At 42.2% G+C, this 239699-nt stretch overlaps 4 protein-coding genes and 1 long non-coding RNA gene across 19 annotated transcripts; 2 read left to right on the plus strand and 3 right to left on the minus strand.

The window, feature by feature from the left end:
* Nucleotides 1-29144: 29144 nt before the first annotated feature.
* LEF1 (lymphoid enhancer binding factor 1) lies at nt 29145-127914 on the plus strand. Of its 7 annotated transcripts, XM_053403847.1 has the most exons (13): nt 29147-29806; nt 30548-30782; nt 34114-34177; nt 35932-36065; nt 89223-89355; nt 95988-96078; nt 100285-100368; nt 102596-102718; nt 104153-104315; nt 110435-110542; nt 112464-112512; nt 113551-113591; nt 126699-126871. In XM_053403847.1, the coding sequence occupies exons 2-12, from the start codon at nt 30567-30569 to the stop codon at nt 113583-113585; spliced, it is 1200 nt and encodes a 399-aa protein (XP_053259822.1). In that variant the 5' UTR covers nt 29147-29806; nt 30548-30566; the 3' UTR covers nt 113586-113591; nt 126699-126871. The 7 variants fall into 7 exon arrangements, with proteins under 7 accessions (XP_053259817.1, XP_053259818.1, XP_053259822.1 ...); XM_053403842.1 differs by lacking the exon at nt 113551-113591 and having other exon boundaries at nt 29145-29806; nt 126699-127914; XM_053403843.1 differs by lacking the exon at nt 113551-113591 and having other exon boundaries at nt 29145-29755; nt 126699-127914.
* Nucleotides 127915-132161: 4247 nt separating this feature from the next.
* On the minus strand, nt 132162-151623 carry HADH (hydroxyacyl-CoA dehydrogenase). The gene is made up of 8 exons (XM_053403855.1): nt 151338-151623; nt 147046-147174; nt 143987-144144; nt 139893-140019; nt 138133-138222; nt 136992-137064; nt 133987-134103; nt 132162-132616 (listed from the first exon to the last, which is right to left on the minus strand). The coding sequence occupies exons 1-8, from the start codon at nt 151455-151457 to the stop codon at nt 132498-132500; spliced, it is 933 nt and encodes a 310-aa protein (XP_053259830.1). The 5' UTR covers nt 151458-151623; the 3' UTR covers nt 132162-132497.
* A 3443-nt stretch (nt 151624-155066) lies between these two features.
* LOC128421279 (cytochrome P450 2U1) lies at nt 155067-170850 on the minus strand. Of its 2 annotated transcripts, XM_053403858.1 has the most exons (6): nt 170030-170850; nt 163355-163990; nt 159624-159785; nt 158378-158545; nt 157032-157239; nt 155067-156676 (listed from the first exon to the last, which is right to left on the minus strand). In XM_053403858.1, the coding sequence occupies exons 1-5, from the start codon at nt 170472-170474 to the stop codon at nt 157061-157063; spliced, it is 1590 nt and encodes a 529-aa protein (XP_053259833.1). In that variant the 5' UTR covers nt 170475-170850; the 3' UTR covers nt 155067-156676; nt 157032-157060. The 2 variants fall into 2 exon arrangements, with proteins under 2 accessions (XP_053259833.1, XP_053259832.1); XM_053403857.1 differs by having other exon boundaries at nt 155067-157239.
* Nucleotides 170851-180416: 9566 nt separating this feature from the next.
* Nucleotides 180417-210142, minus strand: SGMS2 (sphingomyelin synthase 2). 7 transcript variants are annotated; one of them, XM_053403861.1, is made up of 7 exons: nt 210040-210142; nt 209850-209950; nt 188204-188873; nt 186558-186675; nt 186274-186427; nt 183133-183299; nt 180417-182159 (listed from the first exon to the last, which is right to left on the minus strand). In XM_053403861.1, the coding sequence occupies exons 3-7, from the start codon at nt 188656-188658 to the stop codon at nt 181956-181958; spliced, it is 1098 nt and encodes a 365-aa protein (XP_053259836.1). In that variant the 5' UTR covers nt 188659-188873; nt 209850-209950; nt 210040-210142; the 3' UTR covers nt 180417-181955. The 7 variants fall into 7 exon arrangements, with proteins under 7 accessions (XP_053259836.1, XP_053259834.1, XP_053259835.1 ...); XM_053403859.1 differs by lacking the exons at nt 209850-209950; nt 210040-210142 and adding an exon at nt 207751-208148; XM_053403860.1 differs by lacking the exons at nt 209850-209950; nt 210040-210142 and adding an exon at nt 207745-208148.
* On the plus strand, nt 208710-221374 carry LOC128421281 (uncharacterized). 2 transcript variants are annotated; one of them, XR_008332278.1, is made up of 4 exons: nt 208710-209835; nt 212066-212153; nt 214096-214169; nt 219864-221374. It is a non-coding gene; the product is annotated as an uncharacterized LOC128421281 (long non-coding RNA). The 2 variants fall into 2 exon arrangements; XR_008332277.1 differs by lacking the exon at nt 208710-209835 and adding an exon at nt 210196-210931.
* The last annotated feature ends 18325 nt before the right edge of the window (nt 221375-239699 follow it).

Raw genomic sequence — 239699 nt, forward strand, 5'->3', positions numbered from 1 at the left:
TTTTAACATTAAGCAACATTTATATTGCATAGTCTGTTCAGGCTGCATAGGCCTGCGGCAGATCCATGTGTTTAAGACTCCCAGCCAGGCTAAGTTCCAGTATCAAAGCCCAGCTAATGGGGAAGTGATGTCAGGGAGTCAGTCTGCAGGGAAATAAGGCACAGGTGGGGGCAGGTTTAGTATCCCTATGTGTGTCCATTTTGCTCTTAATATGCCTCTGACCCCCCTGATTCATACAAGACTGGGATAAATTTAGGTCTAAAAATGTGGAGCTGCTGATAGCACGCATATTCTGAGTCTGTATCATGAACATGAAAAGTTCTGGCCAGAGTACCACCCAATACAGTGGTACCTCAGGTTAAGTACTTAATTTGTTCCAGAGGTCTGTACTTAACCTGAAACTGTTCTTAACCTGAAGCACCACTTTAGCTAATGGGGCCTCCCGCTGCCGCCGCGCTGCCGGAGCACGATTTCTGTTCTCAACCTGAAGCAAAGTTCTTAACCTGAAGCACTATTTCTGGGTTAGCAGAGTCTGTAACCTGAAGCGTATGTAACCTGAAGTGTATGTAACCCGAGGTACCACTGTAGATGTGATTCAATGACATGTCATCTTCTTGTAGAAGTACCAGTTTCTATTTTAAAACAATAACAACAACTTGGGAGAGCTTGAATCTCAGTTAGAAGTTGAATAGAAGGATCTGCAGAACAGAAAAGGAAAATGACCCCAAAATGCTACCTTATACTTAAAGCTCACCTATGCACGCCACTGACTGGGACAAAGCTTCTGTGGTAATCTCACCTTTGTTCCACAACCATTGAAATCAGTTACTCCAAAATATGTATCGGATGTCAGGTGCTTGTCCTCATTCATTGCCACGTTCTTCTGCAGTTTTTAAAAGTTACAGTGGTACCTTGGTTTCCTAATGGCTTAGTTGATGAACAAATCGGCTCCTGAATGCCACAAACCTGGAAGTAAGTGTTCTGGTTTGCAAACATTTCTCGGAAGCTGAACGTCCGTTTCAGCTGTTGGCATTGCTTCGAGGGCCAATCAGCCAATCAGAAGCCATGCCTTTGTTTTCGAACATTTTGAACGGATTGAGTTTGAGAACCAAGGTACTACTGTACTTCTGATTTATCAGCACTAACAGCTGTTACGAGTATTTATGTGGGGGTTAGGCCTGGGCCCCATTGTAATTCTTGGAATAGCCAAGCTAGCTTCCTGGTAAGGTGATAGCCTGGGTGATGAGCCATTAAGGAGAACAAAGGAAGGGGCTCTGTGAGAGACCTTCTCCTGACAGCAGAGGGACATGGCAAAGGGATGGTATCCACAATATTCAAAATACTGCCCCATAATCCCCCCCAAAACCCTTTGATGCAATCAAAGAACAATGGGAGCACAACATAAGCTATGAAATTAATCCCACCCAATGGGCTAGAATGTGGTCTGAACCTCCCTTTAAGTCCATATCATCCAAAAGAAGGGAACTAAACTCTAAAACTTGCCTTCGGGTGGTACTTAACACCATGGAAACTGGTGCCGATACGCCCAGGAACTTCACCAAGATGTTGGAGAGGCTGCATCTCCACAGGGGCATACCTCCACATGTGGTGAGAATGCCCTAAAATCGAACCATTCTGGACTGCAGTCCTACAAGAGATATGCAAAATAACTAAACAGGTATTAGAACTCACCCCAGAACTGGCCCTGCTGAACATCTTCCAAGATCATAATGACCACTCACATTACGCAGAGCTTATAATCCACCTACTCTCAGCAGCTAGAAGCCTCATAGCCACACACTGAGAAGACCTGTCAGGAGTAAACATAGACCAGGGGTCAGCAAACTTTTTCAGCAGGGGGCCGGTCCACTGTCCCTCAGACCTTGTGGGGGCCGGACTATATTTTGAAAAAAAAATGAACAAATTCCTATGCCCCACAAATGACCCAGAGATGCATTTTAAATAAAAGCACACGTTCTACTCATGTAAAAACACCAGGCAGGCCCCGCAAATAACCCAGAAATGCATTTTAAATAAAAGGACACATTCTACTCATGTAAAAACAGCATGCAGGCCCCGCAAATAACCCAGAGATGCATTTTAAATAAAAGCACACATTCTACTCATGTAAAAACATGCTGATTCCCGGATTGTCCGAGGACCAGATTTAGAAGGCGATTGGGCCAGATCTGGCCCCCAGGCCTTAGTTTGCCTACCGATGACATAGACCAATGGTATCAAATTGTATGGGAAATGGACTTACTAGAAAAGCTAACCAACAAACTGAAACTGACATGGGGACAATAGAAGAGGAAGCCTTCACCCCAGTATGGCTCCCCTTTATCACACACAGCCCAACAAGACAACAACAGGAATCCACCAACAGCAAACAAATCAGTCTGATTTACCTGACCCAAGAAGCCCTTCGCCGCAAATGCAAACAAACCCCACTGCAGACAACCACAGACAACCAATCACACCCTGCCCCCCAATACCTCTTACTACCAAGGGAATGTAATAAATGAATAGAAAGAGAACCTACCCAGTTGACACTGACACAAAACCCCACACATACAATATTCAAAATATAAGCCTCACCACACCACACCACACCACACCACCTCTCCCCGCCTCTTCTTCCTCAACCTTATACTGTACTCAACACTAATGTCTCACAACAAATGTAACTGATTTGTAAAAAAGAGTGTACAACCTGAAAAAAAGAGACAAGGCATATACTTTTATAAACCAAGAAAATCTTTAATATATAAAAATAAATAAATAACAAAGCCAAAAAAACCATAGAAGTTCTGAACCAGTGCCTAAAATCAGTAATGGGCTGGGTGTGAGCTTAATCCAAACAAGAGAGCATTGGTTCAAGTTTTCTGACAGTAGGGACAAGCAAGTTTTGGTGGGATTGTTAAAATGTACGATGACCATTCCAGGCTGAACATATACAGTAGCTGCTGAAAGATTGGCTTTTATTCAGTAAAAAAAAAAAATCTTCAAAAGATGTCTATTACCTGGTATGAAGTGTTATTCTACTCAGGCAGGAATTATCAGGTGGCCAGAGAAAACGACCAACCTTGATAATTCTATACAAATTTTATTCATGGCCCGTGGCTCTCTGAAGAATCAAGGTTCTAGCTTCCTGGTAGCAGGAGGAAGTTTACATCCTGTTTTTCAAAATTCCCTTTAAAAAGAAACTAGCAGCTTGGCTTTTTATACAGTAGGTTTTAGAGACAGAAAACCTTCCACCACCCCCATTCTCGAATGAGAGAGAGAAACATGTCACCCTCAAGCAGTTCCATCAAGGGATGAAATTTTAAATCACATCATGTCTCACACCCATTTCTTAGTGCAAAATAAATCATTCTAACAGAGTGCAAGCCAATTTTTACTTTAAAAAATGTTGTGTCCTAAGGCTGTCTTCTTGAACTTCAAAAGCACACTTCATAATTACTCTACCTATCAAAGGAAACTCAATATTTCACCTCCAACCTCATTCTACTTGTGTTATAATTTTTAATTGTTAATCAATTATATTAATTTTAAGCTGGTTATTTTCTCTTGAAATTACATGTTTTGTAGAAGCATACTCAAAACTTATTTTACATGATCATATATCCCTCAAAGTTATATTGTGGTGAGTTGTTTTATAATGATCTTCCCCAATTAACTCACGTATTAGGGTTTTAATCTCACATTTCCTTGTTCTAATTTGATTTGCATGATTTCTTCCCCCTCCCAATTTCTGAGCTATTTCTAATTAAGGTCTTCAGATTCCAGAAACTGCAGGATTTTGTACCTTTTATATTTATTTTACATAAACAGAGAAGATAGCTTAACTGAGGTGGGGTCTAGCAAAGGCACTATCAGTGGTCTATTTAAAAAATGGCAGTAAATTCTTCAAACTGCAAGTAGTATCCAGTTCAGATATTAGCTAGCAAACACTCTCATTCTGTGACATTGAGTTGAACTGGTTCAGACAATTGGTCTATAGCACCTTCCAAATGCAAAGCATCAATGACTACAACTGAGACCCTAACTGCACTATACATTTAAAGCAGTAGTATACTACTTTAAGCAGTCATGGACTCCCGGTAAGAATTCTGGGAAGTCTGATTTGTTAAGGGTCCGCATTTCCTAGAGTGCCCTGGAAAGTGGGATTGGTTGTTAAACCACTCTGGAAATTGTAGCTATGTGAGGGAAATAGGGGTTATGTAATTTATTCTGATATTGCCATATAGGATTTTGATAGATTTTTTTGGTACACACTTGAAAAGGGAAAGGTTTAGAAACTACAGTCGTACCTTGGAAGCTGAATGGAAGCCATTCTGGAAGTCCATTTGACTTCCAAAACATTCGGAAACCAAGGCACGGCTTTCAATTGACTGCTGGAAGCTCCTGCAGCCAATCAGAAGCTGCAGAAGCCACACCGGACGTTCAGCTTCCAAAGAACGTTCGCTTCCAAACTGGAACACTCACTTCTGGGTTTGCGGCGTTCGGGAGCCAAAACGTACGAGTGCCAAGGCGTTTGGCTTCCAAGGTATGACTGTAGAAGTGAAGTATGCTTTAGACGTAACACCCAGTGAATGGAAGCCATAGAAGGAGGACTCTGGAGATTCCATTTGGATGGCCTATACATTTAGAAGTTCTTAACAGTGCGGCTTTAAATCAAACCTTTATAGGTAACCAATGTAACAAGCAGAGAGGGATGCAGTCCTGACAGCTGCAACCGGCATGCAGTCAGAACTAATAGGCAGTTGGAAGCATTTTTTACAAAGTGCAGGTTTTAACTCTTCAAAGAGAAGACTCACTTCCTTTCTGCCTTTGGAGGCCATAGAGAAATGAAGTGGTAGCCTGTTAGTTCTCTGTTTATAAAATATATTCCAGTAGTTGTCCCACATAACAAGTGGTGTGAAACATTATTCCTGAATCTCTTTCTGCCGATGGCGCAAGCAACAGATGTGGCACACTGGAAATCCCAAAGATAAATACAACATCTGTTTGCTGTAGCTTTGTTGGACTCCCAAGGATGGAATGTGGGCGCCTTATGGGAAAATTACAGATACTTGTAATCCTAATTTATTCACTGCTGATTTATTTATGCATCTTTGTTAGAAAAAATCTGGATAGCACACACGGAGATTTAAGCATGAAGATATAGCGTTAGTTGCTGAAAAGTGAACATTTTGTCTGGATACCCCTGGTTCAAATCACAGTTACAAACTTATTGAACAAACTTATCCTAGCCATGTTCTTTTCTCTTTAACAAACTACACACACACAAAATAATTACATAAAACAGCAAAATACATACTTATAATCAATACATTATCATATTTATCATTTAACTACATAGAAAAATTATTGTATTCTCCTATGTTTATGCATAAATTCAGTAAGTGGGTTTGTTTTATTTATTTCATAAAATCTATACACTGCTTGAGTGTTAAAAAACAAACCACCCCAAAACTCTCAAAGCAATTTACAAAAAGATACTACAATTTGTTTTTAAAATCTTCCATTTATTTTTTTTGCCTTCCATTGCTCTAATCAATTCCATAGGCTTCTATATCGTTGCTACCTTCCAAATTTTCGTTAACCATTCTTTCACTGTTGATGGTGGCCTATTTTTCCATTTTTGTGCAACAGGCGTGTGAGCAGCTACTATTAAATGCCATATAAATGTTTTATGGTGTTTGTGTGGGTCTATATAGCCGAAAGTGTAAGATGTTATTAACAATATCATTACTACTGTCCCCAAAAGATTTAAATTACTCGACAGCAGAGGCATAGAAATAGGGGGAGCCATGGCCCTGGGCGCCCATTTTTGAGGGGGCGCAATCAGGAGTCCCCCACAACAGGCAGTGTGAATTTTACTCAATCTGTGGGCAGTCATACACCATTGAGCGGTTCGTAATGATTTCCTCACAATGAGACTGTGCTGGTTCCTGAGTAAAAAAAAACATTCCTTATTCTTGTTGAGAAATTGGTCTCCCTATTATTTTTATCCCTTTTCTCTTAGCACTGGTACACAAATGTGATTCCAAAGTACTCAGAAAGGATGTATGGTTGCACACCACCCCAATCTCCAAGCAGTGTTCTAGGTGCTTACCCCAGGTTCGGTTTCCTTGGAATGAGGGACAGTGGAGACTGCGGTGTCTTTACAATATATGGTTTATTATTAACACATATGCACAACCTGAGCCTACGATGGAGGGGCTCACAGCATTAACATCCCAGAAAGTCTTGCTTCTCCCGTAACCATAGCATTGGATTCATGCAGAAATCAAGGAAGGCTCTCACTCTCTAGTAGTTGCTGCCTGCTTCTAGCCCAGGTCTCTCACACACATCAACTCTGGCTTTTGTCCTCCTAACTACAAACAACTTAGTTGTCTGGCACAGAGCAGCTTCTTTTTTATATACTAAACAACCCATATTTAGGTCCACTGAAAAGCTGGCCTGGCTATTCCAACAATGGAATCCTTCCTTAGATTTTAACTTTTGCTAGATACAGGAAGCCCTCCACTCAAACACATGATAATACATTTTAGCCAGAACCTCCTTCATAATTTCTTTTTTATAAATTATTTCTTTGAAATTTAACAGTATTCCCATCATCTTGTTGCTTCTTAGTTGTCTGCACTGAAACCATTGTGGAGTTAGACACATTTGGGTTATTTCCACCATTGTTTTGCAGTAACCATTGTTAACTATTTCTTTTTATATGCAATTACATAATTATTTATCCAATTAGATGTTTGGCCTCAAATCTTAAAATATTTGTTAAACATAAAAGATGTAAGCAAGGATATATTAGATGTTAACATTATTTTCAAGCTATTCCAAACACCTAAGGCTGCTTCTGTACAAAGATTAAATTTTACCAAATATTTGTTGTCCTTCTCTCTCTACTGTACTATGGAAGGATTTTTACACAACTCTGCTCTTCTTTACAATGTGGTAGCCTTTGAAACATTGAAACATAATATAGCACATGGATCATTGTAGAGAGCTTTAACATAATCTTGAAATAGCTTGCCAATATGTCATTTCTCTGACAGAGAATGTAAGTACTTTCATTCTATACAATCAAATGCTTTTTTGAAAAACAAAGCTGTTTCAATTTTATTTTGGCATCTTTTGTTGATCAAATTCAACACTCTTTTTTGTACTAGTAGATAGTAAATGACTCATAATAAAACTTGTCTGGCGTGGGTGGATATTTATAGTTATAATTCAATTTAGCCTCCATGTATCTATTGTGTCAATGATTTTATAATTTTAATTTAATAAAGATACTGGTCCATAACATGCAGGTAACATTGCATCTTTTCCTTTCTTATAAATTAATACTATCTTTGCACTTTTCCAGGTTCTGGCATATACTTAGTTATTCTATATTCTCTAAATAAGTTATTTAATAATCTCATGAAGATATCTGAGAAAGTTGTATAAAATTCTGCAGGTAATCCATCCAGACCAGCTGTATTCTTATTTGTAATAGATCTTATAGTGTCATAAGTTTATTGAGTGCTGATATCTTCAGTCAATGTTGGAAATGAAGTTTTATTCCACCAGTTTTATATATATACCCCTCTGGTTGTGTTGATTGGTATAGTTTATTGAGGGAGGGGGATACTCTCTCTCAGTTAGTCTATTTTGTTCTAAAATAACATATGGAATCCATTTTTTATCTCGCCCCTTGCTAGTTTACATGTTAACGGCTTATCAGCTTTCTTTTCTTTTTCAAAATATTTATATTGAGTAAAATCATATATTTACTCATTATTTTATGTTGAGTAAAACTCAACATTCTGCTTTGTAAACATTTTGCAGGTCTAACAAATTTCTATAGTTCTCAAGTCTGCACATGTACTATCTCATATTATAACTTTATGCTATTCTAAATTCTTTATCTTCTTTAATTTAGAATGCTGATAATTTGACCTATTTATTTTTTAAAAACCTATTACAAAGCTTTTGCTGTATGCTGAATTATTTTCCAGTTTCTTCACTTGTGACATTAGGTTGGGAAAATTAGGGCAAATGATTCTGTATTTTCTGTACAGTCGTATGATTTTTGCTGGGGGCAGGGGGTTACAAGCGAAAGGGGAAATTGGCAAAAATTGTCCTTCCACTTCTGTTCATGAAAGAACCCTGCTGAATCCAAGTCATTGCTTCCAGTAACACATACACTGTATACCTCTTAAAATGTTTGTTAGGTGCTTTGGGGTTTTTTAAGTGGTCTAGAAATTTTCTAAAGAAGATAAGGAAATAAAATACATATGTTCACAGGGATTTAGATGTGTATATGTATAAACTCCTTATGCTCCATTTTTACTTTAACTGGACTCGAGCTAAAATCTGCTTTAAATGGTTCAAAAATCCTAAGAACAATATGATAAAAGGAGCAATGAGTGCTTATAATGTTACGAAAATGTGTTAATTACTTTCTTCTGCTTTGATCTGTAAGATTGGGCTGACTGACTGTTCTGAGAGCCTGCCCGATCAAGCAAAAATATCAAAGTTCATCCCAATGATATTTTTGAATAGTGCCTTAAAATCATGTTTTTCCTTGTAAAATATGTGGCATGTACAGACTCTGTGACACTGGGGATTGTACTGGCACTCATTTGGCAATGCTCCATAATTCAATCATGGCTTCACCACACCTGAATAATTCAGCCAGCTTAACCTCTTGCCAATAAAAACTTCTTAGCACACCAAAGTATCATTTATTTTGCATTACACCCTCAGGCACTATTCTGTAGTTTCAATTTGTAATTGCTCTTTTTTGTTTGAGTTCAAGTATTAAGTCAGCTTTTCAGTAAAATAATCAATCTTCCTCCCATTGAAGAGAGAAGGATTCTGACACATCTTTTAATAAAAGCATTGGTTGATCATCAATTATTAAAACAAAACATAAAATCCAAGCCATTTTGGTATCTAGTTTCTGTGGGATAACCAGCCTCATATAACCAGCATGCTTAACTCTAATAAATGCATGAAGGGGTTAAGACCATAGAGTAAGATGTCCTGCCAGGCTTAGCTAGGTCCCTGCCCCTCACCTTGGAAGGAACGGTTGCCAAGCTCTTCATTCTCCCAGACTACCATGTTAACTCCTATGAAGTGGCTTACGCAAGCCATCTTTGTGCTTCTATACAAATAATTTAGAAACAGCTTTGGAACCTAAGTTTTACTGCCTGACTTTGGAAGCAACTTAGAAGAAGGTATTTTAAAGCTCTAACAGCCTATATTTCCTATATTTTGTGATTCAGATTCAGAAATCAGTATATGCGGGCCAAATCTCCTCTGTTGGCTAGCAAGGCTGCTCTTATGCATTAATAACTGTTGATATGCAGTCGTACCTTGGTTTTCAAACAGCTTAGTTCTCGAACGTTTTGGCTCCCGAACACCGCAAACCCAGAGTGTTCTGATTTGAGAGCTGTTTTTGGAAGCTGAACATCTGACTGGGTTTCCGTGGCTTCTTTGGTTTCCAAACATTTTGGAAGTCGAAAGGACTTCCGGAACGGATTCTGTTTGACTTCCAAGATACGACTGTATACCATTGTTGTACTGTGAATTTTGAGTCTATGGACTGCAATAAAGCGCTGTGTGTGTGTGTGTGTGTGTGTGTGAGAGAGAGAGAGAGAGAGAGAGAGAGAGAGAGAGAGAGAGAGAGAGAGAGAGAGATTTTAAATCTCTGCTGGGATTCTCCCACCAAATAATACTTGCCCAAAAAAACCTGGATCTAGACATCCAGGAATTCTTTTATAAACTTATTTATCCTTTGACCAAAAATTCCAACACCAACAATTTTCTGGACCTAGTACTTCTAGGCTTGCCACATAGTTGCATAGCTTTGGTCCCTATGAACTTGGGTGGGGGGGAGGTGAGTGCCAATGGAATTAAGTCTTGTAAAAAATACAGCTTTTTTGTTGTGTGTTACACAGTCCAAGGAGCTCACGTGCACGAGGCAGAAGCTGCTGGGCATGCAGCAATGCATCAGGTCATGGTAGAGCAATGTCACAGCCAGCATTACTCACTGTAACCTGTAGCAGTGTAATGTCTGTCAGGAACACAAGTAAGCACAACATCAAGCTTCCTCCAAGATGGATGGGGGTAAGAAATGGGTTGGCATTCTCTCTTTTCTTCTCCCTGTCTCCTTTTTGGCTTGCCACTAAGGATGGAAGAATTTGTTAATTTTGGTTCTCTTGGTTTCTCATTTTTTCAGCCTGAAATTCAGTTCGCCACATTTCTGCAATAACTTTCCTAGTAGCATCTGGGGCAGTGTGAGGGTGTCCATATAACACATCGGTGCATTTTGTTTTTTTAAATCCTCATAAATTCTTCAATATTTTAGAACAAATTTCTCCTAATGAACAATTCTGTGTTCATATTTTTTACTAATGTACACATATTTGGAAGCAATTTGTCCTAATATATGATGCATTTTTGCATGTTACTTTCATTTTTATGCATCCCCACCCCCCGCAATTGGTGCATTGTTTACAAAACAATGAATTTTGAAAGATGGCTGTTCTAATGTTGCTTTCGAAAGTGCAAATATAATAGATTTGGCTTTAAAGGTGAACTGAATCAAATTTATCCCCCATTCCTACTTGCCATTGACATGATGGAAGCCTCTGAAGGATTGTTCTCACCACCCAGTTGGCATTAATAAAAAGAAGGCAAGGGAAGAAAAACAAAAAGAAAAGCAGAAATAAAAGCAGAAATTAAACCTTCCTCTTTCCCACCCCTTTTACTCACCCGTACATGTAACTTCCACATGCAGAAAAAAGCAGAATTGTGCTGGAAACCATTGGTCACACAGATGACTATGGCGATCAATATATAGGAATGTTATGCAGCAATCAGGCCCTTCTCTCCCATCAGTTTTCCATTGCTCACCTTTATCTCCACTGTTCACGCAAAGAATTGCAACTGGCGCCAATGTTACAATTCTTTTAGCACTGAGTTAAGGCTTTCTCTATTTGCTCAGGCATTTTAGATAGCATGGTTTGTTGGAATTGCTGTACTCTGGTCTCAAGTGCTATGTTTTTAGTTTGTCTCACATCTTATCATAAATATACACTTTATGTTTTAATTGTATTTATATCGTCTGTGAATAATTTTATTCACACTTTTGTACCCTGCCCTGAAACCTTCTGATGAAGGGTCATTAAGAAATATTGAAAAATATGAAAAAAGCAAACTTGTACAAAAAAACAACAACCAGATAAAGACTGCAATCCTCAACACACTTAATAGAGAGTAAGTCCCAATAGATATGAACGTGCCATCAATCTGAGTCTTTCCAAGTAGGGCTGGGAGTGGTTCCTGTCTGAAACCCTGGAGAGTTGCTTCCAATCAATGTAGACCAAAGGTTTTCAATCTTTTTGAGTCCATGACTCTCTTGATCAACTACACTCTTTTTGCAGCATCCCTCAGAAGCCCAGATATGTCACCCCTTGCCTGCAGAGCTGGCAGCCTCTCACCCTTTCTTGAACACCCTCCCTTGTGGAGTATTCCCTCAGCCTCCTCCCCCTAAGAGTCCTCCAGGCAGCTGCTGCTGCTGCCCCTGGTCTCTGAGCTGCCCACCTCTGCCCCAAAGAGAAATGTCTCCTCACACAGCCCCACAGGACCCTAGGAAGAGGATGCCCCCAGCCTTAGTGGTCCAACAGAGACTGGCCAAAGGTGAACATGAGGCCAGCATCTTATTTTGGGAGGCAGCAGTTGCAGCAGCGGGCGCTGCTGGGCCTACATGTCGAAAAGGTTCCACTTCAGCGCCGGGCACTCAGCTCCCAAGCAGGGAGCACACACAGCAAGCACAAGAAAGGCCAGCACACTGCCTGCCTGCCTGCTTGCTCGGCCTCCCACTTGTCTATCCATTCCCAACAGCAAGTGTTGGCGGACTGGCTGGCTGGGCTCCCTTGCCTACTTGCTTGCTTACTCCAAGGCCACTTCAGCTCCTGGCAACCAGCACCCCCTGGCCAACCCCAGAGGCACCATTCGCCTGTGGAGCTTGTAGCTTTGGCTGCTGCAACAAACAGCTGTGCAAGCCTTTGGGAGGCAGAGAGGCGAGGAGGGAAGGAGAGAGGGACAGAGGCCAATGTTGCCCGTGGTACCCCGACCAACATTCAAGGCACTCCAGGGTACCATGGATCACTGGGTGAAAACCACTGATGTAGGCGAGATGAACAATGGTCTAACTCTGTATAAGGCAGCTTCCTATGTTCCTATGAATTGCTGTATTTGGGGCTTCAGCTCAGGGCAGAGGAAACCAGCAGAATTTAGCAAGTGGTGTCTTTGCGTTAGTGAAGATGCTTTTTGCTCTTGTGGAGAGAGACCCAAGCTATGGTTGGTCAGTTTAAGGACGGTTGTTAAGCAGGGTTGGGGTGGGTCAGGCCCAGCCAGGTCAATCCATTTTGATACTCAAGCGTCTTGAGTCAAGAGTGAAATCTAAACAGCAATCCCAAGTGCCCTGAGGGCAGCTTCTGAAAGATTTTATCTGCTGCCAAATCTACCACTTCAGGCAACCAGCTCATCTTGTCTCATAGTAAAACTGCTTCTGAATACAATACTCCTCATTAGCCACATTTCAGTGGACATTCCTCTTGCTCACTCTACAGATATGCCAGAGGGAGTTGGGTTTGATACTGGAACTCACCCTCTGTGCATAACCTGACACTAACACAGCAGATATGACACTGATTATTGCCAGATCTTCAGCTCACACCATGTTTAACATTAAAAAGAAGTCAATGTAACATCCCCCCCAAAAATACAAAAGATCTAAAATATACCCTGCATAAATTCTGTCACTCTCCAAAGCATTTGGTTATCCAAGTGCACTGTGTGTCCACCATGTACGTCAGTTTCAATGTGTAACATTTATGAAAAGAAATCCTAGTAGACTTGCAATTTGTGGATTTCTTTTTATACATGTCCATAGAGTATTCCGTATTTATCCTCCCAAGTCACCAAGAGTTACACATCAAAGAGTGTGTTTGCATTTCTATAATAGATAACAGCACTGACTCAGGCTCCAGGGTTTGTACAAACTATAAACTGAATTAACAATCTCACATTTGTATACTATAAAGATTAGGCTAGGAGGGGAGAAGAAAACCTTGCTGCAGGTGAACTAAACCTTCCCAATGCCACATTCTTTACCATTACAATGGAAATCCAAGTGGGCAACATCTTACTTTAGTGTGCAACAATTTTCCAATATCCTTCAAGAGCTAAAGAGTCATCCTAGATCTTAGGATCCCATTATCTGAACTTCAAGTAGCCCATTATTCATTATTTCATTGGCTATCTCTGTTGCCGACTTCACTAAAGCTACGCACAGGAACTTCATTCAACATACTTGCCACAGGGCATATGAAAAAGGGCCTCAGAGGATGATCGCAGGGTCTGGGTAGGTTCATACGCAGAGAGATGGTCCTTGAGGTATTGCAGTCCTAATCTGTTTAAGGCTTTATAGGTCAAAACTAGCACTTTGAATTGGGCCTGAAAACTAATTGGCAGTCAGTGCAGTCTGGCCAGGATCGGTGTAACATGCTCTAACCATCTTTCCCCGCTGAGCAACTTGGTGACAGAATTCTGCAGTAGCTGAAGTTTCCAAACTGTCTTCAGAGGCAGTTAACACTTGAACCCATTAAAGTAATCTAACCTAGAGGTTACCAGAAGATAGACAACAGAAGTTAGACTGTCCCTATCCAGATAGGGATGTAGCAGGGCCATCAGCCAAAGCTGGTCACCTTGGTGGATGACTTACTCTGGAAACTGGACAGGGGAACTGTGTGCTTGTTGGTTCTGCTAGACCTCTTGGTGGCTTTCAATACCATCGATCATGGTATCCTTCTGGGTCACCTTGTTGGGATGGGACTTGGAGACACTGTTCCATCCTGGAGGGGCAAACCCAGAAGGTGGTGCAGGAAGACTTGTGTTTGATGTCTTGATCATTGGCCTCAGGTTCTTTTCTAACCCCCATGCTATTTACCATTTACATGAATCTGCTAGGAGACATTGCCTGGAGTTTGGGGGTTTGGTGTCACCAGCATGCTGATGACACCCATCTCTAGTTTTCTTTTCCACCTAAATCCAAGGAAGCTTTCTTGGTTCTAAACCAGTGTCTGTCATCAGTAATTGTCTGGATAAGGATGAGCAAACTGAAACTTAATCCAGACAAGACAGAGGTGTTTTTGGTCAGTCACAAGGGAGAACAGAGAATAGGGGTTTGGCCTGCGTTGGATGGGGTAACACTTCCCCTGAAGACACAGGTTCACAGTTTGGGTATACTCCTGGAGTAATAGATGTCCAGGTCTCTGGAGTGGCCAGGAGTGCATTTGCACAGTTAGAGTTACTGTGCCAGCTTCATGCATTCCTCGAGATGTCTGATTTAGCTACAGTGACACATGCCTTAGTCTCATCACTTTTGGATTGTGGTCTCTACATGGAACTGCCTTTGGAAAATGCTCAGAAATGTCAACTTGCTCTAAGAGCCACAGTCAGGTCATTGATTGGGGCTGCCAGAAGAGCTCCACTGGCTACCTGTCTGGTTCTGGGCACAATTCAAAGTGCTGGTTATAACCTGCAATGCCCTACACAACTTAGATCCCAGCTCTCTGAAAGACTCTATACCCTCATACAAACCTGCCTAGGTTTTCAGATCTTCAAGGGAGGACCTTGCTCTCAGTCCCACCCCCACCCCCTCACAGGCACACTTGGTGGGGACACGGGAGAGGACCTTCTTGGTGACTGCTCCCAGATTTTGGGATTCCCTCCCTAGAGAAGCCAGGCAGGCTCCCTCCTTGTTGTTCTTCTGCCATCAGCTGAATACTTTCTTGTTCCAACTGGCCTTTGGGAACTGACTACTTTTAATGAAAGGGCAGGTGCCATGCTGTTCTTTTTGCATGTTTTTAAAGCTCTCTCTCTCTCTCTCTCTCTCTCTCTCTCTGTGTGTGTGTGTGTGTGTGTGTGTGTGTCTCAATTTGATTTTATCAATGTTTAATTGTATTTTGATTTTTCTGTTGTTGTTTTCTGTTTTTAGCTATTATTGTTTCTATCTGTAAATTGCCTTGAGCCCTGTTAGGGGAAAAGGTGGGATATAACCTAAATAAACAACAGCAACAGCAACAGCAAAAACAGAAATCATGCTAAAAGTGCCATAGGAATGCCTGGTGAGAAAATACAAATAGAACCATTGTAGGTTTTAGTGAATCTAAACTACATTGCAATGCAACCTGAATTAAAGAATTCACCATTCATAGTTCCCAGTGGAGAGTCTAGCAGTTACTGTGTAGCTTAAATCACAATACTTGCAACAGTTAAAAGCTGTAGCACTTTAGCCTGCAGTTCCTTTGTTTTAATTGCTCTTCTCTCTAATGATAGAACTCTTCTGATGCAAAGCTACTGTATCTAAAGAAATGTGACATCTCTAGCTGGGTAAAAACAAGGGCTTGCAAGAGGAAACATTTTATTGGGGCCTGATGCTCTGAAGAGGAGCACCGGGCCAAGTGCTTCAACTATATGCCTTTTTTCTGTGGTAATGAAGGTTGTGATGGCTGCTTTACTCAGGGCTTCTCTGCTGAACACCACTGCCTACCCCTTCCTGGCCTGCTAAGCTTACAGCAGGGCAGGCAGTGGCATACAGTACAGGTGGCAGCACCCAGCAGAGAAGTGGCAGGTTAAGTAGCTGCAGCCACTGCCATTATCTTCATTTTTGGAATGGCCACCTGGGTGGCAGCTTGCCTAGGGCCCCTTGAACCTGGTGCCAGGCCTGCCCAAATTTGCTACTTGAGGCAGCTACCACATTTCACCTAATATTATGTGCCTAAATCCAAAAGAAGGCTGAATTCAACACAGACATCAATTTAGATATCCTCGCTCTTGCTGTTTGCTCTTTATGATCTCTGTTTTAGTCATCATTTAGCTGTCTGCTTCTTGAGTACTGCCAGACTCCACAAAGAAGGCATCATGGCCCAGAGATAAGACATCTTCTAAACAATACTACAAACCTCTATTCAAGACAACACATTTCTCCAGTTCTGGTTTCTACCCATATTTATAAGTTCCTATCATTTACAAACCTTTTGTACCTGTCTTGAGACATTAGTTTCAATTACTTCCAGTGGGAGGTTGAAAGGATTATTCCTCTCCAAAATAAAACAGTATTTTGATCTGTGTTTCATGATGACCAAGAAAAGTTTACTCCATACTCAATGCACAATTTTATTATTTCAAACCACTCACAAACTGGCTCTGCCAATGTGCAGTGGATCAGAAAAAAGGGTCAGAACACCACAAGAGAATGGGCAAAGACCATAAACCTAGAACAAACATGCAGATTCTGTCCTGTTGCATTGCATTAGTGACTTGCTTGATAACTGCAAGTCTTGCACTTTTTCGTGCCTGTGGAAAGTTATTCATTTGTCTCTTCCTCTTGCTGGGAATTGCCGTGTTACTTATGGTACAAAGCCATTCAGGAGAAGAGAACAGGCAGGCAGTATTTCACAGCTGTCCCACATCTGTGCAACTCAATCAGCCTGCTTCCTTCTCTTAAAAAGATTTACAGCACACACACAAAAGTAATAGAATTAGAGCATAATGTCACTACTCGTTTCTTATGCACACATCAGTACACAAGCACATATATACATTTGCACTGTACTTGACATCTTTACTGTGCTTTCTTCAATGCTTCCCCCAAAGCAGATTTCTATTCTCCATTTTAGGGACTGAGAACTGAGGCTACAATCCTATACACATGGTTAACCTGAGAGTAAATACCACTGAACTTAATGGGACTTATTTCTGAGTTAATTTGCATAAGATTGGACTATAAGAGGCTGGTGGGCTGATTAAAAAAAAATCCTAATCCACTGAACCACACTGATTTCACAATTAGGGCTTTGCTTGATACTTATGCCTGGGGGCAAGGCAGGAAAAAATAAGGTGACTTGTGCCACCAAGGACAGTGTATGTATTTTTCCCCCGGAACAGTTATTAATGAAACTTCTAAAGACATGCCCTATTGAAATGACTTCCCATCGCTGCATCATGTATTTTCAGATTATCAATCACCCAAATGGGGCAATGCCTTTCTTTGTGCTAAGTGACCCACTGATGAGCCTATGTGTTGAACCATCTTCCTCATTATCTGAGTTCAGACCAGTTTCTGGGAAAATCAAAGAGCTTCATGTTCGTCTGCTTCTTGTTTGAGATACTGCCTGTCACCTCTAGGTCACAGGTTTGAATCTGGCCCATGTCAGTGGTGACAGAAAGCTCTTACCATCTGCTGACAGCTCAGTGCCCTGTGTGAAATGAGCTGGAGGGTTGGGGGTTGTTTCTGTGAAAGAGGTGTTACAATCACACCCAGAAACACCAGCTGGTACTTTTTGATGCTAGGCTCACCTAAAGGGGCCAATTTTAACCTCTGGAGCTGACCTTTGCAAGATAATATTGAAAATTACCTATGAATGCAAGGCATTTGTATTGTCACTGCAAACTCTCTGCCGACATATGTAGTATTTAAATAGGGAGAAACAGCAGAAAAAGAGAGGAGATATTGCTCCTTGCCACTGATACAATCTCATGATGCAGCAGTCCCTAGGTCTTGGCCATTGTGAAATGGGAAGCAATTAACACAAGCATTCGATCAGATTTAAAAACCAAACCCAAACTTATAAAAAGAGATTATTGCAGTGGGCTTATATGATGTTACATAAAGCAATTGTTATACCATGCTTTCCAGTTATCTCATCACTTTCCTTACTGCAGAAAGTTATTTTTTTCTTTTTTTGGAAACAGGTTTGGTGTGCACTGTGCAAGAATGTCAAATCCACTAACTGAGCAACCTGAATTTGCTGGTATGCAGCTGAATCTCACTCACAAAGCACTGATAGCCTGGAAGCAGCTTGCATCGTGGTACTGATTCACATCATACAGTCTTCTACATAAGTGCACTCCTGAAATAATTGGAATGCACCTATGTAGAAAACAATATTGTGTGAAAGCGTCCACAGTGAGCAAACCCTCAAGGAACTAGCCCCAAGTTTGCAATCCTTGCCTATGTACTGAAGACTAAGCCCTAGAAAACTCAGGGGACACATAGGATTGGTCTGCAAGACATTTTTCAGTGCTCCTATGATAAGGCTGAGCAACATATCTGAATATTTTAGCTGTTCCTCTGGCGCAATGCTAGATGACCTACAACCAAATTTGTACAGTGCTTAAGTTGCCCATATTAATTAGGGCCTAGAGAATCCAAGTTCTTGCCACAAGCATTACTGATCTCTAAGCCCTTGCTTCTTGCACAGTACAATCCTATGCATGTTTATGGCAAGCAAACTTTCTCTAGTAAGTACAGGATTGCAGCTTTAATATCTAAAGGCACTGGGTAAAAGGCATGACCTTTTTATGCTTGAAGCTATTTCTCTCTCAATTATATTTTGCTGGAGAACGCTGGTACTGGAGAAACATTCCTGTTCTGGGAAAGTAGTTAAACTTTTAGCCCTTTCCACCCCTTTGGGTGCAATGCACAAACAGCTGCCCTTTGGTGACACTTGCCCCTTTCCAGCAGTACCATTGCAGGCAGCCAAGCCCTGACAAGTTCCAGACATATCTGGGTGGGGGTATACGATACGACACCACTGTTGCTATTTGTAACTGACCAGAGCAGTCACAACAACATCTTGGTCAAACGTTGCAGGCCCAGTATTCCTGGTTTCTCCTGGACCAGGCATCCTGCACACAAAACATCTGGCTGGAAGCTGTTAAGAGTGCTTTGTCTGGTTGCAGCAGCCTCAACGGAAGGTGAACAGCTGTTTAAACCATGCATTAAGCACTCTTATTGATTTAATCTTGTGATTCCCCCCCCCTCCAATAGCTTCACTGGTCCCCATGATATTAAGGTAAGTGTAGTCCCTGTGAGGATTTATATGATGTCCAATCTTGACTTAAACTGAACAGCGTGCAGTCTTCTCACACGTCACGAGACAATTCTTTGTAGCTATGTGCTCTTGGTAGAATGCAGAGAATCTCAGCCAACTTTTTAAGTGAGTTTCTAGCCCTGATGGTTGCAGAAATACCTGTGGAAATGTATACTGCTGCTTTCCAGGTGCTAGAAATTAACAAGGGCTGGATAGTGCTATTCAGCTTTGCTTTAAGTATATCGGTTGGCCGCTTTTGGCAGACAGAATTCTGAAGCAGTGATGAAAGTGGATTTCAGCTGCCATAGCATATCCTAGCTCTTTGAGCTCAAACATGGCCTACACAGCATGCTTATTCTTACATGAATACAATGGCTGTAACACCTTTTCTGTGCTTGCAAATCATGTGAATTGGCTTCTTCCTTCACCTACTGAAGACCACCAGATTTGATCCTCTTGTCTCAGATTTTGAGATGACAGCAGAGGACAAAAACATTAACTGTGCTTATACCTTGTTTTAGGCTGCTTGCAGATTGGGGCAGTTATCATCCCAGAGGGGCCAAATGCTACATCATTAAGAATCGTGACTCAGCCTTATGCAGAGTAGCTGCCCACCCATGAGGCAAGGTGAGCTAACTGCCTCAGGTGGCAGGATCCACAGGGGGGGTGGCAGATCTGGAATGTATTGCCTGCTGCAGCAGTGGCAGTGGCAGCGGCCGTGTATTCCTTTGGAGGACAGATCTGCCACTTCCTTAGCAGTCTGTTCCCCATGCCACCTCCACCGTGGCCTCTCGACAAAGAGGAGGCACTGTTTCTCTCCTTCCGCACCCAGAGAGGAAATGGTGAGAGCCCATTGGGGTCTCCTGGACTCTGCACCTGACTAGCCTAATTCAGAATGGGCCCCTTCCCCTTCCCCGCCCCCTTGACAGCCTTTGTTTCCCACTTCAACCATCAGGTAAGGTTGATTTTATTCTGCCTATTGTTCCCAATGCACATTTTCACTCCCTTGTTCCTGATGTAACTCTTCACTCCCCACTTCTTCCCAGGCAGGTATGTGTGCCTGCCATTTTGTGGTTTGCTTCAGGTGCCAAAACATACTGGGCCGGCCCTTGTAGTGGCTTTCTTTTCCTTCTCATCTATCTGACGCTAGTCACTCTTTCAAGCATGAAGCACAACACATCCCAAAAAGCAAGAAAAATATACACTTGACAGGAAAGACATCCAAACAAGAAGTCTATTCGTATCTTATCACTAATCTCCTTTGAGATTTGCTGGGGGGTGGGGCAACTGAGCCACCACATAGCCCAGAATACACACTGCACCTAGTAAATGACTCACGTGAATAGTTTGCCAATAGCACAATGGAAGATTTTGCATACATCTACAAATGTGCTGAAATGATGTGTGGGGACTGGAGGGGAAGGAGCTACACACCTCTTTTATACCTCTGATTATTCCTCCAGAATATCTATATTTCTGGTTATTCTTATATTTATTGATTTTTTTAAAAAAAATAACCCACCATAAATGCTCTTGAAATACACTGCTTTGAATACACTGAACACAGGCCAGTAATTAATCTTCCCCTCTTTTGCTGCACCTGAAATCTCTTATTCCCAAAACCTGTAAAGACCACTCAGATAGTTGCAGGCAGATTTGTGGCTTGTGTTTATAGTGTGCCGTTCAGATTATCAGGCTACTATTACACAATGCAGCCTAGGCTAAAAATAAAGTGAACAATTATGTGAACAGGACTCAAGACAAATTGGGATCCTAAACCCCTATTAATGTTTACTCAGAAGTAAATAATCACCTGTAAAATGGACTTTCCCATTGTACATAGGATTCAAAACAATGGCAAGGGCAATTTAGTTTACAATCCTCTGCATACTTACTTGGGAGTAATTCCCATTGTTGTTGTTGTTGTTTAGTCGTTTAGTCGTGTCCGACTCTTCGTGACCCCATGGACCAGAGCACGCCAGGCACCTCTGTCCTCCACTACCTCCCGCAGTTTGGTCAAACTCATGCCGGTAACCATTGTACCTGGTGACAATTAGTTCCAATGAAACGTGTGCAATATCAGTAGGCTGATGTTCTACTCAACAGGTTCCTTAAGAGACAAGTTTACAGGAGAATCATGTCCTGTGCTTACTCCATTGCAGAGGCCTGCGGTCATGTAATGCAATCTTACCCATATTTACTTGGATGTAAGTACCACTGTATTCAATAGGTCTTGGCTATCTACCTGGTAAGTAGACAAATGAATGCAGCCTATCCATACTTCACTGGAAGCAAGATTCAGTTCAGCTGGACTCAATGTGTCTCATTTCCAAGTAGACAAGCATAGGTTTGTGCAGATAAGTCACTGTTCTATTCCATTTGCCTTTCATAATTTTAATTACCCACCTTCATGAATTATTTTAATTATTACAGGGAATTCTACCCTTCAAACAAATTTGCATTGTGGCTTACAAAAAATTACAGCATAGTCTTTATACCCCAATATTTCTAGTGGTGAGTTATAACAGCTTATAGTAGCTCTTAAGCTACTATATTTAGCTGAAAGCTATTTTGAGGATGTTTCGTTTAGTAAAAGGAGCTCCCTGCCTCCTATAACACTTACAAATAATTTGTTATTTGGGCAAAACTCTTAGCACACCTTGCCTGAGTCTGGGAGTATATTGAATTCATTTACAACAATGCAGTGTCTTTGATACAACTAATTTGTGCAGACTGCTTTGGATTACATCCTCACAGGGAATAGGGAAACATCACTCTGCACATAATTAGAGGCACTGACTTCTGAGAAGTTTGATCCTATGCAGATTTATTCCGTAATTAAGTCCCACTCATTGCAAATATGCTTACTCCCAAGCAAGTGTAGGACCGCCACCTCACTATTACTCCAGATGTTCCGCAGCTGACAATGGGTCAAAATCTCTGGTTTACATCAGCCTCTGCAAGGATGTTCAGTTTATCCAATGGAATCACTCAGATGACTGACAGGGGGAGGGGGGATATAGTTACAATTTTTGAAAACCATTTTAGTTTACGGTTCAGAAATAGCACCATCTACAAATTCTTGCAATGGCTCTAATACGATGCAGTTGCTATGTTAGCAATACCATAGCTAAGGCTAATTCCATAGGAAACGGCTCCATTTGAAGAGCCTATTATAATCAGCAACATTACACGCATTTGGTTCTAAATATATTTGCCCTGGCAAAATTGCTCTGTTTTTAAAGGGGCTGTCACTCGGTGGTATTCTCTGACTCCCCCACCCCCAATCGCTGCAGATCTGCCAGAGCTTACTGTGTCTGAAAGGAGGCTCCCTAATTAGGGATTAATCTGGGAGGCAGCGCTCTCTCCCTCTCTCTCCTCAGTGTAGCACTGTTATGATTAAGGTTTTTGCAGTGAGTCATAAGGGGGAGGGAGGGATAATAATAATAAAACCTTTCATCAGCACCTTTGTTCTGATTGTTTCAGCTGGAGGAGAGACGTGCGAGGCATATATTTGTTGCTGAAATAATATTGACAGTGGAAGACATCGAGCTGCACGGAGTGCAAATTGAGAACAAGCCATTTTTCTTCTCCCAAAATAATTGCCAAATTGCCAAACAGAAATCTGGAAAAGGAGGCGCGGGGAGGGGAATCTAACTAGTTTCCGCTGATTGCTTTTATTTTTACACCATGTGTTCCCTCTAGTCAGTCTGTTGAGGGGGCTGGAATGCGTCCAGGCTTAGCTGATCTTCTTTTCTTTTTTCTCCCTTTCCTTTTTATTATTTTCAATTCACATTTCAGATCCAACTCCCGAAACTCTTTGATCTTTCTTTCTGTCTCCTTACCCGGAAGAGAACCCTCGCCTGCTCAGCTGGGAGCTCTCAGCACACGTGGAAAACCTGGCGCGGCTCCATGTTCTTGCCAAATTTAGTCACACAAAGAGGCCAGAAAGGGGAAGAACAAGAGGATGAAAGAGGCAGCCGGCGGGACATCAAAGGGAGCCGCCGCCCCGCCCCCGCGGGCCCCGCTAACCCCGCCCTTTGCCTATATAAGGGCAGCCTCGCCGAGGTGGTCTTTTCTCACGCAACTACTGCGCTGCGCCTTACGCATTCCCTTGCGATTCCCTGCCTCGCTTTTCCCACTGAATTGCTACACTTTCCTCTTCCCCCGCAACTCAACAAAAAGATTAATTTATAAAAATCCTCGCTTTTTAAGGCAGCCGTCGTAGCTCTCTTGCCAGGAAGCAAATGTCCCTTTCCATCCTACACATACACACACATTATTCCTTCCACTTTTCATGCCGGTTTATTTCTTTTTGTTAAGGCAGTATCCGATCGTGGTTGGTGCAACCTTCTGCACGCTCCTCGCACGAGTAAGCTCCACTGGAAGACGAGAGAGGGAGTGGGAGTGTACGTTTGCTTAGTAGAGAGTAAATGGGACTTACTGCCGAGCAGACCAGACGAGGGTATTTAGATAGAAAGAGGTTTCAAAACAACAACAACAGCGCAGTACTTTTCTGTGTGCAATCCACACAACAGCGCTTCAAGCGCGGTCGGCCCCCAAAAACCTGTTTGCAACGATTCCTAGGTTCAGGGATAAGAGAAGGGCCGTTCTTATCTGGATGTGCGCTGAGTGGCTTCGCGCTCGGCGCTCTCCACAGATCTGAAAAGCCGGGGCTCCCAGACAACGTGGAGCCCCTTCATCTCTCAGTTCAGAAACTTCGCTCCTGAGCCTGCGCTAGGTCCTTTCTCGCTTTGCTTCTCCTCTTGTATGGCTGGCAGCCGTGCTGTCTGCATGCAACTTTTCTCTTTGATGATGCGAGTTTGCAGATGATTATTGCTTTTCAGCCGCCGTAGTCATATCCTGATTGTCTGTCTGTGACGCTTGGAAATCACATCCCTTCCACTCAATGACATTCAACTCCCAAGTTCAATTCATCCCCATCGATCCATCACGCACCTTCCCATCTATGCAATCCGACGCTGTTTATTCGGCTCGTTTATCGATTAGAGAATCTGCCCCCCACCCACCATTATTGGCCTTGCAGAGTCCCCCCCCCTCCGAAGTTTCACTCTCTGACAAGGGTTTCAAATCGACACCTTTCAACTAGACCTCGCCTGGTTTTGTCCCTTATTTAACCCTCTCGCGCCCATGAGAGTCCTAAACCTATTAAGTGGTTAATAATTACTTAGGCAGACGTGGCCTGAGAGCTTTGGATTCGCGTCATGATGAAGGGTATGTTTAGCGGGAAGCGAAGGGAGTGGAATTAGCAACAATGCCGCGAGTTTCCCTTGTTCCTTCGAGAGAGAGCGAAGCTGCTGAAAAACCCATTGTGTTCCTGCTTTGATGCCCCAAGCATCAGACGTAGCCAACGTGGTGGTGCGCTCCTCCCGACGACTTCCACCTGCCCCAGGCAGTAAGTATGGCCAATGGGGATGGGAGATGGTGTCCAAAAACATCTGCAATGCACAGTGCCGGATTTACGTATAAGCTAAACAAGCTATAACTTAGGGCCCCCAAAAAATTAAAGGAAAAAAACAGCTGGATGTACATTTCCAAAATATAAGATAAAAAACAAATCAAATAAAACCTACATACAGCAACAGTGTTTTGTGTTGTGTAGGCTCCTATGATGTAAGTAATGGGCCCCGCCTGCTATATAAAGGGCCCCATTACCTCCAGTAGTTTAGGGCCTCATCAAACCTAAATCCGGCCCTAGCAATGCACCACCAATGTTGTCTCTGGTTTGGACAGTGGTAGCTTGCTACCAGAACGTGCTTTCCCCATTCCAGTTAGGTCTCCTAACATGGTTTCTTTTCCCTCACCCAGTTTTTAACATCTCAGACAGACCATAAATCAAGAACTCTCTACCTCTGTCTCTCTCTTTAATGCGTCCAATCAAGCATCCGGTGCAATCCTATGTGCGCTTTCTCGGAGGTGAGGCCCACTGAGTTCATCCTATGCACACCTCAGTGCAATTGGACTTGTTTATGAGTTAGGGCGCGGTGTGTAGGATCGCAGTCTCAACCAGGGAGTCATTCCTATTGAACCCAGTACAGCTTACAGCAGAGAACTGCACTGTAAATCTGGCTCAGCCCGACCCTATGCGTTTTTATTTGGATGTTGACTAAATCCCAAATAGGATAGTGTGCTGTATATTGGATTATCACCTAAAGTAGCGATCCTAGGGGTGCTGAACCTGGAAGGGGAGAAATCTCAGTGAAACAGGACCCTGTTCCAAGGAAATATGCTTCCTTTGAGCTTTGTCTCTGGAGATGCCCAGGAACGTCGAGCCTCCTGGGCGCTATGCGCAGCCCGATCCTATAGACACTTAATCAGAAGAAAGTCCTACGCAGTTCAGTGATGCCAGACGTGTGGGCATTAGGGTGGCAGTCTTACGGATAGGCCCTATACGGGCTTAATCGGAGGTAGCTCCTGCTTACGCCAGATTAACCGCCTAAGTAAGAGTTACTTACTTCTAAGCAAGCCTGTATGCAGTTTAGCGCAGGGGTGCTTGAACGCCCCCTTCCCCTTTCTCGTAACTCTCCCACTTTCCTAACCTCGCAGTCTTTTCTTTTTTCTTTTCACCTCCACCCACTTCTGTACCACGAGGAATCTCTAGCCCTCCAACCAACCTATGAACTCGAGAAGATTCTCCTTGACAGCCTTGCGTTGTCTCCAGTCAAATCTGGCGTTGGAGTTGAGGTTTTCCTGAGTTTATCCCCTTGTCATAAATCATTAAGTTTCTAGCCCCCGCCATCCCAGCTTCCCCCTCTTCCTCTTTAAAAGGCTCCCTCCGAACAAAAAAACCCCCAAAAACTGGGATTGGGAAAACCTCCAGCCCACATGAAAGGCAAGAGGGGATCCTTTTTTGCTTCAATTAAAACAAAACAAAACAACCGCGCCTTTCCCTTTAATTAAACACACAGTTTATTTTGCAGGAGACCAATTTGGCGCAAGGCAGCGCTGCTGCTGTTCCGATTTTAGCCCCTCTGGCTACGCAGAAGAAGGGCATCGCTGCAACCCGGCGGAACTGCGCACAACATGCCTCTACTCCCCCCCCCCCCCGCTCCAGTAACTCAATTTTATTTTTTATTTTTTAAAAAATTAGCATCAAGAGCATGTCTTTTGCAAAGAGTGTGGCGGTGCTAGGAGGGAAAGCGTGTTTACCAGCCGATGGGGATGCAGGCTGATAGAGAAGGGAGGAGGGGGAATAATAGATTTAGGGCAAATTTCAGAAAGAGGCACAAATCCTTCCCTAATTGTTTTATTAGAGGGATCAGATTAATACTAAACCTCCGTGTGAACAGTACTCCCTGGAGAAAGCTCCTCTCCTCCCCCGCCACCCTCCTCCAGGGTCCAGGAACGGTAAACAGCACCGAAATTGACACAAATCTCGTTGGAAGTGGAAAGGATTTCAGCACCCTTCCTCGATTTTTTTTTAATGGCAATAACAATCGATTAGACACATGCTAATTGGAGACCCAAATGCCTAATCGTTATGACAGCTAATAGAGTTCTTTTCAAAACAATGCCTTTCCGAGGGTATTATATTTGCTGTTAGTTATGAGAAAGGTTTCTCTTCTTTTTTTATTAAAAAATGCTGTTAAAAATATAATTTATTTCAAGGTTCCCTACTAATATATATACGGGTTGTTGTTTTTTTAAAAAAAAAGGCAAACCCTCTCTGCCTTTTTAAAGGGGATCCCACGTAAATGGAGATATAAACAGCAAAACATTAAAATCACACATGCCTGTTAAAGAAAATCCTTAAGCTTATCGAAAGGGGCTTGGTTGGTTTTCCGAAGCAGAAGATCTCTGTGCTAAAATACATCAAGTGGATCCTTCCCTTTACGCACTGATCCTCAGCCCTCCTCCTCCCCATCTTCTCTCCCCCTCCCACCCCCAAATCTACTTAAGCAGTCCCCATTAGGTAGTTCAGACTACAATGATCTCGAGGGCAAAGGGAGGGATTCTGCAAATGAGTGTGGCAGTCACAACAATTAACATGAAGGAGGAAATAGGATTCGAATTAGGAGGAAGAAGATCAAAACTTCACAAATCGCCCCTTCAACTTCCTCCAGGTCCCAAGCAGCCGCCTCAGCAGAGAGGGGGCGTGTAGTTTTGTAACAAGCACACCTTTACGTAAAGGTAAACCCCACTCATTTCAATGTAAACTTGCCCTATCCCACTGATCTGAATAGAACCGATTCCAACTATAGTCCTTTAGGAATTTGAGAATAAAGCCCCATTTGAACAGAGTGGGGTTCTCTTCCGCATGCCCATGCAACACTATGCGTCCCATTGTGCCCCAATGGGACTTACTTCTGAGTAAACAGGCGTAGGGTCATGCCTCGGAATCCCTACATGTTTACTCGGGAGCAAGACCCATTGTGTTCAGTGGATAAGAATAGGATTGCAGACCTGGGATCTTAGAATCCAAGCAAGACCCCAGGTTTTTTATGAGAAAGAGGAGCTGCCTCCTTTTTCTATGTAATACACTTGCTTCTAGCTAGCACCGTAGGGTCTCGTTTCTCTCCCTCCTTCCCCTCGTACTTTTCTAGTGGATTTTGAACTTCAGGGGGGGTTTGATTACAGGTTGCAGGAAGGAAGTAGTGTCACGAAAATATGCCACATTTGCTTATTCCACCTCAATTTTTGAAGCAGTCTCGTCACCAGAAGCCGTTTATCCTTGCACGCATACCCCGCTGTCTTAGGAGGAGTTGAAAACGTTCTTGGGGAACGCGTGAAGGATAGGACTGCACTCATGGACTATGATATTCCTAATGCACCTTTGTCGCGTGCTTTTGGGGCGACTTAAAAACAACAGTAATTCTCGCACAACATAGAAAGGATGCGAAGAGCACAGTTATTGGAAAGACCTGTCTAACTTAACGGCAGTTGCTTCCGAGTAAAACATGCAAAGCATCACGCTAAGAGTTTGGATTTTCCTTTTGCACATCACTGATTTAAAAACATAATAGCATGCTCTTTATTTCACTTTATCATACTAGTAACTACACATTGTTACTGGTAAGGATGGTTTTAGTTATATGTACTGTACCCATAACGTGTGTTTTTTTTAATGCAGCCATAACCTACGCTTGTGTACTTGAAAGTAGGTACCATTCAGTTCAATTGAACTTACTTTTCAATAAATTTAATGCACTCAAGACAGCAACCTTAAAATGGTAGGTGATGGGTGGTTGTAAGCGTCCTCCTTTCCATTTTTGCTTCCTAATTCAAGATGCTAGAACTCATTACTATTCCGTCCTGAGAACCGGGAAACTAGGTAGCTTTGTTCATTTTGGATCCCTTTCTCTCTCTCTTCCCGCATTACCGATTTTAGCGACTGTGTGTGTCTGTGTCTAAAACTGTAAATAAACAAGCAAAAAACACACCCACACAAACAAGCTCCCCCTTTTCAGCCACAAAACAATTGTGTATGTATAAGCTTCCCCCTCCTCTCCAAAAAGGGGGAAGTCTTAACAAAGCAGCCCTAGAAAAACATCCTTGTTCCAGATTTGTCTGAAGATGTTCAGATAACTATTATTTGCCCTCTCTGGAGAGGCTTCCTTGGGGAGGGGGAGAGTGAATTAGAAACCTCCACCCCTTGGAATAGCAATTCCCTTTCCGCCCTCATCTCTTTTTTCTGTCTTTTTAAACTCAGCCTATCTCAGATAATAATAAATAAGAATAATAAGCGACGCCAGGAGAATTGGGGAAGAGGGCAGTTATCAGAGTTAAAGTGATTAAAGAGCAAACAATTAGGAAAGAGATAAGGGAGCCTTTCTTGGTCGAGGGGAGGGGGAGCCACATGCGCGCATTGCTACCTCTTCCCTTCCTTTTTCAGCTACACCTTGGCTTTATTCTCACGCAGGCACCTTTCCCTTGCGTGGAACTGGATGGCTGAAATTGTTTTAAACTTGGATTGCTGGGATGGCTTCGGGTGCATCTAATAAGGAGAGAGCTCCCATCCCACTCCCGTGCTTTCTAAGCTGGGTTTAGGTTGTTTTTCCTCCCCTCCTTCTCTGTATGGATACATTTCCTTTTTCCTCTCCCTCTCTCAAGAGCGTCTATCAATGCGCTGTCAATCAAAGCGGCGGCTTCTCTTTCATCTTCTTTCCTCCCGCCCCCACCCTTTCAACAGGGCGGGCGAGCGGGGGAGAGACAGAGAGAGGAGGTGGAGAAGAAGTGGGTGGAGGGGATGTTAAAGTTACATTACAGAGGGAGCCAGAGAGAGAGAGGGAGAGACACAACTGGCTTCCCACTTCACACGGCCCCGCGTCAGCCAGCTCATCCTAGCTGAGAGGCTCCAGAGCTGGCCGCGCGCGCTCGCACGACCGCGGGAACACGTGTCCGAGACGCCAGAGGAGCCCAGCAAGCGCCTCAGGCGAGAGAGAACCCGCTCACCTCTCCCGCGCAGGAGAGGGAGAGAGAGCGCGTTTGCGTGCGCGCGCGCGCACCTGGCTGGATTTCTTTGCGGCGCTAATTGGGCCGCGGCGGGGAAGCTGCGACACCTGGACGGAGAAGTCGACGGAGAGGAATCGCCCTTCTCCCCCTCAGACCTCGGCAGCCCGACCCCGCACACTCCGTTTGAGAAGCGGGGGGCCCTGGAGGAGCTCTCGGCGTTTCCATCTTCCTGAGGGAGCTGACTTTAAAAGTTTCATTCGAGGAGACACTCCCACCCCTTTCCTGTCACGCAAGAACTTCTTCACTCGAGGGATTTTTCCGGCACCACTTCTTCGAGAGAGAGAGAGAGGCGAGGACAGCGAGCAGCAAAAAGGAGAAAGAGGGGCGCGAAGGTGGGGGGGAACCCTCTTCCGTAGCCAAGGGACAAAGGCAGAGTCGTCCTGGTGTGTGTTTGTGTGTGTGCGCGCGCGCGCGCCTTTCCCTCCTTCCACCTCTCCCACCCCAAGCGGAGGTGTCTCTCTGGCATTTTCTTCCCCATCTCCAAGTTACCACAGAAAAGGGGGGTGGGGGTGGGGGAGCCTCTTTTAAGCCAGCCAAGCCCCCCCACCCACCTCTCTCTCTCAGCTTCCAAACATCCAACTAGTGCTGTTACTTTTTGGAGAAGGGAAAACCCGGACAGTTGTATTGATTTAGATCCAAGAACGTGGCGCAGGAATAACACCAGGGTCAACGAGAAGCCCACCGAGGTCTTCTCTCCTCTTGTTTATCAAAAGAGGGGAGGGGAGGGGGAGGCCAGAGGAGATAAACGCCTCTGCGGGAAGGGACGCGGTCTTGCCCAGACTTTCCTGTCCCTCTTGGCTGCAGACACAACAGAAACCGGGAGCGGAGGGGTGACGCCTCTTCTAAAGGCAGCCGGGCCCGGCCGCGCTCGATCCCTTTCCTCTTCTCCCCTCCCCCAGGTGTTTGGGTCTGGATGGCATGGAGGGGGGCGGGCGAGGAGGAGGAGGGAGCTGGGCTTAGGCGGCGAGGCGCGTGGGCTGCGCGGCTCGAGAGCCGTGAGAAAGTGATCGCCGAAGACTTTTAACTTCCCTCGTTCCTTCTGTTCTCCTCCTCCTCCTTTCCCTCTCTCCCTGCCCTCCCTTCTTCCCTTTCCTTCCTCTCCCTTGATTCCCGGGGTGGAGCAGCCTCTCCGGAGCAGCCACTATGCCTCAGCTCTCGGGAGCCGGCGGAGGCGGCGGCGGGGGGGACCCGGAGCTTTGTGCTACCGACGAGATGATCCCGTTCAAAGACGAAGGCGACCCCCAGAAGGAGAAGATCTTCGCCGAAATCAGCCACCCGGAGGAAGAGGGCGACTTGGCCGACATCAAGTCGTCGCTGGTGAACGAGTCGGAGACGATCCCAAACAGCAATGGGCATGAGGTGGGTACGGAGAGAGAGAGGGAGAGATGGGCACAAACGGTTGGGGGTCTGTGCGAAGGGCAAGGGGGACGCGCACAACAGCTGGCGGAATAGAGCAAACTTTCCGGGAAGGGCGACGGTCAAGTAGCAGCAGCATAATAAAAGTTGTGCACAGGGAACAATCCGGTTTCACTCTTTGGGTGGGCTTCGGGGTGGGTTGTGGGGGGAGGCTTCGTCTTGATCCTTTTGCACTCTTATCTCAAGCAGTAAATCAAGCAGTAAATCAGCCTGAGCTTGATAAAGTCGCTGGAATGCGTTTGAGTGGGTGGCTTTGCTATTCTGGGGCTAGAGGAAAGGATGGGGGGGTTGGGTTGGGGGGTGGAAGAGTAGGTTTCTGGCAAACTCAAGACTACCGCTCCTTTTCAGAGATTTTGGGGGCTGTTGTTTTTTCCAAGTGTAGAAGGGTTTTTCTTTCTTTCTTTCAGGCTAGTTAAGGAAAGGGCGTGTGTGCGCGCAGCGTGGAAAACGGGAAACTGTAAGCCGCCAAGTGGGATACTGTTTTGACCACGGCGCTTTGAAAACCGATACTCCACAGTTCCCCATGAATGAGTAGCGCTTGGCGCGGCGGAGGAGGGAGTGGAGTTGAAAGCTCCGCTTGCTGCAGTTCCCCCCGCCTTGGAATTGGGGGTGGGGGCAGGCAGAGCAGTTGAAGAGGAGCTGTTGTATTGCTGTGAAGCTACTCTTTAATTTTCCTGTTACTTTTCCCCTAGTTTAAACCCATTTTTTTGAGTGGTGGGGAGGCATGTATTGGGGTGCAAGTATGGCTAAACTGGCCTCCTTTGGTTTTGTTCCTTGTGCGTTTGCGGATGGCTATCGTGGCTCAAACGTAAACCTGGTCTGAGATTAAAACTTGAGTCGGTGCCGTATTCCTTACATTACCATGGTTACTCTTGGTGCCCTGCCTTGCTGTGGTGCACTACAGTAGCAAATAAGAGTACATAGAGACACGTGGGTGGTTAGGTGGCAGCTCCCTAACTCTGCAGAGATAAATTAATTTGGTATAGGCAGAGCAAGAAAAACACTAGAAAGTTAACTTCCTGTACATCTTTCAGTGAGAGATTTTTGGGAACAGTACGTCACAACAAAGTTCAGACTTTTTTCTAAAGGCAAACCACAGGTTTTAGGGCTGTGCTGCAGAAAACCAGCGAGGAGCCTTAAGTAGACAGACCTATGTATATTTGTTGCCAAAAGAAATATCTGCAGGCTGAACTGACTCATGCCTAGATCAGAAGTTTGCTTGCTGTGAAAAGACAGAAGAATCAGAGATTTTGAGCAATTTAAGTAAATGGTTTGGGGGGGGCAGGTTACCTAAAAGATTGACTCCACCCTTTCATACCTGCATATACTTTTAAGTTATTCATCAGAGGAAGGAGAGGGCCTTTTCTGTGCTGGTACCCTAGCTATGGAATGTCTTCTCAGGCTTTCCTGGTGCCTGCATTAAAGTATTTTCAGCACCAGGCAAATACTATTTTTCCTTCTCCCCAGCAATTTTAAATTATTTCTTACTGGGTCTTCTGTTTAAGAATGATGATAGAATGCTTGTGGAAATTTTTATTGCTCTTAGTATTTTATCTGATGGTTTTTTGTTTGTTTGTTTTTTGGTTATTGTTTTTGTGATCTGCCCAGATGACATGGTTAATGGCTGGTCCATCATTTTTTAAAAGAAACTTTCGTTTTGTAGCATCTGTGGCTTACAAATTGAAAGAGCTCCTTTCCATCATTACTTTTGGTGTTATTTTGCTATAGTGGTACCTTAGGAACCTAGCCAAGGTGCTGCACTCTACTACTAACAGTTGGGGAAATGGTCCCAAGTACACTTAAGTCAACTAAATTTCACTAATGATCAATACCACTTACAGTGAAGGGTTTTGTTTTCTGAATCCTTCAGAGTAAGGTGCATGGAAGTCAACAGAACTTGTTTCCAAGGAACAACTTTCTTCCAGCACACTGAGAAATGACTTGCAAACCTTCAATGTTGGGTTGTGCATTAAAGGTTTAGTTTGAATTTCAATGTTTCTGGATTGCCTTTTAAATTTGTAGGAGCTGGCATTGTTTCAAATGGAGTTGAGGTCTTTGAAATGTATTTACTTACTTAATGCGTACTGGTGTGTGTTATTTGCAGTCATTAACTATATATTCCTTATTGGGCAGAGGTGACTTGGCCATGGTATTCCCACATTAACTTTCCACATTGAGCTGTTGCAATGTGCTCTATGTAGGGCTGCTCTGGAAGACTTATCAAAAACTTCCAACTGGTTCAAAATGCTGGGTTGCTGCTAGAACTCCCATAACCTCTGTTCTAAAACAGCTGCATTAGTTTACCCATTTGCTTTCAGGTTCAACTTAAGATGCTCTTGGTTGGTAATATATGGGGGGCTCCTTCTGGTAGTTCTGCTGCCCTATAAAGTTCAGGGATGTGGTGGTCTAAAAGAGGGCATTATCTGTGGCACCCCCTAAGTTCTGGAGTTCGCTCAGCACAGAGGTGTGTCTGGCACCTTCGCTTTCAGTGAATGCACCTCTGCCCTGGCCTCGGCACCTGAGACATGTGTTTTCAGGACCCACTCTGTTCCTATGACTCTAATTTAAACTGCTTTTAATGCTGGATTTGAAATTGTTGTAACCTGCCTTGGAACCTGCTGGTGAAGGGTAGGTGATGAATTTAATGATAATGATTGTGAGTCCATATACCCCCCCCCAAAAAAAATGTAATTCATTATTTTCTATGAGTATGGAATGCAGTGTGAGTGCTTTCTTCCCTTAAATCAGTTTTCATGGCACAGGAAAAGGCAGGTTTGTATGAATCACAGGATCATATAATAGCATTAGGCCTTAAGAGTAGCCATGAAATTTCTCGGGTTAAAATCAGCAAGGTCAGAGCATTAGTCATAAACTCTTTAAAGGATTTGCATAAACTGTTGGGCAACTTACCAACACTGAAACAAAATAGGGATTTATTCTTTTTTATATATATAAAAAAACCAAGGATAGTTCAGAGACGCCCACAATATATTTTTCACTAAAATAAGGTTTGTGCAAATTAAGGATAGTGGAAGCTATTATTGCATCACTATAAAACTAAATACTAGCAAAGTGGTGCAAATTAAACAAAAACATAAAACATTTTGTTTTAAAGCACACTATCCTGTGGATAGAGAGAGGGGGAGACATAGAAGTGTTTATGTGGGATTTGGACATTATCATACATTTTTATTAAGAGAAGCTATAAGGAACAAAATAAGGTAAAAATGGATGGAAATGTAATAATGGCATGTGATATATGTTTTTTGTCCAGGTGTCCAGGCAAGGCCAGTCTCAGGAGTCTTACCACGAGAAAGGCAGAGAACACCCTGAAGAAGGTAAGACAGATCTTTCTTTACACAAGTTATAGATGTTGCTGCTATTTTGCCCCTATTCATGCTTTGCTTGCATGCAGGGCATTTTTGTATTGTCTGTGGGTTGTACTTTTAGCCCCACCCACAACTTCACGACTCCTTCCTGTAATTGCTGCCATTGCAAAAAGTGCAATCCTTCTCCGCAGTCCTTAAATAAATGCTTTGCACCCTCACATCAAGTAACAGTAGATCTGGATGTTGGTTATTGAGGCCAAGCTGCATGCAAGCATTCTGTTTCAAAAATTGCCTGCATGTGTGTGAGTGAGTCTGGTCTGTGAGTCTGGGACATGTGTGTGTGTGTTTGGGGGTAGCGGGCTTAACTTTTTGCCACCCACTATGAGTTTGGGTTCCTGGTGCCTGCAATTTGCATAGGGGCTGGAAGCACCCTTGGCTTCAGTAGCAGATTTTTTAGATGCAAGTTGCAATTGCAGGCAGCCTGACCTGGATCATAGTGGGCTGCATGCCCCCAACCCAACTGTGGGGGTCTCAACTGGAAACACCCACATTGGCATTCAAATATAAATTTTAAAAAAACCTACACTCAAAGGCAAGCGACTAAGTAAAGTCACATAAAGCCTGGCCCCAACTAATGTTAATCTTATGGTTTTTCCATGTGAGCCACTTTTTGTGTTGTGCCATTTTCCACAAATCAGTCCTGTGTACAAAACATTTTGATCAATTCCTATGGTATGTGCTTCTCTCCCACTGGCAACTATAGGTAATTGTATTTGCTGGCTTCTTTCAGGCTTTTAAAAAAAGTTTAGAAGGAGTTATTTTGGCAAGTACTTACTTGTTCTGTAACACGATGTAGGAAGCATAATTCAAGTAGCACAGTGGTTATCTGCTAATTAACCAAATATTTTGGATGCCCCCCAAGCCACTAGGTTAGATGAGGGTTTTGTTTTTTTCCAGTGAAGCTGATTAGATCAGCATGATTCTTACTGCAAATACGTATCAGTTTCAGTTAAATTCTCAATATAGAAATGTGTTTTGTTTGTTTGTTTGTTTTGTCACCAGGGAATGGTAGTGAAGGGTTGGGGGCAACTCTGTCAGTAGGACTTGTAACATGGAGTCTGTAAAATTCAGCATTTCATTTGATAGCAAAATAGCCATTATTATTTAAATTACGTATTAAGCAGATTAGAAATGGAACCCCCTGTGTTGAATAGGCTCACCATTAGCGGCAGGTGTTGTTGTACAGAAGGCCGAACTCTCTCCCTTATTAATTGCTTCTAATTGGCACGGTCAGAACAAACTTTTTCCGGCTGCTGGTATAGACTACCAGAAGGAAGCCTTAAAAAGAAAAAAGAAAAAAAACCCACCAAAAAACTAGTTATAATGTCCTAGTTCTTAACTGGAGAACAGAACACGCAGGACACTTTCCTCTAAAGATTAACCTGTTCTAAGATGTGGTTGTAAATGGACGTATTCAAAGTTTTAATATCTGTGATGCTTAGTGGGCTGAGCTTCCTCCTGCCTGGAAGTTTCATATCTTCAGATATAACAGAACCCATTAAAATGTGGTGGTCTAAGGTATACTTTAGTGCAGTCCTTTTACCAGGTCTAGGAACTTAAAGATGCAAACCTTGAGCAGAATGCAACCCCGCCCACCTTCCCAAAAAAATGTAGGACTGCTGGAAGAATGAGTGTCATCTTATATAGAGACACATTGGAAAATTAAGTGGCGGGGCTAAATCAATAACTCTTGCTTTTTACAGGGAAACACAATGATGGTGGCTTATATAGTAAAGGACCTTCTTACTCTGGTTATTCTGGGTATATCATGATGCCAAATATGAATAATGATCCATATATGTCTAATGGATCTCTTTCTCCACCAATCCCCAGAACGGTAAGTTTACTTTTTTTAAAAAATATATGTATGCATGCATATGTACACTCACAAATCATTCTTTGGAAGTACAAGCTTTGTTTACTGATTAGCAAGCCTCGGTTTTGGCAGCATTTGAGAGGAATGCATCTTACTGCTAATTAAGGTGCTGACAGTGCATACCTGATCCTTAGGCTCATTTCTAGCTCTGTATATGCTTTCTAGGAATCTTGAACAGTTTACGGTGGAGCATAAGAGGTGAATCATACAGAATGACATAGTGGTGTGAACCCATTGGCAAGTGGTGTATGTTTGTGGTACCCATTGTGAACTTGGCTTCCCTAGGAAGTTGCAGGTGGTTGCTAGAGGAGGTGGAGACTCCTCTTAGTGTTTGTCTTGGTTGGGCTGAAGAGGCTGAGTTACAATCTCAAGCCAGCCTATGTTGAACCATGCAATATGGCAGTAATCCTTTTGTATCAGAATTGGCGATCAATCTAATAAAATATACAGGGTCTTGCAAACTTTTTCCTGCTTTAACACCCTTTTTCTGAGATAATGCATTCTCAGTGCCCTTGTAGCCCTCCTAATGCCTCCTTCTAACTTTAATAATAATAATAATAATAATAATAATAATAATAATAATAAATAATTAATAATAATAATAATAATAATAATAATAATAATAATAATATCATCATCTGTATAAGGGATGTTATACCTCCTTGATGGTCTCAGCAACCTATCAATGATAGCTATAGTTTTCTAAAGTAAGTTAGGTTTTTCTTTTTCATTGAAAGTTATTTAAAATATGCTAACTTCTCAAAAGTCCTAAATTCTATCTTTTTTCCCTCTTTGTTGGACATTTTCTAGTATACCTGAACATGCTAGTTTGGGTTTACTTAATTATTATTATATATTAACAATAATTGTGTAAGAACAAATAAGCAATCTGATTTTAAGGGCTGTTGCATTAGACTGTATTTCTTATTGTAAGTTGTGAGTGGGTTAAGTGAACCAGCTACCTCCGAGTTCTTGGTGCACTGGAAGAGACCACAATTTGCATTCCTTTTTACCTCTGGTGCTGAAATTCAGTACATTTTTCATATAAACATGAAACTGTTAACTTTGGCATGTGATGAGTGTTTTCAGTGCATGTATTTACACAGACAGAACACTGGGATTGGCTGCATCTCTGTGACAAATATATGTTTGGTAGTGAACATGATTTATCACTTTGTGATTATTGAAGTGACCCTAAAGTTCCAATTCTGTGCTTACTTATTTTAGAGATGGTCCCACTGAAGTAAGTGGAGCTTCAGAGCAAGCGTAATGATTGCACTGTCTGTCTGAGGACTCTTGATGTAAATATCCCTCTCTTGTTAATTGAAAGGATGATGATGACTATAGGGTTTAGGATCTATAGGGACATATATTCTGTGCCACTGACCTTGAGTGAAATGGACAGATAAAACTGGTTATATATACTGCTTTTGCTTCTTCTTTTTATAAGTATGCATTACTTATGCTTCTGAACATGAAGGAAGTATGTTAATCTTTGCAAGTTCTGGAAACAAGCCAAATAGTTAAAGATTCAGTATGTGAAACAGCTGAGATCCAAAATTTTATTAAAGTTATTTCCTGGTTGAGTGCATCTAGTTCATGTTTGTGACTGGCGTACTCTAGAGGTTAATAATTGCTTTGGCTATCTGTATTTGGCACATGCACCTGAGAATACAAATAGTGTACTAGTAAGTTGTCATTGCATTTGTGTTTATTGCCTCGTAAACTTCCAAGATGGTTATGGAAGGAGATAATGTATACAAATAATCTAACACTAGATGTATATAAATCATCAAACACTGGCAGAATCCTGTTGGAGGAACCAATGCTTCCTGGATGTTCTAAGCACATAGAGCTGTGTTTAATACTAGAAAAGGGAAGAGAGAGTGTGTGTTAACAACATGCAAAATAACAATGTGTTTATAAACACAGAGATAGTTTTAATAGCAAACTCTAGGAGCTTACATAAAGCACTATTGTCAAAATAGAGGTACTATGATGGGAATATATTTTTGGCTTTCTGAAACAAAATCTTGCTACAGAGCTAAACAGTTACTTGAAACTGCTGTGCATTCTGCTTCATCATTACCGTGTCTTGAATAAAAAGGCAGGTGATTGACAAAATTGTGTGTTTGGGCATTAATTTTTTTTGAAGTGTATTGTGCATAAGAAGTGAGAGGAGAACTTATCAGAAGTGAAAACTAGGGACTGTTCTTGCATTTTAGCGCATTTTCTGCCCTGTTGACATCAGGTTGGTTTTGTCTTGCCACATTGTGCTTTAAGTTATATAAAGGTCTGTGCCTTTGTGTGTATGGTTATAATGGTATTCGGTGATAGAAATCATGACATTTTAAAACAGAATATTCTTGCACAACTTCCAAAACTTGTCTGATCTGATGCAACTAGAGTTCCCTTGAGGAAAATCCCCATCTGATTGGGACTAAGCTCGACAGAGGAAAAATTGCCTAGAGGAATATTTGGAGGGAAAACTGATGACCATGGGAGAAATTTGACATTCCTCTTCTTACTTGCTATTTTTCCGCTAGAAATCCCCCCTTCACCTTCATGTTGATGAACCTTGTCAAACATGTTTTCCAGGGTAATGCAGTTTTGCCATTAGCTATCCTACATTTTATCATGAATTCACCCTCTGGTTTCCTTGTCTATTATTCAACCAAGTTTTATTTAGGGTGGACCCACTAAAATAAATTAACATGACAAAGTAAAGTCCATTAATTTCAATAGGCATACTCTGAATCAAACTTAGTTGAACTCTTTCTCTCCAAGGTGAAGATGGTTCAGATAGATTTAAAAGATAGACTTTTCTTTTTAAAAAAAGTTGTGTTGGACTGACCATTTGTTTGTGGATTTGATTCCTGTGGAATTTTTCATTAGCATAACAAAGCATCTGCCAGCTACATCTGTTGCCCCAGAGGTGTTAGGTAGGATTTGAACCACCTTGGGGGCAGTGAATTTTTTCACACTATTCTGGACAGCCTGAAAATCTTAATGTGCAGGGAAACTGATGAATACCACTGCTTATTTAAATTGAGTGGCTTGGGAATCATGATTAGTCGAACGGCCTACTGATGATGAATATTCTGCTGCAAAAGTTTTTTGCAGTATGTAAATAAGATTTTTTTTATCAGATGCTAAAATTCATAGTGATTATTTCTCCTTAAGATGATGACCTAATTTTGCACCTCTGACTACTGCTGGTGGTGATGGGGAATTCCACAGACAGAAATATGCATGTAATGTTTCACAGAAATTCTAACATCTTTATATTAAGCTTATATAAGGCTACAATATCGACTTGTATACTATGCGAGTTTTTACCAATTTTTCGTTGAATAACAGTGTTTGCATGGGTTGAATAACAGTATTTGCATGGTTTTCAATGTGTGAAGGAAAGTATACTGCAGAAATAACGAGAGCCAGCCAGTTTGTAAAAACTGTTTCCCCTATGGTTTTATGTAAATGGCTTTTGAGTTGCACATCTATGTATATGATATGTTCAGTTATCTCTCAGGAAGATTCACGGAGGTGGCAGCCTTCTGAACATATGAGCAAATCCGGTTTGGGTATCAGTTTGGACATATTTCTGTGTCTTGGATTTCAGTGAATTTAACTCATAATATTAGGCTTTGAAATGTATCATTTTCTTGTGGCAGTGTGGCTCTCTTGCCATCTCATGTGTGGAACCCTTTTCTTAAGACTGTTCATGCAGAAATGAAGAAAAGCTTCACTTAGCAGATAATACTGGGAAAGATGAAACAATATGGGTCACTATAAGGCATTCTAAGACCCAAGGCTTTGGGGATCAACTCATGAGATGCTTGCAAATAGCACATCCTGAAGCACTGGCCTAAAAAGAAAAGGATTGTAATACAACTTTTTGTGAAAATCTTGCCACCAGACCTGTTGTTCAAAAAGTCACCAGCTCTGTTAAATTTTACCTAGCTTGTTTCTTATTCTGAACATCTCGGCTTTCAAGCTTCCGACTTACTGGGAGAAAAACTGCTATAACCATAGAAGAAAATGGTATGAACAGCTGGAGCAGCAAATGGCAGCAATGTTGTTCTTCATAAAGCAAGTGCTAATGCAGCACATATGCCAAGAGGGAGACTACAATACTTGTGAACATAGCCTTGTGTGCCTTTTGGTGGCTTCCATCCTAGCATAAGTGTGAAGTGTGTGTGTGAGAGAGAGAGGGGGGGGGGAGAGAGAATAAAGATTGGTTCCCTCTATATTATGGCACTTCAAGTGAGATTGGTTTTAGGTATCTGTCCTGGAGCGGGATCTATCCCGCATTTCTTGAGACTTCCTCTAATTATCTCACATTATTAGGCTATTTATATGTATCTCTTTCCAAAGCAATTAGATTAAGGCTTGAGTAAGATGTAGGGTGGCAAGTTTAAGTAATTCTATATTATGTGGCCTGTGTTCTTGGCAAGAAAAAGAAGGCTCCCTCTCTCCGCCACCCTTTGCATCTAAGCATCCTGGTTTTCATTCCCAGCTGGAATAATTAGACTGAACAATAGGCCTCTTGGCAGCAATGAAAGAGCCCCCATATGTTCTGGTATAGGCAGTGAACTAAATGCCAATTTTAACTTAAACTCTCACAATGCTATTGTTAGTATTTGAAGCTGGACTTCATCTTGTAGTTTTCACAGACCTCAGTCTTGGTGATATCCAGAGATTGTGGCTTATGGTTTTAGATTGCAGGAATTACATGCCGAGGGTTGTGTACAGTGGGGGTCACTCAACTGATGGTAAGGCTTCCATCAGTGGAACGGGGAAGGAAACAATTTTCAGTGATACCTCCTTATTCCTGCAGCAAGCTCCCATCTCTCTCTCCTCTCCTCACCCACCCACCCCTCAGATTTAGTGGGGAGGCAGAATCACTGAAAATTGCTTCCCTCCCTGTTCTGTTGAAAGAAGTCTCACAGTCAGCTGAGACCACGTTTGAAAACCAGGCTGCTACTAATGCTCGATGATATGGCAAGAGAGACCCAAATTAGCTTCAAATCATAATGCATTTATTTTATTTTGAAGTTCTCATGTGTAGCTCATGAAACATGTGCAGTCAGGGAAGGCAGCAAAACTATAAATGATGCGATTCCTCCATTGAAGGTACATACACATTATTACTGTATCCAAGGTATGGATCTAATATAGAAGTCAGAGACTCTTTTTTACACCAGAGTCCTCACTGATTACTACTAAGCTTGAGATAACACAGTCAGCTTGTATGCTTAGAAATATGGGTGTAACTGGAATATCTTCTTCATGTACACAGAACTTGACAAATGAAGTGTAGACATATTCACCCTGCATTTTTATTCTGCTCTTTTGGAGGCAGGAAATGTTTATACTTTTTAGGGGGTGGGGTCTGAAGCACAGAGTGATTACTGGCAAGGGGAGAGATGGTGCTGGAGGAGTGGTAGACAAGATCTTGTAAAAGGGCTGATAGCCACTGTAAGCCCTTTTCAGCCACTTCCCAGCTCTCTGAATTCGGGTGATCACATCAGTCCATTCCCTAGTCTGGTTGTGCTGTTGATGAATGCCAGGTTGGCCTGAATAAAACATCTGTGCTCCGTGATTCAATTATGAGATGAAGGCTGACCTGGTATGTGTCATGGAGAAGATCTTGGTGGGCAAGCTTGCCTCCCATGGTACCCAGTACAGCGCCAGCACAGATTGGAAGTTACTTTCATCCATTAGATTTCCACTGTGCTCACCAGGAAGCCGATCCATCCTGTCATTGAATTCAGTGGTCTGTTATTTGTGTTGGGCCTGAATAGGCAGAATAGGGATGCTGTTGGTGTACCACTCACCCCAGTGCCCAACAGCCTCCATGGGTGTGCGAGTGGCTTCAGATAATCTCTTCATAGTGGTGGTAGTTGGGACTTCAACATCCATGCTGAAGCCAACTCCACACAGTGGCAGAGGAAGGGGGGGCGGTGGTCCACCCTGGGTGCCATATATGAGGGGGATGACAAAGCAACCTATGGGGGGCTCACCCCGCTGTCCCTGGGCTGCCATTGCACCCTCCACTGCTCTCCGTACGCTGCTTGAGCAGCTCCATTGGCAAACTGCCAGGTGACGCATGCGTGACGGCGCTACATACGGTGCTGCATATGCGCCCTTCGTACGACACGCGCACATGCGTTGTACGTAGAGCACGTGCATGTGCCCTACATAGTGGTGCCACACATGCACCATACATACGGCTCACAGGCATGCGCCACCAAGTGGTTTGCCCCCCGCCCCCGCCCCACACTGGGTGCTGGTTCTCCTTCCTTCGCCCCTGACTCCACATTGCCTCCATGACAACTATGGGTCTAATATCCCCTTCCTAGGCAAGGTGCTGAAGAAGGTGGTACCAGAACAACTTCAGGCATGCTTGAATAAAACCAGTTATCAAGACCTATTTCAATCTGGCCTCAGGCCTGGTTTGGGGACTAAAACTGCCTTGCTCACCCTGGTCAATGGACTTTGTCAGGAGAAATATTATTCCAGAACTCGCAAGCTTATTTGATACCATGGTATCCTCCTGGACTGCCTTCAGGATTTAGAAGTTGGGAATAATGTTTTGCGGTGGTTTCATTCCATTCTCTGAGCAGGGTTTAAGAAAGTAGCATTGGGTGACTTCCACTTGGCCCTGTATGAGTGATCCTGTGAGGTTCCTTAGGAATCTGTCTTGTTGCCCATGATCTTTAATATCGATAAGAAACTGCTGGGAGCAGTCATCTGGAGATTTGGAGTAAAGTGTCATCAGTATGCTGATGGTACCCTGCTTGTTTTGTCTGTTGTGTCTGCATTGGGAAAGGTAGTGAAGGTCCTGAATTGGAGCCTGGAGGTTGGAAGGGGCTGGACCAATAAACTGCAGAAGAATCCTGGTGAGATGGAGGTTTTGTGGTTGGGTGGTTCCCAAGTCTGGAATTTGGCAGTGGTTCTGGGTGGGATTACTCTCTTGGAAGGTACAGTGGCACCTCGGGTTAAGTACTTAATTCGTTCCGGAGGTCCGTTCTTAACCTGAAACTGTTCTTAACCTGAAGCACCACTTTAACCAATGGGGCCTCCTGCTGCTGCTGCGCCGCCGGAGCACAATTTCTGTTCTCATCCTGAAGCAAAGTTCTTAACCTGAAGCATTATTTCTGGGTTAGTGGAGTCTGTAACCTGAAGCGTATGTAACCTGAGGTACCACTGTACAGGTTTGTAGATTTGATGTTCATAGAAATAGACAGTTGAGGCCCTGGTGATGTCAATGGCTAAGAGTGCATATACCTGGCTTCAGTTGGTGCTTCAATTCTGGCCATTTTGGTCTGGATATGGTTATCCGTTCTCTGGCAATATCTAGAATGGACTATGCATGCACTTTACATAGGACTACCCTTAAGGTTTATACAGAATTTGCAAGTTGTGAATAATGCACATAGCTGTCAACCTTCCCTTTTTTTGCGGGAAATTCCCTTATTCCAGCACCATTTCCCGCTGCTTCAAACTGCTATCCCGGATTGTTAGATATCCCGTAGACTGTCCCCGGGATAGGTGAGGCTGCTGATCCCTTATTTTCAAATCTGAAAGTTGACAGTAGGCAGAGTGTTGATAGCAGCAGCAGGCTAGTTGTATATGACTTCTATTCTCAAACAGCTGAACTGGTTCAAGGTCCAATTCTAGGTGCTTACTGTATTTTTCCATGTATAACATGCCCCCATGTATAAGACGACCCCTATTTTTTGGGACAGCAACAAAAAATTGGGGGGGGGGGCGAATTGGCCAAAATTGTTGAGTTTTTTGGTGGGGGGAGTTGCCCAGAGTTATTGAGCTTTGGGGGGGCACCGCCGCTAATCGCTCTACAGGCTGCCCACCACTGCACATCGTCTGCACACTCGCTGCCAAAAGCACACCTGCCCACTTGATGCAACAGCAACAGATTGCACACATGCCTCGCCGCTTCCATAGATCAATGTCCAGTTGCCGCAGCTGCAGCCAATCATCAGCAGGCCTTGCCGCAGCAACCAATCACATGCCCAATCGCCACTGCCAATCTCCTGCTGGCTACTGCCACCAATCGCCCGTCCCCCCTCTGCCTTCCTAGTGGTCCCTGCGTTAAATGAGGTGTGTAATGGAAAAGATTTTATGGTGGTAGCTCCACATTTGTGAATGACTTCCCCATTGAAGCGTGTCTTGCCTCTACTTTATATTCTTTAGTTTTTAGCCTAAATGCAAAAGTTTGAACACTATGTGGAAATAATAGGTCCTATGTTTTGTATCTAAATTCCACCACCACCACCCCCCAAAAAAGAAGTTGCAGTAAGTAAGGCACATTTCACTGGCATGCTGCTGCTTAGCTGGGCTGAGAAAAGGTAAGTCAGAAGGAGGTTACTTTTAAAAATGCAACACTTCCCCCTCACAAGAAGACAAAAAGGCAAGTGGCAGGAATACATTAAGATAACGTTGAACACATCTGTCTAGCTCATGCTTGCATTTCTGCATATAATAGGAAACCTGTGGATGTATCAGGAGAGCTTTTATAAAGTGGGGGGGGGGACCCTGTACAACAGAATCAATATTGAGGCTGGCATTCGTACAAAATTCAATACTTTCCTTGTTGGGTGTTATCCCTATATCAATTCTAAGTTGAATTGTGAGTTGCTGAACTCTTTATTCAGCAGACATTTAAAAATTGCCTAGTGTACTGAAATTTATCGGTATAATTGTTTTAAAAATAATTATAGTGAAATAGTAATTGTTGATGTGCTGAATAAAAGACGCATCTTCAGCACCATCAAAGTAAAATGCAAAACCTCCTGTAGGTAGAAGAATTTTCAATATTTATTTAGTCATCCTTTTGGGGGGGTGTCATTCAAGGATATCCAAATCATGATATTTTTTAAACGTGACGATACAATGCACAAACTCAGAGAGAGAGAGAGGGAGGGTGATGTATTATATATCCTATATATTTATTTAAAATTAGCTATGCAGTTGAAATGGTGCAAGAAGCAGAACTTCTCTGATTGCTGTGGTAAAAAAAGAACTCGTTTGTGGGGTATTGATTTGTTAAGGAATACATAGCATTTTGGGGGAGGGACAAAATGAACATACAAAACACTGTCTAGTTGTTGATGAATCCACTGCACACAACACCCCTTTTCAGCACTTGCTATTGAGTTGATGAAGAGCTTTTCTTTTCCACACTTGTTGAGTTTCTCACATTTTATTCTGTGTTTGTGTCTGTGTGTACCCTCCACCCCCACAACGGCTAAAGGAAGAATCTTACTGGTACCACAGATGTGCACTCCTCTGTAGTTAAATGCCACAAACGATGAAAGGTCACGTGGTATTTTAAAATAATTGCACTTTGTTAGCTTTCATAGGCTTAGGAGTGGAACCCCATGTCTACCTCCACTGTGTGAAATCAAAGCTCTGGTGTTGCTTTTGTAACCTGGCATGGAAAGCATGATTCCCAGTAGAGAAGCAGTGGATGGGAGGAGGGGGCTGGAAGAGAACCTGCTGTTCTTTTTCAACGTCTGCCCAGTAGGGCCCCGATTCTGCATTTCCATCACAACCGCAGGTCTAGAACATGGGCATGGGGAAAGTAGCTAATAAAAAGGAGAAGTTGGAAGGGTAAGGTGGTGGGACGTTGAAAGGTTAAGCACCCACCAACTCTTAAGTGGAAATCATGACCTTCTCAGCCTCTTCTCACAAAGTACTAGTTGCAGCTGGGCTTTGAATAAACGAGGCAGAGGCTCTCAGTTCTTGCAGTTCTGCCCTCAGAAATATCAATTAGCAAGGAGAGCCACAATGCCCCCGTGTGTATTTTATTAGCAAAGAGACATTGTGCAACTAGCTGCTTTTGCTGTGTATTGCAGTTTTGGCTTGGCTTGTTGTGCTTGGTTAGTAAAAGCATTGCTTGGATATAAATGTAGCTGATTATCTGGTTGTTAACATACTGGACTTGGCTGAAAATCTAAACATACCCTGAATTTCAAGTCCTGTTGAAATTGGTGATTTGTTTCCAAGTGAGCAGGTTTAAGATTAGGGTGAGTTTATGTAGCCTAACATTTTAGCTCAAAGTATTTTGAACTGCAGTATGTACTTGGTTATTCTATAATGTGAAATAAAAAAGGCTAGCTAACTCTCAGTTTATATAGCACTTGTAACTTATTAAGGTTTAAAATTAACGTTCTACATTAATGATGATGTTTGATGGCTCTGTTATCCAGAAAGTGAATTCCTACTGTAATCTGTCTATATCTTCCTCCTCCTTGCAGAAGATGAAATAAGCATTCCAGATTGTCTTCACATCCAATTAAGTGTTAGCCTCCTGAATGGATTGTGTGAATCAGCTCTGACTATCCAAAGAGTTTGTGTATGTTTGAGGTCGTCTGGCTCTTGTTTTTAATCTTTCATGAGAAAGAAACAGTAACAGCAAGGATGATACGGTTGCAGAGCCAGCCACTTGCTAGGGATAAGAAGTACAGTGGTACCTCAGGTTACAGGAGCTTCAGGTTACAGACTCTGCAAACCCAGAAATAGTACCTTGAGTTAAGAACCTTGCTTCAGGATGAGAACAGAAATCGTGCGGCAGCAGCGCAGTGGCAGCAGGAGGCCCCATTAGCTAAAGTAGTACCTCAGGTTAAGAACAGTTTCAGGTTAAGAACAGACCTCCAGAATGAATTAAGTTCTTAACTCGAGGTACCACTGTATTCAAGTAGCTTGATAGAGAAATATGGATCAAACTGCCCTCCTTATGTAAATATGCTTTGTGAGTTTTGGGTGGCAACCCTCCATCAAAATCATTTATATTCCAGGCTATATTGGAGACAACTACAGTGGTACCTCAGGTTAAGTACTTAATTCGTTCCAGAGGTCCGTTCTTAACCTGAAACTGTTCTTAACCTGAAGCACCACTTTAGCTAATGGGGCCTCCTGCTGCCACCGCGCCACCAAAGCATGATTTCTGTTCTCATCCTGAAGCAAAGTTCTTAACCTGAAGCACTATTTCTGGGTTAGTGGAGTCTGTAACCTGAAGCATATGTAACCCGAGGTACCACTGTATATGGTATTTATAGCATTTTATCTGTTCAAAAAGTATATAAAATTTAGGATTTCTAAAGGAATGGCTTATTGTTTTTCAAGCTATTCAACAAAAAAGAGGACAGTGCTTGTTGTGCACCTTTAGTAGTTGTGTTGAAGAGAAAATTAAAGGTCCATAAACCCTGTCCTTTTTCACAAAGCCACCATATTGAGTAAATAGAGCAGTAGGTCTCAAAGGATTCAGGGAAAGATAGATTTTAGCAGAATTCTAAGGTCTCACCACATGCAAAGGAGAATTGGGCTTTGTTGCTTGGGAACTGTGGTTTGTTAAGTATGCCAAAACTTGTTTAGATGACCCCTCACAGAGCTTTAATTCCCAGCACCATTAACAAACAACACTTCCCAGGATTCCTTGCAGGAAACAGTGACTGTTAAAGTGGTTTGAGAATGCTTTAAATGTATACTGCGGATGTAACCTTTAGGGTGGTAGAAAAGGGAAAATAATAATAGGTGCAGCCTGCTAAGAAAGAACACTCACTGGTTATCCCATTGAGATGGTTGCAGCTCAGTGACCCATGGGAGCCTGCCCATTTAAATTGACCAATTGTGGGTAGGCAGGGCGAGGGGGACAGCTTGGCTGGCAGACCTGGGGTGCTTAGGCTTCACTGAGGTCCATTAGCCACCCATATAACAGGACTGCGGCTGTTCTGAACAGCTCATTCTGAGCTGGATTCCCCACCCTCCTTCCCCGAATTTAGTGGCTGATAAGCAGTCAGTCCTTACTAAAGACTTTGCTATGGTTCTACTCAGTTGCCATATTTAGGGCCAGGGAGGAATTTTCCTGCAGACAAATTGGGCCTGTCTGGAAGTTTTGCTTGCCTCATAGCAATTGTCACAACTTTCATTGTTGGCGGATAAGGCATTGGGTTTGTAGTCTATGGTGGGGGGGGGGGCACACTCGATGCCCTTCAAACCATGGTCAACCCAGCTGGAATAATCAATGAGCAGCCAATGCCTTCTTACACCTGTAATATATAAAAGTTGTGGCCTAGTCTATTCAGCCCCAAGGTTGTTGTCCTGTGGCTTCATTTACTGGTTTTGATGAGGGCCTAGATTGCTGTGAGCACACTGCACCTGAGCCCACAAACGCAGAAGAAAAGAATTCACTTTTCAGGACTATTAGAAACATAGATGCCTACTTGCAAAGCTAGTAATTGAAAAGACCCATTGTTTGCAAGAACTGCAGTCCTGTCCTCCTTTGCTCCTGGCCGCCGTGTCTCTCAGGAAAACTACTGGAGAAGAATCTGCAACATGGATGCTAAATGCACTGAAATCAGAAGTCATATAAAAGAGAACCTATAATATTTTAAACACAGCTGGATTATCTGGGGACTCAATTATTTTGTTAGCATTAGGGTTGATGAGGGATAAGTTCACTCATGCCAGAAGACTGAAATGCAGCACAAATACTGACTTAAAAGATTTCCACTCTGTCTGAAACCCAAGAGAGATGTGCCCCAATCTTAGGAACATGCCTGGACTAAATGGACTTAAGCCTAGATCTTCTGGTTTAACAGGTTTAGATGAGAGCACTAGCAAATGTGTTGTTCTACAAGGACAAGTGGAAATTTGAGGCACCAACCTCTTAAAAATCTATTTATTTCAGACCTTCTCCTCTTAAATAATGTATTCCTAGTTAAATACTCTTGCCACATTGGCAGGAATTTTATATTGTTTCTACTTGTTTTAATTGTCCTGTGTTTTAAAATGAGGTTGCTGCTGTTATAGGTTTCTTTGTATGCTGTTTCTTTTTTAATGCTGTGCTACCTGCATTGAGTGGGCTAAAGGTAGACTTGTAAGTAAACAAATCCAGTCTTGGAGAAGGTAGACGCCGAATGCTTACAGGCTCAGTGGTCTGAGACTTTAACCTGGCTTCCTTAGGGTAGAGACCAGGCAGCAGGTGAGCTGAAACCAAAAGCTAACCAAGACAACTGCTGTTAGTTGTTACAGCACAGGGGTTCTTAAACTAGTGTACAAAATAGTACCAAGGTTTCTGTAGGAGGGTAGAAGCAGCTCCTAGCTCCTCCTCCTCCTCCTCCACCTCTGTTGAATTTATATGCCGCCCTATACCCAGAAGTCTGAGTGGTTCACAGAATAACCACTGTTCTAATGCAAAGTTAGACATAAGCTTTCTAAGCAGCCTGCAGCATGAAGCTCCAAAATATGTGGTGAAATTATTCTTTCTGACTTGCCACCTGAGGAGGAATTTGTATCTCTTATTGTGGTAATTCCCGCATCTGGGTAGCTTTACTTGTTGTATGTAGTGTACTACTGAAGGCATCACTTCATTATACTGTTTTATATACAAAATTCTCACATGCGAAAATGAGCATCTCTTGTTGTTTGTGACTAGTCATATGCATGATTTTTAGTAAGCTTCCAAGATACTTGCAAAATGTCTCAAGAGACATATCTGACACGTTGCACGTTACAAAGAAGTGAATATCCTGCCATTTTCCATGCACATTTTATTTGATTTATACCTCACATTTCTGCCATAACATTCAAGGTAGCGTACATTGGTTTCCTAGGTGGCCCTGACTGGACCCACATATACTTGGCTTTGGCAAGAGTCCTGACTGCATGCCTTTAAAACCCGCCCCAACAACCTCAACTTAAAGGTGCGCATAGGGAAAAATCAACATAAATAAAAGTCCCTAAGCCGCTTGGACGCTTGGGAGCAGGATCCCTGTGTAGCACAAATTGAGAACAAATAGATCACTGCATTGCACATATGGAGAACATTATTCTGTTGCTGCACTTGCAGAGGCCATTGGCATTGGAGCTGGTTTAAAGAGTTCTTAAGATGTGTTCTTCCTGCCTAAGCTGGAATACATTTCAAATGCTTTGGGCTCAAACCAAGTTGGCAGGTCCAACTCATACTGTGGAAAGTAGTACGGAAATGTTCAACCAAATAGTGGGTTTCCACATGACTCCGCAGGCTGCTTCTTACAAGACATTTTGTACTTTGTTCAGATACCCAAGTATAAAATGCATGTCTATCATGTCAGTTATAATGAATGGGGCACACATCTGTGTAGATTAACATTTTTATTCTTCAAAATGGCACATAAACCCTTTCCTAGTTGCCTTATGTTGAAGGGGGAAACCGTGATTCAAGCAAAGATTTGCCCTTCATACAGCTTGATTGGTGGGGAATTTATTGTTTTATATTTATTGTACTTTTGTTGTCTCTTTTGTAATAACATGCTGTTCACTGCTTTGGGGGCCTTTTGACCAAAATGAGCTATATAAATGAATTATAACATATAACATAACTGGTGTAATATGTATGTATTTTGTGCTTGATTAAAGAAGCTGCTATCACTATTGCCTTTTAAACAAAAGTTAAGTTGCTTGCATAAGAACCTACCCAGGAGAAGATGAAATAGCTGTTAGAGATTGGTGCAAGTATGGAGTTTTTGCATGCATCACTGAAATAGGTTTGTCATAGTCCAGTGCTTTCCCCCCCTGGGGGTACGCGGGGGTATGCATACCCCCTAAACATTTTGTGAATCTAAGTTTGGCCTCATTGAGGGGAAGTATTTCAATATCAGTAGGAAAATGAGAGTACCCCTAAACAATTTTATTTATTTTTTTAGGAAAAAAGCACTGGCTTAGTCTTTCAACCTTTTTTCAAAAAGCAAGATGTTTAGTACAGTGGTACCTCAGGTTACATACGCTTCTTGTTACAGACTCTGTTAACCCAGAAATATTGCTTCAGGTTAAGAACTTTGCTTCGGGATGAGAGCAGAAATTGTGCTCGGGCGGTGCGACAGCAGCAGGAGGCCCCCTTAGCTAAAGTGGTGCTTCAGGTTAAGAACAGTTTCAGGTTAAATGCGGACCTCTGGAACAAATTAAGTACTTAACCCGAGGTACCACTGTGACAGGGTGAGCTCCTGTTGCTCGGTCCCAGCTCCTGCCAACCTAGCAGTTCAAAAGCACGTCAAAGTGCAAGTAGATAAATAGGTACCACTCCGGCGGGAAGGTAAACGGCATTTCCGTGTACTGCTCTGGTTCGCCAGAAGCGGCTTAGTCATGCTGGCCACATGATCTGGAAGTTGTATGCCTGCTCCCTCAGCCCATAGAGCGAGATGAGCGCCGCAACCCCAGAGTCGGTCACGACTGGACCTAATGGTCAGGGGTACCTTTACCTTTACCACTGTATTGGCTTTTGCATAGTTCAGAGAGATTTGTGTTAAACAGTAAGAGGGTGGGAAACAAGCAGGTAGTGAAATAAGCTAGTGATCACTGCTATCTAGGAAAATGGACTTCCTGCATACTTCCCTCGCAGAGAAGACAAAGGGGTATCTAATTGGAGAGGCCAAATTAGTCCTTCCTTGGGTGGAAGTTTTGTTAAAGGACTGCTTACAGAGCAGTATGTGTAGAAGCTGACCAAGCTTGCCCCTGTTCGAAAGTAGACCAGTGGTCACCATAATTGATTTCTCAGTTACGTTTATTAGGTGTTGAGGGGTTGCAGGATGGAATGGAGAAAGACACAGCGACAATCTGACTAGGGATGGCTTCTTTAGCATTCAAATGCTATGCACGTGTTTAGCTGCTCGTTTCTTGTTCTCCACCTTAAGAGTCAATAGCTAATTACCGTATTTTTCGCTCTATAACACACACCAGACCATAACACGCATGTAGTTTTTAGAGGAGGAAAACAAGAAAAAAAATATTCTAAACGAAATAGTGGATATATGATTTTTGTGGTTCATGCTGTGGCCACAGACATGTGATCTGACTGTGAGTTTGGAGTAGCCCAATGCAAAAATCCTGAGGATCCATGTGGATCCATGCTTTGTAACCACGGAGGAGGGAAGGAAGGGGAACCATGGATCCTCTGCTCACGACTGCAGCAGATCCCCCCTGCCACCCGCAGGCATTCGCTCCATAACCCGCACAGACATTTCCCCTTACTTTCTAGGAGGAAAAAGGTGAGTGTTATGGTGCAAAAAATATGGTAACTCTGGTCTTACTGAATTTTGAGAAACTCTAGCTAAATGCATTAGTAATTTAATGTGTTTTCCCAACTGGATTAATCAGCCAGAAATTCTCAGGACAGAACTGAAAGTATGTATATGTAACTTAGATTGTGTAACTAGTGTATCTGAAGAAGTGTGCATGCACACGAAAGCTCATACCAAGAACTAACTTAGTTGGTCTTTAAGGTGCTACTGGAAAGAAATTTGTTTGTTTGTTTGTTTTGAGTATGGCAGACCAACACGGCTACCTTTCTGTAATTAGATTGTGTGTGAGAGAGAGAGAGAAGGGGGTAGGGAGGCTAAAAAATCTATATCAAAATGCTGGATCATGGAACAAGAATGCAGTGTTTGTCAAGATGAAAAGATGGCTACGTGTACTTTGGCTGAGATAGTGAGTGGATTGTCATCTTGATCAATCATGGCAAGGTTGCTTAGGAATGGCTGGTCCATGCCTACAGAGTGGGGGTTTTCGTTGCTAAGTTTCAGTGTGCATTCCGATAGCCCGATGGGCATCTCTAACTATTGAAAAGATATTGAAAACATACCATTAAATATAGATAGATGATAGATGATAGATAGATAGATAGATATAGATAGATAGATAGATAGATAGATAGATAGATAGATAGATGATAGATAGATTGCCGAACTGACTTGCTGACGAAGAGTTTATTCAAACTGGTATTTCTGTAAGCCAGAGGTTGCTAATCGAGCCCTTGCAGGTACCATGTTGCCTGTGCTCTAGGCAAGTGCCCTGGACTCTGAACTTTAATTTTGGGGTCCATTAATTTCACTGGGTCTAATCTAGGTAAAACGTAGTTGAATACCATTCCTTTTATTTTAACATACCTCATAAATGTTACTTATTTATTACACTTACCGTATTTTTCCGTGTATATCATGCCCCCGTGTACAAGATGCCCCCTATTTGGGGGGACTCAAAGTTAAGAAAATGGGTGGATATTTTTGGGGGAGGGTTGCCCAGAGTTGTTGAGCTTTCTTGGGGGGGGGGGGGAATTGCCGAGAATAACTCCCCTGACGAAACAATCTCCAGCTCCCGGCAGCAACCAATCCCCCGTGCACTACCCGTGTATAAGACTAGCCTAATACTTCAACACTACTTTAACATAAAAAATCCTCATCTTATACATGGAAAAGTATGGTATATTCTACCTTTCTTCCAAATGGGTGCTTACAACTTCTACATAATAGGTGTTCACCAGGCAGGCTTAACTTTGGGTAGACTGTTACATTAGGAGGTTCACTTAATTCCATTTCTGCTGGCTTTCTGTTACCTGGTTAAAACATTTCTGGCAGGTGTTTGTACTGTCAGGATAATGGAACTGCCCTGAACCAGCTGCCTTCTTGTTAAAAAAGAGTGTTTTTGTCTGCTGTGCCTGTCTCTGATTTGCTTTTCTTAATGATGTTTATCTTGCACTGTTTTAATACAATACTAATAGGAGCTTCCCTAGGAAATTGTTCCATAATGAAAGGGTGGTGTGCAAATAAACCATTTTAATTAATAAACAAATTCGTTGGTAACATTTCCCTCTTTCTGCGCTTCCCCAAAGGCTAAGCATCCTATTTCCCATCCCATAGACCACCTGAAAACTATTCACTGAAAGACGAAACTGTGGATTTGGCAATGCCACTATTAGGGAATAAGGACAGCTTTCATTGAACTGAAAGGATAATGGATGCAAGAATAAGTAATTGCCCACTCATTTGAGAATAAGAAGCATTGGGTTTCAAATTCTAGGTAGGTAAGATATAGGAGTCAAAATAGTAAGGGAAACTTGTAGAAGAACAAAGATGTCTAGGGAGTTGTGCAGCTGCTCTCCTTGGAGGGACATAAAAGAAATGGTTGTGCAGGTAAAGTAATAAATGGGAATACAGTGTTGCAGAAAAAGTAAATTAAATAGGAAAACGTTCCTGCTGTTGCTCTGGACTTTAACTTTTCATAATTTTGCCAAGAGTTTCCCTTACCTTATAGAAAATGTTATTTTCCTGGAAGGCAATTTAGTGAATTTCGGTTGAAGACCAACATAATATAAACAAGAACTTATATATTCTTCAGCACTATAAGCCTACAGTCATAACAGAATTATTAGACCATCCCATTATTGTTTACCCCCTCGCCATCTACTTTCTCCATTGCTTCTCCACAGCTGCCCCATTCCTCTTCCTCCAGAGCAGGAGAAAACAAGCTTGTTCGCTCTTCCATGTGATGGCCCTTGAGATAGATGAAGATGGCTATCACATCTTCTCTCAAGTCTTCTCTTTTCCTGTCTAAACATACCCAGCTGCTTCAACTGTTCCTCATAAGGCACGGTTTCCAGACCCTTGATCATCATTACGTATGTGCACATGGTGCAGTGGTTAGAGTATTTAGTTGTAACTTGCTCTCTTTGATACACAGGACGAGGTTTATGCTGCCCAGGCTTTAGACATCAGAGGTGCATGAGAGCTCTCCTAAACCTCAGGAAAAACATTCTGACAGTAAGAGCTGTTCCACAGTGGAACTGTCTCCCTCGGGAGGTTATGAACTCTCCTTTCTCAGAGGTTTTAAAGCAAGAGGTTTGATGGCCATCTGTCATGGATGCTTTAGCTAAGATTCTTGCATCGCAGGAGGTTGGACTAGATGACCATTGTGTTCCCTTCCGACTCTACAATTCTCTGACTCCATAATTCTATGAAAGGGTGAAGCCAAAATAAATTGAAGTCAAGCAGGACTGGCAAGGATCTGCCAAGCTCTTTTCTGCACTCTTAGGTGGTTGAAGAGGCCATCTGATCACTGGACAACCTCATACTGCTGGTGCTCATACATGATCTCACTGTTGCCTTTTTGTTATTTATCATTTACAAAGACTAGTCCTTGAATGCAGCACTATTCCAGTACCATACCCTCATTCTGGTTTATCTCACCCTTCCCAGACCAGATGTTTATTTGTTGTAGTGGAATATTTTTTTGCATAGTGTCTGTCTAGGTGAGTCCTAGTTTGGGTACAGCCCAGGATTAGGTGTGGGCTGTGTAAGCTGCATAGGAGCATTTATTGGCCTCTGTGTTTTAAATGCACTATTAAATTCAGCTGACATCCTTTGGCTTTAATATGTGTAACTGAGCACACACACACTGGAGAAGTATGTTTCATTAAATCAACAGAAGTTGCTTCAAAATGAATTTGTACTTTTCAGGTGGCATGTTGCCATCTATCCTGCACCAAAATGATTTTAAACAGGACTTCTTTGTGTAAAGGACTGAAGGCTTTCATGTCTTGGGCAAGGCACTTGCATCTTTCTTTTCTTTTTAAATTATTATTATGAGTGAAGTTTGAAATGGTATGTTTCACAACTTGATAAATCCATATACTGGATTTCTTTTTTCTTTCTTTTTTTAAAGTGGTAATTCACTGAAGCATTCATTACTAATTTAAGGGATTAAAAAGGAATTTGGTTTTGCATTTCTTAGTGAAAATTTTGTACTATGAGAATATTAAAAAGTTGATTGATTTCAGGGAATATATTACTACAAGGAAAGGTGTCCATATTGTTCTATCTTAGATAAGATGCTGCTGCTTTAGTGGCTAATTTTAAAGCACTATTTTTTCTAGTCTGCCTTTTTCTGTGAAGTCACTCTTTATTTTACTCTTCAAGCCTCAAAATGTGTGTGAATAATAAGCAGTTCGTTTTGTGTGGTCCAAGCTATAAAAATGCCCCTTGTGTTCTTTCCGAATGAAAAACATGGTTTTCATTTTGAGAAATTTTGCATAATTTTTTTCCCCTGTGTGTGCTCACACGCTTTTCTTTATTATTTTGGATTAAAAACAAATGCTTCCCTGCTTTAACTTTGCATGTTCCAATTACAGAGTTGTGAAAATAAGTCATCTTTCAGCTTTTTGTTTCTTTAAAACAGCTATCGGTGATGTCAGAGTCAATACTAAAAGCATTAAGAATGCTGGCAGAATGCAATGCAGCTGCAGTCCAACATGATGCTGGAAATGGGGTTGAGAACATAAAGGCTTTCCATATTCCCAGGGCGCACAACTGCTTGCGGCCTTGGCTTTGATCTCTTCAAAGGCTGCTGCCTCCTCCTAGATGGAGAGACTTGGCTGCCACTCGCTTGCATTGAAAAAAGGCAGAGGTCTCTATTCAGGCAGAAATCAATCACTGTGCAGAAACAATTATGTGTAATTCAACCATCATGAAAACAGGACGAGATTATGGGTTTGTTACCTGAGTGACTGCGTAGAGATGGGGGAACTCTGAACACAGGAGTCCTGCTGACATGCCACATCTTGATGACAATTATAGACATATGAATGATGTAGCAGGCAGGGGAGGCGTGATGACAAATGCCGGGCACACTGTCCAGCAGAGCAGAAAATGAGGTTACAATTGGGAGATAATGTTTGCATATGTAACCATATTTCATCAAGCTGGGCAACTTCAGGGAACAGGCTAGCTGGGCTGTGGCAAGGGGGGGGGAAAGGGTGTGTGGTGGGGTAGTCGTGGCACTTGATATAAATACGCAGATAAATTATATATTGGAGAATGTTGTCAAATGATTATGTCGACAAGTATCCCAGCAATGTTTGAAGATGTGAAGGTTAGGGGAATGGAGAGAATGGATCATGAAGACTTGGAAGGGACAGGGGAATCTTGGGTAATTCTGAAATAAGCTCTAAGGTTGCTTTCTAGTGCTAGTGGTGGTCTGATGAATTGCTGTTTGTTTGAATTGCAAGAATGAATGCTCCCCACTGCTTTCCCATCCAAGTCGGTGGCAAGTTCAGGTGGCTTCATAACCATATTTTTGTAGAGCTGTGCCTTTTTTTACGTGCAGAGATCTTAAAGCACCTATCAAAACATTTCAGCTGTAATACTCTATTTAATATGCAAGCAGACTACTTAAAAGGGTTTCCCCCCCTCCCCTCTCTCCTTTTTTTAAAGGAACAAGATGCATTTGGAATAGTGGGGTGACGGAACAACATACTAGATATTTTTTAAAAATAGAATTTTATATAGAGAGCATCATTCATAGGTGGGTGTTGTTGTTTTCCCCCAAAAAATGTCACTTCACCTTAAAATACACGCTCGCTTCCCCATCCCCAAGCAAAATAAAATGCAGAGAGATGGCTTATTATAAATGGCATCACTGCTCAGTTTGATACACAGGACTAGGTTTACCTTTTATGCTGCTCAGGCTTTAGACATCAGAGGCGTGAGAGCTGCTTTGAGTTACAGATCTTCAAACAATAAGTCAAAACAAAAAATCAATCCCTCCGGTCCCTGGCTGCAGTTATCTAGAGATAAAAGAGAAAAATAAAGTTATGCTAAAGCAGATAGAGGAAAGGAACAGATATGCCAAGGAAACACAGAGGACAAGTGCAGAGTTGAAGTGGGCCCAGTGTGAGCCAACATCAATGAATTTTTATCTTATCAAAAAGTTTTAGGGTTGCCAATTCTTTTCAGTCTGGACCCAGCCTGCTCCAGGGTAGCCTGAAGCACTGGCTTCAATAAAGTCACTTTCTTCCACTCTTAAATATAGCTACAGAGGAATTATAATACATTTCACTCACAAGTGTAAAACTTTGCCACATGCTTCAATAATAAATTAAAGACTAGAATAATCCTCCCTTTGCTAAATGGAATATAAATTGAGATCTCTTTAAAATGTTGAAAGGCATATACTAACAAGAAAAAGTGACAAATGCATATTGAGTTTCCCGTTTCTCATTTCCCGTTCTCAAAGTCACTGCAAAAGTTTTTTGTCTATTTGAGGCAAAAGTGTAACTTTCTGTAACCAAGGGAAAGGAATGGAAACTACATTGCAGGACTTGGACTTAGATGACCCTTGGGAATCCTTTCAACTCTGCAATTCTATGATTGTGTGTCATTAGGCAGAGCGAGGCAGGTGTCAGATGCCCGGGGTCTGAAACCTTGACCATTCACTTATATTGGAGATCAGAGCAGTATATATATATTACATAGCCTGTAATGCACCCTCTAAACTAACCTTTTGCGCTCAGGGTGTAGTAGAAGCTGACAATCTGTTGCCATTTATAAACTCACCTATCAGTCCAGTCAGCTTTGGTGCATAGCATGAGGGAAGTGTTACCTTGTCCTTTGACTTTGGGCAGCAAAATGGTTGTGGCCAGTGGTTACTTCCTGAGCCAGGAAGCTTGTTGAGTGCACATTCTGAATGATGTTGCACCTCTCCCAAGGGAGCAGATTAATAGTGTGAGGGTGCTCTGAGAGTTATCCTTATCCCTTGAGGGGGTTGCATAGCCTTAGGGGCAAAGAGGCTATTCCTAGCTACAGGTATTGCCTCTCTTGGGCCAAGACAGCCTAGCTGCATTGGTAAATGCTGTGGCAATCTCTTGACTAGACTGCTGCAATGCTCACTATGTGTGGCTGCCCTTGGAGTTGATCAAAAAGCGGCAGCTAGTTCAGAATGTGGTTGCCAGGATGCTGAGCAGCACCACAGCATGGGATTAAAAATTTATCAGGTTTTAAGAAACTGCATCTTTGCTACCTGGCTAAATTTAAGGTGCAGAATAATAGGAAGCCTTAAACAGCCTGAGACCCAAATATTTTGAAGGATATCTGCACTTATTGGCCACCCCATGTTTAATGATCTGCAGAGAGGCCCTGCTTGTGGTTGTGGCTCACTACACAGCAACGCAGAGCAAGGGCCTCTCTGTTACTGCACCTGAGATATGGTACGACACCCCCTCCCCAGAGATGCACTTAGCCCCTGCACTGATGGTGCTTCAGCAACATATTAAGTTTTATCTTTCAGCAGGCTTATGTGGGTGACTCAGTTAAAGAACTGTGCTCCTTGCTACTGACAACTGGGATAGCTCAGTTGGTAGAGCATGAGTCTCTTAATTGCAGGGTTATGGGTTCAAGATGATGGGTTATGGGCAAAGGATTCCTGCATCGTAGGGAGTTGTACTAGATGACCCTCATGGTCCCTCCCAACTCTGATTCTATGAATTGCTGTTTTTGCATTGTGGTTTTTATATTTGGCCATGTTATATTTTGCTTAACTGTTTTTATCATGCACATGTTCCAGTTTCATGAAATGCTGTGTGTTCCCCTGGGAATGTCTGGGTTGAAGGGTGGGCTGCAAGTTGAAAGAATATATATAGAGAGAAATGACCACCCTAAGTGATACAGAATGGAGAAAGTTCAGAAGAAAAGAGCCACAGATAGCACATCCCCTAGTGCCACTGTTCTGATCATATTTGGATTACATTTTTGCCTGTTACCATTTGGGGAATCTCAGATTTGGCCCAAATGTTTTGCCGTTTCATAAGAAATCTAGTTTTTGCCTAGCACAAATACAGCTGAAGACTTCAACTGCCCTACCTATTTGCAGAATAATAAATATTGAGCATCTATATCAGGCTCCCTCAAACTCAGCCCTCCAGATGTTTTTGGCCTAAAACTCCCATGATCCCTAGCTAGCAGGACCAGGTAGTCTCAAAACATCTGGAGGGCTGAGTTTGGGGAAGCCTGATCTATATGCTTGTTTTCAGGCAGGGCTGGCCCACTCATTAGGCAAGGTGAGGCTTCCGCCTCAGGTAGTAGGACCACAGGGGCAGCATACCCCAATGTAGATTTTTATTCCCCCATTGTTCCTAATGTAGATATTCACTCGCCGTTTCTTTCCTGGTGGGAGGGAGGCACCATTTTGTGCTTCGTCTCAGGGCCAAAAATGTCTTGGGCCAGCCCTGTATACAGTGCTTTAGAACCTGAAGCACTATGGAAAAAACCACAGTATTGTGTGCGTTGAATACTTTTTTGTGTTGTGTGGGCTAATACCTGAACATAGGCAAAAGGCCTCCACCTGTTTAATTGGATACTTTTTCATATACAGTATATGCCTTTTCATGCAAACTATTTCTTTAACTACCATAACATAACATCGCAAATAAGCTACAAATTAAAATTATCTGTTTTGTGTGTTTCATGCCAGAATCTTGGGAATTTATAAGTTTTGTATTCTATTCAAAATTGAATCTTGAATGTCCAGATGAATGTAAGGTAGCCCTCCTAATGTTTACTCAGGGATGGGGATAAAATGGAGATAACAGCCAAGTTTCTGCAACCTGCTATTACCAATAATGTAGTCACCAAACTGTAGTAGCAGCTGTCCTGAAGCTGGTTTTTGCAAGACACCAAATTCATGCAGAATACATTTTGTGGCATGGGACTTCCAATGTATGCGTTTAGCATGCTCCCTTTTAAAATCCTCACATTTTTGAGGCTCTCCTACTTGAGGATAACCATGCATGGCAATTAAAATCAGTGGACACCTTCCCGCTAATGTCAATTAAATCTGGATTAAAACTAGTGCTGTCATTTCGACTTATACAAGTGGATAAACCAAGATTTCTTACAGTTTTAATTGATTAAATCTGCGAAAATTTGTATATGAATAACACAATTTCGAAGGAGAGAAGGGATTAACTTGTTTTAGATAATGCCTGTCACTTTTGCAGCATGCATCTGACGAGAGGCTATACAATGTAATGGCTGTACTTGTATGTCATGCTAAACCAGAAGTTAGCATGGTATGCAAAAGCATGAATTATTGCAGCAAAGCTTTGGGCCATGCCCTCCCCTGAAATATCTTCCACTGGGGCTGGGAGGAGAGGTTCAGAAGCTTTTGCTTCCACTTTGAATTAACCACCTTTGGGACCCAGAACTGTGGTTATTAGTCTCCTTCTTGTGATTAATTTAACAAGCCAGCTTCCCTAGTTATGGTTTTAAGTATGATAGTTAATGCTAACCACAGTTTGTTGATCCACACAACATGAGAAACCATTGTCAAGCAAAAGCAGAAGCTTCTGAACAGCTCCTCCAGGAGAAGAAGCGTGGAAATTTTTCAGAATTTTAATGAGTTCCAAAATTCAGCTTTTTTGGAGCACAAGAGATTCCCTTACTACAGAATTTTATTTGAAGTACAGAGTACAAATTTATTAGAACCTGAGTAGCCGGTATCATGTTTGCATGTGCTGCTAGCCAGTCAGGGGCTATCTCCCTATGCTTTGTATGAGTGAATTTAAACCAAATATACTTTTTATTTGCCTTGCATTTAAAGTAAATGGTAACTACAGGTTATATTTCTACTACTGAAAACTTACAGGGCTGCTATCTAATTTCAGATTATATGTTGTTATTTGTTGCCTCATTCCATTGCCTTAGAAGGGGGGTGTTCTCTTTCACAATACTTGCATAATTGTTATACTATATTAAGTAAGAATAAAACTTCTTCTTCTTCTTTTTCTTCTTCTTATATTTATACCCCGCCCATCAGGCTGGGTTTCCCCAGCCACTCTGGGCGTCAAACATTAAAAACTTCCCTAAACAGTGCTTAAAAATGCTAGGAGTATTTTCCAGTATATTTCCTTGCCATAATATTGATTACTTAACAAGGCTGTTGTATTCGCTCCACATTCCATATTACTTCAGGGAGGGGAACATAATTATGGATGTCCTAAGTATGGTGTAGTGCAGGCACCCCCAAACTTGGCCCGCCAGCTATTTTGGGACTACAACTCCCATCGTCCCTAGCTAATAGGTCAGGGATGATAGGAATTGTAGTCCCAAAACAGCTGGAGGGCCGAGTTCGGGGGTGCCTGGTTAGAATGTCAGACTAGGATCTGGGAGATCAGTGTCAAAATATCCACTCAGCCATGTAACTTACTGGGTGTCCCTGGGCCAGTCACTGCATCTCAGCTTAACCTACCTCACAGGATTGTTGTGAAGATAAAATTGGGTGCCTGGAAGTTCTCAGAGAGGGGCATTTTTAGGTTATCTTTGCTTTTAAATACCATTGACTTCCATGGGATTGTAACGGTGTGCAGTGTTGCAGCTTAAGTTGGATGTAATGAACTACCTCTAAACAAAAACAAAACACCACCCCAAAGATAATTTTGAATCTACCAAGTCTCTCATTAGTCATATAATTCATGTCTTTGAAATGGGTACAAAAGTACAATCTCTTCAAAGGACACCATGGGAGAGTTTATCAATCTGCAAGGATGCATTAATCAAGTATTTTGGTATATACACCCTTTAAACATAAATTGTCCCCTTTAAAGCTTTCTTTCCCTTTCTGATTCTCCTTACAGCTTTCTAAGGTAATTTAATTACAGTGGTCCTTCTGCCAAAGAACAGATTTAATTTTTCCCTCTGCACAGTATGCAGCAAATCAGAGACAAACAACATGACTGAGCTGAAATTACACAACTCTTAAGTAGAATTGTTTAGACTAGCTATTTTCCTCCATTTGAAATTAACTCTGAATATGATATGAATATGTTTGGCATAATGTTTAGCTGCTGTTGTTGTCACTCTACCTGGTGTTCCGGAAACAGCAGAGTACTAGGATCATAATTGATATAATGGTGATTCTAGCAAGATTGACTGAGCTTGACCACTAACAAGATCATAGAATTTTAAAGTTGGAAGGGAGCCTGAAGGTCATCTAGTCCAACCCCCCTATAGTGCAGTAATAATATGCAGCTGTCCCATACAGGGATTGAACCTGCAACCTTAGCATGATCAGCATCATACAATCACCAGCTGAGCCATCCAGGCTGACCAAGTAATCTTATTAAAGCATAATGTAGAATGTCGCGTTATGATATCGGGTAACTCAACTGTGTAGATTCTTACTTGGGGGAAAAGAACCATTTAAAACAATTTACTGTACTGATTCTGATACATATACTCAATTGTAAAGTTAACATAGGCTTATGTTGTGTGGTGCATCCTAGTGTCTCCTTAGACACAATAGTTTATAAGAAGTTAAGGTAGTATATAGGTACCATTGTCACTTGCAGAGCATTTAAATTTGTCCTTTTGTTTTATTTTTTCACTCTCTGTGTTGTTACAGAAGTTGTCAGACTAGAGGTTATGACAGGCTGTGCACATCACAGACAAAATGTCTACACCACAAAACTTTCAACACTTTTGAGAAGGGAAAATTATTTGTGTCTCCATAAGCATTTTCAAATTTATGGTTTCAATTAAAGCCACAAGAAGGTAAAGCCCACTTAATTATCAAGATGTGCATTAGGTTGGGGTGGTGATGGTGGCAGTAGATGTGGCAAGATCAAGTGGAATAAGTTTCTATATGTCACATACAGCGATTTTAAGGCTTAGGCAGTGAGAGATTTTACTTTCTTGGGCTCCATGATCACTGTAGATGGTGACAGAAGTCACGAAATTAAAAGACGCCTGCTCCTTGGGAGAAAGGCGATGGCAAACCTAGACAGCATCTTAAAAAGCAGAGACATCACCTTACCAACAAAGGTCCGTATAGTTAAAGCCATGGTTTTCCCAGTAGTGATGTATGGAAGTGAGAGCTGGACTATAAAGAAGGCTGATCGCCAAAGAATTGATGCTTTTGAATTATGGTGCTGGAGGAGACTCTTGAGAGTCCCATGGACTGCAAGAAGATCAAACGTATCCATTCTGAAGGAAATCAGCCCTGAGTGCTCACTGGAAGGACAGATCCTGAAGCTGAGGCTCCAATACTTTGGCCACCTCATGAGAAGAGAAGACTCCCTGGAAATGACCCTGATGTTGGGAAAGATGGAGGGCACAAGGAGAAGGGGACGACAGAGGACGAGATGGTTGGACGGTGTTCTCAAAGCTACAAACATGAGTCTGACCAAACTGCGGGAGGCAGTGGAAGACAGGAGGGCCTGGCGTGCTCTGGTCCATGGGGTCATGAAGAGTCGGACACGACTAAACAACTAAACAACAACAAAATCAGTTTATTTTTATTTTTGATTGCAACACCTTCTGAACTTTTGCTATCAAATATTTATGCTACCAGGTTATTCAGCTGGGTGTGTGCATGTTTGTGTCTGCTCTTGCTTTTAAGTTCTGTGTAAAAGGACCCAGTAGTCCAGTTTGTTATCCAAAGAGGAAGCATTCTGACAGACAACCGAATCTGCTTTCTCATCTTAAAATAATTAGATTACAGTTAAGAAAGGTCTCAGAAACCTTTTATAATTTATAATAGCAGGTGGAAATGACACTGAATGGGTTCCAGAGTTTTTACTCGATGCAGTGACATGGTGATTGCTTTCATTTACAACTTCTTATGCTTACTATTTTAAAGCCAAAGTAAGCAAAGAACCTTCCCGAGCCCTACAGCTTCCTTTGTGAGAAGGACAGCTACAAGTGTAAAAGCAATTCTGCAGCCCAAGGTATAAAGACCGACTCCAGGTGGGACCACTTGAGATACACTTCTTTTTCTACATGGAGATAAAGCCAGCTGCTCTCTTGTGAATGGCTTTGTACATTGAATGGATGCTATAAGGCAATAATACGCTACAAATGCAATGCCTGTTGTTTTTGGTATGGCTGCTACACTTTCTAGCTTACCCGTCTTACAACAGGGACTGCAGGATTCAGAAATGGTTTCTGGTTACTTTACAAAATTATAATGGGGAACAGCATCTTAAAAGTGCTACAGTCAAAGCCATACACCAGAAAAGCAGCCATGCTCATACGTTATTAATAAACAGCATGTTTGACTTAGCTGATTCCAAAGCTTAGAGGAAAATACAGCTACAGCTAGTTAAGTAGATGTATTCATGAAATTTGAATTCTATTATCCATGGTCTTTCTTTCTTTCTTTCTTTCTTTCTCTCTCTCTCTCTCTCTCTCTCTCTCTCTCTCTCTCTCTCTTGCTGTAATCTGGCAAATCAACTATTTTATTTTATTCTTAATCAACATCTTGATTTCCTCCAGCTGGAATGCTTAACCCAACTTCATCCATTTAAAAGGACAGTGGGCAAAATATAATAACGATCCACAAAGCTTTATATGGTTCCTTTATCTCTAACATGTACTTGGGCTGCAATACTAAATATAGCTACTAGGGAATATTCCCCATTGGACTTACTTCTGAGTAAACATGCTTAACATTGCACTGCAGCGTGAGTTCATCATTATTCAGCATTGGACATTTGATTTAAAAATGACCAGAAACTATTTTGAATATCAGCAGTTGGATTTTCATTTCCATTTTCACCCTTTAATTCCAGTTCTCCCAATGGCACTCCACCCCTCAACATTCACATTCTGTAAAGAAGTTGCTACTTCTTTGCCTGTATATTACCTTTGTCCAGCTTTCTTTTGTGATAGTGTTTTGCCCATTTCTGTTTGCAATATATCTAACTCAATAATGGGTCCAGCTATCTTTTGGGGGCAGCTTGGCTGTTGATCTGGGTCAGATGAATTACAGTACAGTGGTACCTCGGGTTACAGACGCTTCAGGTTATAAACGCTTCAGGTTACAGACTCCACTAACCCAGAAATAGTGCCTTGGGCTAAGAACTTTACTTCAGGATGAGAACAGGGGCCTCCCACGCAGCAGCAGTGGGAGGCCCCATCAGCTAAAGTGGTGCTTCAGGTTAAGAACAGTTTCAGGTTAAGAACAGACCTCTGGAACGAATTAAGTTCTTAACCCAAGCTACCACTGTACTAGGTATGGGAAGCAAACTGTAGGCTGAGTCAGAAGCTATGTGAGGGGAATAGCTGGATGGCAACATTCTGTGAACTGGTTGCAGAAGGAGAAAGCCCAGGCAGACCAGCAGACTGTGAAGAGATACTGTACTGCAAGAAACATTGAGAGGAGGAAATGCACCAGTTACTTCGGCTTGAGGGCAGTATGCAAGAGCCTCATCCTGTGATTCCTATCCAGAACGGCTTCCCAAAGTGTGTTCAGAAGCTGTAATTTGTCTCATTACTATCATTTAAGCAAACCTGAACTGGGCAAGGGCGGAGGAAGAGGGGTGGACCGCCCCAGGTGTCTTCGCTGAAGGGGTGACATTTGGAGCGCTGCCTGCCCGTGACTCCCAGGCCTACCCCGAGCCGTCAGGGGAAGGGGGATGCTACGCCACCTTGCCAGCGGCATTCCCTCCTTCCCCCTTCAGTTCGACAGCTGGGAGACACTTGGGAGTCATGGGTGGGTGGTGCACTGAATGTCTACCATGAGTGGCTCGCTCTGCCCCCAGTTCGGTGCGCCCGAGCAGTGATCCCACACCTGGGAGGGCACACCCCACACCCCTCAGGAGCGCACTCGCCCTGGGCAGCGCAGGCATATGCTCTGCTGCTGGTACTGGGTTAGTTAAAGTAACATTTAAAGGTAAAGGGACCCCTGACCATTAGGTCCAGTCGTGGACGACTCTGGGGTTGCGGTGCTCATCTTGCTCTATAGGCCGAGGGAGCCGGCGTTTGTCTGCAGACAGCTTCCGGGTCGTGTGGCCAGCATGACTAAGCTGCTTCTGGAGAACCAGAGCAGCACACGGAAACACCGTTTATCTTCCCGCCGGAGTGGTACCTATTTATCTACCTTGACGTGCTTTTGAACTGCTAGGTTGGCAGGAGCTGGGACTGAGCAACGGGAGCTCACCCCGTCACGGGGATTCGAACCACCGACGTTCTGATTGGCAAGCCCTAGGCTCTGTGATTTAACCCAAAGCGTCACCCACATCCCGAAGTAACATTTAGAACAGGTTAAAAATGGTATTCCTAGGGTTGCATCCAATGAAGTAGTCCCATTTGCATGAGGCTTTCTGCCTGTGCCATGGGACTTCCCTTTCCTCCTCTATTCCTGCATGCCTCTGCACCCGCCCCCCACCTGCTCTTATTAGCTTTCTTCAGTGGTCTATGTTGTCAGAAGCGCCACCTTGGGCCAAATATTGGGGGGGGGGGCAGCAGCGCATTGCGTTCTTGTGATGTGACACACATGTCATCAGGAGGAGGAGGAGGAGGCAGACTCATTTTCATTTCTGTGGTTTCAGCTGGCTCCAAATAAATATTCAGGCATCACAATTCGGACAGTACATGGAAAATTGCATGGGCACCTGCTGAACTGAACTGCAGTGCAGTGTACACATGGACTTTTCCATACTGGCAGAAGTTCATTCCAACTATCCCCCCAAATAATAACTATATTATTATTATTATTATTATTATTATTATTATTATTATTATTAAGTTTTGTTCCTCCTGGACACAGTGTGTTGCTCTGTCAATATCTACTTCATGCCATGGTCCTACTAAACCACAAAATGTGCATGACTCGGCAAGTTTAAGAATTATGAAAGCTACTTTGTCTAGTAGAAGTCCAAAGAGATGCACCTTGTTTGTTACTGTGTTACGCATTTTTGTTTTTATGTTATAAACTGCCCTGTGATCCTTGGATGAAGGGTAGTGTAACAATAAAGCCTTTCCAAACCTGAAACAATTGCACAGAATATTTGTGCTATGCGAATCGCGTGGCTGTGCTTCTAAAAATGTCCATAGAATGATGTATCTATATGATTTGACTTTGCACTGTACAGTCTGAGGACAGACAGGACACCGAAGAGCATTTATTTGATATTCAGGCGCGTGCGCACACCCCAGTTAAATATAGGCCTATTCTTCGGGGGGGGGGAGAGCCAATTGTAGAGAAATATGTGAAAAGTGCTTTTCTTCTTCCCAAAAGCTCAGAGAAGAGACAGCAGCTTGCCTGGCTTTACTCAAAAGTCTAATCTGCAAGTTCACCTGGTAACCAGATAAAGCGCTTCCGTTAGGTGCTGGGCTGAAGCTTCTGCTGTGAGAAATGTAGGCTGGAAGAGTGCTTGCAGGCATCAGTCTCACTCCTAGTGGAATGTCTGACCTTTCCCAGGGCTTTGATCATGCAGGCTCACAGTTTGAGATAATGAGCCCTTTGCAGAATCTGGAAGGGTGTGTGGGGTGGGGGGTTTAGAGGCAGCTTTGATGGGTTTTTTATTTTTTAACCTCTTACCTGTGTTCCTGGTCTCTTGCCCATGTTCTCAGTTGTGTGTGTGTGTGCGTCCTAAATGTGTGTTCACTGATTTTGGAATATGATTACCTTTACTTTTTTAAAAAAGAACTTTTACACAGTAACCGATAACTGTGCGCCCAGTGAAAGCAGCCAAATCGGAAAAAATCACAGGATATCATGAAACTGTGGTTTCCATTCAATGTTGTGTTGAGACTGCGGTATCTGGGGCATATCCTACCACAGACTCAAACTGGCTTAGTAGTCATTCACTTCAAGGGGGTGTGGGAAGGGGCCAAAGCAACAACAGCAACAAAATTCTCAGCATGTCAACAAACTTCATATCCAAGTATAGATCGTCTGGATACAACTAAAAATGATCAAAGCAGCTAAAAGTGGTATAAAACCTATATACGATTGTTCTAATGTCTAGCACTCCATTGCATGTGGTGGTGCTTTGCTTCAGGTTTTGCAAGTAGCTTATGTATATTAGCTTCCATTGTACAACTTCGAGATAGGATAAAAAAAAATCCTTCCACTGACTGTATGCATCTGACTGTCTGCATCCTTGTATAAAATACTGCTGCTTCAGCCCATCTGAATTAGTCCCACAGCTGCTTGCCTAAATATAAATAGGATGCTAAGCATTTCACATCTGGAGGTTTGGGCAGGAATGTGCTAATTAGATAAATCTTGATTCATTTTCTTTAAGCTATAACTAAAGCCACATAAGCACCCAGCCTGTTTTTATGTATGCTGAAAATAGGCTTGCTTTAACAATTTTGCCTGTCTAATTCTTTGGGGAGAACACTGAAAAATGGCTTTGTGTTTGTGTTACAAGTGTTTGATGCACGATCTAGCTCTTGGTACACAGCTCTGTTCTGTAAACAGACAAACATTAAACTAATATATATCCTTTAGTTTTATCCACCTTAAGTTACTGAAGTTTGTCATTATGCATATAGTTGCTGCTATCAGTCTAACATTGCAAATACACATATTAAACTACGGTACCTGCTTTCTCTGTTGTGGTGCATTACATCTCTGTTGGTTAGCATTACATCAAAACTTCAAAAATTAAGGTCCTTGTGAACTAGATTTGAGACACACTCTGAAATTGTTTTGAGTTCGCACATGATGCTAAGCCAACCCATGACTTCACATGGACACACAGGCTTCCTCTGGTCCTGCTGCACTACAGTGAGCGACGTCATGGTTTGGCTTAGCATGTTGTCTGAACTAGGGCTCATGGTTTATCTTGCACCAGAAAAACCATAAGCTGTAAGCTCAAGAACAAGCCTTGGTTACAGCTTGTAGCTTCTCTAGAGCAAGACAGACCAGAAGCTTGGGTTCAGTTGACATGGTTAGCTAAACCATGACTTAGGTCACAGCAGTGCAGCAGCAGGACTGAAGCTGTCCTATCTGGGAGCCTATGCATTTGCACCAAACCATGGTTGGATTAGACCAATTTATGCAAATGTGTCTGTCTGTATGCGTGCATGTGCTCACACCCACCCACATGATATGAATGTAGTATTGAACTAAAGTCTTATTGGTGTCTGCTGGTTATTGCTGCTGGTTGTGTTTCTTACAATACCTTTTAATTGCCTTTTCAATTCATGAAATTTAATTTAATCTGGCAGATATTGGGGTATGTAAATACTTTAAAAGGATGTTAGCTGTAGTCCTACCCCTAGTGTTGACCACAAGGATTTCTGATGGTTTTCACTATATGGCAAGATTGATGGCATAAATTATTTCTCTTATCTCATGGATATTTTATGTACATAAATATTCTTTCTAACGGGGTCAGGAATATTTATATATATATTTAATGAAACAAGAGAATTTCTAGCTTGCCCTTTAAATTCTTTTCTTTTTGTAAACTGCTTTGAGGTGGTTGTTTTTACAATCAAGCAGTATATAAATTTTATGAAATAAAACAAACGACAAGTTACAAGGCAGCAACACTACAATAAAACCAATTCAGCATTGGTTATAACAGCTAATAAAAACACAGCATCCTAAAGCACACAGGGAGCTACAAATAATGAATATCCTTCCGACTGCTTCTTAATGTGAACTCCCTGCATATTGCTTTAATTCCAGTGGGACACCACCACTCTGGGAGAACCACTTGGTTTACACTGAGGGCCACGCTAAAATATATAATCAGCTGGAGAACTAGTTGACATAAGCAGCGTATTTGGCATTTTGTTTTCAAGAACTTGCTCATTACTTTGTGTACTGTAATTTTTTCATCATTAATTGCTGGCTTCACATGTGAAAAACGGAGGTAGACATTTGGGAGCAGTGGAATTGGTAGAGGAATAGTTATTAAAAATGCAGGGTAATAGGTAATTAAGGAGAAGAAATAGGGTCCAGCAGGACTGGCAATTAGACCTCCTGTATAGTTTCCTTTCTGAGTCATGTATGGTGTGCAGACCTTCACTTGCTACCCCACTTGCTCTTCCACATCACTAATCCCACTTCCCCTTAAAGCAGACATAGGCAAACTCAGCCCTCCAGATGTTTTTGGACTACAACTCCCATCGTCCCTAACCACTGGCCCTGTTAGCTAGGGATGATGGGAGTTGTAGTCCCAAAATATCTGGAAGGCCAAGTTTGCCTATGCCTGCCTTAAAGCTTGCCATACCTACTCAGCTGTCTCCTTTGCACTTGCCAAACCACTTCTCTCCTCTTGGAGCTGTTCCTCCATGGTCCTCCCTCCCCACATTGCCTTTTCCTTGCCCTCCAATGCTGCTGCAATGGCCCAGCAACTCAGAAGGCTGTTGTCACTTGTCAGCACCTCCTGTTGGCAGCCAAGCAAACCGCTGTGTGATGACAGCTTTACCTTTATATACATACATACAGCATTTTTACTGCCCGCAGTCTAGAAGCAGAGTTCCAGTTTAAAACAAAACAGCAAAAAACTGTATGCTGCTAAATTACCCACATCAGGAAGCCACTGATCTTTTACTACTCGGGGTTTTCTTGGCCCTGAAAACTCTAATGGAAATTGTGGAGTAACCAGCCTCTTAACACCAACATGCTTAAGTCTAATTAATGCATGAAGGAGTTAAAACCATTGAGTAAGCTGTCCTGGCAGGCTTAGCTCAACTTGGGAGGGACTAGGTAGTCAAGACTTTGCTTCCCTAGTCTACTTGAGAAGCTCAACCACATGGCTCTCAATAATTTAGGAACTTTCAACACTGTAACTAAGCCAGGTTTCACTGCCTGTGCAACTTTTTCTGAATACTGCATGGAAAAGCACATGAATCTGACCTTTGGAGAGTTTTTAGGGAAACTTTTTTTTTTACTTGTGTTATCTTTTTCTATGTGAGGGGAAGAGGAAAACTTTGGAAGGAACTCACAAGGGCATATTTTAAAGGTCTGAAAACCTATATTTCCACTTTACTTTGCTGCATATTTTGTGATTTTAAATCTCTGCTGGGGTTTCCTCACCCAAGAGTACTTGCCCCAAACTTGGTTTTTTACACCCAGGAATTCTCCTTTTATACCTATTTTTTTCACAGAAATTTCACAGCTTAGTGGCTTTTCTATCTTTTTCCAGTCACTCAATAATTCTTACTCTGTTTCCTACCTCCTCTTCCTTTTCTCTATTAAATCCCACCCTACATGGATATAGAAAACCAAAGAACTATCCAATACTTAAAAACATCCCATTTGTATACAGCACTGAGGCTTGTGAGAAAAAAAATTGTTACGTTTCTTAGCTTGAGCCTTGGTGAAGACTCTTGTGGTTGCTGGTTACCTCCCCCACCCCACCACCACCATCAGTATATGTAATATACCCAGATTTTCCAGGCCTTGCTTGGGAAGTCCTACTTAGAGGACTCCAGCATTTGCTGAAATAGGCATTCATAATTTAAAAAAACAAAAACAACCCATTGCCACTAAAATTGCAACTAGTTCTTTGAAATTGCATTAATGAATAGGAACTTCCTGTTGCAATGATTTAGAGCAGGAATGGGGAACATATGGCCCTCCAGATGTTGTCCCGATTTTCCAGTGACAGTCCCGATTTTAAAGCAGCTGTCCTGGTTTCTGATTTGATCCTGGAATGTCCTGTTTTTCCTTAGGATTTTCACTGCATAAATGTTGGAGGGTATGGAGCTATCTGACCCCTGAGCCATCTGAAGGCAGCCCTGTATAGGGAAGTTTTTTAAAAAAAAATAAATTTAATGTTTTATTATGCTTTTATATATGTTGGAATCCACCCAGAGTGGCTGGGGCAACCCAGTCAGATGGGTACCATATAAATAGTAAAATTATTATTGTGGAATAGGATGTCCCTATTTTCATCAGTATGCTCCTGTCCTGCCCAGCACTGTAATACAGTGGTACCTCGGGTTACATATGCTTCAGGTTACATACGCTTCAGGTTAAGAACTTTGCTTCAGGATAAGAACAGAAATTGTGCTCCGGCTGTGCGGCGGCAGCAGGAGGCCCCATTAGCTAAAGTGGTGCTTCAGGTTAAGAACAGTTTCAGGTTAAGAACAGACCTCCGGAACGAATTAAGTACTTAAGCCAAGGTACCACTGTATATATGCACTATCAACTGAATATCTGGCATGTGCCCACCCCCCTTAAGAGAAACAGCTATGACTCCATCCCCCTTCCCTAAAGCTGAGCACTGTAGCTGTTATTTCTACAGTCATATACAGCACTGATTGTAATCTATGGCACAGGACAGTACCTGGAGTAACTTAAAAGCTAACAGTTCCTTTTCTTGGGCAGAAGCCATTGACAAATGGCAAGATGTTTATCAAACAAACGAAAAGGGCCAGGTGGCAATCCTATTCTTCATTTCTCTTTTAATTAACTCATATTAATAGAAGCACACTAATTACATGGAGGCGTCCTCCCTTCACAGGGACTGTAGAAGTGAAGTGAAGGTTGCAGACAGTGATATGGTTTTCTGGCAGGTGAGCATGGTTCTGTAGTCATAGACAACAAACCAGCACGTCCTGTGCTTTCTAAAACCTTTTCTCTTTGCATGCCAGCTGCCTTAATTATTGTGTGACTCTGTCCTAAAATAAACTCTTTAAGTAGTCCTGATTTTCATAGTAGTCCTGCATTAAACTTGTGTTCATCTTTAGCAAGCACTCCTGGGCAAACCTTTTGTGTACCAGTATATCCTAAGAGCAGTGCAGTACTAATTTGGAGAAATTGCCTTCTTTTATCCTTTCACACGCCGTTTGTGTTAGTAAAGGTAAAGGGACCCCTGACCATTAGGTCCAGTCGTGACCGACTCTGAGATTGTGGCGCTCATCTCGCTTTACTGGCCGAGGGAGCCGGCATACAGCTTCCAGGTCGTGTGGCCAGCATGACTAAGCCGCTTCTGGTGAACCAGAGCAGTGCACGGAAACGCCATTTACCTTCCCACCGGAGTGGTACCTATTTATCTACTTTCACTTTGATGTGCTTTTGAACTGCTAGGTTGGCAGGAGCAGGGACTGAGCAATGGGAGCTCACCCTGTCACAGGGATTCAAACCACCAACCTTCTGATTGGCAAGTCCTAGGCTCTGTGGTTTAACCCACAGCGCCACCCACATCCTGTTTGTGTTAGTAGTTCAGTGTAAAAAAATATGAGATGCCATAGCTGTCAACTTTTCTCTTTTCTTGCAAGGAATCCTATTCGGAATACGGGAATTTCCCTTAAAAAAGGGGAAACGTTGACAGCTATGTGAGATGAGCCTGTATCAGGGAAGGTTTCTCACACAGTGGTAGAATGAATGCAGAGTTTAATGTCCCAGTAAACTGAAGCTCATTCCTGGCAATATGGGTGAATGGTTCTAACTCGAGGAGGATTACATTCAACCAGTTATGGATGAGGTTGCACATGTCTTGAAAGAGAAGGGGTTGTATCCAATGAAACCAACTCAACCTGCACAATGGTATTTACTCCCCATTTCCTCTCCCCATAGGCTCCCTGCCTCCCCACCTCCAGTTTGCTCTGGAGGATTTGGGGGGTGGGGAGGCTGTCCACAGTTAGTTCTCAGGTGATGCATGACTTTTTCCTAATGTCTGATCTGGCATGGGTCTCAAAGATATTCTTTATCTAAAAAAAGAGAGCATAATATATTGAGTGACTGTGTGTAGATCAGATAGTCAGCTGATGCTGTGTAGTTAGATTTTGACAATCTGAATTCCATACTACCGAATTTGGAACACCTGTTCTGTAGCTTTCTTTAAAAGAAAAAAAATCCTAATCAAACTTTTTTTTAAATAGGCCATTTTTTAGCACAAGGCTATACTATTCATACAGATGTTTTCTAAGATGTGATGCACTAAATCCTAGATAATTAACATACTTGGGTTTGAAGTTCAAATGATATAATCAGTAATATCAGGAAATGAACTCATTGCACTCATTATCTTGTTGCACATTGAGCCTAACTAAACAATCACTCAAGATATGAATTCGTTTTGCTTTAAGAAGAATTAAAACAAATGGGGATAAGTGGGTTTGATGGGTACAAATATATCCCTGCTACATTTGAGTGGTAAATACTCTATGTAGTATTCTGTTTGGAGGTATAGAAAAACCCCTGTGTATCACTTTTGGCTTCTACCCTAACCCTCAAAGAAGTCCTCCAGTTAGCACTGCAGTGAGAATCAGTTTGGGGTCAACCACAATTGTCTTCTAAGGCTACCCTGGCACTGATGTGGGATAAGAAAGAGCAGAGCAGCATGACTGACTGATTAGGTCAGCTTTATTCCAATCTGCTATTGTTTTTAAATGATGTGTTCCAAGTGTTGCCAGTTTTCCATACGAATGAAATGCACACAGTCCTGCTTTGCTGGAATATAGATTGGCAGATCATAGTCTTGGAAATGCTTGCCAGCATTCTTAATTGTTCAGGCAACTCACAGTATTTGTTTTATGGCACATACACATTCTATGTGTCTGAATATTTCAAAGAAAGGCCACGTTTCTAGATGGATAGATATATTCCCTTTCGGTTTGAAAATTGCCCCAGAGGTCCAGTTCTCTCTCTCACACACCACTCCCCCAAGACAGCTAAGGCTGTACATAGAAACTCATAAGCAATTGAAGCCACTACACTTTGGAAATGATACTTGATACTTCAGAAATGTGTTCCCCTCCGGAACTGATTGGGGGGGGGCAGGTCAACAAGCTCTGTATGTTTTGTAAAAGTGGTATGCACAGCACCAAGAGGTTAGTGGGTAGTTGTGCACAGCAATGATTGTCTAGATCAGGGTGGTTCAAATTTTTATACCAAGTGGACCACAAGAGTATTTGGACAAGGAGCCTGCGTGCCACATACAGCCTTGTTGAGCTGGGGAGGGGGAGGGAATGAGCCCAAAATTTTATGCCCTTGTACTACCTTGGCTAAGCAAGTGCTTTGGGAAGGAGGCAGAAGGCGTTGACAGGGTCCTAGAGCCCTCCCATTTCCTTCCCAAAGCTAGGAAGGCACTAACTAGGCTTTGGGAAGGAGGAAGGAGGACTCTGGGACCCTCTCAGAGTCCTTACACCTCCTTCCCAAAGGCTGGCACCTCCCTTATTTAGCTTTGGGAAAGTAGTGCAAGGGAGTGGCTGAAACATTGCTGAGGGCCACCAGAAAAGGCATTGAGGGCCACATGAGGCCCTTGGGCCGTGTGTTGGACCACCCTGGTCTAGATGCCGTAGTCACCCTTCCCTTCTCCCTCTGAATCAGTTTTACAATGGTATATAAATGGGTTGTGCTTTTAAAAAATAAAAATGTGCCAATTGGAACTTTCCCCTTAAGGCACACCAATGGGGGTGTGTGTGTGCGTGGAGGGGGTTATCATGGCAAGGGAAGAAAATTATAATTCATCTCATGCTGTGCTCCCAATAACCCCCCCTTCCTTTACACACAGCTGTAATTAATTACAGAAAATGAGGAGGCATAACTGCATGCTATTCATTAACCATAACATGTAGTGTGAACCTAAGATTCTGCTGGAATAATACAGTCAGAGCTGGGAATGATCAAAAGGCATCGGCATGGCACAACTGAGTTGCAGATTAAGCCCACAGTATGTACTGAGTTGGGAACTGAATCTTATGACTTGCCTAATATGTATTAAATTTTAAGAATTTCTAATCTTGTAGAATTCTGGGAGCAAAACATTTCACAACAAAAAAAGTACACATTTCCAAAATACAGTATGAAAAACATGCAATCTGAGTAACTGGGAGATCTAATGTTTGTGTACTGTAGGTTTCAAATCCATTAAAAGAAAGGATTCTGCCTGTTTTCCTTTGACAAATTTGAAATGTGTGCTTCAGCTGCTACAGGAATAAGCAGGCAGTTTTAAGTCAAACATACGAAACTTGGCTAATAGCAACGCTCCAGCTTGGGATATGGACAGAAATAATCTCATCTCTCTCTCTGGCCTCAGTGCCGATGAGAGGTCCCTGGCAAAATATTTCAGATGAGCAACAGCTAAAGCTGTCAGGCAGAACAGTCCAAACGGAGAATCTGTTGCGCTGGAGGGCTTTGGATGAAGCAGAGATGTTTTGCTAGCCTCTGTATAATTGCAGGAGGGAAGCCCGCTGGCGAGCACCTCAGTGTACTCACCCAAATAGCTAGTGAGTGAAAGCTGCCACTAGTAGTATCCCTGCTGGCAATAGCCAGCAGAGAACCCCAAAATGGGTGTTTCAGGGTGGGAAGCAGGGCTGGCACAATATCTATGAGAACCCTACTGTTGTCATGTGACAGCATAGAGTCCAATTTGGTCCTCCTTACTATGCCAGCCTGCAACTTGGCTCAGTAGAGGGGCATTTTTTCCCCTTTCCATTCCCTTCTCCACCTCCCATCCTGGCTGGCATGACCGCTGGGACTGTGAATGTGACACTGCCTGCAGCGCTCCATTAAGCTCTGCTGCTGCTGCTGCTGCTGCTAGAGGTGTGGGATTAACTGTCCTCCTGTGATACTGTGGGTCTTTAAGAGGTGAGTTTGGGAATGTTTTTCTTGCAGGATTGGAAAATATTCCGGCCCTGGCCAGCAAATAGCTCTTCCCCTGTCCCCCATTTATACAATATTCACTCTTTATGGATAGATTCTATAATCGAAAGTCATTTGGACAGAAATTTAGAGGCCATCAACTTCACCAGCCCGTGTATAGTTATCCTACAGAATCCAGAGCTGCAGATGAACCACACAATCTTTTTAGTTCCTGATAGATGCTGGAATTTCCCCCCGGGGTGGTGGGGGTGTCATCCAATGCTGACTTCCTCTGCATTTTCATATCAGTCTCCAAAAGGTCACATCGGCCAAGGTGCTGGATATACTCTGAGATCAGTCAATCACAATTGCCAGATTGGCGACAAGTTTTCCATTGATGGAGCATTCTTTTTATCTTGGCATGTCTAACAGCAATTTTCTCTGGTCCATGCATGTATCTGTCCCCAGCCCTTGCAGGGTAATCTTCCCCCCTTTCCTCGCAACCTGAATTAAACAGAACTAGGTAAAGAAAAACCAGATTCTGCCACTAAAGCTAACCATGCCCAGCTGCAGAGGAAAATCTTAAAATGCTGGTGCTGAATAGAATTCAATGCTAGCTCCAGGTGGGCCTGGCTTGAGAAAGCCCATGGGTGGATGGAACAACCAAAAAGGCCCTTTCCCTAATCCTAAACCTACACATTTCTTCCAGAGGGAGCACACTAAAGATGACTTCAGTTAACATGTGTAGAGTCTGGATATCTTCTTGTTGGGAAAGGCAGTCAGTAAGGTACTGTGATCCATTCTTGACACAGTGCATAAACTATGGCTGAAGTAGCCCGTGAGGTACCCTTAAGCTTCTGTTAGCATGACCAGTGGAAAGGGATGATGGAAGTTGTACTCCAACATCTGGAGTGCACCACATTGGCTAACCAGAAGCTGCAGTAGGCTGCCAACCTAGCTTACTTTAGAAAGGGATTAGACAAATTCATGGAGGATAAGGCTGTCAACAGCTAGTCATGATGGCTGTGTGTGTAATACTTCAAATATGGCAGTTGTTGGGCACATGAGTGGGAGAGTGGCTGTTGTACTCATGTCATGTGTGCAGGCATCTCATAAGCATCTAGTTGGCCACTGTGAGAGCAGGATGCTGGACCAGATAGGCCTTTGGTCTGATCCAGCAAAGTTCAGCTTAGGTTTTTATGACCTGCTTATGTGTAATACATTTCACTTGGCAGCTTTCATAGTTCCTGTGTTTAATTGAAATACTGTACTCATGTTTGAGTTTTTGCTGATGTCCCTCTTTTACATAGTAATTTTCATGTACATATTATTCAGAAACCAATCCAAGGCTCAAACTGCCGGTGCACACGCAACATTTTTTACTTCCTTCCTTAGCACTTGCGTTGCACTGCTTCTGTATGGCAACCTTTACTTGAATGCTATTTTAATACTTTTTTCTTGAGAGCCATGCCACTTTTTGTAGAACACCATATACATATAAGGGAAGACAGTGACATGTTTGTTTGTTCTAGAGGTATTTCTTTAGTTCAGCTACCATGTTCTGCTGTGAAAAAAGGCATGTGGTCTTTGGAATTGAGAAGTCGCAATGGCCAACCAGATGCCCATAAGAAGCCAGAAAAGGAGGAGATGATTCTAGCCTTGTCCTCCAAGAATTGGTCCAACCCTCTTTTAAAGCCATCCAAGCTGATGGCCATCACTGCCTCCTGTGGGAAGGAATTCCATAGTTTAACTATGTGATAGGTATGTGACAATAGTAGGTGTGGCGTTTGCCCTCCTATGTGTGTGACATCATACTGGGTTCATAGGGAAAGGGTTAACTAATTGCAAAATGACTAACCAATGGGAACCCAGGGGGCAGAGTTAACTGTGTATAAGGTTTAGGGAGTTAGAGTTGTTGAGAAGACAGTCTGGAGTTCGGAGAGACAGAGAAGATAAGTCTGTGGGTTGAGCTAGTCTGGTGTGAGAGAGTGAGAGAATTTGTTAAGAGGAGTCAGTCAAACAGTTGAGATAATCAGCCAGAAGGTATTAGGAAGGTATAGGCTGGTAAGGAAACTAAAGTTAAGATACTGACAGGAATATTATCTGAGAAACCATAAACTTGTTAATTTTTGTAAAACAAACTTGGTTTTTTTGGTTCACTTTTAACAACTGACTGGACTCAGTGTTTTACCAGAGAGTAACTGGTTGGTGGCAGCGGGGAAGCGAGCACAGTGGTGGCACAGGGATCAATAGATCGTTAAACGTCCGGGGACCCTGTGTGATCGCCACAGTAGGCTTTTCTGCTTGAACAGGGAAGTCATTCAATCTGTTCATGGCCCCACAAGCTTCCCATAGGCATTTGTCAGCCTGTGTAGGGAACAGGATTCTAGACTAGAGACACCTGTGGTCTGATCCAGCAGTGCTCTTACTGTGTTGTTATGGATCCCTTTAAACGTTCAGGGTAATAAGCTTTTTTGGGCAGCATCCTTGTTGTGCAGCTTCATCACCTAGTGTCTATATTCTATAAGAGGGGAATGGTTCTGAATAGGCAAATGCCAGGAAGGAAATTCTCCCCCCTCCCCTTTTCTGCATTTCTAATTGTGGACTCCAGCTGCTACAGTTCATTTTTTTAAAAAAAAAAGTTGGGGGAAAGTTGCAGGATGAGAGAGAGTGACACAAGCAAAGGCATTCCAAAGCTTTGTAGTGCTGTGGGAAATAATAATGAACTGCCTCATAGAGTCGTCATAGAATTGTAGAGTTGGAAGTAACCATGAGGGTCATCTAGTCCAACCCCCTGGAATGCAGGAATCCTTTGGCCCAACGTGGGGCTCAAATCCACAACCTTGAGAACATGCTCTACTGACTGTGCCTCAGGCAAATAAATTGCCAACTGGAAAGTAAAGCAGTTCACCCCTCCACTCAGAATTCAAAATATTCCTTAAAGCTTGCAGCGTAAAGACCACATTCAAATTGCCACTAAAGTCAGATGAAAAAGTGTTATTTTATTTGTTTAAAAATGTGCAAATGTGCTTGAATACTTTTTTAAGTTCTAAAAGATAATAATTTTGGCTTTGTTTATTGGGTGAACACAATCACCTGGCTATGGTTTATTTTTTGTTTGTTTTTAGTATCTAATATTGCAAAAGAGCTGGAGCCTAGTATTGTATGTAACTTCTTTAAAAGGTGCTGTGAAACTCTATAGCTCTATTTGTAAAATACCCCCGCCCTTTTCAAACTGGTCAGTGGGGGCATTATAGGCACACTATCAGGTTAACAGGCTTGAGTGTTCCTTTGCCGTTACTCTTTCATGTTCATAATACATTATGGCATCCGTGTGACAAGGTGCTTTTAAGCATGACACTGGGCTATTTAGTTTTACAGACCTGTGAAGTTCTGCATTTTTCTGATACTTTTGCTTTGCTCATCCAGTCATCAGTGTGTGGTGCAACCTGCAGCCTAGACACTTAGATGCTAAGTGAAAGAGCTTTTGTTCAGCTACATCTGCATCTGAAAAGTGATGCTTCGTTGCAGACCTTTGACTTTTCCAGGTATAAGACCTTTATTAACTATCAGAACATAGGAAACTGCCTAATTCTGATTCAGACTGTTGGTCCATCTTGCACAACATTGTCTATAATGACTGACAGTAGCTCTCTAGGGTTTCAGGTAGGAAACATTCCCAGACCTTCTAAGAGATACTAGCAGTTGAACCTGAATGTAAGGCAGATGATCTACCACTGACCTATGTCATTTCCCCCAATGAGTAACTACTTAGAGGCAATGTAGGTACTCAACCTTTCACCTTTTTGTGACTGTTATCATCACCATTCCACAATGGAAATTGTTTATTTCTCTTTTACATATCCATACTCATTAGTCATCTCATCCAACAATGAGTTGGCCAGCCAGGGCCCTGTTGCTTAAGAGACAAAGAAACGGAACTCTGTGTAACATTACTGCTGAGTGGCTCACTTTGTTTACTCTACTTAGTATATACAGGTGTTGGTTTCTGAGACTGAAAGTGCATATGGAAGGGAAGATACTTCATGTTGACCTTGGAGAGGGTATGCACCTGTTTTGAGTATGGTTAGCTGGTCTAAGGGAAAGATACGAAGCTTATGTTCTATTTATGGGTGGAGATGTTGCTGGGCTAAACTCTCATCATTCCTGACCACTGACCATGTTGACTGGGGCTGATGGTAATTGGTGTCCAACAATATTTGGAAGTCTACAGGTTCCGCACACCCATCTAATTGGCTATAAAGTAAGAAGTTTGCCCCAATTTGCACCCCCCCCATTAGATTAAGTTGCGATGTGATTCTGTGATTATTTAATGGGTCCAATATGCGATGAATCACACCAAATCTGTTTGCTGAATATATTTCTTTAAATATCTGCTCAAAGGATCGTCTTTGTTTTTCTTCTCCCTCTGGGTGTAATACTGTGTTCAGAGGAATGTTTGCTTTGAATGGTAGCCCTTCTGGGAAGAAAAACAAAATCTTGTATAACTTTTTCAAGCATGAGATTAGTCAGAGATAATCAGAAAGCAACTTGTTTAAGGGAGCTTCCAGACTGTCAGTGCTATGCAGGAGTGATTCAAGTGCATACTGACCTGGAGTGTTACCATAGTTTTTTCTCGTTTGAAGCGGGATAAAGTGCTCTGTTGCCCTAGTGCAATAAATTCACTTTAAAAAAATGACCTTTTTTGGTTAAGAAAGTGACAAGAAAATGCACTGAAAATTGTGAGATGGACAAATGGCTGACGTGTAATCACACCACAAGCAAATCAGGATGAATGTAGGTTGAACATTCATTGTCATATAGCCACCCCATAAAAATTTAAGAACGAATGCTCAATAAACATTGGACATAGTCTAACCACCACGTAAACTATGTGTAAGCAAATTAGGATGAATACTGAATAAACAGGTTGCGTGGAAGGAGCCCTAAGCAAAACCAGGTTAGCAGCAACATTGTTTAGAAAGAAGATATAAGTAACTTGTGCAGTTATTTAGCTGAGAAGGAATCAATGAGTTGTTGGTCAAAGTAAGTCCAGGTCCAGCCTCTCTCCTTAGATCAGCTGTCCCAAAGCTATGCTTTAGTTTAGAAGAGACGGGACCAAAGGATTGCTAAGCAGCTCTGCTTGCAATCATTTGGAGCTGCTTCCAGGCAAAGACAAAACTAATTGATCTATGCATAACTGTGAAATTCATTGGAGGCTTCTGAATTGGCTCCTAAGGGGACATCTCTGCAATCAGGTTCCTGCTTCAGCTATGTTGGAACAATGGTTTAGAAGATGGCTCCTGATTAAAGATTAGCAACACCATGCTGGCTTACTCTGAGCCAGCTTCTCCCTACTGGTTGCAAATACAACTTTGCAGGTTGGATACATATCCGGTTGTATTAATCCCTGCAAGTTCACTTATTTTTCCTGGTTAGTTTATGGACAATTCTGTGTTGTCTTTGTATCTCAGGTTGCAACACAGGAGCCAACTCCTAGGGGGCCAAGGTAGCTTCACACACCCCCTAAAATATTTGAGGAGGGCACCGCATACAAAGTTAATAGGCATCGCCATTCAAACGGTATGCATGTGATAGATTATTCAGGGTGGGGCTTACCTGCCCTCCACCATATTTTATTCAAGTTGGCACCCCTGGGTTGCTACATTCTTTGCATTTTAATCCATGGTCCATTGCCTACCATGTAGTCATAATGGTGTTTCGTTTTGTGTAATTGAATTTTCTCCAGACTCTGACAAATTTGAAGAATCTTGACATTCCACAGCAGCTGTGGTGCAAGGTGGATATGTATGTCACAGGGACAGGGAATCCTTTTAAGCCTGAGGGCTATCATTTCCTAGTGGATAACCTTCTGGAGGCCAGCGGAAAAAATGAGCAGAGCAACCTATGTGATACTTACCTTTGTATGGTAGGGTACAATCTATACAAGCAAAAGTCAGAATTTCCACAGGGAGGCAAAGAGGCATTATGACAGTTCAATGACACATTCTAGTCAGTCAAATGCACTCAAGAAAGTTGTGAAGCAGGGCAAGTGAGGGATATGATGACCTGGCAAGGCAGCATGGCCGGCGGAGAGTCCTGAGGGCCGTATAAAGAGGTCTGGAGAGCCTGAGGTTCCCCACACCTGATAAGTCAGCTCAGTTGAATTTAGTACTGCGTGATTGTTTCTGTTCCTATTCAATTCTGAATTAGGGGGAGTTGTGCTTGTCATTTGCAGTGAATTCCAAAGTACTGTCTATTCGAGAGTTGGAGTTAGGCGCCTTGATGTTATTTTTAGATTTTTTTCTTTTTTGTTCTTGCCTACACCCACCTTCCAACTAACTTAAATTGCATCCTGCCTGCAACATATATAAACATTTTATTGGGGGAGGGTGGAAAGTGGAGTGATGTAACATCAAGAAAACAAGTAAAAAAAGAGAGAGGGAAATCTGCTATTGATTTTTTGCATGAGATGGAGATGGGAGTCTTTATATGTGAAAGTGCCTTCCATATATGGTATTCCTGTACCATAAGAGAAAAACTGTGAGAATACTTTTGGACTGGACAGCTAGGCACTCCCTTCACCATCTTCACCTCACCTTTTAGGTGATGAGCTCTGACATCAGAAGGTCCCAGGCTCAGTCTCTGGCTTCTCCAGTTGAAGGGATCTCTAGCAGCTGGGGCTGAGAGAGACCTCTGCCTAAGACCCTGAAGAGCCACTAGTCTTAGGTGAACTAATGGTCTGAACTGGTAGGAGGCTGGGGTGTGTGTGTGTGTGGCAGTGGAACACAAGATTCTACTGCTGCTTCTTTTTTAACCCTTGAGATCAGTGGTTCCCAAACCATTTTTTCCCATGGACATTTTGAAATATAGCTTTCTAGAGCAAAAATAGTCAAGTGTTGTCCATTGAATCTCTGAGATAATGGCAGCATGTTGTACCTGGGCAAGGTTCTCTTTTACAGGAGCGGTATAGGGTTTTGTGCATGAGTTAGGTTGCCACCATGTCTGCTGGGACAGAAGAAGAATTGTTTTAAAAACATCAGCTCATAAAGAAAGGTGCAGACAGGCCTGCAAAGTTTCAAAATACTAGCAGGAAGATTTTCAGGTTACCCTGTCCTAGAGAATCCTAGACCTTTATTTGTTTTAAATATCCAACCCCGCCCTGTATATTTAACAAACAGCAAACCACTTTGTAAAAATATTTAGAAATGCAAAAGGCCTAATAGTGCTTGTTTCTTGTTGCAGTATAATTATTGGGTCAGATAATATAAGTATTAGAATAATACAGATCATGTTCTTAAAAGTGCTTGAAAGTTCATTTTGTTTCCATATTGCCAATATTAGATCTAAAATGCCACTGTCTTAATTCGCTTTGCAAACCTTGGCACGCTTATGCTGGCTATTGCAAGAAGCACTTCTGTGTTTATCAACTCAGTTTTGACTTGTTTTTGTTGAGTTTTGATTGCTATCCACTATTTAGGAAACATAGTGTCAGAAATAAATTCTTTGTAACACCCAGTATGCCATAATGGTTCTTAACTGTGGTATGATGTGTGTCTACCTTGGCAAGTATTAGAAGAGGCTATATTTTTTGAACTAAGGACTGAAGAATCAGCACCATTTTTCATAGGGGAAAAGAGGCACTGGCTTGCGAGGGTGATATGTGGGGGGGGGGATGTCTTTTGTGTGATGTCGCAACGTCTAATATGTGAGCATTTCTCCTTCTTTCCAAAGCCGGGCAGAAGCTTTCCAGCCCTGCCGTCTCTTTCCCAAAGCTGGGTGGGCTTTGGGAAGGTGGCATAAAGGCTCTTGAACCCTTTAAGGAACCTAACCCCCCTATTCCACTGACCACACACCACTGTTGGCTACACTCCTGTATGACACAAATCTTTGCTGTTCCCTGTTATGCACATCAGCAGTGGTTTTCCACAGTGCCCTCAACTTTTTATACACCTCAGTGATGTCTGAACTAAGGCAGCCAGCCAAAGTGCACAAATAGAAAACGTTGTTGTTTTTAAAGGGGGCAGAAGGGGAAAGAGCTCTTTCTGTATGTCTTATGCAGAAGAAAGCAGCTTTTGTGCTATATTGGGAGCCTTTTGTTAAATTGGAAGAGGGGAAATTCAGAGGCTGAAATGAGCCCAGAGACCCCCAGTCGGCTATTCATTTTTTAAATACACTTTTATAATCTTTTTAAAAAATTTGTAATATAAACCACTCATTCATTTAAACATGAATTCTCCCAAAACATCAATGTAGTATTTTTAAAGAAAAAAACAATAAAAATCAAAAATCAATATAATATCTGAGAGGTAATACATCAAAACTATTCAATCAGCTAAAACAATACAGTAAATAGCTTGGGCAATTAATTGGGTACCAAAAAGAAACACTGAGACTACTTGTCTTACCTCCTTCAGGAGGGTATTCCAAAGTCAATCGCCAAAAGGCCCTGTCCTTCCTAACACACCTTTCCTAGAGATAGAACTTGGAAAAGGGCCTAATCTAAGGTCTTCATGTGAGGGGCAGGTAGATATGGGGTGGGGGAAGGTGTTCAAGTGATTTAGCCCTTCAAAGGTACTTAAAGTACTTGGAACTGGGCTTGAGAACAAAACGACATCCAATGTACTATAATTCCCTCAGTATATATGCTGCATAGCTTCCATCTAGACCAAGATGGTCAAACTTTTCATACCAAGGGGGCTGCAAGATTACTTTGACACAGAACCTGTGGGCTGCATACTGCCTTGTCATGTGTGCACGCATAGTGGTGGTGGTGGGAGAGCGAGCCCTACATCCTAGTCCTTGTGCTGTATTCCCAAAGCTGGCTGAGTGAGGCACTGGGCTTTGGGAAGGAGGTGTGAGGCTCTGGCAGGGTCCTAGAACCCTCCCATCACCTTCCTAAAGCTAGGAACTCTGGCAGCAGAATTCCACACTAATTGCACTTCTTAACTAAGGTCTCTAGTGGCAATACTTGATCAATAAGCATCCCTAAGCTGCATTTCTGCTCCTTCAAGAGGGAGCACAAGCTCGTTCAGCACATGCACAGCCCATTTCTGATCCCAGGAACCATCAATTCACAGTGCATTCATCTTATCAGGATTCATCTTTAGTTACTGGCCAGTTGTTGTTGTTTAGTCGTGTCCGACTCTTCGTGACCCCATGGACCAGAGCACGCCAGGCACTCCTGTCTTCCACTTCCTCCCACAGTTTGGTCAAACTCACGTTAGTAGCTTCGAGAACACTGTCCAACCATCTCGTCCTCTGTTGTCCCCTTCTCCTTGTGCCCTCCATTTCCCCCAACATCAGGGTCTTTTCCAGGGAGTCTTCTCTTCTCATGAGGTGGCCACAGTATTGGAGCCTCACCTTCAGGATCTGTCCTTCCAGTGAGCACTCAGGGCTGATTTCCTTCAGAATGGAGAGGTTTGATCTTCTTGCAGTCCATGGGACTCTCAAGAGTCTCCTCCAGCACCATAATTCAAAAGCATCAATTCTTCGGCAATCAGCCTTCTTGATGGTCCAGCTCTCACTTCCATACTGGCCAGTTACTGAGCCCAAACAGCAGTTCAGCACCTCCTAATGCATGGTGGTGATAAAAGTTCCCATAAATGCTCATCTTTGAAAATGTTGCTTGCTCAGTACTGTTTTCCGACTTCCCTCCCTTTGTTTCTAAAATATTTGTAAGTAACAGTAAAACTAATATGTTTTTCTTCCCAGAAAACAGAGGCATGTAGCTATACATAATCTGAATCTGGGTATCCAATTTGCGTCTTTTGAAAAAGGAGAGATGATGGCCGTTTGAGCTATCACCCTTGGAAGCCAGCTCCTATACCTTAATGAGAATCCATACAGCTTTTATTACTTGGCCACAAATAATGGGCCTAATGCTTGTTGGCTTTAAAACACCTATGAGTAGCACTGTTTTCTCTCTCCTGCCTGTGCACTGTCTCCCTCTTGCAAAATATAAGACAAGGCCAAAGCTTAAATTAAAATCCTCAGGTTCTTATCTCCTTCCCACAGGAAAGCAAATCTGTGTTGAAAACCGTAAAATTAAGAGGAGAGCAAGGATAGCATAATTTAGCAAAAATTCATGGCAGAAGATTCTGAGCCTATATGACTGGAGGGATAGGTCAGACATTAAGATGATACCACTTGCTAAAGCAGGCTCCTTAAGGTGGTGCTCTGAAAACAAGGGAAAGTATGCGGGGGGGGGAGGAAACACACAAAGAAAAAAAAATATGACTCTGGCTTTGTGTTCGTTCGTTCTAAACTAGAAAGGCTTATTATACAGAGACACTTCTCCTGCCCTGTATTTTTAAATATGGGCCAACAAATTCTGATCATATTAGCATTTGACTAAATCTGGATAGGTTTCCTCTTTCCTTAGCTCCCAATATTTTACATTATTTGAAGTTCTTTTTAAGCCGTATCTGCATTTTGATCTGAACCCTCCCTTCCCTGTACAACCCTCCGTCGTGATCTTAAATTTATGAGCAAAAAAATATTGCTTAAGGGGGATCCAGTAGGAGTCTCGTAAAAATACGCTAAGGTTTCTTTCTTGATAGCATAGCGCCCATCTACAGAAAAAGAGAAAATTAAACTACAGAACATGGTGTAATAATGCAAATGAGTCTCAAACATTTTCTGTGTTTTGCATAGACTTAGCCTGTGGGGAGAAAATTAGGAATTATTCTGGTAACTCCAGCATTTTTTTCAGCTTGAGGGGATTTCTGCATGTAGTAGTGGGATATCTTGATTTTTTTTTATTTAAAAAATGCTTTGCTAATTTCTAGCAAATACTGGATACAGTTTTGTTATATGAGCTTTGTTTTACCTTAATATCCAGGGTAGCACTACTCTGATAGAAATGACTATGATTCAGTAAGGTGGTGGTGGTAGTGGTGGTTTTTTAGCACACTTCCATTATTATTCCTTTTGTTTGATATGAAATAGACTCCCCCTCCCCCCACAGCATTGTAGTATCACTTTCAGAGAAACCTAACTTTGGGGTTACTTGCAATTTGGGAGTGGGATGGTCTAAATGAAAATGAAGCAGTATTGAGTATCTTCATATCTACCATCAGAATACACTGATGAAATTGTACTGCATGACTTGATAAAATATGATGTCTTGGGAAGAAGATGCACTCAGTGAGATTGCAGTGAGAAGGGGACTTGCCTTGGAGAGTAGGTCTAGTGGTGGTCAGATTAAATGTAGAGAGGCAGTAGAGAATATTACTTTACCAGTGCTATAGAAGTCTGCCTTTCATAGTATGTTATCAAAATAACAATAATATACATGTCTTTAACAATTTTTTAAAAAAGCTTGGTACAGATTATCCTTAGGCACTGGAAACATAAAATAAGGTGATGACAGACACCAGCACTGCATCTGTATCAAGGGTGGGATATATGTGACCACCCAGAAATTTCTGTACTCTCAATTCCCATCCGCCCCAGCTAACATGACCATTAGTCAGGGATGGTGGGAGTTGTAGTCCTGACAACATTTGATGGACTACAGGCTCCCCACCCCTGATCTCTATGAATGACTCCAATGAGACTTAAGCATCCCCATGTTTAATGCTGAAAATGTCATGGCAGAGCCCAGATGGAAAATAATGGGTGTGCTAACCTGACAGTCACACTATTTACACCAGTTGTTGTTTACTGCTAGATCCCTGGCTGCATCTCTGCCATTTTTACATAATACATCAATTAATACATATTCCCAAAGAGGTGGACAGCTCCTCGTACCTGCGCTTTTGAACTGTAGTGGATAATGTGCCCATCCTGCTGTTTGGTGGCTTCCCACCTCCCCACCCGGCGATGAGAATATTGCTGTGTGTGAAGCAGGCCTGTATGACTTCTGACCAATCTCAACGAATGCTGCCCCAGCAGCCATTAGTTATAGCTAGAACATTGCGTTTTCAGTCCCAGGTAGATTGCAAAACCAGAAGGCAAGTCACATTAAAAGGCTAGTGGAGTAAATGGTGTGCGGATCCGGGTGGAGTAAAGAGATTGTGGAAAACTTGCCTAGTCCGGTAACCTGAAGGTGTGCTCTGTGTGGGTGTGTGGGTGGGTGTTGTTTAAACTGTCACCTTTATGTACATTTAACTGCTTGGTTATTTAAAAGCTAGGCAGATAAAAAAAAACCTCACAAAAACATGACAAGCCCTATTTAAAATAAAATAAAAAAATCACTACCAATGCTTTTTTGTTTTTTGTTTGCAGTCCAACAAAGTACCGGTGGTGCAGCCTTCCCATGCGGTCCACCCTCTCACCCCACTTATCACCTACAGTGATGAGCACTTTTCTCCAGGGACGCATCCATCACACCTCCCCTCAGACGTCAACTCAAAACAAGGTGAGAGGCCTTAATTTATTTGCAGCCGTTCGGCAGAATAGCCAACCACGTTTTGCCCTTATCGCAGGGATGCTAAAGGCAACAATTATTCCGTCCTAAAATATATCTTCATCAAGGAGCCAAATGCCTAGGTTTTCCTGGTTCACTTTTGTGGAAATAACCACAACTGAAGTCCTTGGCGCCCCCTGCCATTTTGCCAGTGTAGTACATAAGTTCTAAATTACCAGTGCATTAGGAGGTACTTTCCCCCAAATTGGCTTCTGATAGGTGAAAGGCGGATGCTATGAACCTTTCTTAATGACTAACCAAATTCTGTTTTAAAGTTTAGATTAGGCTTTCTTTAGAGGAAACCAAGAGGCTATTCAACCTGAAGCTTTCCCTTTCATCCAGGTTTTCACCTGCGTTTGAATAAATAATAGCCATTTCTTACTTGGTTGGTTGGTTGGTTGGTTTTCTGAAAGTTTAGCTTGGACACTAATCTTAATTTAAAATATTACCACAGAATCTTAAATGCTGTTTATGGTGTGCTTTCAGAATATGAAACTGATCTTGCATTATTATGTGTGTGTTTGCTTTCGGATACCTGAATTTTTAACTTTGCTTCGTAATAAAAATTTCATGTGTGTGTGTGTGTGGTTTTTTTCCTTTAAAGAAGAAGTCCCCAAGTTTTTCTTACAGTAATATATGAAGTTTCTAATGGATAAAAATGTAGAGGTTGTATGTGCCTAGTTGAGTGGTAGAGCATTTGCTTTGTGTCCAGAAGGTCTCATTTTCAATCTTCAGCATCTCCAGGTGGGGCCAGAAGGGTCCTCTGTCTGAAACACTGAGCAGTCACAGCCAGCCACTGTAGACAGACTTGAGCTGGACAGACTCAGTATAAGGCAGCTTCTGTTGTTCCTGTATTTTATTGCCTAGACTGCTGGAGCGTAGTTGTTGTTCCTTTGAATTTTGCAGTGCAAGAGACAGCTTAGCTGGCTTTGGGAGTGGCCACTGCATTGATAAGCGACTCTGCAATCATTGCTGCTGATATCTACTGTTGCAATTGCTTAAAATCCAGTAGAATATACATGTAGAGTGGTTGTGACAGTTTAGGCTTGGTAGACATGCTATGTTCGGCAGTGCCATTTCTGAAAACAACTGGAAAGTCTATGGTGAGAGGGAAGGAGGACTTAGAAATAAGATGCTGTTGGCTCTTTCGTGTCTCCTAGGCAATGTTGTGTCCCATGATGTGGTCCTGTCCAAACATCCCATTTTGGAAAGAAGTGACAAGCCACATAAATGTGGTTTTCTTTTTTTTTCTTCTTTTTTTTAAATTTTTATTGGTTTTTCCACACATAATAAATGTGGTTTTCACATATCCCTGATCTTCTCAGATGTCGTCATGTTGCTGAATTATATACCAACCCATTGGAATTTAACCAAAGGGCAATGAGATTGGCTGTTGCGTGCACTCTGTGGCTAAATGTTTAACTGGAAGGAAACTTCTTCTCTCCCTCCTCTCCATCATACGATGGACAGAAAATATGATCCAACTGGCCGTTTATCAGAAAGAGCCTCCAGGAAGCAGGAAAATGATAGGAAATAGGAAATACTCAGATATATGGACCCTCTACACAGACTTGCTTGCATAAACAATGGATGCTGGGCAAGTTTGGGATGATAATCTAATTCTCTCTCCCTTCTCTTCACATCAGTACATAATGATTGCTCATTGTAAACTTCTTTAATTATAAATGTTCCTTGTATTTGTGAAATTTGTATTTGTCCCCATTCTGTATATAAAATATTCACACACATAAAAGAAGAAAAGGTAAGGTCCGTTAGGTCCAGTCACAGACGACTCTGGGGTTGCGGCGCTCATCTCACTCTATAGGCCAAGGGAGCCAGCGTTTGTACACAGACAGCTTCCAGGTCATGTGGTCAGCATGACTAAGCCGCTTCTGGTGAACCAGAGCAGCACACGGAAACGCCGTTTACCTTCCCGCCAGAGTGGTACCTATTTATCTACTTGCATTTTGATGTGCTTGACATTGTCTTGTGTCTCTGGGCAATGCTCCATAGTCTAGCACGCAGTTTAGCAACATGTATGGTGAGGGAAGAATGGTGTGGCAAGACCGACCCCATCTCCTTGGCCTAGACATTGTCACCAGTTCTGTTTCTGAATCTGGGGAAACAGAGGAGCGCTTCCCTTTATCAAGGGTAAAAGAGTCAGAACAGCCACTGTTTTTCTCATGTCTCGTGTCTTTTTAGATTTTGAGCTTGAGAGTAGGGACCATCTTAGAACTGATTCTTGAAAGCTGCTCTGAGAGCTTTTCTTGTTATTAATTGATTGATTAATATAGCACCCTTCATCCAAAGATCTCAGGACAGTTCCCAAGATAAAAAATACAGGATAAAAACACAAAATAAATAGTTAAAACAAAAAACAAAACAATAACAGATAAGGACAATAATGGAAGTGTAGGAACGGGGACTTTAAGCTTTGTCCCCCTAGTGATTGTAGCCTGAACCGGGGGCCCCACACCACCTATTTGCCACATACACTTTTCTGCCATTATGGCTTTCCTTCAACCACCCCCAAATGTTGAAACCTGTTTTGATTATATTGAATTTTGATGTAGTCAGATTCCCGCCCCCCTCAAAATGGCAGGGTCACTTATACCTCCTCTCACTTAGAATAGAAGACTTTACATATGAAAAGAGACTGTGATTTTTGCATTGGTTCTTTAATGCACTAAATAAATCAATGGTTTAATGGTCTCTGTGACCATAATTCTATGTGCCTCCTTGGGGCATGAGATTTAGGTAGAGCATGAAAACCATAGGGCTCATCTGGGACTAGGATTAGCTTTAATCCTTGAGGTGGTTTTTTTTTTTTTTTTGAGTTTGTAGCATTTCTACGTTCTTGAGAATGTGAGTTGATGGATCATTTCCAGTGGGACTTCCTTATGCCATTGCAAAAATACTAACCAATACAAAAGATTGACCTTGGCGCCCACAAGAGTCAGAGACAAGGAGCTTAGCTGAAGCTGGAGTGACAATCAGGAGCCAAATGAATCATATCAAGTGTGACCATTACACGCCTGAAAATGATTCTTAATTAACCACCGATCCTCTGTGGTAGCAAGTTTCCAAAATCTGTGAATCACAAGGGAACCACAGAAAATGTACAAGCAGCAATTTACCTAATCTAATAAGTCTGGTCTGCTGCCTGTTTGGAGCTGCTGTTTTTCTGCTCTCTCAGCCCCTCTGAAAATGTTTCATTCTGATTTGTTTTACAAGACTTCTTTCCTTTAAGAGAGAGAGATCAGATAAGCTTCGCCATATACTTTTATTTTATCACTTTTCGCAGGGTGGGGAATCTGTGGTCTTCTAGAAGTTGTTGGACCCCAAAAAATCTCCCTCAGAGAGCATAGCCCAATGGTCGGGGATTAAGGGAGTTATTGTCCAATAACATCCAGCAGGCCAGAGGTACTCCACCCTTGACTTATAGGCTGTAACCTTCTTCCTCTCTTTCTTTTTAAATCAGAGTGAAAATTAACCATGCTATATAAAAACTACTGGTCTTGTGGCCTAAACTTTTGTGACCCAGATCCTCCTCCATCAGAAAGATGAAGCAGTCACCTAAGTGGGTAGGTATATATATGTATATCCTAGTATAGAGAGAAGGAATCTTTTAAAAATTACGTATCACGTATAAATACTGAAGACAAAAGGTCAGTCAGTGCAAGGCAGGACAGCTGGTGCATCACAGTATCAACCAGAGCACAAATGAAAACTGAATACAATCTGGTAAGCAGTCTAGGGAAGGGTCTCTGTAGCTCAGTGGAAAGGCATCTGCCTTGCATGCAGAAGGCCACAGGTTCAATCCCCATCATTTCCAGGTCGGGCTGGGAATGATTCCTGTTTGAAATTGTGGGGAGCTGCTGCCAATCAGTGTTGACAGTACTGGCCTAGGTGGACAAATGGTGTGACTTGATATAAGGCTGCTGTGCAGTGGGGCAAGCAGGTGAGCATGAAGAATGATGAACTCTCAAGAACAGAGCCTTACATAGACCCAACCTTCTCCACAAGTTTGCACTTCGCAGTATGTTCCCAAAACAAGGCAATCCATCTATATTTTCCAGCGTTATTTTCTATGCGAAACTCCTTCATGTTGCAGGGCCCACAAGAGTGGTGCCCTTAACTCACCTGGCAAAATTGTTATCCTGCTCAGCCTCATGCTGACTTAGGCAGAAGAGCCACATCTTGTCTTGGAAACTCTTTCGGCTCAGTGACATCTGCATATATGTTGCAGAGGTTTACAGTGATGGAAGTTTATTTCCACCATCCCCAATTCAAGGAATACTTCAGTCCCATCACTCAGCAGTGCACTGGAGACAGCAACTTATCCTCTCAACACTGGAAAAGGGTTAATCTGTGGACCTCTCCTGGTGGTTTCAATATAGATTGGACTTTTACATGGAACGTTTATATCTTCATGCAGCTTGCCAGGGTCAGAGCTGCAGGGGGAACCTTCCTACAGAATTTCAGGAACAAATCTATGCAGACACACCCAATATTATCCTAGCTGCTATCCCGAATGCAGAAACTAGATAATCCTGTTTCAGATTTTGGCATTCTCACAGGACAGGTGCCTTACTAAGAAGAGTTTATTCTTAGGTTCAAAATCACCTGCAGTCATACTTATCTTCCGGGCATCACAGTCTTCCTGGAAACTACAATTTGCTGACATACTTACCGTATATGCTTCAAGCTGCCATCCAGGTCATACCACAGAATACATTGTCTATTGGATGATGTAACTGCATTTATCCATTCCTTTGGTTAGAGACTACCACCTTCAAGTTTTACATAATGCATTCTTAAAACAGGAGCACTCACTTGGGAAGAGGGAAAACCAGATCAACTAAGTCAAGGCAGGTACAGAGTTGCTGTCAGTAGATTGGACCCAGCAAAAGGCTAACTGAATGTCATTTACTGTCTACAGCTCATCCTGGAAGATGATAATTCCACCTCACAACACCTTCTTAACAGATAGCACTTCTTAACTGAAGCAACTGCTAACCAGCAGCAATAGGTCACTTAATGGAGTTTAAAAATATATAAACTGGTGCCATTTTGCTACCCTAGCTTTTCTGGCAACACTGTCATGGGACCAAACTACAATGGCCATAAAATCAAAGTCTTGTTCATCTAGCCATCCTCTAACATGGTATGACTGAGCAGTGATGTCCTTCTCCCATTGCCTTAAATCAAATAAGTTTATTTCTCATGCAAGAAGATAAATGGGGACAAATTGGTGATATTTGAATACCAGCAGGGGAGCATTTCAATTCCCATGGCATTTTGTGGTCCCAGGAGATCACAGGATCACGGTATTCCTATGGAAGTTTCAAATGTGATGAGTATGACTCTCTTAGCAAATTTGATGCTCTGATGTTTCATCTGAGCAAATCCTAGGAATTGCTAGATCACTGCAGAAAGCAATTGTTAGGTGTGTGTTTAAGCTATTGATCTTGCAATGCCTGTTCATTATCAGCATCCACTAGTCAGTGGGTTACATCCGTTCCGATTGGATCTTGAAGTCATTTGTGTTCTGCATAGCACTGTGATTCACTTACTGCTATGTCCTGTATTGCTTGACCTTTTGACTTTGCTTTAGAAACACAATCAATCACTCTTCCTTCTCTTTGTACTCGGGGTGTATATACTTACCCACTGAGTAGAGTATATATCTGACAAAGTGGGCTCTGGTGCATGAAAGCTTATGCCACAATCAATTTATTAGCACTTAAGATGCTGTAAGATTTTGTTGTTGTTGCAACAGATAGATAGCTATAACTATCCCCCTGGAACATGAAATGCGTTCTAAGAGCCAGTGTCTAGATTTTACTGTAGCTATTCACACCAGATCCAAGGCTTGGATTAACAGGTTCTTACAAACATCTGTGGGCCTTGGGTAGATATCCAAATTTTCTAAATGCTGACACCAGCCATTCTTACAAAGTGGCTATATGGCATGTAAAATCACTAATTTGATTGCTCCTTCTAACTCTATGATAGAATCTGTGACTGTTTCGTTGAATGACATAGTGGTTTTTAATTTTGTTACCATAAATGATGTGGATAAGTAAGTAACAACTTAAGACCCTTAATTTAAATGGGGCCTAAGCATGTATCTGGCTCCAACCCTTAATATCTTGGGGTCAGTAGCTCTGTTGCACAAAGCAGCTGTAGCAAGCACATTTCTGACCCAGATCATATCCCAGCTGTAGCATCTAAGAATTAGTTTCGGCAGAGAACATGCCAGCTTTTAATCTTTCCTCTGTGTGTCTTTGGTTTGGTTGACAGTTCAGTCCTAGTTGCCCTGTTGCTATCAAGTAGGTAGGGAAAACTCTTAGACCAAAAAAAATATTGAAATTTAAGCATTCATAATCTGGGCTGATGAAATGAGTCGTGTGGGTGTTTGTTTTGAAAGTGAATCTAAATACTAAATGCACTATGGGCTTAGAGGTTTTGTTCCATTTTCTTCTTTTAATTTACGGACGAGTTGCTTCTATTTCTTTTTAACACAGCATTTCATAATTTGATGACCAAAATGACAACTTGCGCTCTATACTTTTCAACAGGCATGTCCAGACATCCTCCAGGTCCTGATATGCCCACTTTCTATCCCTTGTCTCCCGGTGGTGTTGGGCAGATTACCCCACCTCTTGGCTGGTAAGAACCTCCTGGTGCTTCCGAACTAAGTTTGTGTGTGCTTGCATAGTTGTGTATGTGTGTGTTTGTTTTTGTTTTAAAATAATAATAATTGCTGCCTTTATGGGCTTCAGAAGTATCTCCTACCTGTTTACATTTTTTAAAAAGTAGAAATCCGTGGAAATGCCAATGAGTAAATATCGAAGTAGCAATTGATTGTAGTAGCAATTGATTGTAACTAGCAATTGTTTCATAAACTGTAGGTTTGTATTTACAGTCATACCTTGGGTTACGAACGCTGCGGGTTGCGTGTTTTCAGGTTGCAGACGGCGCCAAACCCAGAAGTACCAGAACAAGTTACTTCTGGGTTTCGGTGCGCGCACATGCGCAGAAGCGCAAAATGACATCACGCGCGTGCGCAGAAGTGTTGGATCGCTTCACGCGCGTGCGCAGACGTGGTGCTGCACTGCGGGTTGCAAACGTGCCTCCCGCACAGATCACGTTCGCAACCCGAGATATGACTGTACTGAACTCTAGTATATATTGTACCTTCAACATGGTTCATTTGGCCCAGTGCTCACAAGGCCTTTCCTCTAAATGTTTGCAGGGTTCAGGACTGGAGCACGCACATGAATGCCACTGAGCATGTGCGCTGCTTTTTTGCCACTGAATAATTGCAGTTGATTTGCTCACTGCACTGTCCATGTGGCAGATGGATCATCTTCATAGAGTCCTAGAATTGTAGAGATGGAAGGGACCCCTAAGAGTCCAGCCACCTTGCAATGCAGGAATCCTGTCCACAGCTATCCCCGAGTAGGCTTGAGACACCATCCTTCTGGTTACCAGACAGACACACTGACCCATTGCGCCACCATTGGGCACAGAGTGAAAACACAATTATTTGAGCGCTTCATGGTGTAATCGCATCTAAAGAAGAGCCATTGCAGAGTGACTGTGTATACCTGTGTATACCTTCAGTAAACCTTCCCCTAGTCATGTTAATAAATTGCACTGCCATCCAGCAAGAGAGTGATTCAGACATGGACAACAAAAGAATGACATCTGCAGTGTAGTGAGCTAAAATGATATATTCTTTAGAGTTCTATAGTTGGCAATTTCTGCACCTCTTTGGATTTGTTATACTGGGAGTGTGCATTTTGGCATTTTGCCACACACATCTGACATGAAAATTCCACAGCTGTAGGCTCTCTACACCTTGTTAGATTGGGCCCAAATCTTTGAGTAATCTTCCCTCGATATTTTGGAAAATAACAGCAAAATGGCTGTCAGCACCATGAGTAAAAAAATGGCTGCAACTTTTCAAAATGACCTTGTAATTAGAAGAGAATTTGAAAGAGCAGGATGTGTGGTGCCTGTTCTCTTTTGTACAGCTGTTTTTGCACTATGGAAGCCTTTCTCGTGGTTTTGATTCCAGCTTTTAAGTTTTGGCATTTCCTCGAAATGCTTTCTCAATGCAGATGTTTTTGCAAAGGGTGAATCTGGAGGAAAATGCTGATAACACAAATGATGAAGTCTAGCACAGATTACTCTTACGCTCTGCTTACTGTAGCTGAAAATGTGCTATATTTGGATTTCTTTTTCTTTCCCCCCAACCCTTTGGTGCACTGGCCCTCCCTACTGCACACACGCAGAGCTCTGTTTAAGTGTGAAGACCGTCATGGTGAGCAAAAGAAAGGGCCAATAGCTTTGGAAATGCCAATTCTTTAAAACATTAAATCTGTCAATCGATAGCTCTGCTTAAATAGAATTGAGCGAAGTCTTTCAAGAGTAGATCAATTATTCTCTCTGAACTTTGCTACTTAAGTGTGTTGAATCCTGCTCAGAAGTTGCATCAATGCAAGCTGGAGGAAAAGACAATGTAAACTAAGCAGAAAAAGTTCAAAGTATTTGAAGCAATCAATTTGTGCTAGTGAGATATGGCATTCTGAAGAAGACTGGAACTTCAAACCAAGAGTTCATTGGTTTGTTTTCTGTGTGCACTACTTTCTCTCGCCGTCTCTTAAGATTCATATTTTGCACTCAAGTTGCTTACATACACATCTTTCGGTAAAAATACATGCTTAGTTTTCACTACCGAATAAAGAGAACTGTTTGCATCTTTTCAAACTATACTAGGTAACTTCAGTAGGTCATGGAAAAGTGATGCTGTCAACAAGACAATAAGCTGCCTCAACACCTTGCCTAGAAAAGACTAGGCAAAAACAAAATCTTATGAAGCTGCAGAGGTTCTTCTTATGCTTGTCTGTATGGTGCACACAAACTACCGCATTTCAGGAATCTGAATCCACTATGCCCCCTTTATATAGAAATCATAAATATTTAAAAATGCAATTAGTTTGCAAATATACACAATCTTTCCCCAAATATATTGATCCAATAAGATTTAGCAGGACTGTTAAAATAATTAACTCTGTACCCTATAATCAATATAGTTGCCAGAAAGGAATTATATTAATTATACTAAAGAACTAGGTTTGATGTTATCTTTAACCTGTATATATTATGTATCATCTTATTTTTTCCATAAATTTATTGTGTGTTCACCCTCTTGGCCTTTTTTGTAATAGCTAACTTTAGTAAAGAGTGCTGCTTATCAAAACCTACTATCCACTCACTGAAAGAAGGATTTTAAAGATTTTTAGTTACTACTGATCTAGCAATCCAGCAATAGGTAAATAGTAGTCATTAATCCAAATCCTCTCCATTTAAGATCTCATTTAAATATGCAGAGAGAATCAGTTTAGGTGTTTTAGGAATGTTGCAGCCAGTTATATTATTACCAGCACTTTTTGCCAGAAAATAGATAAATAAGGAAAAGTCCAAAACATATCCAGTAACATCAGCTTCCAAAATTTAACATTTCCAATATACCGTATTTTTTGCACCATAACACTCACTTTTTTCCTCCTAGAAAGTAAGGGGAAATGTCTGTGCGTGTTATGGAGCGAATGCCTGCGGGTGGCGGGGGGGATCTGCTGCAGTCATGAGCAGAGGATCCATGGTTCCCCTCCTCCGTGGTTACAAAGCATGGATCCACATGGATCCTCAGGATTTTTGCATTGGGCTACTCCAAACTCACTGTCAGATCACATGTCTGTGGCCACAGCATGAACCACAAAAATCATATATCCACTATTTCGTTTAGAATATTTTTTTTCTTGTTTTCATCCTCTAAAAACTACGTGCGTGTTATGGTCTGGTGCGTGTTATAGAGCGAAAAATACGGTATGTCCTCTTCACCTCATTCTGATAGAAGAAAATATATAAATTTGAAGTACCACTGAAATTGAAATTTATATTTAATGGTTATTTGAGTAACATTTTATTATTTATTTATTTTGCATGACAAAGACTTATCCTTTACTCCTAAATCCTGTTAATTTAAGGATATGCTTGGTAAAGCTAGCAGTTCTTAGGATCTAGGTCTCATTTATGCTCTTTTTGCTAGATGTGGAGGTTTATCTTCCCAGATAATCATCATAATGATACCTTGCAACACCCTGAAGTGACTTTACTGACAAATTAATGTTCTTTGGGAGTTACTGATGCTACTAACACTTTTCAGAAATATAATTAGTCCCATGGTAAAAACTTTCCCACTTTCAATGTGCTGTATTGGCAGACTGACGTCTTGGTTGCAGTGGACATATGAGTATAAGTTTTGTCTCACTTTGACTGCCAGTGAGCCCCCCTCAAAGAATCATGGGAACTGCAGTTTACAGAGGATTCTCAATAGACACCCACCCTCTTTTCATACAACTATAGTTTCTAGGGTTTCATTGGCAAGTCAATACTGCACCCCTTATCACAAAGCAAATTCTAGTTTATTCGAATCCATTTTATAGAAAGTGTTAAAGGTTAAAGATAGCGTTGAAAGTTATCCAGTTCAAATTAATGTTCCCAAAATCCGTGGTGGTGGTCTTTCTCAGCAGGGAATCTGTAGAACAGGCTTCCTCAACCTCGGCCTTCCACATGTTTTGAGACTACAATTCCCGTCATCCTTGACCACTGGTCCTGCTAGCTAGGGATCATGGGAGTTGTAGGCCAAAAACATCTGGAGGGCCGAGGTTGAGGAAGCCTAAATCAGAATGCAGTGCAGTATGCTTTCGTTGATACCTCGCATCTCAACTCATTGGTGTTTGGTAAAAAGGCAAGCTCACTTCTGTTACAGTATTATTGATGGGTTCCTTTCTTCTGTGACCTCAGGCAAGGTCAGCCTGTATATCCCATCTCAAGTGGATTCAGGCAGCCCTACCCACCCTCACTTTCAGTCGACACTTCCATGTCAAGGTAGGTCTAGGTGCGGAATGAGTGGCTGAGGTGTAACTGCTGGAATTAGAGGGGCAGTTTGCTCCCCTGCTTGCATCCTGGTGTATGCCTCTGCTTGCTATCCCCTTCCCCCAGTCAGCTAAAATGCATTTATACCTATAAACTATACTGTGTTTATACAGCTTACCTAAATCTCATTTTAATGACCTTCAGCATATAGTCAGGGCTGGAATCTGAAACAACCTACCCCAAACCTGGTGCCCTCTGGATATTTTGGACTACAACTCCCATCAGTCCCAGCCAACATGGCCCAGTAGTCAGGAGGGATGGGCGCTATAGTCCAAAACATCTGGAGAGCACCAGGTTGGGGAATGTTGGTCGAAAGGCACATGTTACCGCAGCCTTGCTGAAGCTAAACAGGTCTGGGTTTGATCAGTGCCTGAATAGAAGACTTCTTGGAAACCCTAATTAATACTATGGGTAATGCAAAGAATGGTGGAATATAAATGTAAAATAATAATAATGATAATAAAAGACCAGATAGTCATTCAAACTGCACTGGTGTTTGTCGTTTTGCACCATATGAATATAACCACTAAATATAAAATGGTCACTCCTTTGATCAGAGTCACTTTGGCTTCACTCCCTGCTCCCGTGCTTTACTCTTTTCATGTAGATTGCAGCACCTCAAAGAAATTTCCAAGCCCAAATCTGTTTTAAAATAAAGGCAAAGAAGCTGTGTACACATGGTTATATCTGTAATAGTGGCGTGTGAATGGGTGGCAGTGTTAGTGCAAGCAAGCAGCACTAACTGGGACTTGGCAAGGACAACACTTTCGCGTCACACTTTACATTTCTGCACTATGGGAAGGTGGCCTCTATATCCTGTGCTTGGTGTACCCAAAGGTTTCAGTGAACCTCTGCTTATTTTACACATATTTAAAACACACAACTGTTGATTAACACAGGCATTCACATTTGCTATTTAGGTGTGGGTTCTATCACATTTCTTTACATGTGCTTTTATCACGTAGGGACCAATCCTATGCACAAGAAGCCGGCGTAAAGCACACTGGTGTAAGTTAAACTTACATAAAGTTACACCAGATCCAAACCCCATTCAGCGGTAGGACTGCTGCTGTGCCTAAACCTGGTATTTAAACTAGTGTTCTATGCCAGGTTGCCAAGTCACGTGATCAAGTTGGGCTTAGGATCCAGCCTAAGTCCTCCCCTCTGATCATGCCCCTGCCACATCCCTTTCTGCTGATTTACGCCAGCCTTAGTTAAGGCAGGCTGAGCAAATTACACCAGCATATATTCAGCTGAGCCAGGGTTGGGACTTAATACTGGCTAAAACAGGAATCAGCTGGCTGAGCCATAGATCTGCTGCATCCTAAACTGCTCATCCTGGTGGATTTTGTCATAGGATTGCCCCTTTAATTACTGTTTTTATGCATCTTTAGGAATAAGATGTCTTGCAAATTCCTAGTTGAGCAAGCCACCATTAAAAACATTTTGGTGTGCTCTTTAAGAGCGCATGCTAATTTCCCTGCCCTGTGAGTTTCTTGATGGAATATGCAAGAAGTTTACCTTACCAACACATTTCAGGCAGAGAGAAAACCAAAGAAGCCTCAGAGGGGAAGTAGCAAACTAGTTCAGTAATGCTATTTTAAGTATTTATTTCAATTTATCTGTAGTATGAGCCATCCCAATAGAAGCACACTTGATTTGGATCTGTGCCTAAGGCAAAACACTAGCCCATATTCTTTCCCCCACACGCTTGGGGACTTAAAAGTTTGATATGTGATCAAGTAAGGTTGATGAAATGTAAGACAGGTTTTAATGTCCTTTTATAAAGATACGCAAGTTACCTTTGTTAGAGGTTTTTTTAATTTTCTGCATGATAATTACTACCTTTCGTTGGCTGGTGGTGGATAACTTAATATCTTTTGTACTTGTGTGGAAACAGTTTTTTTGGTTAAGGGCTTTATTCTTTTGAAATTATTGGCCATGTTAAATTCACTTGTGTCTAATTCCAGATTCCCAAAGCCACAGATAACAGGAGACTAAAAACCCTATTTGTAACACACGTTTTAGCCAAATAATTGTTTCCCACATTGGTGTATCATGGTCTCTTAAGTGGTATGAATGAACTGCCTCCTAGGCCTGTCTTGAGTGATTTGTAGGTATCCTATACTGTGTTTGAGTTCCCATTATGAAGAAGACTGTACTTTTTTCTTTTTTGTAGGTTTTCACATCATATGATCCCTGGTCCTCCAGGACCCCACACAACTGGAATCCCTCACCCAGCTATTGTAACACCTCAAGTCAAACAAGAACATCCACACACAGACAGTGACTTAATGCACGTGTGAGTTTTCCTCTGGTCTTTAATTGCAGTCTCTGGTCTTTCATCTGCAATGCCTTAAAAGTTGAGTAAGCATGGCAAATAAGTAGTCTCAGTCTCTCCCTTTTTCACTTCCCATGGGAAATCACTGAATCTGTGTCTAAATATCATGCCAATGTTTGGTATTCTTCAACAAAGAAATAGTGATTGCATTAGTATTTAAATATATATATATATAAATTAAAAGGGGGGTGGAAAGGGGGCAGGGTTCTGGGGGAAATGACTTTGGCAATCCTGCCCCCCATTGTACCCAATGGGTTTTGACTTTACGTAATTTTGGCTTTAGGTGCAATCCCCGGAACGTAACTCCCATGTTAGTTGCATGCTTACAAAATCCTCACCTCTCAGAGTAATGAGCATATCGGGATGCAGCTGTCCACTGGACTTAAGGCTTTTCCAACGTTTTCAGAGTTTTAAGAGGAGAATACACATGAAAGTACATATTAAAATATTAAATGTGTATTTAAATATTATTATTTAAAATGCAAGTTAATGCAATGATAGAATGGAATTAGCCAAAATAATTATGCAAAACGTGGAATTTTGCAAAAGTGACAAGGGTCTAGAATAGTTGCCTCCATCCCTAGGACCAGTGGCATTCTTCAGTGATAAAATTCCCAAGCTTGACGAAATGGGTCTTTTGGGAACTGAACCCTAGAATGAAATTCCATAGCTCAGCTTTCCTCAAGTACAGATATTTGTTCTGGAGATGATGTGATGTCCTCATGATTTTAGGCAGAATTTGCTGATCCAAATGTTCTTAAGTGGAAAAGACTTTCTTTCTTTCTTTCTTTCTTTCTTTCTTTCTTTCTTTCTTTCTCTGCTTCACATCCCCACCTGTCTCTCAAAAGATTTTTACCCATATCCTGTAAGCTATTTTCATGCTCTTCTTTGTACTCAACTTGTACCCACCACCACCCTCCTGCAAAAGCACAACACAACACATTGCCACTTTATTTCCTCCCTCCCTCCCTCCTGGTTCTTTTATATTCCCTTCTCCGTCCTACAACATTTCCCCTCTTCTAGCCCCTTCCTTCATGCCTTTCCCCACCCCTGCCCCACTCCTGGAACTTCTCTGGCCCCTGACCATCTTGACTCAGCATGCAAGGGGTTGCTGGTGCTAGCACTCATCTAACTAGAAGCCTGGGGTTATATCTGGGGTTGGTGGGGCAAGCCAGTTAGGAGGCACTGTGGCACTGAGGACTACCTGAAAGTGGGTCCCTTCCCACTGGTGGAGGAACATTGTGATGGAACATATAGCGTGTTTCCTCTTCTCTCCAAAAATGTGATAACCAATCAAGCATGGCTGCTCAGAATAATAGTTGGTCATCTGAAATAAAGTGTTAAAAATGGTAACAGTTGCTTTTTCTGTATTTCCTTTCCTCCTGCTACCTTTAGGAAGCCTCAGCATGAACAGAGGAAAGAACAGGAGCCCAAAAGACCTCACATTAAGAAGCCTCTGAATGCTTTCATGTTATACATGAAAGAGATGAGAGCGAATGTCGTAGCAGAGTGTACTCTGAAAGAAAGTGCAGCTATCAATCAGATTCTTGGCAGAAGGGTATGACACAACCGTATTTGTGTATGTGCATGTTCTGTGTTCAGTATGTGCTGTCCAACAAACCCTTGCCCCGGTACCCACCTCGACAACGTAGTCACTGGCTACTGGGAGCTATGTGATGCAGTTTAAAATGAAAGCAAGTAGTCTTGTTGTGTCATAAAGCAGGGGCCCATCAGGTAAAGCATGTGTTTTGCATGCATAAAGGGTCAAATTTAAGTCCACAGACCTCCATTTACAAGGCTCTCAGGTAGGAGAACCAAAAAGACTCCTGACTGTGACCTGCTTCTCAGAGAAGTCAACACTAGGCTAGACCAGAAGTGGGGAATCTCTGATTCACATAGCTGTCACCTTTTCCCTTTTCTTGCGAGGAATCCTATTCAGAATAAGGGAATTTCCCTTTAAAAAGGGGGAACGTTGACAGCTATGGATTCATGAGACTTCCCAGGCTGGTGGCCACACTCACCAGCCACACCCACCAGCCCCACACCTGCAGTCATATATGACACCAGGTGTGTGGCAGGTAAAGGCAGGTGTTGGCCAAAAGGGGCTTTGCAGGCTCTACCAATTGGCAGTGCTCGCAAAGCTCTGTTGCACAGTGCTTCCAAAGAGCCCAACAAGCAGCACAAAAGACCTTTACAAGTGTCAATCATTGGCATCATTAGGATGTCAGATGGGCTAGTAGGCTGTCCTATATACCTATCAAAGTTCGTTCGTGGAGATGGAGGGGAGATAAGATTCTGACCTGCCACATGAAAGCAGTCCTCCACCCTAGACGCACCAGTAGTAAAAGGCAGCTTCATATTTCATGCAGATGTGCTAGCCATGGTCATAAGACTGTCAGTGGCAGTGGAACATGAGTGGGGGAAATCCTGTTGCACTTATGTCCTGTTTGCGAGCTTCCCATACACATCTAGCTGTCCACTGTAGTAAGAGAATGCTACACTAGATTGGCCTTTGTTAGCCACTTGTTTTCATGCTTTGATTTGAACAAATGTATACAAATAGCCATGGTAAAATATGCAGAAGTTGTGCTGGAAGAAAGAAGTACATTTTGCAGTACATGTTTCCTTTTCTTCTGCAATATTTTCATGTGATACCTTCCTTAAACTATTAGCCAGTACTTTTTTTCTAAAAAAAAGTTTAGGGGTACTCTCATTTTCCTACTCATATTGAAATACTGCCCCTCAATGAGGCCAAACTTAGATTCACAAAATGTTTAGGGGTATGCATATCCCTGCGTCCCGCAGAAAAAACCCACTGGTATTAGCAATATGACTACTATTTTGTTGAATTTGCAAGTTGAGACTTTCATTTTAAGTCTGAATTTTAATTCTCTTCTGATATTTCTTTAGCTTTCACTATGCTTGCCAGTTACTTAAACCCTTGGCTTTTAAAATGAGACTTGGCGTCAGAGTGATTAGGGCTCTATTTGCAAAGAATACTATAATGTTTATTGCTTGGGTTCTATCAAAGCACGTTCTCTGTGTTTTATTATTATGCTGTGTAAATATACCATAGGACAGAATATACCTTCTTTGGTTTTCACAAACACTGAATTAGCTTAAGCTCTTGTCTATATTTTGACAGCTTTCTGCAAGATTTACAAGTCCAATTACCTCTCGTCTCCCAAGGTAGCTCCTATGTCCTTTATTCCATGATTGGTCTCAGTGTTTGATAATGGCTTACAAAGGATAGCACCTAGGCAGGAATCCAAGTGCTGCCTTTCTGGGTAGACAGCTGTAGCTGTACTCTAGAAAGTACACTCAAATTTAGTTCCATGGAAGTACCTCTTCAAAACCTTTAAAAAACTTTTCATGCCAAATATTTTGGTATTTAAAGGACAAAAGAGTGTGAATGTACTGTCTTGCTACACTTGTGTTGTGAAACAAACCACTTTTGGAGTGTAGATGTTTGAAGATTATTGGGCAGGTTGAAAGAAACTTCCACACCACATTCAATAATATGCATACATTTCAGAACCCATGGCATGGGTCAAAACAATTGATAGTCCTCCTAGATCAGGGCAGTCCAACATTTCATACAAAGTGGACTGCAAGAGTACTTTGACACGGAACCCAAAGGCTAAAATTTGACACTCTCCAAGCCCTCACACTGTCTTCTGGAAGCTAAGTGAGGTGCCATGCTTTGGGAAGAAGTCACGAGGTTCTGGTAGGATCCTGGAGCCCTCCTTCCTCCTTCCCAAAGTTGGGAAAGCACTAACTAGGACCCTGTCAGAGCCCTCGTGCTTCCTTCCCAAAGCCCAGTGTCTCACTTACCAAGCTTTGGGAAGGCACCCCGAGGGCTGGGGGCGGGCATCAAATGTTGTCAAGGGCCACCAAAAAAGGTATTTCAGGCTGCACGTGGCCCTTGAGCAGTATTCTGGACCACTCTGTCCTAGATGAAGGCAGATGTAACATTGTTAAAATAGTGTTGATAATTTGGAAGCATTGTAGGTGTATTCAGTCCAAATTTCTCATCGCGCTCTAGCTTTGAGTTCTGGAGGATGGATGAAAATTTGCTACATAAGCTGGTTGTTCACTGTACTGGCTGGCTATTGCCTACTACAAGGTTCCCCAGTCCCAGAACATTCCTTAAGGAAAAGGTTTCCTTCTAAAAGTTAATGAGAAGGTGATGGATTATTTATTTTCAAATGTATATCATGATTATTATTCTTTGTGCTTCAGCAGGTTCAAGGTTGTATGCAAAGTTAAAATACATAATTAGCTAATAAACAATTTAGGGTGGTAGTCAACTAAGTTTTACTCAGAGTAGACCCGTTGATATTAATGAACATGACTGAGTTAGGTCCATCAATTTTGATGGATCTATGTAGTTGAATTACCATGCCAGTCTAAACCACAACAGCAATAAAACATTTTTACTTAAGAGCACTGAGTGAAGGATGGGGAGAAAAAAATGCATGTATGCTGCTTTAAGAAATAAAAATATAAGAAAATAATAATATGTATATCCCACCCATATGACTGGGTTGCCCCAGCCATTCTGGGCAGCTTCCAACATATTAAAAACACAGCAAACATCAAACATTAAAAACTTCCCAATACAGGGCTACCTTCAGATGTCTTCAGAAAATTGTTTATCTGTTTGACATCTGATGGGCGGGTGTTCCCTTTGCCTTTGCCTTGTTCCCTGTAAGACAAGCCTGCAGGATCAGGCCAAGGGAACATCTAGTTAAGCATCCTGTTCTCACAGTGGCCAACCAGATGCCTATGGAAGCCTGTAGGCAGACCATGAGCGCAACAGCACTCTCTGCCCATCTGCAATTCCTAGTAACTAGTATTCAGAGGACAACTTGCCTTAAGTAAGGGTGTAGAGTGTGTCTGACGGCCAAGTGAGTATTCATTTTGTTGAAGTGCATGTCTGTAGCTTCCATGCCTGGAGGAAGCCCTTTGCAGGGCTCAGCCAAGGGACCTGCTCATTTTGTATTTTCTCATTCTCCGCTCTTACTTTAGGCTGCATTTCTGTGCAGCGTTGCACATATTGTAAAGTTACCAGCCCTTCCCCCCGCCCCGAGTTGTAAATCCTACATTCTCTACAGCTAACCACGCTTGACAAAGAAGAACAGAGAATGGTTATTCCAACATTTTAGCTAGCGATAGAGGGGGCATTATGTTTGCCCACCACTTTATGCACCGTTTTTGGGTTTTCCCAGCCACCGAATGTTTAATTTGCTTGCTAAACACACGCTGTTCAAGGATGAGGGAAGCACACTGACTTCTCACTGAGGCCCGTCCTACGTAGGCAGAACTTATGGGGTAATAAATGGACTGTTTGCTCATGCTGCCTCCGAAGGACATATTTGAAGGAAAAGTCTTTCCTGTGTCTGTACACAAGTCGCTTTAGCCTGAGGTCAGCTGGCTCTGTGCATCTGCCAACACACAAGAGGATTTGACTATTGGCACATTACATCAAATATCACTTTTGTAGTATTTGCGATGGCATGCTAAAAACCAAACTTTGAACACAGTGGCAGATGGCGCACAACTGAAATCACCTTGTAGCTGGGGGTTGGAAGGAGGAGAGAACGGTGTTGTGGGAATCTTTCCAGACTTCTGTTGAGACTTCTTTCCAAAGCAACTTCAGTACACAAACTAAGAGAGAGAGTTCTGTTTAAAAGCGTTGAAATGTTGCTGCCGCAAAACCTTTCCCAACCCCACTTACCAAATAAATTAATACAGTGTTTTAAGCACTGTTTGTACATTTGTATAGAAGTATGGGATAACTGTGCTACATGTTTCCACAGCTCTCGGGTTGCTATTGCTCCTAAACCCTAACCGATCCCATCAGTTAATTAAATTAAATTAAATTAAAACTGACCACATGTGTAATTGCCCACCAACAGCAAACAATAAACAAGCAAAGGAGAGAGAGAAAATGAGGAGATGCTAAAATGTTGGGTAACAACCATGTCTTGCATAATGATGGCAAATTATTCGGAATATTACATTTGGGTGATAAAACATAGATGCAGAGATGATGATCTAACCTTTGTCATTCCCTCTGGAGGACCCCAAACCTTTTTATTAGAAAACTATCAGCCCCTTGGGAAGAAAGCAGCATACCTTCTGTGCTTCTGCTCTGTCCCCTGCTGGCTCCCTCCCCTGTTCCCTGCTGTTTGTCTCTTGGAAGCCCTAAGCTTCTACCCTCACTTCCTGCTGTGAAACAGCTGACAGGCAGCTGCGGGGGCTGGAACTGGCTGCTTCTTGAGAGCAAAAGCTGCTGTGGCTTGGAGAAGGTGTGTGTATGTGGGGAGAGAGAAAGTGCTGTTCACTTGTTCTAAAGATTGCCTTGCGCTGGAACAGCTGAAGTCCAGTCCTGAAATTAATCAGAATGGGTTTTGAAACATTAAACTCAAAAGTTCGCTGAAGACTATAGTAGTAACCGCAGCAATAAAAAATGTTGTTCCAGTCTCAGTCTGTGATGGAAATCAGGAAATATAAATGCTCCCAAAGGAAATGAATGACTGGAAGTGTGACAGCTCCCACTAAAGAATGAACATACCTGCTACCCTTTTGAGAGATGGAAAAACATGATATTCTATTGCCCCATCACTGGTGCTCAGATTAGAGCCAGTGATGCTTCTGACCATGCAAGGACATGAATGTACACAATGAGTAAGAGTAGCTGACTTTAAAAAGATTGTTATTTTTTTATAACTAGGGTGACTTCTTACTCCAAGCCCCTATCTCCTGCTTTTGTGTCCCACCTGTCAACTGCTACCATTAATCTCACTTGCAGAAAGCAACTAGCAAGATAGACTGCTTTTACCTGTCTGTCTGTTCAGATGGTACCCACTTCATGGTCTCAAAACTTTGCAATGGCTTTTGAGTCTCTTACGTACCAAAACTAAATATATTCTAGGTTTCAGGCCATTTTTCGTTCTAATAGTAACTTCAGAGCCTGTTGTCCAGATTTCTTTTTCTTTCCAAGTATCAGTTCAACATCTTTAGCAGTATGATGAAAAGAGAATTTTCCAAGTTGAATTGCCACGCCAGCATCATGGAAGTCAGTCCCCGAGCGGCGAGGCCTCCGCACCACGCTGGTTTAGCACAGGGATTGACCAAGTGGACGGCAGGGCTTGCAAGGTCCGTGGGCTGGATTAACGAGCCCGGTGGGCCATATCCAGCCCCTGGGCCTTAGTTTGCCGACCCCTGCCTAAGAACATTAGAAGAGCCCTGCTGGCTGAAAACGTCATCTTCTGCCAGTGGCCAACCAGATCTCTATGGGAAGCTCTCAGACAGGAGAAACGCACAACAGCACTCTCTCTCCCCATGTGATTCTCAGCATCTAGTATTGAGAGGTATACTGCCTCTGACTTTGGAGGCAGAGCATAGGAATTGTGGTTGATAGTCTTCCATGGAGGTTGAGTCTATCTTGAAACACTATCACCGTGGGTATGCCAACAAAGTGGGTTAGAATTCATATGGATCTTACTACTTAAATCATCCTCTGTGTATAATATGGAGCTTCTCTTACCTTATCATTGAGCACTCTGTGTTTTCCCATGAACCAGAGAAATTAGAACAAATGCTGTCCTTTATTTTTAGCATGTTCTTGTACAAAAACGTAACATTCATTCTTTCTCTCCTTATTTGCAGTGGCACGCATTGTCCCGTGAAGAACAAGCTAAATATTATGAACTAGCTCGGAAAGAAAGGCAGCTACACATGCAGCTCTACCCAGGCTGGTCTGCAAGGGACAACTACGTAAGCCGATTATTTACACTTTCTTCAGCTAGCATTTGCAGTAGTTAAAAGTCTAGGTGAGGGTAGCAGCTGGGCCATGAGATGCACCGTCGGCCTTGTGTTCACTTTGAATTAAGTGCCATTTATTCTCTTGCCTTTCTTTAGATTGCTTCTGCATATCCCAAACTAATCTGGAATTGGCCATGGGTGTGTTCCTGGTCCAGCTTTATACCATGTGACAAATAACATCAAAACAGCAATTAAAGGATAGATAGCTTTGCAAACATTTGGAGCACTGTCCCCCACCTGATAACTCTTTTGACGCATGCTTATCACATGGTTAATAAAAACACAGACAATGAATCTCTTCTGAAGGTGGCTTGTTGGATTTTCCTGGAACTAATCTGAGCTGTATGTTTGTGCTTTGTGTTTAAGGCTTGTTTGTGTATGGATTTTATTTTATTAAGTAGGTAGAATGGATGTAAACTAAATTTCACACCTTGATTTGAAAAGAACAGTCATCTTCAGCTGCAGACGTATTATAAATTAATTATAAAAAAACTGTTTAGTCAGTGCTGCTTTAAAAAAATTATACATATTTAATTATGAAAAAAATTAACAAGCTAGACTGCTCATACCAAAACCCAGTGATGATACTGTTAATGTTGAACGTTTTGCCATTTACTCATTAAAACTTATCTGTCTGCATTTAAAAAAAATTCCATACCCATGATAGCCTAGAAACTATTTGTCTGGGAATTAGCTAAGATTGCGCCTTGATCACTCCTAAATAAAGAATTCAAAGAGAAGCCTAATCCCAGACCTAGTTCTTACTTTGAAAATGCAGTGTGTCACACATTCATAAAAAACCCTCAATCCTTTGTTTGCTACAGCCATAATCCAGTATGCCCAGTTAATGATAGGTAAATAGACTTGCCCCTGAGTAAAACTCCATAAAAGAGCCACTGAGCTTCAGAGCACAGAGAATCTCTTTTGCCCAGAACCTACATTCACTTAATAAAACCTTTTGTCTGCTCTTAATTTAAATCTCTTTTGAAAGACTTGTTTTATCATAATGAATTGTGTTAAAATGGGAGAGAGGAGGGTAGTACTGTAACCATGCAGCTACTAGGAGCTAAACCCATGTGCTGCAGAGTATAGACTGGTTCTATTGAGAGTTTATGCTGAAAACATGTGATAGCCAGTCCAACCTTTAAAACTGCGATCTCTTTCCAGTTGGAAAATGCTTTGCTTTCTGTCAAACACCCTGACCGAAATGTTTTGAGGCAGTCATGAGTATTTGCAAGAGCACAGATTTATATGTTACTCTTTGTTGCAGAAATGCATCATTTTGCAGCATTTCACATTACCACTCCTTATTACAGTTATATAGAGCTTTTGGCTTACAAATACAGGCCTACAATTTGAATCATGGCTTCAAATGTTGTTTTAGTCTATTACTCATTATAATATATGTAACTGGGGTCCGGTAGCATTTTTCTGAAACAAGTTTCAATGTGTCTGCTTCCTGCAAGTATAGTTATCTAGGATATTTTCTTCCTTGAAATGACTTCTACTAAAAGAAGTACTCTTCACACTTAAACAACTGAGTAAGGTTTAAGGCACTTTGCAGAGCCTAGAGCTCAGTTTTGAGGAGGGTCTTTTTACACTACACTGAAACTCCTAAGTTTTTTGTACCTGAATATAGGCAAAATTGTTAGAAGAATAATCCTTGAGGGATCACATAAATATGGAGATATTGAATTTGCTTTGGCTGGAAAACCCCAAATGAATATAATAGTTAAAAATAACATGGAGATAATCAGAAATGGCTTTTGATGTGCTATCACCCTTTCAGAAATGTTAAGCATTTTGAAGGAAGGTGATTTATATGATTGTAAAAAGTGTCTGCCCCCCTCCCCACTTTTCTTGCCTAATATAGGGAAAGAAAAAGAAGAGGAAGAGAGAAAAGCTACAAGAGTCTACTGCAGGTATGCTTTATGAGTAGAGCTTCATGTTAAATATGTGTGCTATTTGAAAAATTCAGCACTTCCTTTAATGCTTATTTCTGGTTCTATATATAGAATTCTTTGCACAAACACTTCTCTATTGAATAGTACATATTCTAATGGATACTACTGCTGTCTTTATTGCCTTTTCGGTCTACACTCAGTGGGGTGTCAAACTGTAGACTTGCTCTCATTTTGAGGGAATGTATGGAATCCAGCTCTGTACTGTTTGGAAGGGAATTGTGGCCTTCCCTTTTCTTGGAGGTCAGTACAGGCAGAAAGCTTGGAGATCACTGATAACACCTGCAAGCGCAGTTTAGAATACGTTCCAAGTGCTCTTCGCCAGAGGTCTGCACAGAAAGAAGAAGCACCATTTGTAGGACATCCAGCCTTTGCTGCTTCTTTGTACAAGCTCATGCTCTAATGGCAATGGCAGCTGAAGATTGTTTGCAGTAGCTGCAGAATTGCCACCATTAGCCCTACACATACAGGCATGGATGTTTTAAAAAGGAAGCAGTGGAGGGCTGTTTCCTTTGATTCCAATCTGCATCCTGGTCTAGCTTCAACAAGTAGTAGCTGGGAGCCACTACTGGTTGAATCATAGTCCCTACTGACTCTACTGACCTCCAGAAGTAGGGCGAGAGAGGGAGGGAACAGGAAGCAACAGGTATTCGGGTCTACACTTTCCCTCACTGTGAAGATAACTGGTTGACTGATTTGGTATGGGGATGCTGCACTGTTTCATATATTCTCCTATAGTTCTCAAATGTAATTAAACATTTTTAAAAAGACAGGAGGAGCTGGTCTTTACAGCTGCCTGGTAGGTTGGCTCAAAGCATCAGTGAGGTCCTTTCACTTTTTTGTATATTAAATAAAACAAAATGGCTGGTATAAGAACCATGAAAGGCAGAGGAAATCAATCGGCAATCAATATTCTAGTAAAATACCTTTTATTTGGAGTGTGCAAAAAATAAATAAATTCTTCAATGGAAATTTGTTAAAAGCAACAATCTTCTACAGGTGCAGCCCCACGAATGACAGCTGCCTACATCTGAAGCATGGTAAGAATATTTCTAAAGCCTTTCTGCTAAATTTATTATTATTATTTTTTTAAAAATTGTCTCTCTCACTTTGACTCTTGAACTATATAGCACATGGCTTTTTAAAGTGCTTTCTCCTCAAATGAATGCTCTCACAATTGATGGTTTTTATACCGGCTGTGTATTTTAGCCCCAACTCTTTTTGTTATTTAACTTGCATGAACCAAACTGATCATACCTCACTGACTAGCTGCAAGTCTGCCTGTAGGGCACAAAAATGATTTCACAAAGTCAGGGATGGGGAGCTTCTGGCCCTCTGGATGTTGTTGGACTCTGACTCCCATCAGCCCCAGCTAGTGGGGTCATGGGAGTTGGAGTCTAGCATCTTCTGGGGACCCACAGATTCCCTATCCCTGCATTAAGTAGTTGAACCATTTTGGCTGGCAGTGTACTGCACAAATCCTCATTAGAAGCAAGTTAGAATGGTTTCTAAGCACCCAAATTAATTCTCCATAATCGGTTAGAAGTATATTGCAGGCTGGGCAGCAGAAGGGAGCACTGGTTTGACATTCTGATGTTCTGTTTTGTTTGAATGTCATAGTTATGAATGCTATAAGGAAGTGGATCTTTATTTAATCTCTTTTGACTCCTATCTCCTATAAATACATGTGTTAAATGTTGGGTGTGGTAAATACCACAGTACTAAAAGGTAAAGGGACCCCTGACCATTAGGTCCAATTGTGACCGATTCTGGGGTTGCGGCGCTCATCTCGCTTTACTGGCCGAGGGAGCCAGCGTACAGCTTCCGGGTCATGTGGCCAGCATGACCAAGCTGCTTCTGGCAAACCAGAGCAGCACACGGAAACACCATTCACCTTCCTGCTGGAGCGGTCCCTATTTATCTACTTGCACTTTGACGTGCTTTCGAACTGCTAGGTTGGCAGGAGACCACAGTACTTACAAAGGGATTAAAGTTGTGGAGGTTAAGGTAGATATTGAAATAAATGCCAGTAATGGCTACGTGAAGACAGGAGTGCCTGGCGTGCTCTGGTCCATGGGGTCACGAAGAGTCGGACACGACTAAACGACTAAACAAACAAGCAATGGTTATGTAACTAAATGTCTGCTAAAAGTGCAAAGGTTAAGTTTCACATTGCCATGATTTTAAACCTGAATGATAGACTTTTCTACTGCTTAGTTTACTATCAAATGAGCTAATGTGTTGCATGGTGTGTTTGCAGAAATCTAGATATAAATTAGTTTTGATGCTATTGAATTTGGGATATGGTGTTAAGGGTTCAATAACATCACACAGATTTTGTTTCTTTGCCTACCTCTAGAAAGCCCTCTGCTGGCTCATTTGCAAATGGATGCTTTATATTTGCTGCTCAGACTGATTTTATGAAAGGAAATGTAATGATGACAGAAACTGCAGCCTATCCTTAAGCAGTTTTGGAGGTTTTGTTTTGTTTCATTTTTTTTTAAAATCCAAGTGATCCTTTCTCTACTTTTTTCTGTGGTGGATTTGGAACTTAATGATCCTACAGCAGTTCATCTCACATTTTTCACTGAAAGTTTGGATACTATAGAACAGGCTTCCTCAAACTCAGCCCTCCAGATGTTTTGAGAGTACAATTCCCATCATCCCTGACCACTGGTCCTGCTAGCTAGGGATCATGGGAATTGGAGGGCCGAGTTTGAGGAAGCCTGATATAGAACACAGTCACACCAATTCCATGCATAGAAATCGCAAAACATGAGGTTGGAGTGAGTGACGGAATGAACGAATGAATAAAAATCTTGTGTCTCTTTCAAGTTAAAGGCATGTCATCTGGATCAGTTATCTTGAATACCGGGAACATCACATTTCCCCACCAAGCTATTGCTTTTGGGAAAATTAGATATCCTTAAATAGACAGGTTTCTCTGAGGATTCAATACAACAGATGACCGAACCACTGCTCATTTTTTGTGTGCTATAAATTGATCATCTAAGAAGCCTTGTGAGTTTAGGAAACAAATGAGACTCTAGCCGAAAGCATCCAGCGCTCAGGAAGAAAGGCATTAAAAATCCTGGATAGCTCCTATGAGCTCCTTTCACTTGTCTTCCTGACCTCGTTGGGCTGCCAACACAACTCTCCTTACCCTTTCCTTCATTTCCTAGTGCTTGTCCCTCTTCTTAATCCACACTCCTCTAAATCCCCAAATCTCTTGTGCAAAAAAGTAGATATATGCAAATTGGCTTAATTTTCATAATCCTGTTGATAGAATTTGGGGGGGGGGGTTGGCACTGTGTACACACATCTGCTACTATAGCTTGCCCTAAGCAGAGAGCAGGACCAAGAAGTACCCATCATAGGAAATGGGCTTCCAGCAAAACAAATGCAGATGATAAAAGCATCCAACACACACGGCTGAATGTGACCTATTATGGGGGAAAGCCTCTAACATGGCCATTACTTAATAATTTCTCAGGGTGGTTTCACACTTGCCCCCCAAGTCCAGCTGTTGCATAATGTCATTGGAGTTTAGTCATTGGAGTTTTATTAAACTGTTTGTGGTGTGGGTGGGTGGGTGGGTGGGTGGGTGTTTGTTTGTTTGTTTGCTTGCTTGCTTGCTTGCTGTTTTATGACCTTTAGTTACTAATATGTCTTTAAATTATTAGTTACAAATATAAATAACTATTAGGAGGGAAAATGAAAATAAAACTGCCAGTATTTTATTTTCATTTATTTTAAAACATTTGCATTGTGAAAACAAGAGAAATGCAGTGCCCACAGAATCCAAGAGAATCTAGTCAGTTGGTGTAAACCACCCAGGAACACTTGGGTAAACAAAAAGGTTTACAGCATGTGCCAAAAACACAAAATAGTTTCTGCATACCTTAATTTCTGGAGGCTGTTTAACATGATAGGTGCTAGTAAAGGCCCTACTCTGATTGGCTGCTAAGTGGACATGTGACACCACGGGGAGGGGGCAGGGCTTACCTAATGACCTTAGTGACTGAGGAAATCCCTATTGTAGAGTTGGGAATGGTGAAGAAAAAGTCAACCAAAAGTATTTGGCACCTCTTAAACTGATGACTTCAACTGAGACTAGCAGCACAATCCTATGCATCTTTACTCAGAAGTAAATCTCACCATGTCCTATAGGGCTTATTTGCACCAAGTATGTATAGGACTGCAGCCTGCTGAGGAGAGCATGATAGAGGCTGATATCATAAAACACCTGGATTTTTAGACAATACTTTCAATGAGTGCAGTAATCATGGTGCCCTCTGGCTGCTTCAAGCATCTTGAAAATGACAGCACATTTTAGACAGCCCTTGGCCACTTTGTAAAAATATGCCCTTCCATCAGATGTTGTAGTAGTATGCCATGATTGAACTATGCCATGGATTATTATTTTTTAAATAAATGGAATCCAATCTGCATTTCCATGTTCTGATTTGAACACGGGCACAGGAGTTGTGAAGCAAGGAGGTTTGCTTCAAACTGTGGAATGAACCAAATTTATTCCATATCCCTAGTTCTTTAGAGGAAAAACTTAACTGCTAAGCAAAATTTCTCTAGCTGATATGAGACTATATACTAAGTTATCCAGAAGTAGTAGAGAAATTATGTGGTTTATGTATTTGCCTGCTAATAACTATTGCTTTGAAATGTCTAAGGATATATAATAGAAAATGAAAAAGCCGATGTGCTAAATGGTGGGAATATTTAAACATGTCTGGCTAGCCATACCTTCAGTTGTGCATCTCATAATGTCTTGCCACAACACACATAGCTTCCCTAAACATTGAAGTGTGTGTGTGTTGCTTTTACAATGGTACCTCGGGTTAAGAACTTAATTCATTCTGGAGGTCTGTTCTTAACCTGAAAGTGTTCTTAACCTGGGGTGCACTTTAGCTAATGGGGCCTCCTGCTGCTGCCACGCCACCACCATGCAATTTCTGTTCTCATCCTGAAGCAAAGTTCTTAATCCGAGGTACTATTTCTGGGTTAGCGGAGTCTGTAAACTGAAGCGTCTGTAACCGGAGGTACCCCTGTATTGAAATAAACAGAATTAAGTAGCCCAATAGGTAAAAATTGGATGATTATATTAATCTTGCATTCCCCTTTTAGAGTATGCCTTTTTTGTCCTGTTTGCATTTCCTAATACTTATCAGCAGTAGCTCTCATTGTAAGCATGGATTTCAGCTATGTGTAGGGGGGGGGAATCAGTCCTGACAAGTTCTCTAGAAAGCTATTGTATTTCTCCTGAACTGGGTGTGCTGCATCCTTACCTAGAAAACATGGCTCTTACCAGCTAGTATATATCCTAATTCCACTTCGTACTTGTGCAGGTGCCTTGATGGCCACCTATTGGCTGTTGTCTGTGATGTCGCCTCCCTTTCCTATCTCTTTCCACATGTGAAGTCACAGCAGAATTAACACTTCAGCTACACTTGAAGAAGTGTGCACGCACCCAAAAGCTCATACCAATAACAAACTTAGTTGGTCTCTAAGGTGCTACTGGAAGGAATTTTTTTATTTTGTTTTGACTACGCCAGACCAGCATGGCTACCTACCTGTAACTTCATTAATGATTATATATATGTTCTCATCCCCATGTACAATGCCCTCAGTGACAATGGCTATTATTACTGTTCTGGTAAAGTAAGGCAAACAGAAAAAAATTCAAGCCAAAATAGTGCAGTAATCTTTATCTATGTAAAGACCTATAAGGCAGGTTCATATAATACTCTCTTAACAAAGAAAGGCAAGCACTCTGCTCTATTTCCTTTATGTTTTCCCAGTGGCCACACACCCCTCTTCCTCTTTGACCCGCTACTTGCTAGCTGCTCTTAGCAGAAACTGCTGTCTTTATTGGCTGAAAGTGTCTCCCTGCCCCTGCTGTGCGGCTGTGATTTTTCCTAAGCCGTTTCAAAGAGGAGACCAAGCCCATTTGTCTAATTAGGGAAAATTAGTCTGCCAGAGAGAACAAGACAGCCAGCCAGCTAAGAGTACAGTACTGAGCAAAGCCTCCCATCAAGACCATTTTGAAGATAACACCATGTTGTACTTTGATTTAGGCCCAGATTGCATATTACTTTTTCTCACACAAAGTGAAATTTAAGCACATTGTGGCTGTCCTTCTATGGCAAATACATTTGATTGAAAAGCACTCTCTAGTGGCAAGAAGCTGGAATCATCAGCCCCATTATGATAAATTTGAGGATGCATTTAAATGAGGGAACAGTTGTGCAAAACCAATACATCAAAATTTCACTGCATGGCAAACTTCTTTAAAGTGCTAACATGTGAAGAGTCAGAAAGGGATCTTGCTCTGAGTCTTCTAAGAAATTGGCTGCCCCAGACTAGTTGTATATCTACAGAACAAGCCTTGAAAATCAGCCATGATGTGACAGGGGAAGTGATGGGGAAGATTACGTCTCTAACTGTTGGAAGGAAAAAAATATTTGTGATTTTCAGTTAATTGTATGAAATCCAGGTTTAGACTTGTAGCTGATCTCCAATCGTGGTAAGATTGATTGATTGAGGTTTAGTGACACCTAAAGCTAGTAAATTAAAATTCTGCAGCTGTTATCTCAACTGTTGGGCATGAATGAGAGTGCAAGTCTATTTGTTGATAACTGTTTAGTGTATAATATGATGACATCGCCAACTCAGTAAGATGTAGCAGCAAATGCATTCTATGAAACTCCCATTGGGTAGAGCAAAGGCACACCAGACGTACAGTCCAGCCTTCACTATCAAATTGTTAAGACTGCAGAGAGGTAACAACTTCAGTCTTCTTGTTTTGTGTATAACAGGGTGACACCTGGTGGGAGAGAGGGAGAATGAAAGGCTTAATTGGACTTGCTTCTTTCCCAGTTAAGTGTTGCTGTTGCAAACACGTGTATTTCATGCTGTCATCCTAGAACAGCGTCACTTGGCCAAGTAAAAGGCTAATCTAGTCAGTCGTGTGTGCCCTATCGAATGCATCTGGGAGGCTCACAAGGATGCCATAAGGCAGGGGTGAATGAAGAAACGGTGGCTCTCCAATTGTTGTTCTCCAGCCCTCATCAACCTCAGACAGCATAGCTAACAGTGAGGGATTGTGGGAGCTGTAATCCAACAACATCTGGAAGACAAGTTCCTGATTCCTTGCATAAGGCAACAACCCTCTATTATTGTTGAACTCTTGAGTCTGGTACCTGGTAACAAAAACTATTGTGTTAGCTTTTCCCAGTCTGGGGCTAGCAAAAATTGTTAAGACTACAACTCCCCTCCCACCATCCCTGAACCACAGGCCATGCCGGCTAGGAAAGGGGCTGGCTAGGAATAGGAACTGGAATGGAAAACATTTGAAGGACATCAGATTGGGAAATGCAGTACTAGGAACATGAAAGCTTCCTTTTGCTGTTAAGGCTTATAGTTGACTGTGATTTTGTCTAACCCATCTTGTAGCACAAATGTCCAGAAAAAACAAGGGAATTATAGTATCCACGGTTAGTGCTGAATCTGGATTTTACTCTTTGACAGTACAGATTGATGAAGAATTGATGGGTCTCAGATAAAAAATGGCTTTTGCAGCACCTGCTATTACTATGAGAGCTGTATGAACCCAGTTGCTTTCCAGTTGTCCAGACCTCAGTTTAACAGGACAGATGAACTCTAGGCTATTTCTGGTTCAGCCGCCTATAATGTCATCATGATCACATTACTTTTATCTCCGACCCGGAAATAACTGTGGTCAGAGCCCATGTAAATAGACCCGTTCAAACTGACTTCCATGGGAATATCATGTTTCACCGCCCCTTCAAAGACTGTCTGTTGGAAATTACATTTAACCTAAATTTCCAGATCTTAGGCAGTATCTTTCCACCTCTCCCCGGTCTCTGACTGCCTTGCAGATTTAGGGCCAAATATGTATACTTTTTAAGTAATTGCATAAATCTAAAACTCCATTTACAATGGCTTCATATGAATAGAGGTGGGGATGGAATTTGGGGGAGTCATGTTTTACAGTGTGGTTCTAATCCTTCCTAGAGGGTAGATTTGATTATCAGTTTTCAAAAAAAATTCTTTACCACTTAATATATTTGAAGTATCTATAAGTGGTGTACAAAAAAGGAGCAACAACAAACAACTTGAACAAAATGTTACAAAAGTAGAGTTACATATAAAAATGTTACACTAAAACAAAGTTACTAATATGTGTGCCCGCGCGCGCACACAACATCAATTCGTTTTCCTTCTGACACTCCCTCCCTCCCTCCAGGTTCACACCCAGGCTCCAAACAAACACCTAGCTCACCCACAAAAGTCACACAACAAGAAGAATTCCTGGAAACAGCAGGCATCACCCTAGTCTCTCAATCTAGACTTGCTTTTTATGGGCAGGGCCAAGGTGGATGGTACTTTCTCATGCTTCCCATGGCTGTGTCCCTTTCAGCTGCACTCTCCACACCCAGTGCCAGGTGCAGCAGGCTTGCTGAGTTTTCCAAGGGGCCCAAAGGATGGGGAAATGCCCCCCTCTCCACTCAAAGCTCTTTCTTTATTTTCTGTCCTGGCCTCCTCCTCTTTCAGCTTCTAGGTATTAGAAGGTTGTGCTGGTGGAATTATGCTTTTGACAACCAGGACTTTAGCTTGTGTGTCCTGCAAGGTTCTCTCTCTCTCTCTCTCCTCTGCCCCTCCAAACCATTTAAAATTTGCACAAAGCCACTGGACATGTTCATCTGGCAATTTGGGATATGGTGCCATCGGTATGCTGACACCAATACTCTCCATCATGTCTGCGAAGGTAATGATTGGGTATTTGAAGTCAGTGAAGGATTGGATGTGGGCTAAGAAACTGAAACTTAACCTAGACGAGAAATACATGGTGTAGCGACATAGGTTCAACCCGATTTGATGACGTTGCACTACCCTTAAAAGAACCAGTTGTTCAGTTTCGGAGTGCTTCTAGTTCTCATTTTGCTCCTGGTTTTTCAGGCGCTTACTTTGACCCGGGGTGCTTTCGTACGGCTTTGGCTGGTGTACTACCTACACCTGTTCCTGGATAAGGCAGACCAGGCCACAGTTGTGCATGATTTGATTACATCCAGTTTAGACTATTGTAGGGCTCTCTGTGTAAAGTTGCCTTTAAAAAGTATTTGGAAACTACAGCTGGTGCAAAATGGTGCAGCCAGTTGTGTGACCAGAGTCCTTTCTTTAGAGCATAAGACTCCATTGTTGTGCCAGATTCACTAACTTCTAGTCTGTTTTCAGCTAAATTCAAAATATTGGCAATTACCTTTAAACCCTAAACTGCTTGGATCCAGGTTACCTGAAAGGCTGCCTCCTCCAATGTGGCCTTGCTTTCTCAGCTCAACAATGGAAACTCGCCATTACATCCTGCTGCCATCAGAGTTGCAGCTGATTAGGACACCCAAGAGGATGTCGAACTGCCTGCCCCAAGATATCCACTGCCTACCCTCTTGGCAATGGTGTTCAGGCACCATTTATAATCACCTTAACTTAATCAGGCTGATTTTGTGTTATTTCCCTTATTAGATTGCTCTTTATATGGTACAATGACTATAGTTTAGCTGGTTTAACATTTTTCATATGATAGTTTTTAGATGTGAGCTGCCCTGAGTACTCTAGAAATATAGTGGAAAGTGGTATTTGAAGGAGAGTCATGCATAAGGTAAAACCTTAAAGTGAAACTTTTCCCTTTTTCAAAGTCTAATTAATTTTTGAACCGGTTTATTTGCAGTCATTTGTTGAAATTGATTGAAGCCCATGTTTCTCACGGGCGATGGGGTTGCACTGTTTGAGATATTGCTTCTCTCTAAAATCTGCCATGAGAAGTTAAAGCATTGCAAGTGTCACTATTGCCTCTCCCCCAATTACTGATCATTATTGGTAAAAGAATCCTGATGCACAAATCACTGATCATAATGTCAACTGGATTGTATGAAATCAGATGGGGCAAGGAAGGTAAATGCCATTTCCTGCTGATGATAACCTAGGATTGCCAACAATGGATGAATCCTTTGCCTTTTAAATTAACTAAGTAAACTGCATATGAATAGATATTTATCTAATTAAAATAATTCTGGTACACTATTATAAAGAAAATATTAGAAGATTAGCACCTGTATTGAGGTTATATTAATATACAGTTTAATTAATTAATAAATAATCAAATTTAATTGGTTGGCTGCCCTAGATTACAATCAGCAGGAAATCGCATCTGCCTGCCTTAGATTTATAGTCTTCCCCCATCCTGAAGCCTTGATTTGATACGACCAGTGTGTCCTTAAATTGCACCCCAGACTGATTAATATCAAATAGCCAGAAGTTTAGTTGGTTCATCTACTGATTTATAAAACTTGCAGCCCTGACAGAATGACACAAGGGAGTTAGTGATTCCTTGACATTGCACCCTATTAAATTAGTGAGCTTGGGTTTAGATCATCAGGGTTTAAGAACTGTGGGATGGAACTGATCACTGAACTCAGAGGGGTGCAATAAAAATGATTATGACTTAGGAATGCATGACAAATGAGGAAATGTTGGAAGGCGATGGTCAGATGTTGCTTAGATTGGGGGGGAGGCGGAGATTATGGAATGTAGCTTTTCTCAGATATTTTAAAGCGTGGGCACTGATCACTGGACCAGTTAATGAAATGCCAATGGGAAGTTTGTTTAGGATGCAACCAAGTACACTATAGAGCTTAACTATAAGGTGTTGTAGAAAGGAACAAAATGCCTGGGGGAATGGAAGGGCACCCTCTAAGAAGCTCTGGAGTAAAAGGGCTGTCATTTCTCTGTGGTTTTAATCATGAGGTTGCTGTCATGGCAGAACTTGGGTTTGATTCACTTTCCTGTCCCTTTTAAGCTCCGACTCACCCATAAACGTTAGCCTGAAAACACATTTATTCATGAGCAAATCCAACTGAAATAACGAAAAAATGTACTCCTATGTAAATGTCTCTCCGCTCGCTCACACACCCCTTTTAAAAATGCAGTGCAAAAAAGGCAAGACCTTGTTGGGTACTTTTTGTGGGGGGAGAGAATTAAATTTCAGCCTCTGATCTCTGCATGTCGCAGGTCTCAAATTATGCACCCTTTCTGGCTGCCAAAATTTCAGCGTTATCTTTTAACAGTGGACCGTTTTCTTCCCCCTTTCTGCCCAACTTTTATTTCTGAGGAACGGCTTCCTTCATTTCTCTGCAGTCTCTGCACTACACCATAACCCAGCATACTGGGATCTCGTCGTGGCTCGGGCTCAAGGCTTCACATATGCTAAAATGTGACTCGCAGCGCTTTGCTTTGAAGCCTAACCACAGCCAGGGAGCTGTAATTGCCGTCTTTGATTGCGCCGACTTCACTTGCGGCTTGGACTTTGCTTGGGCATGCCTGGCTTGGCGAGACTTCAGCTGCAGCCCTCCAGTGAAGCCTTAGATGTGGGAAGTCTTCAGTCTCTGTAGCACATACCTGTGGTTTCTTGAAAAGAATCCTGGCTTGACCTGTTTTATATCTGTAAGGCAACACCATAGCTGTTCCTTTAAGGCTCCAATCAACTTATTGGCAGGGAATGGAAGCCGCTTCCCCTTTGTAGCTCATGCTTGCAGGAGTCTGGATGTTTATTAATATTTATTGCTATAGGTATTTAGAGCAGGCGAAGGACTTTTAGTTCATGGACTTTAGCAGAGCTACTGAATTGATTCACTGTAAGATTTCTTGGCAAATGTGTCAGCACGGACACACACACGAACCAAAATCAGAGGCAGAAAATCTTGAACTCTGGGTAGCCTCCAGGGAAATTTTAACTATTGTATTTGCAGACCCCCTCCACTTTGGGGGAGGGGGTGGTCCGGTGTAGGAAAGAAGTAGAAGGTTCTTAAGAAAGTGCAACTGTGGCAGTTTGAAGGAAAATAATGACAATTAAAAAGGTCCGCTATCATGAAGGAGGCGGCCAGAGCAAGGCCACGCACATTATTTTAACCTCCTCACTTCAAAGGAGGTCTGCTGGTAAGAGGAGGAAAAGCGGGAACCATCTCAACAGAAGGGCATTTCATTTCCTTCAGCAAGGAGTGCATTCCTGGCTGGTAACGGGGAATAACTCTGAATTGCAGTGTTTGTATCGGGCTCTGTGAACTGCTGGCCTGGCGCCTCAAGGCCGCTCCTCAACAGGAAACACAATGTTTTAATGTAAGACTGAGAGGAAAACCTTCCCAGGAAGAGCAACCTGGACCAAACCTTTGAAAATCTGGGATGAAAAGGCCCAAAGTAAATATAAATCAGCAGGGTGGCGCTCTCTTGCTCTCTCCCTCTCTTGCCAGTGTTCCTCTGCTGTTTGCTTTGCCTCTCTCCTTTGTGCTCCCTGGAAAACCAAAGCCCTTGTCACATGGCTCCTTTGATCCCCATGTTTTCTGGAGCGACAGGAAGTTGAGGCAGTTTTTTGGTTTTGGTTTTTAATTTGGGGAGTAAGAGAGTTTTATGAGGAAATGGGAAGTAGGTTAGTCAGGTACAGACCACCTCCACTGAAAGCACTTTCCCAGAAAGCACTTGACTATGCTGTTTAAAAACATCAGGAAGATTTAACTGCAACAAACAGTAACGTAAAATCAGGGTCCTAGCAGGTGCACATCATATGAGCAAGTACAGAAAAAAGAAACTATACACTGTAATCTTAAACGCTGTACAACAGTCTTTGTGTTTCTATAGCAGTTTTATTCATGAAGCATTTTTGGTTCATTCCTCCCCTCGCTCATACGTACATGTGATTACACTTGATCGTAAGGCAGGTGCCATATATGTTGATGGGCAAAATAAAAAATATATGATTAGCGCTGTGGAAAGACAGTCAGTGCAACCTTCTGTGCATTTAAATAACCTGGAGAACAAATACAGGTGTTCATGTGAATCTATGTACTGCTTGTTGAATGTCCATGCTTAAGTTCTGATAAAGGTGTGCTAAAATTGTGACGTTTCCTGTTAAATTTAATCGGCCAGGCACATAGATTTGAAAACACTAATTTTTATTTTTTTTTGAAAAATGGAGTCAACCCCTCAAAATGCAACCGTAGCATTAGTCAACAGCTGGATAAACCATGTAGCAACATCACCATGCCTCATGCCTAAGTAGTAAGGCAGGCATCCCCAAACTCAGCCCTCCAGGTGTTTTGGGACCACAACTCCATCATCCCTAGCTAACAGGACCAGTGGTCAGGGATGATGGGAACTGTAGTCCCAAAACATCTGGAGGGCCGAGTTTGGGGATTCCTGTAATAAGGGAATATCCTGTATCAACCCATTATTGGAGGTCAATATGAAAAATTGCCAGCCAGCCATAAACCTGGCTTGATACATTTGCCTTAAGCGCTCCAGGTTTTCCCTAGGGCTGTATTGTTTTTTAAAGCAACAACAACAATAGCCTGAGGCTCTGTAAGCAAGAAGCACTGTACAAAGAGCAACAGCGCAGAGTGTAGGCTTTTTACTATGACGCTAAGGAATCCTCTCTTCCCTGTAGCAGTTAGGACATTATTGTGTTTCTGTCGTTACACAAAGTCTGTGGGACCTGTTGTTTCAAGCTATCTTTTGACTGCAGTCCTTCTGTGGGTGCTTAGTCTTAATCGTTGGCTATTGTTAGCAATGACCTTGTTTTGTAACCACTGTGAACAATGGAAAAAACAGGATAATTTCAGTTAGTGTGCTTATAAAACCCTAGTCCGACCTTCAAACTATATTCGCAGAGTATGTGGAGGAAAAGCAGAATCACACCTGTTGGCCCCCATCCCTGGTCATTTGTGAAAGGAACTATCCATGTGTGTGTTACCTGTACAATTGTGTATTTTATATGCACACACAAGTACCAATCACTGTGTGATCCCAGTCATGGGCACAGCTGTGTTCTATTCTTATGCTGGACATGTGGACATAGCTGTCAACTTTTCCCTTTTCTTGTGAGGAATCCTATTCGGAATAAGGGAAACGTTGACAGCTATGCATGTGGAAGTCAGGTAGGGACCCTGAGGTTCCATGCCCCTACTCTAAATGCTAAAAAGTAGTATAATCAAACAAACAAATAACAAAGTGTCTTGATACTTAAATATATACCCTAAAACTTTTCACCTTTCTGTTCCCTGCAGGTGGAAAGAGAAACGCTTTCTCAACGTGCAAAGCAAAGGCAGCGACATCAGGGCCCCTTCTCGAAATGGAAGCTTGTTAAAATCTCCAGGCATGTCCTTCATCTGCACAGACCACCATCAAGGAGTATGTCTAGGATGCCGACAACACTTGCCCCGATGTCACTGCTTAAAAAGACACTGAACCATAAAGACAATCACTGCCAGGCCCCTTTGCTATCATGGAGTCCCAAATCTTAACACAATAAAAGAGAGCAAGGAGAACATGTCAGAACTTCCCCAGTCAGCAGAGTAGCTTCTTTCCTTTTTGGTCTTCGCTCCGCCTTACACTCCTGTTTGTATCTCTCATGCGTTGTCAATGCTGAGTCAGCAGCAAATATAGTTCGGCTGTGTTTTTGTTTTGCTTCAGGCAGCAGAATGATGTAAAAAGCCAGCAGCAACTCCCATCCTGGCCCTTCACACCGAAATGAACACACTTTAAATTTGTCAAGGAAGGCACAACCCAGTTTATTTAAATGCTGCAAAAGGATCGATCTTGGATTTTTAGCTTTTAAAAAAAGAAAACTTGAATGCTTTTTATGTTTTAGTTATTTCCTTGGTGTACATTTTTTTGAGCTTTTAAAGAAGCATCCAAACGTCCCCCCCACCCTTTATTTTTTAAGAAAAGGAAATTCCTATCCTCTCCCCCACCCCACCCCTGCAGGAGAGGAACCAAAATGTTTGGAGGACTGTGGCTTTTTGTTCTGTTAACACTTTGTAGCATAACCATCCTCATTGTATATGTGTACTATGGAGTTAATACTAAACATAACCCATCAGCTGGTCACCAGCCATGTTCATCTATTTCATTTACTCAATATGTGTAAAGGCAAGATATTTCATCAGGTCTGACTACAGCGAGCTCTCCTCCTCCACTGACCCTGAATTTCCTTGTAAAGAAAAAAAAAAGCCCAGCACTTGAATTATTATTACTTCAATTGTTCTGTATTTGTATCTGTTTTTGTTAGCCTGTTTAGTGGGATTTTATGCCAGTTGTTGAAATGAGCATCGATGTACCCATTTTTTTAAAAAAAAAATTGTTAAAAAAAACCTTTTTGCCAAAAATACCTGTCAACCAATATATATTTTGTCATTCCAGTATGAGTTAATGTGCTGAGCATTTTTTTTTGTTTTTGTTTTTTTTAAAAAAATAAAAGCTTTGTAATAAAACTACAAAATACTTTATGGCTGCTTAAATGAGTCAGGGGAAGGGGCCATAACTCAGCAGGAAGAACATTTGCTTTGCATGCAAAAAGTTCCCCAGTTCAATTTGCAACATCTGCAGAGAGGGCTGGATAGGAGAGATTCCCTGCCTTGTAACCCTGGCGAGCCACTGAAAGTCAGTGCAGATAATACCTGAGCTAAAAGGACTAATATACCCAGACTCAGTGTAAGGCCACTTCCAATATTTATACAATGCTCTCCAAAACAAGTGCAAGAGGACCCGCTGGGAAAAAATAATCAGCTGTTCTGTGTGGCTTGGGTGCTTGCTTATTTGCTGCAAGGTTTCACTGAAATCAGGGGGCCTAAGTCATGGCCAAGTTTGCAGTCCTATACACATTGAATGAGGGACGCAGGTCTAAACCACTGAGCCTAGGGCTTGCCGATAGGAAGGTCAGCAGTTCGAATCCCCGCAATAGGGTGAGCTCCCGTTGCTCTGTCCCTGCTCCTGCCAACCTAGCATCAAAGTTCAAGTAGATAAATAGGTACCGCTCCGGCGGGAAGGTAAACGGCGTTTCCGTGCGCTGCTCTGGTTCACCAGAAGCGGCTTAGTCATGCTGGCCACATGACCTGGAAACTGTACGCCAGTTCCCATGGCCAATAAAGCGAGATGAATGCCACAACCACAGAGTCGTCCACAACTGGACCTAACGGTCAGGGGTCCCTTTACCTTTACACATTGAATGAGGCTCATCTGCCATTGCTTTTTAACAGCACTCATTTGTACCGTATGGGATGGTGCTATGTGCCTCAAGCTCCCCGATTCTATGTACATATATGTGGAAGTAGTATCATGGTGTTCAGCGATACTTCCTATTAAGTATGCTTAGGAATTCAGTTTTAGGATGCAACAGCTATGCTGCTTTTGCATAACACAGAGCATTATCAATAGGCCTTTTGTTCTCCCAAGACTTATGGCAGGAGAACAGAAGGAAAAGGCACACTGCTTTGCAGGTCATCTAACCTAGCAGAATACATTAGAAATGGTTCATTTTGTGCATGTGTCCCTGGGAAGTAAAGTTCATTCAATATGAAGACAGTTAAACAGATTCAAATACATTACGAAATGTGCAATAATTCTAAAAATGAAGCTGGGTTCTAAAGCAGGCTGCACAAGGCACTGCCTTGTTTGAGCAGTCTGTGGTGGCCTCTGTTTTTTCCCCAGCCCCATCCCCCTAGAAGCTGCCTTCTAGTGGTGGGCTGGAATTTGACTTTCAGGGTATGTCTCAGTGTTTCTTGGGGGAAGATGTGCTTAGTATTGCTGCTGCCATGGCACGCACAGCCTGTTTCCAAGCACCCCAACTCTTGCAAGGTCATCAGCCGCCTTGCCTTCTGCCACCTGAACCTTGTTCACTGCCACACAGGATCCGGCACTGGTGGTTCTTAAGGTCTGAGAGCAACTCTTGTAAGCCTGTAGAACTTTTCACTGCCACTTCTCAGCCTCGGACCTCATTGCAGCTTTTATGTGTCTCCAAAATTTGAACAATGTGCAGCAGAGTCTGCACGTTCATTTTGATGTTTATACCACAAATTGGAACAGCTGGCAAAGGATGCCTTGACAAGGCCTGAAAACAGCTGCTCTTATCTTAAGCATTCCCCTTCCCCCCCTTTAAGTACTTATGTGTATCCTACCGTTTTGTGCTGCTTCATCTTCTGAAGTCTGACATAGTACTGCAACCTGCTGCTGTGACTGCCTCACTTGAGAAGTTTCTACTGTCTTAGCTTAGGCCTCCTTGTTCGATATGTTGCTGATATCGCAGACAGCTGAGCAAGTTAAGGGTCTTGAGTTCTGGAACAGAAAGGCTGTTGGCTTTGAACAGTGTTTTGAGAGATTGCAGCCACTTTTCCTATGCACCAACTTCACAGCCTTTGAGGATCTGCTGTGCGCATTCAATTACGCTTGTAAAGCACATGTTTTACAGAAACTTGGTACAACATATGAGGACAAAAATGGTACTCTGATGCACAGGCAGACTCTATTTTTCAATTAGCACTTCAAGGGTAACCTGCAAGACCACCCCTTAACCGTGTCCAAAATTCAGGCTGAATACTTGCACTTTTCCACCCAAAGTTCAGTTCTTTACACATAAAATGTAATGATTCACTAGTTTTAGCATGACTTTTCTATTGTTTTAAGAGTGCTTTAGGCCCTTGAGAGAAGTGGAATCCCCAGCATCTTCTGGGAATGTCCCCTACCTGAAACCCTCAAGAGTTATATAGATAATATTGAGGCCATATTCACATCATACTTATAAAAGCACTATGACTTTAAACAGCCGTGTCTTCTGCCTAAGTATTCTGGGAGCTGCAGTTCATTAAGGGTGCTGAGAGTTGTTAGGAAACCCCCCTATTCTCCTCACAGAGCTACAATTCCCAGAGCTCCCAGGGAAGCGGGATTAACTGTTAAACCACTCCCTTACCTCTGTTCCACATGACTGGCTGTTGCTGGCAGGAAGCCACGGCTTTTCCTAAATGTTGTAGGGAGAGGATAACTATGAACAGCAAACACCACATTTCATTCTGCACCAATAGCGGTAGGAGAGAAACATTGCACCATCAGTCAGGTGCCCAACTCAGATGATCAGTGATAGTACCAATAGTCTTTTTGGATAGGTGGTGGTGGCAGGGGGAGACAAGCAAGCAAGCTTCAGTGAATGTTTAATTCACCATTAAATCTTGACAATTTAGGGCTCTGACGGGTATCCATTTATCATCTTGGTTTACAGCAGGCATAGGCAAACTTGGCCCTCCAGATATTTTTTAGAACTACAACTCCCATCATCCCAGACCACTCATCCTGTTAGCTAGGGATGATGGGAGTTGTAGTCCCAAAACATCTGGAGGGCCGAGTTTGCCTATGCCTAGTTTACAGCTATGCTGCTGACAGAAACCTTGTCACAGTACAACTTTCTAACCAGCCTCTGACTCCCACTTATTTTCCTGCATTTCTGTTCGCTCCAGTTCCTTCCTATCTATAGCCATAAAATAATGCAGATCCAAACACTAATTTTCTTCCTTTCCTTTGCCAGCCTAGTATTCTCCAAAAGAAAAGGGAAGGGTAAGGCAGGGGAGGTCTCTACAGACCCCCTCGGGTGTCAAAGTTCAGCAGAGAGGTCCCTCTTGGTAGTTACACCACCCTCAGAATCTCAGGGAGGTGATGGGCTGGGAGAGGACATCCACTGTGGCAGCCCCTTAGTCGTGAAAAACAGCTTTCGGCAAATGCAGAAGACCCAACTCTTTGACACCTGCCACCCTATTTTTGCAGACATCGTTTAAGCTGTTTTTAACATTGTATTTTAAATGTTGTAATCTACCTTGGGACCTTAGGGTGAATGGAGGACAACCTATTAAAATAGTAGTTGTAGTACTTAATAATAATAATAATAATAATAATAATAATAATACAGGGAAGGGATTAGGCAATATGAGGTTCTCTTTCGTGGGGATTGCATCTATATGGAGAATTTAAACTCTATATAGTTTAACCTGAACAAAAATATCCGTTTATCACTCGTGCAAAGCACTTTCACTCCTGTTGGCTTTGCATCCTTCCCAGACTCTTAATGTAATTTTAGCCAGCTATATGGGAAAAGTAGTAAATCCCAAACAGCTATACTTGCTGTCATGGCTTTCTATCCAGTTCTTAGCTACCGCCCTCCTCACATAGCCAAAAGCAGTCGTCTCAAACTTCATGCATAATTTCTGCAAGGCTCTAGTATTTTTCCTACCTGAGACTCTAAAGCAGAGGTGGAAACCTATGCCGTGAATTTAGTGGAATCTGCATAAGCTTTAGCCACACTAAGTTGTAGCCACACTAAGATGGGTGGCTTTTAAATGAAGACAAACGAAGGCTGGAAAGATCATACCTCAGTTTCCTTAGCAAGGGAGCCTCCCTCCCCCTTTTAAAATTATTAAGTAGCTTAGGAACTCTCGGCTGCTGTTCTAAGTCTCCTTCATCTCTATTTATTAAGTAAGGCAAGGACACACGTCCAGGTTTAAAGCTGAAAATCTATACAGAGACAACAGAATAAAGGAGATAATGGTGTAGGTATCACTCATTTGCACCAGTAGGTGCAAGCTTGCCTTTTATAAACTGTTACTGGTTTACATGCAAAAACTGTGTTTCCACTTGCATTCAGAACAATGCTGTCATAATGCCACCTACTGGCCAAGAAGGAAAAAGATAAATTAAAAGCAGTGTGCTGCTTATCAAGATGATCTGGGGAGTATTTTATTCGCATTCAAGTGTCCGCCTCTTAAACAGGATGCTTGTTACAAGTCTTATTAACTCAGACCCCATTTATTTGGCCTTAGAGACAGGGAGCTTATGAAAGAAAGGCACTTTGAGAATGTAAAGCTCTCAGAATCATAGATTGAGAAAATCATTAACCCGGGAAAACAATTGCCTCAAGACACACTGTGCATTTTGATTATATAGTAGTGTTGACTACTTCTTTTTAAAAGCCCTGATTAAGCAGCATTCCAAGTACATCCAAATGGCACAAGGAGGTTATCCTTAACTCTGGAAAAACATGGCCAAGTTCATTTGTATTTGTAAAATCCTTCTCCAGTCTTCTTCCCCAGCTTCTTCTCCTCTACGAGTTTATCCAGCAGCGGGCTTGGAGCAAAGAGAGGGTTGTCTGGCTCTAACAAATGCCACCCTGGTGAGAGAGGGGGAAAGGAGTAGCACGTGCCTGTTACGTAAAGTCTCAATTTGATCAGATGCTCGTTATTTTCAAGGTCTTCATTCCCAACTAACTCACCTGGGGTAGTTGAGAATGGAGGGGTAAACTGCATACTTCACCTGCTCAAAAAGGACTGGAGAGGAATTACAGGACTAAATTCTGAAAATCCAGCAACCTCTTCCACTTTATTCAAGACTAAGCACAGGTCTTAGTGACTCAGGTGATGTTATGCAGATTCCCATAGTGATGAGAACTATAGTCCAAAATCCATAGAACCACAGGTTCCCTGAACCTGGCTCTAGGAGCACACACACACACACAGCCCCAGGACCACTAAAACTCTCCCTAACATAGGGATTGTGCTGATGCAACTGTCATCTTTAGCACCTCCAAGGGAACTGTTGACAAAGATCCCTCGCAGTGGGGGGGGGGGAACCTACCATAAACAGTAGTTTAGTCAAGCTCACTCTTACCAGAAGCAAGACTGAGACAGACAATAAGGAACCCTCTTCTGTGATTCTCAGGAACAGTCACTTTGCTCCCATGTGAGAACAGCAACAGAATTCAACACAATTGAAGTTTCACAAAGCCCCGTTAGCAGTTTGCAAGAACAGGGGGCAGGGGACATACACCATATCTATTTTAACTTGTGAGCCACTTTGGGTTTCTCTTTCGATAAGGAAAGATGCATGTAAAATAGATACTGCATTTTTCGCTCTATAAGACCCACCTTTTCCCTCCTAAAAAGTAAGGGGAAATGTGTGTGCGTCTTATGGAGTGAATGCAGGCTGCACGGCTATCCCAGAAGCCAGAACAGCTAGAGGAAGCACTGTGCAGCGCTCCCCCTAGCTGTTCTAGCTTCTGGCTTAGCCGCACGAAGCCTCCGCAGGGAGCCTTCATTCCCATGCCCTACGGAGGCTTCGCGGGGCTATCCCTGGCTTTTGCGGGAGGTGGAGGAAGGGACAGAGTGCTCTGTCCCTTCTCCCACCTCCCAGAAAAGCCCCTAAGAGCCACGCTCCCTTTAAAGAGCAGCGTGGAGCGTGTGTGCGGCTCTTGGGGGCTTTTCCCCGAGGAGGGAAAAAGGCAGCCCGTCAGTGAAGGGCTGCTCTTCTCCCTCCTCAGGGAAAAGCCTGCAAGCTCCGCACACGCGCTCCTCGCGGCTCGTGAAAGGGATAGCTGAGCAGAGCCTGGGATGCATACAGGCTCTGCTCAGCACTCCCTTTAAAGAATTCCCCCCCCCCTTGCATTCCCCCTCTAAAAACTAGGTGCGTCTTATCCTCAGGTGCGTCTTATGGAGCGAAAAATATGGCATATATCATCAAGCTCGTCAGGAAAAATATACATACCATCTATAATATATTTACTGGTATCCAGACCAACATAGTCCAGGAGTTCGAACGGGCCCATGGGATAGCCTGCCCCGAGCTTCATGGCAACGTCAATATCTTCCTTTGCTGCATCTCCTAAGGACACAGTTAACAGGCAGGTTAACAAAGGTCAGCATCTGTTCTCCCTTCTTTCAAGGCCTAAAACTTGGTTCCAACTCACTAAGGCATTTGCACTCCGCACTCAATAAAGCAGCAGCTTTTAAGAAGGCTTTGCTGCAGAAACTGCACAACATCCGCATACCAGTTAATAGATTATCACTAAAGGTGTGGCTTCCCAGTGGTTTGGGATGGGGGCCACCTGATGTCCTGCTTTTAGCAGGGGTCAGTGGCTTCAGCTTGACTCACTCCTCCCATTTACCTACAAATGGAAGTGAGTGGGCACAATAGCAGGGTCTGCATGGCAGTAGGCACATGCATTGCGGCTGATGCAAAAATGCAGGCTCAGTGCCCAGCATACAGGATCCTGTGCGGTGTAAAGAGATTCCATGACAGGGGCTTAGGCGATTCTTCAGAAAGCTGTGTTAAAGTAGAAAGCACTCCCTGAAAATGGAAAGTATGAAAAATCGTATGCCAGAACTTCCATCTTACTTTGATTTTTTTTTTAGGAGGGTGTGAGCAAAAGGCCAAGGACCAAGCCATAAACTACAATTTAATACATAGAATTACACTGGCCTTTACCTCTCCTGCTGGAATGAATAAAACCTCTCTCAAGTCTGGCACAATTAAAGCAAAACATCGGGTTGCAATGAGATGCCAACCTTTTTCTCTTTTTTTACCACATTAGTTTTAATATATTTTCCAACAAGTTCTTAAAATCCCAAGTCTTAAATTTTTTAAAAGCCACATCAAAAACAAAAATCAGGATGCTACTTAGCCGAAGGGAGGGGGCGAAGACTTAAATTAAAGAATACATTTAATCAGACAAAGCCACATCCCGTTTCTCACCCATGTAAATTTAAAATGGATATATATTTTATGCATGCAGGAATGCAACATTTAACTGAAGCACTTTATATGGTGAGCTTTCAGATAAAACAAAAGTTGTTTCCATAATGCCACTCCTTTGCTTTTTGAAAAATCACTCTAATTTGTTCTTATACTGCCTTTGAGGAGTAATTAGCAGTATTTGTTGATGGATAAGCAAGAAGTATAGTTAATTTTGTTTCACAAGCTGAAGACTCTTTTATGAACTACAAAGGGAGCTTTTAATATTTAAAATATATTTGCAGAGATCCTGATAATGGAGGTCTTTCATCTGCAAGGGAAGGCTGCTTTCCAAATAAAATGTTTGAAATAACATTCTTAATAGCAGACAACCATGAAAGGGGGCTTAATCTGAACAGTTACAACAGAGTAACTTTCTCTTTAGCTTTTCACACAACAAGCGTGTTTCCTTTGAAGACGACAAGGCTCATTTCAAGGCAGGCTCTCAGGTATGAAAGACAAAAATAATAATTCCTTATTTCCATCAACACAGTACCAGGGCAAGAACTGTCCAGCACTTTGTGCTAGCAGTTAATTTGCCCTTGGCTCATTATTCCTACTCCCATCAAACTGCTTTCATCAACCCCATCTACCCTACAAGACACTGTAGCAGTAAAATAGTACACAGAGAAGAGAAATGGATCACAATGCCCCAAGACATTTTCATTGCTCAAAAACATTTGTGCTGGCCCAGGAATGTAAGAAAGACTGGCAAAGAGAGAACTATGGGTAGATCATAGGATCCAATCTCCCAAAGACCAGTCTTTTTAAAGCAAGTTTCCTATCGCTAACGGCATCAACTATGTCTTTTTGGGAAATTGTTTGTCCCCGGTGCAGCATTTGGAAACCACTTAAGGTATCTTAACCAAATTTTGTGCAATGGTTCCTGAGATGAAGGATCAGGCAGGCTTTTTGTCTGCAAATGAACACCATTTTGAATCAAGATGGCGGACTGGATCTTTTAAAATTGCACTGATTTTATGCACTGGTGTAAAACTGCACTTAATTTTGCTGGTTTCTTAAAATTCCCAAGCAATGCCAGATGCGAGGCTAATATTGATGGCATAAAGATGGGTTTGAAAGTGTGAGCACCATGCTTGCAAACAAAAAATCTCTGAGCAAGATTTCCCACTGCTGCAGCACGCCACCTGTACCTGGCATAGGTATTTACAGAACCGAATGTACAATTTGGATATTTTAGCCCAGAGTATACCCAGCCTGGGCAAGAAGAACAAAACTCATTATACATTATGCCTACTGATGTATTTTTTTTAATACTCACTTTTCAGTTCATGTATCTAGATTCTTTTTGGCTCCAATTTTGTACATAGAGTTAAAATGAAAAAGCTTAAGAAGAACATTGTTCATTACAATGCCTCCAACTGCAATTTGGCACCTCCCAGTTTAATTGAAATGGTAGTTAATAGGTCCAGTTCCAGAGATATCCTCTGTCCCAAAGCTCAATAAGCTAATTTTGGGTATGGGGCGGGGGTGTCTTTAACAAATGAGTAAGAGTTGTAATGGCAGATAAGAAACACATTGTAATCTATCAAAAAGACTGGAATGTGGCCATGCAGACTGTACTAACCAAGTGCCACACTGCTAGATAATGAACAAACTGGGCACACAGGGAATATAAGAGCAATGCTGCACTTACAATGAAAGAAAAGCAGAGTGACAGGGTGAATGAGGAAACACATGTCAGAACGGATCTGGTGTGGACTCTCAATTTGTGTGCATATGCCAAAAGGGTTTTGTCTAACTGAACAAAAAAACAACCATTTTCACACAAGTACCTACGTACTTCACAGAGGTAATTTCCCCACATTAACAGGAATAGTTCCAAGAATTTATTTTTCATTCTGATTTCTGACACGGTATGAAATGCCAGAGAAAATGATTGCTCGAGAACAACGTTCCACAGCACAACACAAATAAGCCGTTCATATCCCACAAAGCAGAACTCTGCTTATCTTTACCCCTCTCAAAGAGCCGAACTGCTTCCATCAGGTAAGGCACAAGGAGCCTGTTGACAATAAACCCAGGAGTGTCCTGTCAACAGAAAGACGGGGATTAAAGTGGACCCTATCAAGTTCTATAATGGTAAGTTATTTCAAAACGTGCCTACGAGGTTGAAAGCAAGAGGAAGGAGAATCAGCTACAGAATGCAATGGACAAGCGATGCATTCCTTGTTATGCCAAAAATACTATGTTAGCATTTACAGAACTCATTCCAATGTTCAAAGTGCTTCACGTGCATTAGCTTGTAACTCTGCAAGTTAGACTAGTATTATTAACCAATGTCTCTGTGTTGTTTCTCCTTCTCCTCCACTTCAAAGCAGATTACAAAAAACCAATAATAATAATAACAACAACCCATAATTAAAATGCATTTACTAAAGCAGAAACCAAACAGCAAGAATGCGAAGAGCCAAAACGAACAGTCAATAAATTATATTATGTAGCTCTGGCGGCGGCTGGTGATGGTGGCTGAAGCCGAGAAGCACTTGTCTAAGACCACTTACTGGCAGATTTAAATCAATGACTTCCTGAGCTTAGTCTTAGTCATTACAGAATACTAGCTTGTCTCATGAGCATCATGAATCTATTCTACAATATTTGTTGTTTCTACTATTCTCTTCCCATCCTTCCCCAAATCTCTTCTATTTGGCTCGGACTGGCCTTTCAGATATGAGCAGCATTTGTAATAAATCTAGTCAGTAATGGTGGTGGGTGGCCTCTGCGACTGGAAGAAGGCAGTGAGACCAACACTCTGTGGAACCACATCCAAGGGCAAGCAGAGCCAACTAATTCTAGTTTTCTCCCCATCCTCTTCCCTGTTCGAGTTCTACAAAGGCAGCAATGAAATTAAGGAGGAGGCAGCTGACAGCCAGAGCCACCCCTCGGATTGGTAAGAAGGCAGGCAGAGGGGGCTGGCAGAACACGGAGTCTTATAAAAAAATCATTTTTGGCAACCTGTTGTCCGTGGTTTTTTTAAAAAATAAAAAATATAAAGGATGACTTCATGAGCAGAGCAGAAAAATTCCCCAATGCAGCCAAGCCTGAAGCACTCTGAACTTACCTGGACCTCCCCCCTCCCACAATATAAAATATACTTGCCTTACAAGAGACCGGATTCTTCCCCAATGCTTTGCTGAAATCCATGAGGGACTCGAAAGTCTTTTGGCTGGTCATTGGCGTCTTGATAACCTAAGAACAAAACCATCAAAGGTAGGTGCACTGGGGTGGGTTTCTCTTTACGTCAACAACAAGTTTAACTTTCATAAAAGAAGCCATCCTGAGAGAGGGACCAACACAATACTTGCTCACACATTACACTGAACACAGGTACACGCTGTCTCTACACATGCAGAAGGGGGGCGATTATTGGTCTGTTGCTGTTCTTATTTTTATTATGTCTTCTGTGGTTTTTATAATGTACTTTTATGTTGTGAATTGCCCTGAGATCAACAGGTGAAGGACAGCATACTAATTTAATAAATAGTAATAGTAATAGAAGTATGTGCGTGAAAGAGCATACACTTTATGATTTCTACAGCTCTATTGTGTATGCAGACTACCCACTTGTTGAACATTATTATTGTTATTTATTATTTGTATACCGTCCTTTATCTGTAGATCTCAGGGTGGTTCACAATCCGTGGATCTCGGGGGTGGGGTTAATATGGAGGTTTGGTGTACACATACTATGCTTTCCCTAGGTACAAGTAATCTATATCTGTGTCAGCTACTCATGAGAAAGAGTCTACATGCAGTGATTTAAAAAATAAATCTGTAACTCTTTTCTGGATAAAAAGCTGCATTCTGTTCACATGTAAGATCTCACTGGTCTGTCTATATGGCTATGTTCATGAGGAGTTTCCTATCCCGGCATAGTCATTTTGAAGAGCTTTCCTTGTTCTTTCAGGGACAATCAGCCGGAAGTAAGTTCACCTGTTTCTCAGCAGCCCTGTTGTGGCTCCGGTTCTCTCGACTCTCACCATTAGAGGGAATAACAGAGCTCCACCTGAATATTCAGCACCACCTTAATTGAGCAGCTTTTATCCTCTGAACACTTGTGCTATCAAAATAGCACTAGAAATGACCAGAGCAGAACAACAAGTGTCGCTATGGGAAACCCTCACTTGGCGGGTGTGCCTAGCACGGACCCCACTCACTTGTGGGTGCCAGATACACCTTCTCCCCCAGGCCTTCCAAGGGTGCCGACATAATGTGCTAGCTGTTAATCAATATGCTGTTCTTTCTGCTCAATTTTTTTAAAAAAATTGTTTTTAAAAGTCTGATGTTTAAATCACATCCTGGTTTCTACTGTAGATTAACATGATTCTATCTGTGGTGCTGGGACGTGGGTGCCGCTATGGGTTAAACCACAGAGCCTAGGACTTGCTGATCAGAAGGTCAGCAGTTTGAATCCCCGCAACGGGGTGAGCTCCCATTGCTCAGTCCCTGCTCCTGCCAACCTAGCAGTTCGAAAGCACGTCAAAGTGCAAGTAGATAAATAGGTACCGCTCTGGCGGGAAGGTAAACGGCGTTTCCGTGTGCTGCTCTGGTTCGCCAGAAGCGGCTTAGTCATGCTGGCCACATGACCCGGAAGCTGTACGTCGGCTCCCTTGGCCAGTAAAGCGAGATGAGCGCCACAACCCCAGAGTCGGCCACAACTGGACCTAATGGTCAGGAGTCCCTTTACCTTTACCTTTATCTGTGGTGCAAAAACCTCCCCTGGGTTCATGACTGATCAAACGCGGAGACAGAAGGTCAAACAAACAAACAAACAAACATGGAGAACCTCTGCAACACACAGGTAGCAAGACACTCCGACCATGCTGCAACATTTTAGAACATTTTCAAAACCCTTTTACCTCCACAAGTTTCATCAAAGGCACCGGATTAAAGAAATGTAGGCCACCAAAGCGATCCTGCCTCGTGGTAGCATTGGCTATCTCTGTGATGGGCAATGATGAAGTGTTGCTGGCAAATATGGTATGCCTGTGGAGAAACAACATGCATTTGGCATCACTTGCAGCTGTCTGCTTTCAGAGAGCCAGTGTGGAGTAGTGGTTAAGAGCGGTAGATTCGTAATCTGGTGAACCAGGTTCGCGTCTCTGCTCCTCCACATGCAGCTGCTGGGTGACCTTGGGCTAGTCACACTTCTCTGAAGTCTCTCAGCCCCACTCACCTCACAGAGTGTTTGTTGTGGGGGAGGAAGGGAAAGGAGAATGTTAGCCGCTTTGAGACACCTTAGGGTAGTGATAAAGCGGGATATCAAATCCAAATCCAAACTCTTCTTCAGGACTCTACAGGCTATTATTTATTTTTATTCATACCACACATTTTTCCTACAAGTAGTTCAAGGTGGCATACATGGTTCTCTCTCTCTCTCCTCATTTAATTTCCACAACAATCCTGTGAGGTAGGTTAGGCTGAGAAGCAGTGACTGGCCCAACACCACACAATGAGCTTCATGGATGAGTGGGACCTTGAAAGCTGGTCTCTCAGGTCCTGGTCCAACACTTTACAGAAGTAAAGAGACAGAACCCTGGAAATTTACTGCTTGAAATTAAAATGTCCCATGTACCCAGAAACAACAAAACCTTACTAGCTGCAGTGTTAAAAAGTTACATCTTACATTTTATTTCATAGTCTTCAAAATGCTGTCTTTCTCAATCTCAAGTAAAGACTCAGTGACACAGAAGTCATAGCCAGATGTCCCTCCAACAAGCTTTTAGTTCTGATTAAGCGTCTACATGGCGCACTCTTTTAAAGTGCAGCCTTTAAAATGCCAGCACCACTCCAATACGCTTAATAAAATCTATTCCCATATTTGCAGCGCCACCTTGTGGGCTATATAATGGGAATAAAAATTAAAATAGTATGGTTCAGAAGCCATCCTGAGAGAGGGACCAACACAATACTTGCTCACAAGTAAGCTAGTGAACTCATTTTCTGTGGTGAACTAATTTTATAAGTCTCGGAAAGAGTCAGTCTGTTAACAGGAAGACAGGAGTGTGGTCCAAATGTACAAAAAAAAAGGGGCTTCTAGAAGTGGTAAAGCCCAATCAATTCCAGTGAATTATTAACAGGTTTAATGCAAGATTTACTCAACTGTGTGGTGCAATTAATAATATTAGCTGCAGTTTAAAGTTTGCCACCTGATTAATCTAGTACCCTTATGAACTGATTATGTGTGATGCTCCTTGTTCCAGTCACTAGGAATGCCTTTTTTCAGTTATGGCTGGTAGGCCAGCTGCAACTTTTCCTGGACATAGGTACTTTTGCCACTGCAATTCATGCACCGATAACCTCAAGACTGGACTACCGTAATGCAACTGTGAGGTTTCCCTAAAGGCTGGTCTGGAGGCTGAAACTATACAGGCGACTCCTCACTTGCATGTAACTGCAGGGAAATATGTTAGTAATTCAATTCTAACCTGAAATGGCGGGAGAGAGCTGGAAAGTCCCCATGGCCTGAGCCAAAGAGGATGTCCATGAGCCAGAAGTCCAGGAGGACGACGACTCCAAGGGGTCCAAAATGGCGTGTGGGAGCTCTTGCTGTTGCCACACTACTCAGCTCAACAGCTGTTGGGCAGAAAGCTGCAGGTATTGCAATGGGCAACCCACTTACACGCATTTCGCTTATGCACACGGCGGGGGGGGGGCAGAATGAAACTTCTGCATAAGTGGGGAGTCACCTGTACAGTGGTACCTCTGGTTGCGAATGGGATCTGTTCCAGAGGCCCGTTCGCAACATGAAAAGGCCGCAATCCAAAGTGTCGTATCCGCGCAGGTGCGCAGCACGATTTGGCGCTTGTGCACATGCATGAAGCGCGATTTAGAGCTTCTGCGCATGCAAGAGCGGCGAAACCCGGAAGTAACCCTTTCCGGTACTTCCGAGTCGCCGCGGGACACAACCTGAAAAAATGTAACATGAAGCAAACGTAACATGAGGTATGACTGTATTGCAAAATGCAGCAGCTAAGCTATTCGCTGGGCGTCCTGCTATGTATACATTACATCCCAAGAGGTTACCGGGTCAAGTTTGATGCTTTGGTTCTCCCCTATAAAGCTCTAAACTTGGGACTTGGTTAGTCAAAGGAGCACCTTACCCTACTTGGTCTGAGGCCCTGTCAGACTTGCGTTCGACCGAGCGACTCTTCCGGTCGAGTCCTCCAACGTGATTAACGACCTGAACCTTTGATGAGGCTCCACGCACGTTTCCCCCATTACACAGAGTATCCAGCACGCAGGGAAGGAGCCGAGATAGTATGAGCTACATTGCAAAGAGTGTTTTATTTCTAACTACGCAGACAGAAAAGAAATATACATGCTCTCTCTGTGAAAGCAGAGAGCAACTGGAAAACAAAGGAACAGGAAACCAGTAACATTACACCTGTCCCCTGTCTTCTGTGAGACTTCCAACAGCCTGGAATGTCTGGAATGCAAACAGAGTCTTGTGACTCCAAGCACTGCACAGTGGCACAAGCAGAAACCAAGCAGAAGCCCCCAGGTTGTGCTCCAGTCCTTGGAGACTTGCTTAGCAGCAGGTTGTGGACTCTCCTTCCTTGGAGGTTTTAAAGCAAAGGTTGGATGGCCATCTGTCATGGATGCTTTAGCTAAGATTCCTGCATTGCAGGGGGTTGGACTAGATGACCCTTGTGGCCCCTTTTCAATTCTGCAATACTATGATTCTATGGCCAGGGAGGGCTCCTCTGCAGTGGTACCCTGTCTAGGGATTGCCATCGAAGCTGATGCAAGCGCCAACACTGATGGTGTTTCAAAGCCTATTAAATGCATATTTATGTTCACAGGCATTTGTGGGCAATTAATTTCAGCGAGACCTTAATTCTACCCTGGATTGTCAGCTGTTATCTTTATCTCACTGAAATATTGTTGTTTTAAAAAATGCTACTGTACACCACCTTGAGACTTGATGCGAGAGCTGGCGCAGAATGCTTTAGTAAATAATAAATGTAAAACCTAACAGGCTACTATCTACTATGGAAGAAGAATAGGAGTCAGCAGACTTCCCACAAACATTCAGTAATAACCAAATAATTCTGATAAAGATACCACTTTAGAATAGGCCTATATTAATTCCCCCCCCTTCAGCCTCCTTAGCTGATTATTTTATCTGTCTAGAAAAAGATATAACGCTGCTCACTTAAGGGTAGGATTCTTCAGAAACTACAGTGGTAGCAAAGATTAAATTTCTTTGGCATGAGCAGCTGGAGGCCTGGGCGGGACTTTACATAAATAATTGGTTGGAGGTGGCTCTTTGGCACGGGGATATCTTTTTAATCTTTGCTCACAAGCGGAGAACTGCTCCACCTCCGTTCGCTTCAGAAGTTAGTATCTTCACTCAGTTCTCAGGCCTCTCCCCGTGAGCAAAAAAAAAGAATCAGGGGATCTTCAAATGATTAGCTACCACCAAATAATATATACAGAATTACGATGAGCTTCCAAACTTCCTGTAGAACTTAAATCTTCATACTGAATGCTTTCTTTTGAAGCATCTCAGTTTGCACTGCTGGTGAAATAGCTGAAATATTTATTTCCTTTTTCACTTTTAATTGAAGAGGCACCTCTTTGCCCAAGTTTTTGGGACAGCTCACCAATCAATCTTGGAATAATCACTGTCTGCTTAACGATCGTAGGTTTCACATACCAGCTCACAGTCCCCTCTCCCATTTAATCTGCTTTCAGTAAGTGGGGAGAGAAACCCTGGAACCAACAACCCATTTTGTGATATCCCAATAATCTGTCTGCAAATTCAAGTCCCCATCTGGAAGCATCTGAAAAGTCTAAATATACAGCTAAACGCCAATCAGTGGGAAAGGGTGGCTAGATAGAAGATTTCAGTTTGCCTCCCCCTCCTCTGTACAGGCCCATATTTTCGTGAAAACTAGTAGATAACAAGGACATTCTGCATTAGTTTTGTAACATTTTATGAACATACTCTGGTGCAAACTTATCCAATGTTTTGAAGAGCTCGTTTTTTACTGCCAAGTTTTCCACAATGGCTTCCACTACGAGGTCAGTGCTGTGGACTACAGAGACTGGATCTGTGCTCGTGGTCAGGTTCTTTAAGGTCTTCTCAATGAACTCAGCACCAGCCTGAGAAAAAAACAAAAATCTGTTCACGGAGCATTTCATTTGCCTTCATAGGAAGGATTACAATTTCAACGGTAAAAATGTGTTTCAACAAATAAAACAAATACAGTGCTGCACATTAAAATTAAGAGCTCCTGCTAGCTGTGCATGAATGCTGCAATCCCCCAGTCTCCTAGCACACCGCTGCTCCTAACACACCATATAGAATATTATCATTACTATTATTAAATTTGTATACTACCCTGTATCTGTAGATCTAAGGATGGTTCACAACATAAAAAACAGAAAATACATAATAAAAACAAAGACAACCCAATAATTCCCCCCTTCCAAATACATTTTAAAGGGCAGCAGATGTCAATCAACCAAGTTTAACCTAGTTAAAAAGGAACATTTTTGCATGACATCTAAAGGTGTATAACGAAGGCGCCAGCAGAACCTCCCTGGGGAGAACAGTCCACAAACAGGGAGCCACTAGCAAAGTACCATATTTACTTGAGTCTAACGTGCCCTTAATTTTCGCAATGTAATTTGTGAAAAAAGGTGGCCAAAAATGGTGAGCATTAGATTTGAGTAAATACGGTAAATTAAGAGAAAAGCAAATAGCCTCAATAACTGACTTGACAATGGAACAGAAATAATTCCGATGGCTACCTACTTGGGGACACAATGCAAGCTGCAAAATAAGACGTTTTCCTCAGTCCATACTGCCACATGGTATGCATGATTATGTGTTATTTACCAGTGTTCAGCCGGTTTTCCAGCAAGACTTGCACCACTTGCGCTCCAGGTTCTTGTCCGGCTTTTCATAGCCTGGAGCACAAAGCCGGAGGGGACACTCAAGAGCGATGTCAACCGCCCATTGCATCTCATCATTTCATATCGAGAGAGACCAGGGCTTTGACAGGATCACCAGCTTTCTCAACTGAAAAATTGCCCAGAACATCCAGGAACATATCCGGCTCCATCAGTCTCTGAGGGTGGGCCATCCAGATGGGCCCACCACCCTTACAGCGGGGAACTGCCACTGTCAGTCCAAACTTAACCAAATAATGGTCTGGCCATGAGAAAGGGAGTACATTGCCTTCCCACTATCTGTCAGTTTGCATTTCTTAGTGCAGAAAGTATTGATCTGATGTGTAGAGATCGTTCCTATTCTGATTAATACAAGACGATTCTATAAACTACTAGAAGCTTCTCTGTGTGAGAGAAGCAGGCAGAAGGGTCATGAGTTGTTTGGGTTATACCTTCTGGGAAGCTGGTTTGAACTGGTTTTCTTATCTCTTCCAATTAAGGTCATGCTGACTATAAATATAGGCCAGAAGGAGCCTGAGTTTTACTTTCTCTTTCTCTTCCTTCTGGTGTGGTGTTTTGTTTCTGTAAGCTACAGTGTTAAGTTTTACCCTTGTTACAAGTTTGTAAGTTTTTGTAAGTGCTGCAAATGGATATTTTTATGGACTGTGCCAATCCTGAATGCATCTGGATTTGTGACCATTACACTCATTTGCCTTCAGCACAAGTAAAGCTCTGCTGGATGAAGTACTATTGCCTCTGGTCTCTTTTTGGGAACTCTGCAACGTGTTTAAGTTTTTCCCTGCACACGAATGATGTCATCTTCATATCACTAGGGGCAATATGTAAGGATGGGAAGGGCAAGATTCAGTTCCCCAATTTGCTAAGACGTGTATATGTGCAAGTCCACACAAGCAAGTGGTTAGAAGGGTTGTAGACTGTTGGCAGCCCTAGGTACTGAATGCAAGCTCACCTTCTTACAATTCCCCAAGGGTAACGTGCAGAAAATCAGCCTACGTATGGAAGTTTGCTTTTGCTTGTTGACTGAGGTTGGAGGCAGGAGAAAGAGCAGAGTTGTTATAAGTGTGGAATTCACCCCAGCTCTTGAAAGGAATCTATTTAAAATATTATGCTAATCTAACAATTTTCTATCTAGGCATTACAGTGGTACCTCGCAAGACGAATGCCTAGCAAGACGGAAAACTCGCAAGAAGAAAGAGTTTTCCGTTTTTCGAGGTGCTTCGCCAGACGAATTTCCCTATGGGCTTCCTTCGCAAGACGAAAGCCCATAGGGAAATCTCCGGGAACAGCGGGGAAGCGCAGCGCGTCTTCCCCACTGTCCTCGGACCTCCTCCGAAGGCTGGCGGTGGGGCGGAGAGACCTCCTCCCGCCGCCAGGCTTCGGAAGGCTGCTCCGAAGGCTGGCGGTGGGGCAGAGAGACCTCCTCCCGCCGCCAGGCTTCAGAACAGGTCCGGGGACAGAGGAGAAGCGCAACGCGCCTTCCCCTCTGTTCCCGGACCTGTCCTGAAGACTTGCGGTGCGAGGAGGGTTTTCCTTCCCACCGCCAACATTCAGAATGCTGTTCTTAATGTTGGCGGTGGGGAGGAAAAACCCTCCTCCCACCGCAAGCCCCGGGAACACAGGAGAAGCGCTGCACGCCTTCCCCTCTGTTCCCGGACCTGTCCTGAAGACTTGCGGTGGGAGAAGGGTTTTCCTTCCCACCGCCAACATTCAGAATGCTGTACTGAATGTTGGCAGTGGGGAGGAAAGCCCTTCTCCTCACCGCAAGCCCCGCAAGCTCTGGGAACAGAGGAGAAGCGCAGCGCGCCTTCCCCTCTGTTCCCGGACCTGTCCTGAAGGCTTGCGGTGGGGAGAAAAGCCCTTCTCCGCACCGCCAGCCCGGCAAGCGGTTTCCATAGGAACGCATTAATTGATTTTCAATGCATTCCTATGGGAAACCGTGCTTCGCAAGACAAAAAACTCGCAAGAAGAAAAAACTCGCGGAACGAATTAATTTCGTCTTGCGAGGTACCACTGTACAAACAATCAAACAAGGTAGATTTGTCACATGCAACCATTATTTCCAATATTTATAAATAATAAAGATCCCACCTCAGGTTTGTCTGCAAACTTTTTCTTTGTCAGCTTTTTCAAACTATCCTCGATTCCTTTCTTGGATTTATTCAGTATTTCATCTGACTGGTCCACTAATATAACAGTGTGGCCAGTGGCTGCAGCAATCTACAGGAAAAACAGGGGAGAAAAATAATGATGAAAAAGGAAAGCAACCCATGGAAGAAAAGAGGTGCACTCCCATTACTAATATTTATTTATTTAGTACATTTATATTCTGGCTAACAACCAGAGTTCAAGGTATGGTTCTGTCCTCACATTTTATCTTCACAACAAATCTGTGAGGTGGATTTGTGGCTGAGATTGTGGCTGGCCCGGATCACTCAGTGAGCTTCACAGAACTCCAGTCCTAGCCCAACACTCTTAACCACTATACTGCTTTGGATCAGCAACACAGGAACCTGACTTATAGCAAATCAGACCATCACTCCAGCTGCTTCAGTACTGTCTACACCAGGCATGGGCAAACTTGGCCCTCCAACTGTTTTGGGACTACAACTCCCATCATCCCTAGCTAACAGGACCAATGGTCAGAGATGATGGTAATTATAGTCCCAAAACAGCTGGAGGGCCAAGTTTGGCCATGCCTGGTCTACACTGACTGGCAGCATCTCTTCAGGGTTTCAGACAGGGGCCATTTGCGATGCTACTCAGACATGCCTGGGATTGAACTGGAAACCTTCTGCATGCAAAACAGGCTCTACAACTGAGCTATGGCCCTTCAGTGCCAAGAAGTGCAGCTAAACATCTACAGAAAGAACCCAGCATTGTTCAGCAGCTGCCAACAAGGATAAAGAGCTACCTTCTATATGGAGCTCAGATCTCTGATCCTATCTCCTTATCAGACAGATTACCCAACCTTCCCCGTGTTACATCCTTGCAAACAAAATATACCCATGATGAAAACTGCAAAATTATAAAAGCAAAAAAAAGCAAAAGGCTTTCCTCCAGTTCATCATCTGGGTACATAAAGAGAATAATCAGAAAAGAAAATGCCATGTGTGTTTTGTTTGAGTGTTTTGAATCATCTTCAGCTCAACCTTATCCAGTTTTAGTGCCCAAACTCGGCAGCAAACTTTTGCAACAGTCTTCAGACTAGCAACTGAAACTGGTTGTACCCAAACGTGCCCCCTAAAGAACAATTCAATTTGAGAAGTGTTGGGCTTAGTAACAAAAACATATGCATCTGTGCACCTAGAGATCTCCTCCCTTCAGGCCATAAGAAAATCTAGGAGCTCTGAAGAAGTTCGAACATCTGTCATCGCTATGTGCCCAAAGTGGCAGTGATCCCAATTGGGAACAAGAATTAAAGCAAGCAGTCTTAAAAGGTGGGGTGAGGTAGTTACAGCTCTCTACCTTCTGGGAGGGGGGGGACAAAAAAGGGGGGAGGGGTGAAATTGATGAATTGTGAGGGAAGACCAAACATTTCCCTAGGTACCAAAGGGCAAGCAGTATCCCTGCAAATGGAAAATGTGCCTCAGCCAAACCTCACATTCCTTACTGGAGCAAAAGGCACTCAGCAAAAAGAGACAAGGGTTTTCAAGATGAACCTTCACCTGTCACACCCACAGAGACCAAACATGGTAACAGAACTCATTTCCTACTTTAGAAAAGTTGCTTTGTAACAGCAATCATCCCCCCCCCCTAAAAACCAGACATTCTCTGACATGGCAAGACCTAGTTCTAGAAGAAAATCTCTTCTCTGCACTACGAGATGTGCTTGGAAATTTAACATATATATTTAAAATAAAGGTTTCTGCAATAAGCTGGGTAGTGCATTTTTATGTTAGCAAAATACCCTTCCTTATGGGGTGTATATATGGTTGCCTTTTACCGCACCGCTTTTTAGTGTATACAATATAGCAAAAATGGTCATTTCACTTGCAGACCTTGAAGACTTGCATTCTCCTACATAAAAGAATCTACAAAATGGGCAAGATAGTAAGTTTTGGGAACAAGGCCAGCACAATACATTTTGCTGCCTGAGACAAAGAACAAGATGGCACCCTTATCACTGCATGTATAGAAGCCAACTGGACAGGAAGATGAATCTTATTTAAGACTGTGCTCAATGGGAAGCAGGCTAGAAGTAATTACAGGTGTTGGGTTTTTAATGTTTTTATAAGCAAAGAATGAAAAAGACATTTAAGTAAAGAACACAGAAATGTTACTATAAAACCAATCTGCAGTGCTTCTTGGATATGTTAAAATAGAAACTTAAACAGTATAGTAACAGTCTGGTTATAGAGTTAATTGCTATATTCCTTTCACTTCAACACATCTTGTAGAGAAAAACACACAAGGGCATTACAGGAATGGATCAGACCAATTATTATTTTTTAAAAAAACAAAACAGAGGGATTGTGCAACGCTCAAATCATTTTTTATTTGAAAATTCACTCAATTTCCCCACAAGACAGAGGTGTACTGTTGGAGGGGTGTGTGGGAAACATTTTTTGGTGTTCCCACTTTTGTGCTTTAGTCTGTTTTTATTACCAGGGGCTTTTTTCCAGCCCGAACTCACTTCCAGCATCTCTCAGGTAGGCCCCATTGTTCAGCGCGAGGGCCTTCTGGCAGTTCCCTCACTGTGAGAAGTGAGGTTACAGGGAACCAGACAGAGGCGTCAAGGCAATGAGCAACTATCTTAATTTTAAAAGACATCTGAAGGCAGTCCTGTTTAGGGAAGTTTTTAATGTTTAATGCTGTATTGTGTTTTTAATATTCGGTTGGGAGGCGCCCAGAGTGGCTGGGGAAACCCCAGCCAGATGGGCGGGGTATAAATATTATTATTATTATTATTATTATTATTATTAAACGAGGGAGGTGTTCATGGTGAGTTCTGGCACCTTTTTTCTAGAAAAACAGCACTGCCGTTAACCACTTTTGAGTCTCTGGAAAGAACAAGCAGAAGAGCAAACATTTGTAACGTTTTTCCTCTGCCTTTCCAAAAGGCGGTTTACAATTCAACAGGAAAACCACAATTAAAGAATCTCTGTGAAACCCAATGTGACATGTAGCTTGCAACAGCAGTATTGTCTACTCCTCTGCAGGATAATATTGTTGAGCAACACCCACAACCTAAGAGAGACAGGCGTCAGCTCTGGAAAGGCAGATTACAAGGAGAGCTATAAAAATCACATGGGACTGGAGGGAAGGTCCACAATCCTATCACCACACCCCAAAAAACCCTCTCCCTTATCACTGCTGACAGCCTCACACAGAGGGAACTCAGGTTACAGTGCTTTTGTATATTGTGTTTTATGGTCTACTATTTGCACAATCCCAGACTACTGAACACAATACTGGTTTTTCCCTTGGCATAGACAGGGTGGTTTGGGAGCTCCTTTGCTGCTAGTGTTAATTTTGAAGTGGGAACCCTCAACTCCAGGCAACTGAGTCTTCTTGCAAAGGGCCCTCACAGCTGCAAAAAAAATTAAGCAACCCTATGACAAAACATAGGAAGGGGATTAAGTTGCACTACTCTTTATTAGTCTTTCTGAGGTAAATATCCCACATATCTGGATGGTTAATGCATTTTTCTGCAGGGGCAGAAAATTCTAATTTCTCTCTCCCACCCCCTGGGGTAAATATGTAATAATAATTTGAAATTTGATGCTCTCTCCTCCTCCCTAAGACCTTGAACACTTACCATGACATTTACTCAACCACATTCCACTCAGGCCACATGCATTTAGCTGCCTATCTGATATGAAATGTGCATCTTCCCATCCAAAACAACCAAGCGCAATTTTGTTTCTGGTCTTCAAAAAGCCATGCAGCCGAGGCACGAGAACCTGAACAAGCCTAGCCATGCACTCAAGTGGGCGGGAAGCCTCTGAGTTAGTAACACCTGCAACACACACACACACACGTGTGTACCGTACACACACGTGTCAGGGGCAAAGGGGCGGGGCACGTTTACCACGTTGAGAGACCAAGCTTCCCAGGTGTTCTGAGAAACCCTTACAATAATATTTGCATAACCTACCAATATCCTCCACTTATAAAGAGGCATTAAGAAATTAAACTCGAAAGGGGTTTTCCTGGCAAGAGGCTCCTTCGCCAGCACAGAGGAACAAGATTGTTGGGAGTTTGTGAGGCTTCGGGACACCCAAAATTCCTCGGTGCAATGCAAGGAGGGATTAAATTTTTAAGAATAAAAAAAAGAAAATGCTTTCTTGGCAAGTACTGAAGTACCGATGCAGCCGCCGCCCCTTTGCAGCAGCAGCCGCCGCCCGCGCAGCGCCCCTTCCGCCCCCCGCGCAGCTCACCTGGGCGATCCCGGCGCCCATGAGGCCGCCGCCGATCACCGCCACATGCTTCACCACCAGTTTCTTGGCGGCGGCGGTGGCAGACGAGAAGCGCACGAACGGGCGGGTGGCGAAGGCCATGGCGAACCGGGGAGGAGCAGGAAGGGTCGAGGGGGTGGGCGCCGCGGAGCCGCGCGCCGAGCAGGAGCCTCTGCAGCCCAGGCGGAGGAGGAGGAGAATGGGGAAGAGGGCGGGAGCTCGGGCCTTAAAGGCGTCCCCGCCTCCGCCACTCCTGCAGCTCTCTTCTGCATTGCCTTGCTTGTTTTAGGGCCCTTAGGGGGAATGTAGGTGCCCAGCTCGTTCCCCCGGCCCTATCCAGCTCCGGGCTGCTATTCAGACGTTGTTTTCCGGCAAAAGAAAAGTATGCACGCTCAAAATATTCCCCCGGGAAAACTCGTGGCAAAGGTCACGTCTGAAGCCTGCATTTAAAGCAACTGGCTCCCCACCCACCACCCGCCAGGAATCTTGGGATTTGTAGTTTGTACCGGTCCGTGCAGCGAAGGCTGTAGGTCAGGCATAGGCAAACCTGGCCGTCCAGATGTTTTGGGACTACAACTCCCACCATCCCTGTCCTGTTAGCTAAGGATGATGGGAGTTGTAGTCCCAAAACAGCTGGAGGGCCAAGTTTGGCCATGCCTGCTGTAGGTGATTAAGGAGTGCAGCTCTGTTAGGGGTCCATGCTTTGGCGTTAAAACTTTTCACGGCTGCCTTAGCAGCTGCAGGACAGTTTGTTACTGCCATATTCGGCTGCAGTGCTAAAACGTTCCAGGGAGAAAACCCCATGGAACGCAATGGTCCTTGCTTTTGAGTAAATGGCCATAGGGTTGCGCTTGTCAAGTCAGACGCATTTGCTAACTGGAAACGGAGTTTGTGAGGTCGCCCTGCAAGTCTGTCGTTGCAAACTTTAAAACTTGCTGCACCATTAAGTAGAAGATAAAATGGGCTCTAGCTTATGCCACAATGACATCTGGAGCCACAAAACTATTGTTTACTTTCAAAAAGTGAAAGCAAATAATGACTGTTTGCCATCTAAAAAGACCTACCGTAATATAATAATAATAATAATTTATTTCTACCCTGCCCATCTGGCTGGGTTTCCCCAGCCACTCTGGGCGGCTTTCAACAGAACGTTAAAAACAGAATAAAACTTCAAACATTAAAAAATTTCCCTAAACAGGGCTGCCTTCAGATGTCTTCTGAAACTCAGATAGTTGCCTATTTCCTTGACATCTGATGGGAGGATGTTCCACAAGGCGGGTGCCACTACTGAGAAGGCTCTCTGCCTGGTTCCCTGTAACCTCACTTCTCACAGTGAGGGAACTGCCAAAAGGCCCTCGGACCTGGACCTCAGTGTCCAGGCTGAATGATGGGGGTGGAGACGCTCCTTCACGTATACTGGGCCAAGGCTGTTTATGGCTTTAAAGGTCAGCAGCAACACTTTGAATTGTGCTCAGAAACGTACTGGGAGCCAATGTAGGTCTTTCAGGATGGGTGTTATATGGTCTCGGCGGCCACTCCAAGTCACCATCTAGCTGCCACATTCTGGCAGTACCATAGCCAGTACTAGCTGCAGAAATCCTATCCTCTTGGCTGTTAGTATATTGTCATGTGCTCCGCACTTCTACAGAAGGGTTAAGTTTCTTATGGATGAGAGTGTTTTGCGGGGTGCCTGAGTAACATTTGCAGAAACAAGGGGTGTTGAGAAATTATCTCCTTCACCCACATTACAGATTGTGCTAAACTTTTGCAAACTATACCTTTGCAGAATCGACTCTACAAAGTTATAGTGGGTTTTTTTTTGGGGGGGGTGGAATAGAGAACTTTCAAAGGAAGGAGAGATACATAACAGCATCATAAGCCAAAGGACAGCACTATTTGTAATTGGCATAAAATTAACAAGAACATGATGAATTCCAGGGCAGTTCAAAGATGAATATTGCACAAGGATGCCATTTCCAGCAAGAGGATTACATCCAGCATCTTAGGAGTGCACACTTAAAAGTTACAGTGCAATCAAAGGTTGCTTTGATTCTAAGTAAATCAGGCTGAGACGTTCAGGAAATAGCCATCAGTCAACTGAAATATTTTATACACTTTTAAAAGTACAGCAATTAAAAATTTGTAGCAAGAACATAAAGAGTTTTTCTAGATCACATCCAAGCTATATCCAGGCCAGTGTTCTTGTTTCCTACAATATCCAACGGGATTCCACTTGAAAACAGGGCAGCACACATTACAGTGGTACCTCGGGTTACATACGCTTCAGGTTACATATGCTTCAGCTTACAGACTCCGCTAACCCAGAAATAGTACCTCGGGTTAAGAACTTTGCTTCAGGATGAGAACAGAAATCATGCTCTGGAGGCGCAGCAGCAGCGGGAGGCCCCATTAGCTAAAGTGGTGCTTCAGGTTAAGAACAGTTTCAGGTTAAGAACAGACCTCCGGAACGAATTAAGTACTTAACCCAAGGTAAGTAAAGGTAAAGGTACCCCTGCCCGTACGGGCCAGTCCTCTCGCTTAAGAGGCCGGGGGCCAACGCTGTCCGAAGACACTTCCGGGTCACATGGCCAGCGTGACAAAGCTGCATCTGGCGAGCCAGCGCAGCACACGGAAAAGCCATTTACCTTCCCGCTAATAAGCGGTCCCTATTTATCTACTTGCACCCAGGGGTGCTTTCGAACTGCTAGGTTGGCAGGCGCTGGGACCGAGCAGCGGGAGCGCACCCCGCCGCGGGGATTCAAACTGCCGACCATACGATCGGCAAGTCCTAGGCGCTGAGGTTTTACCCACAGCGCCACCCGCGTCCCTTTTAACCCAAGGTACCACTGTATTATTATTATTCCCGGCACACATTGTCTGTGTGTGTGTGTGTGTGTGCCCACTTACATTAAACACTGCCAGATGATCCACTTGTCTATTATTATTATTACAATTTATTACCTGCCATTCACCCCAAGATCCCAGCTGCTAAATAAGTGTGCTATGACATTTGGGACTTACTGTCATGTGAGGTACCCTAAATTACGGAGTCACAGCTCAGTGGTAGAGCATCTGTTTTGAGTGCATAAGGTCCCAGTTTCAGTCCCCAGGATCTCCTAGAAGAGTCGGGGGAGACCCTCTGGAGAGCTGCTGCCCACCAGTGTAGACAATACTGAGCTAGATGGAGCAGAAGTTGGTACAAGACAACTTCCTGTGTTCCTATGCTAGGGTGCAACTTTTCCAGCCAGTCACTACAGCAACAGCTGATCCAGCTCAGCAGCTCGTTAGCATATATTTAAAATTATATGGTTGATTGAGAAATAATTTGAAGGCATATCTGTTTTGCAGCAGTTTGTAAACCAGTTTGTTTGTGGTTTCCTAGAAAGAATCATTGGAACAGGACTTTTTGTTAAGAGATCCCTAGCATGTCCTCCTTTCCACATCGCCATTCCAGTCCTCCTGCAAAAAAGCATATTCATTCCTCACCAGTTTCAAAAACAGTGTCCTCCCTCTATTTTTTGTATATCTGAAAGTTTCAGGGTTTCTCTAAGCCTTCTGATAACTCCCCTTATGTGCAGTGATGGTATTGTTTTGGCTACATACATTTACAGTACTCACTCGAAATATCTATTTGAGGGACCAATTAGAAACCAGCTAACAATAGATGCTCAAAGTATCTGTTTAAAAAGCAAAATCGGCTTCCAGACAGTATTGCTTTTAAAATAAAAAGGTTTATTTAGACAAAGATTCATACTGAGAAACAGATCTCAGGCTGTATTTAGAAAGATAGGCACCTTTTAAAAATAGTCAGCAATGATCTCAAATGCTAGTTTCTAACAGCAATTATATATTCCATACTAAAATTCTAAACAAGGCATTCGTTTTGTTTTTCATGGGGGAAAGGGAAGAAATAAAGCAGGCAAGGTAAACATCAGCAAGATATAGGCAATCCATGTAATATATATTATCATTCATGAGGCTCTTAACAACTACTAAAATATAGAAATACAGATCTTTGGATCCTGACAAAATTATAAAGTGCTTCATTAAAAAGGCTGCCTTATTACAAGAGGGCTTACATGCCATACAAAGAATCAGTTGCATTGCCAGCCATGTCGCCCCCGCCACACTCTGGCTGTTTAACAGTAGTCAGCTGAAAATTAGCAGTGCAATTTTAGTTTTTCCATTGAAGTTTCCAGTTAACTAAGAATGGCCCAAGGAGTCCGAGTCCCCTTTCCTAAAGGTTTCTCTGCACTGCAGGCTTTCTGTAGCTCATACCTGCACAGTGTTGATTCATAAGCTCCTATCCCGTTTGTCTCAAGTCACTACTTCCTGGAAATGAATTGGAAATGAACTCCATGATTATATCAAAGCAGCTTATCCTCTGCCAAAAAGGCCAGCCCAAGGCTTTGGCAGTATGGCTTTACCTCCCAGGATATGCATGTATTATTATCATACATGCATGTGTCTGGGGGAACTGTTATGTGCCAGCCATCTTCCTAGATGGCCCTTATTTAAAATTACCGTATTTCAGATGCACACAGATAGCACAGTGAAGGGATGCAATTGCCTAAATTCATGCTAACCACACACACAAAATGTTCCTGTTGTGTGTGGATCCATGCATTACCGTTTGTGCCTTCATATCCCCATTAGCAGGAATAAACAGAGGTACCAAGAGACAAACCTCGTGTACCTACAGGTGTATATATAATTTGAGCTGTGAGCCTCCTGTGGAAGTGATCTTCTCCCTCCTTGGACGAAGAGGAAAGAGATTCTGTATGGTTGAAGGCAGCAATGCTTCTGAATACCAGTTGCTGGAAACCACAGGAGAGGTGAGATTTCTTCTGCTGAAATCCTGCTTGCTGGTTTACCACAGACACCTAGTTGACCCCTGTGAGAACAGGGTGCTGGACTAGATGGGCCAGCAGGCTCTTCTTGTTGTTTTTAGAAACCAGCTGTGCACAGCACTGATTGTCTGGAATGGTGACATCACTAACCCACCTCCGCTAGAGTTTTCAACACTTCAGAAATGCTTCTATGTTTTTAGTATTAAAGGGGACGAAATGCACATTTAATGGAACAAATGCACACTCAATGCTTTGAAAGTTAAAAGAAAGAAAAGCAGTCAATCAGTCTGAAACATGAGGGAAGGGCAACCCTGAAGACTTGAATCAGGGGTGTGTAAGGCTGCTCTTTTCACAGTGAAGGCGGATAGAAGTCAGACTCACCCCACAGGAGCAAAAACCACAGCAAATCCTATTTTTATTATACATCTCTCTGTACCTTCAATGTGTCCATTTTAAAGGATGTCACGACTCCTGTATAAGAGAGAGATACCCACTGTTGTGGTATGTAAAACTGAATTTTTATGTTTTTCCTCCTTCATTTCTAAGCTAATGTAAAAAGCCACTCAATGCCTGACATTAACAGTCTCTGCACCAGTTGTCACTTGTCATCCGGCAACTTCGAAGACTAGAAGCTTTTATTCCTTTTCCGCATTCAAAAAGTTTCAACACATTTAATGGAAGAGCCCACAGGCTAAGGGGAAAGTGCTTTATGAGCCTGTGAGTACCCTGTGGGCTGCAGGTTTCCCATCCCTGCTCAGGGTTGGCGATTTTGTTACTGAAGTGCATTTCATATATAGCCCTGAATTTTCGTAAGAGTAATACAAACTTCATGCAGTGTTCTTGTCTGAGGTTCCTTCATCTCTTTAAGGCAATGATGTTGAATGGAAGTGGAGCTAAAGTCAGGCCAAATCTTCCTGCCATCGATGGCTTCTCCATGTCTTCGGGAAATTGAAATGTGAAATTTTGCAGGAGGCTCACAAACATCAAGAACAGCTCCATCTTGGCAAGTTGTTCTCCCATGCACACACGTTTTCCTGAAAAGGAAAGCAAAGTGGGTGAGAGAGATGAAAGGGGGGGGGGAAACTTCGCAGTTTAAATAAATATTAATAATCTCTGTGGGAATCCATTTTTAAAAAAGGAAAGAAAGAAATGCTACGAGGTCCAGGATGTACGCTATGATAACCAGGCTTTTATAAATCCATTAAGGCAGTTCCAAATTTATTAAGCACAAAGAAAAGAAAATGGTATAAAATAATCCTCTTTATTCACTATCAGACTAAACTGGTTTTGCTGGATCCTGTCCCATATAAGACAGCTAAATATAACTTAATAGACCAGAGATGGGCAGAAGGTAGCTTAGAATCTCCCTGTTGAACTCTGGGTGATTTGACTGGGAAGGGTTTACAACAATAGCAACAACTGCAACAAAAAATAACTTCCCAACTAAATTAGGCTGCTGAAATGAAGAAAGCAGCAGGAGGAGCAGACTATTGTGTGGAATGACTATGAGCTCCGTTCAGTTCTGGTACTGAAAGCAAATTCCTAGCATTAGAATGTGCTCAGAGGTAAATCCTGTTCTTTAACTTTTGAACCACTTTAAACCTTGGAGTTTTAGTAAAACAAAGCCTGAAGACTGTCCTCCCCTGTAATGGACTATAATAGACTGTGAGCGGCTCTGAGATCTTATGATGAAGGGCAGTATATAAACCCTAATAAAATAAAGTAAAAATAAATAGGAGAGAGAACAGCAAGCATTTTCCTGGCCTTCATAAATGATGAACATACAATACTTAATGTACACTGCTTTAAAGATGTCCTACTGCGGTTCGAAACCCCGTGGCGGGGTGAGCTCCTGTTGCTCGGTCCCTGCTCCTGCCAACCTAGCAGTTCGAAAGCACGTCAAAAGTGCAAGTAGATAAATAAGTAAATGGCGGGAAGGTAAATGGCGTTTCCGTGTGCTGCTCTGGTTCGCCAGAAGCAGCTTAGTCATGTTGACCACATGACCTGGAAGCTGTACGCTGGCCAATAAAGCAAGATGAGCACCGCAACCCCAGAGTCGGTCACAACTGGACCTAATGTTCAGGGGTCCCTTTACCTTTACTATCAAGAGATGGTGTCCCCACAATCTGCACCCCCATCCCTCCCTACACACACCAAACAGAGTTGAATTACCAATTCCAAAAGGAATAAATGTTTCTTTTTTGATGAGCTGGCCATTTTCATCCAGAAACCTTGCTGGGTGGAAATCATCCGGATTCTCCCATATGTTGGGATCTCGGTGCACGGACCACAAGTTTGGAATGATTATACTGCCCTTTGGAATAGTGTAGCCCTGGAGCACTTCAAACAACAACAACAACAACATATACACAACCAGAGAGGTACACAAATTAATAAATGGCATTACCCTTCTGGAGAGATTTTACACATAAACATATTAATCAAAGGAACATAAAATGCTTGTGTTTGGGTTGGGTTGGTTTGTGGGAAAGTGTTGCTTCGTGACTGAGAGAATGCACGCTTGTGTATTTCTACGTGCCATTAAAATGGTATTGTGGACTTCTCTAGGAGCGGGAAGGGGCAAATAAAACCCTCACCAAGGGCACAGAAAACGAAAAGCTTACCAAAAACACAGACCCTTTGTTATCAGAGCACTTTGTAAACACAGGGGTTGCTTGCTTTAAGTTTATCAGCTGCTAACAGATACCATCTGACCTAAAGGAGGAGCACACTCCGTGAAGCAACACTGCAAAGTCCAAGCTGCAGTTTACAGCAGCTGAAAATCAGCCCTGGGTGACTTGTCTAGTTGCAAAAGCAGCTCATTAATGAAGTATCTACTACATGTGCAATGCCTGGAGGTGCACAACAGTTCAAGCACTTAAGAAGAGTTTGGATTTGATATCCTGCTTTATCACTACCCTAAGGAGTCTCAAAGTGGCTCACAATCTCCTTTCCCTTCCTCCCCCACAACAAACACTCTGTGAGGTGAGTGGGGCTGAGAGACTTCAAAGAAGTGTGACTGGCCCAAGGTCACCCAGCAGCTGCATGTGGAGGAGCGGAGATGCGAACCTGATTCACCAGATTACGAGTCTACCGCTCTTAACCACTACACCACATTGGCTCTCTTACGCCTGACCACAGTCCATTCTCACTTCAGCTCTGGTATTGCTCTATAAAGCAGATAAATATGTGATAATGGGCAATTTGCCTGTAAAACTCCAGACTCTCCTGTCCCTGGCAACCCTGGAAAGCTGCTGCCAGTCTAGGATAGACCAAAAGACCTAACAGGATAGACCTAGTATAAAGAAAGCTTGTTCAAATTTCAGCCTTCCTTGTTTCTCTCCAATGTGAAAATCAGCTTTTGGCTAAATGAACTCGTACCAAAATGTGAGAGCAGCAGCCTATCAAAAACGCTTACCTGTAGTTTCTGAGGCCATTCGAGGAATTGAAAGAGGTACAACCACCGTCATCCTTTGAACTTCCATGATGGTTGCTTCTGTGAAGGGCATACGTGCCTTGTCCGCAAGGGTAGGAGGCCTATTGCGCCCAATGACCAACTCAATTTCTTCCTGGACCTTTTCTGTGCAAAACAAGAGACAGTAAGATGAGCACTGGGACTAAATGGCTAAATTAGGGTTGCCATGTGTCCTCTTTTCCAGGACACATCCTCTTTTTCAGGGGTAAAATTTCTGTCCAGGTGGATTTTGTTAAATTTGCCAAAATGTCTCTGGCTATACTTTCTGGATGAGACATAGACATAGCTGGTGGATGAAGGCTTTCCTCTTCTCTTCTCCTGCCCCTCTCAGCAATATATCACAGCTTCTATAGCCTACTTATAGTAGGGGTATTTAAAATGAGAGTCGCCTTCTTTTTGCTCTTCAAATTAGGCAATCCTAGCTAAATGGGCTTTATGCAATTTATTTACTTTACATTAGGTTTCTATGATGGCATCATGCACTTCTGGGATTAGCAAGCAAGGCTGCAAAAAGAAGAGAGAGATTACACTCAGACCTCTCTCTTTTAACAAATTAAATACTAATTGCATGTCAAACACTGCCCTCCAGTGTCTACAATCAGAAGTATTACTGCTGTGATCCTAAACATACTTGACTTAAGGGCACTTCCAGATTTTTGCTATTTTCAGGTGGGATTTAATCATATAATACTAGCAAATTCAGGTTGTGCAGTAAAAGTTTGCTGGGCTCTTGCACACATACAATCAGGCTTTTTCAATAAGGAAAGTGATGGGGAAATGCACTGGAAAGTATGGGATGGAAATTGCTTGACATGAGGTCAGCTATTCTGTACACAGAGCAGAACAAATGTTCAATAAGTAGCCAATGTCACCTAACATCCCCCCAAACTTTGCCCACACTAAGCAGGATGGATGCTCAATAAACAGATTGTCTGGAAGCGACTTTAGCCACGGTAAATACCGTATTTTTTGCTCTATAAGACTCACTTTTTCCCTCCTAAAAAGTAAGGGGAAATGTGTGTGCGTCTTATGGAGCGAATGCAGGCTGTGCAGCTATCACAGAAGCCAGAACAGCAAGAGGGATTGCTGCTTTCACTGTGCAGTGATCCCTCTTGCTGTTCTGGCTTCTGAGATCCAGAATATTTTTTTTCTTGTTTTCCTCCTCCAAAAACTAGGTGCGTCTTATGTTCTGGTGCGTCTTATAGAGCGAAAAATATGGTAGATGGAACTCTATGTGAATTAGATAAGATTAGAAAAGGTCTTTACAGTGAAGGTCATGTTAACACCTTTCAGAGAGCTTTGTGTACCACAGACTGCCATCACACCATCATCTTTTGACATTCATGCCACTACGCATCTAACAAACACTCAAAACGCAGCTGTCTGTTTTCTGGAAGAAACTAAGAGAATCAACTTTTGGGAAACAGAAAGCATTAAATGTACGCCAAGCAGTAAAATTGACTGATTTTAGCTGCTCATCACAGCTATGTGATTTAGAAATCGAAATGGCTATGGGGTGGAAAGAGAATGAATAAAAGCTGGAATATATTAAAAACATTTCGTTTTTTGAGTTGCTTCGCAAGACGAATTTCCCTATGGGCTTGCTTCGCAAGACAAAAACGTCTTGCAAGTTTGTTTCCTTTTTCTTAAAACTGCTTGAAGAGGTGCAGTTGCGACTTGACCGTGCTTCGCAAGATGAAAAATTTGCAAGACGAAAAAACTTGCAGCACGAATTCATTTCGTCTTGCAAGGCACCACTGTATAATAACTTATTAAAATGAACCCCATCTGCAGCCATCTACTTGAAACTGTCCAGTTTTTTTTTACAGAATTGGGGAGTGGGTTAGAGAGTGGTTAGAGAATGGTTGAGGGAGTTGGGAATGTTTAGCCTGGGAAAGAAGAGACTGAGAGGAGATACGATGGCCATCTTCAAATATCTGTCACATGGAGGATGGAGCAAGCTTGTTTTCTCCTGCTCTAGAGGGTATAACCCAAACCAATGGATTCAAGTTACAAGAAAGGAAATTCCAACTAAAGGTTAGGAAGAACTTTCTGGTGGGAAGAGCTGAACAGTCTCCCTCGGAAGGTGGTGGACTCCCCTTCCTTGGAGGATTTTAAGCCAAGTTTGGATGGCCATCTGTCATGGATGCTTTGGCTGAAACTCCTGCATTGCATGGGTTGAACTAAAGGACCACTGGGGTCGCTTCCAACTCTGCAGTTCAATGATTCTATGTCCAGTACTCATTGAACTTTAGGCGTCAGTGGGTGGGGGAGCTGTCATTTTGAAGTTTGCTTTTTGTCTCTTTGCATACCTCAGGATTCACAAAAGCATGCCCATAGCTATCTGCTTTTTCCTCAGTGACCCTGTTTTGGGTTCCTATAAGAACATAATAAGAGCCCTCTTGGATCCAACCAGAGCCTCTTTAGCTCGGGACCCTATTCACCCAATGGCCTGTTAGAATTCTTGATCTATGATTGCAGTCATGGGATTTTTGTCTATCACATGGCGGTATATGTTTTGACTCCACAGAGTGGGAAGTGAGGGAGACAGGATGTTAGTGTTACTGTGTTCCATGAAGTGGGACTATTGTCCTTTGTTCTTTTTCTCTTTGCTGTCTGATGCTGGAGAGAGAGGGAGCTATGTTGCAGTGCTCCGCGTGTGTTTATATGTAGATAAAGTAGATTAGTCAAAATGCTGAGTTGTTGAGGTCTGTCACGCGCATGATACACAAACTCTGCGGATCTCTAAATGTGCCAGTGTTGGTTGGCATCGGTCGCTGTGATGTTCGGACTGAAGAAAGCTTACGAAGCTCTGGAACAATCGACCAGGAGGGAGAGAACATGCCAGTCGGGCATGTGTCTCTGCCGGGGTCCTACTCGAGTGTAGGTTGAACTCCTGGCATGGCCAACCAGATGCCTATGGCAACAAGCCCCAAAGGAAGACCTGAGAACAACTGCTCCCTCCATCAGCTACTACAATTCAGAGGTATATACTGCCTAATAGATAGATAGATAAAAATGGAAAGCTGTCTTTACACTGTAGCATGAGAGAATAGCAGGCAGGCAGGCAGGCAAGCAAGCAGCACAGGTGGCCACTGGCCAAGGCAAGCTGTTTGAAGGAGGGGGGGAGGTGCCCTATATTAAACACAGTCGCAGCGAGACATAACAGAATGGGACAGACGCTTCAGAGAGGAGTTTGCCGGACCACTCTCTGAAACGCCTCCCACCCTCCTTTAAAAGGGAGCGAGGATTGGGGCAAGCTGTGAGGGGACGTGGGTGAAGTCTAAAGCAAGGGGGGGTTGGTCACCCAGGTGTGAGGGAAGAGAGTTATCAAAGGGGTTGGTGAGGAGGTGTGGTTGGCAAGCAGAGTGAGCAACAGGGGTGGTAGCCCTGTGTGTTGGTGTGTGTGTGTGTGCCTAGAGAGGGAGTGGGACATCGTTTTGACTAGTACCCATGGATAGCCTTTCAGCACCAAAGTACTGTGTTCCCTGTTAGAGGCAGCGGGTGATTGTTTTCCATGCAAGATTTGATCAGAAGGGTGCAGCTGTGGCCATATTATACACCCAGTTCTTCCGAACAATGCTGTGGAAACACCCCCCCCCCAAAATGGATAGCTTGCATAATAAGAGCAAACCCAATTAAGAATCAGCCACTGGAGAAAGGATGACATTTACTTTGTTCCTGCGGGTGAAGCGACATGTAAAGCAGACTCCAGAGAAGGGTATTGGATGTGGTGTCTGTGCCTGCGATGAAAAGGTCCGCAATAATAAAAAACAGGTAGTCTTCAGTGAAGCTGCTCTCACTGTCTATCTTCCTTTCCTCATCTGCGTGAAGGAGGTACATGTCGATGAAGTCTCGGGGATTCTGGCTATCGAGGGTTTCCCGGTGCTGTGCAATAATGGTCTTCAGGAAGGCTGTGATATCCAGCTCAATCTGCCTAAGCACTCGGAAAGGATAGATTGGGAGGTAGTAGAGCCAAGGGCAGATGTTGACCAGAATCATGTGACTGTTCAGGCTTATCTCCAGACCACGAGACATGAGCTTCAGCATGGTCTTGAAGCCGGCGTCGTCATAGTCAAATCGCCTGCTAAACGCCATCGAGCAGATGATGTTTGCCACGGCGTTGCCAATTATGGGGAAGGGGTTGAACTTCTCGTCCCCGTGCTTCAGGATCTCGGCTTTCACATACTTGAATTCTTCGATTATTTTAGGCTCCAAGCTGTGCTTTCCTAATCCAAAGTGACGGAGGGTTGAATGGGAGAACTTCCTCTGTTTCTTCCACACCGGACCGTAAGGGGCAAAAACCACACCTGGAGGAAAAGAAAGGGGGAAAACATTGGAATCGAGAGCAGAGTTTTCGGTTTTGTTTGTAAGATACCTTGAAGCTTTGAACTACAGGAAATCCTGGGTTCTCCCCTGTTTTCATTTCATGTGACGTGGGTGGCGCTGTGGTCTAAACTACTCAGCCTCTTGGGCTTGCCGATTGGAAAGTTGGTGGTTTGAATCCACAGGACAGGGTGAGCTCCTGTTGCTCTGTCCCAGCTTCTCCCAACCTAGCAGTTCAAAAGCATGCCAGTGCAAGTAGATAAATAGGGAAAGTAAACGGCATTTCCATGCGCTCTGGCACTTGTCATGGTGTCTTGTTGTGCCACAACCATTTTAGTCATGCTGACCACATGACTCGGAAAGCTGTCTGTGGACAAACACAGGCTCCCTCAGCCTGAAAGCGAGATGTGCGCTGCAAGTCCATAGTCGCCTTTGACTGGACTTAACCATCCAGGGGTCCTTTATCTTTACCTATTTCATATTTCATAATATTTACACACTGCTTGATTGTAAAAAACAACAACCCCAAAACCTCAGAGTGGTTTATGAAAAAGTTCATTGAATCATAGCATCGTAGAATTGCAGAGTTGGATGAAACCACAAGGGCCATCTAGTCCAACCCTCTGCAATGCAGGAATCTTTTCCTCAATGTGCAGCAGGAGGATGGTCAAGATTATGCTCTGGGTACCTTCCAACTCGATGATTATGTGATTCTAATACTTTGTGTAAAGGTAACCACATGTTGTTGCTGTTGTTGATGATGATAATTGGACCTAGTTACCAGCAAAATTTAAACAACAACTCCGGTTAAAGAATGGTTTCCACCTAGGCAATAACAAGATAACAGTAAGACAAGAAACAAACAAGGATAGCCAGTTTAGTCATTGCTCACTAGGATTATATTCAATTAAGCAGAAAAAAATACAAAATGGAAAATAGAAAATTATAGGAAGAGGCAACAGAACAACCAGAGTTATTGGAATTATAAAAACTTCTCATCTCAAAGACCCCCTTCCCTTCTCCATTAGAATACATTGGCTGAAAATAGTATTTAAGCCCTAGATTTTCAATGGCTGTTAGTTCTCAAAGCTCCAACATGGACCCCTTTTCACTCTATGCTCTCAAGGAGCAGCCTGACACCATGCTTCACTACAGGACTGGTATTTCTTGCCTTGCCTAGTAGTATGGGTTCTGCAGCAAAATTGCCACACTCACTTTCAGTATGCTTTTGAGATTCTTTCACTCTTTAGATCCAGATGTGATTGTACTGTAGGATTTGCTGCCTGCTTAAGTTGCAATTTTGCTGTCTCAAGCAGCATTTATATATTCCGTCCCTTTCATTTCATGTAATAAACCATAAAATAAATCTTTATTTATTTTATGCAAGAACTTCTTGTGGGCATAAAGTGAAGGGTAAACACATTCATGACAAACACACGCCTTAACGCTAGCAAAAGTCCCTAAAGCTCTCGGTAGTGTGTGCATGAATACACATGAACGCTGGGCACACATGTGGGTTCAGACACGTACACTGGAACATATTCATCCTCCATCTAGGCAAGCAAGAAGCAGGATCAGGGTTCAAGGATGCATTGAGGGTACAAAGTGAAATGGTTCAGGACTGTGGATTGGGCAAGCTCTGACTCCAATGTTCAAGTCCAAACTTGCAAAATAGTATTATTTACACACGGTTTTGATAACAAGTTATCAGGGTACCATAGGGACGCAGTGGCGCTGTGGGTAAAACCTCAGTGCCTAGGACTTGCTGATCGTAAGGTCAGCGGTTCGAATCCCCGCAGCAGGGTGAGCTCCTGTCATTCGGGCCCAACTCCTGCCAACCTAGCAGTTCGAAAGCACCCCTAATTGCAAGTAGATAAATAGGGACCGCTTTATAGCAGGAAGGTAAACAGCGTTTCCGTGTGCGGCGCTGGTGCTGGCTTGCCAGATGCAGCTTCGTCACGCTGACTACGTGACCCGGAAGTGTCTTCGGACAGCGCCGGCTCCCGGCCTCTTGAGCGAGATGAGCGCGCAACCCTAGAGTCGGTCACGACTGGCCCTGTCGGGCAGGGGTACCTTTATCAGGGTACCATATCTTCACATCTACTTGTGATGAAACTGTAGTTGCACTGTTGCCAAGATATCAACTTGCTCAATTGGCTTTGAGACCAAGCAAGGGTATGAATTTGGTTGCCCCAGCTGAAAATGCCACAAGGGGTCCCATTACACCACACCGACCCCTTTATCAGTAAGCTGCTGAAGAGGTATCACTTATGATTAGGTATGGGTGAATCTGCAAATTTCAGCTTCTCCTGGTTTCTCATTTTTCCAGTCTTCAGTTCTCCACATTTCCACATCAGTTTGCAATTTTTTTATTTTAAAAAAATCCACCAGCATTTTAGCACAAATTTATCCTGTTATACCTATGTTTATATGCAACTTTGCTTAATATACACAAAATATAATTCATTTCTGTATGTTATCTTCACTAATATATGCACAGAATATATGCAAATATAACATAATATATGCATATAATATATGCAAAGAAGAAGAAGAGGAGGAGTTTGGATTTGATATCCTGCTTTATCACTACCCTAAGGAGTCTCAAAGTGGCTCACAATCTCCTTTCCCTTCCTCCCCCACAACAAACACTCTGTGAGGTGAGTGGGGCTGAGAGACTTCAGAGAAGTGTGACTGGCCCAAGGTCACCCAGCAGCTGCATGTGGAGGAGCGGGGAAGCGAACCCGGTTCACCAGATTATGAGACTACCACTCTTAACCACTACACCACCCTGGCTCTCAAACCCTAGCTGTATACAGCTTGAGACCTGGACTTTTGAAGGAACACCACCTCCCACATCAACCTGCCTTCCTCAGAGCCCTTCCCGATACCATCCCTCTAATCAGTAGGGAGCAGGGTGGCAATGGGAGAAGAGGGCCTTTTAATTAGATAAGGCCCTTAACTTAAGACACATGCTGGAATCACATTCTGCTTACTTCAAAGCAACGTACTTTTATGCAATTTCATAGAATTGTAGAGTCGGAAGGCGGGCTCCCAGGGTCATCTAGTCCAACCCCCTACAATTCAGGAATCTCAGCTAAAGCATCCATGATCCAACCTCTGCTCAAAAACCTCTAAGTGTAAAATTTCCTTAGTATAAATGTCTCGGTGACAAGAGGAATGGATCCCATGTTAAAAGGCAAATGCTTCTAGTCATGTTAGCTTTGCAGCATCGTTTTTTGAAGTAGCTATTGAGAGCTACTAGGGACACAGGTGGCGCTGTGGGTAAAACCTCAGTGCCTAGGGCTTGCCGATCGCATGGTCGGCGGTTCGAATCCCCGTGGCGGGGTGAGCTCCCATCGTTCGGTCCCAGCTCCTGCCCACCTAGCAGTTCGAAAGCACCCTTAAGTGCAAGTAGATAAATAGGTACCGCTGTATAGCGGAAAAGGTAAACGGCGTTTCCGTGTGCTGCTCTGGTGCCGGTTCGCCGGAGCAGCTTCGTCACGCTGGCCACGTGACCCGGAAGTGTCTGCGGACAGCGCTGGCTCCCGGCCTCTAGAGTGAGATGAGCGCACAACCCTAGAGTCTGTCAAGACTGGCCCGTACAGGCGGGGGTACCTTTACCTTTTACTGAGAGCTACTCTAAATTCCTTTGCTCCTTGTACAAATCTCTGAAAGCTGCTATGGTGCTTAAAAGGCTAAATGTTGGGCTACCTGATAAGGCAGAGCTGCTCTTTTTTGGACTTGCACAACCAAGAATTGACTATGTTTCAGAAGACTATTATTCTTTTCCCAGGAGAACCAAATTCGGACATGTCTGATTATACAAAAGAGTTGCACAATATTAATTTGGAACTTTAGGGGAAGTTTATGTTTGTTTATTGTTTTGCAAAATTAGCAGAGAAACTATGAAAATGGGCAACAGAAGGCAAGCAAGGGATAAAGGAACAGAATGCAGACGAGGAGCAAACTGTCTCTTCATCTGGGCCATTTGAAGAACTGCCTCAATATTTTCAAACTCTACTTTCATCCTGCTAGAAACTTTGGCGGGGAACTTCCAAAGACTGTCGAAATTACAACTCCTGACTACACAGCGGGGGTGTATGTGTGTGTTTGCTGACTGTACAATAATCCCTGTTAGTGTATTTGGAAACTACATTTATCCGCAGCGCTTCTTACAAGTCCAAGTGAATTGTTTGGGCAGAACTGGGAGATTGCAGAGTTATCTGGTGCTCTTCTCCAACTATTTTAGACTGACAGGGAAGCTGCAAAAACAAACACAGCATCACATGGCAAAGTGACCTTTATTAGAAAGAAGAATCCTGAATAGGGATAGAACTCACAAACGTATCTCTCTCACCCCGTCATGTTATACTGCAGTATTCAACAACAGGTGCCAGTGGTTTCCCTTTGCAGCAGGTTATATGGGAAACCTGAAAGGCAACAGAAAATCTGCATATGCGATCAGCTACAACAGTCTGCAGCTTTCAACACACAGGTGTCGCTGGCAAAGAATTGCTGGAAACAACTACATGTGTTAATGCAGAAAAGATGCCGCCAGCAGCATCACCAGAGGCCTCTATGAAGTAACTTATCTTACTCTTACTAAAGGACTGCCAACTATCTGAGAAGTTAAGTACTCAGCTATCTCCTGTTAAACTTTATTGCTGCAGCAATAAAACCGCTAGCACATTTGCAAAGCTAAGCAGGATCCGATAAGGTTTCAAACTGGATGAGGAACTGCATGCTGAGATTTCTGTATTGCAAGGGGTTGGACCCTTGAGGTCCCTTTCTAACTCTGCCATTCTTGGATTCTAAGATTCACTACCAACAGAATAGGGTACAGTGCGTGCTTGGCTGTGTGTTTTTTGTGGGGGATGCCCATGACAGTTTGCAAATGGGTTCACAGGCCCAAGAAAGGTTAGCAACCCCAGTGCTACAGGGATTGATGCCAGCGAAATTGGCAATTCCCACTTATATGAGCATCGCCAACAGATGGCCAGAGTAAAATCAGATCTATAGGGTTCTGTATTTTGCTGAATATTTTATGTACATCCACAGACGCTTCCTCGGTCTCTTCCACTTTAGAACTCTACTGCCCCCTGAATAACTGCAAAGTAATTATCACAATTCCAACATTCTTATATACTGGCAACTAGTGCAGATCTCTGAGTGCAGGTGCTATGTGCTCACAAGGTCTCACTCCTGTCAGCAATTGAGCTGCCGCATCCTGCACTAACTGCAGCTGCTGGATCAAGTGTGACAGAAGCACAACATAGAGCACATTGTGGTAATCCAGTCCTGAAAGTCTGCTGGTTTTCCTCGCAACAGAGTCTTAGGCAAACCACATAGCACAGTCCAACAATAATGTTAGCCTACCTTACAGGGCTGTTGGAAGGATTACTGCAGGACAGTGGAAATATTAGGAAATACGTCCCACCATGTTCAGGGAGCTTAGCTGCATTGCTTCAAGTAGCCTTTGCCAACCTGGTGCCCTCCAGATGTTATAGAACACAGCTCCCAGCAGTGAGAGATGGGAGTTGAAGCCCAAGAACATCTGGCTTATGGCAATATATGCAAAGCACTCTGTTAATCCTAAGAAATACTCTCATCAAGCCCCTCAATCAAAGACGTATTTCACTCCCTCCTTGACCCCTTCATCACGGCATGTCGCCCAACTCTCATGCCCGGGGCCTGGCACTCCAAGGGAGCCCTGCAGCTGGGCCTGCCACTCAATAATCCTAATAGGACTTCCTTCTTGGTGTTTATTATTATTCAAGTTATATACCCCAGCCACAGGTGCCACATTCACCTGGCTGCTGCCATTCCGCTTAACGGGCCAACGTATGCAGCTGCCAGGAGTCATAGAATCAGAGAATTGGGGAGTTAGAAGGGTCCCCACCCCCTGCAATGCAGGCCTCTTTTGCCTGACGTGGGCCCCAAACCCACGACCCTGGGGAAGGGCTGCCAAATTGCCCCTTTGCGGATCTGACCCCTTCCCCACGCCGCCCTCTTTGCCTTACCTTTCCTCTTGGAGATGAGGGCCACTAGGGGCACGCTGGGCCGGTCGCTGAAGACCTCGGCCTGGTTGACAAGGGCGTCCCGCACGGCCTCGAAGTCGCTGAGTATGATGAGCGGCCGGCTGCCCACGAAGAGGCTGAAGATGCTGCCGTAGATCTTGGCCAGGGCGGTGAGCAGCAGATGCGGGGGGTTCTGCTGCTGTGGTTGCTGCTCCCTCCCGGCGCCGCCTTCGCCTTTGGGGAGCTGCTTCTGCCGGACCATGTTCAGAAGCCGCTTGCGCACCAGCGGGTTGCGCACCAAGGCGAAGGCGAAGTTGCCCACCAAAGGCCACGGCTTGGGACCCGGCGGGAGCCCCTGCAGCAGCCGGCGGCGGCGGCCCAGCAGCCACCACAGCGCCAGCAGCAGCCCGGCGGCCGCCAGCAGCGCCGAGCTAACGGGATCCTCCATCAGGGCGGGCTCGCCAGACAGAAGCCGTGCGCAACGCCGAACCTCCCTTGCGCGCGCTCTGCGGCCCCCTGGAGTCCCCTTCCGCGGATCCCGCTACATCCTCTTCGCGGCGGCGCCTCCTCCTCCGCCTCTGGTTGGCCGCCCGCGGGGAAGAGGAGGCGCAATCAGAACGCCCAGCTCCGGACAGAACTCCCCCGAGGCGCTGCGTCACCGGGGAAAGGGCTTCCCTGGCTTTGACCGTCCAGCTTTATCTCTCCGCTGCGCTCCACCCCAACCCATCTATATCTCTCTCTCTCTCTCTCTGCCCAAGACCCCAGCGCAAAGCTTGCTGCAAAAAGCTGGGTGACGCTGGCGACTTGCAGCGGCCTGCTGCAGAGTTCAGGGAGGGAGGGAAGGGAGGAGAAAGCGAAGGGGTCAAAGGCGAAGAGAAAGCGGAAAAGGAGGGGGACATCTTCCAGACCCATGTTTATTGCAGGACAGGTGCATTCTGCAAGCATTGTTTTGTTCTTGTTATTTTATGTATTTATATCTCTCAGGGTGGGATTGGAGTTTTATTAGTTGATTCAGGACACGTCCCTTGATTCTGCCATATTGCACCCATCTGCAGTAGTTTCTAGTTCATAAGTTTATTGTTCAGCCAACTAAACTTGTGGCGATAGGGCTAATAAACTAATACAGAACATGCATTCATAATATAAGCCGACATCAATGACGTAAGAGAGAGAAGGTGCCAAAGACATCAACAAGCTTAAATCTAGCTTGATTTCAGAGTAAAGCTCTCAGTCACCACAACAATTTACAGGGATTTTATCTAAATGCGTTATCCTGATATTTTTTGCAGCCAATGCATAGAGGGCCACTCTGTGTGTTACAGAGCTATTACTGTTACTCAAAAGAAACCAAGCCATTTCTGACAGGTAGTACCTGAAATCAGCTGTTTCAAACCCAAAGCAAGTGAACTGAAGTTTATCAAACACCCTTTCAACTCCTTTCCACGCCCTGTCCTGCTTCTGAACTCCACCTCATGGCCGCTCCCTCCTCTTATCATTTAACATATACAAACCAGCACACCCTCCATAATGTACAATAACACATTGTTGATAATAAGGATGCTCTACACTTAATTTTGTGATAGTTTATACTATGTGATGTGAACTGTAAAGGCCCTTGACAATAAACAATACAAGTCACCAAAACTGTTGACAATGTACTCTTCATCAGCCTTAGAAACCAAGGAGGCAACCAGGATAGAATTAACCATTTTGCGCCCCGCGTCAGACAGTGATACAATTTTGAGATGCACAGTGAACTTGACCAGGTCCTTAGTCTGTCTTGCTGTGCCTAATCTATCCATCCCATTTCTACTGTTACAGGGCCACTCCAATCCCTGCTGAGCGGTAGCAAGAAATTTCAGGGGTCTTGGCACTTAACCAGGGTTTGTGTTCCTCTGAACATAGCGGGGAGATTGTGGTGTTTTCAGTACCCAGGACTTCAGGCAAGTACTTGCCTCCATCTTTCCATGTGCCACTGGTCATATTATGCAAAATAAAGTATTGCATTATGTAGCAGGTTACAGAAAGCAAGGATTCTTGCGCAGAATTAACTTTAATAATAAAAAAGCACACTACAGTAGGAACCAGAGAATAATAGGTGATCAAGGAAGACTATACTTTTTAAATAAACACATTTCAAAATGCAGTTCTCAACCATTTTTTCAATAGGCACTTTATTCCTATAGCATTGTTTTGCAGTGAAGTTTTTCAGAATATTACAAAACATACCACACCGCTAATACTGGTAAGTGTACATAAAGTCTGCAATTTACAGAACAAATAACTTCAAAGGCTGTGAAAATCTATGGAAAACAGATTCATGAATGAAAGAAAAATGTTTGCATAAGGCCAGTCACCTAAATCAGAATCCTGCCATAATGTTTATCTCTCATTGTATCACTTATCAATCACAGCACAGGCATACAATGCTATTAGAATGAGATTTTAAAAGGCACCATTTCTTAATGTAGTAGCAAAGCACTAATATATGCCTTTAAGTAGTGTTATTTTTCTAGAAAAAGAGGTTCCTGAAATCATCATTGTTCTCTTATCATGGCAGTGGTGCCCACCTGAGAGGTGCTGGAACTGAGTTTTGGTTAGTTCTGGCTGAAAAAAGCCCTGCCTTTAAGTAGTATTACAGGTTTGTTCCAGCACCTGCCAGCTCTTGGCAGCTCTCTCCTTCTCTACCACACAGAAGTGTTTATACTGTGCTGCTTCTGAGATCTGCACACACTCACATAGTTTATTAAGAGATTGTGCAGTTTGACTGCATTTAACACTGCACAGGTCAGACCAGCTGGGTCAGGCCAGCCTGTACTAAGCTCTTTTAGACTGCAGGACTGTCAAGAATTGATCGGTAGATGTTGATCAGTTGCTGCTGCTAACTATTGTGAATGAAGGACTTGGTTGAAAGAGATATCTCTCTTTTTTTCTAGGATATATCCTCTACATCCATTTTTTATATTACAAGTAGAACGTCACAAAGCTACTGTCTGGATAGGACCAAGACCAAAAAGGCACATCTACCACACATATTTAAATTAGCTAAAATTGTACTGCTTTCCCCCCAAGGATCATGAATTTGTGATTTTGTGCAAATGCTGATAACTGTGTCTTAGCAGTGATAGCTTCGTAATAGGTCTACAGTGGACAGGATTTATTGAGTGGAAATACTCAAATATGTTTAAAACATATGTATAGTGTAGAAACAGACTATGTTCAGGGAAGTGTCTAGGGTTATTGCAGAGATAGCCAACATAATGCCCTTCAGATCAAGCATGCCTTTTTTGCGGTCCTCTGCAACATTTGATGTACTTCCCAGCCCTTGTGCTGCCTTTCCAAAGCTGGGTGAGGTGCTAGACTTTGGGACCCTGCCAGAGCCTCGCGCCTCCTTCCAAAAGCTCAGCACCTAGCTCAGCCAGCTTTAGGAAAGCAGTGTGAGGACTGGAGGGGGCATCAAATTTTGGCCTCAGTGTAACAAGGTAGTGTGTGGCCTGCATGTTTCATGTCAAAGTACTCTTGCAGCCCACTTGGTATGAAAAGTTGGGCTGCCCCGCCTACAGATGTTGTGGACTACAACACCATGATAATCTGCCATATTGGCTGGGGTTGTGGGGAGCTCTAGCCCCAAACATCTGGAGGGCACCTCATTAACTACCCTTGCACTATTGTTTCACTGCAGCAGGAGAAGGTCTTTAACCTTCAGTGTAATGGTGCTTTATATTATGTCATGATTTGCTGACAATGTTCCTCTTTTAAGAAGGGCAGCACATCCATTGATTTTCACAGTGGATGTTTGCGCTTGTAAAGGTTCAACATTAGTGAATGAAACATTACTGAGCAGTTTATGATCGTATTGAAGTGTTATTACAAGTTTGCAGTTCCAAACACACAGATATATCCCTGCTTACCACCTTTCCCTGCACAACTAGTATTTTGCTAGGGCATCTTTTCTAAATGTCATTTACCGATAATCAGAATGAGCAGACCTAAGTGTTTTTCATAGCAGGATACTTTTTAAAATGGAAACAGGTTTGCTTTGGGGCTATGGGGTGGGCGAGATAGAGCTCCTATAGCTTCATGACTGCTGGAGGAAAACAATGCCACAATTTGAGTGATTAAAAACACACACAGATGTTTTGAGTGTTGTTTGCAAACAAATGGAATCAGCTAAACAAACACACTTATCTGGACTGAGTTGTCTCAAGTTAGGAAATAGTAACTTTTTTTAAAAAAAAAAAAAGCCCCACTGGCCTGGGGTGGGAAACTACATTTACAATCCTGTGAGTGTTTAAGTAAGTTCCATTGAGTTCAATATGGCTTACTTGCTTGTGTGATTAGGATCACAACCTAAGGAACTAGTCTTTTCATTTATTTATGTGTAAGTAGAAACAAAGCCATCTCTATTAACCTGTTAAAGGTGGAATAAGGAGATTTTAAAATTTTGGTTTAAGGTAAAGGTAAAGGTACCCCTGCCCGTACGGGCCAGTCTTGCCAGACTCTAGGGTTGTGCGCTCATCTCACTCTATAGGCCGGGAGCCAGCGCTGTCCGCAGACACTTCCGGGTCACGTGGCCAGCATGACAAGCTGCATCTGGCGAGCCAGCGCAGCACACGGAACGCCGTTTACCTTCCCGCTGGTAAGTGGTCCCTATTTATCTACTTGCACCCGAAGGTGCTTTCGAACTGCTAGGTTGGCAGGCACTGGGACCGAACGACGGGAGCACACCCCGCCGCGGGGATTCGAACTGCTGACCTTTCGATCGGCAAGTCCTAGGCGCTGAGGCTTTAACCCACAGCGCCACCCACGTCCCTGTCAAAAATTTTGGTTTACCCCAAAGTAAATGTGCATGGATTGCAGATTTACCTCTGTTGAGTACAGGCCTGAAGAAATGCAGGCAATCCAATCCTACCCATGTTTACTTGGAAGTAAATCTGTGTTTAACAGGGCTTATACATACATTTGTGTAAATTAGTTTGCACAGGACTATCATACACATACAAGTAAATGTGTGTTGCACTAGCACTGGAGCTCCATGTTCTAAAAGAAAAACTAAAGAAATGTCTTCATCCCCACACTTTATTTATTACAGTTTTAGCAAGGAATCAGAAGGGAGAAATCCATAACTAGCAGAAAATAGCAAATCCTAAATACGGCAGTAACCAACCCTGGTATTTTGGGCTTCTTTTTTTTTAACTCAAGCTTCCCAAGCTATTCCGGTGATACCTGCAGGCAGTGGTTTTTTTCCTAAAAAAATTTTTAGGGGTACTCTCATTTTCCTACTCATATTGAAATACTGACCCCTCAATGAGACCAAACTTAGATTCACAAAATGTTTAGGGGTATGTGTACCCCTGCGTCCCCCCAGAAAAAAAGCACTGGAGGAAGTAATAAAGTATATCAGGTGCGTGATGTGGATTTAATGCCAAGGGGATGTTAGAACAGGATGCTAGACTAGATAGATTAAGCAGCCTCCAGTCCCTGTTAGAGAAAAAGATGGGCTATGAATGAATGAATGAATGAAACAAAACTGTGAGAATGCTCAGGCACAGTGTAAGACTGCAAAGTACCGTATTTTTTGCTCTATAAGACTCACTTTTTCCCTCCTAAAAAGTAAGGGGAAATGTGTGTGCGTCTTATGGAGCGAATGCAGGCTGCGCAGCTATCCCAGAAGCCAGAACAGCAAGAGGGATTGCTGCTTTCACTGCGCAGGGATCCCTCTTGCTGTTCTGGCTTCTGAGATTCAGAATATTTGTTTTCTTGTTTTCCTCCTCCAAAAACTAGGTGCGTCTTGTGGTCTGGTGCGTCTTATAGAGCGAAAAATACGGTAATTATCCAGTTCCTAGGAGTAAGCTCTATTGAATTCAGTGGAGCTTACTTTTGAGTAGACATGTAAAGGCTTGCAGTGTGAGGCTCTATTTACAATAAAGGAATAAAACACTCCATGAGTTTCCTTAACAAAAATGCTGGCTGAGAAACTATTACAATTAAAGAGTTTCAAGTGGATTGGTTACATTTTCCTTCAAAATGTATGTCAGCTTCACCATTCCTTCCTTCCTTCAGTTCAGGTATTTTATTTTCAGTATAAACAGGACTCTGTTTTTGTAGCTGATTGTATGCAGCAATGCCCTTTTTATGTATTCACATTGGTGTAAACATATATGTTGTCTTCTAAATCCAAAAGCACACACACAAATACCCTAGTGCTTATCTTGCAAATTTGCCCTTATGTTCATTCATGGCAAAGGCTGTTTCCAAAAGGGACAGCAGGGGGAGGTCTGATCTCTCCATCACTTTAATGTCCGCATTAAAGTGTGGAGGAAAAGGAGAAAAGTAAGAAAGATAAAGGATATTCCCAAGCCTTTCCCAACCAACACTCATGCACCCACCCCAACGCATGGGAGGGGTCTTGTGTATTCGCAATACCAGTAAACAGTGTGTGTATCCAACGTAAACAAGATGCTGTAGCTCCTTTGCTGATTGCTGGGCTGCTGTAATAAAAGGGAAGGGAAGGCGTCAGCAGGAACAACAGATGGAGAGGAAAAGGAAGAGGCTGAAGGGTTTGAGCACCCTTTCCATCAGCGTCTCTCTCCCCTGAGCAAAAGGAGAAGCGCCTGATGAGCAAGGAGGTGGGGAGCAAAGGGTGCAACATATAAGCCTGGGGTGATTTTTGCGGAAGGGGGGGCAGGCCTGTGCCCTTGGTGGGGGCCAAATTTGCCAACTCCTAGGTACGCCTCTCTGCGGTACTATACAGATAGTGCAACTTTAAAAAAATACTGGGAAAGGTTTACTAACTTTTCTCAAGCAACATTTACCAAAGTAAATTTTAGCTGCCCTTTTTGCTTACTTTAGCATAAAGAAAGCGAATCCCAGTCAACTTTTATCTGGGGAAAAGCAGGATATGTTAGAGCAGGGGTGGCCAACATTGTGACCTCCAGTTGCTGCTAGATTACAAGTGCAACTCTCACCATCTTGATTTTGCAGGGAGTTCAACATCTGCTTCTGTAGTATGATGAAAATCCAAGCTTTGAAATATTTATTCTGCTCAGAGTGTTTATATCAGCACTCAAAAAGTTTAGAGGATTTTTTTTATTAAATACAATGAGCTGGATCCAGACTAACAGTGTAATTCTATACATGTCCACTCAGAAGTAAATCCCATTGAGTTCAGTGGGCATTACTCTCAGGAAAGTATGAATATCAGATTACAGCCCAAGTTAATTGAACTTGGGTGCCATTGGAATAAACAACTTGAGTATGGCTACAGTCCTAACTTCACTTACCTGGAAGTAAGCCCTACTGAATTCAGTAGAATTTACCTCTGAGTAGACATGGCTAAGTTTGTGCCAATAGTCATGATGATTAGAGTCCAACTGACTTCAGTGCAACTAGATCCAACCCATAGGATCTGTTTTGACAGATCATAGGTAAAGGGTTTGAAAATCTCATCCAGATGCCACTATCTTATACTTACAACTGCTGGGTTTAAACCCACAAAATACTGCATATCTAGTCATAATATATTCCCTTCTGCCTCTTGAGCCAAACTAGAAAGACCTAAGAAGCACACACTACAACAGTGTTGTAGACAAAAAGGAAACTGAAATTATATTTAATGCAAAACATGTGGGCATACAGTGCCTTTTTTACTTGAATTAATAAACCTTCAAAGATTCAGCCACAAGAATATGCTCATTGAAACTGATTGACATTGAACAGAAATGCAACACTATGTGTGTCCATTAGGGGGCTAACAGGCACCACACACAGAGGCTACGTACACTGGATTACCGGTATATATCTAGGTTTAACATATCCAAGACTTCTGTTGCCAGTCATAATACTAAAGCACTCTCCCCGCCCACCTTTTCTTTACAAGATACAACTATGGCCAAAATCTTTAAATAAGCTCCTAAAACAGAACTTGCTATTTTAGAAATGTTATCAGAGGTACTTCACTGACATCACAAGAGAAATGCAAACCCCACCCGGGGGGGGGGGGGACATGCCCAAGAAATTTCAACTTTACTGCTGTGGCTTGTTTAAAGAATATTTAATTCAATAAAAATCCATAAAACTGGAAGGAAACAAAAGGAGGATCGGCTGTGACCACAATAATGATTTTGAATGTATTCTAAGATTTTTGTTTGTTTCTCATTTGTTGGTTCGTTTTTACTTCGGGATGTATATTATCTACTTCGCTGTGCCAGTTACAAATTTGACTTTATGTATATCATATTTCAAGCTTTTGAGCTATGCTTTTGGGATGCCTTTGCTTTGACAGCTGAAGGAGACTTCAGAGTACAGACTGGTATTTTTTATAGTTTTAAAGAGATAATGAAACTTATTTAAGCTCCTTCCTATCCTGTATACTTTCTTTTCTTACGATTGTTTTCAGTCGGTTTGTCAAGCAATAAAGTTATTGGAAATATTTGGCAAGAAAGTTAATACCAGAGGCCAGGCCTTCATAGCCTGTGACCATCTTGCCAAATGCAGCCTCCCAGCCAAATATGATGGTCAGCCAGGTACTCAACAGCTCCCCTGGTTTGGTTTTGTAGACAGCAAAACCAAGAGGATTATTTAAGCCCTCAGGTATCGAGCAGACATGTCTGTCGTAAGTTGTGCAGGCCTTTTAAGCAATATACTGAAATGAACAAGAGCAAAAAAGCTCACTAAGACCAGAATAAACATGGTCAACAAAAATTGCATCATTTTTAATATTCTCCCTATTTCCCTATTTGTCAGGTGATTAATCCTGAAGCTGTTTTCAAGCAGTGTACTACTGTAGTTTACTAGGCATTCCTTTGCTAACAGTTATCTTCAAGCTTATCAAATTACACTTGCCATCTAAGGAGATGGATTCATTTATTCTCCACTTTAGTATTTATCATCCAAAACAAGAATAATCAGAAACCAAGAAGCTCAAATTTCACTGTGAATTATGGAAATAGCTGTATAGCTGATTAAGTTCAATTCTAACTCATTTTAATTAACTGGCCAGTGCATTTATATACCATTTGAATACCAGATCCTTGTGCTTTAGTGTTGAAAGCAATTTAGAGAAGCATGCCAAAGTCCCTCTGAATAATAATTTTTTTAAAAGCACAAAATTGCAGCCCAAGTTTCACCAATTTTGAATGGGAGATAAACAGTCCAACTTTCTCTGATCTACACTTGTCTAGGAACCAGCAAGATAAAATGTAAATGTTTCAGTCACAGATGGTGCCCTCAAACCTAGGTGGTCTACCTTAGAAATTTAAAAGGTTAGCAATTTGATGTTAAAGTACAGAAACCAGGTTGAGGGCTTGAAGGAAGAGACTATTTTTGCAAGTGTAGCTTTCAATTTCTGGCTGAACCCCTAATACACATGCAATGTATTGAAAAGACACGAGGCCTTTTGTCCACACAGAAGTTTACCATGAACTTTGCCACTTGCTTTTGAAACATGTGAGTTTCAGTCCAGCTTGAGGGTTGCTTCAAATGTGTTAAAATGCATCATGAGAACCATTTTGTTGTAGCAAAGTTGCATGCAGGATAGGTGTAGATTGTTAATGTGCAAACATATGCACACATTTTGTTGATCTACACAGCTTGAATGCTATATTCATACAGAAATGCTCTCTCCTTTATACATTTTGCCATGTTTGAAGCTGCCCTGAAACAGGACTTGGGGTGACTGATGTATCAGAAGGAGTCCCTCTACATACTTTTCTTTGTATTTATCAGGACCGTGACCACCGTCTCCAATGCAAATCAAAATACGGTAAGTGAAGTTTGTTTTAGCCTTAAGTTTTAAATCTGATTTTATCATTTTATTAGCCACTGCATCTAATCGTTTACTGGTTAGTTATTAACCTTGTTAGTTATTAACACAAAAAAGTTATGTATGTACCTGTAACTGGCCTGAGAGCAAGTAAGTTAAATATTTCTAGGAAGGAAAAAATTACCCATAAAAGTAAGGTTTCTGGCTGAATTATCATACTTCACTATCTTCTGTTCCCACGATGCATTATTTGTTGTACTAAGATTTGTTGTTGCCGAAGTGATAGTCTGAAAACCAGAATTAGCTTAACAGCCTGGCCTGTGAATGGAAGAAACACCCAGACCTACACACTGAATTTTAAATTAGAATAAATTTTCCAGTCAAATTGTCTCATTACTTTTTTTTTAATGTCACTCTTTAAAGCATTATTTTAAAAAAAGTTATAGTAACTGATTAGACTTAAGCAAATTCAATAGTTATTTCTCTAGCTGCTCCTTTTACTGATTTTTTTTATAGAAAAGCAATTGGCAACAATGAAAAATACATTTAACTACTAGATATTATAATGACACTGTTTGATTCCTGTACAAAACAGAACAAAAAAAGTGGGCCATGTTAGCTTTCTTAAACATTAACTTAATAAATGTTTGGGTGTTTTCACATATACAGTTTTATATTACACAGAAACATTTTGTTCAACCAAAAAAAATCTGTAAACAATAAAGTAGCAGACTGGCCACATGACCATTTAATAAATAAATATAGTGTTAGGTAATAGTGAAACAAACACACCTATTGCAGTGAATACCCTTGGCACAACAACTCAAATTCACACCAAGGAAAAAACAATGTGATGTTCATCTGTAGATGTATCACATCCAGCTCTCAGGCCCACTGTTCCATAGTTTTTGCAAAAATCGCACCATTTCTTTTTAAGCCTTCAAAAAATCCTTACAGAAGATCAAAGCCAGTGAGTGACTGGAGGATCAGGAGAAGTTTTGTCTCCCACAGCATTTAAATGGTTCACTCAAGTTTAAGTATTATTTGCTATACATGTGTAGATGCACAGCCACGTACAATCACAAAAACAATGTTAACAATCCTGCAGGAATTTTATGACTATTTAAAATTACAAATTTATACCTCTGAGAGCCAACAATGTGGCTGTCTGCACTCAGTGGTATTTGCAGTCATTGCCTGAAGGAGTATCAACATTCTCTTTCAATTACAGATCCTCCATTTTTTGAGCATTTGCTGCAAAGTGCATATACTCAAAATGTGTTATGCACATGCACCACACATTCATGCAAGCTGACCAGCAGAAATTTAAATAATTCCCTTGCCTTACATATATGCATTTTAACAATAAATTATTTTTTCCTGTTGTTGAATGCTGACGATGTTAGTAGACATTATTTCTAACTTACAGTATCATCAGGTAAAATAGGTTTTATGGTCATATATGGATATATATATATAAAATTGCCACTTATTTTTTTAAAAAAATGTAAAAAACAATAGAGGGTAGCTAGAGTATATGGAAACAGTGGTGGCATTACAGGGTTATAATATATTCATTCCCGTAAGAGTGTATAAAAAGATCAAGGTTCACTTCTGGTTTCACCAGTTATGTAAAACAAGTCTTGCCTTCACTAGTGAGAATAGTAAGACCACTGCTTGCCAACTTCTGTTACTCTCTGCATATAGCTAGAAAGACCAGTATTGTGCCTTTTATCGTTTACTATGGTTTTGCTCTTCAAACTCCACGAGTCTAAAGCAGATATTTTGTTTCAGTGCTTCTGTGGGATGAGTGATATTTAACAACAGATGGTGTGATGTGTTCTTTGGCACCTCTGAATCTCATTAAGAAACCAATGTCCTAGCTTTCATCCTCCTCAGGAAGTGTTCTGTTGGCACCAGAGTGCCACTGAGTGCCAGTGTCTACTAGCGCTGAAGAGTGGGATGAAACTGTACAATATGACTAGAAAAATATACCAAGGGGCAATAATTATTTTGTTTGTGTCTACAATTGTCTTTTCTCAGATCAGTTGCACAAAGTTTGGTCCACTTCTGCAGTTAACAATCTAGTCATCTTAAGAGCTTTGGTTATAGCACAAATGTTTTGGTAGAAGTAAAGAACAATACATTCTCTTGTCTTCGTTTTCTTCAGGTGGATTTTTCATTGTCCTCTCCCGTTTTCTGAACTCGGGAATACTTTTTGCATGAAGACTTGAAACAGCTAGGGGGCCAAGATATTGGCCATGAGAAACAGCAAGGCACGGAGCCCTGTATATTCTTTTCAAAGAAATTGAATATTGGAAACCACCATGCTCGAGAGAGAAAGTTTGTCTGTGATGAGATTTTCAAGTTCTGCATTAAGAGGGGGGAGAAAAATATATTAAGATCCTGCTGAGACTGCTTTAAAAAGAGACATATTTAAACCACTGGAATAATTCTTACTTTTTCCTTAGAAAGAAAGCACTTCCATGAAGTAAAAAGCATATAAAACATAGGTATAATTCAGATAGGACAATCAGTTTCTCTCTGTCCTTCAGCTCCATATTGGTTTTCGTGCTGGAATTTTGTGATAACTGACGCCATTTGAAACAGAGGGCAGTAAAGTAAAACCAGGCAAAGTAGTATTATTTATTAACTCCTCGTATTACTCCAAGGAGCTCAGAGACATACACGTGGGATTCCTAGACAGCTCAAACCTGCTTAACCTCATATAGAAATTTTCTTTTGGTCATTTTTTGTGCTACTTACAGCAAATGGCTTTATTTGTTTTCCAGACTTACTACAATATTTTTGACCAGCATTCCATTCACGTAGTGAAAATACCTCTCCACTTACAGTTAACTGCTTCACAATTAAGTAAAGGAAGTTCCAGTAATTTAGAAAGGCATTCATTTAAACTGAACCAGATTTGTGATAGACTTTTTTTTTAAAAGCTTCACGTGTATAGTGTAGTTAAGGTACTGGATATGATTTACCAAAACAAAGTTGCAACAAATGTGTGCAGTTAGATGTTTATGGTGGGATTCCTGTGCACATTTACTTGAAATGATAACTGATTGAAAAGCAGGTCTTACTCCTCAGTGTGGGACTGGGATGTTAGTGCCTTAAATTCAAATAAACTTCACCATGACTAACTTTTTTTCTGGATTATACCAATATTTACTTAGATGTTGACCCATGAGATTTCCAGGGGGAAAGTAAAAATGCCTTTAAAAAGCCCAGCATAATTCAGCAATCTCATTTTAACATAATACATTTTGTAAAGCAGTACTATATATCTCAAGTACCTAACATTAATTTAGAAGCTGGTATTCCCGTTACTCACCTTTTCATTAGCCATTGAGTGATACCACCAGAAGAGCCTTGTGGTGATATAATAAGCAATGACAACATCTATAGTATAATGTTCATGTCCTACTAGGATGCAGATTATTCCAGCAACACTCATACACCAGCAGATCAAGTGATACCACCAAAAGTGACGAGGTGAATCTGCCCAAGAAGGAAAGCATGTTAAAGAGGTTTCATATGAGAATTGTATCTAGAGCAGCAAAACAGATTAATATGAATTTGAACTAATTTGTGAATGCAAATGCATGGATATGCACATGCACACATAGAGACATAAACTAAAATATTATATTCAGTTCACAGGAACAGATTGCCATATAATTTGATCCCATAGTGTAAATTTAACAGGAGATAAATATATGAATGCTGGCTAATCAGCTGATTTGCTCAATCTGCACTATGCTGCTGGCTGGGTTTGTATACAATACACATCTGACTAATGCTCCTAGGGGATATAGCAGAATACACAACTGCCATGCAGAAGGTCTTGGGCTTAATCCTTGTGTTATTCAATTAAAAGAATTTTCCATCAAGGAAAAAACCTCTGCCTGAGACTTTGGAGAGCTACTGCCCTTGGTGTAAATAGCACTGGACTAGATGGACCAATGGCAGTCTCCTATGTTCAAGGCCAATTGTATAATCTGCACCACCAACATTGCTTTATAAAGATGGGTTAGCAATATGGGCTCCAATCTGGCACCCAAAGAGTACCACCTAGCTCAACAATGATCAGATTTACTACCTGTTCCCCATATTCTTCCAACTTGCTGCAAGCCTCTTGTCACTCGTCTTTGCTATCTGACACTATGAGGAAGGAACATACTGGCAGGTAATGGAAGGAGTGTTACAGAACCATCACTACCATAACCCTTCATATAAAACTTCCTTATCTTTCTTTTTCAACCCATGGCCACTTTTTACATGGTAGCACACTAATCATAATTATATTTCAGGAAGGAAAGAAGATAGAGAAATTAGATCAGAGAATCATTCATTTCCTTTGTTTTTTGAAGAATAACAGCACCAGTATCTATTTCAAATAAATTTAATCCAATTTATATAATTAACTAAAAATACAAACAAACCAGTGCACTACTGCATTTTATTGCTCATTCCAAAAATAAATGTCAAAATGGAGGGAAGGAAGCTTGTACAGCCATCTCTGGCCAGGGAGTTAAATATATTGATAAACAGGGATGAGAACACAGGAAGCATCTTTCAGATTGGCAAAATGCCTGTTCAGAAAGATCAGTGAAGCATATTGCACTCAGCTTCAGAATAATGGAGCAGTATTTGCTCTTGCTTCAAACAGCATCCCCCACCCCCATAATCATACAGGAACAAGAAATTAGTAGATAATATCCTGATGTACAGTCCACACCACTTATTTATAAAACCCTGCCAGCAGTATTCCAGGGTTCACAGGACAATCTAGTGAAGAAGAATGGCTGTAATAGCCCCATGTCAGTAATAATTTCCTTCCTTTCCTTTCCTTTCCATTTCTTTTTCTGCAAAGGGCATATGCTAAATGCTAGATAGGTAAACTAAACAACATTAAATGGGATGATTAAACATGACCACAGTACATCTGTGACAACATCCTCACATAAAATAGTGCATGAAACGGCTATTTACCAACTACTCATGGAACATTATGTCCACATAATGTTCTCCCACCTCCACTAATGTATTAAAATGTAATATGTATATTACATTACCAGAAACTGTCACATATTCACAGAACCTACATAGGTATATTCATGTTAATGGGAACATGCATATGCCAATGAAAGAAATGTTTTCCAGTTTATATGGAACCCAGTTTTTGACATGCTTGTTCTTTGTAGCACCAGCCATGAGTAAGTCTTCTAGAACTACAAATTGGTGTAGTGAAGTGGGTAGAGTTTTGGACAATGACTAGGAAGACCCATCATTGGTTGACATTGGACCACAAACTCTATCAGCCTACGTGACCCCATAAGGTTGTTATGAGGATGAAGTGCACAAGGGACCTTCTCTGCAACCCCAAGTTCTCTGAAGGAAGCGTGGCATAAACGTGTAAATAAATAAGGGAATATTTATTTTATGAGACCTCGTGGCAAAAAGAAACAACAAGGAAGACAATGCCAAAGAGAAAGATAAGCAATTATTTCTGTCCCACACCAATTTATAGTAACTGAATTAGGCTTGGGAACACAAACATCTTTTCTTTTTTCTAACTGAAGGAACAGTTTGCAACAAGCCATCCAAATTACCGTATTTTTTGCACCATAACACTCACTTTTTCCTCCTAGAAAGTAAGGGGAAATGTCTGTGCGTGTTATGGAGGGAATGCCTATGTGTGGCATGCCTATGGATTTTCCTCCTCTAAAAACTACGTGCGTGTTATGGTCGGGTGCGTGTCATAGAGCGAAAAATACGGTAGATTGTGTTTAAAAAAACAACCAAAAACTAAGACCATGAGGCCTAGTTTGCACATTAGGATTGCCACACTAAGACCACCTAAAACCATACGAAACATTTAGGAAAATAAGAAAGGCTTTAGGTGTGGAGCAGTTCATCAAGTGAACTGAGTAACAGACAGGAATTCAGTGTAGTGCTAAGCAGATTGCTCTTAGCGCAAGCATTGCTGCTTGCATGGTTTATCAATTTGCTCTTTCCTCCACCCACATTCTGTTCTAGGAGTTCTCTTCCCTTACCCAAGTCAACTTCAGGGGACACCTGGGGGAAGAAGAGGGGAAACCCCAGTTGTGCCAGTGGAAGTCCTTGCCTGTGGTTTCCTGGTGGCATGCATTAATTCAATCCTGCCCATATTTTCCACTTAAGTACAAACTTTTCCTTGGGATAATTACATTCCCACAGGAAAACCTGGTAAGCTGCTTCACATGACTGATCTACCATGTAAGAGTCACCAAATGGAGCAATTTTAGAAGTATTTCATGCACTGGCCAAAATGTCAGAACTGGCCCAGATTTTCTGCTATTTTCAATCCAAAATCAGAAGCATTTGGTTAGATTGGTGCACATACAGAATACTGAAACTAGTATAAAAATCAGTGGAGTAGTATTGCTAAGCATTTATGCCAAAAATAAATAAATGAAAAATTGAAACTTACATTCCTTGATAAATAGGTAAGTGAGTGTTAGCACTACAGTGTGACCACTGAACAGGAAATCTCCGCATAAGATGTGTGAGCCTGTTATAGACAGTCCACCGCCGGAAATTAGTTGCAGGATCCGCTGAACCTTGGCTTGAGAATTTCCATTTAGCTAGTTTGTCATAGGGAGAACAAAATAAGAAGAAACACAAGATGAAGGAGACTGGAAGTGTTTGGTTGGATAAAGAACTCCAAGCCAACTGATTTGTAAAATAAATATAATTTGCATTTACTAGGTTTACCTTTGGAGCACACTGAAAATGCATTCCAGGCACAGGGAGAGTGGTGACATACATCGTAATGCAGCGGTAAAGGTATAAAGTTCCTATTATAAAGAAGAACCTTCGTCCCACTATTGATCTGAAAAATAATATTAAAGAGAGATTGTTCATGTAGTTATGCTATACGTACAACTCCATAAAAACACTATGCCTGCAAAATTCAACATATCTTTCCCACTCTTAATCTGTACTCCATAGCATAGGATAATGAGTACAACAGGAAAACTGTTACAGCCACATTCTTATTTATTCATTTATAAAAAATACTTTTCTACTGCAATGTCAAAAAATATCAAAGTGGTTTGCAACAATTATATATACATACACAATAAAAACCAAGCAAAAATTTAAAATCACAAACAAGCTAACTATTGCAGAATATGTTTTCTTAATTGTCCACATAAACCTGCCAGCATAGAAAAGTTTCCAGCAGATGTTTTAAAAGTTAAAATGGAAATTTCCTGCTGAATCTCTACTGGAAGAATGTTCCACAGGACTGGGCCAATGACACTATAAATTTTACAGTAAAGTTTTGCATTTTTCAAGATTTGCAAAGTTTGACTGTAATATGTCTATCATATGGGCACCAATATACTCCAAAAAGAGCAATTCATACTTGTGGAACTACTAAGACATGCACTTCTCTATTATTTAACCACCCAAGTGTATCTTATGGGTTCTCTTAACATTGTTGTATATCACTTTTAAGGTTAGATTCTAGGAAGGTGGCATATACATATTTTTGAGTAAAACAGCTATAGAGCAGTGACAATTCCTGCAAGACTTGATTGCTTATTTCCCATGCAACCAACTTTGGGAAGCTGCATAATTCATCATGTTACTAGCTTCTTCCTGTATGTGGTTGTGACCATAGAACTACTCTCTGCATGAAGGGTTTGGCACTGATGAACTGGAATACAGATAATAGCACATATTAAATATTTGTTGTGCTGGTTTTAGGTGAATTGAACAATTCTACATGTGTGATCTCAGAAGTATGTCCCATTGAGTTGAACAGGAATTAATCCCAGATAAATTGCTATAAGACTGCATCTTCAATATAAATATGTTGCATCTTTGTTACAAATCCATTTGTTTTAAACATAATTATATAAAGAAGGAAAAACTGATAATCCAAAATGTTAGGCAACACCACTTACCATTTCTATAGCAGCATTACTGTATTGCAGACTTGCATGTATCTTTTTTCTAGTATCTCAGTCCTTTCTTTTGCAAGTCCACATGATTAATAATAATTATGATTAATAGGTAAAACTCTGAATTCTCTCAGGGAGGGCCAAACTAGATGTGTCCTTAATATGTGTAATGTTCACTACATATCAGTTTTTCCTAAGCTACCTGCACAGTTGAGGAAGCTCAGTTCTCACTGTAAAGGAATCACTCCCCCATTGAGACTGGAATGGAAGTCCCCTCATACAGTTTTTTTCTAAAATCCCTAGCCATGCCATAAAACAGATTTCTATTCTGATCCCTGTAGGTAAGTGATTAATTAGTTAAAGACAGACAAGTTACATAATTGCCTATGCATTTAACTGACATCTAGTTTGGTCTTTAATAAGAAGAAGAAAAGAAGCTGTGCAACTTACTTGTATCTGAGAAACAGCCACTGGATTGTCCATAATCCAAACAGTATAATTCCATTTATTTCTGATACAGAAAAAGCCCATTCTACACGATCAATATAATCAAAAAACTTATCTGGCAATGGAGGACTGAGCTCCTTGGGAGGCACCCTCTCATGTACCGCTGTGATAATGACAGTCGTTAGAATTAAGTTGAAGACAGCATACACAAAGGCAATGCCTGTTTTCCACCATTCTAAAGGAAGTTTGTTTCTAGATTCAGCGGGCATAGAAATCTGTATATAGTCTGGATACTTCTTAGTGCCTTTCCGCAAGCCATTGGATAAACCCTTTGGTTTGCTGTTGCTGTTCTTGTTCTCCTCATTGACAGTGAGTGTGGGTCGAGTATAACCATTTGCAGTTTCATTGTTCTGGACTTCCATGTGCTCTTCAAGCTTTGCTGTCTCTATGGTATCCATCAGGCCTAACACGTGCAGCAAAATTAACAAATTCTTGTCTGATTTCTAATATTATCTCCTGCTTCCTTTAAAGTCTGCCTCCCGTAATTCCAGCCAATCTTGGTCCTTTAATAAGCATGTAGAAACTGGAGATTTCAATTTAACTTTCAATTAAGGCTTCAGTTTTCCAGAAAGAGTCTCACAAGCTTTTCCTCCAGGGACCATCAATACATTCTCTGCAATTAAAGTTGACAAAGATGTAAAATTTGCAAAAATCGTCACAGTTACCTCTGCATGTATGTTGGACAGCACAGGTGGCGACCATTTCTAATGTCCAGTACAGCTTTCCTGGGAGATGGCTGGACATTAGATTTGAGCTCTTAATAGTTGCTTTCAGTACCTAGCAATTCTAAAATGCAAGTTGCTGGGCATCAAGCTTATGCAGAAGTCACAACTTCAGTACGATAAGGTCCTTCCTTTTTATCAGAGTTCTACAAGCTTGTGATTTATTATGTAGAATGCAGCCCGCCAGTAACCTTACAACAACCACACACAAAATTTATTATCCAATCACAGGTAAACACATCTCTAAAACATAGACCCATTTGAGCGCTAGGGGGCAGTTAGATAGTTGGTAGGCTGCATTTGACTTCATAGTTGTGCCAAACTACTGTAATTTCATAAATATGGGAATAAGTTGTGGCTATTCGGCAATGCCAGATAGTTACACGGTGTACACTCCTTTTGATTCTCTTTACTATTTCAATTTTCCAGTCTGAGCCCTGTCCCTGGGGCAGGGAGGAGAAGATGCCTTTTGGTACGTGAAAGCCTAATTCACTGGTTCAAGGCATCTCCATGTGCTGCAAGTCACTTAATTCATGAGTAATATCAGATACAGATAGGGCAGATAAGTTTGATGGGACAGATAAGACTTCAGCTTTTAAAGTATGCCCATTTACAAAGGGGAACAGAATGTCCTTAAGAATGGAGAAAATACATTTCTGTCCCTATGTCTTATTCTGCTCTTAAATGTCCAACCATTTCCCTTTTAACATGCTTGCCCTTAGATACAGCTGCAAAGTTCTTTTTGATCTTTGCTTTCTCTCTCCCCTATCCATTATGCAAGCCAAGCCTGACACTATCCTTTTGATCTCTAGAAACAGCACCAAATAATCTGTAGCCATTAGAAACCAAGTAATTTGTATGCTCCAAACACTGAAAGCAGTTGGGTCAAGATCACCAGGAACAATACACAACCAAGTAAGCAGTCAAAGGAATGAGTCCTGAACATTCTAGTCACTGAAGTTTATTTGTTCTGGCTCACCTTTGTTTTCACAACAGTGTAAACAAAAGAATCTGTCAATACAATATCACTCCTTTAGAAATAATGCAGTCAGTACAATAACTGTAAATCCAAATGAAGTTAAAAATAAAATGAAAATGAAAATCATTCAAAACACAAAGTGCAATTTTGAATGAGCAAACAGGCAGACATTGGCTTCTAATGTTCTAAAACCTTAACGTATGATGACTATATTTTTACGGACAGTAAGCAAAATCTAAGTTTTCTATTTACGTGGTGCTGTAAACTATGGTTAGACTAGCATTGGTTGGTCAAGTCATTGCCACAAGAGAGGCTGAAGTGTGCTTTGAAAGTTAAGGCAATATATAATTCTATGCCCTTCGGAACCAAAAGATATTGTGGAACATTTTCCTATGGTCAGTATTAAGGGCAACAAAGGAAAATCATGGGAAGGAAGGGAATGCAAGAATTTGTTGAGGCAGGTCACACTATAGCCAACAGACATGGGAGAGTCCTAGAAATATCAGCTGATACCTAGGGTTCAATCTGAGTAATAGTTGAGCATTGGGGCAATCCCTTGTTTCGGACAGAGGGGAGGTTGTAGTCCTCGCCTGCCCTCCAAACGCTGGGGTATCCTGTTAAAGGGATCAGGGGGAGTGGCCATGTCCACCCTATTTGATGGGAACACCCTATCTAATGTAAGTCTTAGGAACCCCCACCTGGATTGACCACATGTCGCTTCCAGCGGGCAGGCCAGAAGTATTTCGATTTCCCCATGCCCAAGCCAAACCTCTTTCATCTGTGTTCAGTAAAGTTGTGGCCTGTTTTTTACCCAAAACCCAGTCTTATTGGTCTCTTATTTATATGGGTTGGGGTACAGGAAGTCCGATGCCTTGTTCTGCAACAGGATCAAGTATTACAGACTACCCTGAACTAGCAAGGAGGATGCCTACACATTGTTTTAGGAAATGGGTTTAGAAAATACATACATATGTCTTTGAATGCAAGAATTAAGCGTGCCTTCAATTTTAACCCAGAAAAAAGAGAGAACGATAAACTAATTATTAGGTGTTTGAGAAATACTGCTTTAGATTGCAATAATTTGTGTGAAATATGTTTGCCTTCCAAGCAGCAGCTTAATCACCTCTCCCCCCCCCCCCGGCATCTCATCTGTATGTATAGAAAGAAACAAGTATGTTCATGTGTATAACCTGTAAGTTTGAGAAAGAGTGATCCAGGATACAGTGCCCACATAAAAGATGTGAATTGGGAGAAAGTCTACTATATTGTTTGTGCATTATTATTTATTTAAAGAAAACTGGCTCCTGCTTCTCCCTCCAGAATTCAAGTTTATTAGAACTGCTCCTTGTCACTGGCTCTCCTTGCTCACTAAACCCTGTTGCCCCTTCAGCAAACTCCGCTGCCTTATGAGATATCTTTGGGAGGAAAAAAAAACTAAGAACCCTACACAAATGCGGAGCTGAGTCCCTAAAACGGTAGGAACTAGTGTGTCTCTGCACTCCTTTCTTGCCTCACCTTTTTCTTCTTCCTCTGATAGCAAACAAAACAAAATCAAAAATCAAAATCAAACACAACAGAATTTCCCATGACATTTGAATGAGGAGACTGATGTGAGGGATCCATACAAACCAGAATATCAAAGCAAGGAATGCCTACTATTAAAACTCAAATTCAGTTCAGTTTAAGCTGTTTTCAAAATGAGAAGATAAACTTCACTGCTTCAGTAAATGAACATATACTGAAAGGAGATACCATAGTTTTATGTCCAGTAGTGCTTCTCTTTGGATATCTTATCCCTGTTGTTGTGATATTTAATAATGCATTCTACATGCTTCATAACTCTGCAGCACAACCTGCGGTTTTCCCAATATCATAGCTTAAAGTCATCATTAATTGGATTTGTTACGTCCTTGTGTTGTACTGTACAAAATGATTTTACCAGGTTTTTTATATCCACTGGCTAGTGTACAAAACTGGCAATGTCTTTTAAGATACTCAGTCATAAAGAACCAGAATACAATTGCATTATGCTTTTGCTTTGGCCATAGGCTATTTCAGGCCAAAAGGCTGATCTCCAAGTATAGCTTTCAAGACACAGGAGAGAACCATCAAATCAAGGCAGACAGCAAGCTTTTCTCAAATCAAGCACTTTACTTTGCAATATCATTTATAAACATTAGGCATAAAGCTCATTAGACAAATGATTGCTTCTTTTATGAGCAAGAGCAAAACACAGTGACCCATTATCACCATAGTTTCAAGCACTGCATTATAAACACAATACATTATAAGCAAAGCATGTTGAGGATGAAGGATGAAGCAAGTTGGGAAGTCAACTTTTGGTTGTGCACTGGAATAGAGAAGAAGTCAGAGTTCAGGGTGGGGATGAACTCCATAATTATCATACTTGGTAAAAATAACTGTCCATCTGGGTTGGACTAGATCAGAGGTTCCCAACCTTTTTTTGGCCATGCCCCACCTAAGCATCTCTAAAATCTACATGCTTCAGGCATTAAAAGAGAGTGAGTGAGTAATATGTACTTTCCTTTACCCAGCTAAAAAGTGTGAGTCAACAGTCAGCAAAAGGAAAAGTGTAATTAGTCACATGCCCCACCAAGAAGAAGTGGCTCAGCTATATTTAGGATGTGTCATTTATATTTATTATCACCATGAGAGGTTGTCAAGTGACATAGGAATCTGGAATATTTGTGTATTAATTATATAAGAGTTGATACCTAACTATAATTTGTTCCTAAATGAGGCAAGATGTTACCACAGAATACACAGCAACTAAAACATGGAGATAAAGAAATACAGTTACATTTTAAGTTAAGAAGCTTTACTATAGTTTTACTGTAGTCTCTCTTTCCATTTCTTGAAAATATAGACTCCTTGTCCATAGTGAAAAGTTTTAGCATTGGTACATAAATATAAAGGGATGGCAAAAACAACTATAGTAGTTAAAAATTAAATCCAAAGATACCTAGATTATTTTTGCTGTTCCTGACACGTGATTTATTATTTTGTGTGACGGGAAGCAGCTACACACGCTATGCTGATGTATGACTCGAATGTTTTGGCTCCCGAACACCACAAACCCAGAAGTGTTCCGATTTGCAAACCGTTTTTGGAAGCCGAACACCCGACGCGGCTTCCGCAGCTTACTATTGAGTGCAGGAAGGTCCTGCAGCCAATCGAAAGTTGTGCCTTGGTTTTTGAACGTCAAACAGGCTTCTGGAATGGATTCCGTTCAAGAACCAAGGTACGACTGTATTTTTATTTAACAATTTCCTAAAATTTATACAAAACTTGATTGTAATTTAGCACTCTTTATTCAAGAAACAAGTTATTTCCTGCAAAAATCTAAATCCCTTATCTTTCTCTGAAAAAAACACTTATGGAGGACAAAATTTGATTTAAGATGGCCAGGTGTCCTCTTTTCTTTTAGACCACCCAATATTTCAGGGCTCTGGACAAAGGACGCTGGAAAGAGTCCTTTGTCCATTTGGTACCAGACATACAGGATGAGATATGAAGTGGTCCATCTTTCCTTCTACTATTAAAGTCAAACACAACAGCTACAATTGTTGGCTGGCTGGCTCTTGAGCTACAACAGAAACTAATGCCCCTGTGAAAGGCGAAGCAATGTTGTTCCTATGAACACTATGGAAAAAGGAATATACATTTCCTCTCATATAGTATCTCTACAAGGAAGAGGAAATGACGTTGGTTACCTCCCTCCACATTTGGAGTTTGAGTTCACACATGCAGCTTGTTTTTGGTTTAGGTTAAAAGAAAGAAAAAACACTGCCAGTCACCTTATCCATAGTAAGAATCTGCCACAGAGTAAAGGGAATCATGCTCTACTGCCAGTACACCCTATTTATTTTGTTTGATTAAATTTGGGGAGGGGGTAGTGATAAAATGATTAATAGGCAGTAATTGAAGGAAATTTTATTTTGGAGCAGAACCTGGATGATCTGGGTGGTAAATTAAGGATGAACCAATGCTGGTGATCTGGGGAGCATATAAATTGAATAATATGCTGGGGATGATTTGGATGGGAAAATAATTGGGTTTCTTAGGTAAAATTTAAATGTTAGTAATTATCTCTAACATTTGCACACAAACGAGCATATGCAACTCTGTGTCCTCAGCTTGGTTGTGTCTATCCTTTTTGCTGATGCATAACTGGTCACCCTGCAGGTATGCCCTTTGCCTACACACTGGACCTTTTTTCTTAACTTGTTTGTTGCAATATTATGTCTATATTCAAAGCTGCTACACTTTCTGTATTCATGCATGCCTGACGCTAGAAGACCAACTGAAGTGTAAAGTAAGGCACAGGCACTAGTTGGAAAACACAACTGTCTTCTGCATTAAGAGGTCACTGTTGATACTACTGCAAGTACAGTATAAGAGACAAATGTGAAACATAACTCAGTTAAGACTGGTTGCTTTCTGGCTCCTCCTTTCCCAAAAATGCCTCATGGGTCATTCCACTTGGTCATAATTCATAACAGCAACTATGCAACATTACATAACCAAATTTAGGTATCAATTCTATTTTCCGCCTTCCATCCCCACCCATTTCTTTTTGCACTGCGTCTGTTAGGCAGTATAGCTGTACTGAAGCTGCCTTCAGTGCACTGGCAGATAAGTAATATATAAATGCAATAAATAAACAAACCAGTTGAGGCATGAAATATTCATCAACTTTAAAAAGCAACAACAACTAAAGAGCAGCTAGTTTTAGCACTGCCAAAACTGCCAGCACAGACATTTCCCACATTTATATAAAGTATTTCCCCCTCATCTTTCTACCCAAGATGATCTCCATGGCAAAGATGTCACAAAAGGAAGGCCAGGAAAGTTTAGACCTCTGATGGGTTTCAGGTTGTGAGTTTGCTAGTATAACATTTGGTGGCACTTGTTCCTGTGTGTACTTGCCTTATACCCCAAAAATGTATTGCTTTTATATTTTTAAAGTAGAAAGTGGGAGGGAGGCAAAAAAATCACAATTTGATAATGCATAGCACATACTTCTTAGCACCTCTAGCAGGCCAGTACCTAGTCAAATACTGGCACTTTGCAACAGTCATGTTATGTAGCCACAGCAATGACCACAAAAGCTAGGAGGAGTGCAGAGAGAATAAATGCCACGGTGCATCTGCATTAGCAAAACCAGAAGCCTTCATCTGCCCCAGCTGCAATAAAACATGTCTCTTGTGTATTGGTCTCTACACCCACAGCAGACGATGTAACTCTCCAATGGTTCGCCTTTACCCCTGATGAGACACCCTTCCATAGTCTCTTGAGACAGACAGATGCCAACAACAACAAAATGGTGAGCAGTCAACAGAAGGAGATGTTCTTTGCCACTGACATCATACCAAATATTTCTGCCATCATATAATCAAAGAGGAATGTAATTCCTTTGGGGTGAGGAGAAAGAAGAAAAGAAACCAAGTATACTTATTAAAAGAGGATTCAGCAGGCTGCACAGCAGAATCTCAGCAGATCTATGTGGCCCAATCACTGTAGGCTATGCATTAGGTTGGGAATCAGTAAACATACATACAAGTTTAAAGAAAGTCCAAGAAGCTTAAAAGGGAAAAAACATCCTACTTTTCCTTCTGACCTGACTATTTAAGATGTTCTTTGATCCAAATCCTAGGCACAATACAATGTCCCAAGTGACACTTTGAACTGCCATCATAACCAGTTCATGCTCAAAAGTTTTACATAATGGCTGAGCTGTACATGTACTCAGAAAGATTCTGAGGCAACTCAGGGCAAAGTTGGAACTGTTTATGATGTAATCGTAATTCAGATGTGTAAAAATTCCTATTCAGAACTTTTGCTGAGCAGAGATTTGGTGGGTGGTAATTTTCATCAGAAGTCTTACATTTCAGATTCTTTCTTACGTTAGTCAATGTTTCATTTTAATGGTCTGTTAGTAATGATGTTTTCCATCAATATGTTTTCAACTGTAGTATCAACTATGTGAAATAAATACTTTGCTTCTTATTGATCCCCTTAGCTTTTTCCTTGAACACTTCAAAGCAATATTTTCTTGCTGTCAGCCTCTAAAAAACCCAGGGGTAAGTGCTCCTAGATCAAGTTACTTTTTCTCAGCCAAACCCATTTCATAAAGTTGCTAGGACACTAGAATTCCCCTAAGTTTCTTGTAGGAAGGATAAGATCCAATGTATGAAATAGAAAATTACCACATGCTTTGCATATAGAAGATTCAAGGTTCGATTTCTAGCATCTCTATGCAGGGCTGGGAAAGAATGCTGTTTGAAATGCTGTGGTTAAAATCTAAACTATGGTTTGTTTAAATTAAGCTAACTTCAAACTGTGGTTTATGAAGTTGCCTTGTTTCAAACAAACCACAGTCAAAATTAACCACAATTTAGGAGTCTGAATTCTGAACTGCTAAATGAAAGCTTCTAATCACTTCATTGCAGTCACACTGGAAGAGGAGAGGGGGTTAGAAAGCCCTGGAATTTAAGGATCATCTAGGGTCATTCTCATCAAGATACACTATGGTTCAGCATGATACCTAAATGCAACCAGTGTCAACTTTGACTGAAACCAGTTCTCTATGGTCTCAGACAGCAGTGCCCACCTCCTGCTACCCATGATCATTCTAACTGGAAGTACCAGGGATTGAATGAAGATTTTATGCCTTCCAAGTATGTGCTCTATCGCAGAGCTATGGCACTTCACCTACTAGTTCCCATTTATGTGAAGAATGTTACGAAAAACCCTTCCTTGAAGCATCAGCCATACAACACTAGTGATCAAAGATTTCAGCAATTGGTGCACAGCAAACAGTACGGTATCAGGACTTCATATATCATTTATTATAGCCAGCCTCTTATTTTCTGCTGTTGGCCCAGTGAAGTTGGGATGGGTGGCTTTTTAACCTTTGTATAACACCAAAATGGTCCCAACTGCCCTAGCTAGACCACTGTAAATACCAGCACAAATAAAGGTGTTCATGATACTCATTTGACTCATTTGACAGTCTGGCTTTACCCAAAAAAGTCTAAGTTAAAGAGGTTTCTATTGACACAGTTAAAAACTCTCACTGAAATATGTTATATTATGTGTCATAGTTGCCTTTGACTGGACTTAATCATCCAGGGGTCCTTTACCTTTTACCATAGTAACTGGCACATTAACACTATTATTCACCAGTAAAATGATTGCAACATACATCAGTGAGGTCCCGGTTATTCAGAAGCAACATTAGACAATCCTAACCCATTTATCTCTATAATCGAGAATCACTATCACTTGCCTGACAGAAAAATAGACAACTGTGATCTAGCTGCTTTCTGGAATTATTAGCAACTACATTTTTTTAAAAAAAGTAAAATTGTAATTCTCTCATTATCATAGAAAGGAACATCAAAAGAGCAGTCAGTATATTATAAAAGCATTTCATGATGAGAAGGAGGCATGTCCTGGGCCACAACTCTTGTCAGTTTTGCTGGATTTTTAGCCCTATTGCTCCTTGACAGCTATATCTAAGATAGCAGGGATATATATATATATATATATATATATATATATATATATATATATATATATTGTTGTTTAGTCGTTTAGTCGTGTCCGACTCTTCGTGACCCCATGGACCAGAGCACGCCAGGCACCTCTGTCCTCCACTACTTCCCGCAGTTTGGTCAAACTCATGCTGGTAACCTCGAAAACACTATCCAACCATCTCGTCCTCTGTCGCCCCCTTCTCCTTGTGCCCTCCATCTTTCCCAGCATCAGTGTCTTCTCCAGGGAGTCTTCTCTTCTCATGAGGTGGCCAAAGTACTGGAGCCTCAGCTTCACGATCTGTCCTTCCAGTGAGCACTCAGGGCTGATTTCCTTAAGAATGGATGCGTTTGATCTTCTTGCAGTCCATGGGACTCTCAAGAGTCTTCTCCAGCACCATAATTCAAAAGCATCAATTCTTCGGCGATCAGCCTTCTATATGGTCCAGCTCTCACTTCCATACATCACTACTGGGAAAACCATGGCTTTAACTATACAGACCTTTGTTGGCAAGGTGACGTCTCTACTTCTCAAGATGCTGTCTAGGCCTGTCATTGCCCTTCTCCCAAGAAGCAGGCGTCTTTTAATTTCGTGGCTGCTGTCACCATCTGCAGTGATCATGGAGCCCAAGAAAGTAAAATCTCTCACTGCCTCATTTCTTCCCCTTCTATTTGCCAGGAGGTGATGGGACCAGTGGCCATGATCTTTGTTTTTTTGATGTTGAGCTTCAGACCATATTTTGCGCTCTCCTCTTTACTTTCTGATATATATATCAGAAAGACTGATATATATATCAGTCTTTCAAAAACAAAGCACAGGCTAAAATTGTGGATTCACACATGTCCAAATGATTCTAGATGCCATGCCTGGCTTTCATACAGGCATGCATACAATCAGAGTACTAAAGCAGAAAACAATCTCAAATAATGCTGCATAATTATGGACGTGTTTAAATAGAGATAAAGGAGAAAAGGAACTGTGGATGAAGAACTTTGACCCACTATAACATTTATAATATGGTATTACCACCATAATACAGAAACAATGCGTTTTCCCCAGCTTAATTAAAGGCACTATGCATATGGAAGCAGGATGCCACCTACATCCCTAGCTAGATGAGCATGTGTAATTAACTGCTGTGTGTAAGCCTGTTTGCCCCAATGCTAGAACACCCTCCGTCCGCAACAAAACAGAACAGAGGAGGGTGTTCCGCAAGGTCAAGGTCTTGCCGCTTGTCTGCTCTGCCCCAAGGCTGGGGAAGATAAGAATGCTGCACGCCAGAAAGCGTTCCTCTCACCAAGAGGCACATTCCAGTGGTGATGTCGCCACTTATGCTTTCTGCCACCTGAGGCAGCTGCTTCGCCCTGCCTCATGGGTGGGCTGGCTCTGATGACAGAAGATACATAAAAATGCAGCACAAGTATATAGCATCTAAACAATCTCATGAACTTTAAAAATATAATACGATCAACAAAATCGCTTACATACAGATTCACACTACCCAGATCTAAATACACAACCTCCACATACACAATCACTTAACAATCAGACTCTCCTTACACCACAACATTGCTCCACCACTCAATTCTCACTTTACTAAAAATGCTCAAAACATTTTATTTTATTGGCTGTGTTTAAGCATAACACTAAACTATATTTTAAGTTTGACACAAATAAGCCCAGGTGAACCTCAGGCTCACAATCTACTTACCCTCTTTGCTCTAGTGCAGTTGTGAGGAGTTTGGAGGTTTCTGCTTACCCAGCTTCTTATGAACTGGCTAACTGTGGTTAATGTTAACTGTCATTTCTCTGAAAGACGTTAATATTAACCAGATGACACAACAAGCTATATTTAAAGAAAAACAGAAGCAGAAGTTTCGAAACTCATCTCCAATGCCACACAAAAAGGGGTGGGGTAAGAGTCTGAAGCTCATTCACAACAAACAATAGTTTGTTTATTTATATTTGTATCCCAGCTTTCCTCTAAAAAGCGCACAAAAGGGCATACATGGTTCTCCGTATCTTCAATTTATCCTCACAACAACCCTGTAATGGTAGGCTGAGATACATTTTCCCCTAGGTCACCTGATCTCTCCAGTCCTAGTCCAACACTACACCACAGTGATACTCGTAGCACAGCATATTAATGTTTGTGATGAAGCCTGAGGTTCTACCTTCACTATTTGAGGCACTATACCTCTGTGTGGCTGTTGTTGGGAGTTGCAGGTGAGGAGAGTGCTGTTGAGCTCTGGTTCTGCTTCTGGGCATCTACCCAAGGGCATCTGTTTGGCCAATGTGAGAGAAGACTGCTGAATGAGACGGGCATTTGGCCTGATCTCGCAGGCTAAAGGAGGATGAACCACAATTACTGACAACATCCATAGAGACTAAGCAAACTTAGATTTAATGGCAAGAAATAGAAACATTATTTCCTCGGTCAGTAAGACTTACTTCTAAACCTAGGGACGCTCACATAACAAGCAACAGTCCAATACTGATTAAGCCTATTTGTTATGATCCACAGCTGACATAATAAAGAGCATCTAAGAATAAGACTGTTGGCCTCATGAAACAACCTCAGGCTGCACTACAACAAAGCAAATAAGGGTAATCTACAGGACTACAAGTTAAGAATACTGATCGGAAAATATAGCTATCTTGAAAAAATGGATTTCACTAATCCAGATTATTGTTCCTTGGGGGGAAATGTTTTGTCTGTCCAACAACATCTTGCCAATTTTTAATTTTTAGATAATAATTCAATGATACCCATTTCCCCCCTGTGATTTCTTCCATATCCCCCCCACTTCATATTGTTACAAGGCAACCCAATCTCTGAGCAGTGCGAGATTCTAGAAGTACCAGCACGCTTACCAGGCTCTGTGTTTCCTTTTGGAACAAAGAGACACAGTGGAGACTGTGATGTCTTTATGATATACGATTTATTTACACATGTATACAACCTGGACCTAGATGGAGAGAGGGCAGAGACTTCACACCCCAAGAGGGTCTTGTTCCTCCTATTGCTGCAGCATTGGATTCCAAGAGACCCCAAACATCATGTCTGATCTTCTCTGCAGCATAAAACAGACTGCCCACATCATGCTCTGCACCACCCCCCCTCCAGCTTGTAAAAGGGACTTTTTCCAATTTGATTACCTCATCTCCCACTGCAATTTTGCCCTTCCCTCCTAAAACTCTGGCCTTTTTTTTGTTAACTTTCTCATCTCATGGAGAAGCTTTCCCAGTTTCTCTCTGACCCAGAGAGTCTCTGTTAATGGCCTTCCTAAAAGGCCCAACCATTCCAGTTATTATTTCTTGATGGTTCTCTTGCCAGGCTGCTTCCTAGACACAGAAAAACTGGTTTAAACTCCAGCCCCCACTAGACCTTGGAATATAGGGGTGGCTTAAATTCCAACCCTTTACTGCATCCAGATATTTTAGGATAGTATTGCCTAGCCACAAACTTATAACACTGTTGAACGCTTTTCTGTCTATTATATTTAAGATTAAAAGGTAAAGGTACCCCTGCCCGTTCGGGCCAGTCTTGCCAGACTCTAGGGTTGTGCGCTCATCTCACTCTATAGGCCGGGAGCCAGCGCTGTCTGCAGACACTTCCAGGTCACATGGCCAGCGTGACAGGCTGCATCTGGCGAGCAAGCGCAGCACACGGAATGCCGTTTACCTTCCCGCCAGTAAGCGGTACCTATTTATCTACTTGCACCCAGAGGTGCTTTCGAACTGCTAGGTTGGCAGGCGCTGGGACCGAACGATGGGAGCGCACCCCGCCGCGGGGATTCGAACCACCGACCATGCGATCAGCAAGTCCTAGGTGCTGAGGTTTTACCCACAGCACCACCCGCGTCCCATATTTAAGATTAGGACACAATAATTGTTTAACATGTATGCAAGTCCTCAGCAGATGTGTCATCCACATTCATCTACGATTTGCTCAAAGATATTGTGACGTGCATGGATCTCCATGCTTGGATGAACAGCCATGGACAGTATAATTATTACTTTATTATGATTTATTAAATTTGTATACCTCCCTTCATCTAAAGATCACAGGGTGGTTCACAACATATGCAGGTAACATTTCCTTTTACAATTCCTATTTTCAAAGCAGCCATGAAGTGGAACCGGGCCTAAACAGCAGCAGATTTAGTGTACTGTACAAATCTATGTGAGCATAGGATTGTACCTGTGTGAGACAGTGGCAGAGCAAGCTGATCAGGCACCTGGGGCAACACGCATGCCCTGCACCCAGGGGCGGGGCCAGCTGTCCATATGGGCGGGGCCAGCCAGGGCAGGATGCTCCTTGGGGCCTCTGAGGGGTCTGCCTGCCTCCTCCCACTCAGCTGCGCACACGCTATTTCTGGCGCTCAGAAGTGTGCTATAATAGGCCTTGTAATCTTGGACAACTAATAAAGTATGGGTGGTTCACCTAAATTAAGTTTTTTAAATTAAAAAATGACTATATACAGAACAACTAAACTTGAAAACAAAAATTCTATAGCAATAACTGCTACCATGCACTTCTCTCCAACATGTTATTGCCTTCATTCAGGCAGCATCGGTTATGCAGTATGATGCCACATATCTATGCAGTCATTAACCACTCTTGCATGCAAAGATAAGCTATTAACCACAATTTACCATGAATGAGCAGCTATTCAACTGTTCCCACCCTTTGTGCTGTGACAGGAAGAAACAAAACCAGAGTGTTGGCACATGTTCAGCCAATTATCTGTTCGGTTTTTCTCTCCCAGTTTTTCTGAACAGGATAACCATAGTATACACATTAACCAAGAAACATGTATTTTTACTATCTTACAATCCATGTTTTATTTTATTTTTCTCTACTTAACTGGGAAATGTGCAAAAAATAGCAAGATGGTACAATTACATTTTCAAAAGCCAAATATTTTACATAGGTCAGAGGAACCGGTAAATCCAACTGATTTCAATTGGAATGTACTTTCAAATAAGTTGAACTGCAGTGTAGCTCAATCCTGTATATGGGAATAAGTCCCATAAAGTTGAATGGGCCTTACTCCCAAATGTGGTACCTTGGTTTACGAACTTAATCCATTCTGGAAGTCCATTATTAAACCAAAGCGTTCTTAAACCAAGGCGTGCTTTCCCATAGCTGTGGGGGACTCAATTTACACTTAACAGGAAGCGGAACATGTTCTGCTTCCAAGGCAAAGTTCACAAACCGAAACACCTACTTCTGGGTTTGCAGTGTTCTTAATCCAAGTTGTTCATAAACTAAGCTGTTCTTAAACCAAGGTACGACTGTATAGGACTGCTGCCTTCTCGGTAGTCACACTCTCCCCGTGGAATGCCGTCCCATCAGACGTCAAGGAAATAAACAACTATCTGACTTTTAGAAGAAATCTGAAGGCAGCCCTTTACAGTGGTATCTTGGATTACAAACACTTCGGGTTACAGATTCCGCTAACCCGGAAGTAGTATCTTGGGTTAAGAACGTTACCTCAGGATGAGAACAGAAATCGCGTGCTGGCAGTGCAGCGGCAGCGGGAGGCCCTATTAGCTAAAGTGGTACCTGAAGTTAAGAACGGTTTCAGGTTAAGAACAGACCTTCGGAACGAATTAAGTTCATAATCAGAGGTACCACTGTATAGGGAAGTTTTTAATGTTTGATGTCTTACTGTGTTTTAAGTTTTTGGAAGCCGCCCAGAGTAGTTAAGGCAACCCAGTCAGATGGGTGGAATAATAATAATAATAATAATAATAATAATTGTTATTATTTTATTATTACCAGCCCAATCCTATGCATATTTACTCAAAAGCAGATCCCACCAAGGTCAATGGCACTGACTTTGCCCAAGTTTCAGCTCATGGCCAGTATAGTTAAATAGTTCTCTGAGCAGATGCACATCTGAGGAAACAGTAGTTCATCTGTCTTGCAGAAACTTTCCCATCAATGCCTGTTTTAGTTCCTAAATAAATCTCACAGCATCTGCTGGGACAGTACTGTCTGTGATTCTTAATGCCCTTTGGAATAATCTGGGACAGTAGTGTCCATGGTACAATAAGCCTCCTAACAGGCTGAGATCTGCAAAGACAGCAATGTCTCTGTTAAGAGCCATTCTTCCAGCATCTGCTTGGCATATAGCTGTTCTGTATCCATATTAAAATGAAGTGTTATGGTACCCACATTTATATAGTGCTAAAATTATTGTGTAAAGACTATCTTACCTAAATGCAAATTAGACAAGCTAATACTTACCATAAATATTTTGCAAATAAAACAAATTAAATAAAAAATAATAGCCTATAAAAATATAATTCATAAGCTAGAGTAAATCATAGAAAAGTCCACATTCAATCCTGTAGACAAGCAAAGTCCATTAATATACATCCCTTTGTAACACAGATTGCAAACATGCAGAGGACACCAATAGAGGAATGCACAAGTTGGCAAAGGTGGTTTTCTGCTCACATTCTTTTTGAGCAGTTGGTGATGGCAGCCCTAGAACATTAAAGTGTCTACTTGGCTGCAGTCTTCAAACCACTTACTCCAGAGTACTCCCATTTTTGTAAATATGATTATTCTCAGTGGTTACAGCCATTAAGGGCCGCTTCTCATGTTACAATTTCATATACACAAACTGATCCTTGTTTTGCAATGTGAAAATGGATGTAGCTGTGCTCTTTTTTTGCCCAATACAGAAACTGAATCAAAATCAAGGAGAGTATTGTAAGGAGAAGGGAATGAGAGGCAAACACCTACATGGCAATTCTTAAACTAGAAGATGCATGCTGTTCCATAAAACAACCTTGACTGTAGATGGAACTGGAGTCTTAAGATTTATTTACAGAAAAAGAGACCCTAAAGCTAGCAACCATTGCAGTCACAAACTTTAATATAAACGTAACAGTTACTAAAAATGTAAACCAAAATTCTCAACTGTTTTATGCTTCAAGATACCTCCCTAAGGAAATAACTGCAGTTAAAAAATGGCTTAGAGTGCAAATTATATCCCATCTATAATGAAGTATGGGACACGGGTGGTGCTGTAGGTTAAACCACAGAGCCAAGGGCTTGCCGATCAGAAGGTCAACAGTTCGAATCCCTGCGACGGGGTGAGCTCCCGTTGCTCAGTCCCTGCTCCTGCCAACCTAGCAGTTCGAAAGCATATCAAAGTGCTTGTAGATAAATAGGTACCACTACGGCGGGAAGGTAAACGGCATTTCCGTGCGCTGCTCTGGTTCGCCAGAAGTGGCTTAGTCATGCTGGCCACATGACCCGGAAGCTGTACGCTGGCTCCCTCGGCCAATAAAGCGAGATGAGCGCCGCAACCCCAGAGTCAGCCACAACTGGACCTAATGGTCAGGGGTCCCTTTACCCTTTACCTTTTATAATGAAGTATGCAAACTATCATGCTTTCCTCTTTCAAGATTTAACTATAGACATACTTGTGTTTTAATAGGATTAAATACATTGAAAAGAAATGTTTGTTAGATATCTGCTTTCTTAATTTTGTTCAAATATTAATATAATTAATTATGTGAATGGAAAACAAACATGCAGTTTCCAATTTTCTACTATGGTTAAGAATCCAGAAAACATTGAGTTGGATGCAGAAAGTTTCTTCTGCTCACATTATTATAAACTCAAAGATGTTCTGTTACTTGCTGAAGCTTGAGAGGAATCTACCTATTGTAGCACTAAATGAATGCTTGGACAAGCATTCGTGGAGAACTGCTAGTAGCTAATTGACTTTTGCTCATGGTTCTTTGGATGCAAATTACTACATGCAACAGTTTCACATGATATACATATAATCTGAAGGAAATGAGAGATTTCAATATGTGGCCATTAAAAGTTTAAACCCCAAATGATGTATAATGATGAGAAATGTGGAATAAGAATACGTATGTTGAAGAGTTGCAAAAATCTTTCAGTATCAAGTGCTCAAGGGATTATAGGCTGGAATACAAAACAAAGCAATCAAAGTATAATTAGGATTCTTATGATATTTTAATTTATTTAAATGAAGTTTGTGAACTGATCATAAAGACTTTTATGGTCAGAGAGAGACTGATTTCTCAGCCTGATTCAAGAATGTGGCAGGCAGGAGTGTACTTTCAATGATTGATAGAAAGAAAGAAAGAAAGAAAGAAAGAAAGAAAGAAGTCTTCTGGGAACAGACTCACAACTGTAAACTCATCAAAGTAACAGGTCACATATTTGCTAGTTATAGATTGTCTTCTTTTCCTGCCTAGTCTTCCTCATTCAGTAGCTATGTGTAATCCTCCTAACATTACAGAGTAATCTATAAGATTACTCAGGACTGAATGGCTTTGGGTTGCAACCAGATGGAAGCTACCTTAAAAAGTAATACACCTGAATACTAAATTTGTTTACTTTAAAGACAGGCCTACTGTTGTCAATACCCTTCACTTCCAAATAAGTTTTAGATTTAAAACCTATATCTAAAAACCTGCTATCTCTATACCATATCCCTCAAGCGAAATACTCAAGAATACAAGTACTGTAACTTTAAGCAGTTATTTGCAAACATTTGTGCTTATAGTACCCACTACACAGCTGACAGAAAGACTATGAGGCCACTTTTTTGTGTGTGTGGGGGGGGGAGACATTTATCTTTTATTAACAAGACTTTCTACATCCATGAAACAGACTTACCAAACGTAATCTTACTAAGCAAAACAATGGGAATATGGAAAACACTTTGTTTTGTTTGCAAGCCGAAAAAAAATTGTTTTAAAACAATAATGGGAGCCAGGCTCAATCATGCTTAGCATAAACCCATTAAATTCAATGAAACTTCATTTGGACACAACAACCTTATGGCGCAAGGTAAACTCCTTCCACCCCTGGTTGGATTTTACAGAGCAGTGGGCTCAACTACATTGCAGCCCTGCTATGCATGGTAGTTGAGGTGGAAGATGGACCACAACACTGGCCTGGACCTGGTACAGCAATCAGATCCAAATTGCACGCAACGCTGTCACACAGATGCAGGGCCAGCTCTGGATCCAACAGATCCAAGGCTGGCTCAGCCCTGCCCCTGAAATACCACATTCAGCAGACAGAAGTGGGGAAGCTCCACTCCAGCAGAGTGATGCACAGGTAACTGGCTAACAGCGGCTGGGAGAGGTACACCTCCACCCAATTAAACACCCCCAGCCTTACATAAAGAGGATTCAAATTGTTCTGCCTCTATTCTATGCAAGATTGAGTCTGAATCCATCCCAAACTGCATTTCATACAGTAGTGGTCTAACCTCTGCTTTTAGATAATAAACCATGTAGTATAACAATGCGATGTGTACAAGCAACCTTACCATTTAAAAAAACACATTATTCCAAAGTCTCTAAAAATCTATTCAAGATAAACTGAATTACAGAACATTTCTACACATTTCTAATAAAGCTCAGTCAAAACCAGTGGGGCATCACCAAGTTCAAAACTACTTCTATGCAATTGTGACCCGCTAAAGAAAAGTTTACCTACATTTGAAGTTTTCACAATACATGTATTTTACGGCAATGAAATTGAGCCGGAAATGTTTTGTCAGTTTGTTTCATATTTACAACAAACCATCCTATACAGTCAACTTTTATTTAAGTCCCCAGAAACGTCCTTCTGCTTTGGATGCAAGCTGCACTACCCTGGGAGTAAGTCCAATTGAACTCAGTGGGATTTACAGCTGAGCTGACATGCAAAGGACTGCCCTATTAAAAACTGGAGTCAAGCAGATAGAAAAATAAAAAGGTTTTGGTGGAGATAAAGAAGTTTCGGAAGCAATATAAAGCATTTTCATTCACATATTTGGCACCACAAACCTCCCCCATCCCCCAATTAGATTTTTCTTGGGGGGGGGGGAGCGCCATGGAGTTTTCGTTCCTTCCAATATCCACAACTAACCCCTTGGCTGACGCACCAGCTCTTGAACTTACCTACTTAATTTGGAGAGGGGAACAGCCTCCGAACTAGTTCTGCGTTCCAGCACTCAGCAGGAAAGTCTCCTGCATAGCCTCCAACCAAGCTCCTTGGCATTTGCAGTTCCTTCTGGCCAGAACTAGAGGCAGGCACTCCCACCACTGGGCTAGGAGCCGCAAGAAGAAACAGCTAGAAGAAAGTTTCCTTTTCCCTTGCAGGCAGCTCTCCCCCCCCCCTTCTTTATTTAATCCCAGCCTCTTTACGCGAATGCCACACGCACCGTTACCTCGGCAGTGCAACAGCTGGAGAGGTTTCCTCTGCGCGAGGGCGGCTCCTGGGAGACGGAGCCTCGAGGCAGGCTGGACTGGCGGGGCCGTGGCTGCTTCTGGAGGCGCCGCTGTGTTTACAGCCAGTTTCATGCTCTCCGCTCGTCCCCTCCCTCTCCCTGCCTCCCTGCCACAGCCTCGCCTGACATCATTCATTCTCTTACATTCACACACACGCCCACTCCATTTCCAAACAGTGAGTCAGCCTAGCCCTGCTCCTATGCGAAGAAGGCTGGGCTAGAAAAACCGGTTGAGACCGAGGAAGGGAAATAAAAATAAAATGAAGGGAGGGAAAAAATTAATCGAGCGGGGTGGGAAGCCCTGCTCCACAGTCTGTCGCTAAAGGTGGGGATAGGAGGGATCTGCCACAGGGATCAAGGCACGGGTTGGTGCATGCACTGAACTCGCGTTGCAATTAAGAGAGTGGAGAGAGTTGGGGAGCGGATTCTGCAAGGAAACGAGCCAGCTCCTGTCTGGATAATCCTGCTCCTGATCTTCAGGCTACCTTAAACCGTTCTTCAAAAGAAGGAACTCCCTTTAGGATCAAACAGGGGCAGAATCCGATCGTTCTAACTGCTGCTGCTGTTTTCGGCGTTTCAAGGATCCTCTTTCATGGTTTCTTATGCCTCCGTGGTGCACTTTTCATATCAGCTGTCGTCCTTCAAACTTTCCCCACCCACTGCAAACATAAGAGCCAACTCCTAGGGACCGAGGTTCCTTCGCTGCCCCCCCTAAAATATCCCCCCCTAAGTTGATGGGCATTGGCATTCAAATAGTATGTGCACGTAGCGTTATGTGAACAATTATGCAGGGTGGGGCTTACCTGCACCCTCCAATATTTTATTCAAGTTGGCAGCCCTGCCCAGAAATGTGCTTGGCTGACTGCCAGCAATTTAGCTGAAGGGTTAAAGACTGACTTAAAAAGGCCACCTAGCCTTCAAGTAAGAGAGCACTGACCAACCTGCACTAAATTAGTTCAGGTTTCCCAGACCATCATGTATCCAGAGAGCAAAGTACAAGTTACAGCAGTGATGCTTGAAGTTACAGTACTTAATTGGAAATAAACCAAGGCTAGAATCCCTAGGCATGCTCAGGTTGCCATTCTAATTCGACTTGCCTGGGAGTAAATCCCACTGACTTCAATAGGGCGCCATCCGCACTACGCATTTAGAGCAGCCATGGCTTCCTTTCCACCCCCAATCCTGGGAGCTGTAGTTGGTTAACAGTGGCAAGAGTTGTTAGGAGACACACATTCCCCTCGCAAAACTACAATTCCCAGAGTTCCTTAGGAAGAGGAGCTGACAAGCTGTCAACATTTCCCTTTTTTAAAGGGAAATTCCCTTATTCCGAATAGGATTCCTCGCAAGAAAAGGGAAAAGTTGACAACCACTCTTAAGAGTTGTAGTTCTGGGAGGGGAATAGGCGCCTCCTAACAACTTTCAGCACCTTTACCAAACTACAGTTCCCAGGATACTTTGGAAGGAAGAGGAGCTGTGACTTTTCTAAAGCAGCATGAAACTGCTTTCAGTGTATAATGCAGATGAGGCCTAAGATTTCCTTCAGAGTAGGCATAGATAGGACTGTGTTGTAACCTGGGAGTAAGCCCCATTGAGCAATGGAGGTTAATTCCAAGTAAGCAGGCCTAATATCGGATTGCACATCTATTAAGTCCTAGTAAGACATTTTCAACACGATTATAGAGCAGGAGAAAAGATACTTACATAAGAAAGTCATTTTGAAAAATAAAAGTGCAAATGAAATGAATCAGAACTAGTCCTGGGCCTTGACAGTAGCCCAATATGCAGACCAGTAGCAATTCATAAAACTATTTCCACCACTTTTGTCTCCGCACCATGCTAAGTATCTTTGCCAAATGTTATTAAAGCCAGAGGAGCAAGGCTAGTGAAAAAACGGTGGCGACTTTACACAGAAAGGGGGGATGTGATTGCAACTGTACAAATGTGATTGGGCAGCGGAAGTGAGAAGCGTAACAAGGACCATCTGTATTATCTGTGAATGGAAATACATTTGGCAATATTTCACAGGTAAAAATGTTCACCTCGAGGAAGCTGCGCACGGAATTTCAATTCTGCACGGCTGATGTTTACTAACAACCGGTGGTCCCACCAGAAGTATGTCTTCTGTACCAAGGGCCTAAACCTGGAAGGAAATAAGAACATCATGCTTAGGTTTGAAAGCTTTGAGGTCAGGATATTATATAAATACCTGTGGTCAAGGGGAAATTTTACCTCAGAAAACTCCTACAAGTGGTGGTAGTCCTTGAGACAAGAATGGCTGCCCCATTTTCCGCGTGGCTTGGTAGGCCTAGCATTGAGCAGCCAGCTTGGCAGTGCCTAGGAAGTGTGGCTTGCGGTTGCTTAGCAACGGTGACAGATTTACCTCAGCCCCTTCTCCCAGGCCAGCCATTTTGCCTGTGTGGCAGATGAGCAATGCTGGTGACAGCAGCGTTAAAGGGAAAGGGCTGCAAGGAGAGTGAGGAGAGGCTTGAATTAAGTGTGCCCCATTTATCTGGAGTACATTATCCAGATGTAGTGGATAGGAGTGTACAGTATGGATACCCAAATTCCAAATTCCTATCACTCAGTGAATGGCCACCTGCAATCTTTGTCTCAATGAAGTTGTTTGGATGGTACATGAGATCATCAGGATGCCATCCTGAGAATCTGGGACAGAGTAGGAAATAAGAACAAAATAAATACCATAAGTCACCCTGTTTGTTTGGGGCTTTTTTGGACAACAGGTTCCTGTTGATCAAAACAGCCAAGCTATTATGTTCTTCGTGCAGAATGTTAATGAAATTGTTGCTTGCCACTTCTGGCCATTTTATGCCCTGCGTAAGGCTCAATATTAAGCAACAGCAATATTTAGCTTTAAATTCAAGTTACTTCATATGAGCCGGTGTGAGATAAACAGTTCTTGGGTTGCCTTTGGTCGCAGTGAATTAATGCTACATTGCCTTTTTAAGCACAATTCACCTTCCCCCTTAGGAAAAGCCCAAGAGCAGGCCTGTGCTAAAAGCCCTGCTAATAAATTTATAAAGTTACCAACACCTATGTGGAGCCAAAATTATGTAGTCAATATTCCACATACTGGTACATCAAAAGGCATGGGGATGTTTCTGTAAGTCAACGGTCCTTGAATTGTTTTTTATAGTTATAGGTATAACTTTTTACGGTCATATGACAAAACTTGCATATAATATAACCTGTTTTGTCATTTAGTGGTTTATAAGGCATTGAAAGGTATAACTGTAGTATGAGAATTTTAATTTCTCCCTCCCAAACTGAGATTATTTCACTAACTGATCACATACAGTTGATCAGCAAATTCCACTATATATTTCAAACAACAGTTGACAACAGATCAGTTAGCCCAGAAACAACGCTTGTTTTGTGATTTCAGGATTTTCAGGCCAAATAGAGCATGACTATAATATTAGATGCAACCCTTTTCATTTTATTTCAGTGCGATATGCTGTACAATGACTGGGAAGGGTTGCATTACTCTTTTTGTTTGTTACTATATTATGTATTTTTGTGTTTTATATTTTAAACTGCCCTGTGATCCTCAGATGAAGTGTACATAATTTACTAAATAAATAAAACAAATTCTGTAGAATAAGAAAAAAACCCACACACATTAAGAGCTTTTATTTCTAAATATGTAAGAAAAATTCTATTCTCAACAAAAGCCTATAAGTAGTGCATTTGCTTTTCGATGGGGAAATTTGATCCCAGTCTCCTCTTTTCTATTTTCTTTTTCTTTTCTTAAAAAAATCCTTCCCAGGGCAAACTTTTCTGTTCATCTGAGCTGAAGCAAACTCAATTTTCTTTTTCATTGCGGCATTTCTTTCATGAGATCAGCAGTGATATTATTGGAGATGGTATTACTATAAATGGACACAGTCTAGCTCGTGCATTAAAGTTGTGATGATTTCCAGAAAGATGCCAGGCAGTTCTTTAAGTAAGCATTGTGGCTAGAATGCAGGAGTCGCACCAAAGTTCGGAAGGAAAGAGATGAAAAATTGTGTCCCTTAGACTGGCTGCACTGTTGTCAGGAGTCTTTGTTTAGACCATTTTTACACTCTTGCTGTATACTTATTTGAGTAGTTTTTCTTTGTCTATTAACCAGTACAATGTGACTTCTGTGTTCCACCTCTGCTTTACGTCAACTTTTTCCACCAAATAGTTAAATTTTAAAACAAACTCTCACCTGAGCACCTCCGTCATTAATGGACTTTTGTCTTTATAACAGGCTTGTCAAGTAAGGAGATATTACCCCTCGACTTTGAAGGAAGGTAATGAGTCAGAGAGCAAAGACCATACAGGAACTGCGCAATTCAGTATGTGAAACTAATCCTCACCCCAGCATTCTAATAATACAATCTCCACAAACCACACAGAACACCCATTTTGCTCCCTCCACCTCTGCTTTTATCTGGTGGCTTAAAATGCAGAATCATGAGATCAGCATCAACAGAATTTCCACATTTTTGGGTTCCCTTTAATAATTATCTGCATGTCATACAGATAGTTAACAGATCTCCACTTCCATAATAATAAATGCTACATATGCTAAATTTGTGGCTGTCACCAGGGGAAACACAACAAAATATGCACATTAGAGAACTCAGTTCAATAAATTTTGCCTGAGATTGCCCAGACTCCTGCAGAGTTTCTGCTGCAACTGACTCCATCGAAATACTGAAGCTACATTTGCACCAGACATTTAAAGCACCATTATGCCAGTGTGGTGTAGTGGTTAAGAGCAGTGGACTCGTAATCTGGTGAACCGGGTTCGATTCCCCGCTCCTCCACATGCAGCTGCTGGGTGACCTTGGGCCAGTCACACTTCTCTGAAGTCTCTCAGCCCCACTCACCTCACAGAGTGTTTGTTGTGGGGGAGGAAGGGGAAGGAGATTGTTAGCCGCTTTGAGACTCCTTAGGGTAGTGATAAAGCGGGATATCAAATCCAAACTCTTTCTTTCTTTCTATGCCAATTTAGCAGTCATGGCTTCCCCCAAAGAATCCTGGGAACTACAGTTGGTAAGGGTGCTGCGAATTTTGGAGGCATCCCTATTCCCCTCACTCACCTGCAATTCCTAGAGTTCCCTAGGAAGAGGGACTGATTGTTAAACCACTTTGAGAATTGCAACTTCTTATTTAGAAAATATGGATACACATAATGATTGTGAAAGTGTGATTTCTTCTCTAGATTTCATTGTGTGTTTATTATTTGAAAATGATAACAAATATTTTTAAAAGTTTTTATATCAGAATGCTGGGTGTCTATAATCATGGATACAGGCATACATATGAAGGTATAAGTTGGAGAAAGTGGCTAGATGCATATTACTGTACCTATAGTTGCCAACTCCCTAGCTAATGTGGCTCCTGTGCCAGCAAGAGAAACATGACAGGAAATTCAGTGCTGCAGGTGTTTACATAACTGCAATTCCTGAATGGGAAAAGTTGAGTTCACTATTGAAGAAAGGTTTTTGGAATGAACACTATTCTTGCTTGGCTAGATGTTTGTTGCCCAATCTGACTCCTACTAATTGAATACTATTCACAGCTCTACAAACATTATGGCATACATTGATCAGAACAAGTATGGCTACTTTATCTAGACTATTTTATCTACTATAGTAAACTAATTCAGGTCTCTTTGTCTAAACTGTTTTGCTGATGTCATACATTGATCTGGTTTCCTCATCACGTTAAGCTAAACTATGTGTGGGTTTTCAGACTGAAGACTGTGTATGTAGCACTCCTCCCTTGGTGCTGCTGCACTATCTGTGACTTAACCACGGTTTGGCTTAGTGTTGTGTCTGAACCCAGGTTTGTGGTTTGTCTTGTTCCAGACAAACCATGAGCCATAACCAAAGCTTGTTCTTTGCTTGCCTCTTGCATTTTGTCTGATGGAGACAAACCACAACCACGTGTTTGGATGTAACACTAAGCCAAACCAAGGTTTAGTCATGGGTAGTGCGGCAGCAGCAGCAGCAGAGCAATGAGACCATAATATTCATTCCATAAAGCCATGCATATATTTGTTCATGCAAAACCATGATTTATATTGTATTTTGCATGTAAGAGAGAGAAGACAACAATGCAAAGGATTATATGTGCTCTTTGTTTTGAATGGGAGGTGTGTTAGTTTTAAACCAAATCCCATTAGAATAGGTTTTTTATGAGTGCTGGACATTCACAGTGTTCAAAATTGAAGTAAAGAGGAACTGTAGGTGTTTTAAAGCTTATATTGTTTGCTGAATGTCTTCACAGAATACGTAAACAAATGAACAGAATGAAACATATCTTTTAGTGAAACCACTAAAGACTCCATTACACAAACACAGGTAATGTCAATACAGCTTCATAATCCTTATTCAGGCCCTTTATACCTCTTTACTTGCATGGATTAACTAATCGATGGAACTATGTTAGGACTGTGACATCTGCCACACATCCAAAAGAAGGGATGTGACTCAGTGCTTTGCATGCAAAAGGTCCCAGCATAACTCCTCAACATCTTCAGGTATGGCTGGGAAGAGACCCCTGTATGAAATCCTGGAGAATCACTGCCAGTCAGTGTAGACAATACTGAACTAGATGAACAGAATGTCTTACTCAGAATAAAGCAGTTTCTATTATCACACTGGGAAGAGATATTGAGCGTGTGTAGGAGATTGCACTGGACCCCCTTCCTGATGCACAACTTATGAAAAAGCATGCATACAGTTTGTATGCATGTTCAGTGTATACTTTGGAAGGTCTGCAGCTCAGGGGTAGAGTGCATACTTTGTGTGCAAAAGGTCCAAAGTTCAGCCCCTGACCTTTCCAACTGGGGCTCAGAAAGATTCCCATCTGAAAACCTGAAGATCCAATGCCAGTCGGTGTACAACTTAGTCTAAGGCGACTTTCTATACAGTTATATCTACAGTTTCCCAAAGTATGTTTCTTCCCCCCCAACATGTTTTTATTAGCAATTTCAACATAACAACATATCAAAACATATCATATTGATTATTTCCCCCCCCTCAAACCCTCCCTCCCCCTGAGACTTCCCTTAGCTCATCTCTCTGATTTCTCAGCCCATATTACTCTCTGCATGTTATAAAATTATACAAATCCTCACATTATGTCTACCATGTTATCAATCGATAAATTTGTGTATGTTTATTCAAAACCTGCCAAGGAGTCCAATTCATTTTGTTGTCTTTTTAAGTAATTTGTGAAAATTTCCCATTCTTATTTAAAATCACAATTGTCCTTATCTCATAGTTTGTATGTCAGTTTAGCCAGTTCTGCATAGTTCATCAATTTCTCTTGCCACTGTTCTTTTGTCAGGGTTTCCTCATTCTTCCATCCTTGTGCTATCAAGATTCTTGCCACTGTTGTTGCATACATAAATAAATTATTTGTTTTCCTTGGCAGGTCTCGTCCTACAATCCCTAACAAAAATGCTTCTGTTTTTTTTTAACAAATGTCATTTTAAACATTTTCTTCAATTCATTATATATCATTTCCCAATTTTTTAAAAACTTCTCTACATTCCCATCACATAAGATAAAAAGCCCCTTCTTTTTCTTTACATTTCCAACATGTATTTGACCCGGTCCCAAAGTAGGTTTCAAGGGCAGGTCTGAAGGGGAAGACTTCCTTGCAAAGTAGCACCATGTTTATGAATTCAAGAAATACTACTGCAAACACTAAAGGTATCCAGTACTGTATTCTTTTCACACACAAATGCTCTTCTTTTGAAACTTTTGACTACTTATGGGAGTGGTTAGCTGCAAAGCTTCCCTTGCAGGGAAAGTAATAATTCAGTGTTGCTTTTCCATCCAGAAGAAATAAAAAAAATTGGGAGGTTAGGAATAAATACGTCTATGATATGCTGTTGTGGTGGTGAAAATACACTTTGTTTACTGTTTTTGGACACCCAGTATCTAAAGTTAGAAAATGACAGTAATTTCAACGCCACACTTTTGAAACTACACTTAACACGCAAAAGACTGTAAGCTATTTTCGAGGAATTCAGCCAAAAGCTTGAGTAATTAGCTAACCTTCCACTGTGTTGCCCAACCAACCCTACCCTGTCTCACCTTCTAAACCCAGGATTATCCCCACCCAAATGGTATTACCTCCCCTCCCCACTTCCTTTTGAGGCCAGACCTCCCATCTGTGCTCCGCTTTTTAATGCTCTGCAGCTGGCCCACCTGCATTGCATTGCAGGGCAGATAATCCCCAGAAGATTTTGAGTGCAAATGTTTTCTAAACAAATATATTCAAAAAGCCAAAGCTGCTATTTTAAATTGTAAGCAGGTTGAGCATAGAAACCAAATCTTCTTCTTTCAAGTCACACAATTTTCCTGCATTATATAATAAATTTGGGCAGGAGGGGCAGGAACCAGTAACTCTAACGCAATACCCAAACTAGGTTGGCAATCTAAGTAGTTAATAAATAAATACAAATAACCAGAATTCTTAAGCCTTTATTCTTTCCTTAAGAGGAACGTACCCTGAAACATCATTATGAACAGCACAGTAGATTTTAATTTAACTGCCAAAAGCCTGAATAAATAGAAATATCTTACCTTCCACATATGTTCCAAGTTGATTTATAACATATAATAAAAACAGTTTAAAAGCCAGTTACAAAACAGTACAAAAACAATGAGAGGAGTTAAAAATCAATCCAAAATGGACACCTATGGTAGAGACGTATTCAGCCAGCTAGGAAGGCTTATCAGAACAACAGTGTCTTCCATTGTTTCTGAAAAGTGCAGATAGTGGGTGCCTGTTGTATCTTGACAGCAATGTTGTTCTGATATCTCTGGAACTTTAAGGAGAAACTCTCAGGATAGTTGCAAGAGTTTTGGAACAGTCCAGGAAAAGTGTGGGCTTGACTCAGATGAAAATCAGTCAGGAATACATAAAACTAGGTGTGGTAGAATTACTACACTGGGATTATTAATATTGAAACTGAAGTCCATTTCTCATGTTGCCAGACATATTTGCTGCTGAATGTATAGCCAAGAGAGGGCTGCAACCAACTACAGCTCTCCAGTTAGTGTGTCTTTATGATACATATGTTTGCAAACAGATTTTCGTCACATCCGTACTTTGTGCCTTGAAACAATATTTGAAAAGCCATTAGCTGTACACCTAAAAATGGTATGTGTCTACATTCTACAGGAAACACAGTGCTGCAAGAATCTTGTGTACTTTAGATTTGTTAGCTGAGCCAATGCAAAAGAATGAGCTGGCAAATTGTGATTTGGTGATGACATTCAAGTGATTCATGTGACCTGCACTGTAATGAACATGCCCTGACTGCACATTGGCAGTCTCTTGACAGACAGCAACTCTGCTGGATCACAGTAGCAGGCCGGTACAATTGCTGGTGCCATCAGTTTTGGGTGTCAGAGTGTCTTTAAGAATGGTGTCTGTGCCTTTGCCTCCTATTCTAATTAGATAGGATGGATGCATCTCATCATCCTTCTTCCATATTTATTTTGCATGACAACAATGGCAGCAGAAGACATCAATACTGGTCTTGGTTTACTAAAAGCAATGTAGAATGTACTTCAATTGGAACCTATTCCAAGGACGGAAAGTGCTACAGAGTCTATTTAATGTAACCACATGTCAAAGCAGCTACAAAAAGAAACCGGTAGTTCCACATAAGCCTGGGATGCTGAGCTAAACCTTGAAAGCCTGCCAAAATGAAATCCCTGTGCTTTCCAATCCATTAGTACTTTTTATGGCAGTGTTTGTCCAGACACTATGTTTTGTTCCCAGAATTACCAGTGGGCCTGCTTTGTGAGCATCAGCTAAAAGTGTTCACTTTTCTTTCCACACATAATCCAACATTTGTAAGCCTTGGTTTCCTGATGTTTTCCAAGTGATGGTTGTTTGCTTGTGTTCTGCTTAATATTTCTAAAAGAACTCCAGAATTTACTTTAAAATCAAATAATTATGCACACATAAGCAATGCGCAGATCTGAATGTATAAATGCACACTTCACCAGTGGAAAGAAATTCCAGGGGCAATACTACCTAGGTTAGCTTTCTATTGCCTAGGTTAGCTTTCATTGGAAAAGAGCACAGGGGGCTTATAATTTTTACATTTTTGTATCTTACCCTTTGTCACAAGGTTACAGCATACAAAAAACAAAACATACATACCTAAAAGCAAATTAGGAGAAGCATAGGATGCTGCCTTATACTGAGTCAGACCATTGGCCCATCTAGCTCAGTACCATCTACACTGACTGGCAGCAACTCTCCAGGATTTCAGACATGGTTCTCTCTCAGTTCTAGCTGGAGATGCTGGGAATTGAACCCGAGACCTTTTGCATGCAAAGCATATGCTCTACCACTAAGTTATAACCCTTCAAATGCCAAATAACATTAATAAGGTGTCAGTTTTCCAAGCCAATATTACAACTTTTAAAAGCCTGATAAAAAAAGGCTGGGGCCTGAATCTGTACAATAATTCATATTAGTATATTTATTTGTGAATATACAAACAGAGCATAAGTGGAAGCAAGCCCTGCAGCTCTTCAGCAAGAGATGACTTCCAAAATGTGCTTAGTCTTCAGTTGATGTCTCTCTTTGCTTCTGTCTTTCCTTGTCTCTGTTCCAAGCTGGTTTGTTTCCTAACTGCATCCACCCACCCTTATGTCAGCTGCTCCCCTGGCAGCGGGTAGGCATCACTTTTTCAAAGTTGTGATAGCTAATTCTTGATCTTCAGAATATTTCCCAACCATTATGTCCCATTGGAAAAATATCAACCAATCTCCCTAACAAAGAAATAGCTCAGCTATAACAAAACTGTACTAACTCAGGTGGTACCAGATCCCATTTTGAAATAAATGTACAAGTCTCTGTTTATCCTGTCGCAACCTCACTGAATGTTGAAACCCACACCCACCCAGAACTTTTCAACATCCTCTCCCCCTCCCACCACAACATATACATTTAGGGAAGGGAGCTGGTCACTGCAGGAGGAGAGTCAGCCTGGCTTCCTCACCAGCCAGACTCATTGCTGTCTCTTAGTCCCCTTCCTCTCTACCCTCCCCTTCTGCCTCCGGTTCTGGACTGCTATCTACCACAGATTCTTCTGTCTCACTAAACCCTGTTACCTCGTTAGCTTCTAACACCTCCTCCCCCCAGTCTGCTCTCTCTTCTCCCTCTGACCATGCATCATTGTCTTGCCACCTTCTTCTCTCGCTCTGAGCCTTCTTTACTTGGGGTTTCCCCAGGTAGTGCCTCCCACTACTCCTCTGCGTCCAGCCAGCACATGACATCAAGTAAAGAGGCCTTAGTATAGGATGTGAGGGCAATCTGGCTGCGACATCTGTCACCCCATTGATCGCCAGGGTTGATTCGGCTCATCTGGCTGGCTAGGCGGGTGTCCCCTTCCTCCCTCACTGCTCCATGTGCGTCCCTCCCGAAGCTGCGCGCTCGGTGGAAGAGGACGACCATCCCAGATAGAAGGAGTGTACCGTTCTTCGGTCAAGGGTATACGATAGCTGCGCTCCCCTGCTAGAACCTCCAAACAAGCTCAAGGTCCATTTGTAGGAGAACGTAGGGTAGTCAAGCTTCCAAGACTCCAGACACATCCAAGTAAGGCACTGCATGTGGCAGTTTGCCATTCTTTAAAAAAAAAAAAGAGGCCTTAGTATAGTTCAAAGACACATTCCGGCCAGGCAAAAGCACCTGAGAAAAGTGTGGACCAAAGTGGTGCATGTATGGCCTGGAGAGAGATTAAAGGACCAGAAATAAAGGATGGGGTGGGAGCTGCATTCAGGTCCCTAGTCTGGGATTCCCCATGCCTCTGTCAGGCCTTATGATGACAATGATGATACAGACATAATAGGCAGAAAGAATTTTGAGAAATTTGAGGGAAGGGGGAATAATCAAGGCGTATACCTTTTACCTGTGGGTTTTTAAAAAGTTATTTACAGTATTTCAATGTAATATTTTGAAGAGCAGAGCAGATTCGGTCAGAAAAATAAAATGCTTACCAACTCTCTCATCTACAGCTGTTCATACTCTTGGCAGTACCACTTTGGCTATTAATTTGAATCGCGCTGAAAAGAAAGGTGGAAATTGTGGACAGATTTACACTAGGGGAAGTAAATAACAGTGGCGGTGAAAATAGGATGAAATCAGCAGGTGCAGAGGAACAAGAAATTCCAGTAAAACATTTTCTTCACATCACTGTGCTTAGAGTACCAAATGCATGATGCAGAGGTTCTCTGGAAACATGCAATCTGCGTGCCGCTGAATTGCAGTCTGTGTTCTGAATATTAATTTGATTCAAGGTAGTGCCTGAAAGGACTTCGGAAGGAAATTACAAATTATGGGAATTAGATATTACATAGAAATGCTTTAGCATCTATAACTGGGACAAATTCCAAGTAACTGCCCTTGCAATATAGGACTGCTGCTGAGTCATCCCACAGTGCTCTATAACAGTGCCTTATTTTTTATTATTCATGCTGGCATAGCCTTAAGAGTTTCAATATCATCAAGAAATAATCTAAGATATAAAAAGGACTCTGAAGATTTTCTTTGAGAAGAAATAAGGAGGCTGTAGGGTGGGTGGAACTGATTCAATTTATTAAGCCTTATTTCCTGTTTCATTTACCAACCTATCTAGCAGCATGCTCATCAAGATTTGCTGCTGCAAATCAGATTTTAGTATGCAAACACTTAAGATTGAGCTGTGCCAATAGCTATGCCAGCACAACACCACAAAATGTAATATTTGCCCATGCCAAATGTAAAGGAGATGGTAGAAGCATGGTAGACAGAGAGCCCTTATAGACTAGTTTCTCACTCCCAGGTGTATTCTGCAACATTTCATTGATGCCATATCAGCGCATTAATGATGGATTTATACAGGACCGCCAACACATCATTTCACTTGTGCAATGCTGCCCCAATGTTATTACATTTTTGCTCTCTGCAGGGATGCTGTTCCACTATACAGAACCAAAAGCGGGACAAAACCTTAGCACAATTGTGGTATAAAAAGTTACAGGATTTCTGCAGGAAGTATTGGGATGTACATTGATTGGAAACAAAGCAGTATGTCAAGTATTCAAAGCAGGATTGTACAGTATATAACTGCCCTGATATTATCCTGAGCACGAATCATAATGAATGCACAATTAAAAATATATGCTTGGAGGACTGTTGCCATGTCGGCCATGAGAGATTGCCTCAAGAGACTGCAACCCTTCAAAAGAAAAGAAAAAAGTCTTCTGGTGCAGTGTAATCTATGTGATTTAAGGAATAAATTAGGAGTGTGTAGGGAGAAGAGTGTGGCTCTGTCCTAAAATAGAAAACTGTTGCATGTTTTTACAAAAATCAGATGTGCCTGGTGGTTTGCTGGGTTTGTTGCAAGCGTGAAGGTGGTAAGAGCAAACATTTACCCTGTTCGTAATTAAAAGGATTTTGAGAATTCATCTTTCTATTTTCTTTTTTCCACCTAGCAAATCTTGGATACAAAATTACAGAGCAGTTTCTGGGCAGCAAACTTGTGGGTGGCATATACATAATGCCAGCCAAGGTTAACATAGAAAGTCTCTGATCAAACTGTATCTCCTGGAGGGTGTGTGACATTTTTATAATATTTATGGAGAGTGGCGTATGCTCTGTAATTACTGCTATATATTGGTGTTGAATAATTATGTACCGTTTAATTAGCATATTCAGTTTGAATCTTTCCTTACAGATTGGTACTCCACAGTCTGCTATTTATATGGCAAATTTAGATTCCTCTTTGGTGATGAAAACGGCCATAGATTTTCTGAAAGCTGGATTCCGGCTCCTCCTCATGAATTGCATGGATGTTTTAAAGTAAGGAAAGTGGCAGGAAAATGCACTGGATATTTGATGTGACCTTGTCTAACCTCCCCACAAACAAATCAAAATGAAGGAAGTGAAGCTACTATATATTTTGGTCAGGTTTTTTTCTTTGTCTGTCTATTCTTTTGTGCATTTGGACACCTCTTAAGATATCTAACAACATTTTGCAAGGTGGTTCCTGAAATCACAAGTTTTTATCTCTGCTTGGATATAGCTGGATGCCATTTTGAATCAAGATGGCAGACTGACATTTCAAAACTGCACTGAGTTTAAGCAAATTTGGCAGGATAGTTTCTGAGGTCATGGAGCAGGGTATTTTTATTTATTTATTCTTAGAATTCCCAAGCAACGCCAGATATAAGACTGCTAGTTCTCATTAAACAGGTCACCTGGAAGTGATTTCTATCCAAAACTGCAGGCTTAACTTCCCTTCTCCCCCTTGGTCACACAGAGGATGAAAGGACAAGCTATTCTCCCATCTTTCTTGCCCATTCACAAAGGCAAGAAAGCTAACATAGGACAAGCCTGTGCAAGATCTTACCAAATCATTTCCCATAATATTTCTAATCCTGGATCTTTTACAGAGTTACTGGGTTAAAAGACACTCTGTGAGTTATCCGAGATCCACCCCAAAGCTAGAACAGTTTCATCTCCCTTCCCCCAGCCAGCGTCTTTGCAATATACCCACACTACACACCCAACTTGCCATAAATAAGGGGTAGTTTTCAAGTAACGAATCAGTTGTAAACAGTTACTGTTTCTTTTTTAATACCTCCTGTGGTGTTTGTGCATTCTTGGTCATGGAAATCTCCTATGAGCCACAGCCATTTCTTAGCATTGCAAGCAACTGCTGTTGTACTTTGCCATGGAAACACTCTTGACAGGAGATAATAACACCTGTGGTATACCCACTGTCCTATAGCTATGAGCCAAAAGTTTATTTTAGTTACCTTCAAGTACAACTGCTTCTCTCATTTCAGTAAATATAAGGACAAGCCCTTAATGGGCAGTCACAGTCTTCAGACTGATTATGCTCACATGGACATGCTCCCATTTTCATATGGTACTTATTTGAAACAATCTCCTGTTCCTCCTGAGTAAATTTCCATTAAGTAAAAACTTCATTTATTTATAATCAGGTAGCAATCTGAAGAGAGCTTTCTAGGCCACCGATCATTCATAGTGCTAACATGGGCAGTTGGTTAGTTTATTTGCACCATAAACAACAAGCTTAGCAGCAGTATGTGGCACCTGTGACAATTTTGGGGGTCCTGACACCCCAGAAAAACCTGCTGCTGTGCTGAATCCTTCCTAGATTGCACTGATTGCTGTAGGTTAAATAAATAAGGGCCAAAGACAGAGATGTAGTCAGAAGATGGGGTGGTGGCTGGGTTATGGTGACCCTGTGCCCTACTTTACAGAGGGCATTTGACACTTTTCAACTTCAATGGATTTTGAATGGGGACTGATTTGTAAATCCGGGGACTGTCCCTGGGAAACGGGGACGTCTGGTAACCTTAGTTAACTCTGACTTGCTTCATGTGATTTACTGCTGGCTCGCTCCTGCCAATCAGGCGCAGCTTTCTGGTGCTGATCCCAGCACTGTTGCTGTTCCCGCTGCTACTGGCCAGGTACTGTCCAATAAGCCCCTCAGGTGAGGAGTGGGGAACCTTTCTCAGCCTGACGGCCCCATTCTTCTCTGGGCTGCAACCTTTCTGAGAGCCCCATGCCAGTGGTGTGTGGAGCCAGATTCAAAAGTGGGTAGACCTACAAATGTACTCCTTCTACAGTAGGCTAGTTCTTACACAGTGTGGGGAGAGGAGGTGTGGCCTGGAGAGGATTCTAAGGGCCAGACAGAGAGGAATTGGGGGCCACATTTGTCTCCTGGGTCTGAAGTCCCACACCCTTGTCTCAGGATCTCCCAGTGTGGGAGGGGGTTAACCCGAGGACTCCCTCAAATCTGAGATAGCCCTGAACACAGCCCTGAACTTTTATATTGGTGGTATTCCATATATAAATTAAAATCACCATGATGATTACCGTTGTGTGTGATGCACAGCTCCTTCTTGTGAGACTCATTCTGCTTGAAATGTAGCCATCTGCAACAAAATCCAAATATTTATCTGCTTACTCACATATCAAAGCTGTTGGCAAGAAAAAGACCAATAAACTTTGTTCATATTTTCCCCCACCAATCTTTTAAAATAATTTAATGTGTTTCAGTCTCAGGAATAATCACTTAACTATCCATCTCTTTTAATGAGATTCTTCTTTCCACTATATAGTATGTCTGTTCTGATATACAGTTATTGCTAAGTATTATTCTGTTGTAAATTTTGACTGGCTAACTCTTCTGACCCTTCTAGGGTTGTCATTTCTCTCAGCAAAGGATGTAGGTTGGTGGTGAGTGTGTGTATAATTTTATTATTATTATTATTATTATTATTATTATTATTATTATTATTATTATTATTATTCTCCCTCCTTTTTCCCTGATGGGACTCAAGGCAGCTTACAGATAAAAACAAGAATCACTCAAAGAGAAAAGGTAAAAAAACCACACAATTAAACATTGATAGAATTACAACTGTATACAAATATAAAGTCTATTAAAACCATTCCAATAATTGCAATTAAAACAGCACGGCACTAGCCCTTTCATTAAAAACAGTCAGTTCCCAAAAGCCTGTTGGAAGAAGAAAGCCTTCAACTACCGGCAGAAGGAAAACAAGGAGGGAGCCAGTCTAGCTTCTCTAGGGATGGAGTTCAAAAGCCTAGGAGCAGCCACCAAGGCGGCTCTGCCTTCATCCACACCAAACATGCCTGTCAGGGTGGCAGGACTGAGAGAAGGGCCTCTCCCAAAGATCTCAAACCCTGAGCAGGTTCATTTGAGGGAATATAGTACAGTGGTACCTCGGGTTAAGAACTTAATTTGTTCTGGAGGTCCATTCTTAACCTGAAACTGTTCTTAACCTGAGGTACCACTTTAGTTAATGGGGCCTCCCGCTGCTGCCACACGATTTCTGTTCTCATCCTGAAGTAAAGTTTTTAACCCGAGGTACTATTTCTGGGTTAGCGGAGTCTGTAACTTGAAGCGTCTGTAACCTGAGGTACCACTGTACTAAAGATAGCTTGGATGCAAGCTGTGTAGGGCTTTATAGAAAATAACCAGTGCTTTAAACTGATAACAGATCAGCAGTTTGTGGAACTGTTGTACAAATTACTTAAATAGGACTTGGAAAAATGAAAGGGTCTATAATATTTAGATGTGAAATGCCAACTGTGGCTTATAGGGATGCTGCAGAAATCAAAGATGGAGAAAGGAAGAAAAAGTAAACAAGGTGGAATGCTATGTAAATCTCTTGTTCCATCAGAAGAATTATTTTTCCTTGTGTAATGGAATATTCCCTGCCTCTTCATCTGTTCTTGTGCACCTTCTAAGTCTGTTCCAGGGGGTTGGGGAAGCTCCTAGATCACTTTTGGGGAAGGGGTAGGGAACACACAGGGGAAAGAGAACGGGGACAGTCTTCTTGCACAGGCTGAAATCCTCACATTGAAGGGATATAATAAATTCGCCTTCCTCCAGCCCTCACAGATGCCTCATGGGTGGCACAAAACCCCATAAATTGCTGGCCTCCTCTCCTGGGTCAGCATCCCCCAGCCTTTGCAACACACTCTTCAGAGCCCTGCCAGTCCCTGACAAGATATTGCCTGCTTCTGCATCAGATGCATTGTGCCCTTTGTCACTTCCCTATCATATGGCGATGACAGGGCAGTTGCCCTGAGAAAGGTGAAGCAGGGAGGAGTCAGGAAAGGGATTGTGAAGTACCTGTGCTGTATCTGTATTATTTTCTTAATGTTGCTTGCTGCTTGGAGATTCCAGCGAAGAAGCAGGATACAAATCAAAGCAATCAATGCAGTTTTGTGCATTGTAACCAAAAGCATTATCTTTATACATTTCAACCCTCAAAAGTACACAAAGAGAAAGGAATTTTAAGATATTATTATTATTGGTTTTTAATTTATTTTACCTCTTTGTATTTTAACTTGTTTTTAAGTTGCTGTGATGCTTTTCTTTTTTGTACAAAGCAACAAACAAAGGCAATGAATAATATTTATTTTTATTTAAATATTTACAAACTGCACATCCATAGAAATTATAGCAAGGTGGTATATGGTACACCTAAAAACACAATCCTATAGTAACAGTAAAAACATCAACAACATCTATCAAAAACTGATTGGTGAATTTCTGTTGGCAAGGAATTCCACAGCGCAGGACCTGCCACACTTTAGGCTTGGTTCCTGGTAAAGGCTGACTAAATCTCAGGGATTTGAGAAACTACCCAAAGTGCACATCAGAGGAAAGGAAACAGACACAGTAGAAAGAAGGTCACCTTACACCATACATTTAAAGTGTTGGCTTCTCCAAAAGGATCATGGGTAGTTTGTCACAGAGCTGCAGTTCCCAGCACACTTAAACCACAGTTCTCAGGATTCTTTGGGAGAATCAAAGATGATACAGGATCTGGAAACCAAGCCCTCTTTTTAATGGTTGGGGGAGTTGGATATGTTGAGCCTGGAGGAGACTGAGGAGGTATGATAGCAATCTTCAAATATTTAAAAGGCTATAATAATAATAATAATAATAATAATAATAATAATAATAATAATAATAATAATTTATTATTTATACCCCGCCCATCTGGCTGAGTTTCCCCAGCCACTCTGGGCGGCTCCCAATCAGTGTTAAAAACAGTACAGCGTTACATATTAAAAACCTCCCTGAACAGGGCTGCCTTAAGATGTCTTCTGAATGTCAGGTAATTATTTATCTCTTTGACATCTGATGGGAGGGCGTTCCACAGGGCGGGCGCCACTACCGAGAAGGCCCTCTGTCTGGTTCCCTGTAGCCTCACTTCTCGCAATGAGGGAACCGCCAGAAGGCCCTCGGCGCTGGATCTCAGACGCTCCTTCAGGTATACAGGACCGAGGCTATCCATTGCAGTGCTGTTTTTCTAGAAAAAGAGGTGCCAGAGCTCACCATGAACCCACCCCTCATTCTCTTAGAATGACAATGCCACCCACCTGAGAGGTGCCGGAACTGAGTTCCTGTGACTTACTGACCACATGGAAGATGGAGCAATCTTATTTTCTCCTGCTCAGGAGGCTAGGCTAGGACCCGAACCAATGGCTTCAAGTTACAAGAAAGACGATTCCAACAACAACAACTTATCATTTATATGTTGCTCATCTGACTCTGCCACTCTGGCTCTGGGCAGCTTCCAACAAATTAAAACACCAAACACAGCATAACGTCAAACACTAAAAACTTCCCTATACAAGACTGCCTTCAGATGTCTTCTGAAAGTCAAACCTTTGTTTATTTCCTTGACATCTGATGGGAGGGTGTTTCACAGGGCGGGCATGACTACTGAGAAGGCCTTCTGCTTGGTTCCCTGTAACTTTCCTTCTCACAGTGAGAACTGCCAGAAGGCCCTTGGAGCTGGACCTCAGTGTCTGGGCTGAATGATGGGGGTGGAGATTCTCCTCCAGGTATACAACTAACCACCAAGAAGAACTTTCTGACAATCAGAGCTGTTCAACAGTGTAATGGACTCCCTCAGAAGGTGGTGGAGTCTCCTCTGGAGTTTTTTAAACAGAGATGGGATGGCAATCTGAGCTGAGATTCCCGCATTTCAGGTGGTTGGACGAGATAACCCTTGGAGTCAACTCTATAATTCTATGAAAGGCTATCCAAGTGGTAAAAGTACGCCTTAAATGTATGGTTTGACTGAAAAGGAAACAAGAAAAATTAAACCTCCAAATAACATAAGTGCTTTAAACTTGTTCGTACATTGTTGCATCCTAAATCCTAAATGCTTTGCTTCAACAGCATTGCCCATGTTGGTTTCTACCACAGGGAGTGGCAATAGTGAGTCACCTTTGTGGTAACCTACAGATTTGAGTGTGGTGGTAGGAAGAACAATACTGCTGAAGATGTAATCCTTTCCCAAGAACTATCTTATATAATCATGTCTCATATGACACCAGCTCCGATGGTTTGTTTGTTTACCTTCCACTTCTGAACCACTTCCCAGTATGAGTAGGAGAGGTGCCACTAGGAAGCTGAGCAGGAGAAATAAATAAGAGGCTATGTGTGTGTCCCTTTAGACTTTGTGCTGGGAGAGCCCCACCGAATGTTGTTTCCCGCAGACCTGCATGGAGGGACTTGCTCTGCTTTCAAAGCATCAGAAAAATTCTGACATCAACACTGATTCCCGCATTTCTCACCTATTTGCGTGTCTAGCAACCAACACATCTAACACCAAGGAGAAGGACCAAAGACTGCTCATGTTTAAGAGCCATGAAAGCAAAGGGTCAAGAATTAATGGGGGAACGGGACAAAAACTAGCACATCAGCTACTACCTGGGTACAGGCGAATAACTACAGGGTTTGCGTGAACAGCATGGTTATTATGGATTCTGTCCTGCCACAATCACCAAGTTGCTTGGAATGGAATTACTGTGATTCTGGTCCAGTGTTTGAACATCAAGAGAGCAGTCAGGTCCTGGCCGACCCATGAGGCGACGAGTTTCAACTGCCTCAAGTGGTAGGATCCATAGGGGCAATGGATCCTGATGTTGCTCTTTATTCCGCCTTGTCCCTGATGTTGATCTTTGCTCCTGCCTTCTTCCTTGGTGGGGAGAGGGATGCCATTTTGTGGTTTACCTCAGGTACCATAATGCATTGGGCCAGGCTTGCTCCAGTGGACCAATGCTCAAGCAGATAGAAAAGCGAAGAGTAGACTCAGGATTGAGGAGCATACTGGAGATAATTGCTGGTGTATTTTGCCACAGATTCTCTTAATGCAATAATAGGGCATTACTGGTGTATTTATTCTGCTTAATTGTTCTGTGATACTTCCCAAATGCTACCATATCACTGCTGTCTGGAAGGGCTGCTGCAAAACCCCCTCCCCCAGAACATTTGCAGTATTTAAAGTTATTGGATTTCAGCAGGAAATAAAAGGATACCCACTGATTGGAAATGAAGCCATATGACCACCCTAAATCCTTTGTAGGTGCAAAAAGTCTTGAGAGGGGAAGCACGTATGACTCCCCTAATACCAACATGAGTACAATAAAAAGGATGTCTGGAGATGCCCAAAGTTAAACTGGATGCTGTAAATCTCATGTGGTAAGGTAAAGGTAAAGGACCCCTGTATGGTTAACTCCAATCTTGGTGACTATGGGGTTGTGGGGCTCATCTCGCTTTCAGGCCGAGGGAGCCAGCGTTTGTCCACAGAGAGCTTTCTGGGTCATGTGGCCAGCATGACTAAACCACTTCTGGTGCAACGGGACACCATGAGAAGTGCCAGAGCACATGGAAATGCCATTTGCCTTCCCGCCACAGTGGTACCTATTTATCTACTTGCACTGGTGTGCTTTCAAACTGCTAGGTGGGCAGGAGCTGGGGCAGAGCAACGGGAGCTCACTCCGTCGCAGGGATTCAAACCACCAACCTTTTGATCATCAAGCCCAAGAGGCTCAGTCGTTAGCTTTAAATTTCATGTATGGCAAAATGGATAATTATATTTGTTGCCATGTGCTAGTAATTTCTTAGGGGGTAAAAACAAACCTTTGAAGACTGTACCAAAATTAAAGACACAAGTTTTGGTTTTCTTTGAAATACAAGGAGATTTTCCATTTAAGGATAAGATCATAGGGTTGAAATCTGGACGACTTCTCTTGAATCCCCACCCCAATGAATGGTGCAACTTTTCCAAAGGCTTCCTTGTATGTGGGTAAAACAAATTCTCGAACTGAAGGGATTTGTTGCCATGTTTAAAAGGTCTGTTTTCCTTGGTTATAAGTGGAAAGAAGCAAGCAAATGTTATGTAATAGGCACAGTAGTAATGAAAGGGATCTTCAAGATGTGGTGACTGTTCCTCTGGCAGGAATGAATAAAGGTAACAGTTGAGAGCATTCTTTCTCAATGTGTAAACACAACTGCTGGTTTCTTCATTTGGTGACCCTATTCAGGGTTGTGTCCACTGTCTGGGCTGCCTTGAGTGTACAAGAAAACCAATAAAACCCCCAGTAATTAAAGCTTCTTCCATTCTAGTGCAGAACAGAGCAATTAAGGGAGAGCAATTAAGCCCCTCTCCCTAGAATATTGCTAATCTCCTAGCCTCCCTGGAAAGGAAGCAAGATAGGGGACAGTACTTTCAAGGAATGAGCTTTTAATTAACATTGTAAGGTACCGGTACCTTTGGTGAATGGTACTTACTTCAGAGAAAACATTATAGAAGGAGGGAGGGGGAAAGGAACACTATTGGTAGGGAGGAGAAATTCAATTCAGTTGGCATTTAAATGTGAACGCCAAGATTGGCGCCATTTGAAACAGCACAAGAACTAAAACACACCCATCCTCCAACATTTGCACTTCTCTGAATTTTGCAGGGCAGGGTTTGTTCTTGGCTACAGCTTGCATTTAGTGAGGAGGGGCCTTGACCATGAGCGTTCCAGTTGGACAATATGTTGAGCCAAACCTTGGTTTAGTTTAGTTTAGTTTAGTTTAGCACAGCAGCAGGAAGGACACGGGGAAGAGTCTGCACGTGTTGCGTGATCCAGCTCATCGGCTGACCTTTTATAAGGCATCTTCCTATATTCCTATTCAGCTAGACCTGAGTACTGAAAGAAGACCTCAGTCTCTGTCCTTTGTGGGCTGGGCAAATATTTAAGCAACGTTCTAATTTTAACAAGGGTTGTTTAATACTCTTGAAGAACAGATTCATAAGGTCGCCTTGTAGCAGGACTTCTATTTCTTGTTTTCCGTACCACTGCTAAAAGCGAGCAATTGAAAATTGGCTTCCCAAATATATTTCAAAGAACCCATCTGAAGTCTTTTCAGGGTGTGATCCAGCAGATGCAAGCACAGAAAAGAGAACTCTGTATTTTATACACTGGGCATATCAAATAGCTCTGCACACGCACACCCTCACCTGATGACTCTGAAAAAGAAAACTATGTAGGGCCGTTGTGAAGAGAAAAGATATATAAATAGTTCACACCATCTGAGCTATAAAAAATCTTACAAAAAGATCATAATTGCAATGACGGGAACTGCAAAGGAAATAGAAGGAGGGCTTGCTCAGAAAATTAATATTAAGATGCTATATAGTAATCTAAAACAAAAAAGAATACAACAGAGAACAAACAGAACTACTATATGCTTATTAGAGGAAACAATGTGCAATTTCACAAAGTATATCAAGAGAAAACAGTTCACAGACTGAGGATGTTTAAATGGCAATCATCAGGTGAGCTCTCTTTATATTAACAGCAAGTTGAGGCAGAAAGAGGAATAGAGGGCAAATGTTTGGGCACCTGCGTTCTAGCAATTCTGCCAGAAAAAGAAAACATTTGGTCTTCTGATTCAAAGCTTTCTTTGTTCTTTAGCTTTTTACTAGCTTCTTTGATACCCCTTTGCCCTCCCTTCTTAAAAATTACTGGCAGGCTTCATCCCCCCCCCCACTCTGCCCTAGCATTTTGAAGTATGATTCCACATTATAATTTTATGGAGTACAAAAGCTCCCTATTAACATACTTTTCTGCAGCACATTGAAGGATTGCAATCTAATTTCAGAGAGATATTTGATTAAAATCTGATCAGTAAAATCAACAACCTTCGAACATACTGCATAAAGGTATACAAATAGTAATTTGCACTTTGAAAAATATATATCTTAGGAACATAGGTAACTGCCTTAAACTGAGATCACTTCCAGGTTGACACTATTTTCAGGTGGGATTCAATTAGCACATGTGGCATAGTGGTTAAGAGTGCTGCACTAGGGCCGTGAAGCTCTCTTTTTCTAATTTCCCCAATCTTACATTCACTTCTCCACATCAGTTTGCACTTTGTCTCTTTTTAAAAGCATGTCTTCACCAGCATTTTAGTGCAAATTTCTCCAAATATATACATTTTGTATGCCATTTTCCCTAATATACAGGACACATTTTTGTAAAGCATTTTCCCCTGATATAATGCATTTTCATATATTATTTTTGCTAACATATATATTTATAAGCATCCTTTACCCTAGTATATGCATTTACTTGACTGAAGAACCACATCACAAAGTTCAGAGAAGTGTGGATTTCAAAGGATGGCTGAGTTTGGGCCCATATGTTGTTTTAGAAATGTGAATTAGGTAGGTTCACCTTTGAATGCAAACTGAATTAAATTTCGCTCCCCTCTTTAGCTGTGCAGTATGAGTAAAAGCTGACTTTAGAACGCAGAGGCTGTTAGCTGTCCCAGATCCCTGGAGCCAAACTGTTTGCCTGGTTTCTATAAGAAACTTTAAGAAATGATGGTGATCGATTCTCCACTAGTGTTCAGAGGCTGAACGTGATGACATTCAGATCCTTTCCAGCTTCACGTTGGACATGCCTGCATTTACTCCCCTGTTATCTCTATTCTTAGAGATACGGATGCGTTTCCAAATCTCTTTAAAAGGGATATGAAATAAACTGTTTATCCTTCGAAGATAAATAGGTGTTCCAGAAGTGTTCTGCTTTATGTTATAAAGAAGTACGGAAGTCAGCAACAAGATGTTCCAAAAAGTGAAGATGGAAAGGAAGGTGAATTAAGGGGCAATGGGGATGCAAATGGTGGAAGATTGGACAGGGGGTGGGGATCCAGTTTGAAAGGAGGAATGATTGCAAGCATTTTTGGCTTTGGAATGGAGAACGGAAAAAGAAACAGAGAAGTATTTTGAAGAAGCATGCAACCGACCACAACTAACCAATATTTTTTGTGAACATTTATCCTCCGCAAGGAGCTATTCTACACAATGTTGCTTTTTTTTGAAGGGACGGTGAGTTCTCAGTAGGATCTCCTGCTACCTGATTCCATTGGGACTAGTTATAGGCCAACACCTGCTGAGGGCTGTTGCCCACGGCATGTTTTTAAAAACAAACAGTCCCTCTCCAGGGTCTTGTCGACCAGGCAGTTTCTGTTATGTAGCCAGTATTCACCCCTGAGAGTTGGTACTTAAAGATCTAACCCCAAACAAGTTATGGACTCTTGTTGCCTTAGGAAGGACTGTCAACATTCTGTGTGTGTACATTTCGTAGACTCCAGAAACAAAAGCGGAGCACACAGTGAACCAAAAAGAACACAACGTGAAAAGACTGACAGAAATTGTTTCAGGTGGTGACAAATTTCTGTTTTTGCAGAAAATTTATTTATATATGTCTTGACTAATTCCAGCATACCAAAATCTGGAAACATCCTGCGGAAACAGTATTTTTTTCCTAATGGTTTGGGGAATAAAGATAATGGTAGACGGTCTGGATAATAGTCCGGTGAAGCATCCAAGGAAAGTCAGCTTGGAATGCAGGAATGCATAGAAAACCGTTTGTTTACATTGTGACTCATTACATCTGCCATTCTGTGACTTGCATGTAAGAGCAAGACAGAAAGGGTGGGGAGAGGAGGGGACTCTGCACTCTCTGGTGGGGCAGCTGGAGGAGGTCCAGGAGCCACGCGGCTCATCCGAGGCTGCTGTCTGTGCTGAAGCTTCAGGCAGTCAGAAAGCGATGACAGGAGCCAACCATGTTGCAAATCCTATGGGGGTGCTTGACCTGGAAACTATGATTAATTCCAGGCCAGGAAAAGGAAACAGGAAAGCTGAGGACAAGCAAGGAGAAAGAAACAGGACATGGCAGGCTGGGAAATGCTAAAAAAGAGGCCGAAGGCAGGGAGGGGTGAATCCTGCTTCAGCTCCACCCCAAACTGAAGGGAAAGTTAGGGAAGAGGTGGATAAAAGATGGTTGTTGACCTTCTTTCCTCCCTCCCGGAAGAGAGGGAGGCTTCAATCCTGTAGGTGCTGCTTCTCAAGAGCCTCCACCACAGGGAAAGCTCTTCAGAAGCAGCAGGATGCAGGGGGTTTGATCCTGAGGAGGTGCTGCCTCTTCTTAGGAGCCTTCCCTGAGGGGTCTGGGGTGACTGGCGCATCATCCAAATCAGAGTTTTCTTCAGACCAACACTTGGGACCTGAAGCAGTGAGCAAGACACTGATCACCTCCCACAAGTTGGATGGCAATGTTCTGAAATGAGAAGCCTTCCTGCTAAGTATGCCAGTAGGTAAAAGTTAGGTTCTTCTTTTGACACTGCATTGGAATGCAGATGGCCCCTTCTCCAGATACAGTGTTAAGTACTTAATTCGTTCTGGAGATCCGTTCTTAACCTGAAACTCTTCTTAACCTGAAGCACCACTTTAGCTAATGGGGCCTCCTGCTGCTGCCGTGCCGCTGGAGCACGATTTCTGTTCTCATCCTGAAGCAAAGTTCTTAACCCGAGGTACTATTTCTGGGTTAGTGGAGTCTGTAACCTGAAGCGTATGTAACCTGCAGCTATGTAACCCAAGGTACCACTGTACTAACTCTCAGTTCCTTAAGAGAGTTGTTGAATATTCTTTTAACACTGACGGGAGGCAGACTTGGGGGCCCATCCACCGTTGCTCTACAAATCTGAGGGAGAATGAAAGGTTTTGCTTCCTGCTATAGAAGCCGATTTGCTTCGAGTATGCTCTGCTTGGGTATTTATTATGTGAAACAAATATAACAAAGACATCACGCATCTCCGCTACTCTCTCCGCCAAGGAAAACTAAGTCCTGCAGTGATATCTCCGGCTTCTTACCGCCTGGGGAAGAGGGGCTTGCATAACTCCATGAAAGTAGAGGAGACAGATTTTTTATAAAGATTCACATATATACGCTATGTGATCATTTCAGTTTGTTTCTTCTTTGATGAAAAATAGATCATGCACATTGATGAACAATAAATTGATAGGAGGTGAATTCAGCCTGATCTGCCCTTGGATTATAGCCTCATAAATTATTGTTTGAAAGATGCTTTGATCACATCTTTCAGCTTGACCCTTGGCTAAACTTCATTCCTCTCAAATGCTATGTTTTTCACAGTTATGAAAAATAACATATTACGCTCAATATTTGTACAAAGCGCTTCATGCTGGAATTCCAGACGTATAGGGGCAAGGTGGAAAAACATCAAGCTGGTCTTTAAAACATGACTTTGAAAAGGAATATTTGATTACTGAAACTGCTTGAAACTTCACAGCTAGAGAATTGTTGTGGAGGCAGGTTTTTAAGTTTTCTAATTTAACTGGTTCTAATTCATTGGCTGTGAAGTTACTATTATCCAACATGAGCCATTTGGAACTGGCAGGTTACAAATCGGAGAGTACTGTCAGACTGTCACTGTTTTGTAGGAGTGGTTCAAGAATGTAAAGTGGTTCCATACATTTAAAGCAGTATCCTACCACTTTAAACAGTCATGGCTCCCCCTACCCCCCCAAATCTGGATATTGTAGTTCATTAAGGGTGCTGAGAGTTGTTAGAAGATCCCTGTTCTCCTCACAGACCTACAATTCAGAGTGGTTTAACAGTCAATCCCTTTTCCCAGGGGATTCTGGGAAATGCAGCTTCGTGAGGGGAAAGGGGGTCTCCCAGCGACTCTCAGCACCCTGACAAGGTAATTATCATTTATTTTATGATGAAGTAGGGAGCCTCTACCCTGTGGGCCAAATACAGGACTTCAGGCCACTGTAACTGGTCCTTGGGATGGTCATTGTGCCATACCACTTACTAAGCTCATTCTGTACTCTCAAATACTTTTGCCTGGTTGGAAAGTTTCCTTGAACTATGATGAGGCTTCTTGCTTAACTGGAATGAGAGATAGAGAAGGGATGTAGAAACATCTGGCCTTTGCACAGCTGGAATGGAGCCCACGGTACAACAATAAATCACAGTCATTGCTCCACTTCCCTATGCCTCTGACCCTGCCCAGCACTGGCATACACTGTAAACCCCTGGTAGGTCTCCCACAGGAGAATGCAGTCCTTGTGCTGGAAAACATATCCTAGGCCAGTTTATGATGTCTTCCCACCCAATATTAATGAACTTAAAAGTGGGCTATAACTTTTGTTTTCATAACCAGCAAACACAAAGTTAAATCACTGGGTGCACTCACAATTGTGAGGCCTGAGGAGAAATGTAGAAGTTCAGTGTGTGAGCTCTGATGAGTCACAAAGACCTGGGTTTGAATTCCACTTCTGCTCCCAAGAAAAGGCCAAAAGGGTGGGGGAAGATATGCTCTTCCTTTAGCTCCCCTCCCTTTCCCCTGCCACAATGTGGTCTTCCTGAGCCTCTCAACAAATCCTTTGCATTACTGGGATGGTGGTTTGATACACTGAAATATACTCAGAGTCGCAAAGTGATTTCATGCTCTTTATTCAGCTCATAGTGGTGAGGAGGGATGAATGAATGTCAAAGTATCTGCTTTATATACATTATTTACACAATGGGCTGCACATGATTGGCTAATTCCGGAATTCTACTGTAAGCCAATCAGGTTGTGGATTCACTTCTATCTGGAGCATGATTGGGTAGTTCCTGCCAACCAATCATACTGCTGCATTGTTCTAGGACCAATCAGACTGCTGCCTTTTGGATCCTATTGTTCTAGGACCAATCAGACTGCTGCCTTTTGGATCCTATTCAACTCAGTACATAACATACACATTCTCCAAACACCAAGCCCACCCACCCACAACTTGCAATGGCTTTGGTGGTCAAATGTGGACTTGGGGTGTGCAGCACTCAATTTCCCCCCTTTTGTTTTGAAGTTTCATAGCCATAAGGAATTTTTTTACATGGAAACATCTCTGTCTTACAGTTTTTAAAGGCTTGCCTTGGGTTGCTCCAGGTCATCCTCAAAAGAGGACTTTTCTAAGAAGGGTATGGCAGAGCCACACAGTGCACTGGCACCACCAATCCAATGCTTGTTAGTGGACCTGCATGGCCCTGACCTCAGGCTCACCCCAGAACCATTCAGATAAGCAGCAACAACACCAGTGTTGACTCCACTCTACTCTTGTCTTTTCCATTTCAGAAGGTGTTAGCAGAGATGGAAAATGACCTTTGTCTTAAACAGACCTTAGATAGACCTTTGCCAGAGAAACTTTCCAAACAAAATGGAGACTTCAGACACAAGGTATGGGGTCCCACAATGGTGGCAAACTGATCTCTGGCAACGTTTGTGATGGACTATAATTTTTTTCCCTTATTTATTTTGTGGAAGGGAACTTGCATCCTCACTTCTCTATAGTGGACAGAAGCTTCCTTGGGCATAATTACTTGGATTACTGTGAGCAGAAAGGAGGGGTTATTGTTACTGCAGCTCATCCTTCATGCTGCCCTTACTCCCACCCTACAGTCTTCGGTCTCCTCTAAGCACTGAGTGATGACAACTGCTCTGTATGCATTCAATACAAGAGCATCACAGACCACCAGCAGACCACCAACCGAAATATTAGAGCAAAAGTGTCTTCAGAGCACATTTAAAGATGTTTTTCCACACCTACCTAACAGCACATTTTGTACTTATTCTGTTACACAACCTAATCTTGGAAAGGACCTCACATTAATTTATGTCTGTCTGCAATGGAAAATACTGTCAAAACTGCTGACCTGGGAGTGGAAATGAAAGCAGGCTTAATTCCTTTGGTTTTGTTCAAACCAGTGGCCTGCTTTTCCAACACTTTGAGGATAAGTGAATATTTTTGAAACTTAGAACATATAACTAACATCAACATAGAAGGAAACATTCTAAAGAATTGAAGTAAGTATATATTTCACATTCTTTAAAAAAAACCCTCATATTAAAATATTCCTTTCATAGTATTCAACTAGATTTTACTGAGAATAGGCCCAGTGAAAGTAATGAACAAGTTCGATTCATTTATCTCAATAGATCTGTTCTGAATAAAGCTTAGTTGAACACCACCTGAAATGCTTGCCTCTGGACCAAAAATAACCTCAGCCTTGTGGGCTAAATGTGACCCTCCACAGATGTACCCAGAGATCAAAAGAATTTGTTTCTCTATGTTACTACAGCAGTCCAAATGATATGTGCTCAGAAGTGGATGGAGGGAACAGTACCAATGGCGGAGGAGTAGCCGATGAAATTGATGGAGTATGTAGAATTAGCAAACCTAACTAACAAAATAAGAAAGCAGGAAGGAAGAGTTTTTAAAAAACATGGGGAAATGTTTGTAGAATATCTGACGAATCATTGTAAATGGGTTAAAATGTTAGGGTTAGAGTAAATTCAGCAGAATAAATGAAGCAGAGATCTAATGAGAAAGGAAAAAATATATATGGAGCAATTAGAATATGCAGAAGCAATGAATAACTAAAAGGAACCATGGAAGGGGGGAGGAGAAGTCAATGATCAATGTATTGATGTATTGGTTAAATATATATATAGTGGTACCTCGGGTTAAGTAACGTACTTAATTCGTTCTGGAGGTCCATTCTTAATCTAAAACTGTTCTTAACCTGAACCACCACTTTAGCTAATGGGGCCTCCTGCTGCTGCTGCACTGCCGGAGCATGATTTCTGTTCTCATCCTGAAGCAAAGTTCTTAACCCAAGGTACTATTTCTGGGTTAGCAGAGTCTGTAACCTGAAGCGTATGTAACCCGAGGTACCACTGTATACACACACACACACACACACACACACACACACACACACACACCCTCCAGGCCTCTCATTGTGACTCTTTCCAGGCAACACTGCTTCCCCCTCTCCAGGCCATACACCTCACTGGCTGTTCTTTGCATCTTCCTTGAGTGTTTTTGCCTGTCTGGAATATGCCCTTGAACTCTGATAACGCCTCTTACTTGCCTGGATGGAAGGTAGAGAGGAGTGGGTTTGAATGTGTGTAGAAACCAGCCTACTAGGCAAAAGGTCCACTGCTGCTCCCACTTTGGCTTCTTGCCCCATCTCCCATTGGCATGTGGCCTCCATAAGGTTGCCTAGAACAGAATGTGTGTTGTAGCCCTGTGCTGCCGGCCACAGCAGAGCTCAGTGGAGGGAGAAGCCAGCCAAGTCTCAGGGGGTACTTGCCTGGGGGCAGAGTCCATATATAAGGTCCAGCCCAGCCCTAAGGTCAGGAGTATCTCAGTTATATGATATGGTGGTCAAGAATGCTGAGGGTCCAAGGTCACAAGAAGCAGCAAGGTCTGGTAAGGAACGACAAATGTTGTTTCCAGCAACTGACTGAGGCTGGAAACCCTTCTTAAAAGGCTGGAGCCAGCTGGTTCTCATCAGGAGCAAGAAGGTTTATCAGTATCAGGTGGAGTTACTTCGCCTTCTGCTCCTTCAGGCTGCTGCTCAACAGGTGAAGCCAATTCCTGACCCATGACAATGTGGCCCTTGGGGTAAAAATGGTTCTCCACCCCTGCAGTCATCCATGAACTACCTTAAGCAGCTGGGCAGGACGACTCACCTCTCCATCACCTGATACCATTACAGCATCAGATAATTGACAGATGAGTGACTCCGCCGACCTGTCAAAGTTAGCCCACGAGGGTGGGGAGATGAAGGTCTGTGTGCTGGTCCCGAGGGTTAACTGTGCGGCGAGGTCCGAGTTCAGTCCGAGGTCGAGGGTGCGGTATGGAGGCTGTCCGTCAAAAGCTGAAGCTGGGTCCAAGGCAGGGAGTCAGGTGAGGTCAGGAACTCTGGCAGAAGAGCAGGACAGGGTGCAGGCTACCAACAACATTGCTCCCGCAACCTGGGACTGGGGCTGGCTGGCTTTTATCTGCCCTGAGGCATTAGGGCAGCCCCGGTCCACAGGTGACTCGCCTCTCCTGGCCTGGAAGCGAGCACTCCTTCTGCGGGAACTTAGTTCCTTCCGCCTTTCTGCCCTGAGCCTCTGCAGCTCAGAAGAGGTTGGAGGGTTACCGGACCCAGAGGCAACCTCAGCTTCCCCTAACGGGGCTGAGAGTGGAGCACCTGCAGGCAATGGGTCCTCCATCACTAGAGCAGAGCAGCCAGAGCAGACTCAGCTGGTGCCTGCACCTGAGGATCCAGCACAGGTGAGGAACCTTCAGGCTCATGCC

This window comes from Podarcis raffonei, chromosome 9 (assembly GCF_027172205.1).
Source record: "Podarcis raffonei isolate rPodRaf1 chromosome 9, rPodRaf1.pri, whole genome shotgun sequence".
In the NCBI taxonomy this organism is placed as follows: domain Eukaryota; kingdom Metazoa; phylum Chordata; class Lepidosauria; order Squamata; family Lacertidae; genus Podarcis; species Podarcis raffonei.

Coding starts and splice junctions, on each gene's coding strand:
- LOC128421279 (XM_053403858.1), bottom strand. CDS start 170,474: ATGGAGGATCCCGTTAGCTCGGCGCTGCTGGCGGCCGCCGGGCTGCTG. Junction 159,786..163,354: donor GCTTCACCCGCAGGAACAAA/GTAAATGTCATC, acceptor TGTTTTGCACAG/AAAAGGTCCAGGAAGAAATT. Junction 158,546..159,623: donor AATGGCCTCAGAAACTACAG/GTAAGCGTTTTT, acceptor TGTTGTTTGAAG/TGCTCCAGGGCTACACTATT.
- LEF1 (XM_053403842.1), top strand. CDS start 30,567: ATGCCTCAGCTCTCGGGAGCCGGCGGAGGCGGCGGCGGGGGGGACCCG. Junction 100,369..102,595: donor GTCGACACTTCCATGTCAAG/GTAGGTCTAGGT, acceptor TCTTTTTTGTAG/GTTTTCACATCATATGATCC. Junction 110,543..112,463: donor GGTCTGCAAGGGACAACTAC/GTAAGCCGATTA, acceptor TGCCTAATATAG/GGAAAGAAAAAGAAGAGGAA.
- SGMS2 (XM_053403861.1), bottom strand. CDS start 188,658: ATGGATACCATAGAGACAGCAAAGCTTGAAGAGCACATGGAAGTCCAG. Junction 186,676..188,203: donor TGGCTGTTTCTCAGATACAA/GTAAGTTGCACA, acceptor ATTATTTTTCAG/ATCAATAGTGGGACGAAGGT. Junction 186,428..186,557: donor ATTTTCAGTGTGCTCCAAAG/GTAAACCTAGTA, acceptor ATGACAAACTAG/CTAAATGGAAATTCTCAAGC.
- HADH (XM_053403855.1), bottom strand. CDS start 151,457: ATGGCCTTCGCCACCCGCCCGTTCGTGCGCTTCTCGTCTGCCACCGCC. Junction 144,145..147,045: donor AGTTTGCAGACAAACCTGAG/GTGGGATCTTTA, acceptor TTTTTTTCTCAG/GCTGGTGCTGAGTTCATTGA. Junction 132,617..133,986: donor CAGTAAATATATTATAGATG/GTATGTATATTT, acceptor CTCTCTCACCAG/GGTGGCATTTGTTAGAGCCA.